The 288,358-nt window shown below is 44.1% G+C and overlaps 1 protein-coding gene and 1 long non-coding RNA gene across 3 annotated transcripts; both read right to left on the reverse strand.

Moving 5' to 3' along the window:
• Positions 1-14,272: 14,272 nt before the first annotated feature.
• On the reverse strand, positions 14,273-239,900 carry Rnf150 (ring finger protein 150). Of its 2 annotated transcripts, none has more exons than XM_042277476.2 (7): positions 238,737-239,900; positions 106,380-106,504; positions 90,362-90,433; positions 87,771-87,853; positions 70,377-70,473; positions 64,471-64,681; positions 14,273-21,803 (listed from the first exon to the last, which is right to left on the reverse strand). In XM_042277476.2, exons 1-7 carry the CDS (start codon positions 239,215-239,217, stop codon positions 21,685-21,687), a joined length of 1,188 nt encoding a protein of 395 aa, XP_042133410.1. In that variant the 5' UTR covers positions 239,218-239,900; the 3' UTR covers positions 14,273-21,684. The 2 variants fall into 2 exon arrangements, with proteins under 2 accessions (XP_042133410.1, XP_006995794.1); XM_006995732.4 differs by having other exon boundaries at positions 106,254-106,504; positions 238,737-239,899.
• On the reverse strand, positions 219,894-234,854 carry LOC143273285 (uncharacterized). Its single transcript, XR_013051224.1, has 2 exons — positions 228,173-234,854; positions 219,894-227,755 (listed from the first exon to the last, which is right to left on the reverse strand). It is a non-coding gene; the product is annotated as an uncharacterized LOC143273285 (long non-coding RNA).
• Positions 239,901-288,358: the final 48,458 nt, after the last annotated feature.

Consider the following 288,358-nt stretch of genomic DNA (forward strand, 5'->3'; position numbering starts at 1 on the left):
AACTAGAGTGGTAAACATGCAGTTGGTAATTTCTTCCCATGTCATTATTTCTGTGATTCTTTCAAGATGTATTTTAGCTCTATTTCTTCATAGAATTTTACAATTAAAATTATAAATATTCATTTATATATTTATATAAACACACATATATTTATACATACACACACACATACATACATATGTATATAAAATATCCAAATTGAAAACTGAGTTTGGCCTGAATGACTTGATTCAGTGGTGCAGAAAGAATCCTGGGCTCCTGTAGAAGAACAAACATCACAGACTCTATTCAGTCTAGCTGGAGATTCCCTTAGAAGAGGCTGAAGAGGCCGAAGCCTCTGCCTTCACTTTGGGGTGTGTGGGATGGGGTTTTGTTTTGGTAGTAGTAAAATCTGAAACCTGGGTTTGTAGACATGGCATAGAATGAATGAGTAATTCATAGGCATTTTCATTTCATCATTCTGTGTCCTTAAGATTCAGAATTCTTGCCTCAACATCAACTGCTTAAATAGCATCTAAACACTTAATTGTCGTTAACAGTCTGGGGAACTTAAATATTGCTTCAGAGGTAACTTATTTGTGTTTTCAAAATTTTATCACTATATATGAGCCTAAAATATATTGACTTGTTTTAAGATAGGGTTGCCCAGGTTATTCACAAATTCAAATCCTCTTGCCTCCTGAGTAGCTGGAATTACAGGTGTGTGTACCAGGCTAGACATAAAGATTTAGACAGGGGGAATCTCTGTGAGTTCAAGGCTAGTCCAGTCTATTTAGGCAGTTCCAGGCCACCTAGGGCTGCATAGTTCTAGAGTCTCAGATGGAGAAATTAGGCAGGCATTCTTTGGATATGCTGTTTTTGAGGCATTGTCCACGTCTCAATGTAGTTTAGTCATCATGGTGCCGTAAAACACGGCACTTAATTATAATTTATTATTATTATTATAAAAAAATTCAGAATTCTCCCTGTAACTTGGGGGGGGGGAGCAGTGGGTGTCAGAGGGAAGGGGTTAAACAGAACTAAGATTGACTTTTCAATAGCAGTGTAAAGTCATGAGGTACTTTTCCTTCCCCCCTTTCTTCCCTCCTTCCTTCCTCCATATGTAAAAACGTGTGCACCACAGAGAAGCCCGGAAACAGTAACGGCTGCAGGACACGGAGCTGCTTCTGCCACCTGGGTCTCCACATACTGCTTCTTAGAGACAAGGCCAACTTCACGTTTGGAACAAGAAATGTGCAATACTTTTGGGAGACTGGATTATAACAGGGAGAGCGAGGATGCTCTTAAACACTAGTGATACCCTGTCAGGAGGGCTTAGGAGTCCACCCAGAGACCCCCATTGACAACAGGCAGGTAAAGGAGAGCTTTCTGTAGTTGGTCTAAGTTGGTTCCGGTCCCAGTCCCAGCGGGGAGGCTGCTTTTATCAGCATCAGAAGAGGCTGAGCTGAGTCAGGACTTGCATTTCCCAGCCTGAATGAATCACAGTTAAGAGGTTTCCAGTTTTATCTTATCCAGCGTAAGGAAGGACCAATGTTCCCCTTAGCACACGTATCTTGGGATGCTTCTGATCATCTGTCTCAAAGATGGTAGGACTTTTAAAAAATTATATGTCCTCTTACTATTACTGTTTTCTATTGTGCATTTTTCTTAATGTGCAGCTAGCATTTAAATGGCTTTGCTTACCACTCCCCTCCCCCTGGTCTCACCGCTGCCCCCCAATGTCCCAGACAGCCCAGTACAATAGCGGATGGGCCTAGCTCTAACTCCCACCTAGGAGTTAGAGCTAGTGTAAGTGTGTTAATCTAACAGCAGTCTAAGTGTGTTAATGTAACAGCAGTGTAAGTGTGTTAATGTAACAGCAGTGTAAGTGTGTTAATGTAACAGCAGTCTAAGTGTGTTAATCTAACAGCAGTCTAAGTGTGTTTGGCATGCTGAATGCTGTTTAGTGCTGGGTTTAGTATGTGGAGTCCATCTGTTGTCAGAGCTGTGTCAGCAAAGTGTAAAGGAAGCATGTAAGAGCCACACAGTGTTCTCCTCCAAGGGAAAGCCTTAGTTTAGAGCTGCAGTCTAGAGGACACACAGACATTAACTAGAAGAAAGGGATCAGGAGAGGCCATTCAGACAGAGGAGAACCTGGCCGGACCAGGCAGGAGAGCTGTGCGTGTTAGAGTTGAAGAGGTTGAAGACAGTCAGCAGTTAGGATGCACGCAGAGAGTGAGGAGTGGGCACAAGGGGACGATGACAGACAGACGTGGCAGGGGCCAGATCTTTCCAGTCCTAAGAAACTAGTTACCGGTTCTGTTTGGAACTTGGACTCAATGGAAGTCAGAGATCACCATGCAATTTTTCTTGGATCAGTGTTCGTGTGTGTGTGTGTGTGTGTGTGTGTGCATGTGCGTGTGCGCGCGTGCGTGCGTGCGTGTGTGTGTGTGTGTGTGTGTGTGTGTGTGTGTGTGTGCATGTGTGTGTATGCCCAGGACGTTGCTGCTGCATTTAGATGCAGGGGTCAGACTTGAACTACTTTGTGAAGTGTGACGTGGAAAGACATTTGTGACTGATCAGCAAGTGCAGAGGTGGTTGTCTGGGGACAGACTTTCAACACTACTGTCGAGAAACAACACATCTGGCACAGGTGAAGCCATTGTTATTCTGTCCCTTTAATCTGGTTTTCATTTAGGGGTTTACAGTTTCAGCAATGCATAGGCCTAAGGACACCCACACGGGCTGTACAGTCAGCCCCACCCCCACCCCCGTAGGCGTCTGAACATGCGGGCTGCTGCTGCTTATCTTCCTTCCCATGCTATGCACACACTACTGGGGCAGCTTCTGGACAGGTATCCTTTGCCCTACAAACTCTGCAAAGTTGAATCCATGAACCAGTGCTCTCCAGTGACAGGCACTATTTCCATTTAGTGGTCACCAGAGCCCCCTGCTGGGAGAATCAGCTCAACGGACAGAGCACCAGCGGCAGGGGCAGGTGTGTGACAACCTGCTACTTTTGAAAAACTGACATAATTACAGAAGTTCAGCCTCTCACTTGGCGTGTTTCCCAATCATCTTACATTGAAGTCACATGAAAATTTAGTCTTAAAATTGGGGTTGGAGCAGTGGCTCGGTGGTTAGGAGCACTGGCTGCTCCTCCTTAGGAACTGGATTCAGTTCCTAGCACACTCATGCTCCCTAGGTACTGACACCCTCTTCTGATCTCAGGGGGCACCGGGCAGGCACCTTCTTCAAGACAGACATGCAGGCAAAACACTTAAGCCGTAATAAACTTTATCTTAAACAATTGGAATTGTTTAAGATCTTCAGGAAATACTTTGTGCCATCATCCTGCTTTAAGAACATCTGGACTTCTCAGGATACCGAGTCCCCCATTGTTTTGTGTTCCCTCATTTGTGGGAAAGAAACTTTACAATAGCACCAGAAACCAAATGCTGAGTTCTAGTAATTGAACAGGTATTTGATGAAGCATCTCCTTTAATAGAGGCACATTTAAAAGTAGTTATGGAGCTAACAAAAGACTATCAGTTCAGTATGGCGAATGCCTCCTTACCTAGTTTCCCCTTTGATGACGTCTGCTCTTTCCACTGTACGTTTGTCCCAACTAAGAAATGCATTCATCTGGTATGATTCCGTGGACAACTCTGGACTTTATTTTGGTTTATGTCTGAGCTTTCCCCTACTGTTCTTTATCCTATGACCTCAAGGAGGCTGATACTCTATACCTAATAGTCCTGTCTCTTGGCTTTCTCTGGTCTTTTGCCAATTTCTGTAACTTCATTATGATGATGGTGTTATCTGGCAGGGTTTAGGAGGACGTGGTCCCGCATTTTGTAGAATGTTCCTCAACGTGGATTCGTCTGATAGTTCCATCATGGTTCCACTGGGGTTATACTGTGGTTTTTGAAGAGGAAGCTCATAAAGGCTATCATGCCATCATTTTTAGTTATATTGTCTCAGGAAACCTGGATCAGCATGACATCACAGCTGTCAATTTTGGTTGCTTAGCTGGGCTGAGGAGGTGTCTGTTAGACATTCTACCATGGTTACTTTTTTCTTCTTTGTAGCAGGAATCTTAGAAGGTCTTATTAATAAAATCAAACCTGGAGCCGAGTATTGGGGTGAATGCTGGAAGATCAGAGAAGCAGAACAAGGCACAGCTACTTCACCTCGGCAGTTCCTCAGCTGATCCTGTTTCCTCAGACTGGAAGCCTCTGAATCTTCATCCAGAATGGATCTCAGTTGAACTACTGCTCAAAAGCCTAAAAGCTTAACTGACCCTAGTTCCTGGTCCTTACACCTTATATACCTTTCTGCTTTCTGCCATCACTTCCTGGGATTAAAGGCTCACTTCCTGGGATTAAAGGCGTGTGTCACCATGCCTGGCTGTTTTCAGTGTGGCTTTAAACTCACAGAGATCCAGATGGATCTCTGCCTCCCAAGTGATAGAATGAGTGCCACCATTTTCTGGCCTGTATATCTAGTGGCTGTTCTGTTCTCTGACCCCAGATAAGTTTATTAGGGTGTACAATATTTTGGGGAATACAATACCACCACACTTCTTCCTTTTTGTGCTAGTTTAAGGTTTTATTTTTATTTATGTGTGTCTGTGTGAGTGTGGTCAAGTATCTGCAGGTGCTTGCAGAGGTCAGAAGAGGGTGTTGGGTCCCCTGGAATTGGAGTTATAGACAGTTGTAAACTGCTAGACAGAGGTGCTGGATCTGGGTCCTCTGGAACAGCAGCTGGTGCACTTAATCTCTGAGCCACGCCTCCAGTCCCTTTCCATGTTAATTTAAATACCTCCTTCTTATTTTATGTGGACAAAAAGATATTTCTTACCATTCTTTTCAGAAGAGGGAAGACAAGAAATAGAATGAGTGTTGACAATCATTTCTTTTCATCGCTGGGGATGGAACCCAAGTGTGGTAGTTTGAATGTAATTGGCCCCCATAATCCCAAAGAGAGCAGCACTGTTAGGAGGTGTGGCCTTGCCGGAGGGAAGTGTGTCACTGTGGGGGCGGGCTTTGAGGTTTTCTATGCTCAGGATACCGCCCAGTGTGTCAGTCAACTTCCTGTTGCCTGCAAGATGTAGGACTCTCAGCTACTCCTCCAGTACTGTGTCTGCCTGCTTGCTGCCAGGTTTCCCACCATGATGACAGTGGACTGAACTTCTGGAACTGTAAGCAAGCCCCTTAATTAAATGTTTTCTGTATAAGAGTTGCCGTGGTCATGGTGTCTCTTCACAACAATAGAAACCTAACTAAGACACCAAGGCCTCATCCATACTTGGACTACACTCCCTTATCAGCCAAACCAAGAACCATTTTCAATAGCCTAAAACAGACATGCCAGAGTTGTGGAGCCCAGTTCAATGGACACATCTACAAGCAACTCCCACACCTGAGGTTCAGGGAACACTGTGGAAGAGGGGATGGAAACATTGCAAGAGCCAGAGGACCAGGGAGTTTTCCATGAGTTTGTGTCTCCTAGTCATGTCAGATGCTACACCCATAAAATGTCACTGACATGACTGACTGAATGTGAGCTGAACAAGGATAATAGACAAGCCACAGTGGATGGGAAAAAGACCACGAGGCCTCAACCCTTCAGAAGAACCACAGGCAATTAAGAAATCTTGAGACCTCAGTAACAGTCTTTCCCAGGGAAGAGCACACCTTCCCTAAAAATGTACACATGGGTAGCATTATAAAGACTAAGCAGGTTACATTTAGGCCTATATATGTATATGCATACACACATGTGCATGTGACAACAGATAATAAACAAACAAGGCTTTGAAAGAGAGCATGGAGGGGTGTGTATAATGGAGGGTTTAGAGGGAGGAAAGGGAAGGGGAAAATGATGTAATTATATTACAATCTCAAAAATAAAGGAGAAAAAAGCATAGACATGTGACCAGTTTGGCCCCTCCTGGCTACCAGAATTTGTAGGATGGGATTTTAAGAGGCATCTCCTCAAGAGCTTATGATACAGCCTGTGCAAAGCACTTGGCGCTCAGGATAGTCGGGCACTCCTAGTGTTAATATGACAGTACTAATCATGATCACCGTGCATTTATCTTGAGGCCCCTGTTGAGTTCAGTCTTCAAAGTCAATCGGGCAAGTCCTCAACTAGGAAGTCTTTTCACTACTGTCTTCTAGTTTGCTTTTCTATTGCTATGATAAAACACTGACCAGAAGCAACATGGGGAAGAAAGGGTTTATTTCATCTTACAGCTAATGGTTCATCATGAAGGGAGCCAAGGCAGGAACTCAACCAGGGCAGGAACCTGGAGGCAGGAACTAAAGCAGAGACTGTTGAGGGACACTACTTACAGGCTTGCTCTCCATGGCTTGCTCAGCCTGCTTTCTTATACAGCTGGGAACCATCTGCCCAGAGGTGGTGCTGCCTACAATGGGCTGGGACTTTCTATATCAGTTGTCAATCAAGAAAATGTCCCAATGACTTACTGGTGGGTTAGTCTTCAGAATAGACGCATTTTCTCAACTGAGCTCTCCTCTTTCCCAATGACCCTGGCATGTGTCAAGCTGACAACATACTAACAAGCACAAAATGCAACCTGGACTTGGTTTTGTGGAAACCATTGAGCCTCCTGGTTCTTGTAGTTATCAGCATAACATTTCATGAGACTCTTTCTACATCTTGAGATCTGTGTTTGAAGCAACAATGAGGCTTCAGTTGGAGTTGCCTGGGAGGAACAGATAGGTTCAGGTTATACAGGACTCTGCAAATAAAGTCTGAGTTAAGAATGCTTTCCTAACTAAAGCATTAAATAGCTTCCAAAGTCATAGACGCAAGAAGACCTTTGACAGATGAAATTCAGGTTCCTCTAAATCCATCATCCTAAAGTCAAAGCAACTCATGCTGTGGAATATTATTTTAAGATGTGTTACATTTATTTATGGTGTGGAAGATTTGTTGTGATGAGGCAAAGGTGTGTTGCATTCTTTTATGTTGCATTTGTTTAACTCTGTGAAGCTGTGTTACTTTTCCTGTCTAAAGCATCTGATTGGTCTAATAAAGAGCTGAATGGCCAATAGTGAGGCAGGAGAGAGAAACAGGCAGGGCTGGCAGCCAGAGAGAATAAATAGAAGAACATTAGAGGGATCAGAAGGAGAAGCAAGAGAGGTCAAAAAGTGAGAAAAGAAGGGGCCAGTCACCCAGCCACCCAGCCACCCAGCCAGCCATGGAGTAAGAGTGAAAGTAAGATTACACACATAAGAAAAGGAAAAAGCCCAGAGGTAGATGGGATGATTTAAGTTATGAAAAGCTTGCAAGAAACAAGCCGAGCTAAGTTTGGGCATTTATAATTAGGAATAAGCCTCCGTGTGTGATTTATTTTGGGAACTGTGTGGCGGGCCCCCCTAAAGAACAAAGAGTCAAAAGAGTTAAAAAAAAAAAAAAAAAACTCAACCAACTAAAGTGCTTTCTTAATTGGTGTCTTTGAAACTGAGCCCTGAAATAATGCTAAGGGCATCTGCCAGGCTGTAGGGCACCCTAGAAATCTAGAGGGCTCCTTAGAACACTTACATATCTCGTCCCCGGCATTTCCCACATTGCCCATCCTCTGCACTTTATTTCCAAGTCTATCTTGTCTCCTCTTGTATTTTGAGTCTTTAATTTTCTTTATTTTTGAGAAAAATCTTGCTATATATTCCAGGCCAGCCTCAAACTCATGATCATCCTGGCTTGGCCTCCAAAGTGCTGAGGTTACAGGCATGCCAGCTGTTTTGGAAGTTTTGATCACAGATTAGAGCCCTTGGAATCTGGCTTGCTAGAATTTCTTTGAGACCTGGGTTTAAAGTGTTGCTCCAGGGAGCAGCTGCCTTTGGTGTAACCATTTGCTGGGTGCACTATTGTTATTCGATGATCTTAGCTAAATGCAGCTCAGGTGTTCGGGGCATGAAGGTCACTGGGTACTGGAACATCACCCACAGGAAGCCTGATCCGCGGTGATGGCGACTCTGGATGGAGACAGCTGTGTTTCCCCTGCATTCTCCAGAGCCAAGGCCATCACTGGTGACCACTCCCAACTCTTCTGAGCACACTTCTTATTGGATCCCTTTGTGCCAGGGACTCTGATTCTGACCCTGCCACCTAAAGCAGTAACACCCATCCATCTTGTTTCAGCAAGTGCTTTGGGCAAAGAATGCTCTGGAAATGTTAACTGGTTCTTAAAAAGCAACAAAAACGAAAGTGAGTGAAGGGACCCATGCACGGCCAACGAGCCTGAGATGTTCTTTAAATTGTCTTTCCAGGGAAAAGCTGCTGGTTCACCTAGAGCAGGGTGCTGGTGCTGGGTCAGCACACACACACACACACACACACAGGGAAAAGCTTCTGGTTCACCTAGAGCAGGGTGCTGGTGCTGGGTCAGCACACACACACAGGGAAAAGCTTCTGGTTCACCTAGAGCAGGGTGCTGGTGCTGGGTCAGCACACACATGCAGGGAAAAGCTGCTGGTTCACCTAGAGCAGGGTGCTGGTGCTGGGTCAGCACACACACACAGGGAGAAGCTTCTGGTTCACCTAGAGCAGGGTGCTGGTGCTGGGGTCAGCACACACATGCAGGGAAAAGCTTCTGGTTCACCTAGAGCAGGGTGCTGGTGCTGGGTCAGCACACACACACAGGGAAAAGCTTCTGGTTCACCTAGAGCAGGGTGGTGGTGCTGGGTCAGCACACACACACACACACAGGGAAAAGCTTCTGGTTCACCTAGAGCAGGGTGCTGGTGTTGGGTCAGCACATACACACAGGGAAAAGCTTCTGGTTCACCTAGAGCAGGGTGCTGGTGCTGGGTCAGCACACACACACAGGGAAAAGCTTCTGGTTCACCTAGAGCAGGGTGCTGGTGTTGGGTCAGCGCACACACACACACACACACACACACACACACACACACACACACACACACACAGGGAAAAGCTGCTGGTTCACCTAGAGCAGGGTGCTGGTGCTGGGTCAGCACACACACACAGGGTGAGCTCACTTTGTGACCTTGTTCTCTCCGGGTAGTTCAGTACCTTTCCTGTCTCCCCATTTTGGGTGACAGGAATTTCTCTTTCTTCCTCACCAGCTCATGTATTCATCTTGGAGGGGGTTTAAATGTTCTGTTTGTTTTTTGGTGTGAGGGGAGTTTCTCTCAACATCTTTTCTGTGATTTATGAGCAGGAACTCTTCTCCTTGACTTCCTGTTGTACAAGCCTTGGAGTTATAGCAGGAACTTCTCGAGGAAGGGCAGCTGTGGTCTGTGAGATCATTTGGAAAGCCCAGTATAACAGCTACTGGTATTTTTCAGGGCTGAGTGTAGAAAGGAGTAACACACCTTGGCATCTCAAGGTCGTTCCCTAGTTTTCAGAGGTAAAACTACAGAGCATTCCTTAAGGACTCACCTTGTGGGCTGTGTGTGTGAGAGTATGTGTGTTTGTGTTTGTGTTTGTGTGTGTGTGTATGTGTATGTGCACATGTGTGTGTATATGTGTTTTTGTATGTGTGTATATGTATATGTTTGTGTGTGTGTGTGTGTGTGTGTGTGTGTGTCTCCCTGCTTACATAACGTAGCTATAACCATGCTGTTTCCTGTCTACACAGTAATCTTCCTATCGGTGTAACAAATGGCAACTTTGGTTTTCCATTTTCCTCCCTGAGCTTTCTGAGCTGAGGATGGGCCAGCCCATCTGTGGAAGTAACACAGCTCCCGCCCGCCAAAGACCATGGATGTGAGATCAAAAGTGTTAGCCTTGACTCTGCTCCTAGTAAGAGCACTTTTCTTTTTCCTTCTGCTCTGAACAAAGAGAAGACAAGAGAGAAAAGGTAGGAAGGAAATGGACCACCCCTTTCCCCTGTGTAAGAAAGCACGTGGATGAGTCCTGGTTCCCTCAGTCCTAGGCCCAGGTCTCCTCAGGCTTATGGGGAACAGTGCTGGCAGGAACAGCTACAGGCCCTGGCCAGTGAAGGCAGCTCCTCCTCAGGCTGGGTCTACTGTATTCTCAGTCTGTAACTCAGGTCCGCTCTCACTCTCATTTATAAGTGTGGATGCCTTTTCTAAGCTCTGATTTATGCTTTATTCTTAGAGATTTGAGACTCTTGGCCCCCACAAGATCTATAACATCAAGGACAGCTTTGTTGTGTATACAGCTTTCATAGCAACCAAATGTTGAGGCTGCCAACGAAGCTGGCTTCGGTTTCCCCCTTGATGGTTTAATAAATGGTGCCAGAGGACAAAGGTAGGAATGTTCCAGGAGGCAGAGTCGGGGATGGGTTGGGGTCAGGATTATGATCAGACCTTCTGGATGCTTCTGGAGAGAGAGAGGGTTGGGAAGGTCTTCCCCTGTGGAAGGCCCTGAGGACTGGAGGAGCTCAACTCCCGCCTCCGCCTCCCAGCATGCCAGCAGTTACGGGTTTCCACTCGCTGGAGGCCTGGCTGGCATCCTTCTGGTGCTCGGGTGCTGTGAAATCATGGGATGTAGTCATGGTGAGCAGAGGGCTCTCCAATATTTGGTAGCACCGTGGAAAGGCCCTTGTCTCTTGCTCCCCCACAAGTCAAGGATTATCATGGGTCTTGAGGGAGACTAACCAGCAGGTCCTCACAAGTAAAAGTTAGTAATGTCTGTTGTTGGATAACTGAGGACAAGGGGACTGGTGTTTGGAAATGAATCGTAAGAATGCAGCCCCTCAGTCACCCCAATTTCTCATCTGGAGCCTCCTAACGTGAGTGTCGATTACCACAGAGAAGGAGTTCGATTCTTCCTCCACCCTCTCCGCTCCTCTCCCCCTCCCGTCATTCCCTAATCTTCTTCCACACCTCGCAGGCCTCCCTTGTCTCCAGCCTCACCCCTACCCTAGTCCACCCTCTCTCCACTGCTGCCCCTCCCAGGCCTCTCCCTGCCACACCCTCCAGGTCCTGTCCCCTCCCCCCTCCTCCCTTCCAGCCCTCTCCTCTCTCACTCAGTCCTCTCTCCCACCACACCCCCGCCCTCTCTTCCACCTCATCCTACATGATCCTCCCTTCACTGTTTAATCCTCTTCTTGTATCACTGAAATAATGCCAAAAAATCAAAACAAAACAAAACAACCAGAACCAATGCTAATTTTACTTTCAAATAAATTGAGACTTAGAAACTAACTAAATTCATTTTTGTATCTTTTTCAGAATAAGAGTCACAGGGTACCACTGGCCTGGCTGGCTTTCATGAAGCTCCGGAAGCTTTTCTTTCTCCGGAGGATAAACGAGGTGGTGGGTGGGGGTGTCCCTTCAAACAGAAGCCACCAGTGGTGTTCCTAGGTGGGGCAGGGGCTCCACGCCCCACGTCCTCAGTGTTCTGTGTTTTCCCCAGGATGCACTCATTGCCTGTCCTGGTGATCATGCAAACTAAACACCCTTTGACCTCCCTGTTCAACCAGGAGCAGTGAACTAGATACTTGCTGTGCCCAAATGCAGTTCACAGTTGTGGGGGAACAGTTCACCATGGTGGGGAGGCATGGCCTTGCAGCTCACAGTTGGAGGGGACAGTTCACCATGGTGGGGAGGCATGCTAATGATTGATTGTAGCTCACAGTTGGAGGGGAATAGTTCACCATGGTGGGGAGGCATGGCCTTGTAGCTCACAGTTGGAGGGGACAGTTCACCATGGTGGGGAGGCATGGCCTTATAGCTCACAGTTGGAGGGGAATAGTTCACCATGGTGGGGAGGCATGGCCTTGTAGCTCACAGTTGGAGGGGAATAGTTCACCATGGTGGGGAGGCATGGCCTTGTAGCTCACAGTTGGAGGGGACAGTTCACCATGGTGGGGAGGCATGGCCTTGTAGCTCACAGTTGGAGGGGACAGTTCACCATGGTGGGGAGGCATGGCCTTGTAGCTCACAGTTGGAGGGGACAGTTCACCATGGTGGGGAGGCATGGCCATGGGAGCTGAGGTTGGGACTTCTCACATCTCCAGGCTTCAGCGTGTAGAGAGCAAGGAACGCTGGGTCTCAGCTTGCTTTCTTCTCTTTCCTTTTTCTGAGTCTGCGATCTCAGCCCATAGGGTGGTACCAGCCATGTGCAAGGTGACCCCAAATTCAGGTGGAACTTCCCTGGAAACAGACACGCTCGAAAGTGTGCCTTGTGAATGCTTTAGGTGTCTCCCAATGCAGTCAAGTTGACAACCCCAATTAACCATTCCAGGCAAGGCTCTGGGGAACACACAAGGCCCTTGTGGGATGGCTGCCTGGCAGGGATTTTCAGCTTGAATGCTGATGCTCTTATACAGGTGGTCATGTCCAGGGCAGGGCTGAAAAACAAACCCCTGTCACCATTCAGTATCAGGAAAATCGGACATACAAAGTTATGGTGTGGCTTTATGGCAGTCCTCAGCTAACATGGACTTGCTGATTCTGTATCTCCACCCCCCCACTGACCATGGAACTTTGTGCTGTGATTTGGAGCACACACCAGCATGTGCTCCCTAGGCAGTCCTGTCTGTTGGAAAGATGTGAAGCTGGAGTTGGGAGCCATGGTGCCTGGGTTCTGTGTAACAGCTTCATGCCTTTCTAGGCTAGAGGAATGGTTGATGGTAGGTGTCTGGAAGATAAAAATTGCATGATGGGAGCTTAAAGGTCAAGGTGCCTGCTAATATCATTATCATCCTAACAATCCTTTGGATTATCTACCTGCCTACAGCTTAGGTGTGGACCGTCACTGGGGACCTAAGCTGTAAAAATACTGTTCTGTCCATAAACACGAGCTCCGAGGGGCCACAGCCAAATGCTTGAGTTTTTGACAGTGTCATCTTTGGGGCCCACACCTCCTGGTGGGGAACTTGGGGAATCAGGCTGGCCTGTCCCTAAAAGGCAAGAGTTGGGGATCCTGGATGGGCAGGTCTGTACCACCTTGAGGCTCTGCTGACATCCTGCAGTGATTCAGTGATTCAGTGACTAGGGTGCCATTCACTTTCCTTGCCCTCCTGCCCCGGCTCCTCTACATTTCCTTTGCAGACCCTGAGCTAATCCCAAGGTTCTGCTGTTTGAAATCATTCAGGAACAGTGGACTGGGGAAAGGGTTCAGTCCTTAAAGCCATTGTCCTAACTACAAGGACCTGGATATCAGATTTCCCCGAAGAAGATGTTGAATGTGGTGACCATGCTGTAAACCTAGCCCTAGGGAGGTGGAGGCTGTTGGAGCCCTGGGGCTCACAGGCCAGCCAGCCTGGCCTGCTTGGCTGCTTCTGGGCCAGTGAGAAATCCTGTGTCAAAACCAAGGTGTATGGCATTGAAGAATAACACCTGTGGTTGACCTCTGGCCTATACACACACATACACACCACACCACCCCACCACACACACACACACACACACACACACACACACACACACACACACCCTGTATAAATGGATAATAAGCAGATGTAAATGATGTGGCTACCACAGACTATCTGGAAGACCCTCAAAGTGCAGCCATGATTCAAATGTATAAACCCATGGGGGATGGGAACGGAACTCTGGCTAGTGCCCAGCACCACCACAGCCCCTCCCCACAGCATCGCCGGGGAACTTGCCGGCTATTCTTACAAAATGCTAAAGCTTTTATTTATTTATTTATTTATTTATTTATTTATTTATTTATTTATTTATTTATGTATGTATGTATTTATTTATTTTTTGTTTTGTTTTTGAAAACAGGGTTTCTCTGTGTAACAGTCTGAGCTGTTCTGAAATTTGCTTTGTAGATCTCCCTGCCTCTACAGAGGTCTACCAGCCTCTGCCTCCTGAGTGCTGGGATTCAAGTTGTGTGCCACCACTGCCCGGCACATTAAAACTTTCAGTTGATTAATTTATCTTTTATTTAGTGTGTGTGTGTGTGTGTGTGTGTGTGTGTGTGTGTGTGTGTGTGCCATGCACGCGTGCCACAGTGTATTTGCAGGTGAGAGAAGAACTTTCAGAACTTGATCCCTCCCTTCTGTGACTTCTGCCTTCAGTTCGAACTGGGGTCATCAAGCTGGACAGCAAATGCCTTTCATCTCCAAGTCGTCCCACCAGCTTAGTGTCTTTAACCCTTTAACTGACTCACTTAGAGGTGGAGAGCTGTGAAGAGATCAGGTACTTGACATCTGACCTACCAGACAGAAATGAGTCAGTTGTTTCATATTTTGCTCTTTTGCCATAGTAATTAATGATTTAAGAGTAAATATTGATGTTTCGATAACCACAGGGCACCCTTGGGTGAGAGGTGATGGGGTTAGGGGACATGGATGGCACAACCACAGAATCTGTTTCCATTTTATTAAAAAAAAAAAACCCAAAACAACAAAACAAACAAAAATTCCCTGGAAGTCACAATCCTCGTGTTAAGTTCTTTATAGTTCATACATCTTTTGACCGTACATCAGAACACAGTTGCACTTATTTACATTATAGTCTTTAATGAAAATAGTTATGTCTGATCGAGTGTTTCCAACTGTCATCCTTAACATCTCATCACTAGTGAGGACCCGACGAGCCACAGATGCTCTCCCAGCTCACCGAGAAGACACCGAAGCAAACCGAATCTGCCTTTCCTAACAGAAGACCCAGTCCTCTAAAGCCAGGGGTGGTTTGGTTTTTCCTTTCTTCCAATTTCTTTTGTACTTAAAGAGATATAAAGTGCTTAAGAGAAGTAGGGTAGGTGTCCAGGGTGGGGAGGAAGGGACTGAACAGACCACAAACAGGAAAGAACACGCATGTAAATATGCAGGGGACTCTGCAGAGCACATGATATCTTCCCAGCATGGATGTAGACACACCACTGCCATATTTCAGCACATGAGAGTGAACCAAACTCCAAGTCCAAAATTCCCCATGGAAAACCACTCAGAGTTGGTTCTTGTAATTTGTGGGTCAGAGGGCGAAGAAGTTGAGGAAAAGCCCATCTCCTGTCCTCAGACTGAAATGAGGAGAAATGCTGGGAAGGGGTCATCCTACACTGGAGCCATGAACCTGCCAAAGTGACCTCGTGGGCAAGCTCAGTAAAATGCTGACCGTGGCACCATCCTTTACAACAGAAGCACATGGTTCATGTCATTAAATGGAAAGGAAAGGAAAGGAAATCAAAGCCACTGGATTTTCCCTTTGTCTGGGTATAGTGATGCTGGAGAAAGACTTATGATGTCATGCTTGATTATTTCAGACTTGCAAATCCATTCTTTGTAGATTTTTTTTTAAAGAAAATCACAAATAATGTGTTACACAGAGAGTTAAAAAAAAATGCGCCCTACCCCCTGCCCCTGCTTTTGAACTTGACAATTGCTGGTTATGGTCTGCAGGTTACAGAAGTGTGTGCCACATATGGTACCACAGACACTCAAGAGATTCTCCTGCAAATGAGAGAATTCTTCCTTCCATCTGATGAGAGTTTTAAAGAAGACCCTCACCCCTGGGAACGAATGGAATGTAACTTCACAATACAAAATTACTTCAAGTTTTCTAAGCATAATGGACATCCCACTATAAAAATAGCACCCCCTTCCCACCCTGTCCCACCTCCAGCTCTCTCCCAATTATAAAATGGTACAATCATTTCCTATTAGTAAGTTGAAAGCAGGAAGTAAATTGATTCTGTACACATACAAAACACTTGGGTATTTCACACCATTTACATTCATACGGAAGAAGTCCTTTTATTGACCTTCCTTTGAGATTTCACATGAGGAAGTGGAGCTAAGTCAAACAGACCTCTGCTGATAATTCTGCATACATCCTAGCCGGAAGCACCTTCCCAGACAGCAACAGAACACAGCAACGTTTTAAAGCGGGTCTGATGAGGTCTCCCACAGCTCTTTAGAGTTCATGATTTTCTCTCCTCATTTAATAAGTGTCAACCAATTTCTCCACTATTGAGGGAATGGTATGGATGAAAAGTAAGACACACTTTGAAATGGAAACCCATGGCAAATAAATTTGCTGAAATAATCTAGGTATTGTTCCAGCAGAGGGCGCTCTGCCCCTTACAATAACATCCTACAGCACTGACAAACCAACACAAGTTTAGAGTGCTAAGTCCATGCGCTGTCCTTCCGCTGTTCTTTTCCTACAGGTGACAATTTGGTATTTTCTTCAAAGAACAGGATACACTACAGTGCGCTAGCTTTTATACATGAAAATTCTTTGGCTATTTAAAATCTCCACATTCTCAAAGAAAACAAACAATAGTCTGAGTTCAATATAAGTGGTAGATTTGTCTGGAAGCTTTGGAGGGAAAAGAGGGTTAAACACTAGAGATCAAAGATGACATGTCACCAAGGCCACAGTTATCTACTTCAGAGTTGTGGATTTAGCAAGACCAAGCAGCAGCCCCCCCACCCCCCAAATCAAAGCCACCAAGGGTCCATCTTGACTTTTGTTTGTGAGAACATCTGGAGAAAATTCAGCTAGTTCATGGAAGAGCATGTGTCCATTGCGGGGGAGGTGTCAGTCTTTGGTTTATTTAGCACACATGGTCCTCACATCTTTCCTGTTTCCCCAAGGTCACCGCTGGCCTAAGGATGGCCACCCCACAGACTTTCTATCAGCAATGACTTTGAGTACCTCAGCTTTCTCTCCGTTCTCCGTAGATTTTCAGTCTGCCTGTGTTTAGAGCTCTTACAAGAAACACAATCTCACCTAATTATCCTCAACAAACACGTATCACACGGCCAGAGAACAAACAGCTGTGCAGTGAGTGTGGACATGAACAGTGCCACGGGGTTCGGGGGTCTGGCCACTGAGGTTCATGAAGAGCCACTTGATTATGAAGGGCATAAGACAGGGAGAGAGTGAGTGACAGAGAGGGCTCTTACAGGACAGGAACTGATGTGATCAAAGGGGGTGGTAATTAAAAATCCACATCCAGGATTTGCACTGGTTTCATTAGTTCTGGAACAGCACTGTGCCACCAAAAGGCTCACAGTGGGGCACAGTAGCTTTCTATCTACCGGACTTTAAACACTACTGTCCCACTGTAAAGGGCCTGGTGTTGGGAGCCAGGCAGAGAGAGAGCTACCTACGTATCAGTGAGAAACTAAGACTTACTTGCTTTCCAGGCTATTCCCATCTTCTTTGCAATTCAAGAGTGTTTTAACTCACGAATATTGAATTCTTAAACACCCATTCTCCCTGGGACCCACTGATAAGCTCTAAACCCAGGGGAGGGGCATTTTTCTAGAGACTTCCCACTTAGCCAGTCTTGCTTTGACTTGGGATCCCACCTCCTTGTTGCTGTCCTTTGGGTCACCTCCCCTGTGAAATGCAGCCATCAACCCTGCTCCTTCCCAGCAGGGACAGAGATGCTACTCAAGAAAGCAGGCAGCCCAACCTTTGACCTTTGGAGGAGTGGGATTTTGTTCCTCTTTGACAGTGTTAGTGGCTCACGATCATGTCCAGGAAGCAAGCCCTGAAGCTAGGCACTGAGCTTGGGCAGATGTCAGACGGAGGAGCCACAGAACCTGCTCCTGGGGCACACAGACTAGAAGGTTATAGTTTCTGGCCATGTAAGATAGCAGATCTCCACAGCATCCTGGAATTGTAGCCTCACCAGTATTTACTCAGGGGACTTCCAGCACCAAGCTGGGGGGTGGGGAGCAGCAGCAGGTGGGTGTTACTGGAGCATTCCTTGTAGGGAGAAAACGTGACAAAATAAAAACTAGAATAGGACGAAAAAAGAAATGAGGGGTAAGATAGGGAAAGTGTGTGTGCGCGCACGTGAGTGTGTGCGAGCGTGCGTGCATGTGTGTGTGCGCGTGCATGCACATGTGTATACAAGGAAACAGGCAATCAGAAACACAGGAAAATGAAGAAACCCAAGGCAGAGAAGTTAAGACTGCTACAGGATGTCATCTCAATGGCCTCAGTACTGCAGAAGGCTGGGCCTTCTCTTCATACGGGGCGTGACACTACTCCCTAAAATTTCTGTAAGTTTTTATTGGGTAATTTTCTTGTTCAGCCAAGGATATGCATTCAGTGGACAACTAAACACTATTAAATTCTTACACTCTGTAATTTATTTCACACCAACTAAACTTACAACAATGAATCTTAGGCAGACTGTCGTACTTTATGGTCCTGGAAGTGTGGTAGCCCCAGGGATGTCTGGACTGTAGCCGAAATGGTTACTGGGCACAACTGTTCTTAATAGGACCACATGACTATCGAAGACCCGTGAATACTCACAGATGAGAAAAATACTAAAGCAAAAATAACAACAACACAAAAACCTTTGGACAGAGACTCGTTTCCATGGCCAGGATGCTACATGCAGTGTTGAAGTAGCTGGGTGCCTCTGTTACATTTATCATCATACTTTCTCCATACTGCATCTGTCCCTGGGTTGTGTGACCAGAATTGACACTGAAGGCATGACCAAGTTCTAGGGGGTAGTCAGTGTTCAAATGCTGTATTTATGAGGCATTGGCTCCCAAGATTACTAACCACCTTGGAGAAAGCCATTCTGAAGGTGACTCTGAAGGGATTCAATCCTCTTTCCCTCCCATAGCCTAAGCATGATGGGTGATGCTGAACTGAAAGCTGCTGGCCATTCACTAAGCTGAAGGGTTACCAGCTTCCCAATCCCTTCTTGACAGGGCCACACGGTTGTATACATGGGGTCAGTCTACAGTTCCCTGTGCTTTTCCTCAGGCCTCTGACGTCTACTCTAGAACTGGGCAGCCACAAAGAGAAGAATTAGGGGTTGAGGTAAATTCTCTTTGGCTAAGTGTCACACGTGAGTCTCAAGGTTTGTCATAGAAGTGAGGGGTGTAATTTCATTTAAGCTCCAAATCGGCATGGTTGGTTGTCTTGTTGTTGTTGTTGTTGTTTTTTTAACAAACAACTTGTCAGAGAAGTAACAGTTGATGATAGTGGACATTAGTGCTTAGAAAGTTCAAGCAGGAAGTTAGTATAGGCTGTTTGAACCAATATTAATTATGAAACAAGTACACCCCAGGCCCTCTCTTTAGGTGGCTTGGGTGGAGTCTGGTTCTCTCCGTGAGAACTGAGGTAATCTTCTCCCTTTTCTTCTGTCCTTTTAAGGATTCTGGAGCATCTCTCAGGCTGTGTTTTCTAGCTGGTGGCTACTAGGCACATGTGGCTACTGAAAGCTAAGCTGTGGCTAGTGAAAATTGAGATGTGTTGTGTGTGTAAAAGACATAATGGACTTAGAAGCTACAATAAAAAAGAGAGGAAAATATTTCCTTAATACTTTCCATATCAATTGCATGTTAAAACAATAATATTTGGTTAAATAAGAATATTAATAAATTATTTTCACCTTTTTTTTTTGCTTCTTAAAATGTGGGTAATGGAAAATTTAAAAAAAGTGTCTGTGACTTGGGCTGTATTTCTGTTTGACAGAGTTGGTGCAGATACTTGCTACAGAAAACTGCATGCATGTAAATGCCTATTCAGTTTGCATTTCTGGGTTGTACAGCCATGTGTGGTTTATTGGGCCCCCACGTCAGAGTCTCTTATTGTGGAAGGGTATCAGGGAAGGCTATGGTAAAGAGAACAGACATTTGGACCCTTCATCATCCATTCAGGCTCTTATAGGATATCAGGTCAAGGGCTTGCTTATGTAAACGGCAATTTACCTGACCATTGGCCAGAAAACTCCCACCAAACACAGAAAATGCCCACCAACACTTTTTCTCCCTGGGCATGCAATATAATTTGTATGTCTTTTGCTGTCGAATTACCCTAATTTCATTAGACTTCATATCAAAATTTGCTATGTGACACAGTTGTTTTCACAAAAGATCCCACTGGAGAAGTGCAAATGAGTGATCCAAAAAAGAGCGAACTGTGAGAGTCACCTGCTAAATTCCTCATTGTACACATCCCAGTTCAGCATCTGCTAAATTCCTCATTGTACACATCCTGGTTCAGCATCTGCTAAATTCCTCATTGTACACATCCTGGTTCAGAGCTCTCCTACTTCCTCCCGATGGATCTTCTCAGCCTTTGGAGGCTGGAGTTAACTATGGGCCGTGCAGGACCTTGGACAGAAGAGGTTTTCCTGAAGGCTGTTTCCCTTTGCCTTGCTGTACGCATACACCATCAGATAGGACCTCACTAAAGGTAGCAAGAAAAAGAGCAGCCAGGAACTCTGCTGCTCTGGACTCAACATTCCAGTGGGCAGCAAGGATTCACAGCTCAGCCAAGCCCTGTTTGAAGGAGTATTAGTGTAATGAGGTGGAAAAGCCCGAATCAAACACATAAATACAGCTCAGTGGGAAGAGCTTGCTTTCCTGGTTAATCCCTGCTCTGTGTGACCTTGCCAACTGCTAGAGATGATGAGGAGATCCTCCTGGTCACCCTCTGCAGAGGGTGCATGGATCACAAAACTGTTCACATGAAAAACAGCACATTTTTTGTCATTATTTCAAACAAACAAACAAAGAATAAAATCATAAACTACTTTATAGTAAGGTGGATTTTGATAGTCATTGGTTATTTTTTGTTTGTTTGTTTCTCATAATCAGGAGAAACTCGATTTAGCAATTCCCCATGACGTGCTTTTTGGCTCAGACCTTATCAAATCATACCTCATCCTCCTCTTGGTAGCAAGATGCTCTTAGGAAGACCCAAGCTGCAAAGTGCTAAGGATTTATTTAGAGCTTTCCATGTAGGCTGGTGAGGATTAACAGAACAGAACCGGAAGTTAGTTTACACCTGGATGCCAGTGACCTAAAAAAGACGATTGTGTCTTCTCTATAGCCTGCACCCACAGAACTCACTTACAAAGGTGATAGACTGCTAAGGCCTTGGGGATAACCAGGGAGACAGCCATCTTCCTAGCCCTGGGAAGACAGGGTATCAGATTTTTAAACCGGGCTTATAGTTCCACACACTCTAAGCATTGGATTCATGCCCTGTGGGGAACTTCTGAGTTTTAGAGTAAGACCCTGCAGTCAGATGCACCACCCTCTTCCCTGAAAGCTCTTTCTGCCAAGGTGGCCCTGGACAGAGCACGGCAAGTGGAGGCCCTACATGATGTAGGTGAAAATAATGAGCAATGGACTCAGCAGATCCAGAACTTGCTGTCACTGTCTCTGGCAGCTGGGTTCGTCAAGACCCTCTTAGAGGAGGGAGTTAGACACTTGATAAATTCCAGCCTTCCACCATTTCAGGGTGCTGAGGCAATTCTCGAAGTCATACACACTTCATACTGAGAGCTCATGACTATAAATCTCAGAGATGTGGTACTAACTGATCATTGGAGCAGCAACCAGGACTTTTAAACAGACCTCTGTACAAGGGCCAGAGTGAATCAAAGGGAAACAAGGGGACAGATGTAAACTACACATCATCTTTAAAAAGAAATTGCCAGGGATTTAGACCATCTTCTCCAAACAAGAACAAGAAGATGGGAGAAGCTGAAAGAAGCCACACAGGTCTCCTTCCAGCCTGCGGCAGGACCTTCTGCTGCGTGTCTGCGCTGACACGGAGGAATCCAGCTTTCCGCTTCCACACCAAGGCCACAGATTGTTGCAGAGATGGGAACCCGCATCCTGATTCTGCAGACTTTGGATATTGCTTCCGTTACCACCCTTGAACAGAGTGCCCTGGGGTTGCCATGGCGAGCTGAAGGCTGTGTATCCAGTTCAAGTCTCGGAGCATGCTTCCTTCTTGTCCCCCTGGGTCCTGTGTTTCCTTTTCTCTGTTTCTACCATCTCAAGATTTCACCTCTTCGTAGTCTTGGTCAGTGGAAAGTTCTACATCAGACAGTCCCACTTCCAGTGCCATAATCAATGAGATGTCAGAGTCACTGCTCACTGCTGGCTCCTGGTCACCTGAGGGGACAAGGCAAAGCTTATGATCAACATCAAGCTAAATCTTTGGATGCTTCCTTTTCAGTGTGATCGCTCCTAGTATTGTTCCTTTTACTTAAAGATCAATTTTTACTCTTTTAAATTACATGTGTGATGTGGTGCCTATGGGCGCCAGGGGCATTCGATCCCCTGGAGTTATAAGAAGTTGTGAGCTGCCTGATGTAGACACTGGGAACGCATGTCCTTGGGAAGTCCAGTATGCATTTTAAAATACGGAGCCAGAATCTCTCTGTCCCATCCACTAGCATTTCTTTAAAAGCCGTGAGAAAGTCTTAGAAAAAAATCAGTTGTTCTGTAAAACTCTAATTCAAACCTCACCTCAAAATAAAGCCATAGACAAATTCTAAATGGGTCAGAAAGGTAAATGTAAGCTACTGCAGTAGGAAACTGATAGAGGCTGGCCATGGTGGTGTATGTCTGTAATCTCAGCACTGAGGAGGCAGAGGTGGAAAGAATGTGTGTTTAAAGCAAGACCGAGCTACTCAGTGAGACTCTGGCCTAAAAGAGGAAAACTAAACTAGCAGCAACCCAACATTCCTGTGATGCTAATATTGACTGCAGGCTCCACAGTATTTAGAATCACCTAGAAGACACACCTCTGATGCTAGTACTGATTGTAGGCTGGCCAGGATCTGGAATCACCTGGGAGACACACCTCTGTACATGTCCAGGATGAAGTTTTTGGATTTCCTTACAGTGGTAAGCAGACACATACTAAAAGTTGGTGGCAACCTTTCCATGGACTGGTGTAGCTAGAGTTTTCTTGCCTGGCCCACAGTCAGGACAAATCTCTCTCACGCACCAGTCCCACAGCCGCTCAGACCCATCCAAGTAAACACAGAGACTTATATTGCTTACAAACTGTATGGCCGTGGCAGGCTTCTTGCTAACTGTTCTTATATCTTAAATTAATCCATTTCCATAAATCTATATCTTGCCACGTGGCTTGTAGCTTACCAGCATCTTCACATGTGGCTTGTCCTGGCGGCGGCTGACAGTGACTCTGAATCAGCCTTCCACTTCCCAGAATTCTTCTCCTCCTTGTCCCGCCTATACTTCCTCCTGCCTGACTACTGGCCAATCAGTGTTTTATTTATTGACCAATCAGAGCAACACATTTGCCATGCAGACCATCCCACAGCAGACTGGGGTCCTGGACTGAATAAAAAGGAGAATGCTACCTGGGCACCAGCATCATCTCTTTCTGACTGAAGATTCAACGTGAGCAGGTGCCCCAAACTCTAGCATAACTTTCTTTCCAAGATGCCTGTGCCTCCAACTGTCGCCCAAACAACCCCTTCCTTCTCGGAGTTGGTTTTGTCAGATATTTGATCGCAGAAATGAGAAAATCACAAATTCAATACTCCTACAAAAACAGTAACAACAACACAGATAGGAGAAAATATGTTGTCTAAATTGTGATGATTAGTTTTAATTGTCTGCTTGGCACAATCTACAACCCTCTGGGGAGAGGATATTGGTGAGGGATTGTCTAGATCAGTGGTTCTCAACCTGTGTGTCATAATCCCATGTGGAGTTGAAGGACTACATATCAGATATTTACGTTATGATTCATAATAGCAAAATTACAGTTTCGAAGTGGTAATGAAATAATTTTATATCTTTGGGAGATTATCTTGATCACATTAATTGTCCATTAAGGTGGGAAGACTTGTCCACCATGGGTAGCACCATTCCCCAGCTGGAAATCCTGAATTGTGTAAGAGTGGGGAAAACGAACTGAGCACAGGAAATATTGTCTCTCTGCTCTTGACTGTGACATGACCAACTGCTCCAAGTTCCTGCCACCTCAGCTTCCCCACAATGACAGACTGTAACCCCCTCAATGACAGACTGTAACCCCCTCAATGACAGACTGTAACCCCCGCAATGACAGACTGTAACCCCAACAACGACAGACTGTAACCCCTGCAATGACAGACTGTAACCCCCGCAATGACAGACTGTAACCCCAACAATGATAGACTATAACCCCAACAATGATAGACTGTAACCCCCTCAATGATAGACTGTAACCCCTGCAATGATAGACTGTAACCCCAACAATGACAGACTATAACCCCTGCAATGACAGACTGTAACCCCCGCAATGATAGACTGTAACCCCCTCAATGACAGACTGTAACCCCAACAATGACAGACTATAACCCCCGCAATGATAGACTGTAACCCCCTCAATGACAGACTGTAACCCCTGCAATGATAGACTGTAACCCCCACAATGACAGACTGTAAACCCTGCAATGATAAACTGTAAGCACACCCCCCCCCCCCCCCGCAATGACAGACTGTACCCGGGACTCACAAGCTGAATTCCACATTTCCCCTGAGCTGCTTCTGTCAGTGTATTTTATCAAACACAGAAAAAGGGACAATGACAAGGTGTGTTTCTGAGTTGTAAAATGTGTATATCTCATATCTCTAAGAGGGCAAGAGAAACAATTGAGTAATTCATAGAGCTGAGCTTGAATTTTAGAAAATACTAGAGTAGGAATTAATGTTGAAGGCATGCATTAGAGGGAGAACATGAAACATCTCACAGAGTTATATTATTTGGTGTGTGCACACACAAGTACTGTGTGTATATATGTGGAGGCAACAGGTCAACATCAAGTTCCTTCCTCAGCTACTTTCTACCTTCTTTATTTGAGGCAGAGTCTCTGGAGCTTGTTGATTCTGCAAGAGCAGTTGGACAGCCGGCTTTAGGAGTCCTGCCTCTGCCCCTGCCCTCTGTACCTGTGTTGGGATTGTAAGAGCATCCCACGGCACGTGGCGTCTATGTGGGTGCCCTCCCCTCTCCACATCCATGTTGGGATTGTAAGTGCATCCCACTGGACATGGCTTCTATGTGGGTGCTGGGGATTGAACCCAGATTCCCATTCTTGCCAGCTCCTCAGTCTCAGGATTGTGTACGTAACCCAGCGAAAGCTTTTAATTCATTCAGAAAGATAATCCAGCAGAAACACAGGCACAGGAGAGTGTAACACAGCTGCCCAACGAGGAGAAGTCCAAACGAAGTGTTCGATTTGCCATGTAAGCGTCACTCTTAAACAAAGATAATGCTACAGTTAAGAGTATGTTGAGATGTTTTTGTTGAAGCATTGCAAACAGGAATGTAAAGTTTTCTCTTTAAACCAAGGCACAGTGTTTGTACATCTTCCATATGACACATTATGATAATCTAATACATGGACACAGTCTATAATAATCAAAGTAACAAATGTTCCCATGTCTTCCAACACGAATTCTTCTTATATCTGGAGATTTTTTATTTCCTTTCATTTTGTAATATATCACACATTGTTCTAACCAACAGTTACCCCAGTCTATTTTAAGAAATCCAGAACTAATTTCTCCACTGTGACTACGGAACCCTTATTAAAATTCTTTCCATTTGGCCTCGACTGCCCTTCCCAGCCTCCAGAGACCACTACTCCATCTCATTCTTCCATTAGAGTTGTAAAATCTTCACCTAATAATTTTATTTTCAGAATGCTCTAAGGAGCAATAATTAGAAGCACAAAAATATTCACTTAGGCATTGTATCAAAACTTGGCAAGTAACAAGGTCCAATAACAGAAACTATCTCAGAAACAATGTCACTCCTAATGGACACTGTTCTTATAAGCATCTAAGCAAAGTTTCCCAAGAGTTCATAGTTGCTTGAATAGACATTTAATGATATTTTTAGCTTAACAATGCACGGGTAAATGAAAACAGAAGTATTCAAGGCTGGTGTGAGAAAATGATTATCTGGAAATAAGGAACTTGTTAACGTGAGAAGGCATTCATGCTTTGGGGATGCTCTTTCTTTTTTCTTTTCTTTCCTTTTTTTGAGTGAGACCTTGTCTCACTCTGTAACCTAGACTGACCAAGCTTTAGGATTTTTATTGATTTTCCTTTTAAGATATAGGGCTTTTTTTTCTGGATCTATTTCCAAATAGTTGGGAATGAGTACACATCCCACATTCATTCAAGATGTATTGAGTCCCTACTATAAGCTGATAATGGTGTTAGCTGCTATTCATGGGAGAAGAAGACAACTCAGCTCTTCAAGGAGCTTACTGTCCAGCAGGCAGATGGACCAGTAGAATATTGGCTCTGGTGGAAGGTGGGTCAGGTGTGGTAGGAGCAGGGGAGGAGGTTATGTAACCACATGCTGGGCCAAAGAAGGTGTGTGCCATAGGTGTGATGTCAAAACTGAGTCCCAGGGGTGATCCTTACTTTAGTCAGATGAGTAAAATGGAATAATCTTGTAAGTAACAGTCACAATCTGCACAGATGGCCAGAAGTGATGGGAACTCTTGGGGAGGCAGACATCAGAAGGTATTTAATATGACTGGATTGCACAACCACTCTAGGGAGTAGGCTGGGGGAGCTCGAGATCTGCCCGAAGGCAGCCGTCATCCAGAAGGTCTTGTTCTCTCTATCCCCCTGCTGAAGAGCCATGCAATTAAAGACCAATGAAGATGCCTATGGGATAGAGACTGATGACGGCTGTAAGACCTTTGCTTTGGCTGTTGCTGATGTTATTTTCCATGCTGAGGACAGTTAAGGAAAATATGTGTGTTTAACAAAGAGTAGTGAATTTCTGAGACACTTTACTTTTACTTGAATTGATTCTCTGTGGATTTCACATCATGCATTCCGATCCTACTTATCTCCCCGTCCCCTCATATCTGCCCTCTGCCCTTGCAAACTTCCCCACCCAAACCAAATTTAAAAGAAGAAAGCCAAAATCAAACAAAAAAAAGAGACAAACCAAAACAAATAAAAAAAAAAAAAAAGAAGACGGCTAAAAATCTTGTTGTGGAATCTGTAGTGTGGCCCGTTGAGACACATGGCTCACCCTTTACTTTGCTTATCTTTCTTTTTTTAATTTTCTTTTTATTTATTCTTTGTGTCTTTCACATCATGTATCTTGATCCCATTCATTTCCTGTCCCTTCATATCCTCCCTCTGCCTTGCCACTTTCCTCCCAAAATAAAATAAAGCAAAAGAAAATATAATAAAATTTAAGAGAAAAAAAGAAAAACAAAGGAAAAATCTCGTCATGGAAGCTGTAGAATGACACAGTGATTCACACAGTAAACTCTTTTGTCCATGTATCTTCATGTGCAAGTGTTCATTGCAAAGAGCCATTGGCCTGGTTCGAGGCCTCTGGTTTCTGCTACACCACCAATAATGGGCTCTCCTTGGGGCTCCTCTTGGATATCCTATTGTCCTGTGTCATGGGGATCCTGCAGTTTTGGATCTGTAGGTTCCTCCCCTTCACAAACTCCCAAAGTCCATAGATTTGGTGGATGTTGGGGGAGCCAACTCATAGCCCTGGTTCTGGGCCTGGGTGGTAGCTGGGTTGGTCAGCTCGATGGCTTTCCCTCATGGTCATCACCGGATGAGCGCTCCAGCACTGCCTGGCTAGCTCACCCAGTGCAGGCTGCAGCGAGCAGCAGGGCTGGTTCTCCTGCTCTCTGCCCTCAGACCCGGGTCTGCCCCACTCACATCAGCAGGGCCAGCTCTACTGTTTTGCCCAGGCGAGGTATAGGGCCTTCTCTCATTTGCTGTAGGGGCATATGGGGGGGGGGCAGGGTCAACTCTCCTGCTCTCATGCCCTCAGGGCTGGCTCACTTGCATCCCCAACAACAGGGACCAGCTCTAGTATTCTGCCCAGGCAGGGTGCAGGGCCTGCTCTCCCGTGTGCTGCAGCTGGTGTAGGGAAGGGCAGGGTGGTGGTGGAGGTGGTGGAGGTGGTGGTGGTGGTGGAGGTGGTGATGGTGGTGGCGGTGGGAGTGGTAATGATGGTGGTGGTGGTGGTGGTGGGGATCTTTCCCTCACTCATGCATGGCAGATGGGGGGAGGGTTCTAAGACACGTTGAAAGAGACAAAGAGCAGTAACAGAGTTGTGCCATGAGGAATCAGCCTTAGAGAAATGGGCTGTTTCACATGGATCATCCCACTTGAAGATCGAGCTCTGACATGTCCCAGATCCATACATGCATGGAGCTCTCAGTGACAAAGAGTGGCTAGCTCACGACTCCGAAGGCATCTCTGGGAAATACAAATATTTAGTATTTGGAGATGGTGGCATTCACTGAATTCTTTACAAAACTATCCAGTCAACATGAAGCTGAAATTGGATATTTGCCTCATACTTCACAACAGACCACCTTGCCCGCTGGCCACCTACATAGATCATCCACACTTACTGCCTGTGTGTGAACTGCTCTTTCTGCTCTGCTCTGGAACCATGTGCCTTGCACCCCTGACTGGGGACTCATAGGTGCAAACGGGGATGCGCCTTCTTTCGGGGACTGCTTCCCTGTTTGTGAGCATGTTAGTGTGCTGTCCTGCAGGGTTAGCCCTTCACCTCTGCAGGCCACTTTATCTGAGAGCTTTTGTTCCTACGGTGGGGCAGGTCACAGCAGGCACAGACAGATGCGTGTTTGCTCTGCCTCAGATCTACCAGGTCGCTGAGCACTCGTCCCCTTTTCCACTGGCTCAGATTTTGTGACCGTCTTTTCTTTCCTTTGCCCTATGTGTATCAGATTCTGTATTTCCTTTAACAAGTCTCTGTTATGGTTTTAGGAGAGATTGGAAATAGCTTCATGTATTCAATGCATTCGTCTAACCCAGTGCTTTCCTTCAACTCCTCACAACGACAACGAGACGTAGACATTGAAAACTGCATTGATTAGCTGAGTGTGCTGGTACCAGACTGTCATCTCAGCAACTGAGAGGTAGAGGCGGGAGAACGAGGACTTCGAGGATATCATTGGCTGTACAGTGAGCTGGAGGCCAGCGTCGGTTATAAGAGAGCCTAGCTCAAAACTGTCTGTCTGTCTGTTCATGTATCTGTGAGAACTGGCACTCTGGCTCACTTTAGTCAATATTCTTGTCTAGCTACTGCCAATTACTTGTGCTACTTTGTGGAAGTCACCTTCATCCTCCAGGATTAATGTTTAATTGACCATTAAATGAGAATTTGGGCTGAAAATATAGAGTCCTTTCTATCTATTTTATACACACTGATGGCGATCTAACCTTGTACTTCATGCACAATGAATCACCAATGAGTAATTATTCAATAGAATTACTAGCGAGAAAGAAGCAAGTTTAAATGTTAAATATATATTCAACTTTTCTAACCACTTTTATTTTTTCTTAATCTAAAAGCCTTATTGCATACAAGCAATATGTGTGCGGGAATGGAGGAATCAGTTCTTAGAGGCACAGTGAAAGCTGAAGTCTTCTTGTTCTCAGAGATGAAACCAGAAGTGGACAGTGATGGTGTATGCTTCTCATCCCAAGACTTGGGAATCTGAGATCAGCCTGAGTGACTCTGTATCCAAAGCCACCCACACAGCAGCAACAAAAGAGGATTATAAAGGGAATTGTACCCCCTATCACCCTCTCTTCCTCCCTCCATTCCCCAAAGGCTCAGGTGTTACAGGCTTGATGCCTCAACTTGGCATTGCTGGAAGGTGGGGGGACTTTTGAGAGGAGGGTGAATGGGGGTTTTAGATCTAAAGGGGTGCACCCTTGAAGGGGATCTTTTTAGCTCTCTCTCTCTCTGCTTCCAGGCAGAAAAAAAAAATAAAAAAAAAAAATAAAATTTTATGCCAGGCGGTGGTGGCGTATGCCTTTAATTCCAGCACTCGGGAGGCAGAGGCAGGTGAATCTCTGTGAGTTCAAGGCCAGCCTGGGCTGCAGAGTGAGCTTCAGGATAGGCTCCAAAGCTACACAGAGAAACCTTGTCTCGAGAAAACAAAAAAACAAACAAAACAAAACAACAACAACAAAAAAACCAAAGAACAAAAAAAAATTATTTATTTCTGACAAGATTTTATTTAGCCTAGGCTGACTTCAACTCAGAATTCCCCTCCCAGGCCGCAGGGATTACAGGCAATGCACCACACTCAGGCTTTTTCTTCTTAATGGTGATCAAGTAATTTAGCTCATTGGCCAAGCTTTTTAACCCACAATTCCATGGCAAATCAACCAAATTGTCTACTATCATAGATCTATTTCATGATTTAGAAAAAGAGTCAACTCACTACAGTGCTACAGTCGGCGTTCACCACCCAGGGACAGAGCTCACCCACCCAGGGACAGAGCTCACCACCCAGGGACAGATCTCACCCACCAAGGGACAGAGCTTACCAACCCAGGGACAGAGCTCACCAACCCAGGGACAGAGCTCACCCACCAAGGGACAGAGCTCACCCACCAAGGGACAGAGCTTACCAAACCAGGGACAGAGCTCACTCACAGAGATCAGTTTGCTCACCCAGGGACAGGGCTCATCTACCCAGGGACAGAGTTTGTCCATCCACAGAGACAGCTTCTTATTTTACTCTGGTCCCTGCCGCCACCACCACCACCACCACCTCCACCACCTCCACCACCACCACCACCACCACAGACTTTATTTGAAACTCATAGGAATGTTTTCTGAATTAGAATGTGTGAATTAGATGTTTAAAAAAGCATGGAGGGTCACAGGGCTGCTGTAGTTAGAGGTTGCTAAATTCGTGGAAGTTAAGTGATGTCCTTAGAAACTCAAGGCAAAGGTGGCCACAGATCAATAAGAGATTTGTAGAAAGTGGTTGGTTCAGTTTTCATGTTGCAACATTGCACAATTTCACCATCAGTTTCTGCTATTTTTTTCTTTAAAAATGATCTGAAGAATTTAGAACTCATTCTTTAGTATTTCTTATGTTTTAAATTGAACCTAACAGAATTTTATCCTTTAATCCAGACAGAAGTTTTATACTGGGACCACAACACTGATGGGAGCTTCATCACTTGAGCGTTTTGAAGGTTCTCTTTGTTGGTACTAATAGAGGAGTAGACATAACTACCAATAACACAAACGTGCATTGACTTCGCCTCCTTCCTTGGCACCCCCCCCCTCAAAAAAAACTAATGTAAAAATAACAGCTTCGACTTAATACAAACCTCTGATGTATTGTTTTCATTTTAGAGATGAAAAATACTTTGCTTCCTCTTGGCATAGAATTATAATGGCCACACGATACACTTTCTTTTCACATTTTCTAAGGATATGGAGGGATTTTAAGCAAGGAGTGATATGATCTATTTAATATTTTAGAAGTTCACTTAAGCAAATGGCCGAAAGAATCTGGTTAGGAAAGTACTGCAGAAAAGCTGATGAATGTCAAGACTTTCATGCCCATGAGATGGAGGAAAGGGGAAAAACCAAAGAATGATTTGACAGGAAGGGTTAGCAGAGAAGAGATTGTCTGGACTGGGACAGCAAGAGAGCGGACAGTGGCCGGGTGGTGGTGGCGCACGCCTTTAATCCCAGCACTTGGGAGGCAGAGGCAGGTGGATCTCTGTGAGTTTGAGGCCAGCCTGGGCTACCAAGTGAGTTCCAGGAAAGGTGCAAAGCTACATAGAGAAACCCTGTCTCGAAAAACCGAGAGAGAGAGAGAGAGAGAGAGAGAGAGAGAGAGAGAGAGAGAGAGAGAGAGAGAGAGAGAGAGAGAGCAGACAGTGAAGAAGAAGAATCACACTTCTGGAGCACTTAAGGTAACATTTATTGAGTCAGAGAGCACAGATGGGAGGAAGATGAAGAGTTGAGCTTCGTATGCGCTGTGGGAGAGGTGTGTGGACCTTCGTGGGAGATGTATGGGGGCAGGCATATAACATGGGGTGGTTAACGGAAGTGATGCCTTGTATTAAGGCTGTGGCAACAAGTGAGATTGTCTAGAGGAGACTGTAGAGTGGGAAGATCTCCTGGGAGCCGTAAAATCTAGAGAAAGGATCACAAACCGATGTTCTTTGGGAAGTTTTCTTTGGATGTACAATGCTTCTAAAAATTGAGAAATAGTTAATGATATTTAAAAGTTAGGGTATTTTTTTTTTGTTGTTTTTTCAAGGCAGATTCTCACTATATAGCTCTGGCTGTCCTGGAACTACTGTCTACTGCCTGTAGACCAGGCTGGCCTTGAACTCACAGGGATCTGCCTGCCTCTGTCTCCTGAGTGCTGAGTTTAAAAGTGTGTGTCACCATGCCGGGCTGAAAGTTAGTGTAGTTTAAATAAAAATTTCTACCTGGTAACACGTGCCTACTCTTCTGGCAGAAATCATTGGTAAAGACTGAGCCTCTGCTGTCCCTTTAGACAATCTCACAGGCCTGGGTGGATACACTCACCGAACAGTCTCATTTCCTGGTCCTCATTACTTGCCCAGCTTGTGTCCATACCTGGCTTTGAAATCTCATATTTAGGGGAGGATACAACAGTCCAGAAGGCTAATTCCCCATGGCCTTCTAAAAGAGGGAGACTAGGGAGGTATTGTGAGTTCCTTTGCTCAGTTTACCTAAAATATGCTCCTTTGACCTTTCCCTGCCTTTCCAGGTGAGATTCATGTACATTGACATGAGGTCCTGCTGACTGGGTCATGGGGTAAACTTAATAGTGGACCATCAGCACTTCAACCTCCGCCTTGACTCTCTACTGCCATGTACAATAAATGTACTTGTAACAGATCCTTATGTTAGACCAGTGGCTCTCAACCTTCCAAATGCTGCGACCCTTTAATACAGTTCCTTATGTTGAGGTGACCCCCCCAACCATAAAATCATTTCGTTGCTGCTTCATAACTGTGATTTTGCTACTATATGAGTTGTGATGTAAATATCTGATATGTGACCCCCAAAGGGATGGCAACCCGCAGGTTCTGAACCGCTGGATTAGACAGAACAGAAAATGCCAATTTAAATGGAGTTTTGTGACCTATTGTGTTGATCCCTAACTATTGGCTTAGTAGATTTTCACATTTGATGCTGAGTACATCAGTAGCCTGTGGTCAACCAAGACGGTCTTAGTAGTGGGATTTATTAATTTTATACGGCCCTAGATGGTTAATATCTTTGGTTTATTCTTCTGCTTGATATAGAAAATGTCACCTAAAGAGTCAGGCTGACTTTTGCTGTGTGTTTGATGTAATTCTCTACTGACAGTAGCATGCTGATGGCCAAAGATCCTTCCACCCTGAAAATGGAAGGAAATTTGGAGATCCACCCCCCTCTCCCATCCATATTGGCAACAGGATTCTCCTTCCTAAATCTCACATTGAAAATTCAATGGCCTTTGAGATGATGTTGAGAGGTTGGGCCCTTGAGTTCATCAGGTCATGAGACTCTGTCCTTATGAAAGAATTAATACCATCATTGGGGAGGTGTGTTCTTGATAAAGGGGCTTGCTGGGCTCAGTCTTCTCTCTGTGCCTTAGACATGTTCATTGGCTACTTCACTACCAGGTTAACAGTAAGACTGCCCTCACCAGATGAACTAAGATAGTTGGACATATCTGATTTCTTTGTATCAGTTCCCTAACTCAGGGCCATTGATACATTTTAGTGTCCTATCACTTCCTCTAGTAATGGGAGGTACCTGGAAAATGCTTGTGGAGTTTAAATGGAAATTAAGTTGCTCTACAGCTTTTACAGTGCTTTATTATTAAAAATGCCAATCACAATATTAATGGTTCCTGAGAACTTACTACATGCCAGGAGCCACAATGAGTACTTTAAATAGATTCTACAATTTAGTACTCATAATTAACCTGTGATTGCTGTGGGATAATGCTCTTGTACACTGTAAAGATTTGTCACTCAAATTGGGTTAATAAAATGCTGATTGGCCAGTATCCAGGTAGGAAGTGTAGGCGGGGCAACCAAACTAAGAATGCTGGGAAGAGAAAGGGTGGAGTGAGGAGTCATCAACCAGATACATAGGAAACAAGATGAGAATGTAGCACTGAGAAAAGGTACCAAGCCATGTGGCTAAACATAAACAAGAATTATAGGTTAATTTAAGTGTAAGAGCTAGTTAGTAATAAGCCTGAGCTACTGGCTGAACATTTATAAATAATATTAAGCCTCTAAGTCAATTATTTGGCAAGTGGCTGCTGGGCATTTGGGAACAGGTAGGCAGGAGAGAAACTTCCATCCACGTATGACATAGAAGCATTACCTTTTTTGTTTTATTTTATTTTGTTAGGTGAGTTCTCACTATGTAGCCCTGGCTAGCCTGGAAATCCTAGAGAGCTACCTGTCTTTGTCTCCCAAGATCTGGAATAAAAGGTGTGCACCACCACTCCTGGTTACTTTTTTTGTTTTTGATGATAAAGCCAAATCTTGGTTAAAAATCTTCCATAATGCTTCAAATCAGAATTGATGCCCCGTTTTCTGTCTCCAGAGTCCATACACTTGAATATATTCTACACTGCGCTTAATCTGGGGGTTAGTGGGATTTCAGGGGGCCTGAGAATTAAAAATTAACCTCACACATTTGTGATTATATACATATAGGCATTTTTTTTCCTGTTGTCTTTCCCCAGATCCCTGAATAACACACAATCAAGAATCAGTCAAGTGAGACATTCTGCTTCCTTGGAGAACATAGAACTGCAAACTCTTGAGCAGCTGTCTTTGTTTTGTGAAGACTATTTATTTTTATTTTATGTGTACGCATGTGTGCTTGAGTGTATGTATGTACATTGTGTGTGTGCAGTGCCTATAGAGGCCAGGAGAGGGCACCAGTTTCCCCAAGAGCTGGAATTACAGGCTGTTGCGAGCTGATGTGGGTGTATTCCAGAACAGTAGTGGGCTCTGGTATTGCTGAGCCGTCTCTCCAGTCCCATGTTTTTAAATGCCCACTGTGGTTTACACCCCACTGGCTAAATCTACTGTTAACTTGACGTAAACATTTTCACAGGATCTCACCCTTTCCCCTAGTTAGCTGTTCCTCCACCAGTCATTCAGTGTCACAGCAGAAAACGGCCCTTCTTGGAGGACTGGTATTTACTCTGCTGCATGCCTTAGCAAAGCAGCATAGAGCAGTAGCAGGCTGCATTAAGCCACCCTCTGTTAGGAATTAACAAATACCGCCCTGGGATAAGTGTTCTGTTTTGAAAGAAAATAAGGCGGTGGTAACTGGAACCCCCAGATGTCCCGGCTCCCCAGCAGCTTGGTGCCCACATGCTGGGGGCTGTTCTGTATCACATTGTTTCCCCTCATGTATTTGAAAAATGAGGTTTCAGAGAATAAAGGAAATCTTGTGTCCACTGCTACTGATGCTTATCTCCTGGAAACCAGGACGTGTTTCCAATCAACCCTGTATTGTACAGGAGTACCACAGGCGGGGTGTTCCATCCGGGATAGCTGAATCATAATGTTGCGGTCCCTTCAGCCTCCCTCACAGTGAAGAGGCTCCTTCAGGCTGCAGCAGGCCCTGTATATTTCTTTTATAAACTCCTCCCTGCTGTGTGTATGTGTGTGTGTGTGTGTGTGTGTGTGTCTGTCTGTCTGTCTGTCTGTCTCTGATGTATGTTGGTATATGAGTGTCATCTTGCTTTTGGGCTGAAGTCAGGGGTTGACCTCAGGTGTCTTAAATCACTTTATCCACCCTGTTTTTGAGACGGGGCCTCTTTCAGGGAACCTGGAGATTGCTGTTTCCGCTGGCTGGCCAGGGAGCCTCTGGGACACCCCCCCCCCACCCCACCCCCCACCCCCCGTCTCTGACTTCCTAGTGCTGGTTACAGCCATGCACTATCACACCTGGCCTTTTACTGGGTGCTGGGGATCTGAACTCAGTTCCCATCAAGCCACATCTCCAGTCTTCTCTGCTGTAATCTTAGTTAGAGGGGAAGTTAATTAGACTTCACATAAGAGTGCCTTTTATAACAAAGTATGCTTTTGCGCCTGTTGGCTCAGGTTCCCTTTAAGGATTTTAGAGGTAACCTTTGTTTTGAGCATGACAGACCTTTGAGGTGTTTTCTCAGAGGCTATACCACAGTCTGACAAGCCACATCTAGTCTGCACTGGCTCCATCTTGTGCGTGAGGCACTGTGGGAAGTATGAATGTTTTAACTATCATCTTCACCCCGAAGGAGGTGTTGGATATCTCCACAAGTTAATCATGTTATGAATGAAGTTGACTTGTCCAAAGTCAGGCACTGTAGAAAGAGGTAGGGATGGGGCCTCAACCCCAGCCTGTGTTGTTGACGCCATTCCAAATGACAGAACTTGTTCTTCCAATAATGCTCAGCCAGCGCTGGGAACCACACATTCCAGGTTTACAATCAAAAATCACCCACTGGGCCAGTTGATTCTGAACTTTATTCAGATGTAACTGAAAATTGCACTTTCTGATTTCCCTTTGCAGGGTTCTAAGTGTGCACAAAATAAGCCCCAGTGAGGAAGACTTTCCTATGTATAGACAGGCAAGCTTAAAGCAGAGTTTGGGCTTGGGCTTCAGTGGTGAATTACACACACTGGAAGCTTGTATAACTTCTCTTGGCCGTGACCCCTTCCTCACTGCTTTTCATTCTCTGTGACACTTCAACCAGCAGGGGAAAGATTTTATCCAATTGCTTTGACTCTATTAATTTTTTTTGGCAACTCAATCATTGAGATTTACCATGTGACAGAAGGGGAGATTTAATTTTTAGTTTCCTAGGCTCTCATTAGACTGTCACAGGACCAGAGAGAAATCTAGTGAACGTTTATGCTGTCAGTGGCTACCGCACAATCTCCAGTCAGTTATTACCTGCTGAATGACAACGTAGGCATTAAATGCAAGACATTTGGTGGATGGAAGTTTCTCAAGATGTGATCGTGATTGAAATAAAAAAAGCATGAAAAGTTAAAACTGTCAGAGGGCCTAGACCCATGGGCAGAGTCATGTGGATTTATTTTGCAGCTATATAAAAATATCTCCCTATCCCATTTGTTCAGCCATTAATATACTTTATTGCTCACTCAACAGGCATTTATTGGATGTCACTGGGCACACAACACTGGAGGTGAATGCTGTGGAGGATATGAAGATGGCGACGCCTTTAAGTTAAATTTGATCCAGTAGAAGAGATGAGCATAGAACAAATGCTAAAGGACAGGTAGAGATATAATATCAGCAAAGCAATTGGTAGGGTAACATTTCACCTCCAGCTGGATAACCAAGAGGATTTGTGGAGCAGATTAGATGCAAACCAGAGGTGAGGATCTCAAAGGTGTTGGGAAGTGTGGGGACAAAGGAAAATGGCATTTCTTTCAGGGGAATCTGTCCCGTTCAAGGTCATCAAAGCAAGTTCTATAGGTGTTTTACACACTCTGTCTTCTTTTCTGTTTCACAGGGGTGTGAGGAGAGGCGTGTAGGGGTGTGGGGAGAAAAGTATAGGTAGGGGGGTATGAGCAGGTGAAGGTTGGGGAGGTGGGGTGTGGGGAGAGAGGTGTAGGGTGTGGAGAGAGAAGTTTATGTGGGGGTATGGGCAGGTGAAGGTCTGGGGAAGTGGGGGTGTGGGGGTGAGTGTGTGGGAAGGTGAGGGTGTGGGGAGATGGGGGTGTGGGGAGGTGGAGATGTGGGAAAGTGAGATGGGGGTGGGCTTAGAACATGGGAACTACATTTCCCTTTCAATCAGCTTTCTCTTAGCTGAGGGGATTGAAAGGCAGGAGGATAAGTAGGGCTGGTTCAGTCACTGTGACTCCAGGATCAGAGGCAGCAGGAAACCAGCTTCCTTTCTCCTGGGCAGCAGGGCTAGCGGCATCCCTGCAGGAGAAATAGCTCCAGCGCCAGTAAATAGTGAATTCATGCTGACCTCTGTGCCTCTTTCCTTCTCAATCTTCCAAAAATGTTTAATCATCATCATCATCATCATCATCATCATCATCATCATCATCATTTTGTCTTTTCCAACAGAGTTTATCTGTGTAGCCCTGGCCGTCCTGGAACTCGATCTATAGACCAGGCTGGCCTTGAACTCACAGAGATCTGTCTATCTCTGCCTCCCGAATGCTGGGATTTAAGGTATGTACCATCACTGTCCAGCTCTAATTATCATTAATAATAAAGTTAAAGGTTTAAGAGTGTATATACCATGTAATCAATTTTCCTTGAAGCACAGTTTGCCTCTGGTAATTTGAATGTATTTGAATTTAAAAAACACCCGTATGTGTATGATGAGTGCTTTGCGTGCAATAGACCATCAGAGGCCCGGGATTGGAGTGGCAGACAGTTGTGAGCCACCAGTGGGTGCTGTGATTCAAGCTCAGGTCCTCTGGAGGAGCAGCCAGTTGTCTTAACCACTGAGTATTCCATCCATCTCCAAGTTAGATCTGTTTAAGAGGATGATTAGCTGAGCTTTGATGGCTCTGACAGTGTATACACTGTGCATCCTCCATCCATGTCCAAATTCTTTAAAAAACAAAACACAAAAACCAACTGGTTTCTGTCTCTCCCACATTTTCTTACCCCACTTGTAGCCAGGCCTCCTGTTTCTCCTTGACCTCAGGTAATATCTGAGTTTGAAACAATATCAGGGTCTTTTAATAGTTATTGCTATTTGAGGCTAGACAGTTCTCCATGTGGGAGACACTGTGAACTGTGGAGTAGGTAGTTCTCTGTGGGGGACACTGTGAACTGTGGAGTAGGTAGTTCTCTGTGGGGGACACTGTGAACTGTGGAGTAGTTCTCTGTGGGGGACACTGTGAACTGTGGAGTAGGTAGTTCTCTGTGGGGGACACTGTGAACTGTGGAGTAGGTAGTTCTCTGTGGGGGACACTGTGAACTGTGGAGTAGGCAGTTCTCTGTGGGGGACAACTGTAGAGTGTTTTGAAGCATTATTGGTCTCTACCCACTGAATGTGATTAGTGCCAGCTGCGACAGTCAAAACTCTCTTCAGATATTGCCAAGTGTATTTTGGATGAAATATCCAGTGAAGAATTGTGACTATAGGTCAGCGTGTTTTCTAACTTCATGCTGTAGCACAAACAGCATTCCCTTCTTTTTTTTTTAAGGGCCAAGTAATATTTCACTGGATCCATAAACTACATTTTCTTACAGCCAGAGCTGTTACATAGAGAAATCCTGTCTCAAGTAAAACATAACAAACAAACAAATAAACAAAAAACCCCACTACATTTTCTTTGTTCATTCATTCAAAAAATGGATATGTACGTTACTTCTACATCTTAACTACTGTGAATAGTGTGATGAACGTAAGTGGTGCACATAGGATTTTCTTGAGTTCTATTTATGTGTTTGCATGTGTGGGCATACACAAATATGCAGATGTGTGTGTGTGTGTGTGTGTGTGTGTGTGTGTGTGTGTGTGTGTGTGTGTGTAGGTGGATGGAGTGTCTTCTGGGATAGATATATTGAGGTCGTGTTTCTCTCTTGAACTCAGTGCCCTGGTTTGGCTAGTCTAGGTAGCCAGCTTGCTCTGTATCCTTGTCCCTGCCTTTCAAGTGCTGGAGTACAGGTGGGTTGTCATGCTCACCTGCCATTCATGGGTTCTGGGGATGTAAACTCTGGTGTTGTAGAATATTATTTTAAGGTGTGTTACTTTTGTTTATGTTGCATTTGTTTAACTCTGTAAAGCTGTGTTACTGTGCCTGCCAAAAACAGCTGATGGGCTAATAAAGATCTGAACTGCCAATAGCGAGGCAGGAGAAAGGATAGGCAAGGATGGTAAGCAGAGAGAATACCTAGAAATCTGGAAGGAGAGAAGATCAAAGAAGTAGCCAGAGAAGGAGGAGGACTCCAGGGGCCAGCCACCAAGTTACACAGCTACACAGCAAGCCATGGAGTAAGAGATTTACAGAAGTAAGAGAATGGGAAAAGCCCAGAGGCAAAAGGTAGATGGGATAATTTATAAAGCTGGCTAATAACAAGCCAAGCTAAGGCCAGACATTTATAATTAAGAACAAGCCTCTGTGTGTGATTTATTTGGGAGTTGGGTGGCAGGGGCCCCCCAAAAGAGAAAAAACAACCAACAACACCCTGATCCTCCTGTTTGTGCTTAAGTGCTTTACCTCCATGCATTTCCCCATATTGTTGTGCCAATTTACATGTCAACCAACAGTGTACCTTAGCCAACAACAACAATTAACTTCGACAGTGACCATCTTAATAGGTTTAGGTGATTATGCTGTGGTGGTTTCATGTGCATTTTCCTGATAATGAATTAATGCTGAAGATCTTTATAATTGCATGGCTGGTTGCATATCTTCTCTGCTGAGCTATTGTGCTTGGGAATGGTGTATAATGTGTGTCCACATTGTGGGATTAGATATGATACTATTTTGAAGATTTTTGCATGAACAGACATGAAAGACACTGATATGTGGAATCCATTCCTTGCATTGTCTGTGACTTTGGCATCAGGGTAAGGATGTTTTACTGAGTTGGAGGTATGCTCTCCTCTCCAGTCTTTTGGAAAGAGTTTCAGAAGAAGTTCTATTAGCCTTCCCTATTTTGAAAAACCTGGAACCATGTCCTGTTTCCTTCTTTGTCTTAGTTAATGTGGGCAATGGGAAAAGAAAGGTAGGCTGAGCTCAGACTGGGGACGGATTTGAAAATGTTGGGCTGAATTGTTACAACTTCATTGAATTTATATGGATGATACATGTTGCTACTTTCAGAAGTACTTGCTGAGAATGAAGGTCGGTGGTAGAACATACGCTTAGTATGCATAAAGCCCTAGGCTTAATTCCCAGTGCTCGCACCCACACATGCACACATACAGATCTTATTGTTCTATTGTTGTAACGTATTTACTGAGAATCTGCTTTCATCCTTTCACATTACACCTCCTGGGCTCCTTCCTTGCTCAATAACACAGTGGAAGATGAGCGATGCCTTCCTTTCTCTAACCATTGTCCCATTGTTCCTGTAACGTTTTTCTTTAGTGTTGTTGGATGTAGGTCAGTGTACCCGCATTTCATAAGGAGATCTTTACTACATGACAGTCGCACCCCATTTCTTGCCATCCTCTTATATGACAGTGCAGCAAAGGAGCCAGAAGAAACTGGAGAACAGGGCTCTGTTGGAAGACAAGGTCTGGTTTAAGGGCCATTTCCAAAGGCAAAGTAGGGATCTTTTACTTTGCTCCAGGAAGGGTTGGAAACGGAGGGACAGAAGTAAGAATGTGCCCTCTTACACAGCATTTCCAAAGACAAGGAAGCGTTTAAACTGATCTGTGAAGTGCAGAGTCCTTACACGGTGTATAAACAAACAACAGGCTGCCCAGCTCAGTGCAAAACTGGAGACGCCACACTGACCTGAGGGTGTGGGTTCTGAGTGCAGGGATCATTTTACAGCCATCTGTTCAAACTGCCAAGGTCAGTTTAAGATTTGGGGTATCTTAAATTTCTGACTGTTCTGACCACCTGCTCCCCCCCATATAAAGGCATGGAGACAGCAGATCTTTTGTGCAGTAAAGCTTAATCCTATCACCCCTCTCATGCATACTCAGTCCACCTTTGGCTGGTTTGAACACAGCCCCCAAGCAGTTAATTAGAGGACGGTGGGAGACAAGGCCTCAAGAGTGTGGCTACAGAAAAGAGGCCTGATGTTTTGGGTTGGAGCACAGGTTAGTGTCCCAATCTGAAGTCAGTTTAGTTGGGTGTGTTTACATCCCTTCCTGGAGAACGTAGTACAGTAGGGCAGTGGTCAGTTATGAATGTCAGCAAACCATGACTTAGCCCGTGCTTTTGGCTCCCAAACATTTCCAGCTCTAAACTCTTCGTGTTTAGAACAACAACAATTTGAACGTGAACTCCACATTGCCCTGCAGAGGCAGTTCTCGGCCGTGGACTGGGGTTAGGAGTGAAGAGGCACACATGAGCTGAGGAGGAGGTCAGCATGGTTAGGACGTGAGAGTGGCAGCTTGACTCTGGGTCACGAGGCCTCCCTTCACGGCGACCTTGCAGATGCTGGCCGCTTCACCTTAAGTCTATTGTGTTTTCTGCTTTTTGGCTTTGTCCGGTTGGTAAAGCTGAGGGGTTTGAAATACCTGATGACTCACTCAGTCAGTCTCGTAGGATAACACAGAGAACACAGGCTAGCTTTAAGAAGGGCTTTGGTAAAATGGAGGCTAGAGTGGCAATGAGAGGTCTGAAGCTGTTCCTTATCTCGACAGTGTTTGGAACAGACAGGTTGCTCTCCTGATGTAGTGAAGTGTCCCAGGAGTCACACTCACACATGGGTCCAATGCTGGCCTTCTAACTCATCTAACAACTCGTTCTGTTTTTTACTTATGGAACACACAGAGTTTTGCACCACTTTGATTTTTTTTTTTTTTTTTTTTTTGAGACAGGGTTTCTCTGTGTAGCTTTGCGCCTTTCCTAGAACTCACTTTGTAGACTAGGCTGGCCTGGAACTCACAGAGATCCTCCTGGCTCTGCCTCCCGAGTGCTGGGATTAAAGGTGTGCACCACCACCGCTCAGCAGTTACAAACTTTTAAAGGCATAAAAGTCTTCTTCCTCTCCATGAAGGATTGGTACATGTGTTTGCACCTTTCTCCTCCTTAGGAATCACTACCGTCTTTCCTGAAGAAGTTTCCATTGGTCAAACTTTAGAGTTAGCATTTAACAACAGCAATTATTATTTTGTGATTTTCCATATAAAATGGAAGCCATTGCTTAATGAGATGTTTTCTTAGATATTTTCTCCCCCTTGAATCTCTGTAGGGAGAGATGGCTCAGCAGGTAAAGACTCTTTATACCAAGTCGGACCGTCTGAGCTCCATCCTTGAGATCTACATTATTCTCTGCCTCTACACATACCCTGTGTTTCTCTCTCTCCATAAATAAATGTAAAAGATTGTTGTATCTAAATGCTTCATCAGAATTTGATGCTTTTAAGGGTCTCCTGATAACCCAAAGCCAATTTTATCTAGGAGGGGTTTGGAGGCACTGAAACCTTCCCAAGAGCAGGAAGAGGCCTAGGGAGTGGAGCGTGTGTCTCCACCAGTAAGCCTGGACACTCACTGATACTCTCAGGTGAGTCCTTTGCAAGCACCTGAGTTAAAAGCTCTGGTCACTCTCCAGCCCCTTACAAGGCCTTCTTTTCACTAGTCCTGTCTTGACAAAAAGGTCTCCATTTCTGTCGTGTTCGGGAGGATGAAGTCCCCACTCACTCGGGGGCTCCCTTCGTCACCACAGTCCCCCCACAGAACAGCATGTCTTTCCTTAGGCTCTAAACACCGCTCATCAAATGATCCTGGTACACATGGAAGCCTGCCCTTTGAGCAAAGTGACCAGCCAGTGAACATCTCACAGCAGTTCTTGCACAACTTTGGCCTTTGTTGTATGCACTGCCCCAGCAAGCACTCAGGACTAAGACGTGACATACATTACAAACGTGTGCCTCTGTTTACTATTGATGCAAATAAACACACCAAGGAACAGTCACTGCTACGTGTATTATTTCTGAAAGGAAAGCATATTTTATTCTATTATGAAACACGCTTTTTCCTCTCAATCTGGCTTTATAAAATAAATCATGTAAGGTATTTAACCCTCAGGAACTGCTCGCAACCAACTTCTCCATCAAGCAATGTGTTTCTTTTGCTTCTCCGTTTGTGTTTTGATTGGGGCAGGATCTCACTCTACTCTGGGCCAGCCTGGGCTACTCAACTATGTAGCTCAGGCTGGCACCCAACACATAGACAGTTCTCCTGCCTCAGCCTCCCAAGTTCTGGCGTTACTGACAGGAGCCACCATGCCTGACTAACAAGCCACATTTTGTTGTTTCACCACAGACATCTGAGCTGTTTGTAATTTGCATTGCTGTAAGCCTTCTCCCTTGTCCATGCTCTGCACATGTTGAAACTGCATCCTCCTGTCATGTCCTGTGAGGTGAGGCCTTTAAGAAGTCATTAGGCTTTAATGCAGTTGGTGCCTTATAAAAAAAAACCTAACAGGTTTGCACACATGCTCTCTCTCAGTCATGTGAGGACACACCGAGAAGGCCAGCCAGCAATCTAAACACGCTGACACTGGGATCTTGGAGGCCCCGACGTCTGGAACTGTGAGACATCAACATTTGATGTTTAACCCACCCAGCCTGTGGTACTTGTTATAGTGACCTGAGCAGACACATTCGTGTTTTTTTTTTTCTTGCTGGGGTTTTAAATTCTCTATGATGCTAGCTTCCTCCTTCCCTTGCTTTAGTTCAGGAAAGGGCTTTGTGAGGAGCCTAGGAAGTAGCAGCCACAAGCTACTGTGTGTTTCATTTTCCAGAAAAATAAAAGTCAAATTAATAAAAGAAATGAAGGGGTGTAAAGTACCATCCTGCATCCTCAGTCCCATTGAGACTGATTATAATAACAGCTGCTCGTATGTCAGCATCTGTAGTTATAGCCTGTGCCGTAGCTGGGGGCAGGGAAGGCAGGAGGAACAGGCAGCGACAGCACCTGTATACAACAGTAGAGTTGGTGGTCAGTGAATGATCAAGTGTTCAATCTCATTAGCCACTGGAGAATGCAAATTATAAGTGATTTAAGATTTTATCTCTCGCCGGGCGGTGGTGGCGCACGTCTTTAATCCCAGCACTCGGGAGGCAGAGCCAGGTGGATCTCTGTGAGTTCGAGGCCAGCCTGGGCTACCAAGTGAGTTCCAGGAAAGGCGCAAAGCTACACAGAGAAACCCTGTCTCGAAAAACCAAAAAAAAAAAAAAAAAAAAAAAAAAAAAAAAAAAAAAAAAAAGATTTTATCTCTCCTCATTCCAAATGGCCACCATCAATAAAGCAAATGACAACTGCCAGTGAGGATCCCAGGAAAGAGGTGCCCTTCACAGCACTGGTAGGAATGCAAGTAAAGCGTGGCAGTCACTCAGGAAGTCAGTCTGAACTACCAGATGGTGCAGCTAAGCCGCTCCTGTGTGTACAGCCACATACCAGCAGGTGTGTTTGCACAAGTGTGTTCATTAATGCTCTATTCACAGCAGCTAAGAAATGGAACCAGCCCAGGCACCCACCAGCAGATGAGTGGACAGAGGTGTGATGTCCACAGCAGGGCTTCACACAATCAGAGAGAAAAGTGAAACTGGGCCATTTGCAGGAAAACTGTTGCAACTGGAAACTGTAATGCTAAATGAAAAGATTCAGACTCAACAAGACAAATGCTGAATCTTTCCTCTCACACACCGACTCTCGATTTAGATTTCTACATGTGTGGATGTATTGTGCCTTGTGTAAGTTTGGAAAGCAGAAAGTAGAGGGAAGGGGGCAGAGATTTTAAGGGAAGAAAGATGGAAGGAAGGAAAAAAAGAGAAAACAATGGAATACCCATGACATAAAAACAGAAGTAGGTGTTTTGGGGGGAGGTGTAGGGTCTAGCAAATATGGGTAGCAGGATGGGTGAGGTCAAGGAATGGGGGGGGGGGAGAGAAGAGCCAAGTAAAATGAAAAAGATGCAGGAAAAGGCCGTGATGAAACCTGTGACTTTCTGTTCTGTTCATTTTTTTATTAGCTAAAAAGGAAATAAACAAATAAAAACAAGTTTGGGTCAGAACTGTTAGACGCCACCCTCTCACGGCATCAACTGCTATCAGACCTCCATGCTCTCCTCTTGCCCCGCCCCCTCCTCCCTCTTCTCTCCTCCTTCCCCCCTCCCGGACTATTTTCCTCTCTCCCCTCTCCTCTTTATTTCCTTTTGATTTAACTTGCAATATTCTCTTCCATACTTGAGGCTGCTTGATAGCAGGCTGCCTGCCTCGGAAAGGCAAAGCCACCATCGCCAAGTCTCTGTAGGAACCACTCCACGAGGCAGAGCGAGGGTTCGAACCCAGCTCTCCTGTGCTGGTTTCAGGGCGGTCTATTAAGACCCAGGGGCCTTCAGGGTTGCTCTGAGGGTTGCTGTGGGGGTGTTAGGAGGCAAAGCATGGGCAGATGAAGATGATGATGATGATGAAGATGAGGAAGCAGCTGAGACCAATTTCTCGGAGCTGGCTCTTTGCAAACTCATTGGTTTCCACCCTGTGCCCCTTGGCATTTAGCATGGTAACATCCAGAGGCAGATAACTAATTAATACGGTGCTGAATCTTTGTTGAAACCATTTGTTAAAGCACTTCATTTCCTTTGCCAATCTGATCTCTATTTCCTGGAGAGCCAAAACAAAACAAAGCAAGCATCTGGGGCCTGGAATGAACTCCAAGAGCCTTTCCTAAGGAGGTGCAATAGGGAAGAGGAAGTCGGCAAGAGACGCTGGCCTGGCTGCTGCTCAGAGATGCATCAGCTTAAAAAACATATTTCTTTCCTACATTTCAACTAGGCACAGCGGGTTGGTTTTAGGACTCCCCAAGGACACTGACGTCCTTGAGTACTGTTGTATAAAACCATGTGGTACTTTATAAAGCATGTGCAAATCCTCTTGTGTAATTGAAATCATTTCTGGATTATAATATTACCTAATACAGTATAGATGATATGTAAAGAGTTATCCTGGATTAGGAAGGAATAGTGACAAGAGAAAATGTCTGTGTGTGTGGAGTACAGATAGACTTTTTTTCCTTAAATACTTTCCATTTATGTTTGGTTGAAGCCATGAATACAGAACATGTGGATACAGGAGCTGATTATACTGGCTTCAATTTTGCTGTACAAAACTCAAATGAGGAGCAGAGTGATGATTCAGTCGGTAAAACACTTGCCTTGCGAGCTCAAGGACTTGAGTTTCATCCTCAGAACAGACCTACAAATCCACATCTGGTGGTGTGTGCTCTAATCCAGTGCTGGGGAGTTAGAGACAGGCGGATGAGCTCTGTTACGTGGTATGCTCCAGGCCAGTGAAAGACTCTGTGTCAGACAAACAAGGTGGACAGTTCCTGAAGAACAATCCCTGAGGTTGTCTTCTGGTCTACACACACACACACACACACACACACACACACACACGCACACGCACACGCACACGCACACACGCGCGCGCACACACACACACACTCATGCACGTGTGTGCACACACATATACACACAGACACATGCACACACACCCGAGTGAACACACATGCACGCGCATGCACACACACACACACACACATGCACGCACACGCGTGCGTGCGCGCACACACACATACACACACATACTCATGCATGTGTGTGCACACACATACACACACAGACACGTGCACACCCCCCGAGTGAACACACATGCACACACACACACACACACACACACACACACACACACACACACACACACGAAGGAATGGTTATGGCTAATTCACGTCATACACTTTGTTGCAGTTCTCACTGTGCTAACTCTATGCTAACTCAGTCTCTATGGAATGGGTTAGGGACCCCTCAAGGCTTGGCCCCAGTTCCTTCCCACTGAAAAGGAGTGTTAGGAAATGGTGCCCTACAGTTCAAAATCAAGGTGGTTCTGCTCACCATGATTCCCTTCTCTGAAGAACCCTTCTAACCCCCAATATTCTACACTCCCGATTAACAGTACTGCTTCATTTAAATGTCCTAACCACTCAGCAGAAGCCTATTCTGCACAAACAGTCACAAGCCTCCATCCCTAATACTATACAAATAAGAGAAATGCAATAATTATTCCTTGAGTGATGGGATAACTGAGTAAGAATGTCTGGACCACTGATGTTGACTCATTAAAGAGAACACTGGAAGGGGACTTGGTCCTTGATTTCAGTTCTATTTGGTGCACACGACACAAGGCGTGACAGCTGTTCACAAGCGTAGGCCAGACAATGAGATCCAGACACGCAGGAAGCCTTGGAGGCTCAATGGTTTACGGGTTTACGGGGATAGGAAACTTCTCCCTGTTCTTCCCACCTCTGCAGGCTCCCTAGGTACTTTCCTGTTTCTTGAATGATGTCAGATGCCTTCCCAAGGCAGGACCACCTGCGTGGAATTCTGTCCTTGTCCCTGGCAGCAGTGGCTGTGAAATGGGCCAAGAGTGCTGCAGTGGGCTTAAGATGGGAGGGGACAAGGTGAGAACTGATGACAGGTCTCATTTACGGGTGGGCTGCCAGGAAGGGAAAACTACACACAGGATGTACAAATGAGCAGTTTCCCAATATCATGGACGGAAAACTCATGGCAAAGGCATTCTATCCTAATATATCTCAACATGTGTTCAAAAGGCCAACCCTCTGGACAGGCCCTCTGGGAGTCCCTAGAATTTAACACAAGAGTTATGGTTTTAGTATTTCCTCCAATAGCTAAAGAGCTATCATCCCTCTTTCTCCTTTTTAAACTAATGAGGGTTCCCCAACCCCTTGTGTGCACGGAGCCTGTAGCAGATCTGGAGAATGAGGTCAATTTTTAAGTAACAGTGCTTGGCAGGGTAACCTCTCCTCAGTACACATCTGGGTCACATCTTTTAGAATCTGAATTCCTTCACAAGGGTGCCGATCTCATCCCAGCTCACAATAGGTACTCATAAATATTAGACCAAACCACCCACTTCTGGGGTCAAACAGCTTTTACTAATTAACGGCACGCATTTCCACATTAACGTCCACGGAGGTGCCTTAGATATTTTAAGAGTGTCTCATAATTGCATCTTCCCTCCAGATTCTTGAGAAGCTTCATGACATTTCCACAACAGAAAGTTGTTTCAAAATGTGCATAGATTCTAAGTTTTAATTTTTTAGGGCATCATGCTGTTACTATTTGGTAGGATTACTGGTAGTAGAGTGTTCTTTTCTTTTTTTAACCTCAAAATATATAGAACAAAAAAATCTTAAATGTTTGTTTAGAAAAGAGTCCACCCCTATCCCTTGATGTTGCATGCTGTCTTTATCATTGTCCCAGTGTTTCCCGGTTGCATACAATCAATATACGATATGAACTTGTATTTTTGACAGCTCTTTGGACGTAAGCTTGCCCAACGTCACCAAGAGCAGATATTTTATTGTTAACTGATGTTAGCCTGAGGTCTTCAGGGTTTCCTTCTTTTTCTGCTGGCACCTAGTTTACTTTATTTTGTCACAAAAGAATGTCTGCCTGAGACTATTTCCAAAGTTTTTTCCAACGGAAGGATGCTTTGTCCGTGAGGTAAGTCCAGTGCAGAGTGACTGAAAACCCAGACTCACCCGGAGCTCATCAAACCTGGGAGACTGCTGCTCAGCTGCATGAGGCTCCGTGATAGCAAGGAACACAACCGGTGCTCAGCTTCCTGAGGCTCTGTGGTGCCAAGGGAGCATCTCCAATTTAGGAGATGCCTGTAGAGTGCATCCCTGTACCCTCAAGGAAGCTACTGAGCATGGGCCCTTGAGCATTTCAAGTGTGTAATAAAACTTTTCTAATCCAGTGAAAGGACCAGGCTACCTTTGGTTTTCATTCAGTGCCTCTAAGAGAAAATGTCTCAGCAGCAGGTCAGAGGGCATGGGCAGCACAGAGCTGATGGGACTCCTGCTCCTTTTGCCTCAACAATTTGACTGAGTCCAGCATCAGATGTAAGTGTGGTGTTTATTTCAAAGCCGTGGATTGAGAGATAGATAAGAGGTAACATTTCTCTAAGGGAAGGATGCATATTTTGATACTCACATTATTCTGGAACAAGAAAAGGATACCCTTTGCATGGATGTGTGTGTAATTACAGTAGATTCTAACCATAAGTGAATGGTTAAGTATGGCATACTCTAAGCATGGGTGTGTAAGCTCAGCAGATCCTAGAAATGGGTGTGTAAGCTCAGCAGATCCTAGACATGGTGTATAAGCTCAGCAGATCCTAGGCATGGGTGTGTGAGCTCAGCAGATCCTAGACATGGTGTATAAGCTCAGCAGATCCTAGGCATGGGTGTGAAAAGGGAAAGTCCCAGCCATGTACCTTAGATAAAGAAACTGCCTTTGACTTCAGAAGAGATTCACTGTATACACTATAAGAGCCATAGGCCATAGGCATGCATGTTATTAGCTGTATCTGTTCATCAAGATAGAAAGTTACAAAGAAATAGGTCCCACCTTATGATCCCTTCCTAAGTATCAAATTCCCAGACTATATATTTAGAGAGAAGCTGGATCTCTCTGTAGCCCAGGCTGGCCTAGAGCTCACTATGCAGACCAGGCTGGCCTCAGATTGGCTCCATCTTTCTGGCTCTACCTCCCAAGTGCTGGGATCCATCATGTATTTTCTCTCTTCTGCCTTTGGTGGACTTAGAAGACCATGGTGTCAGCAGTGAGCAACTAGGTTGATGGTTCTGATCTCGGCTGCACTGAGTCCAGAGAAACCAGAAAGTATAACCTGTTGCCTCTTTTTCTTTTAGTACTTAAATTTATGGCTCCAAGGGCTTATTTTCTTAGTAAAATGGTGAATCTTTTTTTTTTTTTTTTTTTTTTTTTTTTTTTTTTTTTTGGTTTTTCGAGACAGGGTTTCTCTGTGTAGCTTTGCGCCTTTCCTGGGACTCACTTGGTAGCCCAGGCTGGCCTCGAACTCACAGAGATCCGCCTGGCTCTGCCTCCCGAGTGCTGGGATTAAAGGCGTGCGCCACCACCGCCCGGTGTAAAATGGTGAATCTTAAAAAACAAATTAAAAAAAGATTTTTCAGGTTTATTTTATTTTTTCATGTGTATGGGTGTTTTGTCTGAATGTTATATATGTCTGTATACCACATGCATACCCGGTGCCTGAGGTCAGAAAAGGGCATCAGATGGTTGTGCCCGCCACGTGGGTGCTGGGAATCAAACCCCAGGCCTGGTGAAGAGCCACGCCTGCTGTTTACCGCTGAGCATCTCCCCAGCCCATTGGAAAGTCAGTCTCAACTCTCTTAGTTGTCTTTTGCTCTCTGGGTCCAACGGTTCATCTTGGTGTGTAAGGTGTTTAAGTATTCTCTCTATCCAAAGCACCATCTTTTTCTAGCATAATTCAGGACTTAACACTTAAGCTCGGAAAGCAAGTGGATGTAATCCCTGAGCTGCACGTCAGTCAGTTCCCGAGGGGCTATGACTATAACAGAGGAGTCGGTAGCTTCTGTTTCACACATCGAATTTGTCTGTCAAGATTAACCTCCATCAGCATCACAAGTGAGGCAGGCAGGATGGAAAGCTACATGTGTTTTCCAAAGGTACTCTCTGGGGATTTGGAGTTCTGTTTCAAGGATCCAACGGAAAGGTCCAGAAAACCAAATACACAAAACCACACTAAGGTGTTTATTTTGCATATTCTCAGAGTTGAATGGAGAGAAATGCAGCAGCTCAAAGACTGGAGACAGCTCTGTTCCAGTCCCACTGTGAGTTAGCGTCAGAGTAGATATGATGAAGGGCAGATTAGGAGAGATGGGGTAAGGCGTTGTCCTGGGTTCTTTGGCCAAGCATTCTGGGGTAAGTAGTATTTGGTTTCAACCTCTCATTTTAGAAAAAACATCACTTAGAAAGTGCAATGGTTTAGATGTTGTCCCCAGGGTAGTGATTTTGGGAGGAGGTTGGGAAACTTTTAAGATGTGGGTCCAGTAGGAGATCTTTGCGCCACTTAGAGCTGGGTTCTCAAGAGGGATTGTGAAGCCTCACTGTTTTCTGTGTGATAATGGGATCTCTCCCTTCACACAGGCTCCTACCATCCACCAGGAAGTGACCCTACTATTGTGTGGAGTGTTGTGGGGCCCCTTGTAAGATGTCAGCCAGCTGTTTGGACTCACAGCATTCCCAGCTGTGGGATAAATAAGTAATTTCTTTATCACGTTAGCCAGTCGCAGGTATTCCATTATAGAAGAAAAAACCGATGAACATGGGAGGCCTGATAAAAATGTCAATTCTCCATTTGCCCTTTGAGATCTGTGAAGCTCAAGAAACTCATTCCAGTTACTGCCTGGGTGGGTGTATGGACTGTGCTGGAGGAACTCCGAGGTACCAGAATGAACCTGGGTTTGTAGATGGCGACAAAAACATGCATATCCCAGCCCCACAGGTATCCTACATTTTATCTTGCTTGTTTGGAGACAGGGTCAAGTTCACGGTCCTCCTGTCTCTCCTGAGGGCTGATCTCACCCCATTTCCTGATGACTCATCAGATGAAGTTGTTCTGGTATGAGGCTTGGTTCATACCTAAAATGAGGAACCACTTTGGCTGTAAGGTAATATTTGTTTCTTGCAGATGTTAGAGAATCTCAAGGCCCGTGGAAGAAACAAGATGATATTCAAATTGGATCTCAGAGTTCTGTCTCTGATGAGCTACAATTTTATTTCCAGAAGTAATCATGAATCACAACTAGAAATTTCAATTATCCTTGCTAAGACATGTCTAACCACTGTGACACCAAGTTGAGGCCCTAGGTAACATGCATGCATATGTGTAGGTGTGCAGGTAGGTTATGTGTGTGTGTATATCTCTCTATCTAGGTTCATGTATTTTATATATAAGATCTATGTCTGTATAAGTACTGTTTTAGGTATATATGTCTACTGCATGATATGCATTTGTAAACATGTGCATATATAAATGTGTATATATCCATGCATGTTTTTGTGCACTGGTAGGTGTCCACATGCATTTCCACAAATGCATATGTATGGATATGTTCTGTGTATATATTCACTCTACTGTATAAAATAGAGCTGATACTTTCTTTAATGCATTGCTCTGCATTAAGTTTGATTTGTCAAATCCAAATTTCTAATTAGCTGCTTACTTAAAAAAAGCAATGGCTGTCTTATTATGGCATTTTTTCCCTAAAAAATCCATTCCACTGTTCTTGCTGCACAGCAGGCCCTCGAGAGCAGTCAAGGCTTTTGCACTGACAGTGTGGATTGAGGTATAAATCTTTATTTATAGAAATGAAGAATTTGTTTTATTAATATTTTTGATGGGACTTCAGCCTATGAATCTACCAATTGTTCCTCCCCGCTGTGAACATTAGTTACCAGGGGGGGTACGAGCCGCACGTGGGGCTGCCTCACAGGTGGGTGCACACGGTGGGTGAGGGGTATGAGCTGCATGTGCTACTGGCTCACAGGTGGGTGCACACGGTGGGTGGGGGGTACAAGCTGCACGTGCTCCTCGCTCACAGGTAGGTGCACACGCTGTCTCACTGCAGGATTCCACCCACTGTTTCTTTTAATGAGATATAGTAGGAAAATTCAAAACACTGACCTTCTGTGAGACATCAGCCACTGAGGGTGAAGGCAGTCCACTCTCTGCACTGTCCAAATCTGGGGTTGCAAGCCCACAGTCAACTGCAGAAGACTTGATTTGTCTCATGTGGGCTGCCGTGATTCTGGTGGAGTCAACCTTTGCCATGAAGGAAGAAGGTGTACTTCCCGTATCTCTAGGGTGGGACTGAGGTTTGTCTGCAAACCTGGCCACAGTTAAATGCTGGCTCCCAGATGTTCTGATGAACAAACCCAACTCATGTGCATAGTGTGGTGTCTGAGCTGCATGCTGAGCGGCAGCTAAGGCAGTTCTGCTGAGGACAACGCCTGGGAATTCCTGATGGCTCTGGATGATGAGTCAGCCAGGAGTGGTTATTGATACCTGCGTGCGTGCGTGCGTGCGTGTGTGCATGCGTGCGTGCGTGCGTGCGGTGTGTGCATACTTTGGTGTGTGTGCAGATTTGCACATGTGTTCATGAGTGTGTCATGAGTGTGTACAAGGGCGTGTGTAGACATAGGGAATTGGGCTTGACTCTCATTTTGGACCCTGGTGTACATGCTCAGGTGGGCTTTTGGAGTGAGAAGTCTGTCCTGTCTCCACTCAACCTAACATTTCCAGACATGTCTCAACCAGGGAGAGGGTGTCCCAACTGATAAAACCACATGTGGGCCTGCCATAGATATGGGGAGGAGAGAGGAGAGTTTGGTTAAATCACTACAGCGTGGTATATTTTCTTATTTCCAGAAGTTGTCTTTGTCACTTTCCCATCCCAGCGGGAGGCAGGAATTGCAGTAAGGACCACCACAGAGGAATCCAGAGAGTTAGATATTTTTAGAAATTAAAAAAAAATGTGTATGGGTGTGTGTGTGGGGGTTGTCTGCTCTAAATTTGGAGATGTATATCAATGTAAATTCTTAACATTTCTGTTTGAGTTATCCTCTGAAATTCTGCTTATTATAGCAAAGAACGAGACCTGGCAGATCTGAACTGACTGCTAGTGAATCATAAAACGTCTGTCGGAGGTCAATGTGCTCAAAGAACTACTTGAGGCTATTGGTAGAGCGACTATCCGTTAAGTATGTTTTGACCTGATAGACTCAGTCCAGGCAGGTCCAGTCCCCTCCTCCCAGATTGAGCCAAGCGTCCCTGTATAAGTCCCAGGTTTTAAACAGCTATCTCAGTCCTTGGGGGTGGCCTTGATCTGGAGGTGGTGGGAATGGGGAGTGGGCTGGGGAGAAGGGGAGGGGGGCAGGAAGGGGGAGAACAAGGGAATCTGTGGCTGTTATGTAGAACTGAATAGTATTGTAAAATAAAATAAATAAAAGAAGAAAAATAAATAAATAAATTAAAAATTAAAAAAAATATATGTTTTGAACACATTAAGCCCCAGATAGGAAATGTGAGGTGATCCAGAGTCTGCAGTTTTCTGAGCACATGCATATTGCCATAGGTGGAGACTTCCACATTTGACAAGTCATATGCAGGTACACTGAAAACATTGTACTAGGCTGTGTGGGAATGGAATATATGAAAACATAAAGATATTTCATGGTTAGAAATGGGTCCTTTCTCACAATACCACTTTATGTATAGGCAAAGAGTCTTCCAAAATCTGAAAAAAAGAAATCTGAAATCCACAACACTTTTGGTCCCAAGCCTTTCATATCAGGGCTACTCAAGACATTTAACCAGTATAGAGCTCTGCATGGAGATGGCATTCCTTCTCACTCTCTGTGAACTGACTCTAATGGGTTGCTGATTGATTGGTGGGCCGAGCAATGGTAATACTGATGACCTGAGAGCTTTCATTGTAAGTGATGCTATGGGGAGGCAGTATTTTAAATGAGCTCATGCTCATCAGGACTGTAGTTAATATCTCGGTAGTTCTCCAGTGATCAATCAGGGAGAAGATAAATAACTACAAGCAAGTCTGCAGCTCTGGTTCCAGAGCTAATGGAATTCTGAGAAGAACAGGGTGACATCAGCTCCCAACCCCACAAGCGAACGATTTAGAATCCAGCTTACAGCTATTAGGCCTTGGGGATACATGAACAGTCTATCAAGAAATTTCAGGGCTGGGGAGATGGCTCAGTGAGTAAGAGTCCTTGCTATGCAATCATAAGGACCTGAGTTTGAATCCCCAATACCCATATAAAAAGCTGGGTGTGGCCCTGCATGTGCCTGTAACCCCCGTGCTGTGGGAGGCAGTGGCAGGGGGGTCACGAGGGCTCCCAGCCTAGCTCTAGGCTCAGTGACAGACCCTTTATCAAGGGAAGCAGTCAGGTCAGAGATTGATGGGATAGGACATCTGGTATCCTGTACACACACACACACACACACACACACACACACACACACACACACACACACACACACTGCCACCACCCCACCACTACCACCACCAACACAAGTCATAAAGTTATCAAAATGTCCAATTATCTCTTGGTGGGGTCATCTTCATTTATTCTGGATTAATATAAAGCATTAAGAGTCATGCTGACAATTCAAAACAAGACTAAAGAGCTTCATGAAGCTTACAGCGGCTTCTGAGCATTGGATTTCATGGCATTATTAGGGTTCCTGCAGACATGTCTCTGTGCCTGGGCCTTGGAGCCCGTCTCCAGGGCCGTTCCCACTGCTGCTGCCTCAGCTCCTCATCTCTCACTGTTGCTTTACTCCTGTTTCTGCTGGGCAGTAGGCACCACATCAATAACTATAAATAATAAATCACCGGTCCATTCCACAAGACACTAGTCACACTCCTGGCTTATGACTTGGGACTGGTTTATCTCTGTGTACCTGTGTCCCACGGGAGTAGAGCCACAGTGTTATTCCACAGGATTAGATGTAGTGCTATGTGCTGCAGCTTGAATGCCCTCAGGATATATATTTGATTTTTTCATTAGCAGGCAATATACAATGCATGTAACATAATATAATCTCCCTCACCTTCTGTCACTGCTGTTGATTACCTTAAATTCACCACACCTGGGTCCAGTGGTGGTGGTGGCAGCAGCGCACGCCTTTAATCCCAGTACTTGGGAGGCAGAGGCGGGTGGATCTCTGTGAGTTCGAGGCCAGCCTGGTCTACAGAGCGAGTTTCAGGACAGCCAAGGCTACACAGAGAAACTCCTCCATCTTGAAAAACCAAAACCAACAAACAAAAACAAAAAACCAAAAAGATACCCCAAACTCCCCAAAACAAAAATAAAACCAAACAAAAACAAAAACCCCAAACAAATCACTATATCCATCCATCCATTCATCTATTACCCACACATCATTCATCCATCAACCACCTATATTTATTTGCCTATCATCTATTCACCAATCCATTGATCATCTACCTACCACTCATTCACCCACCTACACATACACACATACATACATACATTTAATGTGTATTGAATATAAATGTATGACATAAGCTCTGCCGGTACATGGAACATGTAGCAAACTGCCCTGTGAGCAGAGGCTCCCAGAAAGAGCCCAGGCTGCACTTGTACCACGGGCAGAGGTGCTGCAGTTTCAGCTGCCTCTGCATGCAGTCTTTGCCGCCGGCGGCGGCGTTCACTTTACTTGACTGTTGCAGAGATCCTCTCTAGTCTTCAAAGTGTGGCCCCGAGAAAGCAGAGGGTGCAGGTCTTACTGGATTGCTTCAGAGGTGCCAGCGCAAGGTGACAAGGTGACAAGAAGGGCTTGGAGGTGAGGATGCAAGATCTTGAGATGTCCTAGTGAGACTCCACATCTTCCTGAGACAGGACACTGTCTACAGACAGTCAGAGGCCTGGACATGTTCTCAGGAATGGCCTGCTAGAGTAATTGTCCAGGAGAAAAGAGGACACTATGATTTGTCCAAGGTCATAGCAATAACCAGAGGCCAAACCAAGAATAAGGCTCAATTTCCTGCCTGGGGCTATAGCCTTCCCTTGGTATCTGTTAGTGTAAGTTCCTGGAACATAGTTATTGATTCACTTTCTCTCTGTAGTTCTGTGACTTCCCTAACTCCCAGTCTTTGATCTGTTAAGCCAGTCCTTACGTCATCCAAAAGGCATCCTCCACTGTCCTTGCTTTCTCAGTCTTTGAATAATGGAATTTTGGCATGATATGAGAGTTGAAACGCAAGCAGACACGCCATCTCGCTTATACCTGGCGCTGTTGGGGCACTCAGGAATCTCTGACCTGCCTGCATGTTTTCCAGCCAGTCAGTACCAGCGGGGCTGCTGACTTCCTGCTCAATGTGGCAGTTTTTGGGAAAGTGCCAGCTTGCTCTGGTTACAGCTGCTGAACCAGGACACATATCAAAAGTGAGACAGCATTGTGAGGAATTAATCAAATTAGAGATGGTGCTGTCCATGAGCAGATCAGAACATCCGAGACAAAAATCCCAGCAACATATGGGTTTAACCTGCTTGCGGAGTCTCCCCAGGGGGCAAGTTTCTTCTGGGTGGACAGTGTGTGTCAGATTTAGGCACAGTGCGTCAAGTGGCAATCTGCAGTAGAAACTGATTAATTTTCTCTTGGGTTGTTTGTGAATCTGCAGATTGTCAATTTTCCCTGTCAGAGGCACCAGACACACGAGACAGGAGGACCCTGGGAGTCTGGCTCCCAGTGGACATTTTGAGATTGGCAAGTGTTTTTAATTGAGGAGGAATGCTGTTATGGAAAGCCTGGTGGATGAGGATGGGACAGCCTCCATCTGGGCGCACTTGATGATGAAGGCGTGTGTTGGCTGCAAGACTCTCTGCTCCTGACCACAGCGGGGCCTCTGCTGGGGCTGCCACTGGGCTGAAGAGCCGTGGAACAATGAGGATGTTGCTCCAGGGACCTGACACAGGGAGAGACATGGAAACTTGTCTGGAGTGGCGTCTCCAGCTGCAGACACTTGGTTTTATAGAAAAGTAGTCTGCTGTGGCTTGCCAGTGTCGTGGAGAGGAGGTGCGGTGGGGTTTCTCTCTCTCTCTCTCTCTCTCTCTCTCTCTCTCTCTCTCTCTCTCTCTTTTGGTTTTTCGAGACAGGGTTTCTCTGTGTAGCTTTGTGCCTTTCCTGGAACTCGCTTTGTAGACCAGGCTGGCCTCGAACTCACAGAGATCTGCCTGCCTCTGCCTCCCAAGTACTGGGATTAAAGGTGTGAGCCACCACCGCCCGGCGGGGTTTCTCATCTGAGGTGAGCTGACTGATTCTTTTGTGTACCACAGCGGGAACATGCACCCAAATTAAAGTGTTCATCTTGCCAGGGAAAATGTGCATCTTATGGGCACTGAGGGAAATCATCTCATGACATATTAATCCAATCTCCAGGACAGCTACTCTGACACTTCTGGCTTTAATGTCTGGTAGAAAAGCAGATGTAGCTACTCACTCTGGCAGCTCCCTCATAGACGGTGGCATGCTTCATCTCAGGGTGTTTGCTTCTGAACACACCCACATATTTTAACTCACACAGAATTCTGAAAACGGCTACTTCACAAAAGCAGTGAGGTACACTTGTGTTCCTAAAATATGTTGTGATGTTCACACCAGCACTCTTTCCCCCTAAGGTGGTGATTCCCAGAGTTCAAGGTCAGGCTCCCTGGGAAAGTCTGTATGATACTTCGTTGTCTTGTGTTTATGTTGAGTTAAGGTCAGAGCAGGTCTTGGGGCATTTACAATGCTGATATTATGAGTAATTTATCAAGGGATCACTAAAAAAATCATGGGACTTCAAAAATGGAAGTCAATGTTGCTTCTGGCCTGGTTAGGGAAAAAACAAAACAAAACGCACATTTCAGCATGAAGAGTCCCCAGAGAGCTGTCTGTTGAGTTCCCTGAATCAGAGACAGGAATCATTCAGAGCTAAACACATAGCTCTGAATGAGCTCTTTGGAAGTTTTGTCCATAATTGGTTTGAAGCATGTGCCTCTGGAGGATGCAGGCTGGTCCCTGGGACAGCCACGGGAGCTGATATGTCAGAACCACTTTGAGTACTGCAATTTCTGTGTTCAGCAATGCTTTTCGTCGTGCGAGTGCATTTTGAAGAGTATGAGTGGCACACACGTGTGTGCATACAAATACACACTCATGGGGTAGGGCGTGTGCGTGTATCTATTCTCCATTAAAGGACTCATCTACCTCAAAGTTCTTTTAAGTGAGCGATTTCATAGTTGACAGCAGCTAAGTATGCGGTTTGAGATAGAGAGCATTAACACACCCAGACACTACCTCTTTTATGTTCTTCTGAGACTCTTCCTGCTTCATTCCCTTGCAGAGATGTAGGGAACAAAGAAGCAGAAGAGGCTGGGGAGATAGTTCGGTGGGTAAAGCATTTCCTGTGCACAGTGAGGACCTGAGTTTGAACTTATGGAAAAAGCTGGACATGGTTGCACACCTCATTAATCCTAACGGGCCTAGGGAAGGGTGGGAAGAGGAAACCTGGAATTCCTGAAGCTCACAGGCCAGCTAGCCTGCCATACACTGCAGCAACTAACAGAGGAACCCTGCCTCAAACAAGGTGGAAGAAGACAACAAACGCCGATGTCCTCCGCCTTCCACAAACACACTGTGGCTGTGTGCACCTGCATTTACACCGTCCTAAAGGTGCTCCTGGAAGGAGGAGAGGACCACAAGAAACAGTGGCTAACAACTGATTGCACTGTGCAGGATGCAGAGACCCTGGAGAGGAGTCGACACAGATCCTTCTCTTGTGAGGGAGAGAACTGGAACGGAAGGGCCCAGAAGAAAGCAAAGTTTTCTTTTTGATTTGAGTTTGAGATGTTTTGTTTGTTTGTTTTGTTTTGTCGAGACAGGGTTTGTCTGTATAGCCTTGACTATTCTGGGATTCACTCTGTAGACCGGACTGGTCTTGAACTCACAGAGATCCACCTGCTTCTGTCTCCTGAGTGCTGAGATTAGAGGTATGTACCCCCACCACCCCATAAATTTGAGACTCTTAATTGTCAGTTATCTAAGAGGAACTAGACAACCTTGGCGCTGCTGGAATATTCATCCCGGGGTAGGGGTGGAGTGGGATGGGCAGTACACTCATGCCCTGCATTTTATTCATCAGTAAAACAAAAATAAAAATGCAGCATGAAGATGTTACAGGCCATGTGCATTCAATAGATCAGATTTGCTGACAGGAAGTTAACAAAGGTCATTTCCAGAGGAAACCCAGTTCACTTTTTCCCTTAGTTTGGCCTCTGCACTTGTTCACAAGTCTTGGTTCCTTCTATGAAGCCTGAAAACCAGCACTCCTGGCCATGCCAAGCATTTCTCAGAATGTTCTGGGAGTCTGAGATTTTGAGATTCTACCCATCTCTCCCCTTCTCCACTTGGGCCGGCTGTGGCGAGGCATGGTAGGAGGGCAAAGGATCATGATCCTTCAGCAGCCTTTCTGAGGCAGATCTGTCTCACAGGCTTGGAGTGTTCCAACAGGCAAGAAGGAGGTAGATTGTGCAGTCAACAGCCCGCTTGAAAACTAGAAGGAAGGCTTCAGAATTTCCTGAGAAGATGCCAGCTGGAGCTTAGAGGTTTGGGGAGGTGCAGTAAGTCTTCTCCCCTCGCGTCATTCTTTAGCTCCCCTCTGGAGGCTCCAAAGGCTTGGGAACGATTGTTTAGCTGTGTTGTCTTTTGTTCCTAAGACACCTTTTCCCCCAGTGGAAGCAATCCCAACCATCTGCAGTCAGTTCTTGGGAGTCAGAGGCAAGAGTTTGGCATGGCCAGGCCTGTAGGTAGAGAGTGCTGAGGGGGTGTCTGAACACCGTCTGCAGGACTAGATGTTGAGGAGAAGGTGGACTGTTAGGTCAGGATGGCAGCAGAGAGATGGTCAGGAGCACTGAGTAGACAACGAAAGATCCTTTCTCCCGGGGCCAGAGCTGCAAGCCAGGCACTTTGTGACTTTGTAAATGATTGTCTTTTCTTTCTCTCCCTTTTCTGGGAGCTGAAGATGATCCCTTAATGCCAGATTTCCCCATCTTCAGTGGCAATCTACTTACACCTTCCTGCTACGGGTGCTGAGAGGATTGCCACCCACCGGACCCACCACAGCACACCAACTCTGTTTGCTCAGAAGATGGCAAGGGAGGTAGGAACAGCAGTGCCACTTGGAACTGAGCAGAGTTGGGAACTTTTGGGAGATTGGACATGTCAAGAAGTGACTAACTACACTGGATGGAAAGTGAGCGAGCCAGGATGCGTTCCCTGGGCCTCCCCTGTGCACCCTTGGCCCGTCAGCTTGGCTTGAGTTCTAGGAGCAGCTGTCACTAGTGTGTGGCCTCTGGTCAATGCCTTTCATCTCTCAGGGCCTCCGCATTCACATCAGTGAAAGGAGGATAAAAATAATATTTACCTCACAAGACTGTTGGGAGTGACTGTAGGGAACAGGCTTCAAAGGGGGCTGGTTGGTCTGTTGCTACGCATCTGTAAACTGCTACAAGCTCTTCATTTTCTGTATTCCCTGATTTGTGTAGATGTAAGGACAGAGGATAATTTATACCAAGGTCTCTGCTTGGCTGTTTGCTTGGGATTTATAGCACCATGTCCCGTCTACATTCTTGTTGTGCCAGGGACTGGACTTGGGGCCATCCCCATGCCCCCTGCACTGAACCCAACTGTCAGACAGCATCAGAGAGCTGCCGATGAAAATGACGTTGATGAGAATGGGAATCGTTGCACACTCAGCAGCAGATTCACGCTTGTTCACTAACTGATTTGTTTAAAGACGACGCTAGAAAATTTACAGAAAATTCTCTCCTTAAGGCTCCTATAGTCATTTTGTCTGTTCATTTCTGTTAAATCCAAATAAATGGAACAAATCAGAAGTAGATGGCCTAGGAAAAATATTTTGTTTGCAACATTCAGCTGCTCTGCTAAGAAAGGAATCTCTCCAAGCACATTCATGTTGCCTGCCGACCCTCTGAGCACAGGCATGCTCATTGACTTCACCTTCTCCTTCACCAAAGCTTGCTTCTGAAACACATGGCGTTTTTTCTCCCGTTGTGAACAGAGGGTCCCTGCTTCAAGCTTACACTGCACACGTTTGCCTCACGGCGTTCAACAGACATCTAACTTTGCCTAACAGTATGCCTTGGCCGGCATACTCCAATTCTATTTCACTTGGAGAGCTCAAGGTTTATGGATCGCATGGCTGCAGACTGTAATCTTCTGTTTTGTTGTGGATGAATTTTAGCTCACAGTGTATTTATATCTGTCTTGTTTTGGATGCTATTTAACACATCAAATGAAAACACATTTTTCGTTTGTCACCTGGGCTTCATTGGGGTCTGTGAGAAGCGTGCAACAGATTTCCAAATCAAGGAGTGCAGCAGGTGATGTGCTATCTTTGGTCAGTCGAATTCTATTGCAAGGAGAATGGCCCACTTAGAATTCTGTTCTTCTTACAGGAGCTTAGAAAATGCCCGTGGCTTGAATGTTTTCGGACTGGCAAGGTTCTCCCAGACCTTCAGTGCTCCTCAATGAGTCCACTAGGGCCCAGACATCCCAGGTGGCAGCAGATGTCAGTAATAGGAAAACGACAAAGCCTACTTCTCACTGTGAGAGAACTTCCTGAGGACCCAGGTCAGACATTCGCTCCTCTGGGCTGCAATTTTCTTATGGCACAAATTAGACGTTTATTCTGACTACAAACAAGGACAATACTAGGTGGTGGTGGCACACACCTTTAATCTCAGCACTTGAGAGGCAGTGGTAGGCAGATCTCTAAGTTCAAGGCCTGTGTGTAGCCTATAGTGTGAGTTCCAGGACAGCCAGGGCTACACAGAGAAACCCTGTCTCAAAAAACAAAACAAAACAGACAAACAAAACAGTAACTACCAATCTTCAAGGTTCTTTTACAGCACTGAGAGTTTCCATCTATGTGTTCCAAGGTGGTAAGCCACTTGTTACACAGGATACCAAGCCCTTCTCATGTGGCTAACTAGCCTAAATCCCTACACACAAGAAGTGTGGACTACATCCCACATTCTGAAGATCAACTATAGGAAAAAGAATATAAAATCTTTTGGGTATATTTGGTTAAATAAAGTATATTAATCAAGTGAGCATTACCCATTTACATTTGTGTGCTATGCTACTAGACAGTTCACACCACATCACAAGCACGGCCTCCATGACTTCAGTACCGTGAAAACAACAGGATCGAATCAGTCTTTAGGGAATCTCAAATATCTACGGCTCAATGTTTCAATTTGAGATCTTTGCACCATGAAAGCATGGTGCATGATGCTAAATTCCTCTCATGTTCGTCTATGGAAGTCCTGTGGGAGCACTGGAGTGCTCAGCAGCTCACATCTGCAGGAGCGTCTCCACTCTATCAGGAAGTAGAGCATGGTGGGCAGGTGAGATGGTTCACCTGGCAAAGGCTTGCCACCAAGCCTGACAAGCTGAGTTTGATCCCTGGAACCCACACAGTGAAAGGAAAGAACAACTCTGGTACATTCCCCTGTGACCTTCACATGAGCCCTGTGACACACGAGCACACTCCACCCCCAAATAATACATGTAAAAAAAGAAAAAGAAAAAGAAACTAGAGTATATTATTACAGGTGACTATTTCTGGATTGTGATACCCTGCCTAAGGTCTCTTTGAAAATTTTTTTTATCTTTCAATCTTCCAATAATTAAGATTATAGTTAATCAGAAAAATACCAGTCTTTACATCTTAGCCTTTTTTTTTATAGATTCTATAAAATCTATCACAAATATGTAAAAAAGAAGTTGACTTCAATGAAAATAACCCAGATGATTCAATTTGCCTTTATACTTTTCCATAGTGAATATATTGCTTCTACCAAGAGAAAGAAATACACTTTATTAAAAACTCCATTTTTCACCCACTCTTTTAACTTCAAACTTAACTCAGTTAATTTTTTGCTGATTTTCTTAGAATTCCCAAGGCTTTTATCTCCTACTATATTTGACTAACTAGTAGGTGCTTTAGATTTTAGCTTCAAGCTCAATGCTCATACAGACATTTAGATATTTTTATGACAATTACCAGCAAACAGCGCAGGACTTAGTGACTATCTATGTGGGACAGGCAGGAAACATCTCAAAATGCTCATCTAAAGGCATACCACAAACAACCGCACACACTCTAGTCCAAGCTTCTCTGGAGGTCGGTGTACCATTCCATCTCAGATACTGAAATTAGCTTAGGCAACATAAAAGGATTGTGTATTTTAATCAAATCAAATCAAATAACTGAAATAAAGATGTGCCGTGTACAACCGAGTGCCCCAGCAACGGGAAAGCTGCTGCTGCACACCGATTAGACCAACTTCTCCACACACCGGCAAACTCAAGGGGCGAGTGCCCCCCTGTATGTGCAGCACAGCAGATACAATGTAGGAAGCTGTGTCGACATTTGCTTCTCTTACCTGCCTTCTGATGTCAGAAGCCATCACAGCAGTAAGCAGAGATCCGTGAACGCTATTGTTCAGCTTTCTGCTTCCTTTTTATTCTGCTAAAATCCCAGCCCCTGGTGCAATGCCACCCATAGTTAAAGAGAGTCTTCCCACATCAAGGGACTTAATCTAGACAGTCTTTCACAGGTATGCCCAGACACTAACCTAATCTAGATATGCCTTCACAGGCTTGCCTGCGGGCTGTCTCCTAGGTAATTCTAAATTCTATCAAGTTGATAACATCAACCATCACACAGTGATGTGTGTTATTTGTTCTCCAATCCCCAGGAGGCAATAACCCTGTTGGTGATGGTCCTTTGAAAGACAGGCACTTACTGTTAGTTGTAAAGATGGCTTCTCCTTCCTGGGGTGCAGGGTCTGGGTCCTGGACCACCTGCAGGGCTCCCACTGTCCTCACAGCAGGGTCCAAAGTGACTGAGCTTTCGTTTACTGTGGTATCACTGGCGCCTGTGATCTGATTGGTTGGTGGGCCTCCTAGAGAGCCCTCAAAATCAATGGGCAAGTCATCCATGCAGTCGGCATTGGGCTGAGGAGAACAAGAAGGATCGTCTTAGAGCACGTTCTTGTTTTAGAGACACAATGTCTGCAGCCTAAATATTTTGTCTGAATGTAAAATTAAGCTCTTTGTTCTACTGTTTTGTTTTTAAGCTGCTTTATTTAAAAACGTTTCTCTGTAGGTTCATATATATGTAGTTTCATTGTTATGAAAACATCTTCCCCCATTTCCTTTCTAAAGGTTCCTTTTAGATATAAAAGTGTAAAGATTTAATTTCAAGTGTACCAAAATCTCTATATTTAGATAACTAGTTAAGAGGACTACATGATCTTTATTTATAATGATAAAACTAGGACTTCCTTTTATACAGTTTATTCCCCCACACAGGATGGAGCTAGCAGCCTGCTAATTATCATCAGTCTTCTGCATTGTTTACAAACATGATATGAAAGTGAGAGGGAGAAGATCTTACTCACTGGGAGGATACATACACACACACACACACACACACACACACACACACACACACACACACACACACACACGGTGAGGCTACTTTTAAAAAATATAAGCCAAAAATCAGCTGTAGAAAAATATTTCTACGCCCTTATCACGGGATTAGTCACGTGTTCGATAGGTCCTTTACTCCCTTCTCTCCCACGTGGGCCTCTGTCTCTGTTTTATTGAAGACTCCTGGAGTGGTCTCCAATGTGCAGTCTCGGCTGCCTGACTTGCTATGAGGTTTTCCCTGTCTGTCTGTCTGTCTGTCTGTCTGTCTGATTTGTATGTTGACTTCTCTGTCATGAAGGATGACAATTCCATGTTTTCTACTCCCAGAGTCTGCAAAGCATGACAGCCAAAGCCAAGGCAAGGAATTCCAGGTTTGCACTGAATGGGCACCACATTGGTACTCACTGTCCCTCTGCTTGGGATGACAGATGCCTTCTGCCCTCCTGTTCCCTTCTTAAGGTTTCAACCTGACCCCCGGGGATTGCTAATCTCTCTTTAATTCCCAACAATGTCACCATTTCTAAGGAGGGCTGTCTCCCAAGCAGTGGTCTCTGATCCTGTAGTGCCTCATGTGGCACTTGGGGTTGGTGGTCAATTGTCACTGTCTCGTTCTCTTGCCACTGGTCACAAGAGTCATAATGAGCAGCTGCATCTTGATTTCGATTCCCAGGCTTCCATGTCATGCCGCAATGATTAGATGCTCAGTAAATATTGATTTGAGTGTTTTATCTGAGTCTCAGATTTCTGCTCTCAAAACTTGGGCATATTAGAATCTTACCAAGATCAATGACAGGAGGGTTTTAGAAAATACTTTAAGAACTATAAAATTCTGTGCAGAACTGAGATACGCTTTGTATTTACTGAACAAAACACTTAAGGGCAGAGTGTCAAGTGGAAGAGGCTTCCAGAAGGACAGACAGCACTAATCGCTGGCACAAACAAACAGCCCAGTGCATGCATGTGCAACAGTGACTAGTTCAGTCTTTGAAAGTGTGACTCTGTTTGGTGGTTCTCGTTTTCCGTGCTCCGGCTTTGGTTCAGTACACTTTAACCAAGTTCTTATTTTGTGGGTCAGGAGAACCTTTGCTCTACTCTTCACAGAAGAGTGGGGGCAGAGATGGTGAGGTATCAATGGCTACAGGTGCAACAACTTTGGTTTGGATGTAACAGGTAATGGATCAACCTCCCAGAACCTCCCAATTTATAGTGAATATACATGGATAGTCAGAAATGTTTCTACCTCTTGAAAAAAGCCCAAATCTTACTGTTTTAAGACTATATCCAAGGCTGTTTGCTAACAAACTGTGTCTAGGTGCTGAAATTCGGGTAGTATGAGGAAAGCCACCAAATAAATCAATGGCGAAGAGTTAGAAGCTCATGGCTGCTCTAGCTACACAGGGTTTTCTGTTCAATGGTGATTGTCATCCTGTTCACATCTGGAGAACAATGATGGTGGAAGGTGTTTCCCAGCCTCACATCTGGGTCCTATGAGAGCTGGGAGGAGGATTCACGAAAACTTCTGTTCTGTAAGGGAGACCTGCCCCAGATGGGTAGGTGGGGCTGCAATGTAGGGCACAGATAGAAACTTCTGGAAATAACAAAGCCTTCCACTGTAGTTCACTTTATAACATATGAAGGTCTCAGAAATAAAGAAAAATAAAAAGGGGCCTTCCTTCTCCCTTTAAGATTTCTTTTGACAAAATGTTATGGAAAATTTGCATTGCTGTGAGGATTTCATCAATCATGACATGTGCTTTCACTCTAGCTCATTGTGGGCAGAATACAAAATACAAAATGTTGTCCCCAGCTCTTAGATTTTGACTCATGTTTACTTGTTGATTACCACAGATGGTACATATGCACTGAGCTAAAAATAACAAAAATACAAACAAACCCAGTGCAGCCAAACTGTCTGTGTTGAATAATCGAATCAGTCAAAAATCACACCGGAGTCATTCTCGAGCTGACGCCCTTGCAAGGAGACTTGGGTGTAATTCCTAAGTGTGATGTTGAGACTGAGAGCATTCGAGACTGAAGGGCTCCAGCTCTACAAGATCCCTCAGTGGAGTCGGGGATCTGGAGGTGAGGACCAGCCCATGTCAGTGTGCAGCAACGGCCTCTTCCCAATGGTCCTTAAATGACAGGTCCCTAGGCCAGTGTGGGGGTGCGCACCTGGAGTTCCAGAGATCCTTGGGAGCCTGAGGCGGAGGATCACGAGTTTGAGACTAGCCTGGGTTGCCTAGATAGAATATGTAGTAAAGTAAGCTAAATTAAACTAAACTTGAATTTAGAGTATAGGGAAAAATTAAGACCATTTCTTTAAACTGCCTCTGTGACGTGTCTGTATAAGAAATGTTTCCTAATTAACACAGCTGTGTGCTGATTCAATCATGCAAAGTTCAACAATAAAACAAATTATTGCACTGATGCATTTTAGGCATAGTGCTCCCTGATAACAACATGATGGGATGGAACTAAACCGCAAGTCCCTCCAAGACCCTGAATCTGTCTTCCCCAGGACAAAAGAGAGCCCTGGGAGGCAGAGGAGTGGCCATATGCCGTGATGCTTCCCAAGCAGCCACACAGTGCATGTGTCTTATTCTTCACGGGGATGTTCTGTTCTGCGGGGTGAGTGTGGATGTGTCATGCTCTTCAGCAGGCTCTTCAAAATCCTTGGCAGAGCCCAAAGACGCTACCGATGTTTATTTTTCTGGGAGCTGAGTGTGCTAAGTCAAGTCTCACACAGACTTGTCAGGCATTGGAGTTTTAGCCAGAGTGTCCAACTGCTAAAAGTTAAAATGTTATTTAGTTTGGGAGTACGCCAAAAGGCCACTCAGTATTTCTATTTTAGAAACAATTAACATCAATATTTGGAATTCAGTTATAAGTAGCTTCTGAAGAAATTATACTTCCATGGGAAGAAAATCTGGAACCAAATACTCAGCACAAAATTTAAGTCCAGAGCAAGGGTTTCTTTCTCGTCCCGACCAAAGGGAGAAGGGCTGACAGGAAGGCTGTGAAGCTATCTTGAGTCACAGGAAGTACGTGAAATGATGCACATGCGTAAATGCAAACACACAAATACACTTATGTGTGAACACATACATGCAAGCTCACAATGCACACATGAAAGAACATACATGCACACATGTCAGCACACACTTACACACATGCAAGCCCATTCATGCATGGACAAAATGATTCCTCTACACACACTCAAGTGAGCACATGTGTGCATTATACAAGTGAGAGACGAGGAGTTAGACAGATTCCCTTGTAGGTAGACCGACAGGGAGAAGGGCCACGGCTTGGTATTAAAGGGTGAATCTCCAAGATGGCAGCCTTTTCCTCCTACGTTTTCCTCCTGTCTCCCTGTGTACTTCTTGGATTTGGTGGCCTGGCGTGTTTGCTGTGCTCATGGCCCAGAAAGGGTGACACCCAGCAGATGGTGTCTCATCAGCTCCCACTTGATGCAGTCCGGGGAAAGCCTTTCCCCAGAGCATCTTCCTGACGGCACGTGTTTCCCACCGGCAGGCCCTGAGGATGGCAGACATTCTAACGCAGTAGTTGTGGGTCAATCAACCATCCTATCTGTCTTCAAACTGACCAACCCTAAAGTAGGGGAGTAAACTGGATTTTTGGTTTTCTGAGTCCCCGCTCTGCTGTGAAGAGGGTCTTTTTCTCTGTGTATCTGCTGTGTGCGTCTGTTTCTTCATCCCCAGTAAACGTCTTCCTCCAACAGCTGATTCTGTCTGCATAGCTTGAGATTTCTCTGCTGCTACCTGTTTTGCTTCAGATATTTCCTACTTTTTGGTCTTTTAATTGACAGAGAAAACGAACCTGATCAAGACCCACAAGGACACAGTGCACACATGCACAATGTACACATCCAGTTACACACACACATCCATGCATCCATGCAAGCACATACACTTGTGTGTGCAAACATGTACACATTTTTTCTTCTCCCTCAAAGTAATCAGTTACAGCCAGAGACGTGAAAGGCCGTCACCAGTCTCTGGTAGATATGGATTTTCTCTCATGTTCCACATCCACTGTGAATGGTTTAGCCTTGAAAGCACTGGGCATGCACAACTCTGGTCTGAAAACTTAGTACACTGTGTCTACAGTTCAGCTCAAAGCTCCAGTCTCTTGAGTGGATTTATGTTTGGTGGATCAGCCGCCCTTGAGGCAGCTGGCACAGGGCAGTCAAGCCAGCCAAAGCAGGTTCTTAGAACACTCCTGGGCACATTGTCCAATGAAGTCCTCAGATATTCCTAATAAGCTCTTTGGCATGCAAGAGCACTTTGATACATGATCTGGCCCTCATTCTTTAGTGACATTCTGGGACCATTAGCATTCCCTTTACTCTTTGTCATAGCAGGGGGGAGGGGCAATAGACAGGTGGCAGCAAGGAGCGGGTGGGTGGGCAGGGCTGAGCCGTTTCTGTGTTCGCTTTGGAGGCTCCTTTTAGACAGTGCCTGTCTTTTCCTCACATCTCCCCATGTATTTCCTGGATTTGTTGGTCTGGCTCCTTTCCTGTCCTCCTCGGCCCATAGAGGATGACACCCAGCAGCTGGTGTCTCATTAACTACCACTTGTGGTGTTCACTTGATACAATCCTGGGAAAGGCTTTCCCTGGAGTGTCAAGCCAGCTGGCAGGGGGCTGACCCTAGGGAGAGCACTAAATGTCAGAAAACACATGACTTTGAAGCAGCTTGATGGCAGCGTTGGATTTAAGTGGATCTGACTTCCTCTTTGCTCAAAGTCTCCAGAGATGTGAATTTAGCAGACACTTTGAGCTGCATTCTTGGTCCCCTCCTCCCATGGATGGGAGGGAATACTCCCCACTGAATGTCGGCAGATCAGGAAGCGGCAGGCACCCCAACTGTGGCATGTAGATCTCCTTGAGGACAAAGCAGTGCGGTAACCAGAGAGGTCATTCGTGCTCAACTGATAGATTGCACCTCCTCTGCATCTCACCTGCCCTTGAAGAGATGCCTGTGAGCTATGCAAGCAGCACCTTCCTTGACTCACAGACAAATGGTGGATGCTGTGGCCAGACACAGCGGAGGTGAAAGGAATATTTGAACACAGAGGTCATTGGGTGGTGCCAGCAAGGGGATGTGGACAACCCAGGGAAGATGCTTTCTTCCTGCTTTGGGGGCATGTGAAAAGACAGACAGGGCGAGGCTATAGGCTGAGCTGTGCTTACCGGGATCCCTAGGGCTTTAAGAATGTTCATCTTGCACATGGGACAGGTGCGATGGTCTAGAAGCCAGGGGTCAACACAGGACTTGTGGAAAAGATGCCTGGAATGAGAACCATACGTCTTAGAGCAGTGGTAACCAAGGCACTCCCTAGACTGTTACAGCCCACTGACCTGTCCAGGTTCCTCAGCTGACGAGGAGCAAACCTAGGACTTTTGGAGCAAAGCATATCTTTGTGCTAACTGAGCTCAAATCTGCCTGGACTGTAAATCCCATAAGGTTTGCAACCGACTCTTCCCAGGTTTTTAAAAAAGGTGGAGACTGGCCGGGCAGTGGTGGCGCACACCTTTAATCCCAGCACTCGGGAGGCAGAGCCAGGCAGATCTCTGTGAGTTCGAGGCCAGCCTGGGCTATCAAGTGAGTTCCAGGAAAGGCGCAAAGCTACACAGAGAAACCCTGTCTCGAAAAACTAAAAAAAAAAAAAAAAAAAGGTGGAGACTGTAGAAACAGAGATCTCCCCTCCCTTAGAGGGAGAAACTCTCCTGCAGGACGACTTGGTAAAGGTTTGTGTCCGCTTCTCCCCCGGCCTGAAAGTTTACTTGGCCACTATCAGAAGACAACTCCAAAGTAAAGATTTCCCTTTGTGTTTGGATGCTGACCACAGAGGCGCACAGCAGCTCCAGGAAACAGTACCACAAAGGACACATGAAGCTGTTCTGGTGGATAGTGGCTGTCAAGTCAAAAGATGGAGTGAAAGGGCCCGTGGTTTCACTGCGGGTGACATAACGGTCTGTACAGCGCTACATTCAACTGCATTGCCAGTCTCAATGCCAGCCGTTATAAGACCTGGTCAGCCTGGCAGGGGAAGGGCATATGAAGACAGTATCCTAGCTGAACTTCCAACATGGCTCACGAGCTGGCTCAGAAAGATTTCTCACTCAAAAGAACTCCCATGGGCAGAAGGTGTTAGGGCTTCCCACCTGGGTCAAGACGAGCCAGAACTTTCTGTTTTCAGTGGAAGGCTCATTTAGAACATTTCATTTCTGTCTGGATCTTTTCAGTTCTGTTAAAAAAAAGTGCTCTAGCTAACTAGAGAGGTTCAGGAAGCAACCAGTCTGTAAACTGTAAAGTGAAATGCAGATGAACTCAAATCCTGAGGATGACTAAGCGGTCTCTGGGATAGGACCAGGGCTGAGAGAGCTCAGTTGATGATGTTTTTGCTGTGCAAGCAATCCAAGGTTGATTCCCCCACCCCAACTCCCCAGTGTGTGTAAAAAGCCAGATGTGTTTGTCATCTGTACACACACTGGTGAGACAGAGGCAGCTGGATCCCCAGGGCTCACTGGCCAGCCAGCTTCGCCTAAAGAACGGCAAGCCCCAGGTCTCAGTGAGAAATCATGTCTCAAAAAAACAAACAAACAAACAAACAAAAACAAAACAAAACAACAACAACAAAAAAAAACAAGGCAGATAGCTCCTGAGGCACAACACTGGTGGTTGACCTTAGGCCTCCACAAGTACACACACACACACACACACACACACACACACACACACACACACACACACGAACATGCACACCTCCAAACCCGAAACCCTGGGAAGAGCAGACTGGGGCTGCAGGCTTCTGTTTCTAGCCTGCTGCTCTGGACCCCCTGCAGGCACATTGCTCGGGAGCTTGATAGCACACATTTGTTCTTTTAATGAGGATTTATGCCAACAATCGAGTTTATCACTTAGAACTAGTACTGAGAGTGTTGGTGACCAGTTCCTCTTCTAAGGCAGAGGCTGGTGAAATAAATACCTAAAATAAAGCCAAATGTGAGTAGATGCTTCTTGAAAATTACCTGATTTGTACACAGAGTTTGGGGTGGGGCTCCAACTAGAAGATTGATCAGAGTTTACGTGCACGGAAAAGGTCTCGCTGAGGAAATGGGAGGGCTGGGAGCTGAGTGGTGGTCACCCCACACATGAAGGGGAGAGAAGAAGAATGTTCTTGGCAGAATGAGGGGTCCAATCAAAATGGCTCCTGGAACACCCTGTGCTGGCAGCTGGCCAGACTCGCTGCAGCATGGTGAGGAGGCAGATGCCCACAGCTACCCCTGTCAGAAGAGGCATCTGATACCCAAGGTGTGTGAGGCTGCCCCTTGTCCCTCCGAGGCAGTGTTGATCTCCCCAAGTTCAGGATCCATACTGAGGGTTTAAGGTTCTTGTCTAAACCCGTTAACCCATCTGTGTCGCTCTGGGAGAAGCCAGCCATTTTGGGCCCTTGGACTACTCCTGGGTGACAGATCCGTCACTTTTTTTCCGTTACATATGTTTTCTGCACATATGTGGGAGACCCGATGGCAGCAGGACCAGCTGTCAGCTCCTCTTAACACTTAGACAAGTGCTTAACGTCCTCAGCCACCTGTGAAGTGGGGGTCTGTCTGCTCAAGCATGGCCGGCGGCAGCCAGTCTCCACCGGAGCCAGCAGTTCCCACACGCTGCTGCCATCCCGTGTGACTCCTCAGCAATGCTGTCCCGCCTGGTGGTTCAGTCAACACTGATCAAGGAGTTTCTGTGAAGATGTGGGTAGAGGCGCTTCTGGTCTAGGTGGAGCTCATCCAAGCACTTGAAGAGTCTCAGCAAAGCTGTTTTCCTGGAGAACTTATCCTGCCTTGGACCCTGAAGCATTAACTCCCGCCCCAAAGTGTGCAGCCCAGGGCCCACCTTGCAGACTACCCTCAGACCTGCTAGCTCTACCCTCACGCAATCCAGACCCCTGAAATCTCTCCTTCTATCTCTTCTCTCTATGCTTCCACCCAGTTCCTCTTCCTGCCTTTGACCTCTGTGTATCTCCCATGGGTCCCTTTTCTCTGCAGACCCTTCCCCAGCACATCTTTCAACGAGTGGACAAGTTCAATGACTGCAAAGCTCTCGCTTGCTTCATCACAGCACCCTGAGTATTTATAACAGTTTCTGGCAGAGCTGACGATCAGGAAACACTTGCTGTGTGGTGTGCATTTATTCATCAAAGGACCTGGTGCTCCTCTCCACCTGCACGTGACTGTCAGCTCCCACTCGCTCTTCTATTTGCTCCTTTTCTTTTCCTCTCTCTCTGTCTCTTTCTCTCTCTGTGTCCCTTTCTATCTCCTTCTCTCTGTCGGTGTCTGTGTCTGTCTTTTTCTCTCTCTCTGTCTCTCTGTCTCTGTGTCTGTCTCTGTCTCCATCTCTCTGTGTGTCTCTTTCTCTCTGTGTCTCTCTGTCTCTGTCTCTTTCTCTCTCTGTGTGTCTCAGTCTCTCTGTCTCTTTCTCTCTCTGTATGTCTGTCTCTCTGTCTCTCTCTGTGTCTCTGTCTCTCTCTGTGCCTCTGTGCCTCTTTCTCTCTGTGTCTCTGAGTCTCTCTGTCTCTGTCTCTCTCTTTCTCTCTGTCTCTCTCTGTGTGTGTCTCTGTGTCTCTGTATCTGTCTCTCTCTCCTGTGGCTCCCCATCGATCGTCTCGTGATTTTTGCTCATTACTGCATGACATCCACATGCTCTCCCTGCTGACAGGCCTTCCTCTTCTCTCCATCCTACTCACTGAGCCAGATTTATCTTCTGAAAATAGAGCGCTCGTGACGTCACTCCCTCCTTCCATTCTGTTCTGTGCTGGAACTGGCTACAAAGACGACTAAGACAAGGTCTCTCCCTTCATGGAAGCACCACACTTCCCTTGCAGTTCCGTCTTAGGCACAGAGGGAAACCATCGAACGGCCACACTCCTAGGCTGGAGCTTCTCTCTCTTTTCACTCTTAGGCAAGTTTTCCTAGCTCTCCAAGATAAAGTGTTATAATTGGTAACACTTTATCTTACGGGAATGGGGTTTGCAAGTGAGTAAATCTCCCTCTCTCAAGGTGGTGTGTGTGTGTGTGTGTGTGTGTGTGTGTATGAGAGAGAGAGAGAGAGAGAGAGAGAGAGAGAGAGAGAGAGAGAGAGAAAGAGAGAGAGAGAAAGAGAGAGAGAGAGAGAATGAGAGAGAAAGAATGCTTTATGTTGTTATAGCACACATCTGTAAGCTCAGTAATTAGGAAGCCAAGGCAGAAGAATCATGAGTTCAAAGCCAGCCTTGTGCTACATATAAAGATTTTAAGATAAAACCCCACAAAACTAAAAACTAACTCCAGCCAGCCAAGCACAACAAAACCTGAGTGCTAGCACTCCTTAAGTGTAAATTACCAATAATCTCATTAATCTCCGTTCTCTCTGCTCTGGGCGTGGCTGCAGCAGGCTAGTCTGCCTCCTGCTGCTGCAGCTTCCCCATCATTATGGATTACGTTATCCCAGGACTGTAAGCCAGGCGGTAATTTATCACAGCATCAGAAAAGGGACGAGGACAGTGAGGATGCAGAGCCACACAGTGCTCCTGAGATGTGAGCAGGTAAGTCCTCACCGTTCTTAGCAGTCCTGATAAACCACATCCCACTCATTCCCACACCCAGGGCTTCCTGTTGCACGCCACTCCCTGTGACTTCTGCCCAATTAGAAGACGTGTCTTCCTCCCCGGGAAGAGATGCCGCTCTCTTTTTCCTCCTCATGTGCTTTTACACACTCACTGACACCGTCGTCGTCACCCTGCAGTTAGGGTGGAGATTCTGTGGTTTGGGGGTCGGAGAGAGGGCTCTGCAGGTGAGAGCACAGGACCCACATTCTAGTCTCAGCACCCCCATGGTGACTCGCAACCTTCTGTACCTCCAGTTCTAGGGGATCCAGTGCCCTCTTCTGGCCTTTGTGGGCATTAGGTGCACACGTAGTGCACAGACATAGGTAGACAAAACACCCACGCACATAAAGTAAAATGAATTTTAAAAAGAAAGATCTGTGTGCTTTGGGCACCAGTGCAAGCCGCTCCACCCTCTTTAGTGACACACATAATAAAAACTATGAGTGCCTTAGAATCCCACTCTCTGGGGTGACATCAGCTCCTTTACAGTGATAGCCAGTGGTCTGCGGCTAGCCAAAATGTCTCTTTGGAGCATCTGGATGGCATTTCCAAAGTTGTCAATGAAGTGAGAATGAAGTTTAAGTGAATTTGTGCTGCCGACGATGCCTACCGCTTACTGTAGTCTAGGCACGCACACACCTAATCGATTCACTGCCATTCTGTGAGGTAAAAACTGTTGGTGATCTCTGGAGAAGGAAGCTGAGGCACACTGAAGTGGAGCCTCCAGTGAGCATCAGAACCACAGCAAACCCTGTGCTCAGACATGGCTCTCCACTGCTCTCATCACTGGTGACAGGGGGATGGAGGGCCACGTTTCTATCATTTCCTAGGATAGCTTTGTGCTCTCGATTCAAGTGCTTATTCTCTCTGAACCCCTGTAGAATAAGGATAACACCAAGAGTCTTGGCACCTTAACAATGTCCTTCTGGTGTGTCAAATGGCCTTCTTTAGTCACAGGGGAAAGTCATACGCTATCTTAATGCAGCTACAGGTACGTGACTGATACTGGCCAAATAACTATGGAGAGGAAAATGATAATAATCACATCATTACTTTATTATTGACCTGTCATTTGCAAACGTAGAGAGCGGGACTGTGCTGTGTTAGCAGAGCCCCTGGAAAACAGCGAAGTGTGAGTGAGAAATTGTGGCTGTAGTAAGCTATGGAGAGGAGACTTCTTTGTTAGTGAGGCAAAGCCCAGTCTATCCTATCTTGACTAGTAAAGTAGAAAAAGGAATGGTTGATTACATGCTTTTTTTTTTTTTACATGGCAAGTGTTCAGTGAGTAAGTGATATGAACTATTAAATCATGTGTGCGGTGTCATTACTAGGCATAGGTAAAATTGCCATGGAGCTCAGAGAGGGGGGCTGTTACATTGTGAGGAATTTATGAACTTATGAGGTATCATAGGGTCTCTTGTATAGCCTAAAGAGTAGGGGGACTTGAAGGGTAGAGACAGGAAGAAAGAATTCCAAGGAGAAGGAATTTGTTGGGGTCAGGGTAAAGAGGTGGTGTTAGATATGCATGGGAAATGTAGGTGCGTCGAACTGTAGAATATTTTGTACTCTAACATGGAAAGTACAGTTAGAAAAGACAGGCCGGGTCAGCATTGTGAGTAGGGTGAATGGGCTGAGCAGTAAGCCAGAGACTGTGAGGAGAAAACCACAGACTTGCACCATACGTCCCCTCCTTCCTCATGCTGAGCCGCTCACCATCACTGTCTCTTCCAGCCATTTGCTTCATCTTTCTAGGCTTCTACATGGGAGGAGGGGCGGACCTATTTACCGCTCAGATGCTTCTCATTGATCAAGCCAGGTAAATGTATTCCTGTCTCCTTCTACCAACAACTCCATCCCACTGGTCCAGAGCCTCACAGTGGTCAGAATCCGGCTATGAGAAATGGTGAGACCAAAGGAGAGTTACTCCACGTCACAGGTCACCTTAGTCAGCTTAGGTGAACAGAACAAATGCCACTGAAAGGAAACTAACAGGGAGAGAATAACTAGTGTCCAGAACGAGTGGTTACTATGTTTTGGAGGTTGTGAATGTGATTATTTTGTGTTACCAAGACAACTGGAGAGTGGTTTCCATTGATGGAGGAAGGGTGGATCAGGCATAGGAGAGGTGGAGAAAGGGGAGAGGAGGCATGAAGAGAGACGGAGGGGAGGAGGGAAGGTAGAGAGAGAAATGGGGGAGGAGGAAGGAGAGAGGGAGGAGAAGAAGTGAGTGAGGAAGAGAAAAAGGAAGAGAAGGATGGTGAGAAAGAGGAAGAAAGAGGAAGGAGGAAGAGAATGGAGAAAGGGATACATTAAGAGGAAGGAGGGAGAGAGAGCAAGATCCTGAAGCTGGGCAGGTTTCCTTTGGTTTCCGTGGGTCTTAGATGTGTGGCTTAGAGAGAGTTGGGTATCGGAGGCGGATATATTTTAGGCAGAGCAAAGGTGACTTTTCAGCACCCCTGCACAGAGCAGGACTGAATTAGGGGAAGCGTCATGCTCACAGCCAGGGGCGCAATGGAAGGAGCTCGGGCTTGGGACAGAAAACCCACCTAGGTTCTGGGTGATCACCCTCTGAGTTCGAGTTTTCTTTTAGTGGAACCAGAGGTCACCTTGGCACTTGCCCTGTGTGTGTCACAGACTCCCGTGTGACACGAATTAGACAATAATGCCCAAGTGACAGGTAAACTGCAGAACGCCTCTCAGAGTTAAACTCTTCTGAGAATCAGCTCTTTACTTCACCCAGCTCTCTCTCCCATGGGGTTTAGGTAGCACTGGAGAAAACCCAACAAAACTGAAAGCAAAGCAATGCTAGACTGGATCTCCTCAAGGCTAACTTTAAACTCCAGTGGAAGACACCGGTACTCTGAGAACGCCGGCTAGGACGGAAGTACACGGGCCCTCACTTTGAGCTAGAGGAAGGCTCTGTCCTTAGAGCTTGACCTGCTCTAATTACATTACTTGGCTGGAGCGGCTGGTTGGCACTCATCCTGTGTCTAGTTGATTCATGTGATGAGGGACCGGGACACTTGAATGCCACATTTAACGGGGTCACTACAGGGCAGGACCTCAGCCCTAAGTTAGCCTTTGGTCTGTTATCGATGGCCACGCAAACAAGCACACTGACGTCTCCCAGCCTGGCCACTTTTCTCCACGTTTCTTTCCTTTAACCCCTTCATTAAGTGGTATGTTGTCATTGGCTCCTACTGAGGCTGTGCACAGAAAATCTGAAGTGGTCAGAGAAAAATGGTTAAAAAACACCATCAGCAGACTTTCTACTTGAGTGTAATGCCATTTCAACCAGTGTGTCAAGTGCATGTGATAGCCATGGTATTGGTTCCTTTGCTTTAAGAAGTCACGGCTTTTACACACACATGATGGCCTTCAGGTGTGAGCCTGTTATGTATGTGACACCCCGATAAAGAGTCACATCACTCTGTCACTCCAGCAAGTCCCTTCCTGTTCACAGTCAGCACACAACCGCCATTCTGACCTCTGTCCCCAGGGGCCAGTTTTCCTTGTAATTAACTTCATGCATACAGACTTATAAAGTAGGTATTTTTCCTGAGATATCTTGTGCTCAAAATAATGTTTCTCCAATTTGTCTGTACCTCACTGAACATCAGCAGCTCCCGTTGATTGCTAAGTAGAGTCCCATTGAACAGATGTGCCCTGATTTGTTAGATGATTTTCCTAAAGTTAGAGGTACGGTTGTTTTCATATTTGACAGTATGAACAAGCATGGTCCAGTCATTCTTGTAAATTCTCCTTCTGAACACAGGCAGTCTTTGTCTTTGGGTACACATTTAAATATTTGTATTTGAGACATGGTTTCCCACTGAACCTGCCTGGACTGGATGAGCTCCTGGAATTCACTCTTGCCTCTGCCCTTCCCAGTGGGGATACACTACAATGTCTGGCTTTTTACTTATTTTGACATGGTTCTGGGGATCCTATCTTAGATTTTCATGAGACAAACGCTTTACCTGCTTAGCCATCTCTCCAACCATTAGAACACACAAATTTTATAAAGTAACTTTTAAAATCCCACTAATCAAAAAACACCATAAAAATAAAATGTATTCAGGTGAAAAAAAAAACATGATTTACCTCAAATAAAAAAATGTTAGAACTAGTTAGCGTGTTTATCAATTTTAGGTCACAGGTCCCTTTCTGGTCTAACATTTCAAGCTAGGAAACATGGTCCAACCACCATCAACTTATTTAAGTTATAAAATTGTATTAGTGAAGAGTAATATCACAGAGAAATAAAGCAAAGCAGGCATTAAAATTACCTTAATATTTGACTATCAGAGGAGAGAGATGCTTTATAAAGAGTGACTTCATGGGCCCAGCTGGCACTGACGAAAACACTCCCTCCCCCACGCTGCTAGTGAGTTGTCAATCATTACTATCTTCCAAGAAAGCAATTTGAGAAAACTTCTCAAGATACTTCAACATCACATTGGACCAGGCAGTCAACTTTGAAGAGTGTATCCTATGACTAAATTTAGGACCTCAAACACTGATTCCAGAATGATGAAGTGTTGGAAGCAAATTAGGTACTGAGCAATTGGACTTAAATTAATTCAAAGAGTGGACACTTACACTATCACCTAACTATTTTTAAGTAATTTCTAAAGTCACAAGGAAGGGCTTACCTTTTAATGGTAACTGAGAAATTAGAATTACAACTATATCAATTGTTGACTACATAGTATTTAAAATATGCACATAAGGTGCAATGAATTAATTACACCCAGTACTGTTAGTGCCAAGAGTGAGGTTATAGCCTTTGTTAGTTTTTAAATATTTTTCTCTATTTTCAACAATTTTCCAAGTGAGCCATGGAACCCTTGAAAGTTATTTTTTAAAAAACAAAACAAAACAAAAAACCAAAAACAAAGCAAGAACACATCTGGGCTGGTCAGATGGGAGAAAGAGAGGATGGGTTACCACAAGTTGTGTCCTCTGAGCTCCACATGAATGCCAGTGCACACACATGTGGTCCCCGCCCTAGCCACAACCAATAAATGAGTAAGTATAAACAATCCAGTATCTATAAATAAATAACCATAAACAGAATGTTGTACAATCTAATTTGTATAACAAGGGCATGATAGAATAAGTCAAATCTGATGGATTTGGCTTATAACCATCAATCTTTAAAGATTTGATTTTAATTATACGTATGCGTGTGTGTGTGTGTGTGTGTGTGTGTGTGTGTGTGTGTGTGTGTGTATGTATGTTGGGGGAGGGTGTGTGCACACGAGCACAGGTTTCCTTGGAAGCCAGATGCTATGGATACTCCTAGAGCTGGGGTTGCAGAAGGTTGTGAGCTGCCAAAAATGGGTGTCAGGAACTGATCTCGGGTCCTCTGCAGGAGCAGGATGCACTCTTAACCGCTGAGTCATTTCTACAGTCCTAGCCATGATATTTTCCCAAACAAAGCGACATAGAAAATATCTGTCCCCGACCAGGAATATGCATGAGGGAGGGAGGGAAGGAGGAAGGGAGGGAGAGGGAGGGGTAAACTCAGGTCAGGCTGTTTCTGCCCCGCTGGAAAATGCTCTTTTGTTTCCTACTTTATGAGTTACAGGCCTGTAACCAGAATCTCAGCTGCATCACAGCATTTTATAACATTCCTTTGCTTGAAAGGATTGGCTTTCCTGTCCTTATGGACTTTTGTTAGCATTGACTCATCTTACAGTAAGACTTGCCCATGGGTTTAAAATGTTAAGGGTAGATCTGTTTTGAATGCTCGAATCACTCTATTGTGATTCTTCCAATTTTCAAGATTAAAAGGATGTTCCTTTTTATATCACGCTATACATTTTCATGTTAGAGTATTTATTATGCTCCTGTTGTGCCTGCTAGGTAGCACAAATGACAGTCCCCTCCTGCCCTCAAAGAGGAGTCTATACATGAATGACAGCATCTAATTTGATTTTATCTTTTAGTGTCATTTGGGATTCATGGCATAAACAACAGCGTAAGAGTCTGGAGAGCACAGTGGGTGGGCTCTGTTCTGTGTTTATTTATTGTATGTAATGTGGTGTGCATGCGTGTAGACGTCTCTGTGTGTGGGCTCATGTGGGAGTGTGTGTTCATGGAGGCTGGAGTCTGACATTGGACGTCTTTCTCAATTGCTTTCTTATTCATTGAGGTGGGGTCTCTCACTCGAACTCAGAGCTTGCTGATCCTAGTGCATCTAGCCAGCTTACTCTAGGGATCCAGTCTCTGTCTTCCAAAGGCTGGGATCACAGGTAGGCCACTATTCCCATCTGGCTTTTATGTCAGTTTTGGGATCTGATTCTGATCCTGAGTGGGTGGGTTATAAAGCCCAGGAAAACTTGATTGGAAGCAGCCACTGAAAATACATAAACATTTGAGATACACTGGACAACCTTGTAGGAGGCTTGTCTGCCCCAAAGTTCAGGAGGACCTTTGGTGTAGGTACTATGTTTTCTCCCACAGGAGCTCAGTAAATCTTATTAATTCAATATTAAGGTATTTGGGCTATAGGCTCTGGAAGGTCAATCTTTGATTCACAGGACACCTGCTCATTCAATGGAAGCTTTACAGACAGACTTGTCTCCTCTTTCTCACATACTTTGTGCTCAATGTGTGTCCTGGAGCTCCTATCCTGTGAAGAGAAAATTGCTCTCTCCTTGGGGACAGGAGTTATTGGGATACTGAAATGGGAGGCAAGGCAGCAAACATTCCTATGTTAAAAATATGCATTAGTTACACCAACTGAGAAAGAAATGCTGGTGGTTGTCTGACTAGTTAGTGGACAGGGTAATTTATGAGCATCTTGTCCATTGCAGACCCATGGTATTTAAGCAAGAGAACACCAAAGATTCTGCTGAAACTGGACCATCAAATTTAGGTTTTGACTTTTCATGAACCCTCAAAAAATCCCCCATTTCATGTCTCCTGACCTATCCCCTACAGATTCTATCAAGCTTAGTATTAATCTTTTTGGAAAGTTAGGATATCGATCACCCCACTTATACATACAAACTTCCTTTGTTCCTTAACTACTATGCATTTCCTGAACCATTTATTGTGGTTTGGACCTTGAAACATATTTGAGATAGTGTCTTATGTATCCCCGGCCACCATCCAAGCTCACAGTGTGGTCTGATGGCCTTGATCCTCCTACATCTACTTGTGGAATGCTGAGATCACACATCTTGACTCTACATGTGGAATACCATTGTATTAAATCTCCATGTCATTTCATTGAACACTATTGCTGTTAGTCACATTCTAGTGTTTGTAAAAGTTTTAACTTACACATCAAATCTTAAATCACAAAAAAGGAAATGGTGTGATACACCCTATGTCAGACAACACCAAGAGACTCTTAAACTGATACAGAAAGCCAAGCCGAAGCACAGCCTCAGGATGGAGAGAAGAGGAACATGCAGAATCACTTATCTACCAAAAAGGGTCTTTGTCCACATGACCCAGGTGGGTGAGTGTTTCAGAGCTGAAAGAGTGAATAAAAGATTAAAAAGATAAACCAACTCTGGTCAAGTCCTTCCTCCCCAAAGAGAAACTCCACCCTTGAAAGCTGGTCCTTGGGGGACAATGATAGATGGATAGTGTGGAAAGTGCTTCAGTTTCATTTAAATTTGAGTGAAGAGGCACGACATGTTTGTTTTAAATGTAAAGAAATGCAGACATGGCCATCATTCAACACACTGGGAAGCTTTGGTAAATTGTTTGCAAACTATCGCTACAGAAAGTTATTTGGGGAAGAGGTGAAAATCGGAGAACACTTCCCAAAGATACCAACTTGAGTTTTAGAGGGTTTTACTTAGTAATCAGACGCTGATGATAAAAAGTCAGTGGGTCACATCGTCTCTATAGATGAGAACATCCATGTATGAGAAACTGCTTTTCGGCATCTTCTGTGGGGGTGGAAGATGATGTGACCATCTTCCCTAGTGAATTACTAAGATTAAGCTCAAGGAAAATGAGGTGCATTCATGGTTTACCTCAGTGGAAAATTCTGGCTGCGCCACGACAGACTTTTGAAGTGAAGTCTCTTTCTCCAGAGACCTTGGCACCTCAAGGATTTGGGGTGATTTATGTAAGCAAGAGCTTGATAACGTCTGGTTATTGCTTCAGAGTCCAAAGGAAGGTCAAAACAAGCCACAAATAACTTAGTGTTCTTTCTGGAAAATTCTTACAATGGTAAGGAAGAGCAGGATATGGAGTGATGTTGACAACAATACTTCAAACTTGCAAAAATGGAGGTAAGAGAGCAAAGGGAAGAAACAGGAAAACGACAGTGGTGGTTACCTGCTGAGGGGGATGGGCAGATCTTTAAATATTTCATCCTGAAAACACTTCTGTAACGAGAGTATATGAGATAAGTCAAACATGACTTAAAAGGATGAAGAGATATCGGGGCTGAAGAGAGGATTAGTGGAAGAGCACCGGCTGCTCTTGCAGAGGGCCCAGGTTTGGTTCCCAGCACCCACGTGGGGCTAACAACTGTCCATGACTCTGATTCCAGGGGATCTGTCTCCTCCTTCTGGCTTCAGTGGGCACTGCATGAATGTGGTATACAGACATACATGCAGGCAAAACACTCATACACATAAAATATAATAAAACAAATGTTTAAAAAGAAAAAATAAACCAAAGAGATGCTTCCTTCCTTTTTCTCCTCCTCCTGTTTATTTATTAATCTATTGATTGATTGCAAAGCCTTTCTCAATCATTGTGCCTGATATTAGCACCTTGTATTTGTAGATATTTGTCTTTATGGATACCCATATCATGCTGTGTCCTGATTACCCACTGAAATTTCTGTTTTCCATGAGGTCACACCACTTATCATCCCACGTGTGGTACTCCTACTGTCCCTACTATAAGATATTTGTTGTTCCAAAAGAGTTCCTCATGTACTACGAAGCTCATCACAGGGCCTGCTCATTACCAGGGTGCTCTTGAAGTTGTCCCAGCTGTGGAGGAGTCTGTCAGAATAAAGGAACAATATTCCCTTGATAAATTATAGATAGGAGAGAATTTTACAGGGACACAAGTAAGGAAAACATATTGTTTGCCTTTTACATATAGCAAATGTGGGCTTCTGACCTGCCTAAGGAGTCCACATTCTCCTTGAGACTGTGTCTTTGAACTTGATGTAGGCTGAAAGGAATAACCATTGAAAAACAAGTAGGGAAACTATAGGTTAAGAGGAGCGGAGAGCATTACCTGTTCTCTGGACAGGAGAAGACAGTAAAGATTAACATGATGTTTCAGGAAGATATGTTCTGTGGCTAGGAATCACCACAAGCTCTAGTCCAAGTCACAAGCCCACCCCCAAACACAACAACGTGCCTGTCTTGATATGTGCAAGACATAGCAAAATCCATGTTACCTGGAAAATACCTTAGTGGTAAAGTGTGATCAAATCCAAGTCACAAGAGTTAGAACATCCTGTCACCAACTGGCTGTGCATGCCACTTCGTGTCTTTCCCTCACACTGTGGCCCGGGTCCAGACTCACATCAATGAAGCCTTGTGTCCATGTGTTAGGGAAGGTTTGGATGAAGAAAGAGAGAGGAGACAGGAAGGGCTGGAGTGAATGAATATGACTTCACCTTAATAATTACCATGCTGACAGATGAGAAAGGAAGGCTTTGCTCATTTGATGTAATTTGTGTAGAGTTCGCAGAGTGAGGAAACAATAGAACAACTTTGAAATCATCATGGTGTCAGTGCATACGTGGGAGAGGCACCCAAACAGTGGAGATGTGTACAGTACTCAGGGATTATGAGGCCACAGAATATAAAATTAAAGAAGAGACATATTATTCACTGGGATAATTTTTGAAATAATGTTTACCTCAAGGAGATATCATCAATTCCAAGGATGAATCAGCCTGGACATACTAGGAAAGAAAGTCTATGATGCTCACAGGAGTGAAGATTTAATAACACCCCAGGGGGAGTGATTGAGCAGAGAAGCAAATGCTGCTGCATCTGTTTGGTCACACCTGTTAGTGCACACTGCCTGCATCTGTTTGATAACATCTGTTAGTGCACACTGCCTGCATCTGTTTGATAACATCTGTTAGTGCACACTGCCTGCATCTGTTTGATAACACCTGTTAGTGCACACTGCCTGCATCTGTTTGATAACACCTGTTAGTGCACACTGCCTGCATCTGTTTGATAACATCTGTTAGTGCACACTGCCTGCATCTGTTTGATAACATCTGTTAGTGCACACTGCCTGCATCTGTTTGATAACATCTGTTAGTGCACACTGCCTGCAAGAAGCCAGCAGCAGACATAAAAGTACCTTAATTTTGAGACCAGCATGGAAAAGACACATGGGATATTCAGAGAGTGCATATGTGTGATTAGTGTAAGATTGAACAGTAATTAACTATAACTCATGATGGGTAATGCTTGGTGTGTCCTGTCATATTGTAGATCCATCTGTAAAGCAGGACAAAAATAGCAATAGAGAGTAAAGAACCAGTGCGTGACCCCCCTCCTCCCAAGACTTGGGGTTCATCATGGGACAAGAGGGGAAAGACTGTAAGAGGCAGTGGTCAGAGAAGAAAGGACACAGGACCATTGAACTCATGAATCCCAGTAGCCATTGCCCATACAAGACAGCACAAGATCAAGCCAGTCACCATTCCACATGGATGGGAGGGGCTCAGGAGTGCCACCTCTAAATAAGGAGCTTTGGACAGCTGGCTTCTGGGGAAAGGAGAGTCAGTTTTCTTTAAAGATTTGGTCCTTAGTAGGTCAACTGTGGATAGTCCCACACTCACGAATATATGGACAGTGTAACTTGGACTTGGTGAGTTATGAAGAAAAAGGAAAAAGAAAAAGTACATGAAGTTGGATCCTGGAGGAGTTGGGGGAGGGGTGAGAGGTGCCTACGATCAAAGTAAGTTGTATGCATATATTAAACTGTCAGAGAATTAACACAAATATTATTATTGAAATGAGTGTGTGAGCTCGGAAACAAGCAATCATATAGAAAAGGAGGAACCTGGGACCAAACTGAGCAGCCCAGAGTGAGGTTAACATCAACAGAGTTAAGCTTCCAAAAGTTTTTTTGGTGATATGCAATAAAATACTAATTTTCTTGATTAATATTTACAAATAACCATGTTATAAAGAAGATCTGCATTACTAAGAAAAACTGAATATTGCTAAAGAAATGTAACTTGTCATTAGTAAACACTGAAGCAGGCTATGGGAAATCACACTGTGATTATGCAGTTTCAATTCTCCAGCAATTTCATGTAGATCCACAAAATTTAGTTATGATAAAGCTTTAGATGAGTAAATTACTTTATACAGTATGAGCCAAAGAGCTAACGAGATGGTACGTGTAATTTTTGAAAACAGATCTTGTTCATTACAGTGGAGTGTCAGAAGAAAGCAGATGTTTAATTGGCTGTGCATATCCATTAGTAGGAACCGTGAGGAGAGGAGAAAGAGAAACACCTGGGTGTTTCTAATGCTGAAGCTTTAAACCTTCAAGACAAGATGTGGCCAGAGGGATCCCTGTAGCCTGCACACTGCTGTTTCCAACAAGGCTTCTGGAAGTCACTGCATGCGCATTGTGTGATGTCTAGAAAGAGTGGAGTTACAGGTCAGTGGGACAGCTCCGAGGGTAAGGTGCTTGCCCCCCAGCCTGATGACCTGGATTCCATTCCCAGGACCCACATGAGAGAAGGAGAGAGCTGGCTCCCACAGACTACCCTCTCACTTCTACACTCATGCTCTGGCTTGTGTGCCTCCCCCAAATATGTAAATAAATGCATCAAAAAGGTACTCGGAGTGAGTGTGGTCATACACAGGAAACTGCTAAGTGTCTACGTGACCCCATCTGTGACTCCACTTTAGGGGCAGGTGGACATGTGTAAAGGTGAGACAATTGAATCACACTTGCTGGCTCTTTGGGTGGAGAGAATTCCTACTTCCAAATTCCTAATGGCCAATTGCTATGAGCATTTCAAGAAAGACCTCTTGAGAGATGCTGAGTTCTAGCTAGCATCTAGTCTTTTTATTTATTTTTTGATCACTTCTTCATCATCTTGAAATTATTAAACCAATTCCCCGAATGCTATTTTATTCCATTTCTATTTCTAACAAATAGTTTTAAAATTCGTATTGTTTGGGGGAAGTAACAGATCGTGGATGTCTTTGTGTTATACCCTTTCTGCTTAATATGCTTTTAAACTCAAGACCTTTTCAAGTCATCTTCTCTACATGAAGTACTTTTCATTGAGGCAATTATATTTTTATTTTTAGGACATTTGCATAGAGACAACTAAAAAGGGACTTCAATGAAGGCTACGGCTCTTACGCAACACTCACTTACTTGATTTAATCAGGATGTTCAAAGAAAATGTCAGACACGGTAACAGTGACTTGTACTTAGGGAGAAAAGTTAGTGATTGGAGCATCCTTTGGGGACATGGCCTCAAGTCTGCATGCTAGAATGTTCCTTGAGATCCTAGGATTATGTGGGAACTTGACCCACTCTCTTCCCATTGGTAACATGCAAGGGAAATGGAGCCTGCCCCTAGCTCCCTTCTTACTGCTGGCCATATTCAGATTGCTGAGTGTGCTCTGATCGTTCACAGCCCCTTTTTTAGAGTTGCTATTTTAGTTTAAAAAGCACTGGTAAAAGCCAGAAGTGATTCTGAGCATTACCGAGCTATCCAAGGTGCTGCCTCTCTCACATACAGCATGCATTCATTCTGTCTTTTCAGGTCTGCCTTTCATGCAATGGGGTGGGGGTGGGTGGTAAAAAAGACTTCTACTTTGGTGCGGCTGCATGTTTTCCAGGACCAAAGTTACAAAAGTCGGAGCGTTTGCTTGTTTGCGATGCCTGCACAAGGACTCTGGCCCTCTGTGCAGGAGCAGGCAGCCCCTCCACTCACCGGCAGGGCAGGATCCTCACCACATCATTGGGCTTGTACCCTTCGATGCAGACAGCACAGTTATCAAAATCAGACTCTGTTTCCTGCAACAGAAGAACCAGAAGAGCCGACTTCAGGATCTGTCCTGAGCAAACACTGTCATCAACCAAAGGCGAGCTTGCCCGGAGCCAGCCTCTCAGCAGAGTTACCGATTTCTTAATCAATAATCCACCAACTGGCTTAGCTCCCACCCTCCCGAACTTCACCTGCTGTTTCCAGGCAGAGGGCTTTTGTGAGGGAAACTCCATTCCCATGTGGCATTCCTAAAGTGTTGTAAATGACAATTAAAGGTGACACAAAGTCCCAAGAGTGAGGAATGATGTTCATATGAAAGATTTATAATATACTCAGTCCTCTGGAATCTAAAGTGTGTATTAAGAGTAAATACAAATGGAGTTTCGATTTTTTCTGTATGCAAACCTAAAAGAGGCCCCTCATGGTTTCCTTATGCTATCATGCTGGCACTTATTACTCTCTAGTTGAGAGGGAAAGATACTGATGAAAATAAATGCCACTTCTAAATCTAGTTTTTGTGTGTGTTCATGTGAGGGCACCTGTGTGTGCGTCAGAGCTGTTCTCACCACATCCACCACCACCTCCACCACCACCACCACCACCACCACCACCACCACCACCACCACCACCACCACCACCACCACCACCACCACCACCACCTCCACCACCTCCACCACCACCTCCACCACCACCTCCACCACCACCACCACCACCACCACCACCACCACCACCACCACCACCACCTCCACCACCTCCACCACCACCTCCACCACCTCCACCACCACCTCCACCACCACCTCCACCACCACCTCCACCACCACCACCACCACCACCACCACCACCACCACCACCACCACCACCACCACCACCACCACCACCTCCACTACCTCCACCACCTCCACCACCTCCACCACCATTCTTACTATTATTGTTATTGAGATGGTGCCTCTCACTGCACCCCAGGAATCCTCCAGTGTCTGTCTCCACAAGCAAGCGTCACCACATTTGCCTTTTCTGTGAGTGTTGGGGCTCAAACTCAGTTAGGGCAAGCATTTTACCTAATGAGCTGTCTTCCCACACTCCTGGCTATCATTTTAAATCAATGTTCTCTTGTTAATCTCAAAAGCATTTTCATATCACTTAAAGTACTAGCAAATAACTTGTGAGAAAAATCAATTGTTCAGACAGCGACAACACCTGACGTGCATGCGAAGGTCAATTCAGTACCAAGTCTCCAGGGGACGCTAAGCCCATATGCTGTACTGTAGCCCACTGTTCTAAAAGACTGGGCATTGGGGCAACTTTAGAGCCTGTAGGCTTGGGCTGTACTCCTTTTTGTCCTTCCTGGAGGTGGCTCATGGCCTTTGGCTTCTTGTCACCCTTCTATAGTGAGGGAGGAGGCTGGTGAAATGACTTTAGTGTTCTAAGCCCTAGAGTTCAGAAGAGCTAAATATCATTTACACATTTATATCTAAACTTCTGCGGAGAGCACAACTCAGGGTATAAACCCACCTTCTTTCCAAGGACTTTTGGAAAAACTTCCACGGGGTCATACTAAGAGTAACTATTACGCTTTTGTTTTTCTGAATCACTTGGAGTAAGGTAAGCAAATACTGATTGAAATATTGAACTTTAGTTTCCTGTTTTTCTTTTTGTATTGATGGTCAGACAGTTTCAACCTAAATTTAAGACCAGTTCTGTCACATGTTTCACGTAACACCTTTGTGTTCTCATCTTACCCAGACTTGGAATGTTTTCTTGTAGTTTGTACTTTTCTGAGACAGGGTCTATGTAGTCCTGGCTAATCAGAAACTCACTGTGTATACCGGGCTGGATTGGAACCCCCAGAAATCCACCTGTCTCTGCTTCTTGAGGGCTGGGATTAAAGGTGTGGGGTACCACACCTGGCTTCTTGCACACCTTTTAAAGCCCTTCTTTATTGTACACAATGCTGGTTTCACTAGGACATTTCCATGCATGCGTATCACACTCTTCCACTTCCCACTAATGTCTCCTATCCCCCACCCTTTCCACGGCTCTTCTCATATTTCTTGAGTAGGAACCCTTCTACTTATAAGTGCTTTTGTAAATTCTAGATTCTGCATATGAGAGAGTGTGTGGTATATCATCTTTCTACACCTAACTTAATTTTCTTAACATGGTGGTATCTTGCTCCATTTATTATCTTTCAGATGATGTAATTTCATTCTTATCAATGTCTCAATAATTCTCCACTGTGTATACACTTCACATTTCCTTTATTCACTCATTTGTTGATGGGTACTCATGCTGGCTGTTCAACTTGGTTATTGTTGCACGCTTGACTTAAAAATTTCCCATGTTTGGTTGCCAGCAAACTGCATGAATTTTATAAACACTTGATGTCTTTAATAAAAACATTCTAAGCACCAGATACGCATAGACAGGACAGGTTCACATCTGTCTTCCCTTCCCTTCTCTCTCTTCTCCTTCGGCTGTCAGAAAAGACAAGAGTTTCCTTGACTAGGTCCTCATCCAAAAGGAAAAGGGCTTCTCACCTTGTCGCCCTTCCTGATGGTCCTGACCTGGAGCTTGCTGATGGCTTTCTTTGCTGCATCTCCCAGACGGCGCTGAAAAATAGAAAGCTGCTCGTTAACAACAAAGATGTGTGATTTCTCTCTTACATTCTTACAGCATTTCATAAGCCAGGGCAGCTCTCTCTGAAATCGTACACATGTCATGAATGTTAAGGACACTGGGTGGAGGACACAGGGCCTGGGCATTTGCAGAGAGTGGTTCTAGGAATCAGGGTCATGAAAACACTCTGTTGGAGAGAGGCCCTTGTTCCTAGTGTTAGGTTCACATGACAGAGTTAACGTATGCAATAGAAACTTCCTAGCTTCAGTGTATCTGTACAGACTGGCAACTAGCAAAAATAAAGTGTTTCCTAACTTGTTGAGGTAGCTGGCTAGTGTGTGACTTGAGTGAACAGCCCCTCTTTCTCATATCAAGAACTTGTTTTGCTTGTGTCTCTCACTTTGCTCATATAGACCAACTGATGTAGCCTGCAGTATACGCTCAATCACCTTCTTCCTGTGTGTGCATCTGAGTGCACTGTACATAGAGGGAGGAGATGGCTCAGTAGGTAAAGGTTTTCCCATGGAAGCATGAGGATCTGAGCTCAGAGTCCCAGGACCCCAGGAAGAACAGCTGTGGCGCCTCAAGTGTGTAACCCCAGAGATAGTGGATAGTGGAGACAGGTTGATCCCTGGAGCACTCTGACCAATCTAGCCAATCAGTAAGCGCCAGGTTCAGTGAAGAGCCTTTGTCTCAAAAAATAAAGATAAGATCGACAGAGAAAAGCCCATTTGCCTCTGGCTTCCACATGCATTTGAGTTATGTGAGTGTTCACATACACACATAAATGTGCACATACCCACATGAACACATTTAACACACACCCACACCCACACCCATAGATTTTAGCATTTAGGTTAGTAAATAATTGCAAACCACATACTTGGAGAATCGTTATTATGCATGTTAAGGAAGAATACATCGTGCCCCAATTTTGCGTAGGGAAAACTGCTGTCCTAATGAGTCTTCAATGGCAAGGCAATGAGGAGAGGGTGTGGGAGTCAAATTTTAATCTGTTGAGGGAAAACGGGATTTCTGTGTGTGCTTGCAAGCATTTCCTGCATGGTTTGCCTTACTCTCTTAGCATGTGTGCATCTGGCCTACAGTAGACACATCTGCAGCAGTGAAATGTAGTTGAAGGATTCAAATTAGTAGGGAATTGGTTTTGTTCAGATCTTGATGATAATAATAATAATGTGCAGTTTTCTTTTATGAGTTATGATTTTTTAAAATTTAAATTGCCTTTATTTTCCTTGTGCTGGGGATTGAATCTAGGCTCTCATGCTTGCTAAGCAAGCACTGTACGGCTACACCCCATACTTTTCTCCTAAGAATACTGAACATGCCAGCTGTCTTAGTTACTTCCCTATGGCTGTGAGGAAACACTGTGACCAAGGCAACTATGGAAGGAAGTGTTTATTTGGGCTAATGGTTCCAGAGGGGTAAGAGTCCATCACCATCACGGAGGAGATGCCTGGCAGGTGGCAAGCAGGGTGGCTGAACAGGAAGCAGAGATCACACAAAGAATAGTGCCAGGCTTTCACCTTCCAGAGCTTACCTCCGTTGACATAGTTCTCCCAACAAGGCCACATCCCCTAAGCCTCTCCTAACAGCACCACCAACTGGGGGCCAGTAATCCAAATGCTGGAGAATAAGGACACATCGAATTCAAACCACCGTAGCAGTGAAGCCTACAATGTCCGCGGCACCGCTGAAGTGTTATACTTCCTTACCCTTCCTATAGCCCCACAAGAAAGGTAGATTCTTCAGAAAGCACTACAGTTTACAGAGCTTGGGAAACTCTACCACAACACAACTGGACAGCAGTCCAACCCTGCAGCCAGGCATCCGGCCACTAGCCAATCAACCTGCTGACCAACCAATCAAAACCTCTCAAGTCCTTATAAATCATTTTTCTTTTATTTAAAAAAGCAAGTAGAAAGTGAGTTTTTCTCTGTGTTATTTCATTTTCCTTATTGATATTTTGTCTAGCCCTCCAGCCATTAATTGGCAACACACACACACACACACACACACACACACACACACACACACACACACACACATTTTTGTTTTGTCCTTTGTTTTTCCGCAACAAGGTCTTACTACATAGCCTGGGTTGGTATTGAACTCAAAATCCACTCAGTTTCCTGAGTGTTAGGAATCATGTACTACCATGCCTAGCACATATCTTTAATTGTATTTTCTGTCAAATGCCGATCTGGGTTTTAGAAAAAATGTCTCTGAACTATAATCTTCCAAACTCCTGCCCTCTGTAGCTCATCACCCAGAAGAATTTCCATAAAAGATGAGTAAATAAAACACTCAAACAGTAGATTTTTTAAAGCATGGGAGAACTTTAGCTAGGAAAGGGGAATTACAAAGGAACTAAGAGCAGTGGATCTCAGCCTTCCTGAGGCCATGATCCTTTAACTCAGTTCCTCACCTTGTGCTGACCTCCAACCATACAATTATTGTCACTGATGCTTCATACTGTAATTTTGCTACTGTTATGAATCGTAATGTAAATATCTCACGTGACCCCTGTGGTAAGGTCTGGGGGTCACGACCCACAGGTTGAGAACTGCTGAAGAGCAGTGATCTATGCTGTAAGGTGGTAAAGTTGAGTAACCAGCCCGGTGAAGCCTCCAGTCTTGACCAGTAGCTACCACGGGCTGGAAAAAAGGGAAAGACTGATGTCATTTTGTTCTCAGAAGCAAATGTCACAGGTCTGCAGGTCATTACATTTAAAATAAGATACCTGAACCCCAGATAAAGAGACGTTGGACATCTTTCCTTTATTTTTATTTTTAAAAACTACTTAAATTCTTTTATACATATGAGCCCTTTGCCTATAAACATGCCTGTATGTCCCTGGTGCTCATAGAGGCCAGAAAGAGGACATCACATCCCCTGGAACTAAAGTTATAAATGATTGTGAGCTGCCATGTGTGTGCTGGAAATTTACCTCTGGTTCCCTGGAAGAGCAGCCAGTACTCTTAACTATTGAACCATCTCTTCAGTACCACGAAATGTTAGTTATCTTCCTTTTTTAAAGTTCAGAAAAAGTTGCAATTATGTTTAGTTGGTATTTTAGAATATTGTGTTCAATTTAATCACTTAAATTTTTGTTTGCTTTTTTGTTTTTTTTTTGAGACAGTTTCTCTGTGTAGCTTTGGAGCCTGTCCTGAAACTTACTCTGTAGACCAGGTTGTCTTCGAACTCACAGAGATTCTGCCTCTGCTTCCCGAGTGCTGGGATTAAAGTTGTGCGCCACCACCACCTAGCTTCAATTTTTTATTCCCAGTGAGTGAGAGTTTAAATTGAGTAGACAGTGGTATTTTCAAATAATTGCTGCAGCTTATACTACAATGCAGCACACCAGAAGTAATCTACCTTCCTCCTCCCTCCTCCCCTCTCATCTTGTTTCCTGTGTTAGGGTCTTCCTAGAGAACCCAGGTTGGTCAAGTATTTCCCATCACCCTGTATCAGCCTCCTGAATGCTGAGATTGGAGAATGTGCCCATGTACCACCACATCCGGCTAAAAATCATGCTTTCAAAATTATATTTTACTTAAGTCAATATTTTAGCAAATGACATATGCCCTTAAACATGAACTTGTAAGATAAGTTAGGAAAAAATGCTTTTAAATTTTGGTTGTGTATTTATCTTTACTTTTCTCTACATCTACATCGAAATTGGATAGGTTTTTTTTTGTTTGTTTGTTTTTTTGAGACAGGGTTTCTCTGTGTAGCTTTGCGCCTTTCCTGGTACTCACTTGGTAGCCCAGGCTGGCCTCGAACTCACAGAGATCCGCCTGGCTCTGCCTCCCTAGTGCTGGGATTAAAGGCGTGCACCACCACTGCCCGGCCAACCCAGGGTCTTATACATATTATGCACACAGTTAAGGAGCTATACTGTGACCCATGTTTGAAGACATTCATTCCTGTTCTCTCTTCCTAAGAGAAAAGGCTCTTCCTATGCCCTATAAAAGGCATTGCAAGCTGCCTTTCTTAAAAAGATAGTGAAGTCCAATCAGCAAGCTGATGTTGAGGTACCCGGCATCATGACTAACAAGACAGCCCGTGGTTAGGGAATTAGAAAGATAGGCTCCAAGCCTAGCGTTTGTATGACCTCAGTCCAGAGGGGACAGTGATTTCCTGAAGGGTCCAGTCACTTAGAAGGCGGGTTTCTTAAGTTCCCAGCACTAACAGCCCAGGAGACAGTGAACTAGAACACAGAGAAGTCATAGACATGAGGACTTCTAGGCCTCCCCTCCCGGAAGTTACCAGAAATCAAATGGTTCTCAAAGCTGTGGCAGGAACTGAGCGGCTGTTTTGACAGACACTTAGGGGTTAACTGAAAGTGAGGTAAAGCAAGGCATGTCTGCCTTCATTTTATTTCTGGCACCATTAGGATCTTAAACTTTTGGGCCACTTCCTGATCGGTCTGCACATAGGTACGTTAATTATTTAAGAGGTGCTCGTCTGAAGCTGGTAGCCCTTTCCCTTTAAGAAAAAGACGCCGAGGTAAGAGCCACTAGGATTTGGAGCTGGAAGGATGGCTTGTGATTGCAGTGCTTGCTGAGCAAGCCTGAAGACCTAAGTCTGGATCCTCAGCAGTCAGGGAAAAAGCTGGGTGTGGTGAGCTCATCTCTAATGGGAGTGGAGTGGGGTGGGGGATGGGGAGATCTAGGCAGGGATCCCTGGCCAGGCAGCCTGATTGAAATTCAAAATTCAGGCTCAGTGGTAAACTGTGCCTCAGAAATTAAGGTAGAGAGAAACAGAGATGGAAATGCCAACATTAGTCCCTGGCTTCTGTATGTGTTCTTACAGGCAAATGCCAACGAATACTACATACAGTACCCTGTTCCTCCGTGAACCACTGAGATTTGCAGAGACATCACACATAATAGCTGGTGAGTCTTTCCAACTTCCTGTTCTGGGCTCTGGGATTGGAGCCTGCCTGTCTCTAGTCATTTCCCTAAAGTGGCTAAGAACTATAAGCCTTGGACAAAACACTTGCTGCTGAAAACAAAGAACTCATCTCCAAATGGGAACTGAAGTGCCCCTGGAGTGATGAGGACCTCACCTTCCCCAGAGAAACAGTGCTGAGATCATGATCAACCAAACCCCATTTAACTAAGATGGTGTAACACCTATGCTTCTTGTCCCTGCCGCCAGAATCCTGGAGTGTGTGGGTCAACACCCTTGAAGCCAGGACAAGGAAGTCGGACTGCTGCTCTCTGGCTTGTTTTGTTTTGTTTTTTCTTTCCTTTTTTATTTTATTTTATAATTAAATTTAATTTTACATATCAGCCATGGATTCCCGTGATCTGCCCCCCCCCCCCCGCCCTCCCCCCATCCCACCCCCCATCCCCATCTCCTGCAGGGCAAAGATTCCCCTGAGGATTGAGTTCAACCTGGTAGAATCAGTCCAGGCAGGTCCAGTCCCCTCCCCCCAGACTGAGCCAAGTGTCCCTGTATAAGCCCCAGGTTCCAAACAGCCAGCTCATGCACTGAGGACAGGTCCCAGTCCCACTGCCTGGATGCCTCCCAAACAGATCAAGCTAATCAACTATCTCACTTATCCAGAGGGCCTGATCCAGTTGGGGGCTCCTCAGCTATTGGTTCATAGTTTATGTGTTTCCATTTGTTTGGCTATTTGTCCCTGTGCTTTTTCCAATCTTGGTCTCAACAATTCTCGCTCATACAAACCCTCCTCTTTCTCGCCAATTGGACTCCCGGAGCTCCACCTAGGGCCTGGCCGTGGATCTCTGCATCTGGTTCCCTCAGTCATTGGATGGGGTTTCTAGCTCGACAATTAGGGTGTTTGGCCATCCTATCACCAGAGTAGGTCAGTTTGGGCTGTCTCTCGACCATTGCCAGTAGTCTATTGTGTGGGTATCTTTGTGGATTTCTGTGGACCTCTCTAGCACTTCGCTTCTTCCTATTCTCATGTGGTCTTCATTTGTCATGGTCTTTTATTCCTTGTTTTCCCTCTCTGTTCTTGATCCAGCTGGGATCTCCCGCTCCCCTAAGCTCTCTTTCCCTCGACCCTTGCCCTTCATTACCCCCGCTCACGTCCAGGTTGTTCATGTAGATCTCATCCATTTCTCTGTCATTGGGTGATCCCTGTGTCTTTCTTGGGGTCCTGTTTTCTATGTAGCCTCCCTGGAGTTGTGAATAGCAGTCTAGTCATCTTTGTTTTACATCTAGTATCCTCCTATAAGTGAGTACATACCATGTTTGTCTTTCTGAGTCTGGGTTACCTCACTTAGAATAATTTTTTCTAGATCCATCCATTTGCCTGCAAACCTCATGATGTCATTGTTTTTCTCTGCTGAGTAGTATTCCATTGTGTATATGTACCACATTTTATTTATCCATTCTTCAGTTGAAGGGCATCTAGGTTGTTTCCAGGTTCTGGCTATTACAAACAATGCTTCTATGAACATAGCTGAGCATGTGCCCTTGTGGTATGATTGAGCATTCCTTGGGTATATGCCCAGGAGTGGTATAGCTGGATCTTGGGGGAGATTGATTCCCAATTTTCTAAGAAAGTGCCATATTGATTTCCAAAGTGGTTGTACAAGCTTGCATTCCAACCAGCAGTGGAGGAGAGTTCCCCTGGCTCCACATCCTCTCCAGCATAAGCTGTCTTCAGCTAATGATCTTAGCCATTCTGACAGACTGAGTGGCTGGATCTGATATGTCGAATCTACCCAAAGTCAGGTTCCCTATGGCCTTGGACTCTGGTAGCAAAGGTAGGAAGAACATATTTCATCCAACCATTCTGAAAAATATTCTATCATAGATTCGTTACTCTCTTTGCAGCCTCATTCTTTGCATTATGAAAGATAATACCTCCTTTGAAGAGGAAAAGAACACCATTTTCGTTTCAGGAAAGATATAACAGCCCAACCTGGCAGGGCCAGGACAGACGGCCCAGACTCCAGGGCACAGGAAACTTAACTTCTGAGACATATATCATACATGATATGGTGATTATGGAGCCAGGTAGTGTGAGTTTTTTGTTGTTGTTCTAGAGTGATAAAATAAGAGAAAAAAAGCACCATAAAAATGTTTAAACTGCAGTGGTGGTGCACGCCTTTAATCCCAGCACTTGGGAGGCAGAGGCAGGCGGATCTCCGTGAGTTCGAGGCCAGCCTGGGCTACCAAGTGAGTTCCAGGAAAGGCGCAAAGCTACACAAGAGAAACCCTGTCTCGAAAAACCAAAAAAAAAAAAAATGTTTAAACTGCTCTATCATTTGCCTATGTATATACGTATGTACGTATGCCAATATTCCTTTTGTGTGTGGGCTCTCTTTGTTCTACTGCCTGCCAACTAGACTAGACAGACCGGCCAATGAGCCCCAGGGAGCCACCTACCCCATATTGGGTCTGTACTCATGTACATGCTTTTCAAGAGACATGGAAAATCACCCAGAGAGAAAAACAGCCCTGCTTTCAGTATTTACAAAGTGTGCACTTTTCAGCTAGTATTTGGGATTTCCAAAATGCAAATTAAGGAGCTGATAAATAAAACCGGGGCTTCTTCAATGTTATTCATACTCTGCCTTGGAGCCACCCTCAGGCCCCAAAGCATAAGCTTCTTTTGTTTGTCTGAGACAGCAGCTCACTATAAAGCCCTGGCTGGCCTAGAACTCATACGTGAGTGCTGGGATTAAAGGCAGGTGCCAGCATGACCAGCTTGTACATAGACACATGAGCCTTTTAGCTCACCTGTTAAAGGCTTGTTCCTCAGGTGTTGAAACTATTGGGAGGTGATTAGATCCACAAGGATGCTGACTTCATCAGTGCATCCATTGATGAGTTCCTAGCTCAAGGATCTAGGAACACTCCCTGCCCCTAATATTTAGAGAATATTTTATTGTAGTCTATAGTCAAACCTATGAAGGTGATACATATTTAATATGGTGTGTTATATGGAAATGTAAAAAAAAATAACTTCAGTGTTTCTGGTCCAATATGGCTGTTAATTTCAATGCAATAGACTGGAAACAGGGCATGTCTTGTCTGCTCTCTCATGTCCCCTCCGCTAGCTCCCTAGCTCTCTCTCTCTCTCACTCTTTCTTATTCTCTTGCTGCTTCATGTTTGCCAAGAGCTCAGCAGCCTCCTCACAGTGTTCTGACTTGTGACAGGTCCATATCGATGGAGCAAGCCCACTGAGGATTGAAACCCGTGAGACTCGGAGGGAGAATAGCTTCCCTACATCGACAGCATCCTCTTACGAACTCTGTCAGAGCAAGAGAGAGACGCAGGGTGACGGAAAGAAGCCCCCATAAAGCCGTTGTATGATCTCTCTTGCTTCGGGCTGCTTGTTTCTTTGGCTTTTCTTCTTGGTGTTCTTGAAGACTGGGTTCAAGACATAACACATGCTGTGTGGGTTCTCCATTGCCTAGCTACAAGCTTAGCTTAGAGTTTTCAACTGTACCAAGCATAAAAGGGAAGGAGGCAAGTGTTGGGACCTGTCGTCTATCAAGACACAGAATTCTTCTTTTGTGAGTCTCAGTTAGAGCGATGGTGAGGGAAGACTTAGAGATCACTTCAGGTAGAAGGAGGAGCCATGGCACTGTGTACCATCCTTCTGGTCCAGGGGCATCCCCCACAGTGTCTGGTTAATATGCTTATGGAATTCTAACACAAGTAATTCCAAATTCTGCTTTTTAGTAAAGATTGTCAAGAGTAGGTCATGCTGGTAATTAGATTTATCCATCAATTTGTTCTGAACAAGTGAAAAAAACATTTATCAAGGTTATTGGAATTTTTTTTGACAGTAGTGAAGATCAATTGCTTTACAGAAAATAAGGAAAGAACTATATATTAAGAGAAAAAAGGCCCTGTAAATATCCACGAGATGTTAAGTGATGACATACCTCATCAAATTCAAGGTACTAAATTGGCGATTTTCTAAATATTTAGGAAACTGGGGGAAAATAAGACATTTTCCTTTTCATTTCCTGAGTATTAGGAATGCAGAGAGGGGAGAACAATCACATGAAGCAAAACCGTGGGACCTCGGATGGAGGACGCAGTGCTGGTCTCAGAAAATCATACCCATAAGTGTGCCATTTTGACACGCTGAGTTCTGAGAGCTGAGGGACACCCGAGGGTCTCAGGAGCAGCCTCAGAAACCAGGTTTCACATGGAACTGTTCCTGCTGCCCCAAAATAAGTCATGGAAGTCATAGTTCCTCTTCTCTAAGATGAGTCATAGGAGCTAGAGTTCCTCCTCCCACAAAAACTCAAACAAACTCGAAACCCATAAAGGTCATGTTTGCACCTCTTCCTTGAAAGCCTTCATTTCTGAGAAGCCTGCCTTTACTCAGGACAGGGAAGTGCAGCATAGAAAAATCCTGGAAGAATCTTAGCGGGCTGGCATTGCTACCCACACCCAGTCTGTCACCAGGAGGTTGTACTCTTTGCCCAATCACACTTCTATGTAGCTCTCCATTCTCCATGACCCTAAGGATGATAGATACTTCCTCCTGGGTTCTTTGGTTTTCTTTTTTGAAGAAGACCAAATATAAACTGATGAGTTCTAATTGCCATGTTGATCTCTTTTTGACTTTTCTTGTTAGTGGTGTGCTAGCTATGACCCTTATGATGAACAAGGAAAGAGATTACTCTCCATAACTGCAACAACATCAAAAATGGATAGACTAAGGAAGACACTCAGTCATATTTGCATATCCCAAGTCTTCTCCAGAGTACCCACTTTTCAGGTAAGCCTGCCGATTCTGATGATTAAGTGGTACTATATACCACTTATGGAAGCTGATGTTTCCATATCCCTTTCTCCATCTCTGACTTCTCTTCTGAGCTGCAGCCTCTTAGTGAAAAACCTCCCAGGCATTTCTGCTCCAGTATCTCATAAGCTTCTAAATTTAATGTTGCCAAATGCAATGTTAAAACCAACACCACTGGACCTCTTCCGCTTTCCCCACTTGTAGTAGATGTTTGAAATTGAGCTAATTACACCCTTAATTCTTTGCTTCTCTCAAACATATTGTAACTGTATGATTTCTCAGCCGAAGTGGAATGCTCTTGAGAGCAAACGGAAGAGTTAATAATTAGACCGTGTGATATTGTTGCACTTCATACAAAACACACGTTTTGTTCTTTATCTTAGTTTCTGGTGAGAGCTCCCCAAATCCCTGCAGTTATGTGATGGGAGCAGCACATGTGAACCAATCTTGTTATTCAAAACAAGCACTTTCAGTCACCCCTGGCTTTGTATTAATAAGGTGGCTTTTGGAAAGTCCCTAAGGATGGGGCTGCTTGCCTCAGAACTTTGTGATTAGAGGTGTGGGATTTTCAGACCTACCACCACGTGTGCCCTGAGTGCAGTACTACCTGCTTATGCTATTACAACAGAAGCCTCTCCGTGAGGGAACAGGTCGTGACTGTATAATAAATGTCGAAAATAAACTCGTTCTCTCTCTGCCTGGGAAAGAGAGACTGGCTGTTTAATTGATCACCAGTGAACAATGATGATTTAATCCCTCCTGCATGGGTAATGAAGCCTCCACATATCCCCAAACAGGGTTCAGAGAACTCCCAGGCTGCTGAGCATGTGGAAGTTATCCCTCTCAGACAGGATATAGAAGTTCGATACCCTGCCTTCCATACTGAACTTTCTGTCCCTTTTAACCTGGCTGTCCCCGAGCTGTAACATTTTTGAATGAACAGGAAAACACTAAGTCAAGAGCTTGCCTGTGTACAGTCTGTCTTCCAGATGCACAGGTGTGTGACCTGGACTTGATCCACATCTAGAGTGCACAGTCATGTGGGACAGAGCCCTTTCTTCACCTTGGGGTTTGACATGTGTCAAAATCAAGTTAGAGCATTGGCAAAGGCACAGGAGACGCCGTCCCACCGTCCAGGGAGCAGCATGTAATGGCACACAGGTAAAGCCCCGGAACACATGGTGACATATAGATCAATAGAAATGGGCTGAGTTTAGTTATAAGAACTAGTCAGCAAGAAGTCTGCTATGGGCCAGTTTGTAAATAACATAAGCCTCTGTGTGTTTACTTGGGTCCAATTGGCTGTGAGGGCTAGGTGGGACTGGATGGGACCGGAGAAACCTTCCAACTACATTGTTGGGGAATCAGTTAACGTGAGAGAAAACCCCATAGTTGAGGCAGAAGTGTGCATGTTCTCATTTGAGTGAAAGCATAGGAGGAAAAACAGGGTCTCTTACCCCTTCTATATTGGCTGGCACAAGAGGTGTAAACTAAGACATATTTCTGTGTTCTATATTGGGTCCACAAGAACTTGAAAAAGCTCCGTAATTTGACACTTTAGCCTTTTGATGAGACTGTAGTCCAAACCCACCACTGTCCATGGTAATTATGGTCCTCATGTGGTGTCTGCTGTCTATTTTAACGTGTGTTCCTGTTGCTGTTGCTGTGACACAGCTGTAAGGGCAGAGCCCTTGTCTAGGTGACAAATGTGAAAATAACCTTAAAAAAATTCATACACACACCAGCATTGCCGGACGCACACAGAGGATATGGTCAGAGTTTTTCCCTCCGGGAAGACTGGAGGATAATTGCTGGGGGAATTTGGTGTGGGCAGGATCTTTACTCTGAAATGCATAACTTTTGTTTCATGGTTACTATATTTTTACTCTGCCTATGCACTATTGTTTAAATTTTTAAAGTGTTTCACGGCATAGGAGTCTCCACAAAAACTAGATTTTTTTTTCATCTACAGTGAAATTTTTAAGAATTTATTTTTGTTTTGAGACAGGGTCTAGGTGTGTGTTTTGTTTTGAGGCTATGACGTACATTCCTGTGGCTAGCTGGGTATTATATTTATAAACCACCTTTTCCTGTAGTTCTAGAAGAAAGTTGGAAAAATGATTCTATTCTGTTTCCAATTGTAACAACCTCATGTATAGACTTCTATATACAAGAAGCGAGCTATTAACATTTAAATACTGATTTCTAAGAAGTCTTCTCTTTGCTATCACATATGATTTTATTGACACCCTTCTGATAATGCCACACGTTTCTTGTTTGACCCTCACAGCATGACTCCAGGGCTGGCATGCTGTCACACTGACCTTATATTTGAGTCAACTGGGGCCTAGGCAGGGGAAACAGCTCCTACAAGTGTTGCCTCTAGGTCTCACCAAATGTTTGGCCCACACTGACCCTGATTCCCAAGCTGGTGCCTTTAATCACCACCCTGTTTTAGGAAGCACGAAATAGTAGCCAAGTTCTTATCCACTTTCAGCTGCAGCCCTTTTTCTCGGGGACTCCATGTAGAAGACCGCTGTGACTACCCAGTGAATCTCACTCCAGGGGCTACTGCACCGACTTGACCTTCTCCATGTACAGAACAGCACGAAAAGCCTCATTATCATGTAAGATGCTGGGGAAGGTTTTTAAATCATGAACCACATGAAGCCAGGTGGCTATCTACAACAGACTAATTCAAGCTCAATCCTTCTTCAGATACCTGCCAGCAGAACACATTCTGATGTGAGGTGAAGTCCTTTCCTGTTTCATCTCAGGCCGTGGGCCTAGAAAGACATGGAGGCTCACTCTTTCTGAAGGTCAATGATACCGTAATAAAAATAAATGATTTAAGTCAACCTGCTGCTTATTATAGATATGGCTTGCACAGCTGTAATGTTCTGTTGAACAGAGTGGAACACTGTCTATCAAAAGATATTTTTTCCTAATCTCTTATTCCATTCTTTAAAAGGGGCTAAAAATGTAGTTAGTGTTCACATTGATCAGGAAATAGGGCTAGCTTTTAACATGGTCCCATCACTGAGTGACCTTGGTGATAACACATTGTAATTCAAGGAAAGTTAATAAATGTCTCACTGAGCACACACGTGCCTAAATGGACATACAAGCTCTATCTACGTGCAGACAGTAGAGTGATCAAAAGGATTACACAGTGAACTCAAGGTCTAACTGGTTCACAGCTTCAAATTTCGTTCTTGCCTTAAGTGCAGGTAGCTGCTTAGATTCCCCATGGGTATAAAAACACATATTTTTTATTTATGACTGTCTAATTAGCTGATAACTATCTTTTTAATAATCAATGTACAAATACATCCTTTGTACAGAACCCTATAGGAGCCAGCTGGACATATTCCGCGTCCATCACCTTGAGTCTAACTGGTATTATATGCACTTCTGCAGCAGAACATTTAGTGAGGACAGAGAGTTGGACTCAGGTGTGGTCATTCAGCAACCAACATGACTGTAATAATGGATGCCATTCACTGGAAACTACTATCAAAATGTCACCTTTGAAAAATTAAACATCCATTCTTGATTTAAAAAAACCAGTAATATTGACATTTACAAAATTACATAATTTGTAACAAGAGAAAATATCTCAACCTATAAAACTGAATGGAAAATAATATGATGGAAATTTATTTCAAAAATCTCATTAAATTGAGAGTATTCCCTTAAATACCATAGGTTGAGAGATTAGCTTTCCATGTTATTAGACATGCCAGTGAAGTGAAATAGAATGTTTAAAATTAGAAAGAACTAAACCAACACAAAATGATTCAGTACCTGGGAACAAGCATAAGAAGACTACGTCACATTGACAGGAATAATTTAATAGTGCTACCAGAGACTAAAGAGCCAAGAACAAGCAAAACCAAACTGTCCTGAGGAGATTCAACACCACAGTTCTAAACTTGCTGTGAGTTATCCTACAGCTCTGAAAGCTGCCGTGACACTTCCAGACTCACAGACACAAATGCACTGAAGACAGTGCCACAGAGTGGACAGACAGGGACAGATTCGCGGCGGCGTAGAATTCCGTCCTTCCTGAGAGAATACGGCACTGGAGCAGGAGCCCCGGAGTGAGTGGAACAGTTCCGAGAGCGTGGACACAGGATGAGTTTCTCTCACAGGGGAGCTTCCTATCGTTAAAGGAGGCTAATGCACACAAGGGGAAAGGTAATTATTCAAAAGTGCCAGTCATAAAAATGGCAGGTCACCATAAAAAAAAAAGTACCTCTGCTTCTTTCTTTATAAAGAAAAGTTCCGTAAGATTTAATTATAAAAGAAATAAAAAACGAGGTAGAGGAAAGCAGAGGGGATGTTTTTCCAAAGGTTTGGCCCGGAGAAGATCTAGTTACATGAGCTCTATGGGTTATTCAAAACTGGATAGATTCAGCCTCTCACAACAGCAACAATCTTCACGCTTCAGGGAACCACAGATAAAGGTAAAGATAACGAGAAGCTGCGAAATGTAATCCCATATCATAAAAAAAATTGGCTAATTTCCTCAACTGATAAGCACCTGATACACACTAATAAGAAAGTATCCAACAACTCAGCTGAAAACCATGAGATCGCAGAAGCAGGTCCGGGACAGAGACGCCCTGTTTCATACTGAACTTGAGAACACATATAGCATTACTTATAATTTAAAAAGTGTGATGCCATGGCTGGGAAGGTAAGCATGGTGGTGGGCTGTGGCTTAGCATGCGCAAGGCCAGCGGTCAATGCTCAGTGCCACAGGAACAAAACAAGACATGATTCATTGAGTCAATAAAAAGCTGCAACATTCCTTTGGTAAGGGTACGGAAAGCTGATTTTCTTGTGTGTGTGTGTGTGTGTGTGTGTGTGTGTGTGTGTGTGTCTGTCCGTCTGTAAATACATGTGTGCACATATGCATGTGCTTGTCCTGAGCGGTGCATGGGGAGGTCCTACTTTGTGGGAGTCAGTTCTCTCCTTCTAGTCTGTGGATTCTGGGGTTTAAACTCAGGTTACCAGGCTTGGAGTCAAGCACCTTTGCCCCCAGAGCCAAATTGCTGTCCCCAACAAACTGCTTTTTAAATATTGTTGGTTGAAGTATAAATTGGTTCAAAAATATTATTTTTGAAGACAACATTGCAGTCATCATATTTTAAATACATATATTATTGTCTTGGCAATTACACATTCAGAATTTACCTTAGAAATACACTAAAAAAATATGCTAAGTATCACATACATATGTCTTGTTTGAAAGAGAAAACATGTCCATTAATGGGAACTGGATAAATGACTATGACATATGAAGGTTGTGCAATGCTAGGCACTCATGAGAAGTGAGAAGGCTTTTGGTTTTGTGTTGGGATGAATTAATCTCTATGATAATTAGTCTCCAGGATGAAGATAGAGAAAGGTGCAGAGTGAATGATGCTCTCATGCTGTTTTAAAGAGTGTGTTTATATATACAAGCATATGCATCTAGGCATGTGTAAAATATCCCTGGAAGATACTCTATGGAGTAGAAGTAGGCAGCTAGAACTCACATGGAAGGTGATTGTTTTCTCTGCATCCTGCTGTACAACAGTCACATTTTATACAATGTATATATGTCAAAAATGTGCTGTTTTAAAAAACAGTTTTATGTTAAAAACAAAAATCTCATCTGCCCCGTACATTCCAAGGAGGAGATTCTGGTAATTTTCAAGTCATGTGGTCTTGAATCTAGGCTCCTGTCCCTCTCTGCTTCTCCCTTCATTCTGTGTCTGTTTAATAATGTTAATAAACATCTGTTTAACGATGAGCACTGGGACAGCGTACGGGATAAATCATCATCTTAGATGACAATATCAGTAAAACATCAGAATACAAACGTGGGAAATTTTTGAAAAACTGCACTGACATTAACAGTGTTTGTTGGGTGGAGTCAGCGGACATTTTCGATCTCATCCTGTTATTTGTGAGTTACACAATTTATACCATAATATGTGTTGTTTGCATTAAGTTTACAGAGTGATGCTTGTCTTAATGAGCTACTCACCTGGTTCCTGTCCCTGGCATTTGCATATCGAAACCTCTGGATATAATAAAAGACCAGCCATGCGAGGGAAATGATCATCAGGACAATGAAGGAGATGGAGACAAACACAACCGATGTGCGGCTCACATATTTTTGCAAGTTCCGGGTTCCGATGGTGATGTACATGGTCACGGTGATATTCCTTTCCAGCAGGCTTACTATCTCCTTCCCTTTGGGCTCAGGAATCATTATAGCCACGATGTCTTCCACACCTGTGGCGAGAGGGGCGAGGAAGCGGCAGTGAGGGCTGGGCAAGGGGACGCAACCAGGGCGAAGTGTCTGGGAGGGCAGTGTCCGCCTGACGGCCCTACTTCCTGTTACAAAGTAGCGCGCCATTTTGTAAAGCGCCATCATTTTCATTGGCAGTTCCCCAAACTATAGTGATCTGGTCTCCAGAATTAAAGGTAACTTGTGTTTCTAGATTTGTGCCCTCCCCCGATCACCACTAACTCAGAATGTGTTAAGGGCCGCCAGCAAACACGCGATGTAGACTCTCCCCCTTCCTCTGAACCTCTAAGAAGGGGCCCCAAATACCTCTTAACCCCCTGCCATGAGGCTGTCTGTTTGTTCATGTTGACACCTCTTCTAATAAAGTTCTTTTACTTCAAAGCCCAATCGAACTCATTGTTCCCCTGGAACCTCAAATCCAAAACCTTTCACTTCCAGAATCTTATTCAAAGCTGAGGTCCCTAACAGCTAGACTCTGAGTCTCATCTTGTCTTCCTTCAGCTCCCCAGAGATGCTGCAGTTACACACACGCACACACACACACACACACACACACACACACACACACACACACACACCACAAAGTTGAAATCATGATTCAGACACCAGCAAGGTCATGTCCAGGCTACTTTCCCACTCTCTAAGGTGCTGCCCCTGAATTTGGTCGAAGTGAACCCTTCCATAGATTCCCCCCGAAAAGAACAGAAGGAGTTTCCACTCCACAGAAAGAAGTCAAATGCACCCCTTCCTGCCACCCCTTCCCGGCACCAACCTCAGCGCTCTCTCCCTTCCCCTCGCGCACTCTGTAGACAATCGCAGATCTCAGTACCATTTTTAAAGCAGTTTTCTCCAACACAGAGCACCCAAACAACCAAAGCCAGGGCTTCTTCAAGAGCGCCGATAGGATTGGCTAACTGATGCAGCGGTCTCAGAGCTATTTTCTGCATATTCTATCCAACTCAATGGAAGCAGTTATGTGTCCTCGCATCAAGCGAAGGGCCGATGAAGACACACAGTCCCGGGACAGTGTGGCCTTCTCTGTATTTCCACCACAGAGCCCTTGTGTTCCCACCGCCGCCGGAAGGAAGAGGCTCTTTTCTTGGACCTCAGCCCTATGGGTCCTATTCCCTATGTCATGATACTGTGTGAGGGGCTCAGTGAGGACTAGGAACTGATGCACAGGGTTTCTTCTTAAGCATAGGACACCAAATTCAGAGGCGCCAACCCAACCTGTCACTGGGGCTGACACATGGAACAGAATTCCACAGTTCATGTTGCATTACAATCTACAAACCGAGTGATACACACAGTCCCACTTCCAGGTGGAAATATTCTGTTCCCCCGAGGTGATTAAACAAAATGGAACCCGCTTACTATTTAGGGAGTTGTAGATTCAGGGGAAAAATGAAAGCCTGCTGCAGATGCTCACAGACTGTGGTCCTGCAGCCAGCGGTATAGGATGGCTCAGCTAGGTTGAACCAGATTATAGGTGTGTGTGTGTGTGTGTGTGTGTGTGTGTGTGTGTGTGTGTGTTGGTGGTGGTGGTATTGCAAGCCTCTGACTTTACTCTCTATCCAGGGCTTCAGTCCCATCCACATCCTTGACAGTGTTTCATTCAGGCTGATTAAATACATTCAAAGTCAACTGCCTTAGGGTCATTTATTTGTTACTATAACATATTTTTACATCATTAAAAAACAATCCAGGTGCACACAAAGCAGACTAGCCATGGGTTATATACTTTCAACATCCCCACAACCGTTGCATTGATGTTGTCAGACCATCAAGCCATTCGCTGGGCATTCACACTTCCTTGTTGTCTTTAAGAATCACCGAAGCTGAGGGTTGAATGCACCCAACACCCTGTATCCCTTCTCTTCTCCTGCTGTGTGTATTCTGGCTAAAGGCGTCCTGTGGGCCAGGGTTTTGTGAGGGATTAAGGCCACTCCCAGGTTTTGACTCTACGGAAATACGATCTGCTTTGTACTCTGGAGTAATCTGGCCTGGGGGGTGGGGTTCATCCCAGAGCTGCAGTTATTTTAGAGATATATGAGTCCTTGAGAGAGGGTCATGATTTTCTGTTTATTTCCTTGTTTATATTCTCTGGGCTTATTGAAAGCTCTAGATTAGGTTTTTGTAAGGACAGGATGTGAGGGTAAGTTAAGAGGCTTTCTATGCTCAGACAGGCACAAATTTATATTTTAATAGCCAAATGAAGATATTTCTTAATTGCTTCCAGTTTTGATACTCTGTTTAAAAGGTTTCCTCTCGAGACCATAGAAATACTCATTTAAAAACAGCTTTCCTAAACCATATAGTTTTACCTTCCATATTTAAATCTCTAGCAACCAAATACGTGTTGCTGACAGAAGAGTGGTTACCGAGTTCTCTTCGTGGGTGAGCAGAAAGGACGGAGACCAGAGTGTGATTTAGTTTCCCCCTAAATCCTCGGCTTTGTTTTGTACCTTGTGTTTTCTGTGAGGTTGACCTACTTTTTTTCTGAATCTGCCCCAGGCTTTTAGTCTTAAAGCCTTTAACATGTTTCCTACCCAGTGGTGGCTTGAATGCCGCGCCCCCCCACCCCCCACCCCCAGCCTTCAGTTTTCCTATTGGGAATTCACCCTTGAGAGGCCATGCAGTACAATCATTAAGAGTTGCTCTCTGGAACCAGACAGCATGTTTTAATCCAGAGCAGCACTTTAAAAATAGGCACCGAAAGTTTTGGATCACCGCTACGCTCTAAATTATTCATTATCTGCTCTCAGGGATCTGAGAAAACATTTTCTCTTTCTGCAGGGTAAGGTATAATTAACTATTTTAAACTGTTTGTTTTAAACACAAGTGCCTGGTGACTGCCTGTTGTCTCCACCACTGTGGGGACTTCAGGACACACGACATGCTCTGGGAAGGAGAAAACATGCAGGGCAATGGGGGGCAGGTCTGTTGGTCTGGAGACACATCTCACTCCTGCTTCTCTTTGGACTTCAGCTGCGTACAGCAAATTGCGCTGGGGACATGGATGTGTCACAGTGGGGACAGTCCTAAAACTGGGTGCCTAGGAGGTGGAGAGACGGCTCAGTGGTTAAGAGCATTTGCTGCTTCCTCAGAGGACCTGGGTTCAATTCTCAGCACCCACGTAAGGACCTTACAATTGCTTGTAACTCCAGTTCTAAGGGATCTGATGTGTTTTTTGGCCTTGGTGGGCTCCTGAATGCACATAAACTCACGCAAGCATACACGCATGCACGCACGCACGCAGGCACATTAAATTAAATTGGGTATTGGTGTAAAGTTAACTGCACTGGATGAATTATTCTGATCAGTGAACAAAATCAAGGCCAAGAGGCTGTTCCAGGACCTAATTTGTTTGAAGGGGACATGCGCATTTATGTGAATAGTCACACTCTTCCCTGACCTTTCATCCCAGATGTACACCTGCACAGAAGTGTAACTGTGGGTGTGCAAGAGACAGGTCAGGGGAGAAACAGGAGCTGGTGGGGTGTGTCAGGGCTTGCTGAGAGACCACAGGAACAGCTCAGGGTTCAATGCTGCTCGATTGGTGCACTCTTTATGACACACTAGGAACTCCTAGGCTTATGGAAGTGGCATGCACAGATAGCTTAGTTGGTGTAGGTAAAACCCACATAGACCAAGCTATTTGGGTAATTTCGGGTTTATCGTGACATGAAGGCACTTTCCTGCCAAATGCCTACTTTGGTAAAATGGCCCCAGTCCACCATCTATTTTCCTCCCAAACGCACTTCATGCTGTGGAGTGGTGAGGGACTGCTGTTGTGTACTCACTGTGCATTTGGAAAACCTCTTCAGTTACAGACAATACTGTATGACCAGCACAGACACCCTCAAGGCCAGAAGCAGAAGCACCTTGTATTATAACGCTTTCTCTATCCATGACAGCACTCAGCAGCCATTCTCTTATTTGATAAGTGTGTGTACATTAGGAATCCAAAGCTTACAAAGCCCAAGGATGTTTAATGACGAGAAAGCCTCTACTTGCACACTCAAGCCAGGCTGCTTGATCATTGTGTTAGTGAAATCTCTAGAATACCAGCAGAGTGTAAAGCACTGTATGGAGCCTGTTACCTATTCCTCCCTACACACCTTGAGTGTGTGAACATCTCTGCACCCTCCTTGCTCCCCTAATCTGTGCTTTAGTCTGTCTTATTGTTAACTCTCTAGGACTTAGGAAATTGTAAGAAAAATATTCACTATTCATTTGAAATATTTTCTACTTATACATTTAAAATAGTTCATAAAAACGTAGTCAGTTTCTGATTACTGTTAATTCTCAAGCAGGATTTGTACGGAATGATTTTAAAACAGTAAAGTACCATGCAAATCGAAAGTTATTACTATTTTCTGTACCAACAAACATTTGCAATATACACAGATGCAAAACTTCTAAATCAAGCTCTCCCAAATAGAAGACAGCAGTACATTAAGGCAATTTCCGTGCCCAAGTGGAATTTATTCAGAATATGAGAATGATCTAATGTCAGAAAATACTGTGGTGATTTTAGGACATTAACAAGTATAAGGAATAAAGCATATGACTATCTTGTAGAACTTGTTATATGCCTGTATTTGGTCTGCTTTTCTTTACGGTATTCCTAATTTAGCCAGGCACAGGCTGGCAGTAAAAAAAGTTAATCCCCAGACTCTCTTGCAGCTAGGTGTTGCCACATGCTCACTATTTTGAGATGTGTGTGGAAATGATGCTTTCCACTGCAGAGTCTTACTCTGCTGTGGAAAAGAATAATGCCAGTTGTGACCATGTATACAGAAGTCAACATAGTTCTACAATTAAAATTAGAAGACTAATTAGTAAAACACAAGACTCAAGTCAACATGCAAAATGAAGAGTCTCCCACCTACCTCAATCTATGAGAAACTAAGGGGAAAATGGTACATGTGTTGCATGGTGGACAACATGAAACTATTTAGAATAAACTTCATAAACATTGGAGCTAGATAAAGAGAACCAGGCAAAGACATAAAAAATTCCAAAGGAACAGATATCATTTTAAACCCAAGGGTTGCTAAATTGTATGTAGTTTGTATCAAGCACATGGTGATTTTTAGTTAGCTATTGGTAGTTATGACTTTGTTGCTTTCATAGTATGGCCAAGGGGCAGAGTCTCTTGAAATTGATCATCCTTTTAGGGGAGAAGGTTCTATTTGTATTTAAAAAATCACTACCTATTCCTTGATGGTTACAAAGACCTCAGTGATTAAACTAAGTAATTGCAGTCAAATCTATATCTTTCTTTAATTTTCTCTAATCAGTTTCATGACATAGTATGATAATAATCAATAGTCTAATAAAACTACTGATCATAGGCTGGGATATCCCTTAGTAGTTAAAGGGCTTGCCACTCAAACAGCAAGCTGAAGGACCATAGTTTGGAGCTCCAGAATCCAGTAAGAGCTGGTGGGCATAGTGGCCACCATTAAGGACTTCCAGAGTCTAGAAGATAGATACCAGATCTCTGGAGCAGACTGGCAGCCTAGACTAGTTGCTATCTGGGGACATCTGAGCTTGATTGAGAGACCCTGCTTCAAGATATAATGTGGAGATGATCAAGGAAGACTTTTGATGTCCTTCTGGAGTCTCCACATGGAAGTACATGTAAGTGTGCATGCACAGATGCACACACACACACAAAAATGAACAAGCAAAACCCCCAAACCCAAACTAAACTGCTGTTTGGTTTGTTTTTTCAGCCCTTCCGGTTGCCCTTCGGTGTATGGGTCCCCATGGTTTACCTGTTCCCAGCATTGCTGAAGCTGAGCACTCTCATGGCACAGTCTGCCGGCCCTTTCTACCCCGAAGCCGCTTGCTGCATGCCTTTGTAATTTCACCATGTCTGCCTCCGAGCCCTCGTCCAGTACTCTGGTGTAACATGAATATATTCAGTCTGAGGCCTTCCATGTTTCCCTTTAATTCTTGAATGTTTGACTTCATGTTTTCTTCAAATATATCTTTCACTGTGTTTTCCTCTTCTGTAATTTCTATTATCCTGTTGGTGGATCTTACTCTCCCTTTCTACATGTGTCTTATTCTTTCTTATTGCTCACTGGTGTTGTTTTACATATTTATATTGCATTATGAAGACAGGGAACTGAATGGCATAATTAACTCAAATACAGAAATTACTTGGACACCACAAGATTTTACATGTACAGATTTTAAAAAATATGTCCACAATTATATGACAGTTATCACATGCATAGGGTGATAAAACCATGACACAATAAAGACACTGAAATATTCAATCACCATCAAGAATTCCCTTCCCTAAGTCCTAAGAAACACACACACACACACACACACACACACACACATACACACACACACATATAATAACTTTATAATTTCAGCATTTCTGGAATATCATGTAGATGGAACCACACATAAGTAAACCCTTTCAGAATAGTTTTTTTTCACTTAGCACAATGTCTTTACTATTCACTCAAACATCCATCACTAATTTATGCCCTTTCATTCTTGAGTAGAATTTCAGAGCATGAACTGTGATACGCCACAGCTCATTCAACCATTGCCAATTGATAGACATGTGTTTGCTGTCAGTTTGGGGCTCTTGTGAGTAAAGCTGTTATCAACAGTCATGTAGATGTTTTATGGGAACGTAAATTTTCATTTCTCCTGGGGTACATGGAGGCTGAGTGCTCACGCTTTTATACAATTGTTTTGCGGATTTATTTACAAAATAAAATTTTGCGGATTGGCGCTCACACTTTGCATCCCAACAGCAGCATCTTAATTTTCTGCTTTGTCATCAAGCTGCCTTGACTACAATACTGTCGGGAAAAACCCACTTAAGGAGAAATGGTTTGCTCAGGACCACAGCATTGGAGTTTCAATCCATGGTCTCCCGGCTCCTGTTGCTTTTGTGCCTGTCATATATGTCATTCCTGACAGAAGCATGTGACAGAGGACAGCCACTTAAAAGAGACCAAGAAGCAAAGCGAGATCAGGGGTTAGTGTCCCAGTTCCCCTCAAAAGATTGTCTCTGGTGAGCAAAGCTTTCTCCATGAGTTCTCAGCTCAAAAGTTCTCACCACTTCCCCAATACTGCCACATGTGGGGGACCAAGCCTTGGGGGACACTTGGGACCCAAACCATAATTGTTTCTAAAGCTGAGATTTCAGCTCACCAATTTGTCTTCAACTGTATCCATTTCACATTTTAGCGTATTTATTGTGTTTTTCTTTAAATTATTGTCTTTTTCATACTAAATATTTCTCACTAGTTCCACTCCACAGCTTCTGGCTCTTTCTGTGCAGCACTGGCCACCACTTGCTGCTTGTGGCCCCTTTTTGAAACCGTTCCTCCTCAAGTGGTAAAACCACAGCCTGTCCTGTCATTAATACGCTAGCAGCTGTCTCCTGAACTGGCCTCTGAGTTCATGCTGACCCATCTACTGTGTCTGGGGAAAATCCCAGTCAGAAGCCTTGGCTTAGTGGTCGCAAGAGATTAAGATGAGAGAAAGATTTGGCTGGCTCCATCCGTGCGCAATGGACAGCCAATGCCTCTTCCTTCACTTGGCTCTGTGAATGCTGGTGGTTGTGTTCTGTCATATGGCCCTTGTTAGCTTTACCTGAAATATTGCTGGAGCCCAGGCTTCCCACACCCTGGCCACATTTTTTTTTTTTTTTTTTTTTTTTTTTGGTTTTTCGAGACAGGGTTTCTCTGTATAGCTTTGCGCCTTTCCTGGAACTCACTTGGTAGCCCAGGCTGGCCTTGAACTCACAGAGATCCGCCTGCCTCTGCCTCCCGAGTGCTGGGATTAAAGGCGTGCGCCACCACCGCCCGGCACAGCCTGGCCACATTTTTAATGGCAGACCATATAACTATAAATGGTTATAATGCCTGATACCATCCAAGCCGGCCCGATTTTACACGCTTGTTCCTGATTCTTCCTCTGTCTCTTGGAAAGTCTGGCCAGCAATGCCCCAGCCTCTTCCTGGAAAGGTCCCTTCACCTCTTTCCTGAAGCCTCTTCCTGGAACGGTCCCAATTCCTGTTTACTCCTCCCATCACCCCTCCGACTCTCAGTCTAACCATCACCCCTCGGACCAGAACTCCAGTATGAACTGAGTTACCTATTTCCCATCAGCCTCTGCATGGCTGCTCTCCTTGCCCAGACTCTGTCACCTGTCACACGTAGAAACCCTTTGCAAAGCACTCTTCCCTCCTTCGCTCTTCAGTTTATCCACAGAACTCCCCCACCAATTCTACCTTTTCTAGGCCTCCATGTCACCACGTGAAGGAAGCAGAGAGAAAGGCCTCAGAAGTCATCTGCTTCCATTGAAATGCACGATCGCCATGCTCAAGTGAGCTCTGTGTATTGTTCTGTTCTACTGGACATTTTGCCCTTCTTCCAAATGATGACCTCATATCATATGTCTCCCTGACAACCCCCCACACCCCTTCCCACCCGCATTCTCAATTACTGACCTTAACCACAAGAGTTCTTGAAGAACAGTACCTAGCTGCAGGAAATGCTCTGTCCCATTACGAAATGAGGTAATTCATGGAGAACCACCTGGCACAGGGCCCGCCATAGGAAAACCACTAAGTACATGCTACTTTCATTGATCGCATTATCATGACCTTGCCAGTGCCAAACACACCAATCAGCCGCCTTCCACCGCTCTCCCCTTGTCGCAACACAATAAACGTTCCTCGTGCTAAGGCGGCCAAACCCTACCAGTGTGATGAACCCCACCTGTCACCCACCTACCCAACGTACAGAGTGTGCACACAGGACGCTTGAGCTGTGGAGAAAGTGTAACTTTATTCTTGCAGCTCACTTGCTCAAGTACCCCAGTGGTCTTAAATAAGGACTCCTGTGGGGCTAAGCTGGGGGACACATTAGCACTGCAAGGGACAAAAGATACAAAACGTCCTTAAAGAAGAGCCGGAAGTGAGGCGAGAAACAGCTGACACCAAGACTGAGTCACGGGCGAGCCGAATCTGAGTCAGCCTAGTCTGGGCTTTTCCTCTATTGCTCCCATTTACCATGACACCTCAGTGACAAATGCGGAACCGTGCAGCTCTTGGCATGCCACACTGTTGTTGGCACTGAAGCTTGGGGTATTTTCAGGCCAATTCCACCTGTTGTCTAACTTAGTTTACTTCAATCAATTTATGCAGAATTCACAATAGAACTCACCTCTAGTGTCTTCATATATTTGGAAAAGAAAGTGTACATCCAGTTACGTTGTGAACACCTGTCTGGTCCATACACTCAAAGCCACCCTAAACTGGAAGAGTGACCATTCCACACAGCTCCCGTGTACTAGTAGACTTCCTACCTCAGCGAGATTATTTCTGCAATACAGAACCAGATGCTTCACATGCAATCCATGTATTTTCACACATTTGGGGGATAGAATTGTTGGGAACATAATCTTAATTTTGACAGTAAATATACTTTATGGTATGAATAGTTAAATTCAAAGTAGGAGTAATTGAGGATCAAAGGATTATTTAGGAGCCCAACTGGTTAATTTTTAATGCAAACCAGCTGATAGGATTTCTCCAGAAGATATTTAGGTTCAAAACAGGAATGTTTTGGGGTTGCTAGATAAACACCAGGCAATTTGGGTCACCCCAATTCTCTGTCATAAACTTGAAACAATCAAATGTGGCAAGTCATTGAAGTTCATTTTAATCCTCACAGTGGTATTTATCATCACAGCCAATAACAATCAGCTTTCATGAGGTCAAACAACCTGTAAGGGGCATGCTCTCCTTGGAACAGCTGTCGTAACTTAACTAGTGAACCATACGACATTTTTCAAAACATTCATGTATGTTCCTATTGTCAAGTCTGTAGAAATTTCTGTGAAATACAAGGGAAAGTGTTAAGTACAAAACGAAGCATTACTAGCTCCATCTGGAGCATCTTTCTTGGGACATGATCAGTAAACCAAACTCACAAATAACTTATTTCTAGTTTTTGTAATGATTATGATACATAGGGTTGAGGTTGAAATGAAATAAATTATGGAGTACTAATTGGTTTTATAATGATGGAGTTTCAATTAGAGTCATTTTTACTACAGAAAATAAGTCTAAGAACCTTCTTCTCATCTGTAAAACATTTTACATTTGAATTTTGGTTTGGACAAAGCTCAATATCTGTAGTATCACTTAGCATCAGATTAACGAAGTCATAAGACAGGAGATGATGGTGAACTAAAACTCTCCAGCACATTTTTCAATTTCTAAAAATCTTAAATAAAATAAAATAGAACCATTTGCTATAACATCTAGCTGAGTGACTCTGCAAGATTTATTAAACCTTCAGTAACCTTAAAGCTAACAGTTCATGGTAGCTCATGACAGTCAAAGCACTCAGTCCAGAATGTTGACTGGAGATAAAGTGGACAAATCCAGATAGCAAAACTTAAGTCTATATGCTCAATAGATAAGAACTATTATTACATCATTTGCATTATTTATAAAATAAATGTTTAAGACATTACAGGTAGTGTAAACCTTGCATTTAGATCTAGAGACAGGGAAAGAAGTGTGTTATATATATTAACTGTCACCAGTGTATAAAAAGCATGGTTTATCGACAACTTGGAACTCCTGACTCCTGTAAGGACTCTCCACTAGGCAAGTCACTCTGTGGAAAGAATTTCCTAAAAGTTCCTGTGTTGATGCCTGTTCTATGGTCTATGATGTTATCAGCGAATGGCAGCATCTTTAAGAGATGGAGTGTAGTTGGAGGACTTCTATCCCACCAGGACACACCCATAGGGGTGGTATTGGACTCCAGGCCTTCTTCTTTCTCTGTTCCCTCTCTGCCATGAGGTTGGCAGCTCCCCAACAATGTATTCCCAGCATGTTATGTTGCCCTAATATAAACCCCAAAGCAATGAGTCTATCTGGCTATGGGCAGACACCTCCAAAACTGTGAGCCAGGAAAACTGTGTTTGTATAAGCTGATCATCTCAAATATTATATTGTAGTCATGAAAAGCGAACACAAGCCATTTCTGGAACATCAGAGGGTTGGCCTGGCTGATGAAAGGATGTTCTAAGGCAGATAAATGGAAAATTCATCTTCAAGGTCAAAGATGAACATGACAGGGCTAGTAATTCACAGCCAAGTTCATGTTATTCTCTTGAGGTAGTGAAAAAGAAGCATACATACATTTAGTCAGACTCAGTTACATGATCGAAGAACACATGGACTTACATGCTGCATTATTTATAAGTACTAGAAAAAAAATCATCTCCTCCCCCTTTAACTAATTAGACTGCCGTTAACAAATAGGAACCTTAGAACTGCAACCAACCTAAGGCACTCAGCATCCTGACTCCAACGAGGCTCTGGATGGGACCTATTGTAACTACAGGGCTGCATAAGCCAGGAAAGTGAACGAACGGCCCCCTACACCATTTGTCTATTTGTCAGCGGTCTGGAAATCCCCATTTACTCTCATTATAAAATGTCTCACTACCTGATTCATCTGTTTCCTTTTAGTGTTTAATAAGTTGCCCTTGAGACAAAGAAATGAGAATTCCCTTATTCAAAATCCACGTTGGGAAAAGTTCTTCTTCAAAAGTCAACTTCATTACTTTGATTTCCAGAAGGTGGGAATCCCCAGTGTTCCCTGTGGTAAGATGACATGCCTCTGAGCTCAGCAATGTTAAGGTCAGATGAAAGATAGCTATTGGAATAAGGAGGCACAGTGAAGCCTTGGTGGACAGAGGACAAGTTTCCCTAGTCCCAAAGCGTCACAAGCTTCGACCTGATGGGTAAATAGTGCAGACTGGGTGTGGCGAACCTTGCTAGGCAAAGGTTTTCTGATGTACACGATTGGTTCCCACCTCTCCTTGGTCTTTAGTCTCTCCAAAAGTAGTTCTCAGGGAAGAGGGAACCAATGAATTCTCTCAGGTCCTCAGGTCTAACATGGGAGACAGTTGGCCAACAAGCCTGTATTGAGAAGCAGATCTAGAATTGGAGACATACCTGCTTTCCATGTTCATAAGTCAAAGTATCTAGCAGATCTGGTCCATTACCCTACTATAAACCCATGCATGCTTTTCAGTACATACTGTTCTGATTTTCAACTGCCTTTGCCTGGATTTTATTGACCAAATAGCTTTTCTTGACGATTAAGGGTTGGGCACTGAATTATTGCCACCTGGGTGTAGCCCCAGTGACTGAGGAAATTATGTACAAATACCACAGCCTCCCTCCCAGGGCTGGAACAGCTCTGTACACATTTTCTACACCATTTTGTCAACTTTCCAAGTGGCATTTAGCCTCATTTCTCATAGGAGCCTGCTGGATAACATGCCGTTTATGGGCACCCTTCTCTCCATGGCACAGGTTTCCATACCCAAACAGGAGTTTCCTGGAACTACCTTTCAAACAAACACTTGGGATCTGAATCCTCATTTTGTTCTGTTTCTGGGCAGCTGAGACTTGAAGCTCCTGACTAGATGTTCTAGTGGGCACACTGCAGTGGTTGTCTCTAGCTACCTGCTGCTGGCATCCGCAACGCAGCCATGAGGCCAGGGAATGGATCTTTCCATCTTAGGCTCCACTAATTTGATCTTCATTTAAAGCCATTACGATTACGAGGCTCAGCTATCAGAAAACTTTTAAAGTATGTTTGAAACAACTGGAGTATTTGAAATCACTTCTCATTTGCCCTGATTTTCATGAAATCTAAATACAAATCAAGTGTTTCTGGAGAAAGGTAGCAGCCAAGCCTCAGTGTAATGTGCTAAAATGTGAAATACAAATGAAATTTGAAGACCAAGTATTTGAAAAACTCCAATGATATTTAGATATTTGAAAGAGTTTTTTTCTGAGTAGATATTAAAATGACCTCCAGATATTGTAGACTGCATAAACCATGTTCAATTCAGTGTTTCCCATTCCCCCATTCTTCTATGACAAAACCAGTCATAGAAGTCTAATACGAACATGCAGCTTGTATCATATTGCCTTTGGAAAGCATTGATCAGTCATACACTAAAGGAAGTGTATTTGCTAGCCCAGCGGGGACAGTCACTGCTGTGTAAAAGGGTCATGACAAGAAAATACCCTCATCTCCCCGTCTTCTTAAGGGGTTGGCATTTTGAAGTGACTGCCACAGGCTTGGCAGCAATATTGGAGCCCAGTGAAAGGCAAAGGCTATATCATCTTCTCAGGCACGCGGCTACACCCTTGTATGGGTAAATTACTGATATTCGTGTAAGTTACAGAAAGTGATTGAAGAAACAATGTCACCCTATAAAAAGCAAAGCCTACGAGCTTGCTTCTGTCTGAAAGTGGGGGGAACACTCTGCCCCTGACAGCTTTTTGGAGTGAGAATGGATGACAGAATTGGGAATTAGGTGCTGGTAGTAGGTTTCATTGTCTATGATATCAACTATTTATTTGTTGTACAGAGGAAGAAAACAGGGCCACTAGCCCGGTGGCCGGCTCACGGTGTAGGATGGCTTTGCTCTCTCTCAACAAAAGAGGAGAAGAAATGACAGTTCTGGGCGACTTTTTATGCTGCTATCGGCAAAGTCCCCAGCTTTCTGTAGACTCGAAGCTCATGTTTTTACACTCACCACCCAGGCACCCACCACCAATTCTCCTCCATACTTCCTACATATTTGCTTCCACATTTCTGGATAATTTAACTAGCATTTCTTGATTTATAAATTTTTATTTTAAACTTTATTATTAAAAACTATTGCAAGTAAAAAAAAAAACACAGATGGAAATTAATCAGATGCAAAGACTACACAATTCCACGAAATCCTACGCAGTTGGAGCAGCCATTGGAAAGGAAGCTGTGGATCTTCACATTGAATTTTATACTTCACTTTATACTTTATACCTTATGCTGACATATTGCTACCATGAATAAAGTCTTAATGGTACTCATCTCTGCCATCCTCAACTCCTTTCTCATACCTCACTCGATGAATCAGCATTAATTCATGCAAATAGTGTTCATCATGGCATCAGGTGATAGACGACATATGGCTACCCGTTCTTTGTTTTTCCTGGAGTTGATAACTGCATCAGTTTTTCACTTGCCTGGCATTCAATATTTCCATTGTTTCTCCCCCCAAAAATGCTATTGTATTTCAGTCATATGTTCATCAATACTTTTTCTACTTTCTTCAAACACACTGGTTGCACTTTTAGACTTTTTCTTTTCTTTTCTTTCTTTCTTTCTTTCTTTTTTTTTTCTGGGAGAAGTTCTCTCTGAATCTCACTGTCATTTAGCTCTCTCATTGATTTACTTCCTCCCAGCTCAGGGCGTAGCTATCATTTAAGGGCTTTTCCTACTAAGAGAGGAGATTTCACTTCCCCAAATCAACTTTAAACTATGTTTTATTAATATCTCACAGGCATGTATTAAATGCCAGCATAATAGTAATAATGATATCACAAATATCCAAATATTCCAGATATTTATGTGTGAATTGGTTCTTCTATTAGTCACCTTTCTGTTGCTGTGATAAAATGCCACGGCCAAAAGCAACTTAAGGAAGAATTTATTTTGGTTTATAGTTTTGAAGGGTTTATTTATTTTGGTTTATGGTTTTGATAGCCACACTGGTAGGCAAGATATAACAGCAGGAACAGGAAGCTGGGAGATCACATTTGGACCATACACAGGAAGCAGAGAACACAGCAGAAAGCTGGGTGAGGCTCTGAACTCTCAAAGACAGCTCCCAGGGACATCCTTCCTCCACCAAGGCTCTACCTCCTAAAAGCCCCATAGCCTCCTCAAACAGTGCCACAACCCGGGAACGAGTGTTCAAATGCATGGGCCTATGGGGGACATTTCTCATTCAAACCAAAACAGTAGTTTTTCTAAGCATTTGAAATAGACAAAAAGTGTCCTTACTTGAAACATTTTGGAACATTTGGGATGCCTGTCCAGCAAATGCTACCACATGTTGTAGTGGTTTACACTTACGGGAAACCAAACCTGATTCTTCCAAGGTGGGATAGGAACCGACACACTTTTTAGTGTCCAAGACATTTACCCGGGAATTCTGTTGTTAATTAAAAAGTAGCTCAACATTGTGGGAAAATTTGGGTTGTGAGATCTTTACAGTGTAAGTTGAATTGGAATTTGAAGTCAGGACTACATTATTGTTGTCATGGTGATTTCTTTTTGGCTTATGCTCAGCCAAACAAAATCCCAATGCTAAGGGGACCTCAGAAGAGGTTTCAGATGTGAGTAGGGATAAGAAGCACTGTTGTGGATGAGAGGGTAGTATTTCTCGTAGAGCCAACCAGGGAATGGCTGCTGAGTCCACCTTCCACAGTCTGTGTAGAGAGGAGGCTGAGGCCTGGGAAACGGTCCAAGACGAAGGGAAGGTGGGCTGCAGCCTGCAAGGAGCTTACAAACCTTCAGAGTGACAGAAGCCATGGATTCCCAACAGAAATGATCACATTAGGGATGGATGCTATCATTTGTACAAACTACACTTCCTGGAGGGGATGGAAATAATTTACACAGTCACATCAATAATTCTAACTCTTGGATATGTATATTTGTAAGATTATAACAACTGAACATGTAAGTGGAAGCACTGACTCACAGTCCTGTTGTCTTAAACACATGAAATGCAACTTTTAACGATCTGTTAACTATTTATAGTCTGACAGTACCTTATGTGAGCTAAGGGTACATGCAATTACGCTGGCCCTAAGAAGCCCCAACCAGGCACAGGGCATTGCAGAGGGAATGAAGAACATTTTGGTTTGTCCAGTCGTTTAGAGATTTGTTCATCTGAAGTCCCTCACTGACTGTCTGTATGGAGACTGAGGACGGCAGTAACCAGAGGGAGGGGGTTCCTTCCTCCTTCCTCCAGGCCTTTTTTGGCAACTATCTGAATGTTCTAGATTAGAGACAGATTTCCATGCGACTCCGGTTCTTTTCCGTTCTCTCTGGTGCTGGGGACCAAACTCACGGGCTCAGGCTCTACCTCTGAGTGACAACCCCAGCCTCAGAAAACCCTCCTGTGCATCCTTGTCTTAGAACTTGCAATCCATTTGCTCCCACATCTTCCCTGGACAGACCTGGGAGCTAAAGCCTTTCTCATGTCAACTGAAGGCTTTCTGCGAGCCGGCCTCCTGGGCAAGGCAGCATATTTATTGTCTGGTACTATTTCCATTTGCTGGTTCTTGTAACCACCACTGCCTTCTCTTTTGTGAGTAGCCACGAAAACAACAAAACAATTGCTTTCTTAACTCACTGACTTTCACTTGAATATTTCCCAAATAATAATTTCCAAAAGCTCAGAACAAGGCTAACAAATTAAAACCATAAAAATCCATTTCCTTGCTAGAAACAGGCAGTGTGGAGTGTCAGAACTTCAGCCTTTAACACGATTCTGATTAAGGCAACAGACAGTTCCCTATGCGGGTTGTTGAATAACAGGTAAAGTTTCTTTCCAAATCTGAACAAATATATGCTGACTGAAATTGGAGAAGAAGACTAACTTATGTAGAAATAATTCTAACTATAAATACAGAGAACAGGAAAAACATGTTTGATCTCTTTCCCGGTATAATTACAGAATAATTATTCAAAATTCAGAAAGACTAGAATCAAGTTAATAATCTGATCTTTAGTTCAAATTCCAGTTCAGTCATTCAAGAACTGAAATTCTTAAAATAATACAAATTCCTTGGGAAAATCCACAGTTGCATGACCCCTGCTCCTCCAGGGAGGAAGACGTGCCATCAATACTGTCTGGGAAGCTCTTTAAGTACTCCATTCTCTCTCGCTGAAGGATGTGGACTTATGGTCCCCCTTGCATTTCCTCACTGAATCCTCCAGGAGGGTTGGCATGTTTTCCTGTACCTGCCCCTCAGCTCAGTATCTCTGTCAGAGAATACAGATGCCCATTGCAAGCTGGGCTGATGATATGAAGAGATCCCAAGGTCCTGAGGATTACTTAGGGATGGTGCTCAGGAGCCATAGGAAGTGTTGGGGTTTTGTTTGCTTGTTTGATGAGTCAAGGTCTCCCTATGTAGTCTGGTTGTCCTGGCACTCACTATGTAGACTATGCTGGGCTTGAACTCATTATACAGACTAGGTTGGACTTGAACTCACTATGTATACTAGACTTGGCTTGAACTCACAAACATCTACACATCTCCACCTCCCAAGTGCTAGTATTAAAGGTATATGCCACCATGCGGGGCTGCAGTGTGGTTTTAAAAAAATGACTAAATTTATTGCTTACTATGTGTGCACCCAGTGCAAGAGGGATCCCTCGGGGACCATGAGAAGGTGTCAGGTAGGAGGACCTGGCTGTTGTGAACCAACTGTGTGGCTGCTGAGATCTGAACAGATCCTCAGTCAGAACAGCAAGTGCTCCTAACTACTGAACTGTATCTCCAGTCCCCAAAGGGTGGTCTTACTGGGCCTTATTGCTCTTGCTCCTGTGAGAAGAAGAGGCCCACAGACTGGAAGACATGGCCAAGGGGTGCCATAGAAGACTGTATCAAGCAAACCCATGGCACTAATTTATTATCTTACTGTATTATGGGCCCAGGCTATGAAACAAGTGTTACTAATCAAGGAGCAGGCAGGGCAGTGCTTCTCTGTGAAGTTCTGAAGGACATTGTTCTCCGGCTTTTCCAGCTCCCAGATACGAGCTACATGCCTTGGCTTGGAGCTACATCACTGTGACCTCCTCTCTCGGACACAACCCCCTTTATATGAATTCTTACAATTACAAGGTCATCTCAAGATTCTAACTCCATCATATTTATGAGATACCCTTTACCATGAAAGGGGCCGTCTACAAGCATTACTGTTCTAGCCACAGTCAAGGAGGGTCATAGTGGGGTGTATTACCAGGAAAAAAATCTCACAGGAGTGGGCACAGCCTTCTGGGTCCTCCTCAACTACGATGAAGTCCTCTCATTTTCCCAGCTTTTTATATCATCTGTTTATATGGATGGAAAAATAGGATTTCCCTAAGGTCTACTTGGATTGCCATAGAACTGATTTCAGCAGCCACCCAAACTGAACTCCTCAGTGCTGAGGGGAGTTCCTTCCTTGACTCTCCCACCTCAAAAGGAGAAAATTCCAGTGCGCCAGCAGCACTGAGCTCCTGGGCAGAGACTTCTAAGAAAGGCAGGGACACACGTTGTAAACCCTGCCCAGGAGGGACCACAGGCCTGGCCTACTTTGGCACAAACCAAGGTTGCGTGTGTGGCTACTGCTGGCGTTAACAGTTAGGAGTTGCCTTGGTAGACCTAAGAATAGCTGCTACCAGCATCTGATGGAACATGAGCTTTTCAAATAATTACCCACTCCATCTCAGCTCCCCCAAGGCCTTCATAACCACAGAAAGGCACACACACATGCTTCCTACCCCTCTAGAAGAAAGCCTGAAAAGGCCAAAGCCAAGAGGAAATTCACGTTCTTTCCTGCTCTGAAAGAATCATCTTCTACAAACACACTGGGAACAGCATGGCAACTTCCATCAGGTGCAGGTGCACATAACTCTACCCAGCACTCCACTCCTAGCACTGATGACCACAGAGGCGCGTGCAGGCATGTGTGCGAGGTAAGATTTACGCAGGCCCTTGCTCTATCCCAGTTCATGCTTTTGACAGGAATACAATCTAAACTCCAGAATTGCAGTCTAGAGACTCACAATGGCAGATTGTTTAGAAAATCATAGCATATCCACAGGGCAGGATTTCACAAACTTTGCAAAACATGCAAAAACACCAGCTCCATGTGGATGGGTATTTGATAATTGCCCCTATTTAATGTCGAATGAAACCAACAAAGACTATGTATAAAACTGCCTCCAATGTGCAGGCATTCACTGTAAGAGGAAAGAAGTCATCCTCAGGACGGCCCATGGATGTAGTCTGCTAGCATGAAAATCAAGTTGAAACAGACAGGGATGAAGGAACTGGAGGAAAGCACAGCTTTCACCATATGCCCCTTTGAATGCCACATCACACTTGCATATCACTCATTTAAAAATCACCTTAAGAGGCCAGAGAGACGGCTCCGCAGTTCAGAGCTCATACTGATCTTATAGAGGAAGGGGTTTGAGTCCCAGTCCCCACACCTAGGGACTCACACCTGCCTGTAACTCCAGGCCCGGCACTTTTCCGGCCTCGTTGGCCACAGACGCTCCTGTGCATCCCCTCCCCACCCCACATAATTAAAAAAGACTTTAAATGTGCTTTCTGCAGACTGCGTGGCTTCAGGGACTCCAGAAAAATTAAAGCCTCTCACTTCTAGTCGGAAGCACCCCACGCAAAGTTCTCGGTGTAGCCTCCGGTTGAGGCTGAGTCAGGAAGTTATCAATGCAAAACAAAACAGACCAATGCAGGCTCCTATTCAGGTCCCTAGGAGCTTTACTGGGTTGTCAGGCCCTGTCACAGAAAACAAGCCACCCGGCTCTGGTTTTGTGTCACGCAGCCTGAGCAGACACGACTGTGGAGGAGGGCTGTCCTCTAGCCAGGGCTCAGCTGACCACCCGGCCTGCACGGGGACACTCTGCTATGGGGAGGCCAGGGTCCTACTTGCTGATGTGACAGCTCTCATATGTGACGCTCTGCTATCAGCCTCATTTGATAGGATTTGTCTCAGGAATATCTCTTTGCTTCTTCCAGCTCACAGGATCCAGAATCCAGAGCACAGAGAGCGTGCACTGCCAAGTCAGCTTCCAAAAATAGTGCGGCTTCACACTGGTGAGGGATAAACAGCAACCTGTGACTGGAGTGCCCACTCCATGAGAGGGCTGCTTCAGCTTGTAAACCAGCGGCTACCGCTCCCACAACATCCACTTACCGTTCTCGAGGTAGGCAGGGCAGAGTGTCGTCCTTGGCAGTGTTCAGAAACCCAGGTCCTCCAAGAAAGAGCCGTGAGAACATATTCTGTCTCACTAACAGACAAGGGCATCGCAGTCCCTGCAGCTTGTCCAGGGAGCGAGGTATGTGGCTGTTCTAATGAGCAGATCCAAGACTCCAGAAGGCACAGACCCACCTAGACCTGCTCTCCAGCACTAAACGCTGTCATAATGAAGCTGTAGGGCATGGTGGCAAAAAGCCAGTCTAAATAAAAAGCCTTGCCCATGTTCGATCCCATTCTGGTTCTGTTACCATGTACCTTCACGAATCTTGCCTTAGGATCTTTTATTTCTATCATTTCATATTTGTGCAAAATACACAATCTATGAGAACCATTAAGGGAATGGACAAATGTGAACACAATCCCATTCACTAATGAGAAAGATCATCATTTTACAGCCTCTTCACCCTCATTAGCCTGCAGAGGTAGCTACTGTGGATCTGGTTTGCATTTGCCTGTCTTCTAAACAGAGGAGTTGGGATGAAAAGTGCATCCCTGGGTCTAGACAGCCGTGCTTGGGTCTTATTCCTCTCGTTTAAGACCCCTTTGTTTTCTGCTGGCTTAATCATCTGCGTCCTTTCTCTCCTTTTTTCTCTGGATTTCTCTCCTACTTTGCTGAGCATGATGGCCTTATTCCGAGGCCTTCTCTTGTGAAACCTGTTCTCTCCTGTACACTTTCAACCATGACTATCTTTATCTTATGAGTGTAGGATTCTTTCTCTGGTTACAGTGTTTTTAAAATTACTTTTATTCATTTGTGTGTATGTGTGTGCACATGTGTGCTTGTGTGCATGCCATGGCAAGTGTGTGGAGCTCAGAGAACAACTTGTGCAAGTCAGCTCTCCATGTCTACCATGTGGGTCCCAGGTATTGAACCCAGGTTGTTAGGTTTAGTTGCTGTAAATGTCTTTACCTCCTGAGCCATGCCGGTAGCCTCAGTTATAATCTTGACAAATTTTTAGAACTCTGAATGGAAGTGTTGTTTTTTCCCATGGGATCATTATTGTATTCTCAAAGAACAAAAAGACATTGGTTTACCAATAAAATGTATTATGATTGAAATATACCAAGTTACCATGCTTGCAACGGACTAAGTACCCCCTGAGAATATGAAAGAAAATGAAACGAAGTTTTCCTATGTACGTCAAAGGATAATGGGAAGACACCAATGTCTAGATGTGTGCAGTGCTTCTTTTGATTCCAAAACTGACTTGGTTCTCGGCTAACTCTAACTGCAAGACAAAGGAAATAGCAGTTTTTAACTGCTTCTTTATGAGTCAAATGTGTATTTACCAAAAGTCTTTTTTAAATTTTTTATTAATTAAATTTTTTCATTTTACTTTACATTCCAACCAGTTTCCCTTCCCTCCTCTCCTCCCATTCCCCTTCCCACCTCCCTCCAGCTCCCCCCACATCCACTCCTCCTTCATCCTGAAAGAGGCAGGCCTCCATGGGCGTCAACAAAGAGAGGCATGTCAACTTGAGGCAGGACCAGGCTTCTCCCTCTGCATCAAGGTTAGGCGAGGCAACTAAGCATGGGGAATAGGTTCCTAAAAACCAGCTCAAGCACCAGGGACAGATCCTGATCCCACTGCTAGGAGCCACACAAACAGACCAAGCTACACAACTGTCACACACGTGCAGAGGGCCTAGGTCAGTCCCATGCAGGATCCCTAGCTGTCAGTCCAGGGTCTGTGAGCTCCCAGGAGCTCAGATCAGCTGTCTCTGTGGGTTTCCTCATCATGATCTTGACCCCTCTGGCTCGTACAACCCTTCCTCCCTCTCTTCAATTAGACTGGCAGAGCTCAGTCCTGTGCTTGGCTGTGGATCTCTGCATCTGCTTCCATTTTAATGTAGGTTTTGTTTGGAATGGTCAAAACAATTTAGTTTGGGTAAATGTTAACCCCTTGAGATAAACACGCTCATTTGAAAGTTTTTCTTTTCCTCTTTTTTTTTTTTTTCAAATTTGTTAGGGCCACAAATAGCATCAAATGTAAATAATATAGGACATATTTAGAATGACAGTATAGAATCACTTGGTTGAGTGTTTCAGGATGCATAGTGTGATAAATACTAAAGGAATGACTCATATGGTGGTAATTTGTCTGTAGCCTTTAATATTGCTACCCAGGCAAAGAATTAAACAGATCATCCCAACTTCATTTATTCCTCAGTAATGATGCTAAATAACTGTGTGAGGTACAGACTGAGCCCATTAAGGCGCAAACCACATACTTCCCATATCTGTGTCAATGAAATTCATGCTGTGTAAACCCCTCAAAACTGTCTGTCCTGCTTATGCCAATGCATGTACAAAGCCAGCCATCTTTGGGAGTCTATTTGGGAAAGGTCTCAGAATGAACTGAACTCTGTATTCCCATTAAAGCTGACTCTCCACGTACCTGTCCCATCTAGGCTGACTCTCCAAGCACCTGTCCTTGACTTTCCCTTGTGTGTTGGTTAATTTAGACGCCCCTTTGGGGCCATTTCAAACTTCTCATTTTGCCAATTCTGACTCATGATTTCTATACGCTCTCCTCGGTTCTCCTAATTCCTATACCTCCTGTCCAGTCATTCATAGGGATTTGTATTTCCCACTTTTTAGTTGTAAAGAAGATCAAGATGAACCTAATTTAAGATAGGCTTGTTTGTTCCTTGGCTTGCTTTTTATAATTTTCCGTTGTTTTCTGCCTTTCACGGAACAGACTTCCTACCTGGTCTTATAACGAGAGCCGAATGTGCAGAATCGGTGTGTGTTGGGAATCAGCACAGAAGTTAGTGCATTTGGTGGAGGACGGAAACAGAGAAGGGATGGAAGAGATGATGTGCCCCAGCCTGCTGTGTTCAAAAGTCAGGAGGGTTTTCTTTCGTTGTCCCCCCCAGACAGATTTTTCTGTGCAACAGCCCTGACTGTCCTGCAACTCACTCTGTAGACCAGGCTGGCCCCAAACTCACAGAGATCCACCTGCCTCTGCCTTTCCAGTGCTGGGATTAAAGGCATGTGACATTATGCCTGGCTAAACCAGGAGTTTTTAAAGGCATAGAATCACAGTCAAAGAATGATGTTAATAATTTAAATCTGTCCTGATTTTATAAAATAATGCTAATGCATGCTATTGCCAAAGGAGTTTTAATCAGTGTATGATGCAGCCTTATGTACTTTTTTGTCGTTAAATTTACTTATTTCACACTAACATGTTTTTCTTTGTGTTTCTATATGTCTTAGATTTATAACAATGAGCAGCAAGCATATCAACTAAAACTTGTTCATGGCTAGAGTTCCCATTTTAGGTAGTAGAAATACAGTATCGTGGTCCTGATTCATTTTTATTACAGATAATTAGGCAACCAAAGCAGAATTATTTGAGGAGATAGAATTTTGAGCCTTAGAAATGTTTTTTTTTGACTGGAGTTTTGCTTTCATTTCCTTCCCTCCTTCCCTCTCCTCCCTCCTTCCTCCCTCCCTCCTCCCTCCCTCCCTTCTCCCCTCCCTCCCCCTTCCATTCCTTCCTTTGACAGTGTGTGCACAGCTTGCTCACGATGAGGTGCTTACCAGATCATGTTATCTGACTCCCATCGTAGCTCTGAGCCTAAGAACAGATCTATGATGTCAACGCCTATCCATCTGCCTCCCTTACCCCTTCCCTTTCTCAGTCTCAAGCTGTGCCACACTAAACCACTAAGAGCTTGGGTCAAAACCATGTGGTTATATAAACACTCGCTATTTCCGTCTCATGAAAACACACCCCCCATGAGTTACTCAATATATTCCTCGCATCAAAGGATGTATCTCCTTCCTGGGATTGCACAAAAATGGTCCTATTTAGTCTAAAGCTCCTGACAAATTGTTAAACTTTTCATGCTGGGCTGCTGCAAGCCGCAGGAAATAGGACTGCAATTTTAACAGGGTGTGCAACTATTAAGCAAAACAAAGGCAGTTGGACTGTGGTGGGGATAAACTGAGGCAAAGGCTAAGAGGAGGCTGTGCTCCTGTTTCAGCCCTGTTGCTCTGCCCTCACTGAGCCAACATTTTTTCAATAGCAAAGTCAGCTTTAGTGATCTCAAAGATGTTCTTGGGTGTTATGAGACCGCTATGCTCGGTAGGAGAGCTTCCACACCAAGAGGAAAATCACCCGCAGTAGTTATTCTATACTTGGTGCCCCGCAGCACTGACTAGCCTGACCTACACAGCACTGACTAGCCTGACCCTGTCCCCGAAATGTAAGGGCTGGGACACAGCTCAGTGGCAGAGCACTTGCTTAGCATGTACTCAGCTCTGGCTTCGATCCCTACCACTGTCCTCCTCACCCCCCCAAAAAAAATTAGAAGGATGAATTATGTCCATCACCACACTAAAGCAACTGTAATTGTGGAGATTGCAGAACCTTTTTATCCCTTGAGGTGCCAAAGCTAAGAATGGTTAAGGGCTGAATTTTGAGAAAGAAGGCAAGAACAGGCTATGGGAATATTGACAAGAGGGAAGCTCACAGTAAATGATCCTCCTACATGGTGCCACTCTTGAGGAAAGCATGGGTCCATGTGCCAGTCTCATAGGAGACGTGAAAGAGGGGAGAGCAGAGCCCTCCCATGGCCATGTTTAATTATGTACTGTCAGGCCCAACCACCCGATGAAGTCCCAGGATGGATGAGGGACAGAGAATGAGAAGGTGGGAGAAGAGGGGAACAGCTCTACTTTCGTGCGTCTCACTTTTCCCTTTCGACTTTGGTAACCTTCCCCACACTCTACTCCCTCACGTTCACACCCCACTCCATCAATTCTGAAACCCCTGGGCAGGAGAGGAAGGCCATAGAGATGTCTGTTAATCAAGAGGAACTCGGGGCTGCATTGTCTCCTCTACCAAAGAGAGAGGGTCCGAAGAGGAGCTGGGTGACAGAGGATGAGGACTGACTTCGACTCCTCCAGCACTCCACTTCCGCGCTGCTGTCCTTCTCAGTCCTTCCTTCCTTCCTTCCTTCCGTCTTGGTTTGAGAAGGCCTTGAGTTGGGCATTAGAATCCTGCTGACAGCTTAGATTTCAGAACAACCTGTGGGCACCACCCAGGGAGAAAGGCAGAAGAAGGGGCGGGTCAAGGAGTTTGGGACCGGAAGAGAGTTTGGATTCTGAGTTCAGTTTCCCAGAGAAACACCCCCATGAAAGGCAGTGGTTCTGTGCGCTCTGCAGGTGTCTACTGAGCTTTTACAATGTGATTGGCTGTGCTCTGGGGGTCAACAGTGAACGAAATTGTGTGTGGTCTCAATTTCCGTGGGGCTTAAGGTTTAATGGGAGTGACAGATACTAACTTCAAAAAATCTGGACTAGCAAATATATAATTGAAAACTGTGGCAATTAATAGTAAGAAAAAATAAGATTCTCCAAGAATGTTCTAGAAAAAAAAAGCCTTCCTTGGGGCTGGAAATCAGGAAAGGCTTTCTAGAAGGTTCCTAAACTGCTCTGAGACCAAGTAGGAAGTGTCTCAGCAGAGGAGGGGTGGGAGGCAGTGGGAGAATAAAGAAGCAGACAGTTTTAACACCTTGAACTTTAAAGTCAAGTCTATAATTTTCTACTTTCTCTTATTCAAATGTCACTAATAGAATTATGTCTGAAAATGTTCTAAAAATACAGTTGTTGGTGAGAACATTCTGGTAAGGTCAGAGCCTGCAGATCCAGGTGAGTATGGAGAGAGAATTCTTCTTTCTTTTCTTTCCCCTTTTCTCTTTGAGATTGGTTCTCCTGGGGCAGCCCAGGCTAACCTCATATTGATGATTCCCCTTCAGCCCCCTGAGCACTGGGGTTAAAGGTGGCCACCACCAGATCCTGTTACAGAAACAGAATTCTGATTAGTGACCCTTGGGTCACAAATGCGGTATCTTGTCACACCTCTTTTTGTGTTTTGTATCTACAAAATTGTTTCTGCTGGAATATGTTTCTAAAAAGCTGTTTTGAGACATGTGGGCTTCAAGAGTTACGGCATTTGTAATGTGAGCATTTTCCCTGCTGGTTGTAAAGAAAAAAATGTTTTCAACGTGGTTGTTACCAGAAGAATCTCAGATCCCTACATTCTGCTCACCTTTCTTCCAGGTCTAATTACTAATAGATCGATGATTACAGCAGATTATTACCTTAAAAAAGAAATATCAAAGAAAAGATGTGAGGTGTGTATGTGTCCACATGTGTGCATGTGTGTGTGGAGGCCAGAGACCAACCTCAGCTGTTGTCCCTTAGGAACACCTACCTGTGTCTTTTAAACAGGGTGTCTCACTCGGGAATTGTCAACTGGGCTAGGCTGGCTGGTCAGGGAGTCCCAGGGACCTTCCCTTTTCTGCCTCCCTGGTGCTGGGCTGACAAACACATGCCACCTGGCTGGATTTTCATGTGGGGGGTGGAGGTCAAACTCAGGTCACCATGCTCACAGGGCAAACATTTTCCTGACTCAGCAATTTCCTCAACCTGCTTAAGTGAGGGACTTTTGTTTCAACAGACAGCATTATCAAAGGCTCCTTGGTTAAAAACAAACTAACCAACAAGAACATGGTACATTTGGTGACTGTTGGATGGAAGTAGGTACGATCAAGACGTAAGAAATCAACAGACAATGCACGGCATATGACGGATGAGGGAGGAACAGCTAGGTAGTAGCTAGAACAGGGTGACTCCTGATCGAGCCACTCTCTGAGTTGGAGAACATGAGAGAAATCTAAATTTTAGAAAGACAGTATAATTTTGGACGTGCTGAATCTTTCCTGACATGGAGAATCCAAGTGGAGAAGATGGGTCTGTGGAGACGTTCCTAAGGTGAACTCGGAGCTGCCTGAATAAAGACGGCCTTTGGAGGATCGCTGTGGACAGGACTGAACAGACTGGAGGTGGACAAGAATTAAGTGGGAATCCCATCCCTAGTGCTGAACACTTGGGAAGAGCTGGGATCCCAAGTCAGAAAACATGTCCCCTAGAGACAGGAGGACAAGCAGACGGAGCCTGTGCTGAAATGAGGCTGTTGAGAGAGGAAAGAGCTCTTCAGATATAACAAACTGAGTGGGCCCCAGAAGGTGAGGTTGGCGCCTAACTACCGTGCAAATATTTGGAATGTGTTTTCAGGATGGTAGAAATCCTCTGAGAAGTGTGATTATCCCATGAGGCTGCAACCAACCTTCTTTTCCTTTTGCTTCAGTGAGACCTTAAATGTCTTAGTAGCCAGCATTTTCTCCTTTTGCATGCTTGTGAAGTATGCGTGTGTGTGTGTGTGTGTGCGTGTGTGTGTGTGTGTGTGTGTGTGTGTGTGTGTGTGTGTGTGTGTACAGATGTTGTGAGCTTATGAGGTGCAGATGTACATGCAGGTGTTCATGCACAATTGTGTGTGGAGGCCATATGATGTTTTCTTTAATTGCTTTCCACTTATTTTTTTCTGACAGATAGGATCTCTCCTGGAACTCACTCTGTAGACCAGGCTGGCCTCAAATTCACAGAGATCCTCCTGCTCCGGAGTGCCGAGATGAAAGGTATGCTCCACCATGCCTAGCCCACATTACGTTTTAAGACAGAGTCTCTCACTGAACACAGAGCTCACTGAAGTGGCTGCTGTGGCTGGGCAGCAAGCTCCAGGAATGTGCCTAAACTCCCTTGAGCTGTGGCTGCAGACTTATGCTGTCACACCCCGCTTTTCGGAGGGTTCTGGGGATCTGAACTCAGGTCCTCATGCTTGCACGGGGATCAATTTACGAACTGAGCCATTCCCTCAGCCCCAGGGTTTTTCTTGGATTTTGATATAAATTTAATTTGTATTTTTCACAACTAGAATAGAGATAAAAAAGTGAACAAAATGACACACATATTCATGTGTATGTGTGTGTGTGTGTGTGTGTGTGTGTGTGTGTGTGTGTGTGTGTGTGTGTGTCTTTCATCTCTCACTGACCAATCTGGCTGTCAGCTCTGTAGTCTCCCATAAACTAACCAAAACCTCACTTCAGAGTGACAGCAATAAGAATTGACCAACAGGATCCCCGAGGAAGTGACATCTGGCAAGAAGAAGCAGGGGAAGGAACCACAGCTAAAGCCTCTGACCAGTGTCCAGGGCCATTAAATTAACCCTCTTGTCGACATGTGATTAGATGGGGCATGACTGATTAAACAGGGCAATGACTTTATTCTGAATTGAGAGAAAGAAGATGGATGTCATCGTCATTTCCTGGTTAGGCAACGGTCACACCTTTAGTAGAACCAAGTCTCCCAGCTCTGTGTCTAAGGCTTCTCCCTTTCCCATGAGCGTTTGCACAGACTGCTCACAGAGGACGCTCCTAGCAGCAGAAGCACCAAGAACCAGATATCCATTCAAGACTTCTGTCACTAAGGTCACGGCCTTGGGTTGTGTGATTTGTATACTTGCATACTAGATCAGTGGCAACTCTGTCTGTATAAGGCTTTACATGTATGCACAACGTAATCCATCCTCTTCTTGATGTGTAGGATAACTCATGTTCTGGTCCTTAGTGCTGCAGCAGCTGAGAGTCCAGGGCAGCTGGGCAAGGACAACCCTGAACACCTCACAAACCTTCCTAATGCGGAAATAAAGGTAAGACCAGGCTGCTCTGGGGCTCTCTGTGTTTCCAGTGTGTGGCTGTGAATTACTGGAGCTAGACTATAAAAAGAAGAAATGAAAATTTATTACTGTTTTAATTCCTTTATAACCTTAGGAACTCAGTGTGCTACACTGAAAACCAAAAAGTCATAAAATGCAAAGTGAGCCAAGACTGGGAACGTTGTGGTGCCTTGAGGAGCTAGGATTGGTTTCCCTCATCAGGGATTAACTTTCTGAGACATCTGTGGGCTGTTTTTTAATGTCTCTATTTTAGATCAACACTGCTATTAATACAGCATAAATTCAAGTATATACATATTTCTTTGAAGAGAGAAATATCTAAGATCTGATTTTTCCCACCATGTGTTATAATCTCAAGTGCAATTGAGAAACAAATATAGGATTTTAGGAGAACTGTGGTTTAAAAATAATATTTATTAATGTCACAACTACTTCATAATATTTAGAAAAGGCAGTCACTCTTGACAATTGATTCCAGATCTAGAATAATAGTGTCTCATTTGTCAGATGACTCTTGGCAATTTCAGCAATCCTAATAATGTTGGGCATTTGCAAGGCAGTGAGATCCACTCTTCATAACTTTAGCCTTTCTTATTTTAAAAACAAATTTAGATATTAAAGCCAAACTTCTCAACTATTTTACTAAAATAACATCCTAAAAGCTTCATTTGGTCAAAGGCAGATCCAAAAGGCAGTTGGGACCTGCTCCTTGGTGTAGCAGGGATAACAGAAATAAATGGTTGCTAGCAGCAACCTGCCTGCCTCACACCCCCCTGCCTGCCTCACACCCCCCTGCCTGCCTCATACCCCCCTGCCTGCCTCACACTCCCACCTTCCCATGGGTGAATACACGTGTTCTGTGTGCACTTCAAAGCTAACTTTGTTCGTATGTACCTCCTTCCTTCTAGGGTTGAGAAACTGTAATTCAAGCGAAGACTCAGCTGGGAACGTGAGAATAGCTTTTCCACTAAGTTGTCCGAAGGCTGACAGTGTAGATTTGAGGAGAGTCACTGCTCAGTGTGAGCCTGGCTGACTGGAGATGCTGTCCTCTTTCCCCGGTACTAGTCTGCCTCCAGGAGATCACGTTACAAAGCTAGGAATTTCTTGAATTATTGAACATAAATTCTTATGTAAGGAGTTTGAGAAGCTCCTTGAATTTCAGAAGATAGGCTGGTAAAAAGATTTCCATCGCTAATGACATAGGCTTAGACCACAGAATTGGTATACGTGTATACTGGGTGAACAACAGCTCTTATCTCTTAAAGGTCTTTGTGTATGTGGACTAACACATCTTCCTCTTGGTATCTGATGTTTTGGTTCCTAGTGCTTGAGAGCTGAGTATGCAGGGTGCGTGTGCGTGTGCGTGTGCGTGTGTGTGTGTGTGCGCCACTCATGTTAAATAGGATTAAGGGAAGTATGTGGCTGCTCATTGTAACCTGCTGATTTGCTGCTTTCACACATTTCTGTGGGTGTCTGTGTCACTTGTGTCTTGTGGCTCCTTGACTTAATCTTTCATTGAGAGATCAAGAATCACCACCTCTCTTCTTATCTCTAAGCAGTAGGTCCCCTGCGTGAAGGGCTCTTTACATTTTTGTGAGCCTGAATGTATTTCCATTTGATAAAATGAAGCCACTGAAGGGTCTGGGTGAAGACCCTGAGTGATGCAAATTGTGACCATGAATCATGAAATGCACCCAGTTCAAGCCATACGAACTGCCCTGGTGCTTAGCCATCATAGCCGAATCCCAGACATAAGGAACCAAACTCCTTTATCCCCAGGCAGTCACCCTGTCACGAGCTGAACAAAGTCTGGAGCTGCATGCTCTGGAGTCTCAGGCTGTGGATTACTATATAAGAAGCACATTTCAACGGCTCAATCATTTCAAAATTGCCGTTTTCACATGTCTTGTCCACAGTGTCCAGGCCAGTTGGTAACTGTATACTGGCCGTCTTTTCCTTATTATTTGTAGTTCTTTATAACACACATGTTTTATTGGCTGTATACAGTGAGTATATCTTGTCACGGGTGGCTCTTTTCACTCTCAATAGTCTCAAAGTCCACACACACTCAGATCAATGCTAGATGATCACACTTTTCACTGATGACACTGTCTACCTCCTACTCAGTAAATCTTTATCCAAGGTCCCAAAGGTATTCTTCTAGGCTCTTGTTTCCTGAAAAATTTACTTGTTTAGTTTTTATTTCTAGAGTTGTCATCTCTTTACTGGGCACAAGTCAAGGTTCAGGGTCCTTTCTTTATATGGATATCTCGTGTCCCTCCCTCCCTGTTACTGCGGTGGGGACAGTTCAGAGTGACCCTACAGATTTTGGCCTGATTTTGGACTTACTCTGCACCAACACTGCTTTAGCCCATGACTTCATTTGATTTTTATATGCTGCAACACCGTGGAAAGCCATATGATGAGGTCCTACAAAGCTAAGCTCAACTCATCAGTGACTTCACACTAATAGTCCACCATGTGACTCCCAGGATGTTCTCTTCCTCTTGAGTATGCAGGACCTTTTCCTCCACAGTGCTGTGATTTCAATCATAAACCCAAGAGTTGCATTGCCTGAATTCATGCTCTAGAGCCGACTTCGGCTCTAGAGACTCTGAGCAATCCACTCAAGCCTACTGTGACTCATGTGGACAAAATCTTTAGCAGGCCTCCTCAATATGTGTCAATTTCATCTGCAAACTGGGAATAAGGAGTAGATGACACTCATCTGAAAGGATGATAAGTTTCAAACACCAATGAGATGGACCAATTAAGAAAAATCTTTGGAAATGCAGGAAGAATTTCAGAAATAATTATTACTATTTTTCTATCTTTAAAAGAAAGCCTTCCCAGTTTACACTGCACTGCCTTCATGGAATTTTATGCAGGAGAAGAGGAAGAAAATACTGAACATTCTTCCTTCTGTCTTGACTTCTCACTTATCTCTTATTGTACTGTGCTGGTATGCTTTTGTGGGGTGTGCTGTAGGTGTTTTCAGGCTGCTCGAGCTGTAGACATCTGTATAGAAATCTCTTCTTGCTGCTTGTCCCTCTGGATCTCTGAATAGTGCTCTGCTCTCACACGTTCAATAATATTGGTTCCTTATGTCACAGCAAATCGCCGCGGAAACTTTGAGGTGCACCCGGATAATAATACTGCTTGATCAGCGTGCTTTCTAAGAAACATGCTGTCAGAATTGATCCCAAATGCTGGCTATCAAAAGAGGGGTCCTCTCTTCCCCAGAGTTTTATTTTCTGGGGTTTCAGTTACCCACAGCCAATTGCAGTCCCCAGAAATATGAAATGGAAAATTTTAGAAAGAAACAGTTCATAGGTTTGAAATATTAATACATTCTGTTCCAGTTTATTACTGTAATTACCCTGATTTAGTATTATTATTTATCTCTTAATGTACCTAATTTAGAAATTAAACTTAATCAAATAGATTTCTATGTAGAGGCAAAAACAAGCCATACACGGAATTCAGTACTAGCTACCATTCCAGGCATCCACTCTGATTCTTGGAACTAACCATAGATAAGGGGGACTACTGTAGATTTTCTAGTAAGTCAGAAGCCAGGCAACCAACACTGAGCTAAATTCAGGAATGTGGCTCAAATGCTGGCATGAAAATTCAGGGCCAGACTGGATCAACTAATTGGGGAGAAATATGCCCTTTTAATGAATACTTGAGATTCTCAGTGATTTTCCAAATGCTGTTCTAAAAGCAGTAAGTGCCTCGGGCTGCTAAGACATCTAAATGTTTAACAGGAGACATGGAGTTTTACATGTTTGGCTCAGTTTCCAGTTTGTGGCTAGAACGTCTGGGGCTTCAATGTCAGACGAAAACCAACTTCTGCCTGGTCTTTTTATTTATTGGGTCTTACATCCTTCAGGCCACACATTTCATGTTCCCAGGAAAGAGTACAGGTGTGATACACAGGAAAGGCTATATATGGAACATGGAGGTGACATTAAAGTGGACGTGGTCTGTCTCCTGCCCTCAAGAAGGAAACAGTAGGAGAGACAGGCTTGAATTTAGGATTCTTAGCCTCTTTGTGTTCAAGACTACTTTCTGGTGGCTTAAGCCTTCTCTTTTTTTCCCCCAACCCAGACCTTCCAGACCCCTCATGAGCATGTGTGGACAGACCAGACATCTGCCACCAAAACAGTCTTTGGGACCTGTGGGAGTCACAGAGACAGGATAGCTCACGCTCTAGATGATGACCACAGCCAAGAGGGGCTGCCTGCCGTGGGCCTGGAACTGAGAGTCCCAGGGTCCTGGGCGTGTTAGCTTTGGACTAAAGGGAGAGATGCTGTAGCCTCTGTGCAGACTCCCACCTTGCTTGGCTTTGAGTGACTGGGGTCACGAAAAGATTCTTTTGTATAACCAATGGGGCAATTTTATTTTAGGGCATTTAAAAATCCGTATTCGTATGCAGCATCATTTGTATTCCTAATCATCCATTTTGCAGTATTAAAGTCTAAAGTCACTCCCTTTCCCCCAAATGGGAACCTACTTTAGAGACTTCTCTAGAGGAAATGGACTAGTTCCAGACAGCACACACTTGCTTGTTTGTCTGTTTTTTTTTTCCTGTTGTAATTCTGAAAGCTGAGGGCTTAGAGTCACTCCTCTGTGGTCCTCTTTCAAATGCAAAGGAGACAAGTGTAGACTTCATAAACAACCAAGCCAAATGTCCCATGGTGACACTGCCATCTATGAAGATTCCAGAAGGTCCCTCTCCTGGCTGCTGAGCTCCAAGGCTGGCCTCACTTCAGAACTTTGTCACCTCAGAAACATGGATGCTAGAACTTATTTCAAGGAAAAGAAAAGTCCAAGAGACAGAAGCATAGTGTCTTGGAAAGGAAACTGCTGTGTGTCTAAACATGAAACACTGAACTCAAGTAGGCGTGAGTCACATTCTAGCTGAACCAGGCTATCACCGAGTGACTTGGATGCGGGTCATACCTCGAAGTCTTAAGGGTGCAAGGCTTAAACAGAATCAGTTATTTAGGTAAAGGTCCTGGTGCAGTGCCAGTATACATGTTCAACAAGCACCTGTTAACTTTCCCTCTGGGTCTGTCCGCCACATTTACCTCAGCTTTTTAAAGCACCACATAGATGGAAGACTCACAAGAAGACTGTAAGAGTCTTTCTTTCATTCAGTGATTGTACAAGTCCGTCAGGACAGAGAGCGCCAAGCTGCAGATCCACGTGCACAAACATCTCCTTAGAGTGAACGGAATTTTGGAGGCTTATCACGGTATGTACTGAGTGGTTCTGAAGAACAGAGAGCCCTTTTCACATGAAATTGAGCTTTGAGACGTATTCTTAGGCTTTAGCTGATTTTTTTTTTGGTTACCCCGTTCTTGACAGGACAGCTACTCTTTAGAAATCATTTCCCTCACTAATCACTTCCAAACATATTGAAGTTATTGTGAAATAAAGAATTTTTTCATTTAGCAAGCCACAATTCAAATCCCAACACTGGCTGGCCAAAAGCTTCCAACAGCTCCCGGGAAGGTGCTCGCGTTCAGACCTGCTGCAGCGCCTCAGGCCAGGCCCAGCCCTGATCCCCGAGGTCTTGGGCAGGTGGCTGCAGGCTGCTGATGGACTGAGCTACTGTCTCAAGCTGCTTGCTTGTGTTGCTGCAGGAGGCCAGTTCCTCAAGTCTAACTTCTGGTTAAGAAAGAAACACAAATAGTCCCTTACACTTTGTACTAGTGCAGCATTCTGGGTGTCTGTCTGTCTCTCTTTTTCTCCATATCTATCTTTCTCCCTCCACCCCATGTGTGTGTCTGTGTGTCTTGTGTCTGTGTGTAAATGCGTGCTAAAACAATATAAGGGGAAGGTGAGGGCTGGAGGGATGGCCCAGCCGCTGACTGTTCTGTCTTCAAGAATGATAAGCTGAGCTCAATTTTCAGAACCCATTTGTGTTTTCTACTTTTTAAAGCTAAGTACTGTGGCACACTTGTAATCCCAGTGCTTGGGAGATGGAGGCAAATGAACCCCTTGGATTCACTGACAAATCTAGGTTAGCCTACTGGATGAGTCCTAGGCCAGTAAGAGACCCTGTCTCAAAAAAACAAATCTAGGTGGGAGCCAGCAAGAAGGCTTAGAGGGCCCTTGTCCGCAACCTTGATGACCTGAGTGATCCCCAGAACCAACATGATGGAAGGAGAGAACAGGCACCCATGAGCTGTTCTCTGAACTCCATGTGGATATGAACATGGCTGCGCACAGGTGCATGTATGCATGTACATGCAGACACACACACACACACACACACACACACACACACACACACACACACACACAATTAACTGACAATGTGAAAAAGCATAAGAAAATTGTTTGGTGGCGTCCATGGAATGACGCCTGAAGTTGACCTCTGGTCTGCACACAAAACTGTACACGCACCTACCCCCGTAAATTATCAACACTATTGTAATGATGCATGTCAAATCAGAGCTGACACACACACATGTGCAAAACACTCCAACAGTTTTTCTATATCTGAGATGATATTATTCTTGACTAAAGGAGGGAAATCCACTCAGGGCTGCTCACTGCAGACGCGCCAGTGTCCATTGCAAGGAGGCTGTGCTGGGCCGTGTGTTTGCAGTAACCCGTGAGCCTCTGATGGAGGAACACTGCTTCTGAGCCTATATCAGGACCTCTGAGGAGAAAGTAAAGGAAGACTTGAGCACACGGAGGTCACATTTACATACAAAGGTTCTACAGCCATGGGAAGTGCAAGAGTGTAAAGAGAGTGTCTGGATTCTTCTTCTTCTTCTTCTTCTTCTTCTTCTTCTTCTTCTTCTTCTTCTTCTTCTTCTTCTTCTTCTTCTTCTTTTTTGAGACAGGGTTTCTCTGTGTAGCTTTGCGCCTTTCCTGGAACTCACTTGGTAACCCAGGCTAGCCTCAAACTCACAGAGATCTGCCTGGCTCTGTCTCCTGAGTGCTGGGAGTTTCTGGATTCTTAACTCATGGTGAGTCCAACCGAGGGTGCTGACTGCTAGGTCAGGGCAGGGCTGGGATAACTCTTAGGAACTCAGGGCTTCCAGGCAAACTCTCTCCTACTGAGCTACATCCTCAGCTCTGTTCTGTTGATGCTGGAAACAGGAGACATTAACCTACGTTATTCTTTTTTGTCTGAATAGAAACAAACAAAAACCGTAAGAAGCTGTCGAAAGGTTTCTTCCCACTCACCAGCAAAGGACCCGAGAGTCCTGTGTGGTGTGATTTGTCCCAGCTCACAGAGGTGCTGAAAACTGGCCTGTGGGCCTGACTCTCTCCTCTGCCAGTGTCCTCTTCTCTTCCTGTGACTATTTCTTTATCTCTTTCAACACTCGCTCTTCCTCTACTCCGGTCTCCGAGGAAGTGTCCTGCCTGCCAGTTCAGTCCCCTACTCTCCAGTGCAAGAAACACCCGGATGGATCTCAACTCCACCTCCCTTGCCTCCAACACTGTTCATGTGACCTCTCCACCGACTCCCGCCTCTCTGTCCAGTGTCTGCCCTTTGCTGGTGACTGTTGTGTCCCTGCGGGCCACCGTCTGCTTCTGTGGTTACAGGTCAACAACAGCTGTGGACTCAGCTCCCATCCTGGCACTCACTACTCAGTGTTCCTCTCCAGGGTGGAATGCAACCCAACTTCTGAATCTCTGGCACATTTCTTAGCTTTCATCCTGCTCACCAGCTCTGCAGTTGGCAGACTTTGGCTGGAACTTTCCTCGCCATCACTGGTCCTGTCCCCGGGATTTCTTGGTTCTCCTCCCAAGCTCTGTTTCCTCTCTAAATCGCCTTCTTCACTCACTTGTTCGCTGTGGGGCCTTTCTTCTCCTCCCTTGAGAATTTGCTCCACCAGCACCTCAGCGGCCCCAGAGGTGAACAGCAAGTCTCCACATCCCACAGCCAGCGTCTCCCTGGAGGGCAGAGCCTCTCACTGACCAGAGAAACAGCAGAAACCATTTAGATCATCCCTCTGCCAGGTGTGTGTGTGTGTGTGTGTGTGTGTGTGTGTGTGTGTGTGTGTGTGTGTGTGTGAATCCTGTCTGTGAAATCAATATTATCAGATACCAACTTGCTTGACAAGGGACCATAGCACTAGTAAGACCCAGTGTGCTCTCTAATCTCTTGCTGGACATCTGCATGTGTTGAAACTCTCAAATGGAACCTACCCTCTGTCTCTGAAGACAGCTTCTGTCCTCCCACTCCTGTTTCTGTGAGGCCATCAATCACTGTCACTTTATACACAGGCTTAAGATCTTAGCGTTATCACATACCTATATATTCTTAATTATCAGAATATAATTTTAGGGCAGCTTTATTTCACATCTAAACTGAGTGGGAAATACAGACTGTCCTCCCATGCTCTCCCACTCAACAAACTCTTCTAGAGTTCCTTCCCCGCTGTTTTCCCATTGATAGGAAACACCAGTGAGGGTGCTTGCTAGTTGGTAAACCTGTCTCTGCAAGCCTGCACCAGCCAAAGTCCATCATTTCCTTCAGCATCCGCCATGGGTCCTGTGCATCCTAAGCTTCCTGACGCATGGCAGATGACACGTGTCTGTCACTGTGGTATCAGACACTGTGCTTTCAAGTCCCTAAAACCCTTGTGTCTCTGCCCCTTCTGTCTGTTCTTCTACTCAGCCCTCTGCATTTTTACCCATCCATAGTTTATTCCCCAGAATGGTCAGACACCTGGAATCATGAGACTTTATACTCATCAAGAAAATAATTTCAGCCGTTTGTGGCTGACACCTTTCTGTCCTATGGAGTCGACTTTAAACTATTTGATCTTGGTAGGTAAAAAACATTTCTTTTGAAAATGTTGATGGCCCTGTGGTTATAAATGGTAGACACTCATTTTGTTGAAGACTTATCACTTTGAATCCAAAGTGCATTTGCTTGCCTTCTTTCCAAGTCTCTCTTCCCTGACTCCTTGTACCAAGCCACCCTAGACTAAAGACATTGACTTAGTTACTTCTTCAGTTTATTTTGGTTGATTTATTATGTACATACATTACTTTTATTTAATTAAATGTAATTACACTATTTCTCCTCCCTCAGGTATCAATTAAGAGTCTTGGATCCAAAGACTGGATTTAGTAGAATACCAAGAATCAGATCTTTGCCGGGCGGTGGTGGCGCACGCCTTTAGTCCCAGCACTCAGGAGGCAGAGCCAGGTGGATCTCTGTGAGTTCGAGGCCAGCCTGGTCTACCAAGTGAGTTCCAGAAAAAGGCGCAAAGCTACACAGAGAAACCCTGTCTTGAAAAACCAAAAAAAAAAAAAAAAAAAAAAAGAATCAGATCTTTATTTTAAGAGAAAATTTTTGTGAGAAAATTCCAAAACAAAATATAGTGTTTAAAATTATTTTCCCCCAGATACTTTATTTTTAATGACTGAAATGATAAACATCCACAACTGAACTTTTCTCTGAACTCAATCTTGGCCTTGTGGTTAAGAATGGAGTGTGTGGAGACACGCTTGTTGTAGACACTTTGTTAAGATGTGGACTTGAGGTGACCATAGTCACATGCTCTCCATCACTGACCTCTTGGTGAGTTTCTCATCCTTGTGGCAGCTGGTGCTGTGCTGGGAAAGCCACAAATGCAGTCACGTCAGGTCAACTGTGGGCTCTGATTTCAGCGGCATGAGCTCCATCTTCAAGATGACTGCTTCTCAGGGGGAGCTACTTCCAGCCAGGACCAGCAGCACTCTACTGGATTTCATGAACTTGTCACTTTAAAAATATTTTTTCCTTGAAACTGAGTCTTGTGTAGCCCAGGCTAGCCTTGAATGTTCTATGTAGCCAAGGATGGCCCTAAACTTCTGAGTGTTGGGATTACAGGTGTGCATTGCCATGCCAAGTTTATACAGTGTTAGAATCAAAGCCCGGCCTTGGTAACAACTGAGATATTATAGAACACATCTTAGTTCTGATTGATGGTTTCCCTGTCATGACAGCTAGGCTGAGCTGTTTAAAGGATTAGAAATGTGTGCCAAACTTTCATTATCATTCCATAGCGTCCCCTGCCCTCCACTGCCAGCCTGCAGCATATGCTCAAGGACTAAACTGAGATTTAAATATCTACAGTCTGGAAGTACTTAGGGAAACCTCCCCACATTTTCAAATCTGCTTCGAGCAAACGACTTTTATGCATCTTCAATGCCAAGCACTTCAAGAGGATTTCTGAACAACAACTGTTTGAGTTATTGATGGTTCCAGAAGTTGGGTTGCTTCTCTGAAAGAATCTACCAAGCTTACAGTGAAGGCCTCTTTAAAATATGAGGACAATCGTCAGGATTTTATGGTTCATTTCTAACTTTGGCCTCTTAAACTTCTTGAGTCACTCACAAGTTCAACATAAAAGTTTGGCGTGTCCACATCGTACCACCTTCTCGGCAAATATCACTCTCCTTAACTTCTCTTCTCCTTTCTATTTGTATGTGTGCACATACATGTGTGGAGGTGGAGGTACACATGTGTACATATGGAAGCCAGAGGTCCATGTTAAGTGCCTACCTCAATCACACTTCACCGTATGTTTTGACAAAAGTTTTCTCATTAAACCTGGAGCTCACAGGTTTTTAAACACCGGGAGTTCTCCACCTTCACAGGGTCAGAAGCTTTTGACGTGGGTGCCAGATGTCCAGAATTCTAGTCCTTACTTGATCATATGTCCCAGTCCATTTCTTTCATAGTCAGTATTTGCCCAGAGTCTCTATTATTTAGCTTATTAATCCACAAAGAACTCTTTTATCATTTCTGGTCACTGGAGTTTTTTTTTTAATGGTTTTATTTCCAACACCCAAAAATTCTTCATGTATAAATTCTATAATTTTTAAAAATTGTGTTAGGCTTTTCTTGCTCTGTAATCTGTAGCACACTTGCATGGATATTTGGTCTCTGGGACTATTTAAAGATGTTTTCTCTCTCCCCTCCCCGGAGGGTGTGGCCTCATTTGGATGATTTGCAGGCAGATGGGATGCAACTCCACATTCTGAGGTGAAGCGCAGCTACTGTTACCTGAACAGGGCACCAGCTTGAGAGCAGAGCAGATGGCAGAGCCCAGCCTACCCTCTGCCAGCAAGACTAGGACCCAGGAGGCCCAGTCATCAGATTCTCCCGGCCGCACCTGCCAGAGAACATGCATGACTTCGCAAACACTGTTCCCATGTGTGACCTCTCTGCAGTGTCTCTTCCTAGTGCCCAGTAATACCCCAGTGTGGTGGACATTCTTTCTCCCAGTTCTCCTAAGCAGGAACATAGGCCAAAGGTAAGCCAGTCTTCTAGGCCCTACGGATGCCTCATCGTCCTTCTTCCTCAGCTCATCCCGGGACAGGCAGGCTAAGGCCAAAGCACGTGTTCTTTCACGATTCGTTTCTTTCTGAAGGTCTTCATGATGGAGCTTCTCCCATTCGGTTACACTCTTGAGTGGGATCCGTGGGCAGTCAGGAGTCAGAGCTGGGTTGGACTAGGCTTATTCCACTGAAGGAGAAGCTAGACACTGACTCAGCATGTCAGTGACCCAAAGATTGCTAGTCTCTAAAGTGCCAGGAGCATGTTTTCCTCAGGGCTGTCACAGTCGAGGAAGAGAAGCCTCAGCCTAGAACACAGCCTAATGTAAAAAACAAAAACCGTAAACTGTGGGGATTTATAGTCAAGAAACAGGCAGGGTCAGTGGATGGGAGATTGCTCAGGTAAAATATCAAGAGAAAGGTGGGTTCCAGCTGAACTGTTAGCAGCTTCTTTGCAAACACTGACAATAGAGACAAGGAAAAAGATACCCAACTGGAATACGGAAATCTCCACCCAGTTGATGGAGAGCTCCGGGGAGCCTGCGGAGCGTTTGGTCACAGAAAGACTCCCTGTCAGGGCACCAAGCAGTAAAAGCCGTTCCCGGCCCTCTCCAGCGTGGCTGCACCCTCCAACCAGGGAGCATGTCTGCGGACACATACCGCCGAGCGGCATCAGACGCCAGAGGTCAGAGGTCACAGTGGAAAAGAGGCCCAGTCATTAAATCTGCACAGGGCTGTTGGGACTTTTGTTCCTGTGACGCACACAGTGGGGGATGGAGAATCCTTGCCTGCACACTGGAACTGAACATAAGGAGTGAAGAAGAACATCTGATAAACGTTACAGACAAGTGCACTTCAGAGGCGAACTTCCTTCCACATGCTTCAGCTATTGGGCCCACATGCTTGTCTCCTCATCACAGGCCCTGGGGTACAGACGTGTCCCTTTGCTCCAGGGAGACGCCAACTCAAGGAAATCAAGTTGTCCACAGTGCCCAAGGCCAAAGCCCCTTGGGGCCGCTCTGTTCCTGGTATTCGGTCCCTGTCCCTCGCGTCTCTCTGTTCCAGAACACGGGAGGAGAATGTATGATACAAATGATTTCGTGGCAGTGTGCAAGCCTCAAAGGGGAAGCTAGAAGTCCTGAGGCCAAAGCTGAGCCCTGCAGCTCACTCACTGACTGCTCACTGCAACCAGTTAACAGGAGACTCCGAACTGCGACTCCTGTTCCGTTCCGAGCTGAGAGGAACACTGTGCCAACACCATCCACAGTGACAGTCACAATGACAACGGCTAAGATTCAGAAAGTACGTGAAGAAGACATTGGTTACAGCTTTCAGGAGTAAAGGGTAATGGGAAAGAATCTCTTTACACAAGAAAAAAATGGCGTGGAGACAGGGTGTCAGCGGGCAGGCGCAGGGTTTCCACCGAGGCAAGCAACTCTTTGCAGGTTTGCTCCGCAGGAGGTCAGTTACCAGTTCTTAGGAGGCTCCAGATCTTGGAGCTTGTGTTTCCTTTCTCTTGGTTTTCTCTCCCTCCCCCGACATCCCTCTTGGAGAAAGAACATATGTGCTTCGTTAGCAGGCTGCTGGGGAACGTAGTGAATGACAAGGGAAAACGGGGTTCCTTAGAAATGTCACATAGCGAGCTTCCTGGCCACAAAGAGCTGGGAGCAAACGGCATCTGTGGCTGGCTTTCCCAGCTGTAGCTCATTCCTCAACCCAAGAGCAAACACACCATTCAGTGACCAGGCACGTTTGAAAGGCCTGCGAATAAGCAAGCACTCTGAGCAAGCGCGAGGCGTCTTCCTCCCCCTGGCACTCTCGCTGTGACTACCCACATGGTGAAGGAGCGCAAGGCGACTTGGAGAAGCAGATCCCGAGGACAAGCGTGCCACCCTTGAAACGTTCCTACACCATGCACAAAGGTGACAATTTCCTAAAGAGTATGCCTGGAGAAGCCTGTGTTACCCTCCTAGAGCGACTGTTGAATGTGTTCGGCTAAATGCCTTTCCCTCAGCTGCTTTTCATCTGCATTTGTTGCAATGCAGGGAATAAGTTCTATTCTCTCACCTCACCTTCTCACAGATGTGAGATTATCAAAAGGAAGTCCTCTCAGAGACTGTAGAACTCTCATCATGGACTGTTTTAGAATAATGTTAATGAGACCTTACCACCTGGCTTTACTTATTCATTCAACCAGCATTTATTATGCACTTACTGTGAACAATAATGCTGGCCAATAGAGATAGAGGAGGCACAGACAGAATTTAAAAATTTCTATTGGACACATAAAAAAGAATTTGGTGAAATTAACTTCCATCTATTTTACTTGACTAGCATACACAAAATCACATATTGGTGTATCGTTAACTGTAAATATTACTAAGATACTTTATGGCATCTTAAATGTCCAGTCTGTATTCTGTAGCTTCAGGGTGACTCAGTTCGTGTTCTGCACTTCAAGCCCTCAACCTCCTCAGAGAGCTAGGGGGTCCTGGGACAGAGAGCGTGTCTCTATACACATAGAACAGTAAAAAACAAAAACCCCCATGCTTTCCGGCTTTTCTGACCTGTTTAGTTTGCCTCCTTCCAGAATGTTCAGATGATTTCTCTGTATGTTCGGCCACTCATCTAACAGGCACTGGAACTGTGGCAGAATACTCAGGAAATGGTCCTCTCAAGAAATGCCCCCTAAACCATGGTAGTTATTTCTTGTGATGAGCAGCTTCAATCACAGAAACTTAAGGAAAATTCTGGAGGCAAAGCTAAAGAAAAACTAAAACCCAGACCAGGGATGAAAGTGGTCCTGCCTGAGATGCCAGCGGCCTGATCCTGCCAGCTGTGGAGCCTGAGATGCCAGCGGCCTGATCCTGCCAGCTGTGGAGCCTGGCTTGTTAGGGCTCAGGACGGGAGCTGGAGTTGGGATGTGCATCAGCACTGGGGCAGCAGGACGCCATTCCCACTGCACACCAGCAAATCTGGACAATGGCCTGTGCCTCTAGAGTCAAAGGAAGGGACCGAGCATGGCAGCTTGGCCTCTGAGAAGGGAAAAAAGCTCAAGATTCAAATATACGGTCTCTCCTCATTTATGCCTGGGGGTCAAACTTAAGAAAATGCACTGGAAATTTAAGTAAATATTCTTAAATTTGTACCTGTCTCCAGAACCCTCAGAAAGCAGGACCAGGTATAAAACATGGGGGCACATGGGAGCTTCACTGGTTACAAGTCACCAAACATAAACTCATGGTCCTTAATTACAAAGCAAACGAGAAACCTGCATATTGTGTTGGAATTAGCTGACAGACCCCGTAACAAAGACAGACTGCCTCAAGAAACTCTGATAAGAGAGAGAGAGAGAGAGAGAGCCTATAAAATCCATGGCCCTGAAACAATGTCACTAAAAGAGTTGGAAAAACTCTTGTCAAGAACAAAGACTATAAAGGAGAAAACAGAACAAAATAGCAGCCAGGAGCCAAAAAGCCAGGGAGCAAATGGCCCTTGAGATGTTGAACACAGACGTTCATCTAGGCGAGGAAGCGGCCCAAATCTAACCACCACCTCAAGTGGTGACGTGGATCCAAATTTGAAAGAAGATTCACGAACTGGGAGAGAATGGCCTGCAGTTCTGCCACTAGATAAACCATCATTTAGAGATGTGTAAAGCATTTTCTGTCAAAGATTTTCAGTAAAAGACACCTTGCTAATTTGAAAAAAATAAGCATCAATCATTTAAAATAAGCAGAGCTGGGCTGGTGGTATAGCTTGGCCAAATGAACAGGCTAAAACTCAGTATGAACTAAACAACTGAAATACTTTTTGAATTTTTAAAACTCAGAGAAAAGGGACAAAAGGAGCTATGACTGAATGAGTCCTTCCACAGTCCACACAACCGTCTCCACTGTACCGAGGGCCAGGTCCTGGGTCGGGCTTTGGGTTAGGAAGTTTCAATCATCCCTATTGGAAGTCCACCAGCTCTGGGAAATAAAGTCATTAGATAGCAAGGAGAAAATGAATCCCATGACTACAGTCATGGACAAGCTCCTTTTGACTCTGGAGTGATTGGTTCCAAAGACATGGGGTTACCTTCTCAACTTCAGGCCCAGAGGATCCGGCACCCTCTTCTAGCTTCCACAGGAACACACAAGGTGCACATCCAATAGAAGAAAAACACTCACACACATAAAATAAAATAACTAAGAAAACCAACAAGGTGGGTACCTCCCGAGGAAGGATATATGAGGTGACCTTCAGTCGCCACACACACATACAAATGCACATCTGCAAACATATGCCTACACACGTTCACATGCATGTGCACATACATGATTCTGAACCAACTTTGCTCCATTACGATGCACATTTAATGCAGAGTAAGTCTGACAGGAAGTCAAAGTTAAACTATGATAGATGACATGTTTCAGAGCTGAGCTGTCCTGCCACTGATGGAGTCATTATGGAAATCTCACTTTGCATGTTGCATATTTGGTACTGGGACAAGCTGGAACCCACAACTCCCTGTGTAGAATCAATCACATTACTGTGTAGAATACTAGACAACAGACCCATTCAGATGTCCTAACGTCAGGAGGGACAAAGCCTGGTGGGCTCACATTTGACATTCATTAAGACGCAGTGGCTGGAATTAGTTAGGATCCCTGATGATTAATCCCTGTTATGTGTGACCACAAGAGATGCCCAGTCACTTAGCTGGCTCTTCCCTAGGCTCTTGCTGACGGATGGGGCTCATTTCCAAAACCAGTGGTTTAGTCTTAGTCATTTAATGGGGGGCTGCCTTTTGCCAATAGCTTGAGAGTTTAAAAGAGAAAAAGTCTGTTCCCTGCTGGAAAATTCTGGAAGCTCGCCACAACTATTACAGACAGCGCCCCTAGGAAACTCCAGCTTTGTGGTTCATTAGGCAAACAGAGTATGAATTTTACTGTCGGTAGGGAACGTTGGAGAAAAAAGAAAAATGGAGTAGGAGAAGGCTCATCGGAGCCGTTCTGTGACGTCAGCTTCTCTGATTCCATGCAAATTGTCAGGTTTCAACTTATTTCTAGGTACCAACTGTTGCTTGTTTGAGACTCTAAATACGGGTCTCTGTTTGAGGAATACAGTGGAAATGAAGTGTTTCTTAACTTTAATGCACTGTACAACCCTCAAGTGTACTTTTCATATTTCGTTTATTTCATGCTTTCCAGTAATAAAAGAAAACAATATCACTTCTGATAAAACCCGAACCTGTCAGCAAAATCCATGTTCTAAAAGGCAATTGACCATTTAGGGAGCTGTTCTTGATCCAGTGATGTCAATTCCAGAAAGATCTGGAAATGAGCAACCACAAAGATCAAGAAGATCCCCCAAGACCAGCCTCATTTGTCAGAATGTACCATGTCAGGGTTGGGAGAGGACTCAATAAACTGCTTGCTGCCCAAGCGCGATGATCTGAGCTTCATCACAGCGTCTGTGGGAAGAGCTGAATGTGGCCACCTGTAATCACACTGCTGGTGAGGCAGAGCCAGGAGGTACTCTGGGGCTGGCCGCTCAGCTAGTCTTGCCCATCAGAGTTCCAGAGTCAATGAGAGATTCTGTCTCAGAAAATAAGGTAGACTGTTATAAAGGAAGACACGTGATGTCAACCTTTAGTCTCTACTGCATGTGCATACACATGTACACTCATGTGAACATGTACACACGCATACCCATCCACCCACAAATATGCACCTTGCATTAATGATTATTTCTTTTCTTAGGGCTCAGAAAGCAGGTGATTCTAAGAATGGATGGCCTAAATATTTTTCACAGCTATTCTTGCAAGGACCTAACTGTGTTTTAATGGAGGAGCTGGCTATATATAATGTGTGAACACACTGATATTCTCTGGGATGAAAAATTATGTAGAAACCACAGAAAGCACATATCTCTTTGAAAAAAGCAAATCCTTCCCCTGGACTGTACACTAGTCACTGAATACGCCATTCCTTGATTTTTTTCACTTTGGTAGAATAGGCTCTGTCACATGTCATTCCATGCAATTTCCAGCCCCTCTCTGCTGGGTTGGTTGATAGCTTGTTATGCACCATGGTGGGAGCGGGGCCGAGGCGGGGGGGGGGGGGGAGCGCTACACAGTGTAAAGCAGACATTCTCTGTAACACTCCAGTCCATGCCTGCCAGGTCCTCTTTGCACAGTACCTCCAACCCCGGCTCAACTTCTGGGATAATTAAAACAGAGTGCCTGTGAGCACTTAGTGTGTGGGGATGGGAAGCCATAAGGATTAGGCTGCTTCTTACTGAAGCGTTAGGCAATGACTCTTTACTATTATCATTATTGATTTAAGGGTAGTTGAATAACTTTATGAGACAATTGACCCTGACATTACTTCCCTGGGCAGAAGGAATCATTGTTGTGCCAAGCAAACACAGTTTCCTTACAAACGATGACATCAAATGTCCTGAAGTGAAGAAAGTTCTCGAAGAGATATCCACAGAGGCAGGGGTTCCCTGTACCATTGTCCACAGCATCCAAGATGTACAAACAATGGAAATATTCATCTACGAGTGACAGGTAACCAAACACATCACACACATAGGAAGGAACGTTATATAAAATATGATTCAGCCTTACAAAGGAAGGAAGTACTGTCACATCATTGCAAAGTGGATGAGACTTGACATTATACTGCATGAAATCGTCTGGTCACAACGAGAATAGCACAGTAAAAACAGTTATTAAAGAAACAAAAAGTAGAGTGGTAGATTGGGGGCTGGGGTAGAGGAGGGATGGGGCGCTGTTTAGCCAGGACAGGGTTCCAGTTTTGGAAAGCGAAGGATGAAAGCTCAGGTGGAGATGGCTCTGCCTCCGAGGAGTGGAGGGACACCGTTCAGGAGGTCCCAGGTCCTCTCGTGGGAGCCAGCACGTGACAGGCTCCGGGTCAGAGCTCCTTTCTGTGCTAACCCGTTCACCTTCACAACTTCAATGTCACGAGCAGAGGAATCCTTGTACAGCCTGAGAAAAAAAGCTATGAATGCTTAGTGGAGACACAGGACAGGGAGGCAAGTGAGCAATGCTCTTAGGAGCAGTGGAGAAGACGTATGTGCTCCTAAACGCTGAAGTGGTAAATTAGTATTATTATAGAGTAACAGTAATAATATTAATCAATGATTACTAATGTTTCCGGAGACATATCAGCTATAAGAACACAGCACCTTGAGGGAGGCGGAGACCCTCACTGGTCTACAGTGATACCTTTGCACATTCAGCTCCACAGGAGCCTGGGAGTCTCCGTCCACGTGACACTCATGATGAAGCACAGGTGACATTTGGTGGCGTGCACGCAAGCACTGGAGCCAGGAAAGTGAGACAGCAAGCATTAAGATTAAACTGATGTATTTGGTTTAAACAGGAGAACAATTGTTCAAGATGTTTTCACGGTGCCATTTTCAATTTAATGAATGTCCTTTAGCTTTTGCTAGAATGCAAGACATTCTGTCAATCACTGGGGCGAGCACCACTGGCAGTCCAAAGGGGGAGCTGTAGTTCAGAAGCCGTGTTTGAATAACACCCAGAATGACTAAGGGGCATTTGGTGGTTCTGGAAGGAATGAGGAACCGAGAGGCAGAATGACAGGCAGTACGGGCATTTGGGGTCGAGAGAGTCATAAATTATACAAGTACATATAGGAAGTACATGTGAAGGTTTCTAACACTATCCATGGCACAGGAGTGGGGAGTGAGAAAAAAATACAGCGACGCTTTCCACCCTAGGGAGACGTTTTAAAGTTTGCACGCAGGGCTGTGCCTGGTCTATGCCATTGTGGCACTCTGTCTCTGGCACACAGCAAGCACTTGTAAAATTGATCAACTATGCAGGAGAGGAGGGGACCATGACAGTTAAGGGCCAGATCACAGCTGCCTGAAAACACCAGACTTACAATTCAAATTTTATCTTCCTTATGGTAAAAACAAAACAAAACAAAACAAACAAAACAAAACAAAACAACACCAACATGTAGCGCCCTGGCACATTTTTGTAGTGGTGTTAGCTGTTATGTGCATTGTTCAGTGGATCTCTAAAGCTTTGGAAAGTGCGGCCCTGACTTAGAATAATGGGCTATATGAAGGATGTTGGTTAGTGAATCCCTATGGGAATGGTCACAGCATTGCATTCCTTTCTTGACAAGGGAAGTCTTAATTGCTACATTCTGTGGGTGCTGCTAGCTTATAAATTTATCTGAGAAACGTTGATACCACTGGTTAGACAACATTCCGTGAGAAGAAAGAAATTACTCACGATAGTACCCATGACCAAACAGCACAGCCAAAGCAAACGAACCCCTAATTGTAATAAACTTCTCTTACCCAAAGGAATCCTTAGTTCAAAATTACTGCAACTCATAGAATGCTGGTTTGAGTTTTTCCTACAAAAAACATTTTATTCTTTTTCTGACTTCTAGGTTCTTTAGCTTCCTTTGACTTGGTGCTTACTAAAGACTAATCATTATTTTTCATTATTTTCGTCACATTATTCTTTGTCTGACATAAGAAGTGATGTTTATAATGTCTGATTACATGAGGGGTAGTAGGCTGGCTGCTGTCCTTATTATACTGGAATGAACATGGGGTTTGGGTTCTCTTTTTTAAAAATACCTTTAATTTTTTCCCCATGCGCAAGCCTGTGTGTGTGTGTGTGTGTGTGTGTGTGTGTGTGTGTGTGTGTGTGTGTGAGAGAGAGAGAGAGAGAGAGAGAGAGAGAGAGAGAGAGAGAGAGAGAGAGAGAGAGAGAGAGCGAGAGCACAGTGCACTGCCAGGAGAGATTGCCTTAGTCATGGGGTTACAGGTGATTTTCAGCTGCCCAGTATAAGTGCTGGGAGCCGAACACGTGTCTGTAAGAGCAGCAAGTGCCCTTACCTGCTGAGACAGCCCTCGTCCCTTCTAGTTTGTTTTAAAATGTGACATTCCAGTTAAGTGTCACCTCTTTTCCTTCTTTTTATGTAAGGTCACGTCTCAGCACCCCTGTCCCCCTAGCCTTCCCCAAAGCATGGAATCTAGCGCCTACAGACTCACTGTGTGCCCACTCCAAAGGCCACTGGGAAAGAATCTCCCTTTACAGCTGATGCATTATTGTACTGTCATAAAGGCACTGCCTGGCACTTGCTGGGAAAACCTTATTTCACTGTGCAGATAAGGCAGCCACAAGAAGAGGAATCCATTTCACAGAAGGGGCCAAGAAAAGCAGAGCTGGGTAAGGACTTTAGAAACCTTACTTTCTCCTAAAGGAAACAAAACAGCTCAAACAGATTTGGAATTTTCAAATTGCTTTGAAGGAACTAGTCCCAGTTGCCCAATAAAATAATACGATTTATTTTTTTCAACATGTAAACAGAAGCCTGAATCATTTTTGCAATAAACTGTTGGACCAAAAAAGAATTTTTCCCAAGATAGAAATCCGAGACACTGTATGCCAAGGACTGAATTATTCCCAGCTGCGAAAGTAGATTTCATCTTTCCTGGGAAAGCTGGGAGAAGCCGATTTGTCACTGGTATAATATTAAGAAAAGACAGCGGGTAATTAGCAATACAAGTTAGTTAATAACAGTTATGTGCATGCAGAGACTTCAACATGGTCAGGAAAGTATTTAAATTTTCATATAGTGTACCTATTTTACAAGAAATAAGATTTAAAAGTGAACAGATAATCATATATATATATACCATCATATGAAGACAGTGTTCATTCATGAAGTTGAAGTACTTATAGTTTGTAGAAAGAGCTGAGAGTTCTCTGATACGGCAACATTATGAAGAAGCATCTTTGCATCCTGATTTTTCCCTCAGTGGCTCCTAACCACAGCAGCATCTGTCTGGTTGAGGTTTTTAAATTTTAAGGTTATTTGTTGGCATTGTTATCCAAAACACTTGCCATCTTAACCTGTTTGGTAAATGTTGCCTAATATTACAAACAGTCATTTATTTAGAAAAGTTCATTGAGCACCTACTATGCTGTGTAAAGCCGACCTTGAAAAATGTGAATACAGTCGTTTGTGGGTCAAGATAGAAGCTTAGTTAGGGAGACTGTCAAACCAATGATTAACTTACAGTGTTGGGTGTTGTAAGAACACATCCCAGGAATATTTTCTTTAGATAATGTAGCAGGGCAAAGATGGAAATGGAATATAAAGTGAGAACTCTGAGGTCAGCCACAGTGGATGATGAGTCCAGGAGCAGCAATGAAGGCCAGGAGATGGGAGGGAGGAGACTGAGACCACAAAGGGAAGAGGGAGGTATGCAAGGGTGTCTAAATCATGAAGCCCTATCCAAGTAGATAAAGCAGTGCGCTCACAGAGCTAGTACATCCTATGCTAGAAAAACAGATACTTTCCTAGACGAAATTTTAGTAATTTGAAACTGTGGAGTCATCAGTCAAAATTAAAAACATATTTTCCAATAAATAAGTGGGCATAATTCCAGTGAGACTGAAGGCAGGGATGTAAGCCTTCTTCAACACTTGGCGGCCAATCAAATCCATCCATCAGCAGCAACCAAGCACAAGAGAAGTTACAGCATATATCTAATACATATGTATGACATGCAATAAAACTAATGGACCAGATGACAGCTATGAGTGAGAAAACATGTTAAACTCAATTCACTAAAGAATCTAAGATGTTTACACTGGAAATATTTCAGAGATTCGTAGATGATTCAGTTGCATGGAGACATAGACCATGCTCATGTTTGCATAATGGAGTATTGTCAAGACACCTTGATTGGACATTTTCTGGACATTGTCACTAACACTTCATCTGTTACTGTGACAGTAACAGCTACTGATACCACTGTGAGGAGTGTACTGAACAAAATGGTCCATCTGGAGAGGGAAGTCTTGCATAAAACGTGAGATGTGTTTACTTAAAGAATGAAATTGCTTCAGACAAATAGAACTCCCTTCAACACACTTAATTAAGACAAATCAATATCTTCATGCCTCTGTGTGAGTGTGTGTGAGTGAGAGAGTATGTGTGTGTATGCGTGTGCATGTGCAGGTGTGGAACCTGAATACCAACATCTGCTGTCTTTATTACTTTCCGCCCTGTCTTTGAGACAGTCTCTGGACATGAAACTCAGGTTTCGCCCAGTCCTACCGAGGCTGGGGGATTAACCTGTGTCAGCTTCCTCAGGACTGGGATTATAGGCACGTCCAGCTGAGTTCTGCTTCCTCCAAGGGTCCTGGGACCTGAACTTGGGTCCTTATGCTTGTGTGGCAGGCCACTTCCCCAGTCTCCAGGCCTCCTAGTTTGCCACCTACTTCTCCTAACCTAGTCACAGAGAACACCCAATGTTCTTCAAAAACTGGCTCTGTTCTAAAAGCTCAACCACTCAAGTGGCTTTTTCTTTCTGGGGTTTGTTGTCTGTAAACTGAGATCAGTCTGAAACAATGCAATGTGATCCTTTCACTGTAACCGCCAGTTTCCACTACACTCTAAACCTATGGTTCCCAACCTGTGGGTGGCAACTCTTTTGGGGTTGAACGACCCTTTCACAGGGGTCACCTAAGACCATTGGAAAACACAGGTATTTACATTATGATTCATAACAGTAGCAATATTACAGTTATGAAGTAGCAACTAAAATAATTTTATGGTTGGGCATCATCACAGCATGACGAACTGTATTAAAGGGTCTCAGTGTTAGGAAGGTTGAGAACCACTGATCTAAAGAAATCAAGCCCTAAAAGCATCTGGAAAGCAAAAGTTACTGGTGGGTGCCAATCATACCAAATGGAAAATCAACAGCAGATCAAATAAACGGCAAAGTGAAAACACAGTTTCTATTGGACACAGTCTATGTGTCTCCCAGATTTCCATCCATGGTGTCGAGAGGTGGGGCGGATCTCTCTGCCGTCACAGGGTGCTTTATCATATTATCAGGGGAGAAGGCTCCTTGTAGCGGGTCAGCACCCTGTCCTTTCTCATGCACACGCTCTGTTGCTTTCCCACCTTCTACCCTGAGTGGACACAGCAAGGAGACCCTTACCTTATTAGGACCCTTGCTTGGCTTTGGATTTCCCTGTCTCCACCTTTTTTCTTTATCCCTTATCCAGTCTCAGGCATTGTGTTATAGCAGCATAAAGCCAGACTGAGGAAGACTTTGTAAATATTAAGTGAGACACAATATACAAAGAACTAAAGTACTTAGCAAATGTTAGCTGTGTTGAGCCTTTCTGTTCCTGGCAGATACCCATAACCCTATCAACGTGCACCGTGGAGACAGATGATTTATTTAGGGATCTGAAATGAGAGTTTCAGCCCGTGAATCTCCAATATTATTTTTACTTTTGCATCTACATTCACCTGTAAGATCACCTTTTTTGATCCATTTCTTCCATAATACAAGAGATAATGAGTATCAACCAAACCACTGTATTTTTTTAATTAAAAATTTTGGTCATTGACCCAGTCAGCTATTAGTCAATCTGTGAAACTGGTTTCCTTTTATTGGTACTGTAAAACCTCTAAAATACAATGACCAATCTGGCAAGATATTTCCAGTGGCACATTGGTGCCACCTTTGCTTGGGGGTAACCAACAGCTGTCTGGTTGGAGTTAAGGCCAGCTCAGGAGGAGGGCATTAGTGCCCAGCACTAGGACCCTAATCAACGACTCCTGGCTGGAGAGGCATAGACTCTGTTTTCTTTGATCAGTATAATTTCTAACTTCATCCTAAATACTTTTACCTTATACCCACAGAGAATTGTAGCTCTCACCCCTCATCAAAGAAGCTTCTTTTTGCAACAGATGGAGACTCTCACAGAGATCCACAACTTGTCAACATGCAAAGAACAAATGAGCCTGAGATCCCGCTTCAACTGATACATCTACAGTGTAACGCCTACACCTAAGGATCAGGGCAAACCACAGACATGGGGTAGAAGGACAGAGAGCCTGAGGACCTCTCCTGCTGGGAGACAGTGGTCTCTGGACACGGTAGGGAAGCTGCATCCATGAAATCTTAGCAATATAGTTGCTCCCCACAAAAAAAACCTTGCATAATGAGAGCACCAGCTGACATGCCAACACAGATGAGAGAAATCTCACAGAGCTCCGCCCCCAGACGGAGAGCTACGGCAATCAGTGGGTGTGGAATGAGGGTGAATCAATCTTCTGCAGGGATGACGAGCTCCCTAATAGGTTATCCAATCCCAAGTGGTCAGCCATAAATGCACATACGTACTAGCAACACTAAATGGAATCAGCAGAAGTGTGTGTGTGTGTGTGTGTGTGTGTGTGTGTGTGTGTGTGTGAGTGTGCGTGCACGCAAGTGTGTATTTAAAGAAGAGACTGAATTTGAGAGGGAATGAGAGGATATGGGAGAATTTGAAAGGGGAGAGAGGTGTGGGAATGATGTATATACACTGTGCATGTATGAAATCCTCTAAGAAAGAACAAAAATAACAAAATATTATAAAAAGTTTCTGTGTAAACTCAAGATGAAATAAAGGATAAATTAAAGAAAAAAAATTGACTCCGCAAGAGAGCCACAGAGAAGGGTTTACTTACAAAAGGTAAACTGCAGGAGGTGGATAGAAATTGCAATGTTTTAAAATTATAGAAATGTTGAGATTATGATGTAAAGATGTGATGAGTGTAAGAGGCAAAAAGTTATGAAATATAGTGTCTGTCCCTCTGATATCCTGGGACAGGGCCTGGGACAACTGCATTTGTATAAAATGTTTGTGTTTCTGTCTCCTACCTAAACAGATGTGAAAGCTCCTCTTTAAAGAGAACATGTTCTTTTCTATTCCTAGCACCTGCGACTGGACCACAGTCCACTCTGCAGTTGCCGAAGCTTGTGGCCCTTATGTAAACTCGTTATTGGAGCATTCTAGGAAACACACAACCACAGTCTGGGAGGGAGCTTCAGAGCAGACTGTGCTTTCCCACAACTGTTATTTACTGACGCCCACCAGGGCCAAAACTGAAGTTCAGGCTCATGAGTCACTGACTCCGTGTCTCTGAAGCCCAGTGTGTGAGGGATTCCCAAACAGCTGATGGCTTCCCTGACTTCCGAACATCTGTGCTGCTCGGATCCCAGGACCATTATTTCTTTCATTTTACCTTTGCCAGCTGAAGGATGAATCAGATCAAATTGCAGTCCAATGTGCTCTGTTCCCACTCCCTGTATTCCACAGGTTGCACAGTTACTGCTAGATAGCAACTCCCGTGGCTTCCTGCATACTGGGCCTTGGAGGGGGAGGGATGGCCATCACTCACCAGGGATTGGTGAGAGGATCTGAAGATGAACTTTGCAGGGTCACTGTGTCTGAATTACATTTTGAAACACCTACCCCAGACACCAATAAAGACAAAACTCCCTGCTGTCCAAAGAAATGAAAAAAATAAGCACAGAAACTTGTTTAAAAGATCAGTGTAGACCTCCTGGGGCTTATATGAAGGTACACACACTCTCTGTCTGCCTCTCTGTGTGTGCACATGTATGTGCATATATGTTCTCCCAAGATTTAATACTCTGCAGCTTGCATATGTCTAAAAAAGCCAGTCTTTTCCATACATTAAATGCCAGCTTTTCAATATATCAAATGCCAGCTTTTCTGTGTATTAAAGTGTTGTGACAGTATTCTGAATGACGAGTCAAAATGCCTCCCACGTTTCCCAGCACAGGCATTCTGGCTCTGTCTTGCACCCTCGCTTGCACCAGCCCTTCATCAACAGGTTTCATATGTAGCACGGAAAGCCAGAGGCTGGTCCAGATGAAAAATCTGGTCTTCTATAACTGCCCGCTCCTGGAACTGATCAAAGACTGATGTGCAAACACATGGTGGGTCACAGGATAAACTTTCATCAAACATAAATAAATTCAAGTACGACCCCAGAAGATATTTATTATAAATCATTTACCTCGAGGAACAGAAACTAAGGTATACACAAATATTTTATATATCTACCCTCAAGCATTCACACAAAAATCCAATTAACACAGGGTAAAATACTAGCAACTTCATGTGTTTGCGTGTGTGTATGCACATGTATGTGCTTGTGTATAGGTGTGAGTGCATGTGCATGTAGAGGCCAGAAGTTCACACCAAGTGTTTTTCTCACTTGTTCTCCACTTTATGTTTTAAGGCAGGATCTCTCACTGAACCTACAGCTCACTTATTCAGCTAGACTGGCTAGCCAGCTAGTTCCAAGAATCCTCCAGTCTCTGCTTCTTCATCACTGTGATCACACGCAGGCCCTGCAGGGTCTGTCTTTTTCACGTGGGTGCTGGGGATTCAAACCCAGGTCCTCATGTTTGTATAGCAAGCATTTTACTAACCCAGCTACAATCCAGACACATAGTAAATTCCTTCTATAATTAACTCAGTTCCAGAAACACACACACATGCACATTCACACACACACTGACACACACACACTTTTCTGAGCATTACAGGCAGGAAAGTACTGATACTGTGTGCTGAGCAGCCCTGAAGAGATAAATGCTAGTTTGATGAAAACTCCGTTGACTCTCTATACATCCTTCCTTTAAGAATTATACTTTATTTTACAGCAATGAATTTAATGTACATACATTGCTAGACAATATAATCTTTTCTCTTGCCGTCAAGGATATTCAAAATTGTCAGCTGCAGTGACGTTTCCCCAGCATTGGATGATAAGGCAATTAACCAGAAGAAAAGTGAATAGAAAAGTAAGAGCATGCCATTGGAGAAATGCATCTGTGAACATGCTACTGCACTGTCTTGGAGAGGATAGGAACAGATTGCAGTGTGCAAATCAAGGTGAACCCTACCTCTATCAGATCCTTAAAGACAAGGACTACCTCCACTTGTGTGGGAAGCTTCACTCATGCCGGGTAGCTGCCTTTTAAATTTTATTGAAAATGGAGTCTTGAAAGGAAACAGTAAAACAGTGTTTGCTAAAACACGACAGTTGCTGACTGAGAATGTGTGGGGAAGAAGGGCCAGGGTGATTCACCGCAACAGTGACCTGGGAAGCTGCGAGAAGCTGCTGCAGGATGGAGACTTGCGAGGCCTCTGTATGGCTACCCTGGAAGAATGTGTGAACGCAATGCTGTAAAGCACTGGACCCTGGGAGTGAAGCCTGCAGGAAAGCTCTGGGTATTGGGGAGATGGCTCAAAAGTTAACGTTCTTGCTGGACCCTCAGGAGGACCAGGGTTCCGATGCTGCTGCACTAGGAAGATGAGGTATAGTGATGAGCTTGAGCTCTGAGCTTGATCATGAGACATGCTGGGAAGAATGAGGAATGCTGGACCAGGACTCCTAATATTAACCTAGGGCCTATGCATATACCCGCACACATACATGCATGTACAGCTGTGCACTCATGTGAGCTAGCACACACACACACACACACACACACACACACACACACACACACACACACAACGAGAGACAGAGAGAAACGTGAGAGGAATGGGAGTAACAGAGAAGGGCCTTCTTGGCATGCCCCCCTCAAAATGGATGAGCTTGTGTGTGAGTGAGGAAGCACTGGCTCTTGTACTGCTATGGAGGGAACCCTCCTGCTCTCCTAGTGGGTTTCCTTGGCTGTTTTAAGTGAACCTAAACTTTCTCTTTGCGTAGTTACTTCAGTTTGCATTTATCTGTGACCCACAACCCTCATTTGAGTATATATGTTCAACAAATCTTTCTCAGGGGAACTAATTAAAGACAAATTCTCAAGCCAGTTGGGAATTACAAGCTAACTTTTCCCTGTAATGCTTAATATTGTAAATTACATTTCAATAGTTTAAAAAACTGATGCAAAATTTTATATTAGAAGAAAAACCTTTGACTAAATAGTACAAAAATTCGTATGAGTGGCAAAAGCCAACCCTGACAAGCCAGACAGGAATCATTCCCCTCTGAAGGAATGGATTCTATTCAGCTCTGAGGCATTATGGTTCAACTGTTTTATATTTTAAGAAAAGTCCTAATTCACATGCTTATGTGAGCTATCCAGTCATAAAACACTGAAATTACCCTGGATCTTTCCGCCATCGCATCCCCTCTAGCTGTGGCATTTCTAGCATCTAGCATCTCATCTTCCATCCTGGGATACTATCTCAAACATTTCTTTACACAGCTTCTCTCATCGTTGGCCTCTTCATTGAAAAAAAAATTACCAAGCACCACAGCTATCCAACAAGGTTGCGGTTAGGAAATGAGGAACCTGTGAGGCTGGGGAGATGGCTCGGTCCATACCATGGCTGCTGGGCAGCATGAGGACCTGGGTTCAGATCCTCAGCACCCACACAAAAGCGAGACTTTGTGGTGTGCACCTGCAATCCCAGTGCTGAGGGTGAGGCAGAGATGTGGGTACCTGGAGGTCTCTGTCAGCCAGTCAGCTGAGTCAGTGAGTGTCACACAAGAGGGACACACAAACAAACACACGGGGATGTATACCACAGCATACACACTTATAAATGAATAAATGAAAAATGTTTTACTTGTTATTTATCAAACATAGAAAGTGCTCAAAAACCGTACGATGTCCATAAAATATAAGTACTTGTCACCTGCCCACCTAAAGCTACTGAAGCATCTGAGCTGCTTAGCAAGCTCTCTTTCTTGATGCACAGTGGCTGCTGCTGAGTCTCCGAAGGCTGTGCAGATTGACAAGGGATGAGTACAAGGGACCTGACTCTGTGTGTATGTGTGTGTGTGTGTGTGAGTCAGCTTTACATGTCTCTAACAAAATGCTGAGACACTAAAGTTACAAAAGGATCATTTTCTTTAGCTCACAGTTTGGGGGGTTCTAGTCCAAGACAGGATGGATCCACTGCTTTGGGACGGAATGCTTCTCTTTGAACTGGTTGCCCTGGGATCTCGGTAGGGTTGCAGGATGGCAGCAGTGAGCAGCATGTGGCAGAGTAAAGCACTCAGCATAGCACTAGGAAGAAAGAGAAGAAATGGCCTGGCACCCATTATCCCCTTGGACAGGATGCTGTCGCTTGTCTTAGTATCTCCCCTAAGTGCCCACCTCCTAAGTGTCCAACAGCGTTCAATGTCACCATTTCAAGAAACACTCTTTGAAAAGCTGTCCCCCTGCAGGGGAAAGCTGACACCATCTATAGCACTGAGGAATCGACTCAGTGTACACAGCGAAATTCCACGTGCAAAGTACAACACAGCCGCCCTGCCGATAGACGGTGGCCCTGGGGAATCAGCACAAGTATGTGCGCAAAATCCAAACAAGTCTGAATAAACAGGAGCAAAATTATAAACAAACCCAGGATCCTTCTAACAAGGGAATGGTGTGACACGGTGGATTACTAGACAAGGCACGTGAGGCCACGCAGAGTAGCTTCCCCAGAGGACCACAAAAAGCATGTAGAGATCGGTGAGGACAATAGAAAAGAATTCTTTAGTGAGTCAAGAGAGTGACACGTGTGTGTCACCTTCCCTGGCTGAGGCAGAGAGGGCTCAAAGACAGAGAAATTGGCCCCAGGTCTCGATGATGAACGGAGATGGAGCCTGTGAACAGTACGGAAAAAGAAAAGCAGAGAACGATCTCATCCCGCGTTCTCTGCTAGAGCTCTCCCTTTCCAATACTCTGTTTCCCTCTCCGAGGGACATGCTGAAACCTTTCACATCACACCGGAAACTCTCTCACCAGGGAGGGAGAAAGCCTGCCCCGTGAGGTAACTGATATGGCCTGTATTTATCCTCACCTTTCTTTCTGCGCGTTTTAAAAACACGCGCATTTGCTGTGAAAACCACAAAGCGGCATCAAAGGGAAATATTTCACATGAATAAAACTACCTTGAATTCCCATGGCCAACACAATCCCTTTGCTTTCTATGATTTTCTGTCATATCTGTGTCCACCCATCCCCAGGTCTGTCACATTGAGAAGACTGCGTACACTCGGGTCTGTTATCTATTTTCTTTGCTTTAGTGTGGATCAGAATTTCCCCTGGGTTCCTATCACCATTAACAGTTTGTCAAGTTGCTGCCTCTCTGTTTACTGACACATCAGTCATTTCTGTAGTGTCCATGTTTTTTCCATTACAGAAAGTGCCTCCATGGGGATTGTTTTGCTCAAGACTTTGAATGTGCAAGCACAGACACTTTTCCTGGAGGGTGATTTATATTAAATCACACTTTAGTTCTAAAAATGATCCATGACTTCAGGAGGTTTTAAGTACACCAGAAACTGCTTTAGCAGAATGTCATCTTTTCCTCCTAATTCTGTTTATAAAGCTAATGTGTTGATGTGGAGACATGAGCAGTAACCTTGCTCTGTGGATAAATGGCCCAGGAGTGAGGTGGTGGTGGATCTACAGGCCTGTAATCTAATAAGCAAGAATTATCCAGTACTGAGAAATGTGAGCAAGGCGTAGCCCTGAGCCATAGTAGGCACTAACATAATGAAAGGCTGAGGTGAGTGCACACATCAAATTAAAGCCATACATCATCTACTCACCGAGAAACTGCTAAAGTAAAGGTGCTAATGAAGAACAAGTCTGGGTTAAAACCCTGCAGTGGGCTGTAAAATGCCATTACTCAACACACACAGAGCTGTCTAGATGGCTGGGCGGGCAAAGGCGTTATCACCAAGTCTTGTTGCCGGATTGTAATGGCTTCTTCGGGGGCGGGGTGGTGAGAAGGCACAGTGTCAATGTCACGGACACTGGGAGTCAGTTGAGGGCAAACAGCAAACTTCTTTATTCAATAACGGGGAAGGTCTTATATACCTTCCTCCCAGCATGCAAGCTGTGTCCCAATCTGCGGGAAGGCGTTATACACCTTCCTCCCAGCACCCAGGCTATGTCCCAATCTGGGGGAAGGCCTTATATACTACCTTCCTCCCAGCATCCAAGTTAGGTCCCAATCTCGTGGTATTGCATGGTCATCCCTCATTGGCTGGGCATGCTCAGGAACTCTGACAGTGACCAGGAACTCTAACAGAGCCTGTTGCTAGGCCCTCAGGCAGACTCCAGGTTGGTTTATAAGGAAGTGTACTATGTGCATGCCTTGGCAACTGGTTTGAGCCAATTTCCTCAGCCTTATGGGCCTGTCATACCACAAAGCCTGATGTCCTGAGTTTGTTTCCCAAAACTCACATGGTAGAAGGAGGAAACCAACTCCTAGAAGTTCTTGTCTGACTTCCATACATACTGTGATGTGCCACCTCCCCCAATATATAAACACATACTGTAATATGCCATCTTCCCCAATACATAAAAAATAAAAAAATTAGAATACACATAAAAAAGAACTAACACTGTTATTGTTACTAAAGGGCACTATTGAGGAGCAGAGGGCAAATACGGGGAGATGTGCTCAGCACATGGTATAGGCTTGTGTGAAACTTAAAATTAAAATTTACAGGGAGAGCCTGCCCTCTCCCCATCAAAGAGCTGACTCTGTCCCTCCAAGGCCCTGGGATAATGGACCCTGATGACCCTGCAGGGGAGATCTGACCAACTCAGTTACTGCCCAGGCACACATCCGGGACTTTGAGTTGGCACTCCCCAACATCCATCCCATCTATGACCTGCTGGAGTGCATGACAGTCCTGGGGAACCATAGCCACAGGATCTGAGAGGAGTTTAGATGAGGGTCCAGTACCGATGGTGTACCAGAAGCCAGAGGTCTTGAACCTGAACAACAACACACTACACAATGAACATTTGCAAGGAACTCTGTGTGGACAAAAGGGTCTGCTGCATGACACACAGCAGCTCCCAGCGCCACCAAGACAGATGAAGAGGGATGGAGAGGCAGGAAAGATGGAGGAGTGAAGCAGATTTATTTGTTTGTTTTTAAGCAATATTATTATTTGTATTTTTTATTTCTGTTATTTATTTTCAACTTTTCCAGGGAGGGTGCTACAAGGATGAAGGTGAATATGAGGACTGGGAAATGAGTGCGGTTGGGGTACATGATGTGAAATTACCAAAGAATCAATACAAAAAAAAATATGTTTTTTTTTAAATCAACAATTCAGCAAATAAATAAATAAAAATAAAATTTATATAGAAACAGCTTTGATTACAGTTTTTAATTCAGAAACTGGTAGTAAAAAGGGCATTGGAAGAAGTATTGGTGTGTTTGATCAAGAGAAAAACTCTCAGGAATCGTTACAAAGTTTAACCTCATACCAGCAATGTAAAATAAAGAATGGCTAGTTTCTTTTAGTTCAGGTTCCCACACGCCCTGGTACAGCATTCTGAGATGCCTCTAGAATGGAAAAGAGCACACACAGAGTAAAGGCAAGATGCCCTCTGCCCTTGGCCATCCACTCCATGACCTGGACAATGGGCAGCTTCCTTGGACACATGGCAGTCTCTGTGGGTGCCCTTGGACACATAACATGTCTGTGGATGCCCTTGGACACAGGGCAGTCTCCGTGGATGCCCTTGGACACACAGCAGTCTCCATGGGTGCCCGTGGACACCACGGCAGTCCCTGTGGATGCCCTTGAACACACGGCAGTCCCTGTGGATGCCCTTGGACACACGGCAGTCCCTGTGGGTGCCCTTGGACACACGGCAGTCCCTGTGGGTGCCCTTGGACACACAGCAGTCCCTGTGGGTGCCCTTGGACACAGGGCAGTCTCCGTGGATGCCCTTGGACACACGGCAGTCTCTGTGGGTGCTCTTGGACACACAGCAGTCTCTGTGGATGCCCTTGGACACACGGCAGTCTCTGTGGACGCTCTGAGCAACCACAGCCTGCACCTGGCTTCTCAACAACCCAACGGCCACAGCTCAGGACACTGGTTTCTTAAGATTTTAGGCTGAACCAGTCTCAGGGAGATTGTACTACAAAAGTTCCGTAACACCATACAGATCTAATTCTTGTGGGTGCTGATTTATGCTGTGAAGGGTCTTCTGAAGCAGGAATCGTCAGGAATTTAAAAGTTAAACTGCTTTACTGAACTTACAGGACGTGAAGGTTTTCAGATCCACAAGCTTGAAAAGAGACATTTACCTGGGAGATAGAGGCAGGGGCAGAATCAAAATGGCAGGGTCCAGCCTCAAGGGTCAAGCTGGGCAGCAAATGGACTGAATGCACCTAATCAGCAAATCCCACTAGCAAGCACAGAGTATCTTCAACAGAAACCGGGCAAGGCGGCTCAGTGTGTAAGTGCACTTACAGCCAAACCTGATGATTTGAGTTCAATCCTTGGGACCCACAGAGAGAACTAAGTCCTGCACGTTGTCCTCTGAACACCATGCAAATGATAAGTAAGCAAGTAAATAAATACAATTGTTCAAACATCAAGGAAAGGATCCTTTGCTTAGCCCTTCCATTTTCCCACACCTGCATGTGTATGTATATAGGATGTGTATGCCATGTCTGTGCACATATGTGAGTGCATGCATATGGAGGTCACAGGTTGGCCTCCAGTATGTTCCCCAGTCACTTTTCCTTTCATTTATCGAGGCGGGTTCTCTTTGAATTTGGAGTTCAGCAGACTCTGCTGGTCTCGATAGCCACTGTACCCGAGGACACCCTGTCTCTGCCTCCTGACTACTGGATCACAGGTAGACCACCAAGTCCCTGCCAGCTTCTGGGGGGCCTAGGGATCTGAACTGTGGTCCTCACATTTATGTGGCAATCACTTAGGCCACCTCCCCAGTCCTTCTTTCAATTTGATGCCAGCTGTATCTGAAATCCATTAAGAGTGAGAGTGGAAACAACAGAAACAGTTTTGGACAAGAAGGGCTTCATATGAGCAATAGAGATATCTATGGGACGCTTAAGAATAAAGAAACATGAAAATAAGGAAGCAGCGGGAGACAATGGAAGAGGAGAGTGGAAAAGGAGATCTTTAGAAAAAACATGACTACTGAGATAAAAACACTCGATAATTTAATTCAGAGAGTACCAGGAAACACACACAGCCTACCATCTGGGTCTGCCACATACTTTCATCACTTACATTTGAAAGTCATTTTCTAAATGATCTGCAGAAAAATATGGGGTATAAGGATTCAATGTTATCATGAAAGTTTTAAGAGAAAATAGATTTTGTTTTATTAAAAATCGGCAAATCTTTTCTCAAGCTTTTAGGTGATTCCTACAGAACATTAAAGGCCAGAAAATGTCCATTCTTAAAAGTAGTTAGAACTGAACATAAAACTGAGTACAACGAACCCACATGCTTATGCAGAATTAGTGAAGAGAATGACGGACCAGAAGAAACGACCCAGAATGTAGCACAGTTTGGGAGACAGAAAAGGTAAAACAGTTTTATCTCAGTTTGGCTTTTCTTTAGTGAGTCTATTTCTGCTTTCATGTCTTGAACTGTTTTTTATCATTTATTGCACTCTTTGTGTTTTCCTAGATTTCATTAAGGGATATATATCTATCTTCTTAAGGTCCTTGACCATATCCATAAGTGCTGTTTTGATGTCCTTGTTTGGCGTTTCATGCAGCTATGCTGAATTTCTCAGGGCTGATGATGTATAGTAGGGTCCTGGGTTCTGGTGGGGACATATTGTCTTGGCTGTCATTGATTGAGGTGTTGTGCTGGTGTCTGGGCATCTGGACCTGGGATGGCTGTGATTCTAGGTGTTGACATCTGGCCTTGTCCTGTTGGGTGGATGTTCTGTGCCTTGACTTCTGTTGCCCTCTTTGGATCTTAGGGAAGTGAGGTGATTGTAAGTTTCCATGGTAGGGAGTGCTTCTGTGGGCTGCCATATACCCACAGCATAGATGTGCATTTTGAAAAGACTCTCGTTCCATCTTATGCCAATGATTTGTAAATGCCCCCATACCAGGACCTGGTTGACACCACCAGGCTGGAGCAGCCCATGAAGCAGGTACGGTACTCACACCAAGAGCTAACTCTTCATGAACTGGTTTTTAAGGCAAGTTTTTTTGTTTTTTAGTGTGTGTGTGTGTGTGTGTGTGTGTGTGTGTGTGTGTGTGTGTAGGAGGGTGTTGGATCCTGAGCACCTGCAGTTACAGGTAGTTGTGAACTAGGAACTAAACTTGGGTCCTCTGGAAGATCAGCAAGTGCTCATAACTGCTGGGCCATCTCTCTAGTCCTTGCATGAACTATCTTTATTGAATCACATTTTAAAGGCAGAGTAGTACATTTCTATTTTTAAATATTATATTAGATAGCCCTTGGTACATGTATATACTGAAAATGTGGGGTATTTTTCATGTGCTTCATTTTCTGAAGCAAGATATAAACATACACCTGTGAAAGAAGTTATTATCAACATAAATTTGAATATACTTAGCACCTGCCCCAGACCCTTAAAATAGGCTGCGTGTCAGGACAGGGCTACAGAGGACTGAGCCCGCAGCACTCAGGACAGGGCTACAGAGAACTGAGCATGCAGCACTCAGGACAGGGCTACAGAGGACTGAGCCTGCAGCACTCAGGACAGGGCTACAGAGGACTGAGCAGACAGCACTCAGGACAGGGCTACAGAGGACTGAGCCCGCAGCACTCAGGACAGGGCTACAGAGAACTGAGCATGCAGCACTCAGGACAGGGCTACAGAGGACTGAGCAGACAGCACTCAGGACAGGGCTACAGAGGACTGAGCAGGCAGCACTCAGGACAGGAGTACAGAGGACTGAGCCTGCAGCACTCAGGACAGGGCTACAGAGGACTGAGCCTGCAGCACTCAGGACAGGGCTACAGAGGACTGAGCAGACAGCACTCAGGACAGGGGTACAGAGGACTGAGCATGCAGCACTCAGGACAGGGCTACAGAGGACTGAGCCTGCAGCACTCAGGACAGGAGTACAGAGGACTGAGCAGGCAGCACTCAGGACAGGGCTACAGAGGACTGAGCAGGCAGCACTCTGGGTCCGGCTCGATCATCAAGGTCTTAGGGAGTCAGGTTGTCCTCCCCCGCTTCCTCCCCTCCTGGGATCTTCTAAGACATTTAAAGTGTGCAACAGAAGGAAGAAGATACACCCTCTGGACTCTTCTTCTCCTAGACAGAATCTTTCATTCTTTAAGGAAGAGAAAAACAAAGAAAGACACAGAGCCCCACCTTCTCCGCAGCTCCCTCCCTTCCCAGCACCATGGCCTCCTGGTGGTGTTGGCGACTCACTGCCATCAGGGTCTCCTAGCCTCACTTCTTCTCCTGGATCCTTTATTTTCGACAATTACAATAGATACAATGTAGGTTTTAAGGAAAGGAAATACAGCCATATAAATTGCATACTTAAAAGTATGCTTAAAATTTCGTAACTTAAAAATGTCTATGACTCATAATGTTGTAATTGCGTGAAAACGAAGACCTGAGCTACCAGAAGTCTGCTCTTACAAAGTTACTGACCGGTTTCATGTTTCTGCTCCCTCATCTAAGCAGTGGTGGAAGGTACGGCTCCCATCTACAGGGCTTCTGGGAGACGTGGACTGTGTCTCGTTGTATCAATTTTATCTGTGGAGATTCATTTTGGGATACCTGATACTTAGAACAATGGCAGACATTCCACAAACATTGACTCTTACTTTCAAAAAATACACTTTTTAAATTTAAAAACATATATAAAATATATTCACATAATTAAAACTATGTATAATTATGGGTGATATACTATTTCAAGCAATTTAGATAGGTAATCGGCTATGATTAAAAAGGTTCACTGTGGTTATTTCTGAATAATGAAGCTGAGACTTCTGAATACTGATATTTCTCCCTCACCTCAATATCAGTTGAGTCCATTTGATTGGTCTTCAGTTAGATATGTATTAGTAGTATACTTGCCCAAAGAAAATTTCACTAAAAACCACAGTAATTGCAATAACTATCATTTTAGTTTGGCTCCCACAAATAAGAAGATCTTGACAACTTGACAGCATGTTATGTCTCCTTATGTGACTAAGCTACCTAGCTATTGTAAACACGCTCAGCTGTCTGAAATGGTCTTTAAAACCTTACTGTTCAGAAAACATCACTCTTACAGGAAGATAACACCCTTTCCCAGGCCAATACATGTTTGCTCAGATCAATGCAATCTTTTTCTAAGTCCTTGCTGACTTTATCAACAATGTATACTGATGGTGTGGCTGCCAATTCTGCTCAGAACCTTACCAACAGTAAAAAAGTTCCCTTTGCCAGTGTGAAGTTTACAGCTCATTTTCTATGACAGTCCTGGGGATCAAATACAGGGCCTCTCACATGCTAGTCGGTGGTCTACCTCTGAGCCACATCCCTAGCCCTGGAATTTAGTTTTATACCTGGAAAGCCAATATATCATAACCCCCAATGTTGTTACCAAGAGTAAGGAGGCGAGAAGGGAGCATCTTGTCTAATAGGATGCTCTGATATTCAACAAGGTGATCTAATTGTTAAACAATACAGGACTGGCTGCACTGAGCCTGGGAATGATACAGGCCAGTGTCTCCAGCCCCTCGGACAGGACTAAGATGGAAAGAGAGAGTGGGACAGATAGTGAATAAAAAGTCATTGGCTGTACCTGCGTCATGGTCTGTTGGTGTCAGCCCAGGTCCCAGCACGGGGGCATCTACAAATCATTGGCATAACATGGAATGTGATTCTTTACAAAATGCATATCTATGCCTTGGGCATGTGGGTAAAAACAGTTTCTTCAGTGTAAATTCTCAAATTGTTTTTAATGCAAGTGTATTTTCTATGCATCTCGATGTTTTTGTCAAATGCTTTCAGATACGGCCTCTTTCCATTCTACCCTGTCTCTCTCTCTCTCTCTTTTTTTAAGATTTCCATTATACATTTATTGGACCTTCTCTTCCTCTCTCCTCTGTTTTATCCTTTTTTTTAAAACTTATTTTTGTATATACATGTTCATCTGGCTTTTGAACGCCACTGTGATCAATTTTTCAGATTTATTATCCAACTCAGGAAGGTAAATAGTCCAGGAGCATGTTAAGAAATCCAAAGACATTAGTCAGTAATCAATTTGTCTTTTGAAAATCCATAAAGCAAATAATTCTCCTAAAAGCAATTAAAAGCGTCAGGTTTCATTTGCATTCTATGATGAGTTGCAATATTAGAAAAGACTCTGGAGAAAGTCTACTTGGTGAACATGTCTCTGTTCCTTTAGGTGCACAGTGAATGCCTGCACACCCCAAGGGAGGTCACTGTTTATTGCCCAGCCCCTCACCCTCCCTTCTCACTCTCTCCTGTGGACCTGCTCTACCACGGCCTGAAGGACTTCCACTGTGTCCCTGTAACCCCTCATGTCTTTCCCTTCAACAGGCTGTCCCTCTGTTTGCTCCTGATTCTGGCTTCTGCTCTCCTGGGTTTCACACACAACAGTCCTGGGCAAGCGATCGACAGCCATTGACAACAGGCCTCGGTAACAGAATTCAGACCCCACATCAGGACACCACCCCAAAGTAGCCAGTGATGAGGGGAAAGACGAAGCTGTAAGAGCTTGTTGTTTCAAAGTAATTTCTCCTAATTAAATACAACACCTTTACACCTTAATAAAACTGAGATAACTAGTTTCTTAGCCAATCATAGCAAGCCAAGATGGCTAGAACGCTGTGAGCTACCTAAAAAGCAAATATATGCATAAAATAAAAAATGCGTATCACCAAAGAAATGAATATATACAATTTTTAAATCCTTTTCTCATCAAGTGTACTGAAAGCACGTTTTGGTAAGTCCATAATCTCTGATATCATGGCAGAGAGCTGCACAGCATTCTTTTTCATGTGTGACAACACGTGTGTGAAACCAGATGATAAACTCCGCTGTCCTTCCTCAGGAACATTGTTCACGTATATCTTTCAGGTAGAGTCATTCACTGGCCTAGAGCTCTCAGTGGAGGCTTGGCTGGCTGGTGTGAGCCTCAGGGACCCTGCTGTGTCCGCCTCCTCAGCACTGGGATCCTAAGAATCGCCACCCACGGAGCCCAGCTGTGAGTGTGGATACTGTAGTCCGCTGAGTAAGCCACCTCCTCTGCCCTGTGCTTGCTCTGTGTGGCTGGTACAATGAGATGAACGGTAGATGCTGTGGGATGATCCTCCCATAGCCAGGCAGGATGAAGTTAAGCAGAATAATCAAACTGAGGATTCAGATGAAGAAGGGTGGAGTTGGGGAGACGCCAGCGAGCCACCCAAGAAGCAGGATGCTAGAAGACTGGCAAAGCCATGAGCCATGTGGCAATATATAGATGAATAGAAATGGGTTAATTTAAATGTAAGAGCTAGTCAGTAATAAGCCTGAGCTACTGGCCGAGAATTTTGTAATTAATATAAGCTTTTGTGTGCTTATTTGGGACCGGGCATTTGGGGCAGAAAAACTCTGCCTCTGTTTACAGTACAAGTCTGAAGCCAGACTGTCACTGTCTCAATCTGACAATGATGACACTTTGGGGAGCAACTAAATTGTCCCATGTCCAGTGTCTCATGTCAGTTCCCTTGTCTTAAAGTAAAGAAACAGTGATGACCGCTTCCCAAGATGGTTATGAAGATGGGGAAGTTGCTCTCAGTGAAATCCTTAGCAGTGTCAACTATACAATACTCTTCTGAGTACATGTTGTCATCAGGCTTCCCATCTGCTGGAGGTTTCTGCCTCCCCACTGCTAGAGTGTGCCTTCAAAGCATCACGCTGTCTTCATGGGGTCTGAGTTTTTAGTGCCTGTCAGAGTCCACGTATGACAATGGAAAGAGTAGCTGGCCAGATGACTCTCTTAACCCCTTCCTGCCTGCCGGGGACCGGTAGTTTTAGCAAGCGGTTGTATTCAACATCTATCTGCAGAGGGCTGCAGGCTCACCTCAAGCTCTTTGCAGTGCTTGGAGAGCAGCAGGAAACGCCATGTCGCCTCCCCCTGTATCCTCCTGTTCTTTCCAGTGCTCAGTTTAAACCCATCTTTCTCCGAAGACTTGTCTCTAAGCAGATTCGGTAGGGCCCAGTACGGCTTGGTTGGTCACTGACAAGTACACACGTCGGTAAGTCACTCATTCCTTAATCAGCTTCCTCTAAGTCCATCATCCTCTCATCTATTTCAGACACACATTTCAGTGGTTTGGGCTTTGGCATCGTTTCCACAAAGTCTAAATATATTATGTCCAAAGAAACTGTTGACTGACTATACTGAGTCATCAAATCGGTTGTTTTCCTTGTGCTTTGTTTTTCTTTTCAACCATAAAGACACACACACACACACAAACACACACACACACACACACATGCACGCACGCACGCACGCACGCACGCACGCACGCACCACATACGTACTGTACATCCCATACACACCACACACACACACATGCACACCCCCATATCACACCCCACACCACACACATGTACACCATATATACACTCACCCCATACACCACACACACACACACACACACACACACACACACACACACACACACACACTTTCAGACATATACCCCCACACACTTCTTTTCTAACAGACTGTGCATTTTTATCAGAAGTTTGCTGTTTTACCCAAAGCCGATCCTCCCATATCTCTTTATAATTCTTCTTTTTTATAGCCATCTACCATTTTTGTAGTAACTTTAGAAAACTAACTTAAAAGTTCCTGTTTGAGGTGGCCAGAGAGATGGCTCAGTGGTTCAGAGAAACTGCTACCCTTGGAGAGGCCCTAGAGTTGCCTCCCAATGCCCATATTGGCAGCTCACGGCCACCTGTAGCTCCAGATCTAGGCGATGATGTTCCACAGTTAAAAATTAAAATAAATCTTTAAGAAAACTTCTATTTACTATCAACTGCTAATGAAGAATTCTGGTTAAAACGTGAGCTTTATCTGTAAAAATCGACAATGGAAGGAGCCTGTCTGTCAATCTCCTTACACAGTACCAGAAGAAATGATGGAAAGCATCCAGAGGTGATAGTGTCATTTAGTCCAATGAGACCCCAAATAAACAAGACGTACTGATCATGCAAAAGATAGGGAAAGTGGAGACAATACACAAAAGTGAAAAATTATAACAAATTCATAAGTAAAAGAAGAGAAAGAGGAAGAGAAGGAGGGAGAGGAGGGAGAAAAGAGGAGATGGGGAGGAGGAGGAGAAGGGGTCTGACTTGTGCTAGAGAAAATTAATTACAGCAAATGTTGATCTATCCTTAAATTAGTTCATAGGAAGCCTGGACAGTCTGGGCATATTGCATCTGGAGACCATGACAATTACTCATGAAAACATCTAAGAACTAATACACTTATGAAACCCAGTGTTTAAAATATCTCATCATACTTTAAGTAACAAATCAGAGAACATTCTACCTGCAGTCAAAAAGATCGGAATTGAGCAAGCTCTACCTCGGAGGGTACACATAAGCCAAATCCCAAAACTGAAGGAATTTATTCTGAAGCCCAGATGGACTTCAAAAATCTGTTGAAATAGTTAAAGGAATAGAATAAATCTGATGGGGTGTGAAAGGTAGTCCCCTCCCTGCCCCATCTGTAGCCCAGTGCATTTTTTATTTCTTAAAATTAAAGAGTTAGTAGGCTTACCTTTTAATAGAGCAGAAAACTAAGCCCTTGAAATTGCAAACAAGTTGCTGGAGAGGTAGCTCAGCATGTGAAGGGTTGCCATGGACATGTGAGGATCTGGATTTGGATACACACAACAGCATGTGTGTAATCTCTGTGCTCTTATGGTAAAATGGGAGGCAGATACAGGAGAATCCCTGAAGCTCACTGGCCAGCCAGCTTGGTGTATGCAATGGTGAACAATGAGAGTCCCTCTAAATCAAGGTGTAGGATAAAGACCAACACAAGGATGTCCTCTGACTTCCATGCATATTCTGTTGTAAGTGCTTGCCTACCGTTATGCACATTTACAAACACACACATGCACACACATAAAGAAAGCAAAAAAAATTCTATCTATTATGCTCAAGATAATAAGAGATATGAAAGTTAAAAAGCTGTATTTAAATCTATTTTTGGAATACGTGAAATGATGAGTTTTCAAGTCTGTATAAAATTGCTAAGTTCTGTTTTAGTTTGCTTTTCTGTTAATGTGTAAAGGGTTATTTCTGCCTATAGGTCGCAGTCTGTCCTCCAGAGAGGCCTGGGCAGGAGCTCCAGGCAGGAACATGGAGGCAGGAAACGAAGCAGAGACCACGGAGGAACCCAGGTTAGTGGCTTGCCTCCAATCTCAAGTTCAGCCACCTTCCTTATCTAGTCCAGAACTACCTGCCCAGAGGTGGCACTACCCACAGTGGGCAGGGCCCTCCTCCATCAATTAGCAATCAAGACAACACCCACTGGCCAATCTGATGGCAACAGTTCCTCAGCTGAGGTTCCCTCTTCCTGGGAGTCTCCAGTTTGTGTCTTGTTGACAAAACTAACACACTTTGCACTCTAAAAGATATGCATGTATACATATATTTGTGCATATATGTAGACACAAATATATACAGTATACATGCATCATAGTAAAATCTCAAGACATCCACAGGTACAAGATAGTTACATGGGAATATCACTCATACTTATTTAATCACAGAACCTTTGAACAACCCAATACCCATACAGCTAATCTTGTTCCTGTGGATTGTTTACATAGTATATGTCACACTTGACCTTCACCAGCAGAAGAGAAGTGATGGCTTTATATAGTAAAGATTCTAGTTTATCTCCAGTTTTTCAGATAATTTTCTAATTGTTGTTGAAAGTATGTTTTTTTAAATTAATGACTCAAATATTCACAAGCTTATACAAGTAAATATTATACTAAGTGAGTCATTAGGCAATTAATTTATTTATAGCATATTATAGCTACTTAAAAATAATCTGAATTAAACAGATGCTCTCTACATTCATTGGCATGAATAAATTAAATTTCAAAGTTGAGAATTCCTTTCAAGAGAATAAGTATTTCAAGTTTTACTGAGGCACCCACGTTTGAAGTCACTCATCTTCCTCTGTCCTCCTTATTCTACCTAGATTTGTGAAACTTTGACTTTTAATCAACTCAGCCATAAACATCTTTGTGCCAACGTTATTATGTTCTTATGTGAAACCCTTAAAAGGTTAATTTTGTAGCTAGGCAAGGTGGCGCACGCCTTTAATCCCAGCACTCTGGAGGCAAAGGCAGGGAGAGCTCTGCGAGTTCGAGGCCAGCCTGGGCTACAGAGTGAGTTCCAGGACAGCCAGGGCTACACACACACACAAAATCCCTGTCTGAAAAAAAGAAAAGGAAAAGAAAACACGAAACAACAACAACAAATTAAATGTGCAAGGAAATTGTATAAACCCTTCCTAAGAGTGTCTTCTTGGAGGGTTTGTTTTTTGTTTGTTTTTTTAAAGTCTTGAGGCAGGGGGTCTCACTAAGCACTCAGGTTGGCTGTATCTCACTCTAGCTCAGTCAAGTCTCAAACATGCTACCCTCCTGCCTCAGCCCCCCAAGCAGCTGGGTTACACTCCCATTCTGCTGGACTCAGTTTTTTTAAGGTTCTTGATAAAAATAAGCCAACTGCTCCTCTGAAGGCAGCACCACTTTGAAAACAGGACACTCTGTTGTAGAACAGATGCTATTTAATTTTAGTTCCTCAGGAAGGGGGAAAGGGGACTCCAGTTAATAAACCAACTGGGTTTTTAAAGTCCACTGTCTGTGAAGTGCTGGGCTTCACTCTGGGGTCACAAAGGCCTTTGCAGGTGTTAGCAGATGCTAGCTGTTTGTGTGTTTGCTTTGACCCCGTGTGTGCATGTGTGAGTGGAGGCTTTAACACCAGTTAAATGACCAATTGTCATGCCCTTCACCATGTCGACATTCTTGGCCCTCACCTTTCCTGATCATTGAGCCTGAAGAACCCCTTCACAATGACTTGGTGAGGAAAGGCATGAGAAATGGGGCTGCTGGCTCATAATCAGATTTAATCAAAGCTAATCCCAAACCTCTGATTAGATCAAAATGATTCAGCATTTCTTTTTATTCATCCCTATTTTTAAAGTTCTATTTAATAAATACATATCAAGCATTTGCTGTACATCACTCTTGGGTTTAAGAATTTAGCTCATCGGGAGGTGGTGGTGCACACCTTTAATCCCAGCACTTGGGAGGCAGAGCCAGGAGGATCTCTGTGAGTTCGAGGCCAGCCTGGTCTACAGAGTGAGTTCCAAGAAAGGCGCAAAGCTACTCAGAGAAACCCTGTCTTGAAAAAAAAAAAATAAGAATTTAGCTAATCATAACAAAGCCATTGTTATAACAGCTCTGTATGACTTTAATCATTGCCGTAACTAATTACCTAGTGTGAAGGAATGCAGGTGAGGATGATTTGAATTACAGAGGGAGGGGATCATCTCTTCATGCCAGGGAAGACAGTATAGCAAGTGGGAAGTTTGGCTGCAGGAGTGGGAGTCTAGCTAGTGACGTTGCATCCATAGTTGAGGGGAAGATGGTGAACAGGAAGTGAGACCAGACTATAAAACCACTCCCACATGATTCTAGTGAGGTTTTACCTCTTAAAGGTTCTACATGACTCACTTTCTCTAGTGAGGATCTACCTCTTGAATGTTCCACATGACTCACTTCCTCTAGTGAGGTTCTACTTCTTACAGGTTCTACATGACTCACTTCCTCTAGTGAGGGTCTACCCTTAAAGGTTCTACATGACTCACTTCCTCTAGTGAGGTTCTAGCTCTTAAAGGTTCCACATGACTTACTTCCTCTAGTGAGGTTCTACCTTGTAGTTGGAGAGTTTTCTCTCCGGGTCCTGCCAAGCCCCGGCAGTCCGACAGCCCACTTATAAAATAAACACACAGACACTCATATTATTTAAACTGTTTGGTTTAATGGCTCAGGCTTCTAGCTATCTAGTTCTTACATCTTAAATTAATCCATTTTTATAAATCTATACCTTGCCACGTGGTTCATGGCTTACCGGCATCTTCACATGCTGTTCGTCATGGTGGCGGCTGGCAGTGTCTGCCTCCGTCTTCCTGTTCTCTCAACCTTCCTCTCTGTTAGTCCCACCTATACTTCCTGCCTGGCCACTGGCCAATCTGTGTTTTATTTATTGACCAATCAGAGCAACACATTTGACATACAGACCAACCTACCCAAACAGCACCATCAGCTGGGAAAAAAGTGTACAAACAAGTGAAGCCTATGGGACACTTCCATTCAAAGTACCACAAGCTCTGTGAGTTAAGTACCATTAATCCTATCATTTTCAATCAACAGCCACATAGCCAGAAAGTGGCAGAGGTGAAACTTATGCCTCTGTAATTAAATTTAGAAAATGTATATTCTTCTACCTCCTATATGTGAAGGAGCAGTGAGTCTTAGCCATCATTGGCTGCTTATGTTTCTGTTTGGCCTGCTGCTGTGAGCGTTATGACATCAACTGCTATGGCTCAGAATGCTTTGCACGTGGCTTGGCTTTCCTTCATTGCAAAGGGTAACTAATAATAATTATATCAATGCATTAAAAACCTAGTAACAAAAATAAAAGACAAAACAAAACCAATAGCAGTAGTGATGGTAGGAAGTGGGAGGGTATAAACAAGGTGAGGAGTGGTGTCCTGCAAGCATTATTTGTTGAATTAAAAACAAGGAAGAAGGTTTGGCAACATGATATGGCTTTATAGGCTGTTAGTTCAGTAGCTTGAAAAGCCTTTTTTTTTTTTTTTTTTCAACTAAGGAGAAATATTTATTTTGGCTCACATTTTCATAATTTCCAACCCAGGGTTAGTAGGTTTCATTTCTGCATCACAAAGGAGTTGGGAGGGAACACAAAATGATAGAATCTAGCTGCTTGCCTCTAGAAACAAAAGTGACAAAAAGGAGGCTTAGGAACAAGGTCTGTTTGCAGGTTGTACACCCAATGACTGTTTTCTTTTATGTCAATAATGCCATAATACTTTGGATCCATCAAGAGGTTAATCCGTTGATTAAATCAGAGCCTGTGAGCTACAACCTCCTCCCGGAGTACATGTATCACTTTGGGACAATCTTTCAACACATGCGCTACTTGGATGGTACTTCATTTTCAGACAATGACAATGATACTCAACATCTCTGTTGTCTTATTTTCATTGATTTAAGACACCATGTCTCAAATGACAGTTTCTATGATACTTATGAATTTTTATCTTGTACAAAAATAGTTCATTTGATATTCATATAATTTACATTTTGATGCATAAACTAGAGATTTATATAAGTACAAAGCCAAGTCTTTACCCACAGATTCATTTTGCCTGTTTGGGGTTATCTGATGCTTTATCACCCTCATTCTCAATGCCAGCATCTGTTATCTTTGGTAGTTACACAGCTATGTAAGTGCGTCTTATTCATTTGCCTGAGAAAATAAAGAGGCCATAACCCTAAATTTGTTCTTTCCTTTTTCTTTGTACCATCAATCAAATATTAGTTCATGACTGTTAAATAAACATGCAAACATTTTAAAAAATTAAGTATCAAAATATCAACTTCTTGATAATTCATTTCATTTTAATAATATTTTCCTTATTCCTTACTGTTTAGTATTGAAATTTAAAGTCTGAGTTCTGAAGACTCTAATTGCACATATCAAGAAGTCCTTCTGGGTTGGAAGTCAAGTTCAATGTGCATCAGAAAGCTCAGTATCTTTGGCCTTCTTGCTTCTATGAAGCAGCAATGAGTGCTTACATTCTTGATTAGCTGTCAAAGGAGAAATCATGGGATCCTGTCAGTGTGTGAGGGCTGGAGGCAGGGAAGGGAAGAAAACACGGGAAGCATTTCCTGAGATTTCTAATCTGTGAGGGTTTTTTTTGGGGGGGGGAAGTATCTGAAACTGTTAGAAACAAAACAGTTTTCAGAATAAAATACAGGATGAAAAGCCCCCTTGCTTGTAATAGAGTTCAAGTTTTCTAAATGAAAAGTCAAAATTTAAAGGCAGTAAGATGGGCTGTGTATGAATGAGATAAGGAAATAATTACAGTTTACTCTTAGAAAATAAATACACTCTGGGATTTAACAGTGATAAGTATCTCTGTCCATACAGTTGAGTATTACATAAATTGACCAGATGTCCTTGAGACCCCTGGACTGATATACTGACATTTGACCTCATATGGTCTATGAAGCTCCTTGAACTAGAATGATCTCCCTCTAATCACACAAAGCCACATAGCCTGGATATCATCCCCAAATACAGACGATGCTCAGTTATCAAACAAGCCTCTATTATGATGCTGAAATGGACGGGATGGGATCTTAGATCTCTATCCAGGAACCCCCCAAGAGGTTCCTTGCTGGGTCTGTTTACATGGAGGTAATAGGCTGCTGGCTTTCCCCTGCACAGGAGTTTCATCTCCTTGGCCCTTTCATTCTGAATGTCTTCTAACCCTTCTCTCTCAGGGTGAGGCCATTCATGTGGTCCATGGGTCCCCAGTATGAAGAGAGATGAATCAACACAAACCTCTTTCCATTGAGAAGTTCCTTCTGCTAATTGTTTACCTCTAGATGCAGGAACATCACCAGTGATTGCTTAAAACTCTCATTTGTCTAGTTTATATATAAAAAAATATGTAACCCATTCCTCAGTAAGGTTTCTCCAGTTTTTGAGAGGTTTCATGTAGCGTAGGCTGGTCTTGAAGTCACTGTCATCTGAGGATGTCCTTACACTTCCAACGCCCCTGCCTCCACTTCCAAGCTTGAGATTATGGGTATGTGCCATTGCTATGGCTGCCTTGGGAATTTTAACTCTTCAGCGATGCCACAAGCTGCAGAAGTGTACGTCACCACCACTTGTAAGATCAGCTGACTTGTTGAGGTGGTAGTGTGCTTCCTTTCTTTAAAAAAGTGGTAAGAAAAGAGATCAATGGACTGAGCCCAAATGAACAAACTGGGATTCAGACACAAAACATTCATCTCAGAAAATGACACCAGTGCTACATCATGGAACTTTCCAGCTAGTCTACACCCCTTCAAGCTTTCTATACAAATTGGAATGTCTTCCTACTAAGTGAGCTACCTACATCAGAACTTCTCAAATGGTTTAGAGCCTCATATGAGGCTGCATAACTAAACATGGAGATCATGAGCAATTTAGTAAGAGTGAAAGGTTCCTGAACTCACAGTGACCAAAAATTAATTCAAAACCAAATATGTAATGAAGCCAAGGTGTTCCAAGTAGTACCTGCCTGTATTACATCACATGACTCCATGACAGCCTTGGTTCTGAACACATGTGCACACTTTACACTGTGAGGGCCATCAAGCCACAGGATGCCGCGGAATGATGCCTGATTCACCGTAGCTCTGACGTGAGACACTGTATGTTGTAAATTGCACTTTTCCACCGTGCATTCGGAGTGTTCTGCCCTCATAGATGTGTAATGGTTTAGATGCAGAAATCAAAGACAATATTTTCCTACCCTCATTCCTCATCTGTATCAACTTTGTGTATTTAGAATATACTAAGCGCGTTATTATATGACAGCTTATTTTCTTTTTTAACAAATAGTTAAATTGTATGCATACCAAACAGCTATTCTAAAATAATTTTAAGATTTATTATCAGAAAAGATTTGATTTGCCAGGCGTTGGTGGCGCACGCCTTTAATCCCAGCACTCGGGAGGCAGAGGCAGGCGGATCTCTGTGAGTTCGAGGCCAGCCTGGGCTACCAAGTGAGCTCTAGGAAAGGCGCAAAGCTACACAGAGAAACCCTGTCTTGAAAAACCAAAAAAAAAAAAAAAAAAAAAAGAAAAGATTTGATTTTTATTCCTATCTTTATAATAATATACTCAAGCTGTATAAAATTTCTTGCATCTGAGTTGAAAAAGTATAATAGTTTAAATGAAATATATATGTATTAATCTTGTTTCTGTTTTGGTGTGCATTGCATATTTGTGTGCAGTATGGGCACATGCATGTGTGAGCATGTAGAGGACTGAGGCTAACATCAGGTGCCTTCAGCTCTCACTGTTTACCTTAGCTTATGAGCCAGGATCGCTGGTTAAACCCAGAGCTCACCAGATGACCAGACTGACTGGCCAGTGAGCCTGTCTGCTCCTTAGTGCCAGCTTACACACCTGTTCGGCCACGCCTGATTTTACATGGGTGCTGGCATCTGAATCACATCCTTACATGACAGGCACTTTAATGATGGAGCAATCTCCTGAGTTCCCTGCAGAAAAGGTTCTGAGCAAAAGTTATACCATTCTGGTAAGCAAGCTACATTAAAAGATCTTTGTAACACCAATTCTGTTCAACATATATTATTTCTATTCAGTAGTAATTTTACAAAATTTTCAATGAATATTTGCCCTCCCTCCCAGACCAAAGTGAAATAATGAAAACCACAAAAGATAACAATGCAGAACATTTGGCTAACTATGAATATGAGATAGTATAAAGTCTGAATTACTAATTATATTCACCTGCAATCTACCATTTATGTTTTCAAATAACTTTGGATTGATTACTTGCAAATATACCAAGGCTTAGACAATTCACTATTGTGTGGAATTGCCTTAGTAATAGGCAACACAGTCTACTTTTAGAGTATCAATTTCATTTTCTATATAAAGTAATATACCTAAGTAATTAAAATTGTCTAAAATTTTCCTTTGCATACCACATGTATTTTTATTGTGGCCAGGGTAGGATTAAGAAATCCTCACACAATTTCAAGCAATTCAAACCAGTATACACATGAATTACCTAGGTAGTTTATTAGAAAGCAGATTTTTGATTTTGTAATTTTAAGACTTGGGAATCTGCTTCTTGTCAAGTTCCCGGTGATGCGGATGTTGTTGCTGTCAGGAACACCTGTGGCAGCTAGGCTCCACAGCTCAGCCACTGGGAGCTTGTCCACCTACCACTGTCCAAGATTGCCACAGGAGCAGGGCAGCAGCTTGTTCTCTCTTATGAAGGGGACAGTAACTTCTTTTTAATGGTAGAAAGCTGAATGTTTCTGTTAGACACCGACTTTCTGAAAATGATGTTATCCTGAACCTCTGACCTCTACTGAGTTACTGAGGACGGTGTATGGTAAGAGACCGGCTAGTTTGAATGTCATTGTCCCCCCTAAGCTCACAGGAATGGCACTATCAGGAGGCGTGGCTTTGTTGAACTAGATATGTCCTTGTTGGAGGAAGTGTGTAACTGTGAGGGCGGGCTTTGAGGTCTCCTATGCTCAGGATACTGCCCAGTGTCTCAGTCCATTTCCTGTTGCCTGCAAGATGTAGGACTCTCGGCTAATTCTCCAGTACCATGCCTACCTACATGCTGCCATGTCCTTCCATGATGATAATGGACTGAACCTCTGCAACTATAAGCAAACCACCCCAATTAAATGTTTTCTTTATAAGAATTGCCATGGTCATGGTGTCTCTTCACAGTAATAGAAATCTAACTAAGACACTGACTGAGCAAAGCATGATGGAGGTTCTAATTTCTACTTCCATAGTGTTTTGTGGTTTGGACATGCATGTTTTTGTTGTGGAATATTATTTTAACTATGTAAAGATGTGGTATATTTGCTTATGCTGCAGAATATTACTTTAACGGTGTAAAGGTGTGTTACATTTGTTTATGCTGCATTTGTTTAATGATGTAAAGATGTGTTGGATTTGTTTCACCTTGCCTGCCTAAGGCACCTGATTGGTCTAATAAAAAGCTGAATGGCCAATAGCTAGCAGGAGAGGGATAGATGGGTTTGGTGGGCAGAAAGAATAAATAAGTAGGAGAAGGAGTAGAGAGAAGAAGAAAGAGAACAAGGGAGAGAGAGAGGGACACACCCAGGGCCTGAAACCAGGCCGCCACCAGCCAGCCAGACACAAGAAGCGTGAAAATAACTAAGACACACAGAAAGAAAGAAATGTAAAAAGTCCCAAGACAAAACATAGATGAAGAGAAACAGATAATCTAAGTTCTAAGAGCTAGCAAGAAATAAGAGCTAAGAGAAGATCATGTATTCATGACTAATAGGAAGTCTCTATGTCTTGGTGTTCATTTGGGAGCTGGTTGGTGGCTCAAAAGAAAAGGCCTGATGTAGTTTTTAGAGTGACAAAAGAGCCAGGAAGAGGGCTTGCATGGTGAAGGTGCTTGCTGCCGAGCCTGATGACCTGAGTTGGAATTCTGGGACCCATGTGATGGAAAGAGCTAACTGACCATGTGGTGGTTTGAATAAGAATGGTACCCACAGGCTCATATGTTTGAATTCTTAGTCACCAGGGCGTGGAGCTGTTTGAAAGGATTAGAAGGATTTGGAGATGTGGCCTTGTTGGAAAAGGTCTGTCATTGGGATGTGCTTCGAGGTTTTAAAACCTCATGCCAGGCCCATGTTCTTTCTCTCTCTCTGCCTATGGATCAGGATGTAGCTCTCAGCTACTGTTCCAGAGCCTGAATGCATGCTGCTGTGCTCCCTGCTATAAAGATAATGGACTCACCCTCTGAAACTGTAAGCAAGTCCCCAATTAAATGCTTTCTTTTATATGAGTTGCTTTGGTCATAGTATCCTTCACAGCAATAGAGCAATGATTAAGACAGACTCCAAGGGCTGTCCTCTTGACTTATCCACATGCTCAGTAACTGTGTGTACCCCTCCCCCGACATACACTCATTCACAAAAAACAAAATTAGTGAAGGAAGTGAAGGTCGGCATACTTAAAGCTTATCTTGTTCTTACTAACTTGCCTTTATGGGCTGTTCTAACAGCCTAACACCAGGTGTTATGATGCTATTGAGTCAGAAGAACTCTAACAGCATCAAGTAGTATATAAAAAGGCAATCAACATATAGGTCCATTTAACATAGTTTCACTTTAAATATTTTAAAGTTGTGAATTATAACATTTAATAGATGTGAAAAGAATGCATTTGACTTTCCACTTCTGTTTAAAGTCACTTCAGTGTCTTTCTCATTTTCACTTGGTACACAGAATCTATAATATGACAGCTCCGTGCTCAGCTTGCTTCTTCGTGGCATTAGCAGAATCACATTCAAGAATCAAAGACCCAAAGCAAAGAGCTGCACGCAGTACTGAAGGATGGTTTTATGTCCTTCAGAACTCTACAACTTCTACTTTGGAAGTCTCTCTCCTGTGTGTTTTATTTGTCAATTGTGGTTTGTCACTATCATCTGCCTGGCTTGCTCTGGGTGATGGTTAGTACTGCCAACTGGACAGGAACTAGAAGCACCTAGAAGACCAGCCTCTAAACATGCCTGGGAGGGATTACATGGATTAAGTTGATTGAGACTTTGAGTCACTGCAGGCCCACAGTGATGGACCTATCCATTGTGATGCTCTGACTCACCACAGGCCTGCAGCAATGGACCTATCCACTGTGATGCTCTGACTCACTGCAGGCCCACAGCAGTGGACCTATCTGCTGTGGGATGTCTTTCTGTATGCCGTGAATATGTGTTGCTCTGATTGGTTGATAAATAAAGCTGCATTGGCCTATGGCAAGACAGGATGGAGCCAGGTGGGAAAAACCAAGAGAGATAGTGGGGGGAGAAAGGAGAGGAAGGAGATGCCGTGAGCTGCCGGCAGGAGAAACAAGATGTGAAAATACTGGTAAGCCACGGCCATGTGGCAACTTATAGATTAATAGAAATGGGTTACTTTAGGATATAAGAGCTAGCTAGCAAGAAGCTTGAGCCATAGGCCATCCAATTCATAACTGATGTAAACCTCTGTGTGTTTTCTTGGGTCTGAGGGGCTGCAGAACTGGGCACAACACAGGAAAACTTCCAGCTACACCTGTCCACCATGATGCTCTGACTCACCACAGGCCCACAGAGATGGCTGGAAACTTCTGAAAACATGAGCCCACATGAGTCTTTTCTCTCTGCTGTTGCTTTTCTTAGGTATTTGTAATGGTCATGAAAACTAGCACTTAGGGCTTGCAGTTGGTTCTAGAAGTGCTGCTTGCCCAACCCATTGCAAACTCCAGCTGCAGGAGAACAGGGGACGTGATACCCTAGTAGAAGACAAAAGAAGGAATAGCAGCTGATGAGAGTGGAACTAGGCTTAGCTAGAGGGACAAGATCCCTTCATGGCCACAGCATCCTCCTCAGCTTCCCCAGGCTAGCCGTGGAAATCAGCATTGGTTGCCCCAGAGTCAAGACCCTAGGGGGACAAGCTGAAGACCTGGCAGGCAGCTCAGCTCCTGTAGTCTTCCTAAGTGTCTACAGCCCCATTCTTGGGGCAAAATGTCAGAAAATCAACTGTGACCCGTCAACTTTGGCCCCCACACATCTGTTCCTTATTCTTTATAACAGTGAGAACCCCCCAAATGCAAGAAGGATTGAAACTGAATGTCATACTACATGTGGGAAGACTCTGGAATGAGATTAGTCATAACACTCCTTATTGCTTTTCCAAATGCATCAGCCAAAAGGTCAACTAAATTCTTGTGCTCAGTGAAAAATTTAGCTATGAAACCGTAGGAGACTGTAGTCCCCAGACAGGAACACCATGTAATTCTTATTTTTGCAACTGACTAGTCAGGCTTGGTGGCCACCTCTATAATCATATACTTATGGTTATAGAAGAGTGGAGATGATAGAAACCAAAGTCTTAGCCAAGACAGGAAGGATGAGCAGTGTTATTTTGGCTAAGGGAGAGTAGAAAGGCATTCTGGCCAAGGGACTGCTGAGGTTGGGCCTGATACAGCATTCATCTCTGGAGGCTGAAGTACCAGGTAAGGAAGCCAATCAAGGAGATGATTTCTAAAGCAGAGGATTCTTCCTGAGATACTGCTCTTTCTAGACTTCTGGGGCAAACAGAAGACTCTGGTAGTTTTCAGTCAATGCAGGAAGGAACATCTAAATATGTGGAGCATGGTGTAGTTTAAGGCAATGACTAATCTTGGATGTTAAAAAAAAAACTCTTCCAAAAGTAACATGTACTGAATGAAATATGTGAACCACAGAGGTGGATGACATTGAGGGCCAGCCTATGAATAGAGAATTGAGTTTGCACACCACCAGACTCACAGTCCCAATGGCTTCCATCCAAGCATGTCTTGCTAGTGTGCACCATTACTTCAGACTGTTACGTAAGGACAGATGGGCCCAGGAACGAGACAGGGAGAATTCGGACAATGGGAAGGTGAAAGAGTGACCCTGGGTTGTTCTCGCCAGCATAAAGCTTGAATCAGCATGGCTCGTGTCTGAAAATAAAAAGGGGTCTTACTTACCGTGTTAAACAAAGGGAATGGGTTCACAAGGGAAAGCTGAAGGTTCACAGAGGCTGACGGCATGCCCCGCCCCCCGAAAGTTCTTCTTCCTCCCAGAAGGGTTGGGAAGCCCAGAGATTGGTGGGTGGGGTCTGCATCAAAATGGAAATGTATGCCACTCAGAAATACTGCCCAGAGCATAAGAAAAACAGCCCACTCAGTTCTTTCCCAGGGTTGCACCACTGCCCTAGCCACCGGCGGGCAAAGGGACCCTAATACCTTCTGCGACACAGGTAAGGAAGGGCACATCTGCAAGTGACCTGGCCAATGGTGGTGATCGAGACTGGCTGGCACTGCCACAAACCTGTCCTTCACTATTGGTCTCATGCACAACAAACAACTGCTTGGCCACCATTTGCTTGGTGAGTGGGAACCACGGGTCCGTGTGCTGTGTCCTGTTTCTCCTGGCTGCTAAATTTCTGACTATAAAATGGCAAAGTGCAACTCCTTTGTTTTAAATATAGCACCCTCTGTGTTTTGTTAGGGTGATCCCATCTTATAGTCATGATCGTGGCTGAGGAATCTAGGTCAGGATCTCCCAGGGAAGGGAGGCACAAGCTTTATCTGTTGTTTCTGCATAGAATGAAAAACTCACTGTCCACAAAATACAAATATCCACACACAAAAATTATGTAGTGAGTGTGAAAGTACATATCAGTTAAAATGTGTTTACCTTTAAATATTTAATCCATGTACGTGATAGTGGGTAGCAGTGGTCAAGACAGTACTAGCGTGCAAGAAGCTATGATTCTATCACATTCCAGGTACCTGATGCTATCACAATTGCTATGTTGCCTCCCCATCCCCCAAATGGAGGTCTAAGGAGGTTAGCCAGAGAAGCCACAGGTTATGAAAATGTTGCCTGGCCTGGAGCTGGGGCAATCTGATGTATTCAGTAAGCTTCCTTCTGTTTATATGGAAGAGAAAAAGCAAATCCCAGGGATGCATTTCAAGGAATGACATCCATTTAAATTGAGAGGACATCCAAAGAAATGAAACTACAGAGTTACTGGGAGCCCCTTGATGCAATGATTACAGCAGCTTTACAATCCAGATGTCTTTGGGAACGAATGCACACACAGACTGTGGAACATGGGAGAATGCTGTCCAGAAGTGAGCTATCGACACACCTACACTTCACCCAACCTCAGATGCTGAAGCCAAAGAGAAGTCAAATGCAAAAAGCAATTGTATGAGCTCATCTCTGTGATGTCCCCTAGGAAGCCACATGACAAGGATAGGAAGCAAGTTCACGGTGCAGTTAAGTCAGGAGGATGTGGCTAGAAAGAGCTTGCACAAGAACATCTGGGGTTGACGGATCCATTCTGCAACTTCCTGGTGGTCATGGTCCATGACTTGTCAAATCTCATAGGCCCACAGGAAAGAATGCAGTGAGCGAGACTCGGTGGGAATTTAAAAAGTTAAGGTTGAACAATTCTTTGTGCAAATTTTAAAGGAGTAGGGCATGTAGGGGAAGTTCTTGTGATGGTATAAAGAAGAACAGGGCTCAAGAAAACAGAGTCCACTGTCAGCCTTCAACTTGAGGACGACTTTGGTTCCCTCACATCAATTCCTGGTTAAATGGCCGGCCACAGTGTTCTTACTGCATGCCACGATTTGACTTTGGTCACCCAAACTTATACCATGCTGCAAGTGATTAGCACTCCAACTCTGAGGCCATGGGAACCTAGACAAGGGATGGCCTTGCTTGTAGCCTTGCCCTGTATCTCTCCATTGCTCAGGGCTTTGTTCTATTCCTCTGGCCTCCAAGGTTAAGCTGTTTTTTGAAATTATGAAGTCTTAATTTTTCTTGCAACAGCTTTGAAACTGAAACAAAACCCAATCAATTGTTGCCTGTATCAATCTCAGATTTTATTGAGGAATAGAATTGTGTTTTTACTGAAATTTGAGTTCCAAGAGATACATGACTCAGTGCTTTATAAAATTTCATCATGGTGGAAAGTGGGAAGGCTGTATAAAAAGTTGAGTTGATTCGATTGGAATTTATCCTTGTCCAAAGTGAGAAGGTGTGCAACCACTAAATGTGTGTACATGACTATCCCTGGGTCTGTGTGACAAACTAGAAAATATCACAGGAATTTGCTCTTAGCCAGTAAAGGGTGTCAACAAATTAAAGCAACTCGAGTCTTTTCTCCTACCTCCTTCCTGTTAAAATCTCAGAAGACTTCATCGGATCTTGAGAAGGTATGTGTTGGAGCTAGGGGCTGGCAGGTGATCCTCTGAAGGAGATTTTCCTGAATTCTATGTTAATTTACTATCAAGCTTATTTTCAGAATCAGAGGAGACACAATTTCAAAAGAGTACTAAGATTAAAGACACGTTCATCAAAGGACTTTTTCCATTTCAATCACAAGACAGCTGAGCCAAACTCCAAAGATGGCATGGCTGAAAGAGTGCTTCACAGAAAAGCTCTGTGTCTCCCTGTGTTATCGGCCATTGGCTTCAAATGCAGGCAGTTGGTTAACAGATGTGTGTGACTTTCTGTGAAAAGTGATAAGGACCATTTGGCTACTGTTTGGCATTCTTGGTGTGATGAGTGCTTGTAGAGGCAACTTTTGGGCTGTGCACGTCGGCTTTCCACTTTGTCCAGCTCAGTGAATGAATCAGGACTGTTGTAGTTCAATATTAACCAATAAAAACTCTAAAGAAAGTGCTAGGCACTTTTGATTTTAATTCTTGCCTTCTAGTTTTCACGTGTGTCCTTTGAAAAAAATCTAGAATGATGCTATGGCAGATTAAGACTCTTTAGGCCCAGATTCTAGGTCTATCACCTGTGACCTTTGACCAGGCACTTGAAGATCTTGTCTTCAAGCTTTTCATTTAGGAAACTAGCAGGAGTGACAGGCAGTCACCCTCGAGGTTCCTCAGTCAGGACTCTTCGGGGAATTTCCTTTAGAAGCCCTAGGTCAGCTACATTATGATAATCTATTCTATAAGATACGTTATTATCGGCACTAACCCTTTTAAATAGCATCTATATACTCTAAATCATCTCTAATTACAGTACTCAATGTGATGTGAACTGTATTGTGTAGAGAATAATGACCAAAATATATGTGTGCTTTCAATACAAATGTTTCCACTTTCAAATAGTTTGCACTTGTGTTTGGTTGAATACATAAATCTCATCCGTATGATTTACCCTACAAAATCCTCATGAAAGAGGAAAAATGCACATCATTCCCATGCAATGCTCAACATGGTAGCTTGCTCTTAGTGAGTGAAAGGAAATCCAGCTATTGCTATGCTGACTGTGATCAGCTCCATCCGCGGTGCATGGAGAGAAGAATGAGATGCGTAGTCACATGGCCCTGGCTTTAGTTCCATCACTGATGGACTGCAGAGCCTTTTCTCAGAGCTTCAGCTTCCTCAGCTATAAACCAGGTCCAACACTACCTCAGGATGCGACTGGTAAATTCAGGCTTGTGGCCTGGCTCTTAGCTGGTGTCCTGCCACTTTACAGGTGTGGTCAGAACTCTAGGCCCTGGAGCTGGAACACTCTGACCTGCTAGCTAAACTCCCAGCCTCCCAAGCCCTCCACCCTCTTGGAAGTATCTGACAATAACTGTGGCACGACCAGCAGCATTGCCACAGGACTGCACATGTGCATAAGGCACAGAGAGACCTGAAGGACCCCAGGAAGGCTGCTTACATTGGAAGACAGTAAAAAGCCCTGAAAGAATTTATATCATGCTGGAAACTGGGGAAACAACTTATTTAAAAAAAAAAAAAAAAGACAGACTCGGTATTTTAAACAAAAAATGTGAAAGGTGTTTTTTCCATCCAAAAACAAAGACAGAAACAAACCATCTCAACAAAAGGCTCTTCCCAGGAGGCCAGAGCAGTCACCTGTGACACCAAGTCCCCCTCAGACTGGGAGCTGACCCTCCTCTAATCTGCTCTTAACCACCCACGTCTGCAATCTCTGAAGTCTGTCTTTATCATTCCCTAGCCCACTTGCCTCTCAGTTAATTGATTGCTGTTTTGTTTGTTTCTGCTAGGAAAGGAAAATACAAAACAAGGCCATTATCAAATTGAAGTTGCCTGTCTGCAATGTACTACCATGCGTTTAAATTCTCTCTCTCTCTCTCTCTCTTTTAATTGCTAAAATGCGAGGCTGTCTGTGGACGGCATGTCTTCTGATTTCTTAATTGCTTCATTTTGTCTTCCTTAATCATCTCAAATGTGTCCACTTTCAAGGATGATTCTTAGGGAAGGGCTGCCCGTGACAGACCGACTGCTTTTCTGAACTGCATCTGTCTCTTTCTTATTTTCTGCCTCTAAATGAGCCTCTGAGGATACTAATGAGACCTGTGTGAGAAAGAAGAAACTGTGTCACGTCGGCAGTTACAGTCAGAACTCTGCTCAGGGGAGGGCTTCAGACTCAGTGCTCAAGCCAGACTGACAGTCTTTGGAGATACTGCGGTACTGTTGTTGCACGCATCCTCTAGGGAAAGCTACGCTGAAGGTCAAGGGCCAGAGAGGGTTGGGGAATCAGCAGCCCCCATTCCCCCACCCCTTTGGGGAAGGCACTCAGTGACCTGCAAAAGAGTCTTTGGGCCCCAGGTGTGAAGTCTGATTGCCCAAGCAGGTTTACAGGTCAGGCTCTTGAAGGGGGTCAACTGATTGAGGAACAGCGGGTGACTCCAAGCGTCATCCTTAGATAAGTGGCTGTCACTGAAACACTGCTTTACATATGGGCCCACGCTCATGTCCCACGCTATGACAAAACACCAGAGGAAAGTGACTCGAAGAAAGATTGATTTCGGCTCATGCTTTCCGAGGTCTCAGCTCACAGTTGGCTCCACCTCACCTATGGTGGGTGAGGCAGAGCATCACGGAGGATAGGTCCATCACTGTGAGTCTGTGGTGAGGCAGAGAATCATGTCATGTGATGGAGGAGAGAGAGAGGAGGGAGAGGAGAGAGTTAAGAGGGGGAAGGGGGAGGAAAGTAAGGGGGACGAGACAAAGAGAAAGGGGAGGGAAAGCAAGAGAGGCAGAGATGGAGACATAAGAGTCCCCCGTGAGCTACTTCTCTAGCCAACCCCTAATACATCGTTCACGATACTTAGCCTTGGATTAACCCATCCATGCAGCCAGTATTCTTACAATCCGTTCATCTCTCAGGAATACCACCAATCGGGGACCAAAACCCCAACGTGAGCGCCCTTCTGACGGACACCTCACTGTAATCACCACAGGGTCTGTGTGCAGCTCTCTCAGGCATCTGCACAGTCAGCCCCGAGAGCTTACACCAGGCAAGGGGGGATGCATGCAGCCCTTGAGCTCTACGGTCCGTTCCCACATTCTAGAAAAGGCCAGGCTAACTAAGGACATGTCAACACTGGGGAATTATATTCTGTACACAGCCTTTCAGTCACTACAGCGAGTGACCTTTAGATGTTACTTGAGCTGTTATTTTGATCGAAACACGGTTCCACCTTTCTCTCAGGTTTTCTCAGTACTCCTTCTTAACTTTATTCCTAAACAACTCACTCTGAGCCATAAGGGTTTGGGGCCAGAGAGAAGGCGGGGCTGGAGGAAGCCTACTTTGCCCACAGTGGAAACACTTGTAGACTTCTGCTTGGACTGGACAGACGTGAGAAAACTGTACTGCCCAGACAATCTTAATAAGGGACAGATTTGTGTTGGAAACTTGAGATCCTTACATTTAAATACTAAAAGTGTTACTGTTTTATCTTCTAAAGTCTACTGAACAACAACAAAGCCCCTGACTTTAAAGCAAGTAAATTTATAAGCAATAAAAAAATAGAGGTAACAAGATGTTTAATTTTTATTTTATTTAGTTATTTTTAGCTCCTAAGGTTGAACACTCTACCACTGAGTTATAGCCCTAGCATAAGATCTTTTAGAAGATAATAATTAAACAATTGCTTAATGTGTGGATCTACCTATACTTAGAAAAGTGCTGTGGGATGTTCTGTATGGCAAATGTGTTGCTCTGATTGGTCAATAAATAAAACAATGATTGGCCAGTGGCCAGGCAGGAAGTATAGGCAGGACTAACAGAGAGGAGAATTGAGAGAACAGGAAAGCAGGGGGAGACACTGCCAGCCACCGCCAGGACAAGCAGCATGTGAAGATGCTGGTAAGTCACGAGCCACGTGGCAAGGTATAGATTTATGGAAATGGATTAATTTAAGTTATAAGAACAGTTAGTAAGAAGCCTGCCACGGCCATATGGTTTGTAAGCAATATAAGTCTCTGTGTTTACTTGGTTGGGTCTGAGCGGCTGTGGGACTGGCGGGAGACAAAGATTTGTCCTGACTGTGGGCAAGGCAGGAAAACTCTAGCTACAAAAAAAATATTCCTTTAGGGGCTGAAGAGATGGCTCAGTGGTTAAGAGCATTTCCTGCCCTTCCATAAGTTCTGGGTTCAATTCCCAGAAGCCACCTGGTGGCCCACAACCACCTGTAGCTACTGTTTCAGGAGATCTGATGCTTTTTCTGACCTTCAGGGGGTTCCTGCACATATGTAGTTTACATACATACATTCAAGAATACACATAGACACATACACATAAAATAACAAAATTAAACATTTAAAAATCCCTTTAAAGGAACAAAAATTTTGTGTGTGTTCAAAGAACTATTTAAACCAATAGCATCGATATTTGCATATACCACCATTCACTTTTGTGTTTTGGGACAAGGTCTCACATATTCCAAGCTGGCCAAAAACTCTCTGTGTAGGCATGGATGACCTTGAATGCCTCCTGACTTTACCTCCTGAGTACTGGGGTTACAGGTGTGTACATGATGATGTCTGGTTTGTGCAGTGCTGGGGAATCAAACCCAGGGCTTCGTGCATGTTAAGCAAGCACTCTTCCAACTGAGCCACATCCCAGTACCATTCACCGTTAATGGAATAGAAAAGCTTTTAGTTTTAGTCCATATTGCTACTCCCTGTGGAGAGTTCTGTTTAATTTCACAGCTGTAAGCTGTTCCATTTGCCCCCTGCGGTTCTCCGAACTTTATGGTCACTCTGCATTCAATACCATTTCACTTTCGAGCTATAATTATGTGTTTGTACCAGAGAAAGCAAGTGCCGTTGCTTCCTGAAGGCGGCTTCAGCTCTGCCATCTGGGTTAACTCCCAGTCACAACACTCAGGGGAGAGCTGTCACTGAGATGGGATCATTTGAGCCCAGAGTTCTTCCACTGTTTTGAACTCTTCAGAGAAAAGGGACCAAAACAATACAATACAAATTATTCATCAAATTCCCTGACAGTTTAAAAACCAAGCCCCAAGACAACGCAGAGGAGGGCTGGGGAAGTAGGCAGTGATTCACAAAGCATGGCGTACATGTCGTGAGCCACGACCGAATCCTGGGAACACAAGGGTAACTCAGGTGTTTGTCTCAGTTCCTGACCAATAACCATGCATGCCATGTGGGCTTCTCCTAGTGTTTCTAGATTGTTATACATTTCCTGAGATCAGGAATTCCGGGACGCCTCAGTGTGTTCTGGATCCTGACTTTCTACCTCATTCTCCTGACTCAGCAGGAAGGAAAACAGAAGCATAGATGTTGGGGAAGAGTACATATCCTCCGTGTCAGGAAGCAGGATGTGTTTATCCTTACGCTACCTTATTTACAGACATCATGCAAGAATGTCTTTCTTTAACCATCAAGCAAAGGGCCTACATACTTCAAGCCCTTTGGGTGCAGTATACATATGGTAACCTGTCACGTTCTGTGTTTCCCAACCTTCTGAACCTCTGTAGACACTCTGTTGTCTACTGGTAGGCTTACACTATGGCTTCTGGCTTTTTAGATGCCTGCAACAAATGCCATACTCTGAACAAGCTGTCCAAATGGCTCCTAAAAGATGTTGAATCAAATAATAATAGAACACAATTTGCTCCCAAACCATACACTGACATCTCAAATCTTAAGAGCACCTGCAGTTGGCTAATTGAATCTGATTTTGTGTAAGTAGAAACTGGAATAACGTCCTTTGAAAATGATATTTTCCCACTTGCAAGAAAAAACCATCATACATATATACAAAACAGTCAAATGACTCAGGCTGGAAATACCTGCGCCCAGCACTACAATTTTGATCTGAAATTGACCTTCCCCTCCTTGCTCTCTTCTTCCCTTTATCCCATAGCTCTGAGATATGAACCAGGTTCACTGGCTCCTTGGTGTGTTGGTTTTAAAGAGAAAACCTGCCTTTGTCTTGTCTGGAGCTAACCACTGAGCCACAGGAGTAAAACCAAACCAGGAGGTAGAGTCATCAAAAGACATTCGGGATGTGGAGGAGCAGCCTTGTCAGTGGGAAACCGTTGTGACAAGGGGACAGTTGGGTCATGTGTCTCAGTTTGTCTCTTCCTTTTGCTCAAAGACACGAGACCCGAGAAAGGACACATGGCTGATTGTGTCTTTTCTGCCAGTGTGGTGAATGTGTGCATACCTCCCACATACATGCTCAAAGCTCTCTAGTTTAAGTCTCTTACATCACATTAAGCTCCAGTGACAACTGAATAAGACATCACCAAAATATGCATTAATGAATACTGAGTGTGGTGGTTAATGCTGTGAACCTGATAGGGTCTCAAATCACTTAGGGTGTGGGCCTGCCTGTGAGGGATTATCTAGATTAGGTTAACCGAGGTAGGAAGACCCACTCTAAACATGAGAGGTCCTATTTTACGGCCTAGGGTCCTGGACCGGATATAAAGGAGACAGGTGACTGAGCAGCAGCATCCATCTCTTGACTTTTTGACTGTAGATACAACACCAAGAGCCAGCTTCAGGCTGTCCTCCTGCCTCCCCTGCCGCGATGCGCTGGCTGGACCTTGGGACCTTGAGCCAAACCAACCCTCCCTTCCTTAACTTCAAGTATTCTGTCACAGGGAATGTGGGGAAACAGTCCAAAACGGAGTCCTGGGATTTCTGAGTGCTTCTGAGAAAACCCCAAGAAAATAAGATGAGTGTTTTGTGACCGAGTTTCTTCAAAACACGGAATTGTTCTTTGGAGTGTGCTTTCATGCCCCTCCCAGGTGCAGCAGACAGGAGTGAGTTCACTTCGGATTATTTATTTTCACTAGCTATTTATTTGTTCATACTCCTCTATGGAGAAACATGTTTTTGCCACATGTGGTTTGTCCACCATGTGAGGCTTGTCCTTGTGACTGTGTGCTTTACTAATGTGATTCTTCTTAACCCTCACTGTATAAATTGTCTGATGCTCTGAATAAAGTTGGCTATTGTGTGAGACTTTAGTCTGCCTCATTTTTGGGTTTCGTTCTCCCAGGTCCCACTGCCAACAAAAACAATAAAGAGAGATGGTTACTAGTAACTAATACACCTAGTAAAGATTAAAATCATGCATGTGGAAAACAAGAAAAAAATCTAATTAATTGATTTTATGAAATCCTTTCCATTTCTACCTCTTCATATACATCCCTAATCTCTATTTCTTAATAAATTTACTAGTGTAGTGTTGGCAAGACTACCTCTTATTTAAATCATTATATTGAAACTCAAGTGGACTGTATATCCAAAGGTTACTTTCATTCTCTAGGCATTAATGACAAATAAAATGTCACATGACAGATATTTGCTTCCAAGGGCTCACCATTTTAATGACTATTTCAGCTTAGCAACAGCTGGTTCTGTGACCTAATGTACTATCACTTTCTCCTCAACAATGGGGAAAAAATTAGTGCTCTTCTGGAGTTTGAAACAGTATCATAAATTCTGAGATATCTGCTCAACTAGCTCTTCTTAAAGACAAAGAACATCCAGAGTGTAACTATTTTCCAGGCAGGAAAAGAGAATGAGAGTTTTGTCTTTTATAGGAGGAGGTTTTTGCAGAACGAATAAATTAATAGATTAATTTCCCACAAAGTTGAAGATTGGAGTCATGGCATTTTGAAAACCATGTCAGTGGAGATTATCACTCCAATTATTGCTTAAACTAGCCCAATCTTGGTACCAAAGAAGACATCTGAATCAACAAGAAGACATTTCCTCTCTTCCTACCTAGGGTACTTTTGGCAGTCTGTGGGATAAATTGAATCTGAAGCAAGACTGGGCTGATCAGCAGAGATAGGACTCACAGATAATTCTAGAGTAAGGCCAGCATGGATCTGAGTGTAGACTCAGGAGAGCTGAGAGTAGAAACAAATGCTGTCAGAAAAGAGCATGGATTGGACAGCATGGGAGAGCACATGTAAGCCCTGCCATAGCTCCCACCTCATTGGTTCTTCCTGCAAGTCCTTCTCCTTGACTGGCTGGGCCAACTTTATGACTGCCTTTGTCAAAAGAGTATGGAAGAAGAGATGCTCTATATCAATGGTTCTCAGCCTTCCTAATGCTGGGACCCTTTAATATGGTTCCTTATGTTATCCTAAGCCCAGCCATAAAATTACTTTGTTGCTGCTTCATAGCTGTAATTTTGCTGCTGTTATGAATCATAATATAAATATCTGATATGTGACCCACAGGGGTCAAGACCTACAGGTTGAGAAGCACTGCCCTAGATGCCATGTCACACAGAATCAGTATCTGCCATGTCATATAATTTATCAGAATAGACAAAAAAGAAAAGTAATACAAGAAAGATTACTAAGGCTTCTTTGAGAACCAACTCTAGAGACACCCAAATGGTACAAATAACTAACGCTATGTCTCCGTCTGCTCACTGATGGTAGTAGCACAGGAGTAGTGTCACTTAGGATAATTTGAGCTTCTGTAACAGTGAACCATGCCCATGTTAGGATGGCATTTCTTTGCTACCTGTGAAAGGGACTTAAAATTTGAGCATAGCGTTCATACACCATCCACATTGTTAAGTTACCAGTCAGTAAATAAATACAAAAAGAAATATGGCTGTTAAGGACACTTTAACATCTTTTGCCATGCTTTATGACTTTCTAAAAAATGGTATTTAACTTTATTGGGATCAAATAATCCCTCATCTCTTCATTCTAGATAACACAACAGTAATTTATAAGACAGCATATTTCATTATGCACATATGAGCCCTGTAAGTCCTCATGAGCTCAGTGAAGGAAGTCCTCAGAATACTTGGCTGAAATCCCAAGAAACTACAAGAATCATGGTCATCATATTTCTTCTGTCCCTAAATGACTTCAAAATTTCTCTGTTTGGTAGCAATGGATGCTGACAAGTGTGAGTTCTTCTGGTATCTAATGTTCTCTGATGCTCCCTGTGGGTCTAAAAATCTTCTGAGCTTCCTCTAAACACAGCCATGTCTTCAGCAACTGGAAATTGATGAAGCAGTTACGCTCTCCATGCCTACCAGAGACAGTAGCGGAAGGAATCAACCACTGATTACCAAAACAGACTAGAATCTGGAGAACTGTGTAGTTTGAGGCTCTGACTTCTCCCTGGTTGGAGTCTGAGAACAAAGGACCATCTTGCATCTATTTTGGCATTGCCAAGTCCTGCCTCAGTGCCAGGAGCCCCAATGACAGATACCTTGCCATTGAGTGTGTTTGCTTGCTTTGAAACTCAGAAAATTAATTAATGGCCATCCATGCATCTTGAAAATTTATTTATGCCACTACTGAGCCAATTTGGGACAAACATCAAGATTACAGACATGATTAAGATACGATTATGCCCTTGAGGAGGCTAAGTCTGTATTAGAGGGTGATTTGGAACTGCATAGTTCAAATTAGAACACAGGAGTACTAAGTAAAATACGTCAAACACGAGAGTTTATTACATGATGCTGTTTACATAAGGTTCAAGAGCAGGCAAGTCTTATCTATGGAATGTGAAGTAGAGATTGTGGTAACCCCCGAGATGTTAGTGACTGGAGGGGAGCAGGAAGGGGACCAATGATATTAGTGTTCTATTTCTTAATCTGGGTGGTCTCCCAACTTTGAAAATACAGCCAACAGTGCCTTTATGATTTGTGCACTTTCATACACGTGCATGGTAGACTTCATAAAATGTTCAACTCAGAATATTTTGAGAGCATACAGTTCACATATGCGGCTATTTCTTATTATTCCTGTAGGCAAACAGTGTTCTTAGCATTTTCCTGGAAAATATCTGCAGAGCCCCAAAGTTGAGTGAAAATTCCCCCCTCAGAACTCCAAGCATTTTGTTAGGCATCTCCCTTTCTTTAAGCCTACTGAATAGTCTCACCACCTATTAGTGTTCCTGTTACACAGAGCACTCAGACACCGTTGAACAACACTTAACATTCTCCCCCTTGAACTCTGCTCCACATGGCCTCTTCCTGGGCTACCCAGGGCTCTTCAATGCACCTTTATATTCAGCATAACATACCACGCATGACCCATGGGTGTCTACTCTCAGTGTAAAAGCAATACATCCTTTCTTCTGCTGCCTTGGGTACAATAAAAAGATAACTGGATTAGTCCTTTGTCTATACCACTAAGGAAATACTAAATTGCCCACACCTGAAGAAAAAAGTATTTATGATGACAGTACATTCTGCTTTGTGGCTCATCCCTTACTCTTCAGCACCATAGCCTGATTCTTATTCAAGTTGACTGCTGTGTTCTGGAAAAGAGGTGGATGACCATATTTGGTACGACGGCTACACGCTAAAAGAACACTTAACCAACTTTCCATCTATGGGCATCTCTTGGTTATTCTTAAGTCTTTACTTTTTAAAAAGTAACACATCCCTTTATAACATTCTCATTTACAGTAACCATGCCTTGCTGAGTTCCCAGAGGTTTATTTCTGTGTCAAAACTGTCCATGTGACTGAGAAATTTTTAGAATACCCATTGTCAAATGTGAAGAAGACTTCAATGATGTGTTTCTATGGTAGCAAATCCCACAAGCCACTGATACGTTGCTTTTTGTGTGTTAGTGCCTCTGAATCACGAATGCCTAATGCTCTATTGCACCCTCCAATCACTGCCAGCTAGGTGACAGCTGTAATGTGGTTGTCACTTCCTGTACCACCTGGCAACACTCAATCAGAAATGTCACCTAATAACTCTCATAGGCTGCAAGAATATATCAGAGATTCAGCTGTGTATTAAAGCTGCACTTTGACCGGCCAAGGGTCTGTCAAAAGGCAAAGCCATTTATTATGAATATTTGGTGTTACCCAGCCTTTAATATTCCAGCTATCTTCTGCTACAAAATCCTTGTGTGCCCAGACCAATTGGTAAACAGTTCAGCTCTCCAGACCTGCTGAACCTACTAAGTTACCTTCTGCCCTGATGAGCTTAGGAGACAAGCTGGCAGGAGACACAGCTTTGTTTCCTGTGCTAATGAAGCTCAGACCATTCCCTCGCCTTGAGGAGGCCTAGTGGTTCTCCAGAGCACTTTGACTGAAAACAAAAGAGGTTTTACATATCAAGGTGAGAGGCAGAATAACATTCCTGAGGAGGCAGAGAACTGCAAGCCCAGAGGGGGCAAAAGCAGGCATTTTTCTGTAGACAGGGACAGAATAGCATGGGGAGAGAGAAGAGAGGATGACAGAGGTTCCATAGAGAGTAAGCAGATTTTCTGAATACCAAGAGTAGAGAGTAGCAGAGAAGGAGAAAGAGGATACAGAGGATGAAGATGAGGCTGGAAACATAGGAGTTTAGTCCTTAGCAGGACTATGAGCTAGGGAGCTGGATGGAACTGTAGTTATGGAAACAGGATTTCATCCCAGAGAAATAAAGTAGATGGATATGGAGCTTGGTATTCTAGAGTTGTTGCTGCCTTGAATGCCTGGTGGAGCACAGCTGAATTGATAGAATTTTGTCTTAGAGGAATAAAGTTAACAGACATAAGAACATAGTGTACGTAGATTTTTCCCCCTCAGATATCCCATGTGGTCATAGCTAGGCCCCTGGACCTATGGTTGTACCCTGTGCAGACATCTTGATGTCTTCAAGATCAAGAGAGTATCACCCCTGAGTCTTACTGGATGGGTACCACTGGGGTCTTTGCTTATATTTTCTTCCTATCTATATTTGTGAGCTATCAATAAAGTCTACAAGTAATATATAAAGAGTAGCTTAGATAAATTTAATTAGCAAGATACTATTGTTCATCTTATTTTACCTTTTAAGGCTCGACATATTTTATTATGAACCTACCAGTTTTTGTTTTCAGGCAGAGAAGATAAGAAGCAAACCAGATACTCAATTTAAACATGACCAAATCTTCAGAGGTTAAAAATGTTCAGCTCTCTTTGGTAGGACTGATAAATGACCACAATTCAGCAAACACTGTCAATCATGCCATCGTGTGAGAATTCATACAAACCCAGTTTCCTTTTCCTCCAGTGTTTTCTCCTGGAGTTGTACCTAATTTTGATACCAGGGCTCATTAAAGCCCATCATGGAACAGGATAACTTTGCTTTGTTTCTTGGCCAGGAATCACTCGATTCTGAAAGTCTTGTGAGAAGACATGGCGAGAAGCTATGTCAAGTGTGCTATGCATGGTGGTGGAGGGGAGCCATTGATCATTTTAATTAGTGGCATTTTTGTTTTTAGATGTGTGTGTGTGTGTGTGTGTGTGTGTGTGTGTGTGTGTGTGTGTGTGTGCGCAACATGTGTGTGGGTACTTGCAGGGGCAAGAGTGGGAAATGGAGTTGCAAGGTGGTTGTGAGTTATTATACCTAAGTATTGAGAACTGGATTAAGCAGCAAGCATTCTTAATAGCTGAGCCATCTCTCCAGCCCTAATTTTTCTAAAATAATTTTTTAAATTTAGGATCATTTGTAGCTCTTTTTGTGAACTGCCTGTTTTTTATATATTTGGGTCTTTTTATATTGAGGCACTTATCATTTCTTGTTAATGGTTGTAGTACATTTTACAAGTTAAAGGAATAACAAGTATGCATACAAACACTTTTTTCCTCATTTTTATTCATTGTTTATTAATGGTAGGATTGCACTTTAGAGCCAAATTCAACTAATAAGGGTTTTCAGCCAATTTCAAACTTGATAACTTTGCCAATTGCTTTCATGTGGCTCCCAGCATCATAAGAACTCCTTATGGCGTGTGTGTGTGTGTGTGTGTGTGTGTGTGTGTGTGTGTGTGTGTGTACAGTGGAATGGACGACATATCTACATATGTAAATCCAGCTGCCATTGCATATATCCCAGAACACTGCAGCCTGTTTCTCAGCTTTGATCACATTTTCCCCTGAAAAGTTGATTCTCTAGTTGCTCCAGACCAGCACTCGACATCTTGAGAGGCTCTACAGAAGTAGTCTTGGAATTGCCAGAAGCAGCACAAAGCTGATCTAATGAGAAACAGCCCCTTCCAGTGATTCCTCCATACCCAGATCCCCAGCTTTTGGCCTCTACCCAGGCCAGAGTTGGGTCTCCAAGTGTTCCACTGGGCCAGCCAGACATCACTGGGATGGGCCAGTACACAGTGCAGCCACACTCGATGATGCCAAAGGTGAAGTGTAACCACTGGTGTAGTGGGCACAGCTGCATTTCAGGGGTTAACCACAGCCCTGCCACAAAACAGACAGAAGGTCTTGGGGACAAACGTGCTTTACGTTTCTGAGTTTCCTTTCCAGTCTTCTCTCTCTGGTGGGGGCAGTGGTGTCACTGGAATTTCTGCCAACGCTGCTGCCTCTGGTCTGCACTTCATGCTCGTCTCAACTCTCCTGTCCTGTTGGCCAGTCCTAGAAACGGTGTCAGGCTGGAGAGAGTGCTCGCTGTGCGAGCATGAGCACCGGAGTTCCATCCCCAGGACCCAGGTATCGTAAAAACCCAGGCCATGGGAGCTCGTGCGTGTGGTGACAGCACAGAGGCTGGTGACGTGAGATCCCTGAGGCTCACTGGCCAGTCAGCTTGCCTACGTTACCTGCACCAGGCCAGTGGGAAATCCTGTCTCAAAAGATGAGAAGTCAGGCACTGTAGGCCCTCTATCCAAGGTGGACATTTGGCCTCCACATGCACACTCTCACAGCCTCACATATACAAATGTATACATACATTTGTATGCACACTCTCACAGCCTCACATATACAAATGTATACATACATTTGTATGCACATTCTCACAGCCTCACATATACAAATGTATACATACATTTGCATGCACACTCTCACAGCCTCACATATACAAATGTATACATACATTTGTATGCTCTTGTAGAGGACCAGAATTTGGTTCCCTGAATCCACATGAAGATCCATTGCCCTCTTCTGAACTCTGTGGGCACCTGCACTCCATAGAGCCCACACCTTTACACACACCCCCAAACTCCCACCCCCACACACTCCCACCCCCACCACTTTACCTAAAAAGTAAATAAATTTTAAAATAAAATCAGCAGCAGAGTCAGTCAGGTGTGTCTTTCTCCACAGACGCCATCCCTAACCTTTGTGACAGCCCCTCCTGGATTAGCAGAAGCAGTTTGATTTGTGTTTTTCTTTCTCAGTGCACAAGGAGCTGCATTGACTTAAAAGTCAAGGTTAGAAGCTCTATTGGACTTCTGATGTACTCACCTTAGCCAGGACCACGTGGTCCTAGAAGCAAGTCTAAGGATTTTTCCAGTTGGTTTTAACAATCACAAGCTTGGAGTTCCTCCCATTCCCTTCAAGGATCTACTCTATGATTATCTAAGTCTAATGGGATTTTTCCCTGAAATGTGTCTGTTTAGGGTTTCTTCCCCATGTTTTAAGCTGTTACTATTTTTGCTTAAGGTCAAGTTAATCTTAAGATTTATTATAGCTTTAACATGGTTTGTGTGCTTTTCACATTTCCTACTATTGCTTGTATAAAATGATGGGAAAACACGACTTTTGAAAGGGTTTACCCTGGGAAGCAGGAAATGCCTGTTAGTAGGGCAGGAGAGAGAACGCACAGCAGAGCACGGACTGCCTCCCCACTTCAGGGAGGGCATGAAACCTCTGCAAAAAGCCGGAGAGGAAAGTCTGACTGCAAAGAAAAAAATGGGAGGAGATAAAGCCAGGGGAAGTAGGACCGGATTCGACATGAGACGAAGAAAAAAACAACTTCTGGTGACCAGCGGTCGAAGTCATGCTCAGCCACCATGGAAAATTCAGTCCAAATACGCGTCTTCTGCCCAGGAAGAAGGAGGTGGGACTCCCAAGAAGTGCCTAAGAGGCCTCGTGAGGAAGCTGAAGGGCTGGTCAAGGTGAAGATGTTTAACTTCGGACACAGTGTCTACTTCGCTGGTCTCGCAGAGGTGAGATCAGAGACCAGAAGTTCCACTCTGAATGCAAGGTTCACACTGAGAAGTTTGTGACAAAAGCCAGAAGGTACCACCCATATTAGCAAAGGTTAGAACACCTTTGGGAACAGTGCTCCGTCATGTAAAATCAAGCCACATGAGATGTGATGGGTTCCTTCAGTTTTCAGTAATACTCTGTAGACTGAAACAAAGCTATTTGTAGAGATGGCACAGCGGTAAAGTGAGGATGATCACAAAGATCAGAGTTCAAATCCTCAGAACCGATTTAAAGCCGGGTGCATGCGAAGATGAAATCCAATTCAGTTTCATCATAAAGACTCAAGTCAGCATGATGGAGACTTCAGGGGAGTAGGAATACCCAACGGATAACTGGATTTTATTCCTTTGTCTAAACCTTGTTTTCATAACTCTGAAGTGTACCAGTTACATTTCAGTCTTGTCTTGAAATACTCTCAGCATCTTCAAGGTTTTGTTTTCAAAACAGTACTTTCCAGAAAGAATCAGACAAATTATTCTTTTATGGAAGAATGAGGTGAGAAATTTTTTAAATTTTCTTTTTTTTTATTTATTCTTTGTGTCTTTCACATCAGGTATCCCTATCCCACACATCACCTGTCCCCTCGGATTCACCCTCTGCCCCTGCAACCTCACTCCCCCGCAAATATAACAAAATAAATTTTTTTTTAAAAAGGAAGCAAGGGGAAATGTCGTCATGGAAGCTGCAGTGTGACACAGTGAGTCATGCAGTACACCCTTTATCCACACATCTTTACCTATAGGGGTTCGTCACAAAGAATCATTGGTTGGGTTCGAGGCCCCAGGCCTCTGCTGTGCTACTGATACTTGGCCCTCCACTAGGACTCTTACTGGACATCCCGTTCCTTCCCTGGGTCATGCATATCCTGTAGCCCTAGGCCCACAGGACTCCTGCGCCCCCCCACACCTGTGCTCCAACCCATCACAGATGGAGTGGATGTCGGTAGGCCAACACCCAGCCTTGGCTCTGGACCTGGGCTGCTGCGAGGCCAGTCAGCCCCCCAGCTCTTTCCCTTCTCCAAAACCAGCCTGAGCTCTCCAGCATTGCCCTGGTGAGTTCACCCCTTGCACCTATGAGCAAAGGGGTGGGGTCAGTTCTCCTGCTTTCTGGTCCTCAGAGGCGGTTCTCCCACACCTACCCCTTAGGGTCAGCTCTGCTGTGTTGCTCAGGAGAGGTGTTCCGGCCATTCTCCTGAGTGCTGCAGCTGATGAGGCACAGGGACAGCTCTCCCACTCTTAGAACCTCAAGGCCAGCTCAAAATAATTGTTTTGTTTTGGTTTGGTTTTTGAGACAGGGTTTCTCTGTGTAGCCCTGGCTGTCTTGGAACTCACTATATTGACCAGGCTGGTCTTTAACTCAGAGATCTAACTGCCTCTGCCTCCCAAGTGCTGGGATTAAAGGCATGTGCCAACACTACCACCCAAGGTGAGAGATTTTTTCTCTGTATTTGAAAATGTAATTTTGGTTTGTGTCCTGGAAACTTGCCTAATGGTCTAATGGAATACAGCAATATTCTTTCTTTTGCCACATCAAAAGTGACAATAAAACCACAAATCTGATCACAAACATTGTACAGTTACTATTAAATAAAGAACTGTGCCAGGGACGTTCTGACCTCCATTTTGTAGACTGATCCACTCTGATGCAGAGTCAACAGAGGAGCAGAATTTTATTGCACCCTTTCCTGTTTTGACATTTACTCAGCTCAGCCACATCTGACTTGGGACTCCTCTTCTGAGCTTACTGTGCAAAGATGCATGCTTGGGAAGTAGGCAGATTCACGCTCAGCTTTCCAGTTGTCCACAGTGGGGAAGAAACAAAACCACACTCCAGGCTGCACACTCCAGGCTGCACACTCCAGGCTGCCTTTCAAATCCTTTCTCCACCACTCTCACCAGCACTACTAGCAAGAAGGAAATATTGATTAGGATGTCTCTGTAGAGTTCCCTGTCCTAGGATTCTAGAATGACCTACAGACATGGAATGTGAGAAACCAGGGGAAAACGAAATGACCTACATTGAATATTTGCCTCTCCTAATGACGGCTAATAGGTCAGCCTTCTAATACAATCCTCAACCAGTTAGCCATCTTCCAGACGCAGACTTGCTGTTCTCACACTGAAGAAGAAGTAGATATCATCACCTTCTCCTTGTTGTGAACTTCCTACCTAGGTGGGAGCATTCAGACAACAGCCCTGTCCGGAGGCCCCTCCTGCTTTTCTGGTACACCCGGGCATTAGTATGGCGATTTCAATGAGAGGCCAACTTGACCCAGCTCAGAGGCCTGCAGAGAACTCACAGGGAAGGGTCTCTGAACATCCATGGACACAGTGATAGACAGGGTTTGAGTTCACACTCTGGAATGAGCTGCACACAGTTTATCAAAAGATTGTCTCACGCAGTATAAATAACTAACTAATAAAAGTAAAAAGAAAGGATCTCAGGACCCTTGAAGTTTGTTCTCATTGTTACGTCTGAGGCTCACTATGTCTTACAGAATCGGTGCTGGAAACTGCCGGGCAGCCATGTTTTACCCCTGCATCCAGCTGCTTGCTCTGCTTTGTCCTCACTATTTCCAGGTCTCAGGTGCTCAGAAGTGAAGGCGGTGATTACAGTGTCTTCACATGACCATCCACAGTGGGTTAGATCTGAGCATTGCCCAGCTCCTGCTCTGTGCTGTCTCCACCAGTTCCACTCACATGACTTGTGACTCTGTTGAGTCATATGGATATAAGGATTGCTGGAGACCCTTTTCTCAAGTAAACCCACAGCTCTCTGCCTCTGATAAAAATGTATACAGACCCTCTTTATGTAAAACTGAAGGAAAGTGTTGGAGGTCCTCCAGGCTTTAAGTTGGTAAAGAGTGTCTCCCAACTTACAATGACCCTCATCTCAATAAGTATCAACTGTAGGCTAAAATAAAAATAATAAAGTTTTAAAAGGTAGTGAATAAAAATAAAAGCTACAAGTAGCTGCCATTTGCTAACATTTGGATGACAGCAGGGAACAGATGGCTACCTACCTTCTGGGTGACAGGAGAGAGGACATGTGAGTCCTGGGGGTACTTTTACAACCCAGAGGAACCAACATCCTCATCACCAGAGTCTACTCACTTTCCATGTTTGAACCTGAAATGTCCCCCACGAGCTCATGCATTCAATGCTTCTGCCCCAGCTGGTGGCACTATCTGGGGACATTATGCAAGTTTAGGAGATGAGACCTAGGTCACCAGAGATGGGCGGGGGGGGGGGGGGGGGGGGGGGGGGGGGGGGGGGAGTGGCTAGATGGCGCTAGCTGGGTCCAAGGCTCCAAACCTGCCTTCTCTGCTCCCTGTCTGCTGTGAAGCCTCCACCAGAGACTCACATCACCACTGCACCATGATGGCTTTCCCTGACACGGTGAACTGTGGGTTTAGAAACCATGAGTCAAATAGACCTTTCTGCCCTTACATTGTTTCGGTGTGATTTTGTGGCATCATGCTGCAAAGCTAACCAACACTGACACTTAAGCTCACAGCTTTTAAATTCATGGTGACATCATACACACCCATTGTGCGTATGTAATGAAACAACAGGTCTCACAAAGCAATAACTACCAGTCTTATGTGTGATGAATTGAAATATTTTCTGCAGTCCATTTTGAAAGTATTATGCAAGCTTCCTCAACATGCAGTTTCTGGACTCCAGTTAGAAAAGAGGCACTAGGTGGAATGCAATTGAATGGGTCATTTGCAAGTAATCTCAGACACATTAGCATGCAAGCTTGAGAGGCAATGGTCTGTTCCTTGGGTCTGAGAATTCTTCCATTATACACAATTCTAAACACACAGGACTGGAAACACTATTTAATTTTTTATTAAAGGGAAAGGCAGTAAAGCTGCAGGGGGGGAGCAGTTTGACTTCAGTTCAGAGTCAAACCACACTCATTTAACAAGGTCACACTTCAGCAGGGAAACACTTAATGGTAATGGGTGTTTTCATCAGTGACTGTAAAGGAAAGCAAAAGATGAGGAGGCTTGACTGCCCCGAGGGAGGGGTAAAGGTTGTGTTCTCTTGGTGTGTGCATGCCAACCTAGTTGGCTCACTCCCAGTCCCAGTGAGGACATTGGGCAAAGGCTGCTGGGAGCACAGACGGAGTGGGTAACGCTTGCAATGTATGCAGGAGGTCCACAGCATCTCCAGGAAGGCCACTTAAGACACGGGCCCCAGGCATAACACAATGGCTTACGTTTTCCCAGCTGCTGACAACAGCACCCTCCTCAGCAGTCTAAGAATCCTTTGTATTTGTTGCTTCTGAATGCTGACCAATGGCACTAGTGGGATTCAGAGCAGCGCAGGCCAGCATCAGAAAGGCCAAGGCGGGCATGGGTTCTGTGAGAAAGACAGGAAGGAGTGCAGAGCCTGCAAGGATTCCAGTGACAAGGTGTCCCATTCAGACAGCTTCGTGTGTTGAGAATGCTACACTTGAGGCTGTGCAAAGGCTTTTTGCTCCGCTCTGGAAACCTCAGCACCTCAAATACTAACTGCAGAAACTGAGGATTCCACCTAAGGTTCCAGATGTACACTAGTTGCAGTCTTAAGAAAAGCCAGAATCCTCAACTTTCCTTTGCTAAAAAGTTACTGTTAAAGTTACTGTTTTAAAAAGGGCACTGTTATTTAAAAAAAAATACTGTTAACCCCAGATACACAAAGGCTTAAACAACCATGACCTTTCAAAATCTGAATATTCTAGAGTGCCAGTAAACAACTTGCAAGTTTGGAAAGAACGTCTCTCTTGAGCTCATCCTAGTAAGGTGTACATAGGAATTTAGACACTTCTAATCTAATGCCTTTACTGTGTAGCCCAAGTTGTGCTTCAACTCACTAGGTAGCCCAGGTTAGCCTACAGCTAGCAACAATGCTGTCTTGGGGTAGTGGAGACATTCTTGCACTACCACACCCAGCTGATGACTGTGCTCTGTCCTCATTCTTATATCTCAACCCTGCATGCTGGTGTTTAAGGTAAGGAAGTTCAGTTCATACAGTTCTAAATCCTTCATATTCCATGTAGTCAAATATTCTGAAAATTCTTCTTAAAGAGTTAGATGCCAGAAATAGCAATGATTGCACCAGCCTCCTGCCTTTATGCAAGAAGAAATAAGCCTCTGGGGATAGTGAATACGGGTTCTCAGGCAGTCCTATCCACTCATATTGTTTTCCCTTAGAGGAAGCTACAAAAACTTATGAATTAAGGGCCAGCATGATGATGGGCAGCATGTCTGTGATAACTTGTCTGATGGAGTCATGCACAGAATAGCAGCGTTTTCGTTGACAACAGGTTGCACATACAACAGGAGTCCCATAAGATTATGATGAAGCTAAAAATATTCTTATTGCCTAGTGACACTGTAGCTTCCAAAACACAACACACTCATCTCGTGTTAGAAGGAGCCTGGTGTAGACAAACATACTGCACAATTATGCAAACTAATGTGCTGTGAATGGGCACATGTCTGGCCATACAGAAGTATGGTAGATACGGTATATAAAGTATAATATCAGATGATGAAAATGACTGTTACGCTTTATATTCTTATAAACTTAGTTATTTTATTGTTTTTATTTTTATTTTGTGTGTCTGGATGTTTTGCCTCCATACATGTCTGTGCATTCTGTGCATGCCTGGTGCCTACAGAGGCCAGAAGAGGGCATTGGATCTCCTGGAACTACAATTAGAGATGGTAGTAGTTAGTCCCCATGTAAGTGCTGGGAATTAAACCCAGGTCCTCTGGAAGAGCAGTCATCTCTTAACTGCTGAGCCATCTCTCCAGTCCCTTTTATTATTATTTTAGAGTGTACTCCTTAAACACATACATTTAAAAATATGTATGTTTAAATATATATATAGGAATGTGTGTATATGTACACACACACACACACACACACACACACACACACACACACACACACGGTTAACTGTAAAGCAGCCTTAGGAAGTGTTCTAGAATAGGGCAATATCATCACAGGTGGTTACAACTCCATGCCTGTCATTGCCCTAAAGACCTTCTATGACCTTCCAGTGGGACACAATGTGGAGGTGGGAGATAGGAGTGTTGATCATCCTGCCTTTGTGTAGATCTCACCTAACTTGTACATTTGTCTGTTTTTAGAAAAAAAAGTTTATTGATTTAAAATAATTAAAAGACAAAGCTTATGAAATGAGAATATAAAGGAAGAAAATTTTCTTAGCTCTAGAGCATATTTAAGTTTTAAGTTATATTTATCATAAAAGCACCAAAGGGTTTATAAACCTTAAGACTTACCAACTAGAAAAGGTACAGTATGCCAAGATTAATTTGTCTTAGAGGAAAAGCAAATTAGTATGAATGTAGTATTGTCCAAGTGCAGGAGAGTCATAAGGCTGCAGGAGGCAGGGTATGTCCTAGGCCTTCTGCTTCAACTCACTCAGTGACTCACAGGAACAGCTTCCAGTTGTGAGGTGGTGCTTTCAGATGTATCATGTTTCACCTCTCAGCTCGTGTCTTTGTGGTGCCTTTCCTTTATTCAGGTATATTAGATGTCCAAATACACACTATTGTGCTACAAAGTGCCTGTGGTACAGTAATATGCTGGAGAATTGCCTGTACCGCAAGCCTCGGTGTGGAGTAGACTCTACCATCCATGGACCTAAAACCATTCTACAGTGTTTTCAGTGATGAAATCTCCCGGTGATCTATTTCTCAAACCTATCCTCACAATTGGCACATATCAAACCTGACAGGCTCAGCCTCTTGAACTCTCAGTAGTACCAGACGCTGTAACACACCACTTTCTAGAAATCCTCTCTTTGCTTGGTTTCCACAATTTTGGCTTTCCTCTGATTAAACATTTCCTTTACCAGTTTCTAATTGGCATTTCCTCCTCTGGGTCTCTTTCTTCAGCTTGCGTAGCCTCCCGTGTTGAAGAACCCACTGTAACTGTTTCCACCACCCAGGATCGAACAACAACGCCCACACGCGTGTGCATGCCCTCATCTCACACTCGGCAGGCCCAGCACAGGACCCACACTCACTTGCAATCCACTCCTCTCCCTTGCACTGCCTTTTGCAACGGTGCACCGCCCACCTCCACCCAGTTATTCGTCACGCCACTCTAACGTTCCAATGCAGATCTGCAGTCAGTATTTCTGGTATCTTGACACTTGCCGTCAGCCTCTTACCAGGCATACCCACAAGCCCAGTGTCGTCCAGGCACAGGCTTCAACTCACCTTGCTCAGCGGTTTTCTGAAACAGCTAGAATTCTGACAGCGCTGTCTGAAAAGTCCCTTGCTTTCCCTTCACCTGGAGGAAAGAGTTCACCGTCCTCAGCACCTTCTCCATTCGACCTGCTTTGCAGTCTCTCCTCACCACCGGGGTCACAGTCACGGTCCCCCGGCTTGTCACCCTGATCCACTCATTTTGCTACGCTTCCCGACTGCTGCCTTTGCCCAAAGTGCTTCCATATCCCCCCTCCACCCTGCTTTGTTTGACAATAAGAGCCTCACAAATATGAGGCCTCCCTCAGAGCTCTGGTCGATTTCCTCATCTCTGGGGGTTCAAACTCTGCTTTCTTCACACTAATAACGTCACACAAGATCCATCGCACCTTGTCAATGACGGCTCTCTTCCCTCTAAGTTGACGTCATCCTTTAGGAAGATGGCGTCTTGCCCTCTTCATATAGCTAGGATTTCACACCCTCTGCTCTGAAGGGTTCACAACACGCCCCCACGGTCGGGCGTGTTTGCATACGCCCAGCGGACACTTCCGCCTAGCCAGTTCCAGGTCAGGATAGCCATTTCTGGGTCAAGGCGTCTTGCGTGACCAGGATCCGTGACGTTGCATAGCTATGTAGGCATGCAACGTGGCCATGTGATCTACGCACATGCGTGGAGTAGTGACGTGACCTGGGCATGCCCAGCCTTTAAAATCCTTCGCCATGTTCCCGGTTCCTTCTCCACACACGTGTCTCTCCTACAGGCCTGTGCACTCTCTGTCCCTTTATCTTTAATAAAACTCTTATTAGCGGATCCTGTCATGTTTCATGAAATTTTCTTGCAGGGTAAGAGCACAACGCGGCCAATTAACTAACATGCTCACAGTAGGCGCTTACTCAGCAGTTACTCAAAAATACACACTCGGTGACTAACTGAATTGAGAGTGGGGATAGCCGAGTGCTCCCCAATTGACAAAGTCAGGACTCACACTCTGTGAGTGTCTGTCTGTAAGAAAAACTCATTTTCTTTTCTATGTGTGAAATATGGTGAGACTCCAATGAGATTAGGTATGTGAAAGCACTGTGCCAAATATAAACTCCCAGAGCAGAGTCTTTCCATGTCTATTCATTTACCTGAAATCTGTTGAAGATAGGAGATTATAAAGGCAATGTCCAAACTGAAGAGACATACAAACACCACTGAAACACAGATATGACCTCTACACATGCACCTCAAGAGTGGCATGGATTTAGTGTGATGTGCACGACATCATGGTATTACATGTTAGCTAACAGGCAGAAGTCTAATACAGAGAAAGAGTTGCATTGCAAGAAGTATGAACCTTAGCACCATGGATTCCTGTCCTTCACTCTCAAGTGGTTTTACAGCACACAGTTACAAAGATGAAAGATCTATGTAATACTGCGAGAAACCAGAGTATACACTTACTGCTCATCATATACATGCACACACATTTCAAATGTTCACAGTCCGTACATCGGAAGGTTTGAGTGTGCAACTCATGCACTTGAACACTTGGCCGGCCCCCAGTTTGTGGCACTTGTGGGGGATTGTGGAATCTATAAGACATGAGTTTAGGAGTAGGCCTGCCTTTGACCTCTGTACCCATCTCTCTTAGTCTGGCTCTCCATCTCCCGGTCAGTGGCACCTGATAAAACTCACTGTGCAGTCCCTGGAACCACCTTGCTTTCCTTCCAGGATTAATTGAAATCCCCCGGAATTCTGAGCCAAAATCAACCCTTCTTCTCTTACATTATTTCTGACAATTATATATTGTCCTGGCAATGAGAAACATAATGTAAAGATTAATTACACCTATTTACATTCAGAAGAACCCAGGAAACTCTTTCTTTGCCTTTGATAAACAAGGAAACTGAGGCAGGTAGCAACTCATCGTGAAACAGCTGAGATTCATGACTCTGTCAGACTCTAACCACTCAATCCTGCAGCCTGTCTAAACGACATGGCCCACTCTATAGTCTTGACAAACGATAGTTTCTTTTGCTTTCAGAGAAAATGGTTCTTGGTTGATGGTTATGAGGTCTGCTAGTCCTTTGCTGATAGAACCCACATGCCAATTGGATGCTGTGAAAAGGGTATTTTATCTATAAAGTGTATTGCCTCTTTTACATAAGAATACCTTCCAGAAAGCAGGAAAAGATCAAACCGTTTTACAAGCTAAAATGCAGCTGTTCAAATGGGATCACTACTTAACTCTTTTGTTTGTTAGCTCATTAGAATTCCATCACACTGTCCTGAGGCAAAGGCAGAGGATTTGCCAATCTTCTCTAATAGATTTTCTGGGTGTCTTCTGAAAAATCCCAGCACATCAATTACATTTCTATTACAATCTGCAGGGCTCCTGTTGGGTTAACCTGGCCCAGTTCCCCTTCCCTGCTGCTGATCTCACAGTGAGTTGCTGTGCTTTACTGTGTAGTATAGCATTCAGGAAGGGATGGTGAGAAGGCCTTGCCTCCAAACACCCCCACCTCTGCTGTGCCCCCCACTTCTGACCTGAACACCAGGACTCGCAGCTTGAGGGGGACGCTGGTCTCCACAGCTCTTCCAATCAAAAGAGCTAATTTTCACCCAACCCACTTGGTTCTAGCATGCTCTTAGCTGCTTTCTCAAAATGTATTCCAGAACTTGGCATTCCATTTAAATAAATTGCTTGTATTCCCAGTCTCAGTGACCTAGGGTTTCTTAGATTATCTACTGGTGCATTATTACTAGTCTATATTTTTATATTTAAGAATCATTTATTCAGTACTTCCCATGTGCCAGGTTCTACACTGAATGAGCACATTCGCCATTTCATAACGTTTCCCCCACTAAGCCTCTGACATATTTCCTCAATTCTAAGGAGATTAGAAAAACATTTTCATGTCTCTGAAATAATGATATATTATACAACGAAGACCAGCAGTATCAAAATTGTGAGAGCGATTTTTTTCTAAATACACACAACATGGTGAGTTCTTTAAATTGGTGACATTTTAGATTCGGTGACATTTTAAGTACCGTATTTCTTGCCAGTTGAAAGTTACACAAATAAAGCCTCTGTATATTGAGAGATTTGCTTGAGTTAGTGAATTTGCAGGAGGTAATAAGCAGTTACATATGCCATTGAAGGGAATTCATTGACTTGTTTCTTTGAGTACAGCACAAAGACAAGGATTCATCCCAATGCCCGACCTTCACCACTATTGCTCAGTCTTTGGAAGCCACTGGGTCTCGAGTCCCAGTTCTGTTAGTACATTAGTGAGTGATTTGTGGTGTGTTGCTTAAATACATCAACCTCATCCATAAATCCTGGGAAATAACTCTCATCCCAGATTCTTGAGACAGTCAGTGAGATTATCTGCTTAAAAACTCCCAGCACCATGAACAAGGCACGGTAGTGAACGATGGTGATGGCGATGGTTCACAGCTTACACCCTAAGGAGAAACCTGTAGCTGGCTAAGTTTGTGGAGCCCTCACCAACTTTGTTCCGGAGAAGACATTGTCATTCTTGTCACCTCTGTCTTTCTCGTGTTTCATTGCACCAGCCTTTTGTGTGGTAGAAATTACAACTCTAACCTTGGTAAGAAGTCTGTCACATACACCAGCTAGAATTCCATGATCACCTCAGTTCTATAAAACGTGTTCTGAGAATCAGCAGCTCTGTTCTTCATGCGACTTGGTAGAAAGGGATCAAGGTAAGTCAGAAATTATTCTCCCTTGAGTCCTTTGAAATGGGATGAGTAAAGATAAGCATACTCAGTCAGATTCATGTACAATGACACAAGTGCTTTAAAATAAATGCAAACTAAGCGTAACAGAGAAGGTTAAAAACATCCATATCTAGCCGGGCGTGGTGGCGCACGCCTTTAATCCCAGCACTCGGGAGGCAGAGCCAGGCGGATCTTTGTGAGTTCGAGGCCAGCCTGGGCTACCAAGTGAGCTCCAGGAAAGGCGCAAAGCTGCACAGAGAAACCCTGTCTCGAAAAAACCAAAAAAAAAAAAAAAAAAAAAAAAAAAAAAAAAAAAAAAAAAAACATCCATATCTAGAAAGGGTCACATGGAAAATCTTTAAACTGGAGATAGTACTTTAGATGCCTCTTGAATGCAAGATCATGTCAGATCGTAAGAACACAGGGGCTCTAGAACAGAGAACGGCATAAGCAGAAGTCCGTAGATCGATGTCTTCTCCCACTTACGTTCCAACAGCTTATGTCAAGATAAACTCTCCAACAATGACTGTAACCAGGCTGGAGAGACTGCTCAATGGTTAAGGACATTTGCTGTTCTTGCAGAGTCTCCAGATTTGGTCCCCACACCTATGTCAGGGACCTCACACTACCTGTAACTCCAATTCCAGGGGGATCCAACACCCTCTCCTGGCTTTGGTGGGCACCTACATGCGCATGGTGCACATACACTCACTCAGGCACAGTCACGCACACACAGTGTTAGGAAAAACTTGAAGATACAAAAGAGATAAAACAGACAGCTGTTTAAATTGACACCCACGCTGAAGATAAGGACACGAGAAGCCAAGGTCCTAGAAAGAACTAGACACACTAGGCTGTATTTTTAGCTCTACATTTGCTGCTGTTTTCTATCTTATGGACTTTGCTAATTTGGGTCTCCAAACACAGGAACCAAACACTAGCAGCCTGGGGTGCAGTCTCATTGGGACAGACAGGGAGAAAAATGGAGTACAGGGGCTTCCAATGTTACAAGAACATGAGAGACGACGGATTTCTGCAAAAGAGAGCCATAAGGTGGTAAGAATGCTCTTCCTGTGGTTTCCACATGGCATCCGGGGACTTCTTGACTTGTTCGTTATCAGGTAAGGTGCCATGAATCCAGCAAAGAAGCCAGCTGTTGAGGTGAAAAGCTGGCTGGCGATTCCAGTGAGCTGAGAAGACTAGAGAACAGACATTGCTGCTTGGGATCCGCCAAGGAGAAGTGTGCCTGGTAATCCCTGGAGAGCTGTGCTCCAAGACTCAGAGCAACCCTCACCAACCTTCATTGCAGGGCCACAGATCACTAGGCTAAAACTGCTAGTTGCATTGGGGCTGAGGGACAGAGGTCTGAGGAAAAGTTCTTTAAACTTTCCGGGGGTAACACTGGAGAAAGCCTTCCTCACAGCCATGCAAATCTCCTATCACGTGGTCTTGAGGAAGGCAATAAAACTTGGTCACTTGATGTATCTCATTGGCAAAATAATATTAGGAATTCACACCTCTTAATCAACTAAATAATGAGCTGTATTTGATGAGCACTAAAATCTCTTCCATCAATTAAAAATCTAAATTTGTTTTGTGATCACTCTAAAAGTAACATGGTAATGTATGAGCAATTTTGATGCTATAGACAGAAAACTAATATAGACCAATATACCTTCATACAGAATATAAGTTTGCACAATTAGACCTTTCTTGGCCTATCACAGCAGAGCTCTGCACATGAGGCAATGTCACATACATATACTCAGAGGGAAAGATGAAGAATCATTAATGTTTTCTGTAAGACTTTCATGATACAATACAAAGATTGATGTTAAAATAAGCAACAAAAGGGATACTAAAAATAGACTAGTGAGTTATTGAGCCCAAAGAACCACAAATGCAATTAAAGAAGATCTTATTTAAAGTCAAGATGGCAGCAATTTAATGAGCAAGTGAAAGTGTCCTGGGATCACATCGATCAGGCATTAGCCGATCCCAATCACAACCTAGGCTGCTGTGTACCTTATATGTGCACATTTCCAATGCACATGATGCAAGTCCTGCCACTCATCTGGACTTTGAGATACATTTTCAAATAAGTGGACGATATAGGTTTCCACATGTGAATACTAATGTATGCATGTTTGAAAATCACAGTAAGAGAATAAAAATAGAATTTTTCTATAAAAATAAAATTGGCACTTAGAACCTTGAATTTGCATAGGTCTCTTTTATAGTAATAGCATTATGGGTAGGAGTGGAACTCATTTCTTCAAGAATTCCATTACTTTTGACTAGCAAGAGTAAATCATTCTCTGAAAACTGTAACTATTCGTTCAGCCAAAATATACAGACAAGGAGTATAATCTATCAAAGGCATTACTATACACCCTGCAGGGAAAGCATGATTTGTGTAATAATTAAATCTACAATAAGAAGTGCATCTTATTCATCAAAAAGTTTTGCAATCCTGCAAACATACCATAAATAGAATGCCAATGGAAAAACTGTTAAATTACCTATTTTTTGTGGAAACAATATTTCCAGACAGCTTATTAGCTTTAAGAAAAACGGTGCTTATAAAATAATGTAAACATAAAATCTGTGGTGAGTTAAGAACCTTATACACTTCATGATGAATTTGAATTGCACAAAGCTCTGGATTAAGATCGCAGCTTGACTTTCTGCAGGTAAACCTGTAACTTTGGGCAGGTTTTCCTGTGACATGAGGGAGGCAGTTTAGATGCTTAAACCGTGGGTCATGGCCTCACATGTGGCTTCACAACTAAAAGTTAGGGGTCCCACAAAAACAGCAATGCCAAAAATTATGAATCAATAATAACCACAAATCAGCTACAAATGAAACACGTAATGAATCCAGAGTGTGTTTGGCAGCACTCACCTGTGCTGCATCTGGAGACTTCACTGCAGCCCTGGTTCTGAACACACAACTTTGCACTTTGCACAGCGTGCACTGCCCAGATTACACTGCCTGAAACACATCAGTCTAAGTCTCCTGCATGCTGAGAACTGCAGTGCTTTTACTGCACATTCGGAGTTTTTGGCTCTTACAGAAGCATGATGGTCCAATTATGGAAACAAAGACTTCTGATGTTTTTCTATTATTATTCTTCAATCAGGTTATCTTATCTTTGTATTGTACTGGATTAGAATTTTTAGTTTTAAAAAATGCTCTTTTGTAGGGCTGGGGAGGTGGCTCAGTATGTAAAGTGCTTGCCCCACAAGCATGATGAACCAAGTGTGGATCCTTAGCACCAGGTGAAAGGCAGATATGACACTATATTTCATATATGTAATTCCCATGCTGGGAGGAGAAGGTGGATCTCTGTATCCCATTGGCCAACCAGCCTCGCCAAACTGGTAAGCTGAGAGACCAAACTGCTGAGTTTTAAGTGAGAAACCTTATCTCAAAAAATAAGGTACAATATGATTGAGGAAGACATTCAGTGTTGACTTCTGGGCTCCATACTTACGTAGATATATGTACACACCCTTAAATGAATACATGTTCACATCCACAGGAAATGTACATACAGCACACACACACACACACACACACACACACACACACACACTATTATTTGTGTTGCTGACTTGCATTTCATTAAAATATATTAAGTGAATTTTGGCTTAGGATCAGGACAATTTCTGAAATGACTTTATACATACTTTTGCCATTTCGTACTATGTGTTAATGGGAAGGTGAATTATCAGCACTGGATTATACAATCCAAGAATTGATCAGCTCCAAAAGTTTTCAATGATGTTTATATTCTATATCCCATGATATTAATGATGCAAACAAGATCAGAGATAAATATAAATAAGCATGTGCATGTACATGAGCATTTTGTCCTTAATAAATGGTAAATTATATGTATACCAAAGAATTGGTTGAAATAAATGTTTTATGATTATCAATAAATATTTGATTTGAATATCTCTTATATGCCTGGGATTGCACATAAGTTTCTTGGGTTGAAAGGGGTTGTGAGTGGAAATAATATGAGTAATCTTGAGGTATAGAACACACTCCCTGGTACCCATTTTCTCAGAATAAACAGTGACTTCTCTTCTTTCCAATAAGTATTTAATCCAACAAAGGTTTTCTGAGTTTCTCTAATAAGTAAGGTGTTAATTAAATATATAAGCCTGGAACTGAAAAGACATTTTTGTAGAAAGGATGCCTTGGCTCATTTTTCCTCCACAGTGTGGTTTCCTGAATGAAGGGAGGACAGAGATGTCAGAGGCAGAGCTCTGGAGCTATTAGGATAGCTGGCCTGTCCCTCAGAGGTGGCTACTGACAGGTGCTCCCCTCTTCGTCCCACTTTAAAACCTTCCTGAGGGGTACACAGACTCCAGTCCCCGGGGGGCTCATGTCAGGACTGCTCTAAGTCTGAGCTCATGAATACTGCGGCAAGGTCTGAATTTGAGTTTCAGGGGAGCTGATTGAGGACAATCACTGGGAGGTCTCAAGGACTATATCATGCTCATTTGTGTTTGAACCCTGCTCCCAGTGACCCTGACAAGTGGGGATGACCTGAGGTTCCTTGTATATATGCTTTTCCCTGAGCCTGAAGCACTTTAAAAAACTAGACTTCCACACTTACAAATGACATGGTAGGTGTCCCGACAGCATCTTATTCAACATACCCTCCCCCCATCTCTAGAAGGGTGACATGTTTGCTTCATGAAAAATTCTTCAAAAGAGATGGATAGACTTTGAGACAGAGACTCATCCAAATGATAGCTCTTTGGACAGACTGCATCCTTAGTTTTCCTGCATGATAACACAACCTTTTGTTGTTGTTATTTAATTGTTTTAGCAATATGGCAAACATCAGATAAATTAATCAAAAGATGAAATTTGAGCTTTGTGTGTGTGTGTGTGTGTGTGTGTGTGTGTGTGTGTGTGTGTGTTTATATTTTCTTATTTAAATTGGTCTAGTGTTAAATGTGATGAATAGCTAATAGGAGACAACAGAAGATACTTTTACAAATCAGTGAGATGTAACTGTTTCAACATAACCATTACAGTATCTTCTAATATCTTAACCTGCTCAGAAATTTCATTTTAACACCAAATTTCCACTCATTCTCAAATTAGTCAAATCCACTGTAGCAATTATGTACCACCTTTTCAAAGAGTAAGTTTAAAAATGCTGAGCAGGTTCAGGCTTATACTATGGTTTCAAAATGAATTCTAATTGGCATCACTAAGGAAAATGGCCTTTCTTCATCTTGCCCATATTACATTTTTCACACTATGACTAATTTAGCAAACTTAAACTCAAAAGCCTTTTGTAAATAATAAGTTACTACTTAATATGGTATCTCAGTTCAAGGAAGTTATCAGGTACAGGAAGCCAAATTACAGGAATCATTTAATTATTTAATGAATGAGACTTTCTAATTTGAATGAATTGAGTTGTAATTGAGTGGAGAGGATGTCAAGATAGTCAGAAGTTCAAGAGGCTGAAAAAAGAGTAATGACTTCTCAATCTGTAAAATACAGGTTAGGATCAAACATCCCTTCACACTTCACAGGGCAGAGCCCCCAGGCTGGGTAGGAGCTGTGTTGCAAGGTGAGTCGAGCCGCTTTTTATTCCTTCCTTTAAATACTTGCTCTAATAGCCAGGTGCCTCCTACCAGGTAAAAACCGTCAAGAGGGCTTAGCGTTAATCAGGACAATTGGTTGATATTCTCAAAGACTGGGACCCATCACTGAAATCTATGCTAGTCACCGGTGCACGCGGGCTGGGTACACAGAACTCCTCACAGGAAACTAAATCACATGCTCGTGGGAGAGATGGTAGGAGATTTAAACTTGATAAAATGGGATCAGTTTGACATTATAAATGGATCTGTGAAAGGATAAAAAGCCACTAAAGTAAAGATACCGAGTATGATATTATATATAGAAATGAAATGTTAAAATAACTCAGGAGTTACCTCATTACTTTAAACTATCTATGCATATAGTTCTTCTGAGCTAAAATGTAGACACTCAGATGCATAGATTAAATTCACTCCCCAGCAAACTGCAGTTAACGCATCAAAACTCCACTTTCACAGATATTACTTTTCTTATTCTGATTAGGAATAAAACATGAAACTTTTCCCCATCTCTCTCCCATAGCCCTAAGGGTCACAACCTGACATATCTCATCACCCATTCGTCGTTTACTATTGTCTTCATTTGGAAGAACCCTGACATTCTTCTTCATGCACCAAGGACTTTAAATTATTTTGGAATAAAGCAGTGTTTACATGGAGCAACAGATTCATACATAGATCTCTATCAGCCCACAAAAGCACTTATAGTAACACTCAGGATTCCTGGAGGTCCCAGGTTGACCAGATGTCCACATCCTAGGAAGCTCATTCAGGCAACACTATACTCAGGTAGTTTGACAATAGCTGGTTCCAAAGACCAGTTATCTGCTCCTATCTAAAAACTGTCCCCTTGCAGAGCCCCCCAGCAGAGCCCCATAAAACAGAGAAGCATTCTGAACAGGTGGTGACTGCTCAGGGATTACATTCAGCTCAGAAGATACAGTTCTCTGGGCACAGTCCAGGTGAGAACAGCTTAACTACTGACAGGTCATGGAATAGTTAATCACTCCAATTTAATATTACCTTTCATATGAGCCAAATAAAGTATATGTAATGTAACTTCATTATCCTATCTGTTACATTAGCAGTGCACCTGAGAATAATCAGTAGTATATATTCTCTGGCTCACTCCTATTTTCAATAACAACCTACTACATACCATTTCTTTCCAGGGCCTATGAGTGTGTATGTACACACACACACACACACACACACACACACACATATCCCCAGACAGTTTTCCCCTGTGGAATGTGTTTCCATGGGAGAGAGAAAGTGAGGAATAGAATAAATGATCAATGAAGTAATGATTCCAGAAGATGGTAAGAAAAATGCAAGAGAAAGAGGGACACATGCACTTTCTTCATAGTGTCCAGACAGCCTCCTCAGCGAGGGAGACACCTCAGCAAAGTCAGGAATATGAAGGGTTGGTTCATGGACACATATGAAGGGAGTCTGCAGAAAATGAGGGTGGCAACAAGGCACAATTCCTGTTCACCTGCGTAATGATTCACGTGAGTCCATAAAGTCATCTGTTGAAGAGTTTTCCTGCCTGGCCCACTGTCAGGACAAATCTCTGTCACCCGCCAGTCCCACAGCCGCTCAGACCCAACCAAGTAAACACAGAGACTTATATTGTTTAAACTATTTGGCCGTGGCAGGCTTCTTGCTAACTGTTCTTATATCTTAAATTAATCCATTTCTATAAATCTACACCTTGCCACATGGCTCGTGGCTTACCAGCATCTTCACATGCTGTTTGCCATGGTGGCTGCTGTCAGTGTCTCTCTGACTCAGCCTTCCACTTCCCAGAAATCTCCTCTCTCTTTGTCCCGCCTATACTTCCTGCCTGGCCACTGGCCAATCAGTGTTATTTATACAGAACGATATCCCAGACGGCATTTTTCTCTTAGTGTGAGCAAATTATAAATTCAGTTTACAAATAGTAATTAAGTCTGGCGAAACAGGTAAATGAATACATATATTTCTTGTTTTGGTATCATTCTCAAATATTTCAGATGCTTGAAGAATTGTTTAAATAATTCTACTTTAAAATTTTTTGGGGGAAGAGGTTTCCAAAGACCCTAGGTTTAGAACAAGCCTGGACCATATAAGGCAAGAAACAAAGAACAGCTATAATGAAAAGGGATTCATGGCAGGAGGCTGGCCTGGGTGGAGTATTGGGAGGCAGTGGGGGCCAGGTGAGGTCTCTGACTTGGTTCCTGGCCTAATGGGAAGTCCTTTTGAGCTCTGACTGGCTTAGGTGTGTATTTTTAAAAGTGTGTCATGTGCTGGCTGGGAGTAGACCAGAATAGGAGCTGGCCACTGTGAGGAAGAAATGACAGACATGAAGAATAGGAGCTGGCCACTGTGGGGAGGGACAACAGGCATCCAGGCATATGTGACCATTTGGTAAGAACACTGATGATCAGGTGAAGTTGTATTCGGAATACGTTTCTTTTGATCATCATCACATTTCACATCTACTCAGTACTCAGAGCTGATCCTTTACTACATTGCATGCTGTAAGAGATGAGAGCTCTTGATGGAGGACATACTACATTTATTCTGCAAACATGGACTCCTGACAAGCATTTGGTCCAGCAAGACTTGCAGTTCCTAGTAAGTCATTTCCTTTGCCTTTCCCCTCCTAGAAAGATGGCGCGCACGTTCACCAGCTGGCTGACTCCAGCCTTCTGTCTTCAGTCCCCTGTGGCTTTGGTGTCTAGGCATGGGACCAGGCCAGCGGCACCAGAGCCATCTCCACCACCTTCATCTGTTCTGCAAACCAGCCTACGTCCTGACATTGTGTGAGAGAAATGGGATCCGTCCTACTTTCTTGGTAAAAGCAATGTGGGGTTTCACCCTCTTCAGACAAGAAAAATAACGAATACTCAGCATCCAGATGAAATCCTACTTGATTTACGTCAAACGCCATTTCACTTTATCATTTTGTCACAACCATTTGTGACTCACTGTTGTTTCAAACTCACTGTGTGCTTTCTAGTAGTCACTGTGCACACCCTCTTGATCCTATTAAATCCAATAGTATTTATTGAACATGTGCCCTTATCATCTTATTGCTACAGTTCTTGAGAAATTAATACACTAAAGCTACTACATTTTTTCAAGTGGGATTTTGATGCACTCAAAACAATCGCATGATTTCTTTACATCATGAATAAAGAACCTCATGATAGAACTTAGGGAGAGCAGAGGGCAGGATGGGTATAGAGATGTTACCATTGGGCAGAAGTAAGAAGCTTGGTTGGTGCATACAGTAGGAAGATGACAATAAATAGCAATAATTTATTGTATATCTTAAAAGCCAGGAGAAAGGATTTTGGATGTTTACTCTGTAAAGAAATGATAACTGTTTGAAGACGCACTTACCCTAGTTCAAACAACACGTGGTACACATACAGTGAGACACCACATGGTACCACCTTCATATGCACAGACTTTATGTATCAGCTAGAAAATATAAAACTGGTTAACACACCCATGTTATATAAATGAGACAAAAATAAATATGAAACAGGGACCCTGTGGGGTAGGGAGAGGCTGGGCTGGAAGTGTGTCCTGTGTGCCTTACAGCACTCGGAAGAGGGGACTTGAGCTGCATGACTTGATTCCTTGTGATGTTTTTGCATCAATTAAAAGAGCAACACTGAGTGATAGCAGCAACAACAACACAAACTTGAGGGGACTTTGATCCGGTGTTGTGGCTGCCAATCCTGGCTATCAGTCAGCACCATCCCAGCACCCACTTCAGCACCATCCCAGCACCCACTTCATGCCAGACCGATCAGATCAGGCTTTCTGTAGACAACCAGGGGAAGGAAACTGATGGAAACCAAGATCCTATTCAGGAGGATCCAATGATAGAAAATGAGAGCCAGAGGAGGGAGGGAGTTGCCAAGGGTACGGCCAATTTGAGGTAGAACCGCAATGAAATTGGAGTTTCCTGAGCGCTGGTGCTATTTCGCATTTAATATCTCCCAGACACAGAGCTGTGTAGTGAGGCCGGTGGGAACAGCACCAGTCATAAGCCGGATGGTTCCATCGCTTGCTGCTTCTTTCTCCACCTCCTGCAACTTGTACTGGCTGCCAAACTAGTCCAGCTTGCAGCCACGTGAGGCGGATAAGCTGGGAGGAGGCTGCTCAGCATCAGCACCAGTGACCAACACATGGTTTTGTTCTTCTAATCAGGAATCATACACAAAGGAGCTCCCAAAGAGTTCACTAACAGGCCATAAAATGAAGCAAACATCCACAGAGACCTGCTCTGCAGCTGAACTTGGAAAGCTTTTGACTAATCGAACAGTCTAGAACTTGAGCTAAGAGGGTAATCAGGGCTTGTACCCATGCTTAGCTACCTCAGGAGGTTTACAGCAGTAACATTCATGTCAGAAGAAGGCAAAACAACACAGAAAAATATGGGAGTATCTAGGAAATTTCAAAACATACCTATGGTGATATTTTATTTGTACTGAAATGTAATTTTAATTTTATGTTAATAAATAAAGTTGCCCTGGGGTCAGAGCTATTAGAGCCATAGCAAGAGCGTGGTGGTTAGAAGAGCTAGGTAGATTTCTGTGTGTTCAGGGATACAGCCAGTATTGGAGACATATGCCTTTAAGACCTGGAGGGCGGTACTTACAGGCCGTGATGAGGCAGTCATGTGGTTGGGTTTAGAACCAATGAGAAGGCAGAACAGAAAGACTATTTAAACACAGACAAACAGGAAGTAGCTCTCTCTCAGGGAAGCTAGGAGCACTGCAGGAGGTAAGATTTTATCTCTGAGCTCTGACCTCTCGGCTTTCTCTTTTACATTGGCTCTGTGTTTCTTATTTTAATAAGACGATTGGTTACATCAACACATACCAATAAAAATTTTAAATCCTATATATATAAATATATGTATAATACATCTCAATTTGGTAAAAGTCAATATAATTAAGTGAGTAAATAAATAGAGTAGGAGCTGGAGAGATGATTCAGGCATCATGAGCACTTGTTGCTCTTACAGAGGACCTGAATGAAGTCCCCAGCACCCACACGGTGGCTCACAAACATCCATAACTCTAGTTCCAGGGGATCCACTGCCTTCTTCTGCCCCAGCAGGTACCAGGCACACATATAAGTGCAAAACCACTTATACACACAAAATAGATCAGTAAGTCAGTCGGTAGAGCAGGTGAATAGTTGGGTTATGGACCATTTTATGATCTTCCTCTGCCTTTTGTAATAGTCAATATTTTCAAATTTGTCTATTTCATATTGGCACCATATTGAAGACAAGATTTACACTGATTTTGATCTGAAGCATAGAAAACAACTGATGTGTTTGCTGAATGCATTAAGTATGTATGTCTAGGTTTTCTTCCTTAACCCCAGACAGCAAATATACATGTACATGTTTATATGTACATACTACATTTGTATACATGTATGTCTATATATATGTATCACTTCCTTTTGTATTGTTGTGACTAAACACCATGACCAAGGCAACTTATAGAAGGAAGTGTTTATTTGGGGCTTGTCATTCCAGGGGGATGAGTCAACCCCCATGGTGGAATGCAATGAAGCAAGCCCCAGGCAGGGCAGCAGGAACCGCTGGCCACAGCATCTCTGACCAGAAACAGTACACTAGGAGGCTTGAGAAGCCTCAAGACGCACTCCCAGTGACACACTTCCTCTAGCAAGGTGACACAACGGATATCCATTATCCAGATGCCCGAGAATATAAGAGAGATCTCTTTCAAACCACCACAATGTATAAATAAGTCATTTTACTTTTCACTTGTAAACATTTTTCTTTTTAGATTTGTGAGGCAGGATTTCTCAGTGTAGCTCTGGCTGTCCTGGAACTCACTCTGTAGACCAGGCTGGCTTCAAACTCACAGAGCTCCACCTGCTTCTGTCTCCTGAGTGCTGGGATACTTTTATTAACTGAGTATGGTGTTCTGTCTGTGTGTATGTATGTATACCACATGCGGTGCCATGGAGGCCAAAAGAGGGCACTGGATCCCTGAGGACTGGAGTACAGACAGGTGCAAGTCACCATGTGGAAATCAAACCTGGGTCCTTTAGAAGAGCAACTGTTCCTGACCACTGAGCTGTCTCTCCAGTCCTCAACTTTTTTTCCCTTTTTAAAAAAATTTTCAGTGTTGCAGAAAAAGCCATGGAAATTTCAAGTCTTCACATGGAAACTTCTCCTAGTTGGTGGTTCTAACAAACAGTAATATGAAAATCTGCTTCCTTGAAAAAAAAATTGTCTATTTGGCATATGTATTTCATTTAAAATAAGACCTTAAACACTAGTATGTGTGTGTGTATGTGTGTGTTTACCCATAATGCTGACTGATAATAAACATTGCACATGTCTAAACGCAGACACTTGTGATGTCTTATGTCCTTCAGTCGGCTGCCTCTTTTTCCTCTTAGTTGAAGACAGATCCAAATACCTGTTTTCCTTCACATTTTACAAAACAGATACACACTTTTGTGGTAGGACTCTACCCGACTACATGTGCATCAGCCAAAGGGTAAGAAAATGGGAGCCTACTGTCAGAATTACACTTTCCTGTGAAATTAAAATGACCATAGAATGTAGTTCACCTTTCTGGTTTCTAGGCTACTAAGCAATATTGCGAGCACTGTCCATGTGTCGAGGGCTCTTCAAGCCTTGGGGAACTTAACCACAAACAAAGAAATGTCTAGAAACCTTGCTTCCACAGAGCTCGGGCTCTGTCAGGTGACAGCGAACAGGTCAAGAGCGGCACAGTAATAAGAACAGAAGCTCCAGAGTCCCGAGGGTGAGAAGCAGTGGCTGCTGCTGCTCTCCATCCAGGGTGCCTTTGCATTGAGGCCAGTTAGGGAAGAGAGCTAAAGAAGCAGCCAGCTTTGAAAACATCAGGAAAGGAAGAATATTCTAGAAACTTCCCCGATAAATGAAGGACAAAACCTCTTTTTCTGTCCCCTTGCTGGTGAGGTCATTTGGAATCACGCCTCTGATGTAGGTTTAGGTAGTATGCAGTGGTATGTTAGACAGATGAACACTTCTATAGAAAGTGGGGACCAGAAGAAAGAAAGTGGGGAGAAAAGTGGCATTTGTGTGTGGGTGGGTGGGGTGTGTGTGTGCATGCACGTATGTGCACACTGACAATAAACCTGAAAACATTTTTTGCCTTGTCCACAGTGTTAAAAAGGATGGTGCAGGTAATGTAATGGCTAGGTATAACTGAGAAACACCAAGATGAACTGGTTAAGAAATAGGGGATTTCCTGGGGGCCTCCTTCCTAATGTGGGTACCCATTGCCCTACCCTAACATAGACACTTCATACGTTGCCCTAGAAGTCACACATTTAGTACAAAATCGTTTTTAATTTTAAAAATCCCCATTATTATTAACTGTATGTTCAGACTTCGTATATGAAAGTGCCAAACAATGCAGGAGACAAGCTCAACTTTCTCACTAGGTTTTCTGCACAGCTCTGTGTATCATAGAACAGGCCAAACAAAGAAGCCAAGGGCAAACATTTGATATAGAGAAATTAATTAATGATTTGAAACAATGAGAACAATTAATATTCTTTTATTGCAGGAAAACTACAATTAGAATCAGAGCTGAGGAGAAGGCTCAACGGTAAAAGTGTCTGCTGCCAAGACCTGAGTTCAATTCCTACACCCACATGGGCACACAGAACCAACACACAGAAAGTTGACCTTGGACCTCCACGCACATGGTGTGCGATGCACACTCCCACACATTCATACATACCTACACACATAAAAGAAAAAAAGAAAGGCAGGAAGGAAGAAGTAAGATTTAGGTCTAACCACAATGGTTAATATTTTGGTTGCACTATAGGAAGCACATTTATCCATCCACAAATTAAACCACCGAATGATTAATCCATCTGAGCTTAAAATAAGAGCCCACAGAATGCTGTACCTGTAAAAAGGCCTTCACTTACTACAACGGTCATAACTGGGCCTCAGCACAATCCTGCCTGGAGAGCGGCCTTGTTCTTGGAGTTTTACGTTACAGTAAACCCTCAAGGCTTGAGATAATCTGAAGAAGATTTGAACTTCATCCTAACTCAAATTTAGCAGTTCTGCACTTACACTAGGAAAGACACAGGCCCCAGTGTCTTTTAGTCATTTGGCGATGCTAAGATCCTCTTTAGAGTATGGGAAAATGAAGTATCTCTTCTGGGAATAAACAGAAGACTTTTAGGTGTTGTTCAAACACCCGGTTCTTTGCATGTCACGGTTCCCACCACAACGGTGACTAACATGGACGAGCTCCTTCATTTTAAATGAGGAAACCGGTTTCTAAGCCATTAACTCCACATCCGAGGTGTAACTACCCCTTTTTGAAAGCTACAAGAATGAGATCCACAGAAAAAAACTCCAAGCTCTTTCTGGATCTTTCTAGATTTCACAGCCAATAAAACAACTTCCTTTTCTTGAGAATCCAGAGGGATTTTAAGAAGAAAAAAACCAGGAATGATGATCAAATTCTAACCAAAGATTAGGAAGAGGAGGGCAGGATCTCTTCCAAACCCCGAGACATGTATTTCTATGACCAAAAATGTGTAAGCTACTCATTCAGTTTCTGGAAATGCCCTGGCCATATTAACTTACACTGCCAAGAATGTTATTTAACATTGATGATGAATTATGGCTTTTAATAACAGAGGCTGCAATTCCTGACTATTGGGTTGCTGTCTGCCAGGAAAGTTGGGGGAGAGTTATGGTTTAGTGTAAAATAAACAAAGGCACACAAGCCAGCCGGGAGGGTGATCGGGTGTGCGAGCTTCAGGCCAAACATAAAGGACAGAGTTTATATATGAATCTTTGCAGAAAAGTGAAGTGAAGGCAGATAGCTAAACAACAGATGGTGTGACCTCAGGCCTGGGAAAGCCCTCCAGAAGTCCCTCCTGGAACTCAGGGACTCATGGTTCCAAAGCATCCAGTATCCCAATCAGGAACAATCCAGTGCCAGAGAAAGCTTACCATCTCAAAGAAATCCCTTCCGTTTCTAAACACCTTTACAACACAAATGCTTTGCCCTTTCTGAACCAAATTAAATTTAAATTCTGTTTTCTGCAACTTCCTCTCACCACCCAGTGGGACCTACAAAGCTGAGGTAAACACTCTCAACCTGTGTCAAGGCGGTGACCACAGTGAATGGAGCCATAAAAGGTGTTGGGGACTTGGGCCATGCTATAACCAGCCTACAGGCAGGAAGACAGACCCGTGAAAGACTTTTCTAGTTAACTAAAGTAAAAAACTTGAATTTTAGTAGATGTATCCTGAATTTTTTGATGCATAAAGAATAAATTTCTAATAGTTCTTAGAGATCAGTTAATCCAAACTTTACACTCCATAAAGAAGAAAACTGACCTAGGCCCTCTGCATGTGTGTGACAGTTGTGTAGCTTGATCTGTTTGTAAGGCTTCTAGCAGTGAGATCAGGACCTGTCCCTGGTGCTTAGCTGGCTTTTGGGAACCTGTTCCTCATGCTGGATTACCTCACCCAGCCTTGATATAGGGGGAGGAGCCCTTTCTGAATGGAGAGAGTAGAGGAGTGGATCGGGAGGGGGGTAGATGGGAGTTGTGGGGGGAAGGAATGGGAGGAGAAGAGGAGGGGTAACTGTGGTTGGTGTGTAAAATAAACGAAAAATGTTAATAAAATAAAATTTAAAAAAGAAAGAAAAGAAAAGAAAACTGAAACCAAGAACAGTAAGTGACTGAGTGAGACCAAAAGATGAGCTGAAGCTGGATGTGGAGGAGAGCCTAAATGTAAGGCCTTGTCTCTCTACTGCAGACATGCTGTTCTCCAGTTGGTGGTACATTTACCTACGGACGCGTTCACATGTTCTGAAACAAGAATGGACCCTGCAGCATTGCCCTGTGCTCAGCGTTAAGTGACCACTGTCCTCAGCCAGTTTTTGCAGTAGCTTTTGGCCTGACAAGGAGCATGAAGGAACCGCTATCAGCAGAGACCCCAAGGGCAGGCCACCAGCATCTGTGGCTTAGCTCTAAATTGTACTGCCTTGTTACCTGGTCACCTAGAGTTTCTCACGTAGAAACTGGGATAATTAGGGGAGCTGTTTCCGCACTGTAAGAACTAAGTTAAACACAAAAGTTCTTAGGGTTTCCATGCCAGAGAGTAAGCAATGTATGGTCCACATTACCAATACCCAAGGGAAGAGCTATGATATAGAAAGAGAGATGACTATGGCACTTAAATAGGAAACATAAAATAAAACTGCATGGTAGGCATTCTAGAAACAGAAGAGTCCTAAAATTGATTTAATCAAAGCAGCTAGCTCCTATACAGACGGAGGTCAAGGCAGATGGAGACTAGCCAGTTGAGCGAGGGCCAACAGGGTAGCATGAAGCCATGCAGTAAAGGATCAGAACACACCATCTACACAGGCAGAACTTCCATCATCTCCATGCTCCCTCCCACCTCGGAGAAGTCAAGAATGTGTGGGTTCCTCTGTCTGCCTCCTTTCCAAGTCCTGAAGATGATGGGTAGCTTCTGCAGTCTCCCTTCCCTTCCCCCCTCTCTCAGGGGCCATCAAAATCCTTCCTAGACAACTAGAGATTTATCTACCTCTTAACTATGTACTAGTGATTGATAAACAGAAAGCTAACAAGTCCATCCTTTGAAACTGGGGGGGAAATATCACTTCTCCATAAGGTAACTCAGATACAGACAGCTGCTCACATGGGGATTCATCACAGGTAGCACGCTTGTCCTCGCTGTGATGACAATGACCTTTCAGCCTAGAGAAGGTATCTGTGTAATCAGAGCCGGATCAAGCTCCCTGACGATCAGAGTGGCAGAGCACCCTCTTTCAAACAAGTGGGGTGGTCAGTGGAAATGGACTGGCTGCTCTGCCACTAAAGCATGGAAGAAGGAATGAAGAGTTCTTTCTTAAGGTTGCTCGAGGCTTGGTGAGCCAGGGGATATGGTGGTCTATAATATAGTTTCTGATTGTTGCTGTGTGTCACTGAGTTATAAGAGTTGACACTGGGTCTGGGGAGCCGACCCAGTGAATCAAGGTTCTTCACAGGCATGAAGACCTGAGTTCAGATCCCCAGCAACCACATACCAAAGCCAACCCAAGAGGGTGGTGATGGGTGAATCCTGGGGTCTGGTAACCAGCTATCCTATGCAAAATGGTGGGTCCCAGGTTCAATGACAGACCACTGCCGAGCGCCAGCTCAGATGTAGGGAAGATGCAGATACCTGTGTACTAACCCATGGAAGTCACGGAACCATCAGTTCAGGAAGAACTTCTGTCACAAAGGAGGACACTGAAGTCCTGGGAGGTTGAATAAGTTGCTCAAACTCACACAGCATGAGAACCGAAGAACCAAGAGGTCTCTTCTAGAGCTGTGCTCTAGTTAACCTGCTCTATAGAGGACAGGCAAATTCAACTGTACCTGTCCTCACTGAGACATATTAATTCTTTCCCTCCCCGGCTCCCTCTCTCTCTTCCGCGCCCCTCCCCCCTTTCTTCTTTCCCACCCTCCTGGACAAAAGCTACATGAATTGAAAGTCTAAGAAAGACTGGGTACTGGCTGTCCTAAGAGTGGAGGAGGACAAAGTGAAGGGGAAAAGTTTACTTGGGAACATGTTTTGAGAAGGAACTGGTAAGCTGGGCACAGTGGCCCAGTTACAAGTGCAGGACTCTGCAGCTGATGCTAGCGGATTGTGAGTTTTGCAGCCAGCCTGGGCTATCTAGCAAGACCATGCCTAAAAGACAAAGCAGCTGCCATCAAAATGGGACCATAATGAAGACACCACCTCATACTGACCTTGGTTAAAAGGTAGTTAACAAATGCCAAGGAGGGGGTTCGGGGACTGGAACCTCACTGGTGGCAGGGATAGGAAATGACTAGGAACTTCAGGGATGGCCTTGTCTGCTTTTTGGTGCTGTGATAAAGACCATGGTTGAAAGCAACCCAGGGAAGACAGCAATTACTTCATCTTATAACTCTCAGGTCACAACGCATCACTGAGGGAAGTCAAAACAGGAATTCAAGACATGGAGGAGGAAGCCATAGAGGAACACTGCTTACTGGCTTGCTTGCTGGGGTCATGCTCAGCTTGATTTATTATACCTCCCAGGACCATCTGCCCTGGCATGGCACTACCCACCCTGGGCTGGGCCATTACACATCAATCATTAATCAAGAACATACCCCACAGATTTGCCTACAGGCCAATCTTATTGGGAATTCTCTCAACTGAGGCTCCCTCTTCCCTGATGACCTTAGCCTGTGCCACGTGGACAAAAAAACTAACCAGCATAAGGAAGGGATGTGGCAGTTCAGTTCCTCAAAAGTTAAAGAGTGGCCATGTAAGCCTCCTCAAAATAAACCTAAGAGAAATACACACAAGTTCACACACATACATGTACAGGAGTGCACGTATGTGCACGAGCACACACAAGCAAACAGTTCAAGAATTTATGTAACAGCATCATTCATAAAAACCCCAAAGTAGAAATGACCAAATGTCCATCAGATGACAATAAATAAAATGTGAAATGCTATTTGGCAGTAGAAATAAACGAAATAGTGACACTTATGACAACCCTGGTGAACACAGGGAAGATCGACCAACTCCACATACTGGAGAATTATTTCACCCACACTCCGTGAACAAGAGACGAAGACACAGACATGGAAAGGAAGGATGCGGGCCAACACTTAACTGGGCCTGCTTGTACGCATTCAGAGGAACAGCTCCAAACAGGTAGACATGTCCTTGGGGGTAGACAGTATGGTGGTCACCTAGCTTGGTCAATATGTGAAGCAACATGGCACTGTCTAAATAATGAATTTGATAGTGTGAAAACCATATATCAATGAAGCCTAGTAATTCCCTACTAAATAAACTGCCATGTGCATCAGGAACGGCCACGTCTTTGTGCCTGAGAAGCAACAGCTGCAGAAGTAGCAGAAACTCAAAACCATGGGTTCAGAAAAAGAAAATATCTGAAAGAAAGAACATAGAAGGAAAGAGAGAGAAGAAAATAATCTCTACTTAATTGAATTTGTATTTGTTAGGTATGTTAAGGGTCTATCATATCAGAAGCATGGACATTGTAGGTGGTCTCCAGAATTCCAAATCCAAGCCTTCTTTCCCCAAAGCTATCAGCTCTAGAAATCAGGGAGGGCATCGGTGGAAAGGTTAGACAATACTGGCTTTTAATTTTCCTCTATACTTCTCGGGGACTAGATTAAAAAGGCCACAACCGTGTCCCCTGGTGTCCTGTGTTCCAAACTCATAAAATATGAATATTTCTTTGACGTCTAACCTGGACATGGTTTTCCGTGTGAGTTCCCAAGTCTGACTCACGTGTAATGAGGAGAAACCCAGCCTTAAGGTTCCAGAACCAAGTGTAAGGCATCGATCGGCAGGCTCATGTGCTCATCCTGAGCATCACACTGTCCTGCAGAAAACTCCTGCTCTCACTAATGCAGGAACTCGTCCAAGAGAAAACAGGGAGTCCAAGGCTAACGGCAGATACAACTTTAACAGTTATTGTTTTTTTTCTGAGATGGAGAAATATGACATTCTCGAGGCTTTTAACTTTTAGACTATCACCAAACTTCTTCCTCTCAGTGTGCCTTAAACATCTTTTGTGTAAAAAATCAAATTATAGCTTTCTTCAAGAACGGGTGAGCCATTAATTGCTCCAATGTGTCTGCGGTTCTGGAAACAGTTTCTTAGACAGGAACAAATGATAGCTATTATGTTGTGCACAGAGAAACTCAGTTTCAGATCCCATGTGACACGGAGAAGCATTTAAGGAATCCTGTAAATTCAACTAACAACCCTAGTGTTTACAGAACCCAGGGTAACTCCTGCATGCCCTGCTTCCCACTCCTGAATCTATATTTTCCGTATTAAATGTTAATTGAGAGATACCTTACATGACTCCGAGCATTCTTCCATAGTGCAAACATCCTTGGAGATCAAGTTTAGCAGTGGTCCTCTGACTCAAGGTCAGAGTACAGGCCTCTCCCTGGGAGAATGGTTGAGCTCAAGGAAACAGCAAATACCTCTGACATGCAGGGTGGGGACTTTTCTAAGAAGGTAATGGCCTCCCTTCATGAAAACACTGCTATTTTCTGGCCTGTTTTTCATAAGCCTCTGGCATTTCCCCTCCCAACCTGTTTGCCTGGAGGTTGACAAATGTCCTTGTCTGTAACAGCTGGTGTTGATTACAGGGGGCAAATTAATTGTATATTTCACCAATAGGTGATATGACAGGAAAGCCTGTCTCTAAAGAAAACAGGACTGCACAGCCAAGCAGGGGATTCCATCTCAGTTGTCTGCTCATTGAAAAAAAAATCTGTCCTTCAGTTGCAATAATAGTTTGGATTGGGCTAGTCCACTCAGAGCAAGCGCCTGTCATTTCTCTCACTTCCTGCCACCTCCTTCCGCCCCCCACTGCCTCCAGGAGCCCCATCTCAGGAAACCTGTGAGGAAAAAGGACCCACCTCTCAGGCACCTCTGTAGAAGCCTGCACTCAAGGAGGGTAGTTTTCTAAACCAGTGGCTTGTGCTAGCAATTATGAGTAATACAGCTTGTAGCCTCTGGTAACTCCTCTCGCCAAAACATTGCTTATCGACTGTGCTGAATTGGGGTAATAGTGTTTATTTCTAGTCCTGGCCCCGGTGATCGCCAGCAAAGCCCCTTTTTGCAGTGCCGTCCTCAGCACACCGAGCAAAGGCCAACACAAGAGTGGAAAGTAATTCTAACTTTATGGCTCTTCTTGGCTTCCTGGGCATCGCTGCTATTCACCACGGCGACCACCAGTCAGTTTCTCTCTAGATGACAGCCCCGTCAGAGCCAGTATATTGAATACTATTTATGGTCTGTGTAAACTCACCAAGGGGAAGGGGCTCCCCAGAAGGGCTGAACCCCGACTTTGTGCGAGCCGTTCGCAAAGGGTCAAGTGCAGGCGGGTAACTTGACCTGACTCTTGATACACAAACACTCGCGCCAGGTATGTATACCTGATGCTCACAGAGAAGCGCAGAGCTGAGTTATCAGATCTTCCGGTTCCAGACAGGTGCCAGGGCGGGTCACTGACAAGAATGTACCAGCTCTGCCCTCCAAACCTCACTTCCCAAATTCTCCTGGGAGAAGTCTGTCAGCTCACCACTGTGAACCCTCTCCAGAACCAGACTCTTTGATATTCCCCAACACACTGAAACCTCTCCTGCTTGTAACCTCCTTCCCTGTCCCCAAGCGACGGAAAACAAAACTTAGTAGGTCCCTGTATAAGAGGTGCTGCACGGACTTTCCAAGCAGAGGTGCCCCGGAGGCAGCGCTGGGTCTCCCATACGCCTCTCGGGCTCCCCTCCCCCACGTCCGCCAGGGACCCCCGGGGTCGCTCACCTGCGTGGGGCATGGTGATGGTCTCGTTGGTGTTGGAGCCCACGTTGAAGATGACCACGGCCGAGGCGTTCTGCAGGAACGCGTTCCGGATCTTATCCCTGTAGGTGCAGTTGCCCTTGGGGATGAGGGCTATCCAGTGCTTGCCGTGGGCCGGCGAGGCGAACTTGGTGTTGGGGTCGCAAGCCAGGCGGTCGTGGGCCGAGCTGGCCATGACCACCTCGCCGCGCGCGTCCTGCTTGGGCGAGTGCTCACCGTACCGTCCGCACTCGGTCTTCTCCGTGTGCAGCTCGGCGCCGCCGCCGCCGCCCGCCACCGCGGCCCCGGGCTCGGGCTCCGCATAGGTGATGTTCACGAAGGCGGTGTACCATTCCTCCTTCTCCGCCACGGTGAAGTCCAGGCAGAGCAGATGCACGAAACAAAAGGAAAGCAGCCATGTTGAGAGAGCCAGACTGCGGCACGCTTGGATGAGAGACATTGCCATCTCTCTCCTCCGGGGTCCCCTCCCCGCCCCCTGTGCCCTCCTCCCGCTCCGTCCCTCCTTCCCCAGCCCGGGCCAACCCCGGGTCGGCCGCTTGGGTCCTCCTGTCGCTGCGGCTCACTCCCGGGCCGGCGGGGCCCCAGCTGGGACACGCAGCCGCTGCGGAGACCGGATTCCGGGCGAGCGGGCAAAGCCGGCCCTGTCCCCTCTCAGCCGACGCGCGGCGCTGGCATCCGGCTTCCCGGGTGGTGATCGCGGCCCCGACACCGAGCGGACGCTGCAAGCTTGCAGGGGAATCTGGCTGCCGGGCGTCCTGCTCCTCTCTGCCCTGCGTCGCCTTCTCTCATAGGGGTGGCGGGGGTCCTGGAGTTTGGAGAGGTTGGCGGCTCTGCTCGTCGCGGCCGGGCGGGGCGGGGTCAGGTTGCTCGAGGTCCCTGGGGCTGGGACTGTCTGTCCAGCTGCAGTCGCGGCGGTCGCTCCGGCTGCGCGTGGGTTCCCCAGGGTAGTGGGCGCTGCGCTCCTGGCCTGACTAGGTGGCTACGCCCGGGACGCTCACTTGTCGAGGGAGGGGACGGTCCCCGGTGGATGGGATGGGGGGTGGGGAGCGTGCGGACAGGGGTACAGCGATTTGTGCGTGTCTGTGTATGTTGTGTGTGTGTGTGTGTGTGTGTGTGTGTAATGAGTGCGTGCAAGGAGGAGCTTAGTGTGATGTCAAAGCTCCTGGGCTCCCCTTGCCACGCTCACTCTGTCTCTCTTCCTGGGCGTCAGCGACCTCTGCCGGCCCTCAAATTCAGTCTCATCTTGCCGCTTAGATCAGTTGGGGCGAAAGGCCAGAGCCTTAAATAAAGAAAAGTGTTTGTACCTCTCTCGAACAATCTTTCCATTTGCTGGAAGATGTGCAGAGGGTCCCAGGGCTGGTTGGTCACGAGGCCCTTGCCTCCCAATCCTGAATTGCCTCCTAGGACAATGGCTGTTAGAATCCCATTTTAAAAGCAGGACTGATTCGCTCTAGTGCAGGAGAGTTTCAACTATATTGGGTCGGGATGGGGTCCCTGGTGATGAGCGCTTGCTGGTCTAGGAACCAGTCTGTGGTGTAGATAGAGACTTCTCTCCTCTCCTCTGGAAGCCAATATGTGGCGTTTGTTTTCGTAGAAAATGCATCTTTTCTCAGACCTTAAGACTCCGAATGGGACGTTTTGCCGCTGTGTTTTCTCTAGGAGCCATGAGCTGTCATAGAGGGCTCCCAGCATCAGCAAGCAAGGGAGGCCTTGTTTGGTTACGGTTTGAAGTGTGTTCTCCAGCTGTGCACGGAGATGAAAACAAGCCAGCGGAGAAGAGTTTCCCCTGAGTAGTGTTCTAACAGAAGAGTTCTTTACCAATTAGATGTCTGGGTGGTTGGTACACCCCCTCACCAATGATTTCCATAGCTTCAGACACCAGTAATATAAAGTGCTTGTTTGTTTGTTTGTTTGTTTATTTATTTACATGGTGGTTCTCAATCATCCACATTATCCTTCCCACAAGGTGCTCTTTCAGAGAAACGATGCCCAATTCGTTAAAAGAAAAAAAGAATCCCCTTTTCCCCAGGACCTTAACATGTCTAAGCTTTCCTGTCTACTTACCATCATAGCTTCTCTTACTTTGGGCAGCCATACAGGCAGCTGGTGGCTGCTGGGGGAGCAGAGAGAACCCCAGCTGTATCCAAATTAGAAGCAGGCACAAGAGCGACTTAGAAGACTCCGTCTCCATGGTACTTGGTGTGCTGGATTTGTATGTGCTTCTAGCTTATGCATTCTTTTTTTTTTTTTTTTTTTAAGGCTTTTAGGTAATTAGAGCAGTGCTTTTTATGTAGCGCCCAATGCTGAGGAGGTGGAGGTGGCTGCTGGCTCCCAAGCACCCCTGGATCTGGGGGAAGAGCCTATTAGCTACAGGTCCCCAGGCAGACTCTTCACTGGAATGAAGATAGTAATTGACTAAAACCTAATGAATAAGAAGTTAACTTATGCTAATATAAATAAATGATGATATGCTGATATAAATAAACGATGAAGCAAACAACATATGGAGAAGAAACTGCACTTCTGAATGGTGGGAATGCCTGCTCATGGGAGTAATGGTGATAGGAAGGCTCCATCTGACAGAGTGTTGGTAGCTTCAGGTGGAGTGATGGGTGGATAACAAAGCTGTGGGGGTAGGTATTCCATGCAAAACAGGGTGTTGGCCAAGTATCTTCTGAAAAATACTATTTTACAAGGAGTAGCTACTATTTACTGAAGAGAATTTTGGAAGACTCAAAGCAGATGGAGGGATCGTGATACAGATCACGAGCCATAGAAGGAATCACAGTGTGTGCCCCCTAGTGAGATGCACAGAGAAGTCACAGCAGCATTTTGTCACCATACACACACCCCGGGTCTGTCTGCACACCGGGAAACACAAACAGGCTCTGGATCTGTCCTACGAAGTGAAAGGCTAAGCGAACACTCTTAAACTAACGGGAGACAGAACTAGCAGGTCCCACTTGAGGAGAATCGGTTGTCAGGGCTAAATCCAGCAAAGGATTCTGAATAGGATCCTGGAGTTGGTGGGAAAATAAATAATTGGGATATTCAAATGAGGTCTGTAGACTGCACAGTATGTTTATGAGGTGATTTCCTGATTTGGACGTTTACATCACAGTTTTATGGAAGAACATTCTCAGGAGGGGCCACTGTGTGTCCAAGGTATTGAATACTGATGAGACAGTCTGTCTGCAATCTGCTTTTGTATGGCTCTGAGAAAAGAATTAACTAGAAAATCTTGGTTTCCACTAGGCAGGCTTTCAGGGAAGCTGGAATTCAGTTCGAACATACTAACAAGCTTCCAGCCTTGTACTGACCATGGTTTCCTCCCAGCTCAACTCCTCACAACTCCAGTGCGATGACTTGGACCACTGAGCTGGTGGCTCCTTGAAAGAGAAAAAAACCTTGCTGTCTCCTCTCAACACACAACATCCTGATAAAGGAGGCACACAGCAGTCTTTCGTTCAGTGATAACACTGATTATGTTTATCTATTATTGCGCAGCTCTCCAGGGTTGGAGTAGACAACGGGGAGCTGGCAAGACTCTTGCATGCATGGTGGAATGGGAGAAAACAGAATTCTAAAGTTGTATGTAGATTGTGCCACGTTAACGACATGTTACAATGGGGGAAAGGGCGGTAGATTGGGGGGAGTGGTTTATTTTACACAGGTGCTATTTTATGTCAGAGTCAACTGCGCCGACAAGATGATGTCTAAATATAGTCTCCAAAGAGTGAAGGATGTCAATGATAATTTGGGACCAGTTGTCGGTAACAGGAAGAAGGAGACAGACAGGATGGTGCTTGATGCTCCAGAATGAAAGTGAGCTCTTGGAGGGTGGAGAGGAGTGGGAGAAGTGGACCGTGAAAGAATGGGATCAAGGCGACGGGAGGGAGAGTGTTTGTAGCCTTGCAGTTGAGTTTGGGTGAGGGGAGAAATTTGGGAGATTTTTAGAATGAAAAGTGGGGCATTATATGAGAACATCAAAGATTCATTCCGACAGCACTAGAGGAAGTGTAGAAGCAAGGGGAGCAATTAAGGAGCTACAAAAATAATTTGGGAAATCTCGAAGAGTGGCTTGTCCTGGGCAAGTGGCAGGACACACTGAGGAGTGAATGGCTCCGTGGAGTGTTCTAGAGGAGGATCAAGCACTGTGTGCTGATGCATTCTATGCGAGTAGGAAAGACAGACAGAAGTGAGGAAGCAATTGGAGTTGTCATTTTCTAAGATGAGCAAGATTGTAAGAAGAGCTTTGGGGTTAAGAACTTAAGGTTTAGATATATTCAGTTTAACATGCCCAGAGGTATCAAGGCGACAATTTGATGTAATTTACCACAGTATTAGGTCTCAGAAGAGAGAAAGTTAGGTCAGAGTGTATGAAGAATTTTCATTATGGTCACACTAATAAGATGGCCAAATAGTGTTTTTAAAGGTTGGCCTTACCAAGAACCAAAGTAAAGCAGACTCCTTGAGGCAGTTCCTAAAATAGGACTCTTCAGGAGCCACAGCACCAGCCGGCCGGGTGGAAATGAAAGGTCACTATAGGGCTTCTTGGTGCAGGGAGCTGATTTGATCTTAAAACTTGCAGGGGGTTGGATCTGAGTCAGAAGCAAAGAGCAGCTGTAGCAAGGGAAGCAAGGGTAGCCAGGGTAGCAAGGGACGGCAGTGCCTCAACCCTCTGAGCTCCAGCCAATGGCTTCCGACAGACTCTCTCCACCTGACATCCCTTTTACGACTCCATCAATGTGCCCAACCTAATCAAAGAGACTCCAACCTTAGACATTCTACAAAGTGCATTGGTGAAATTATTAAGGCCACTCCACGTAGTTAGAAGGGAGATATATTTAATGGCGTAACTTACAAATGAAGGGATAGGTAGGCTTCGGGTTCTGTGGAAGACGCAGTGCAGTCCGGTTGTGTTTTCTGGAGAACTCTCCTCAGTCTACCTCTAGTGTCCAGGGTCCAAGAAGCAAGAGAGCACAGTGCATCCCGATCTCGGGTCTTCAGGGCCCTCCCTTCTCCCCGCCTTGTAGCCTCAGTGGGGGTTGAAACTTCCAGACCAAAGCTGGAATGGCTACCCACTACAAAAGTGAGCTATATAATTTAGAAATACAGTGTCCTATACCTTTACATATATACCTTAGCAGTTTAATAGAAATTTTATGTGTAGAAGTGTCAATATATGGATTTGTTTTATCTTACTTTTTTTATTTCATGTTGCTTGGTCAGTCCCACTTAACAAAACTGATGATCATTTATTAGCATGTATCTTTTCATTGTAATAAACTCTTAGATAACTAGATCCATGCCTGAAAGTGAAAGAAATCTTTCAAAATGTGTTCAACAAGACTTTGAAGTGGGGAAAAATCCACAGAATACCACAGAGCATTGTTGGAATACCTTAAGCATTAAAGCTGCCATAACTATTTTTAAAACCAGCTTTCCTATGAATGAATGCACTATGCTGCTTAGATTTGTCATGTCCTGCCCTAGAGACAGTCCCCTTTGCTCAGTCTTCCACGTTTACACGAAGGGGCAATTCAGTGCTGCAGGGGGACAGTTGGAATTTTGGCATTGAACAAATCATGATTAGAATCTCAGTAGTCATGCAGGCAGTTTTAATTGTGCTGAACCACACATTTCCTGTTAAAACTGGAGAGATTACATTTTCTACTAAGACTTGAAAAATTCTAAAAGACAATGTGTGTTGGACACATGGAAGCATATGGGAGATATTAAGAAGGGGTCATGGGGGTTGGGGATTTAGCTCAGTGGTAGAGCGCTTGCCTAGCAAGCTCAAGACCCTGGGTTCGGTCCTCAGCTCCAGAAAAAAAAAAAAAAGAAAAAAGAAGGGGTCAGGGAAAGAAGTGTGTGTGGTGGTGGTAGGTATCTAAAAAACAATGAACATCTAAAAACTAAAGTATGTCAACTTATTCATTTATGTGTCCAGGTGACCTACTTATAATGGGGTTGTTACCCTATGAACTTACCATAAAGGAAAAATACTAAGATGGAAAGCCATTTGATAAACCTAACCTGATTGAATGCCACAGTTTAATATCACAGTACACTACAGAACGTGGGTACTTCACCCCTGTGACTTCATGGCTGACCCTAAGCTGCAGCTCACTGTGATCTCCCTTCAGGAGCTCATACCATGCACTCCTAGCTGGGGAAATATCGGGATTCAAAACACCAAGTACAAAAATGATACAATACCTTTCATAATCATAAAAGGAAAAACTTGGAAAATCAGACCCCCATAAGTTGGACTCTCTGGGCATGGTCACCCAGTCTCTGTTAGGTGCTGTGCTCTTCTGGATGTTTAGAGGAATTTGATGTGATCATGCCCATCCAGGACTTACCTTCAGATATAATAATCCAAATCAATGGTGAATGTCAGTTTGTCGGATTTAAAAACATATGTTTCAGAATAACACTGTGACAGTAATAATTCTATACATAGATAGAAAAAAACTAGGAGAGTTCAAACCAGATTGTTTCTATTTCACACAGTTAGTGAAGATAATCTCGCAGAGGAACTGGCTCATAGTACTCAGCAATGCTGGGTTTCTTACTGGAGCTTAGGGTCTAAGCAACTGCCACAGTGTCTGGCCTGCAGCAGGCATCGTAAGTGTTCGATGGCACACAGGAAGCAGGAGCTGAGGTTCTGAGGATGGACAGTAGGCAGGTGCCATTGTTCTCAGCAGGTACATAGACTGCGGTGCTAAGGAAGCTTTCGTGAGGAAGGCTTAATCACTTGCATCACCCACAGAGGTCACATGAAGTGAGCAGGTGCCCTGAGGTCATACAGCTGGTGTGTCCTGCAGTGGTGTTTTCCCTCCAGAACTCTGGCTCCGGGCTATGGTTTTAAAGACTGCAATTTGCCTGATAGGCTCTTTGATGTCTCTTTCCCACCTTAGTTCTTAATTTGACTCTGATTTGTAACCTCACTTACGTTGCCGCTGGCTAATTCTATGTCCCTGCTCCCAGGCTGTCACTTGTACCTCATTTTCCCTTTTCTGGACCTGGTTTCTTGCCACTGAGGGTGGCCTGCGTCGCTGCTCTGAGATCATGTATTCTGCAAACAAGAGTGGGAGAATGTTCCTAGTCCAGCAGCTCCTTTGACTTCTGATGTAAGCACACTGTACACAAATGGAGGCTCTGGAAAAGTTCTGGAGCCCGAGACTGATGCTATGTACGTCTCCCTCCTTCTTTCTTTTATTAACCTCTCACATTTCAGAACAGAAGACCAACCTGCTAAAGCAGCTATTTTTAGTTTTCACTGCTTTGACTATCAAATGACCTCTTTGTTACAGGCCTTGACAGACTGTTGACATTTCATTTGGGTTTCTTTGCTCTTATCATTAACCAGAAACTTTCCAAATGACTTCATGTCACAGACATGTTTTGAGAGGCAAGGTATAGAGGTAACAGGACAATTCATTTGGGACTTGAGCCAAAACCAACAAAAATGTCTTTACTACAATGCATCCTTTTCCTTTTGCTTTAAAAAATGTTCACGTGGTTTTGCTTTTATCATTATTTTTCATGTTTTAAGGCCCTGTTTTTCCTTGTGTAAGTTTAAAAACTGGGTGTTTCTTCAGTGTCCTTCTTAGGGTCAGCTTGTCCTCATACAATAGTAAGCTGGGATGGGGGAGGGCATGTCTCCAAGTCCTGACACTCAAGAGTTTGACACACTGACCACCAAGCATGACAGCTGTTAGAACAGCTGTTGAAATGTCTTCAAACTCTTTGTCAGAATTACCAGAGGAGAAAGAATCCAGGCCCTCTCCCTACCCTTTCTATCTAGCTGTTTACAAAGATGTTTCTTAGACTAATTTTCCATTTACAGTGAATTCTCACCACACAGGGCTGATAAAGAGGCATGAAGTACAATGTAGAGGGACACCCTTCCACTGCAAACCTGGGTGTCAGAGTTTTAATCCCAGCGCTATGCCTGATTTGCTATTTAGGTCAAGACTGCAGCTAGACTAATCAGTCCTTTTGGCACACTTTGCCATCGGTACTAATTCCTAAACATCTACTGAGCTGTAATCACCCTCAGTTGGTCTCATGTCAACAGCCTTAATATTTTGCCAGCACCTGATTTGATGACGGCATGATAAGGCCACTGGTGGAAAGAAAATAACATTTGTTTATTATGTCCCAGAAGCTTTTACAAGCTTTCATGGAGCAACCTCGACACTACCATGCACAACCCCTGCCAAGTACAGCCTCTTCTTTGTTCTGTTTGTTCTGTCCGTGTCTGCCTGTGATCTTAGGAATTGAACCCAGGGCCTCATACATGAGGTGCAAGTCCCCCACACACCTCCAGTGTAGGATCAGTCTCCTTGAAGCATAGAGCAGTTGCAATCTTAGGAATTGATGGAGCTCCTAACTCTTTCCAGTGCCAATTTGTGGTGGGGGAAACCATCCATTCAGCTCATTAATATAAGAGCGGATCTTTCCTCTTTGACTGGATGTGCAAGGACTGAAAGAAACTATGAGAATGAGGGCTCCAGCAAGGCTGGAAGGCCATCTACTCAGCTCCGTTAGGGAGAGCATTGGGTAGTAAAAGAGATGGACAGTTTCCCCCATCAGTTACTATTATTATTATTTGTATTATCAAAGATAGCACTGATAAGTTTTGAATCCCCAGTTGCTGGGTTCCTCTGCCGCCAATGTAATAAGTCAATCAAGCCAAATTAATAAATTCAGGTTTAATGAACAGAGCAAAGCAATCCTGGGTGACCCTTGGAAAGGTAGGGAAAGAGTCACATGGCAAATATGGCTAAAAGGCCTTAATCTGGAGGTGTGGTCTTGAGCAGCCCCAGGGAGAGGCTGGCTTTTGGTGGGCTTCCTCGGGGCTGGGGGCTGGAACAGGAGGGCAGCTCTAGGGGAGGGGCTGATGTTTGGCGGCCTTTGAGGAGGCAGGTTTGAGGGGGCAGGGTCTGGGAAGAGAGAGAGGTGGGGCTTCCACCTAATCATCCCAGACTCTGGATGTACGAGATGGATGTCAGGGGAACAAGCTAAGCACATCAACTTTACTTTAGACTTCCAGGGTAGACTTCATGTTGGCATCTTCAGGAAGTCCTACCTTGTTTCTCTAGTAGGTACAGCTTCCCATTACATACCGCAGGTCGCATCTTCACTCTAAAGAATATGTAAATCATCCTCACACTAGTCTTCATCATGCAGTAAGTGACACCATTGCTGTTGATGTTCTCAAGCTTGGGCTCCTTTTGTTTTCTTCTTTTATCCTCAGGGGCTCTGCCCCACTTCCAAATAGCTAATCAAGCAATTGGTTATTCCCAGGAGTGTTTTCAGGGGTCTTCTGAATGGACTATGGGCTTTTCCTTTCATGAGTATTCACACAGCAAATGAAATAAAATTCTTAAAATCTAAGTTCCTAACCACATTTAATGAGTCCATATATGACTTACTTCTGCTCCCTGAGAGTGTGTGTCCCCTAAAGGCATTAATGTATATCAATAACAAACCAAGCTGACCAGTCACAAAGTCTAATTTCCAGGTCTAGCCTGAAATACAACTTTGGTCATTTAAGACAGTGACTTCATATTGTGTTCTGACCTATACCCCAAACACAATTGGTATGGGCATCCAAAAGGGAAACAGTGCTGTGGAGTATTCACCAGAGACAACTGCTTGGACATAAGCTTAAGCCAATAGAAAGTCTTTATTAGCTGACTGGTGAACACACTGGGTGTTCAGGATCCAGTGTAGCCCCGAGCCTTTCTCAGGCTGAGCTTTTAAGCACAAAACCACGTCCTGGGTTGACACACTTCAGTTAACAAGAACAGTTAGCAGAAGCAGAACTACAGAAGCCAAAAAGCAAGGTTAGTCCATTTAGAGACATTTCCAGAACTATGGATTTGATGGATTAGGTCTTTGTTTTAGTTTGGCAGGTGGTGCAGTCTACATGCTGAGTTTTACAGTCTGAACGGTACTTCCATCATGGAGTCAGTTGTGCTTAGGCCTGGGGGCCTGCTAAGGTATGGGGCCCTGTTACAGTAGAAGGTAGATCAATGAAAACTAGAAAGAGGAAATGAAATCAGTTATAAGGAATAGAAAGAAAATGTGGCCATCACATTTATTTATTTACCATTTATTTTTCTTGAGGGCTGATTTTGTTCAGAATTTCCTAAATTGAGCTTAAAGTGACATACAATGGATTAAACAGGTGTTTCGTTTGTTTGTTTCATGAAAAATGGAAATAATTTGCCTTTTTGCTATATATCTGTTCTTTCTTATAATGGATTGGAATATAATGGAGTAGAAAAGTTTCTTATAATGGATTAAAATACAAAGTTATAAACATCTTTACATTATTCATTGACTGTTACTTTAAAATAATAATCAATTTCTCTAACTATGCTTTTACAAAAAACACAATCACATGTGCATGGATATTTTGACACAAGCTAGAGTCATCTGTGAAGAGAGACCTCAGTTGAGAAAATTTCTCTATCAGATTGTCCTATAAGCAAGCCTATGCGGCATTTTCATGATTGATGATTGATGTGGGAGGGTCCAGCTTACTCTGGGTGATGCTACCAATGGGCAGGTGATGTGGGCTGCATAAGGAAGCAGACTGGGCAAGGCAATGGGGGTATAAGTTAGTAAGATCCCTGGCCTCTGCTTCATGTCCTGGTTCCTAGTTCCTGCCTTGAGTTGGTGTACTGCCTTTCCATCATGATGGGTTGTAAACTGTAAGATGAAATGAACCCTTTCTTCCTTGAGTTTCCTTTGATTACGGTGTTTGCCACAGAACCAGAAAGAAAACTAGTAACTTTTTATAAAGTTTTAGGGAGAATATTTAAAAATAATTCCACAGAAACTAGTCTGACGGCCCAGGCCAGTAATCCCAGTTGCTCTGGAGTCTGATTCAGCTCAAGGATGCCTGGACTGCACAGAGAGTTAAAACTCTACCTGGGCAACAGTGAGACCCTGTCTCAAGACAATAAACAAATAAATATGTATTGAATAAATAAGTACTTATCTATGGATTTCTCAACGATAAAGCGCTTGCTTAGCATGCATGAGGCCTTAGATTCAATCTCTAGTCTTGCAAAAACAGTAAAAGAAAAAGCAATCAAGGCATTTCTGTGAAGCACCTAATGTAGAGATAAAAGACCCACAAAGTAGGCTAAAACTCGCTTGTCTAAAGTGCAGAGAACAGTGGCCTCTCGATAAACAGCTGTTACAGCTACAGCTTCATGCCACGCCCACCGTCAGAATCACATCTGCTTCTCACCATTAAATGAAGACGGTAAAGGGTGAAGTGATGTAAGATGGGAGCTATACCTGTGCTGTCAAAGCAACAGTTGACAAGGACCCACACTAAAGGGTTTTGTAGTAAGGTAGTAAGAGCATGTGGTTAAGTGTATATATGCACGTGTACAAATTTTCTCTTTTCCTGACTATAGAAGTGATTGTGAGACATTTTAAAAATATAAAACCAAATACAGGTATGTGACTGATTTAGAGTGTGTAGCTGGGTGGATTGTGGGTTTCTTTTCATTTCTCCTTCTTAGTCACTTCTAACCTTTGCCTCAGATTTACTGGGTTGTAGGAAGTTGAGGTACTACTTAAGCCTTAGTTTAGAAAAACATTCCCTACCCTAGCTATTTGTTAGAATCCTCTGGGAGGGCTTGTTTTCTTGTATAATACCTGCAGAGCCTTAGGTTCAGCTGGCTTGGGGGCCTGAGGTGATAGATAGAAAGGTCTCACTATGTAGCCTTGGCTGGCCTGGAACTCTCTATATAAGACTAGGCTGGCCTTGATCTCACAGAGACCTACCTGCCTCTGCTTCCCAAGTGCTGGGATTAAATGAGTGTGCTACTATGCCCCAAAGTGACAATTCTAAAAACAACTCATGACTTATAATATATCGTCAGGATTATTGTTTCTTGTATGTACATGTCTTTATGGCTAACCACGTGGTTTTGTGTTGGATAACCTATCAAATTTTCATCCTTGTAGAAAACTGATTCTTCCTTTCTCCGCAGCCACTGACTGCCTATAGCTCTCATAAAGTTTCCTACATATATGTTGGTATATCAACTGGGCTGTCTTTGTGAAGGTGTTGTTTAGGCAACCAAACTTATTGAGACCTTATGGGTGAGGCATTCCCCCATATCTAAAAGGCACTATCTCATAGCAAGTGTCCTGGTCCTCTGGTCTTACATTCATTCTGTCTCATCTGCAATGTTCCTTGAGTCTTTGATGTAGGAGTGGGTTATGGCTGTACCAACAGAGGCTGGACACCTATGATCACTTATTCTCTGCATTTTGATGAGCTGTATGCCTCCATAATAGCCACCTCTGTTGCAAAAAGAAGCTCCATTGATTAGGAGTGAGAGCCACACTTAGCTCTTGGTGTAAGGGTAAGTGTTTAGGATATAAACAGAAGCTATATTGATTAAGAAAAATGGCATTGGTAGGTTCTCTTCCAAGTTCTATGACTTCTTCAGGCACAGGCTAGGTTCGTAGTTCCATGCATGAATGCCTTCCTATTGAATGGGCCTTAAGTCCAATTAGGCAGTTTTTGCTTATCCCCAGGATGTAAGTGCCGCTATTGTACTGTTGGTGCAGTATGGTCATTGGTGCCGGATGATCATTGTTATGTTTTGTAGGCTTTAGAGCTACTCAGGGCTGTTGATTGCTTTTCTCCTTTGGCAGCTTATATAGCACCTTAGGATACTATGAGGGTTAATTCTCAAGGAGGCTTCCGGGTCAGTTCCAGATTGATTCCTCCAACCGCATTGTCTGAAGTGAGTAGTGTCTTCAGTAATAGGGTCCTATTTTAATGGAAAGTGCTTGGAAGATGGACAGTAGTTACAGGACTTGCCCTGCAAATATGTGGACCAGAGTTTGGATGCCCAAAATCCATATAGATGCTTAGTGGATATGGTAGGCCACCTTTAATTCAAGCCTCAGAAGGTCGAAACAGGATCCCTAGATCAAGCTGGCTAAGAAAAACCATATCTGCAAATTCTAAGTTTGATTGAAAGACCCTTCTCTAGTGAATAAAATGGAAGAAGGACCTAGAATGATTCACAACATTAACCTTGGGCATCCATAGTGTGTGAGCACACACCTTCCCCCATACCCACACACATATGAACATACACACATACATGCACATGAGAACAGAAAAAGAAAAACAATGGATAGTGATTGAAACACCTAAAGTAACCAGTTATCATAATTGGCTAAATAACTTCCTAACTTCCCTAAACCCAGATGTTATATGAGTTTTGTTGGAAAGTGAAAGTGTAGATACTTGGTTGTAAAATATCATTAATGTGAGAAAAAAAAAAGTACCTACTGGTCTGTAGCTAGAGTTTTCCTGCCTGGCCCACAGTCAGGACAAATCTCTCTCACCCGCCAGTCCCACAGCCGCTCAGACCCAACCAAGTAAACACAGAGACTTATATTGCTTACAAATTGTATGGCCGTGGCAGGCTTCTTGCTAACCGTTCTTATATCTTAAATTAATCCATTTCCACAAATCTATACCTTGCCACGTGGCTCGTGGCTTACTGGCATCTTCACATTCTGCTTGTCCTGGTGGTGGCTGGCAGTGACTCCTTCTGCCTTCCTGTTTTTTCTTTTCTCCTCTCTGTTAGTCCTGCCTATACTTCCTGCCTAGCCACTGGCCAATCAGTACTTTATTTATTGACCAATCAGAGCAACACATTTGCCATACAGAACATCCCACAGCACTGGTCTATGAAAATGAGTTAGAAATAGTTTCAATTAAGTTTAATATGATTAAAACTAAACATAAGCAAACTGCAAAATTTCCCTAGACAGGAAGCACAGAATAGGAAAACATAAAGCTATTACCAAAATGACCTTTTGAAAATAAGAAACTCAGCAAGCTTTGTGGCTAAAATAAATCGTATACAATTGGCAGAAAATGAGAGAAGAGGAAGAGAGAGACAGAGAGGGAAGTGGGATCCACAGGACTAGTGTGTTTGACCATTTATAATAGAACAACTTTGTGGTCTAGATAATGATTTCTTTACTTGGACCAATTACACTCAAGTGAGTAACTAAGATTCAGTTATTACAAAAGTGTTTCTTTTCTTTTAAACTGCTGTCTTGGCTGTATAGACAGAAACTCCAGGGCAGACATGCTATCAATTGCATAGTTCATCTCTTCACCTAAGAGGCTGGAAGTCTCTTGTAAGTCAGGCCAGCTCAGATGGCTATCTTATGGAACACCCAGTGCTCACATTCTACTGGGGTTCAGGTTCCCAAGTTTTGTATCTTGGGGGAGATTTCCAGGAGTCAAATTACATCTCAGAGTATCCATATGTCAGGGAGATATAGTCTCAAAGGCAATTGCCTCTGTTTGTACCTGGGGTTCCTATGTATTCAGTGACTGCCCACTTCCACCTGCTCCTCTCCAAGACACTGCTGGCTTCCCATGGCCACTTTTACCATTTATCACAAGGGACATGTGATGGTTTGAATGAAAATGTCCCCAATAGACTAATAAAGAATGGCACATTTGAAAGGATTAGGAGGTGTGGCCTTGTTGGAGGATGTATATCACTGGGGAATGGGTTTTGAGTTTTCAAAAGTCCAAGCCAGGCCCAATGGCTCTCTCTTCCTGCTGCCTGTGGATCCAGATGTAGAACTCTTGGCTGCCTGCTTGCTACCATATTCCCCTCCCCATGAGGACAATGGACTAAAGCTCTGAACTGTAAGCCTGCCCCAATCAAATGCTTCCTTTATAAGAATTGCCATGGTCATGGCATCTTTTCATAGCAACAGAACACTAAGATAGGACTGAACTGCACTAATAAAATCTTTAAAGGACTCACCAATAGGTGTGATCTACTTTGTGTGAATGAATGACATGTACATGTTTATGGAATTAGACAAAAGGTTGATCTTGATTGAACTGTTAAAACAACCCTTATTCCATTGTAAATACAAGCAAGAGAGTATTTGGTTCTGTGTTGCTGTGGGATGTTCTGTATGTCCTGTGGGAGCCCTTCTTGGGTTCTTTGTGGTGTTACCCAGCAGGTCCGCATAGAGGATGATTAGGACCATGGGCCTGAGTGCAGGTGTCTGAGATGGTCTGCACTTGGCTGTGCTGGGGGATGGTCTGTATGTCAAGTTGCTCTGATTGGTCAATAAATAAAACCTGATCGGCTGTGGCTAGGCAGGAAGGATAGGCGGGACTAACAGAGAGGAGAAATAAAAGGACAGGAAGGCAGAAGGACTGACTGCTAGATGCCGCCATGACCAGCAGCATGTGAAGATGCCGGTGGGCCACCAGCCATGTGGCAAGGTATAGATTTATGGAAATGGACTAATTTAAGCTATAAGCACAGTTAGCAAGAAGCCTGCCACGGCCATACAGTTTATAAGTGATATAAGCGTCTGAGTGATTATTTTATAAGTGGATTGTGGGACTGCGGGTGACAAAGATTTGTCCTGACTGTGGGCAAGGCAGGAAAACTCTAGCGACACTGTGTTCTGAGGGAGAAGAAGCACGTCTGTAGAAGAGTTCCTTACATAGATTGAAATCCATATTTTGTCCTACCTCTCACTAGGAATAGTTACACAGAAATTATGAAATGCCTAACACTGGCAAGCATTCCCTATATTGTGCAAAGGACTTCAATTGCATTCTTTTAGAGAGAGGGTCAGCATATGAGCATGACACAACCACTGAACTATTCTCAAAGTCCAGGCCAGGCCATCTTTTATATATGACACCAGCTTACCCTCTAGGAATATTTAAGAACATACCATCTTCCACAGTTAGAAATATGGCTCACATAAAAACTTATGGAGCATATAATTTAGTAGAAGTCAGTTTTGCTAAGGTAACCATATGGTATTTCTATGTGTGTATGTGTGAATGCACACATACAAATAATTGTGTATGTATGTGCAGGTGTATGTGTATACACATGCATGTGGAAGTGAGAGGTCAAGCTTGAGTGTCATTTCTCAGAAGGCTCCTCCTTGCTTTGTGAGATAGGGGCTCTCACTGAGACTGAAGGAGGCTCACAAAGTAAGCTAGTCCTAAGGATCCGCCTGTCTCTGCTTCTCCAGTACTAAGATTACAAGAATGCACTAACACACACACACACACACACACACACACACACACACACACACACACGCACACATGCACTCATGCACGCACGCACGCGCACGCACACACAGGCACACACACATACAAATGCAGGTGTCCTTGGAGGCCAGATGCACTGGAAGCCAGAGTTGAAGTTATAGGAGGTTGGACACGAGTGCTAAGGACTGAGCTCAGGTCCTTTGCATGAATAGCACATGCTCCTAACCGTGAGCAGGTGACAGTGCATTTCTTAAACAATGTTTACATTAAACATTAGGCCAGCTTTAGATCACTCTGGTTTATGAAGCTTACCGAAGCTCACCAGTAGCATAGCTCATCTGATAGAACCTAAATCCCACCCAAGGCACCTATGTTATACCTAAATACCAAATAACCACACTGTTGGCTGTGGCCTTAAGGATTCAGTCAGCACCACCTTCTTTCCACTTCCACCATTAGAGGAAACTGAGAACTAGCCAGCATTCAGAGAGTGTCGGTATCTTACATGTCTCAATCTCTGTGGGGAATGTGACTTTATTTGTTGTAATATTTGTGTTGTACTAAATACAGTTTCAACAACATTGCCATATATAGTTACATATGTGTGATATATTTACATATATATGATATATTTGCATATTGTGATAGTCACATATACTATGTTTGCATATGTATTATATAGGCATACATAATTTTGAAATTATTTGAGCAATAAGACGAGATAAAGAACGAATTTCCTTACAGACTATGAATGAGCGATGTTACTTGAGGGCCTAGGATATGAGTGCTTTCCTGGTGTAAGCAGTTTGTGAGATGTTCTGGACACATTGGGGAGACTTCAGAATGTGCTTTGATTTTTCTCAGTAACTGCTCCTGGACAAATAGTTTCAGCTCACAGATGGCAGCACATTCCATGTCTCTTTTCTAGGGAAATAGAAGTGTTTTCAATTTTTTTGTCTTTATTCTTATTCCATCTAAATTTTCAGAGACTTAACAAAAGCTTATTTCGCGTTGTTTTTGATAGTTTTTTTGAAATTTAAATGTAATTACACCATTTCTCTTCTTCCCTCTCCATCCTCCAATCCCTCTTATGCCCCACATTGCTCTTAAATTCATGGCCTCTTTAATTGTTCACACACACACACACACACACACACACACACACACACACACACACATTTTTAGTAGATATTTTAAAAAGTGTTGTTCCAGTTTAGCTGATAACCTTTGAACAAGTCATTCAATGAATCTTTCCCAAAGTGACTCTCTCAACCTCTAGGGCTTCAGAATCTGCTGCTAAAAACTGGTGAAGGCACAGGTTGGAATGTGAAAGTGGGGATTTTTTTTTTTTTCTTAGAGGTCATATGCATAAATGTAACTACACGCTTTGGCCTAAAGCTCAGACACATGACCCAACCTAATGGAAGGTAAGCTGAGAAATTTTGTCTATTTTCATGTACACGGGGCAAGGAAAATAGATTTTGGTGGAAAAACAGCCATTTTGACTAAAGTAACTTAGATGGTAGAGATGTGAATTTGCTATGATTTAGCCTAACCTCTGAATAACAGCAAGTGGGTATTTCAAGGGTAGACTTGGCCTCACTGAGCACAGAGCATGGCCAAAGGAGATGCCCCCAGTGCGTAGCAAGGCAGAGTCCGGAGAGGAGAAGAAAGGGCTGGTTTGACATGATGAATTTTTTATCCAGTGTCATTTTTTAGAGGAAGGAAGAAAAGGGACTCTACAGGTGCTGTTCCAGGAATATTGTCTACTTAGAAATGCGAGGAGCACAAAGCAAGTGCCTCATCCATGGGCCAGTAACTAAGCAATTGCCTTGTACAACAGTGTATCATCTTTTGATAAATTCTTTCCTTCAAAACCATCTCATGCCTACCCCTACTTTTGGAGTACATTGCAATTAAACATTGTGTATAGACAGTCTATTTAAATTACTAATAAAATTGTCCTTAATATGTCTTTGAGATTTGTTTTTGAGGCAGAATCTTACTATGCGGCCCTGGCTAGCCTGGAACTTGTGATATAGATGAGGCTGCCCTCTAATTCACAGAGATCCACCTTCCTCTGCCTCCCAAGTGCTGGGATTAAAGACGTGCACCTCCATGTCTAGCACTGTTGACATTTACAAATGGTTTATGCATTTTTACTTCATGTGCATGAGTGTTTGCCTTCATGTGTGTATGCTCACCACGGTACCGGAGGAGGCCAGAAGATGGTGCTATATCTTCTAGACCTGGAGTAACATGATTGTGAGCTGCCAAGTGGGTGCTAAGAACCGAACGCATCTTCTCCACAAGAGCAGCAAGTGCTCTTCACCCCTAAGCCATGTCTCCAGCCCCCCTCTTTGACATTTTAAATGGAGTTTTAAGAATACTATTCCTTTCCGAGTTTGTATTTTTTGTTTGTTTATGAGACAGGGTTTCATTTAGCACAAAATAGCCCTGACATTCTGATTCCCCTATTATCTTCTAAGTGCTGAATTACAGGGATACACCCACGTCCAACTTCAAGTTCCATTTCAGCAACTTTGCAGTATATTTACATACATATATATGTGTATATGAACACACATATACACACTTCTATTAAAAAGTTGAGCCCACTAGGACCAGGCAAGTGGAGATGGACACACATATGCCCACCCAGGCCCTTTGCGGCTTCTTGGGTGGGAAGAAGAAGCCGCATGCATCTTTATGGTAAGCAAATATATGGTGATATATGGTGGGGTGTGGGAGAGAGAGAGAGAAGCAGAATAGGTCCTGTCCTGTGGAGAAAAGCAGGTCTGAAGAGTCGAAGGCAGTGAGGAACGGGCTGATGTGGGGGGCTTGTCACCCTGAGCCATGGTGACGTCTGGTCCTGGGCTGCTGCCAAGGATCATGTCTGGGTTGATGTCCATGGCTCCTGTCACCACTGAAGTCTGTGAGGATGCTGGGCTCTGGGCCTCTACCTGGGGCCATGTTGGTGTCCAAGGGTCACCTTACAGCCCCAGTGGTGTCCATTTGAGTGGCCTGTGGTGACATCCAGGCCCATGATGCTGCCCAGGACCATGTCTGGGTCCATGTTCCTGCCATAGCCAGGATCTGCGTTAATGTCCATGGCCCATGTTGCCCCCAAAGGCCACACTGATGCCAGGGTTCTGGGATGTCACCCATAGCCATGTTGGGGACCTGAGCCATGCTAATCTGAGTGGCCTGCACTGTCACCCATGGCTATGGTGTTGACCAGGCCCAAGCTGCTGCTAAGGGCCATGTCTGGGCCCTTGGCCCTACTAAAGTCAGGGTCTGCATCGAAGTCCTTGGCTCCAGTGACCACCAAAGGCAATGCAAATTCCCAGGGTCTGGGCTGCCACCTGAAGACATGTTGGTGTCTGAGGATCAGGCTGCCACCAGGGCCATGCAGATTGGGGTGGCCTGCACTGCCTCCCAGGGATGTGTTGATGTCTGGGCCTGAGCTGTGGCCAGGGGCCATGTGTGGGTCCATGGACATCTGGGCCCAAGCTGCTGCTGCTGGCCGTGTCTAGATCCATGGTCCTGCTGCAGCTGGGGCCTGTGTTGATGTCGCTTGGCCCTGCTGCCACAGGGGCCCATGAGAACCTTGTGTTGAACGTGTATTGAAGTACAAGGGCGGGCCTGAGCCAGTCTCTCCTCTCACTGACCTAGGGAGAGCTGGCTTCGCCCGTCATAGGAAAACTCGCCCCTCTAGCCCTCCCCACACACTTGGGAAAACTGGCCCCACCTCTAAGTATGGGTGTGAGAGAGTTGGTTCCACCCCTTACCCGAGGGGTGTGGTCCCAGTGGTTAATCAGACCAATTCAGCTGCCACCCATGTACATATCTAGGGCTTTGAGTTGGCACTCCCCAACATCTACCCTATCTGGGACCTGCTGGAGCTCAGAAAGGGACTGGTCTCGTGGAACCGTAGCCACAGGATCTCTATGAATCTGGGCAACAGCAGGATAGCCAAGAGGAGTTTTGGTGAAGGTCCAACATTGATGGTGTACCAGAAGCCAGAGGCCTTGAAACGGACCAACAACACACTACACAATGAACATTTGCAAGGAAAGCTGCATGGACAAAAGGGTGTGCTGCATGACACACAGCAGCTCCCAGTGCCACCAAGACAAATGAAGAGGGGATGGAGAGGCGGGAAAGATGGAGGAGTGAAGCGGTTTTCTGTTTGCTTTTTTTTGTTGTTGTTGTCCTTTGTTTTATGTTTGTTAATTGTTTTATCTGTATGTTTTATTTTATTTTTATCTTATTTTCATTATTGCTTTTTTAGTTTTTCTTTGTGGGGCCAGGGGAAAACTACAAGGGTGAAGGCAGATATGGAAGAACTGGGAAATGAGAGGGATTGGATACAGGATGTGAAACTCCCAAAGAATCAATTTTAAAAGACCTCAACATAAATCCAGTTACTCTGAACCTGATAGAAGAGAAAATAGGAAGTAGTCTTGAATGCATTGGCACTGGAGATCACTTCCTAAGTATAACACCAGTAGCACAGACACTGAGAGAAACAATCAATCAATGGGACCTCTTGAAACTGAGAAGCTTTTGTAGAGCAAAGGATACGGTCAACAAGACAAAACGACAGCCTACAGAATGGGAAAAGATCTTCACCAATCCCACATCTGACAGAGGGCTAATATCCAGAACTATGAGGAACTCAAGAAATTAGACATCAAAATGCCCAACAGTCCAATTAAGAAATGGGCTATAGAACTAAACAGAGAATTCTCAACAGAGGAAGCTCAAATGGCTGAAAGATACTTAAAGAATTGCTCAACATGCCTAATCATCAGGGAAATGCAAATCAAAACGACTCTGAGATACCACCTTACACCTGTCAGAATGGCTAAGATCAAAAACACTGAAGACAGTCAATGTTGGAGAGGATGCGGAGCAAAGGGAAACACTCTACACTGTTGGTGGGAATGCAAACTTGTACAGTCACTTTGGAAATCAATATGGTGCTTTCTTAGAAAATTGGGAATCAATCTCCCCCAAGACCCAGCTATACCACTCTTGGGCATATGCCCAAGGAATGCTTAATCATACCACAAGGGCACATGCTCAGCTATGTTCATAGAAGCATTGTTTGTAATAGCCAGAACCTGGAAACAACCTAGATGCCCTTCAACTGTAGAATGGATAAATAAAATGTGGTACATATACACAATGGAATACTACCCAGCAGAGAAAAACAATGACATCATGAGGTTTTCAGGCAAATGGATGGATCTAGAAAAAATCATCCTGAGTGAGGTAACCCAGACTCAGAAAGACAAACACGGTATGTACTCACTCATAGGAGGATACTAGATGTAAAACAAAGATGACTAGACTGCTACTCACAACTTCAGGGAGGTTACCTAGTAAAGAGGACCCTAAGAAAGACCCAGGGATCGCCCAATGACAGACAAATGGATGAGATCTACATGAGCAAATTGGACATGGTGGAGGGGTAATAGAGAGCAAGGATCAGGGGAAAGAGAGTTTAGGGGAGCGGGAGATCCCAGCTGGATCAAGAACAGAGAGGCAGAACAAGGAAAGAAATACCATGATAAATGAAGACCCCATCGCAATAGGAATAAGCAGAGTGCTAGAGAGGTCCCCAGAAATCCACAAAGATACCTCCAATATAGACTACTGGCAATGGTTGAGAGAAAGCCCAAACTGACCTACTCTGACTATTGGATGGCCGAACACCCTAACTGTCGTGATAGAACTCTCATCCAGTGACCAATGGAAGCAGATGCAGAGATCCACGGCCAAGCCCCAGGTGGAGCTCCAGAAGTCCAATCATCGAGAGAGAGGAGGGATTATATGAGCAAGAGCTATTGAGACCATGAGTGGAAAAAGCACCGGGACGAATAGCCAAACTAATGGAAACACATGAACTATGAACCAATAGCTGAGGAACCCCCATGGAACTGGACCAGGCCCTCTGGATAAGTGAGATAGTTGATGAGCTTGAGCTATTTGGGAGGCCCCCAGGCAGTAGGACCGGGACCTGTCCTTAGTGCATGAGTTGGGTTTTTGGAACCTAGGGCCTATGCAGGGAGGACTTTGCTCAGCCTAGGTGAAGGGAGGAGGGGACTGGACCTGCCTCAACTGAATCTACAAGGCTGAGCTGAATCCCCAGGGGATTCCTTGCTTTGGAGGAGGTGGGAATGGGGGGTGGGTAGGTTGGGGGGAGGGCGGGGAATAGGTGGGAGGAGGGAGCACAGGGGAATCTGTGGCTGATATTTAAATTAAAATAATTAAAAAAGTTATGTTTAAATAAATAAATAAATTTGAAAAATATAGATTAAAACAAAACCAAAAAAGGTTGAAAAATCTTCAAGAAACAAAATGAGATAAGGAATGGACAGGTCTCTGGTAGACTGAGGATGAGCGAAGTCAGTTTCAGGCAATGGACGTCTATCATCAGGACCTAGGACATGACATGCTTTCCTGATGTAAGCATTTTATGGGATGTGCTGGACATGTCAGGGAGACTCTGTTTTCTTCTTCCTAGGAGTTGCTCCTGGACAAACAGTTTTATCTCGCAGATGGCAGCACATTCCCAGGTCCCTTCTCCAGGGAATTAAGATGTCTAGCCCCAGTCTTCTCTTCTTCCACGGTAGTCACACAAGTTTAGGCTGAAGTGTCAGAAGATGAGGAAGGGATGGCGGCATCGGTCACCCCTCCCCCGGCCCACTCTCCCTCTTCTTGTTTGTTCCCTGGGGATGAAAGGAACATGGCTGTATTCTGATGTGGCCACCGAGGACAGAACCTGCTGGGGCTCCATCCGTGTGTCCGATGCTGCAGCTCGCCAGGTGTCCACTCCTGGGGGAGCTTTCCCGGGTTTCTGATGACCCTCGCTGAGGAGTCTTTTTCTGAGTTGTCCTCTTGCAGAGAAGCAGGTGTCTTAAAACCTTGGTCTGTATAATTATCAAGGTTATTCCTTGAAATATACCATTTTAGATGTTATTAGTAATCTGTAGAAATAAGATCACTGTAATAATATTAAAATTAAAAGTAAAATTTGGGTGTGGTGGTGGTGTACACCTTTAAAGTCAGCATTTAGGAGGCAGAGGCAGGCAGATCTCCATAGTTTGGGGTCTACCTGCTCTACATAGTGGGTTCTAGTTTAACACTACCTTGGAGTCTAGAGTGGTTTCTGACATCATGGAAATTATTATTTTTATTCAGTGGCTCCTCATTGAGTAGGCATTTTTTTTTTTTGCTATTTGATTTCATGAGCAAGGAAACAATACTAATATTTTCTTTATTTTATTTTATAATTTAATTTAATTTTACATATCAGCCGTGGATTCCCTTGTTCTCCCCCCTCCCGCCCCTCCTCCCCACCTTCCCCCCAGCTCACCCCCCCATTCCCATCTCCTCCATGGCAAAGACTCCCCTGAGGATTGAGTTCAGCCTGGTAGATTCAGTCCAGGCTGAGCTGAGTGTTTCCGTAGTGTAGTGGTTATCACATTCGCCTAACAATACCAATATTTTTAACATTTGTTATTTACAAAAACTTGAAGTTCTCCAAAGAACACATGTGTCATCATAATAAAAATAAAATTTCAGAGAGAAAATGTCTTTATAATGTCAGCTCCAAATTTCATTCTAATTGATAAGCTGGTGTTTTGGGATAACTTCAGGAGGACATGGGTCTACTCTCCTCCTCTGTCGTCCTCATCTCACGGTTGTCTTATGACGATAGGAAAACTGGGGACTTTCACAACCATGGTGAACATTGGCATCTGTTCAGTTTATCCAGTTTTAACAGTGGCCTTCTTGAGGTCTGCTAGCCCTTTTCTAGTGATGGGGTAAGTCCACTGTGAACCACTAGAGCTCCATGCAAGTGTGGGCTTGTTAATGTGATTGTAGATTGTAGAATTATGCTACAGTTCAGGGATCTTCAGGGGCGGGACTCTGCCCAGTGACGCTCACTTAAAGACTCACATTTACTGCTGTGGGGTGGATTTAATAGCCACAGGGTGGAGAACATTGTCCAGTTATATGCAAAAAAGAAACAGGAACCTTGTTTTTCAAAAGTATTCATTTTTAGTTGAACCTAGTTACATATGTTGAGAGAAAAGACTCCACTCTCTTGAGAAAGCAAGCATGGAATACTGGGTTATTTTGACACACAGGAGTCAATAAAACACCACTCACTTTGTTACATGTTTTCTTGTTTAATTTTATTAATTTGCATGAAAACAGGTGAAACGTACTACAGGATCCCTGTCCTCACTCTCACCGCAGTAGATAATAGACACACTGTGGATGACATAATGAGACCTTCCCCAGACATACACTGATTTTTCTCACCGTTTTTAGGACTTATTCTTGCCCTGTTCCTGAGGCTATCTGACACATTCCTACTACTTCTAGGTGGTGTACGTGTGGGGGAAGTCCATCCTAATTTTTGGTACATAAATTTCCCTTTATGGTTCAAATCTATGTAACATGTTTAATGAGACCAATATTAAACTAGTGTAGGGAAAAGGTGCTGGCTAGAGAAACCCACCCTGACCCTGGAGCCCAGAATTAGGGAAGGATGGCTCAGATAAAGCCAATGAGAGAAACACAGTTTAGCTCAGATCAGAGCCATCTCTGCCCCTGTCCAACTGACTTGTGAAATCAACCAATCACAGAGCAGGACAGCAGAATCCTGGCCCTAGGGCCCAGGACCAGGGAAAGAAACACAGCCTGTGTTTGGGACCTGGGTCAGAGAAATGAACCAAGGAAGCATGCCCTGACTCTGAAACCAGTACCAAAGAAACACTCTTGGCCCCTAGAATCAGAGTCAGTGAAAGAAATGTGCCCTGGCCTTAGGGGTAGTGTCAAAAAGCCAAGAAAGGCCAGTGAAAGAAATGCAGTTTGGCCCTGAAATCAGGGCTATCAATGCCCCTTGCTCACAAAACTGGCCAATCCTTGGGCAGAAAATAAACTAACCAATCACAGTTGACTCAGCCCCCTAGACATCCTAAAACTGCCCTGCCCAGTCAGTTGTGAGCTGTTCTCTCCACCCTGGAAGAGGCAGCTACTCTCCTGGACTCCTCCTTCCCAAATAAACCTCTTTCTCAAAAGAGCATTGGGTGAAGACATTCATTGACAGCTGAACAGAAGAACCTTGCTGGGACGTCCCATAGTGGACTGAGCAAGAAAGAGCTGGTAACACTGAGCCAGAGATTGTGGCTCTCCAGGAGAGGAGCAGGATTGCTGTGTCCTGCGGGGAGACCATCCCCCATCACACCAGGTATACCTTGACTTTCCCGAAGAGTCAGGATACCCTTCCTTGCTGAAGCAGTTCCAGGCCTGACTCTCCAGAGAAGTCAGAAAACCTTCCTTTCCAAGGTTGGGCTGTTTCTTTACAGTCTCAGCCATCAGAGCTGTGCTAAACAGCTCCAGGTGTCCGGGACACCTTCAGGACAGAGCTCTTGTCCTAAGCAGCTCTGAGGTGTCCGGGATACCTCGCCATCTAGGGCTGAACTGTCTCCTCGCAGGCAGTTTCAGCCATCAATTTACTTACATTTGGTGCTGAAACCCAGGACTCCAAACCCAGAGCTTTTGCAGTTTACTAACAACTAGCCTATGCAAACAGTTATCAACCGTGATTCTGGTTAGCTGAAAGGCTGTCTATCCCCAGGGAACATCTACAGCATCTCAGTTGTGTGCTTTGGTTACAATGTACATAACTATGTTCTTTCCCTGTCTCAGGCTGGGAAAGGTTTTTAAGTCTTCCCAGTGTGTCTGTGTGTTGGGGGTGGGGCATGTAGACATTACAGAAGTCTAAGCATTTCATGGAGATGTTGTCAGGGTAGGTATTGACACAATATCATGGACAGAGTTGTAATCCCTCCACACACCAACTTCAGTGTGACTATATTTGGAGAAAGCATCACTAAAGAGGTAATTTAAATTAAAATGAGGTCATCAGGGAGGGTCTTAAGAATGACCACTATCTTCATAAAAAAGGAAACTAGGACGACACTGTCATGTGAAGACTCTCAGAGGCTTCGGTCCATGAGCTCAGAGAAGAGGCCTCAAAAGAAGTGAACCCGGCTGACATCCTGATTGTGACTTGTAGGAAGGTAAAGTCCTGTTGTTTAAAGTGGACTAGCCTGTTGTACTTGACATAACCCTTGTGGGCTAAAAGCAGAGCAATAATAAAGACCTTAACATAGACGCTCAGCTGTCTCACCTGGAAGAGGACAGTAAGGGGGCAGATGACTTTAGCATGGTCCAGAGGAACACAGGCTCTTCACCATCCCTTTCTCATTTGTGAGATGGCATAGAGAAAATGTGTAATTTGCCTTTTATCACCCAGTTTGCGTGTGGTAGATGATCATGTGTGGCTAATTAACACAGTGGTAATTATTAGGGAAGGCGTGCCCCAGGGTCACAGTCTGCACAAAGTGTAAGGAGTAGACGGTTGTCAGGTGGCCCGTGTCAAACCTCAGACCTGTGCTCAGCCAATTTCTTTTGGCCTCTCTGTGCCCTGCTGTCTCCTGTGTGGCAGGTCGTCGTTGTACCCGCCGCGTTGTGTGCCGTGAGTGTGAAATGAGTCCACACATGTAACAGCACGTAGAAGGGCTCGAGCCCTCTCCCCTACCCCGTGAGTCCGTGCTGCTAAATGAGTCACTGAACCACGTGGAAGGAGCATGCGGCAGCGACAGCTCCGCTTAATGGCTGACATAAAGCAGAGAGACACTGTGTCCAGCTGATAGTGCAATGGCTTCTTTGGTCAAATTCCAATTTACATTATTTCCACGTAAGTGGCTGACTACTCTTGGCCTGGGCAGAGAAGCTGGAGAGGAACTCCCAAGGCCTCTGCCATAAAAAGAGAGGCCGTTCTGTTCTGTGCTTTGCCGGTGTAGCATCACACTGTGTGTTAATGCAGATGTTAGGATGGGCAATTCTCATTGTTCACTGGCCAGTGATCGAGTTCAGGCTAACGGTGCTGAGAAGAGCCACAGGACCTGGTAGTACAAAGACATGGAGGACCAAAACCTCAGCTCTCCAGGTACATATTTAGAGACAGAACAGGCCCCCATATTCCATGACTGAAAAATTAAGAAGCTCTGCTTAAAATTCAGGCCACAGACTTGAGCACAAAGGGGACATAAATCAGCAGCTGGATTGAACGTGGAGAAAGTGTGTCATGACGAAGTGAGTTTTCAGTGAGGTATAAAGGGTGGCAGTGTGGATGGCAGCGTGGACAGCAGCGGAGATGACAAAAAGTGGGTAACCAGTGTTCATCAGTAGCTTGGGCTCCCAGTGCAGCATCTCATTTAAGTCAGCCAGTAAGCCTCAGGGCAGGTGGAGTAGCCTAACCAGCTTCGTGCCTGGCTGATAGTGTGGACCTGTCACTAAAATCAGTGTCATATCAGCCTTCACCAGACTCAGACATTTAACCACAGACTTCCCTTTTATAAAGATTTATCTATTATCTAAGCTCTTGCTATTCTAGTATAGTGTGCATTACATTTAATTTTCTCTATAGACAATTAAAAGACAGACGAGGACCAAAAGCCCAGGCATCCCCGAGCATGGGGGCCTCAGACAGTGGTGACACCTTGTATTGAAGAAATGGCAACAAGTGCCAGGATTCTGGGTGAGGCTAGATTCAGAAGCAATGGATGTAACTTCTCAGACAGCGGGAAGTTCAGAGATGAACAGTCCTAGGGTTGGCTGAGTCCATAGCACAATGCTACTGCCAAGAATTTGGTGTTTGGGTGCAAAATTTCCATGCCTGCTCAGCTCCTGGTGTTGAGAGACCCGGGCTTCTCTCAGCCTTGGTCTGAGAAACCAAATCAACAGAGAGATGTGTAACTGAGAACTAAAGGCTGAATGCTCAGCTCCAGAGGGGACATCTGCATCACTTGCCCCCACCACACACACCGCCACAAGGCCCAGGGAACACTGCAGAAGAGGCGGAGAAAAGAGCTTGAGCCAGAGGACTGGAGGGATGCTGTGAAGTGCCTCTGGACAGGATGTGACTGTCACAGCCACAAGCCCCTAGCTGCAGTGGTTACCAGTAAAGACTGACAGGTCACGCCAGCTGGAGTCATGGCATAGATGGGCAGAGCTTTCTAGCCCATCCCACCTCTTACTGAGGAACTGTGACAGTGGATACTTGCTGAGGTTGGAGGATGTGGCCCCTGGCATGATTCCTATTCTCCAATAGGGGGCCCCACCCACATGCGCATTTGGGCAGCACTAACTGAACTTACTGGCTAGAAACAAACCAAGAAGACGTGAAGTTGGGAGCAGGTATGTTGGGGGTTATGGGAGTAATGGGGATAGATATATTAGTTCATTGTTTTTATGTATGAAATTTTCAAAAATAAAGAAAAAATAATTCACGTGCTATTTTTCTCTCTACATCTCCTTCAGCATGTCAGTGCGTCCTCTTGTGGTTATAGACAATACTGAGGCTTTGCTGAACACAAAGGCGGCAACACATTGAAAAAGAGAATGCATTGCCACCATAAGGAATCCTGAGAGCAGGATTCGTCTTCCCAGGGAAGAGCCCCAAACTGGTTTTCCAGTACAAAGTGGTCAGCCCTGAAATCATATACATACAAGTAACATTATGTGGACCAAGCAAAATGTATTTATGCATTTAGGAATACATGTATGCATTTAGTGTGTGTGTGTGTGTGTGTGTGTGTGTGTGTGTGTGTGTGTGTACAATTAAATAGAAACCATGAATTTGAGAGAGAGCAAGAAGGGTCATAGGGAGGGTTGGAGGGAAGAAAGGGAAGATGGAAATGATCTTATTATACTTTAACTTCAAAATAAATGAATAAATGGTTAGAAACCTTTTAGGTAGCAATAAAAATAATTCCCAAAATGGGCATTTAAACTGTTGCTCTCACAAGAAGTTCAGATCCCAGCAGCCTGGGTTTGATTTTCAGATTCCAGCCAAATTCAGCTGCTGAGAAAGGAGAATTGTGGGTGACTTGGTGACTGGTGAGCCACAGTAATGGGGAACCGAGAGGTAGTGGTAGCCCACAATGTTTACCTTGGTGACTTCACCAGAATTGGGACATGTTTTTGCTTCCCTGTGCTCTTGGGCTTAACTTAATGTTTTAGGTTTCAGAAAGTACCACTTTCCTCCCAGTCGTGTGGCCAGCTGTGTTTTTTTTTTTTTCCCCATTCCTATATAGATTCCATAAGCCCTAACTGAGGAGCAGGGCATGATTTACAGTAAAGAGGAAAGAAGCTATATATAATAACACCACATTAGCACCTCCTGTTTGCAAATGTACACTCCTGCATGGAGTGCATCTTCATAAGCTGCACTATGAGACACCCAGGGCTCAGGTCAATGAGAAAGTACCTGGTGCAGGGTTCTCATTCCTGATGTCACAGTATGCTCCTTCCAAAACCTGCCTGTGCACAGAACTGTACCAAGAGCATAATGTCACTCTGTACATACTTGTTAAATAAGTAGAAATAGCATTTGAAATTTAGAAAAGGCATCAGTCTTTTACCCTCCTCAGCCACTGGAGGTCACTGTTTGTTCACAATAGGAGAATGTGCTGGTCAGCAAGCCACGCCTGACCAGCTTTAAAATTCTAAGTAAAATGATGTCAACAGTTGTCGTGTTGTGATTATTGATTCTCCAAGGTTTTAGGAATTATAGATTTACACTGCTTATCCTTAATGTATGTAACATTAACACAAAAATTCTTAACTGACTATCTTTTATGTGACATTTTGCTTATTTATATCATACCCCGCATCCCCGCAAAACAGCGTAGAAATTTTGGTGAGTCATTTGGTAATGGGTAGGGTTCTTTTCTCAGACTTGTCTGTCCCATCGTTCTTTTTCTCAGAAAGGAACTATGGAGGATGTTTAGAACTTGTCCCTCTTTTTCCCTGGACTGTCACACACAGGCAAACTGAAATAAATCTCTCTATTAGCCCTTTCTTCCTTTCTATTAACATTCCTGCCTTCAGGTCGAGAATAAAATCACCAATTTCATATTCCTAAAAACAGATGTATCAAAAGATATACCACAAATAAGAAATTTCTTAGCAAAGTCAGTTCAGAGCATTCTGTAAACTGCAGCAAGAGACCCTTTGTGAGTCCTTTGGCCAGGGGTCAGCAGTCACAGTAGGGGCCAGATAAGGAGATATTTTAAGATGTTAGGGCCATCAGGGGGATCTCTGTCAGAACTATTCAGATCTCCTGTCGAGTCTCCAGAGTAGCTTTGGGCCTTTCAGCTGTGAAGGTACAATCCAATATACTTTTGTGTATAGACACCAAAATGAGAATTTCAGATAACCACTATATGTGAATGAATACTCCACACTTGATATTACTCATAATAATTAAAAAAATCTAGAAGTTAGTCACCTTATGAAGTCTATGTATCTCTCATACTTGCCACTGAATGATCAGAACAGGCTGTAACTGCCAACCTCTTGGCATGACATCATCGCCCACTCTGGTTTTTCATGTAGTTTCTGTTGTGTTAGTGGAATCTAAGGATGCAATGTGGGAAACAGTGAGCAAACAGAGTTTTCAAACTGGGCTTCAACCTAACAGCCTTCTTGTTGACTTCAGAAATTCATGGAGAGAAAAAGAAACATGGGTGATCAAGGTCTCCTTGGATGTGGAGTCCAAAGGATACAGACTCCAGACAGTGCCTCTTTGGAACTGTATAACCCTGCCTGCTGATTGATTCCATGCCAATTCTGATGCAACAGTACAAAGGGAAAGTTATTTAAGTCTTTATTTAAAATGTTTTGACATATTGCTCTTCCAACTGTCTTTCTTTATAGACTACAACCTACCCATGTGGCATTTGTGGGCAGGTCAGCCTCCAGCCTCTGCATCTGCCATTGCCTTATGTGGGGGCGATTTCTAATGTGACTAAAAGTGCATCCTCTATGTGACGTGTCTTTTTCAACTATGTGACTCTGGGATTCTGCATGATCTCATCATGGTACCTCATTAATGCGCCTCAGTTTTTACATCTATATGACAAGCCTGCCTAAGAGGATGGCTGTGGAAAATAAGAGTACATACATATAATGAATGTAGACCCTGGTACATGACACCATTTTCATAAAAAAAAAAAATAGCTCATCCTTTCTTTAAACACAACCATGAGCTACTTTATATAAAATTATTCTTGACTTGTCATGTACCAAACTACACACACACACACACACACACGCACACAATGGGATATTGAGACAAAATAAAATAAGTTGAAAAGCACAAATTATTTGGCCATGAGTTTCTGTTATATTTTTCTTCTTTCATCTATATTTTGATGTTTGAAGAGAAGTTAATTACAAACTAAAGGGTTTTATTTGTTAAGTCAAATTGTCTATAAATATAGGTACCATTCATGTATATTCTACTTAGCTTAACTGTCAGCTTGACACACCCTAGAACCATCTGATGAAAAGCCTCAGTTGAGGAATTGTCCATAGGGGGATTTTTTGACTGTTAATTGAAGTGGGAAGGCCCAACCATCGTGGGCAGTACCTTTCCATAGGCAAGTGGTTCTGAACTATATAAGAAAGTTAGATGAGCATTGTCCTGGGCATGCTCCAAGGTCACTGCTAAGCTTCTTTGGCTGTGTGTGAGTTCCTTGGTCAGAGGTAATGCTCCGCAGACTAGCAAGCAGACCTGCCTTGAGGGCCTACCTCGACTTTTCTCAGTGATGGACTGTGATCTGGAATTGTGAAATGAAACAAACCATTTATCCCTTACTTTGCTTTGGTTCAGGGTATTTGTCACAGTAGCAGACATGAAATGAGAACAGTGCATAAATGCTGTGTGTGCATGTGCGTGCCTGGGGTCCTGTTTTATTAATTTTACTATGGTCTTGTCTTTTCTTCCTCAAGTGTAGCAAATACCAATTCTTCAGAAATTTGTTTTTGCATGAGACATAGTTACTTGCTGTCTCTATCCTCTGCCTCAGTTTCTACCCTTTTCTAGTTTAGCTGAATCACGTGACAACTACTGCTGGTTGGACTTGGTGTGGTGTGTGCAGCTTCTGGGCCAAAGCAGGTAAAAGCTGGTGTTTTCGTTGTCTTCCTTTTCCCTTTCAGGCCTGACTATGGACCCCACTCAGCCAGACAGTGGTATCTTTACGTGGAAGCCACAGACCGGTATTTTACTTGCTTTCAATTTTGATGTTGCAAACCATGCTGCAAGCCGTCAAGTATATCCCTTCAAGTGAAATTATGGTGTGGTCTCTGTTTCTGGAGGAATAACATTCTCTCTGTTTGCTAAGACAGTAATTAATAGTGTTTTTGGGTGCTGGTACTGAAAGAGCAAAAAGACAAAATCGCTTACACTTTACCCTGATATTTCAAAAAATCCATTTCAGGGTCTTCGAGCAGGGAAAAGGGCTTCGTGTGAGTGCGGAATGACTCAGAAGGTTTTGATCACACATCATCCTGGCAAGGCTTCACTCCACAGGGAAAACAACATCCAAATAACAGAAGGTTTTGTTTGTTTGGTTTTGAAGAGCCATTGGGAATGAAAAGAAAAACAAACAAGCCAACTAAAAGGATGTGACATTCTAGAATGACACTAGAAATGTCAGGTCAGCACAATCAAAATAGCCTTGGAAAGTGAAGGAAAGAATGGAGAAGCTATCTGCAGGCGTGGAAGCTTGGCGCGCAGTGGGAGGTGGGGCGGCTTGAGTGTGGCTGAGTCTTCAGATTTCGATCTTCAACATAGCTTTCTTTTGCTCACTTGACTTTTCAGTCACAGCCAAACAGCCATTGTGGCGTTTTGTGTGTGCGTGTGCGTGTGCGTGTGCGTGCGTGCGTGCGTGTGTGTGTGTGTGTGTGTGTGTGTGTGTGTAGACCTGCATGAGGCATGTTTGCAAGTACACGCGCAGGTATGTATGCATACATGTGGAGGTCACAGGTCACTCGGCATTAGGCATCTACTGTCATCGCTCCCCGTTTTACTTACTGAGGCAAAAATCTCTCACTGGTTCAGCTAGTCCCACTCGTCTCCTTGCTCCAAGGATCTCCCGTCCCTGCCTCCCAAGTACTACGATTACAGGCGGGCAGCCATGCTCTTTCAGCATTCATCTGGGTGCTGGATATCGGAACTCCTGGTCCTCAAGCTTGCATGGCACGTGCCTTGACCGTCTCCACAACCTTGTGTTCTATTTTTTTTTCCAGCCCCACAAGTGGTTTACGCGTCTGTCACAATCTGCAACTGCTGAGAGGCTATGAGAGCTTTGTAACACTCCTCCACAGTACAGCATCCCTGTTCACAAATGTCCTGTGCTGTGATTGAGGTTGCTGTCTAAGAGCGCCAGCATCAGTGACTCGGCACCTTTTCGTCGTGTGTGTTCCCGTGTCTCACCCCAGCACTGGGCTGGCTCTGTAGTCTGTTTTCACAAGGTCTGCCTTGTGTTCTGATGTATGCTGAAATTTGAAAACTTTTGCTCTTTGACATTGGTTATGAGTTGGACGCGCCGTAGGCCGAGACAAGGAACGGCAGAGCATGCATGCTGTCATGGAGATAACTGCAGGAGTGCAGAGGAGGAGCTCCTTTGGGCGGAAGGGAAATGAGGGGAATTAGAGCCCCCACAGGAAAGGAGGAAAACCAGCTGGTGTGGCCATGAACAACCCCAAGTGTTAGCAGTCCTCTAGTTGTGTGCATCCAAAGGAGTGTGCGTGTGCAGTAGATGTCTTCACAAAGAACAGCAGTCATGTTTTACAAGTGATGCAAAGTGGCCCATTCATGGAAAAATGTACAATGAGAATTAATGGATTTATTACTAAATAGCTTTTATCTGAGATATTATTTAACAGTTACAATTGGTAAAGAATCAGAGTACTTCATCTAGGAAGAAGTAAATATTTTTATGTTTAGTAAAGACAAAGCCTCAGGACTCACACACAAAGATTGATGGGATGGGATCCAGTTTCCTAGGGGGCATCTATTCAGGTCTGAGTCTTAGATATTAACTTCAACTGTAATTTTTCTTCTACTCACTTTTGCTTTTCAGGTCTGCCTTTGTTTTTTGGAGTGTTTGGCCCTTTTTTGACATTTACAAAGGTAATTAAAGTTCTGACACCTTAAAAATTATTCAGCTTATGACAGCCATAAGTCACTTAAGACATTTTTCTGTGACTTTGAAGGTCTTTGCCTCCTTGATAACACTGCTCTACAATTCTAACTTGTACTATAATGCTAAGAAGAAAAGTAGAGGAAGTAGGTGAATTTGTTCAGAAAAGCATTTCAGAAGCAAAAATCACAGCTCTGACATTTGTCTTGCACAGTGCTGATGTACGTTTAGACTTAGAGATGGTTCATTGCTCCTGTAATAAGGCAGATGTCCCAGAGCTGTGGAACCATGAGTCTACAAATGAAAAGAAATAGAAAGACCAAACCAAATTTAGAGGCAATGAGCCTTTTCAGACTTCATTGTGTTAAACAATATATTCCATTATTATAAATAATTGTTACAGTTATGTCGCATGAGACACAACATACTGGTAAGTATTCTTTGGAGCTAGTCATCTGTAATTTCTCAATTATTTAGAGGAATGTCACATGACATTGGCTTCATCCCTTGGACTCCTATATATGATGTTTTTTCTTGAGACATGAGATCTAAGGAAATGGCTTAGATGCTTTGAGCTGTATTTCATGAGCTAAAGCAAGTCACAAGTTGACTATAAATTTTCAAAAATGTCAAAATCCATTATAAAGAGAGCAAGGAGGGGTATGTGGGAGGGTTTGGAGGAAGGACAGGGAAGGGAGAAATGATGTCGTTATACTCTCAAAAATAAAAATTATACATTCCTTTAAAAAGATGTATTTACTTTTATTTATGCATGTGCGCGCGTGTGTGTGTGTGTGTGTGTGTGTGTGTGTGTGTTCCTGCATGCGTTTACACACACCATATGCATGCAGGATCCTGTGGAAGCCAGAAGAGGGCACTGGGTTTTCCCCTAGCTGTAGTTATAAGCAGTTGTGAGCTGCCATGTTGATACTGGGAACCAAGCCCAGGTCCTCTGCAAGAACAGTAAGAGTCTTTTACTGCTGAACCATCTCTCAAGCCCTTCAAAATGCATCTTCACAGAGCTGACTGAATAAAAGATAAGATACTCCCCTTTAATTTACACACAGCTGACTGAACAGACAATGGAATGCACTCCTTTAATTTATGCCTGTCATTTCTCCTATTGTGAGATATCTCCTCTCTGCTTAGGGAAGTGAAATTAGAATTTTTCCTGACTTCACAGAGAAAAGCCTATTGTCAAAATTGTCAAAATGACTGTGGTAATTTTTTATACAAAGGGCCATAGCCTTCATATTGATTTACAGAATTGTACATTCATTAGAGTGGAAATATCCAGTAGACTTCTATTCACTGATATTAAAACTGTTGGCAAACAAGTTCATATTTGAAATGACCTCAGGAAGCAAATATTTGTGTGTCACTTGGTATCACAGTGTTCTACGAATGAGTCAAACCTTCAATCTTCAATGGACTTGGAAGTTACAAGCAGGCTTTCCACAGGACAGCAGCATCTTCATGTTGACCAGCTCCACTTGGTTGGATATGTTCCTATTTGAGACACGGAGCATAGGGCCATAGTCTGTAGTACTTATTCATATGTAAGACACAGCAAGCGTTGTGCCCCAACCCTTCAGAGAAGCCACAGCCTTCCGTAGGAGACAAAATGTGAAAGGATAATTTCAATAGTCACGTGGTTCTTGTGTTGAGTGCAGACACAACATCTTTAGGAAAAGGTAAGAAACAATTTCCATTAGAAAGCTGTGTGCATTGGCTTGTGAGAAGGTGGCTTGGGAAGGTGATGCCTCCTCTCCTTTGGTGCTTCTGTACTTTCTAGAGCTCTTTCTACTTTCCCATGATGCACTTGGGAGAGATTATCCTTCCTCACAGTGACTCACATGTGGTTTGAAACTTAGAGTGGACTCTCTTTACTTATGAATTCAATAAAGCAGAGAGAGAGAGAGAGAGAGAGAGAGAGAGAGAGAGAGAGAGAAGAAGAAGAAGGAGGAGGAGGAGGAGGAGGAGGAGGAGGAAGAGGAGAGAGACAGAGAGAGAGCAAGAGCGAGAGAGAGCAAGAGAGGGAGAGAGAGAGAGAGAGAGAGAGAGAGAGAGAGAGAGAGAGAGAGAGAGAGAGAGAGGTTAAAAGTGACCGCAGTCGTCACTTGTTGATGAGAGATACGAAGCAGAGGACTTGGGTCTGCTTTCTCAATTAGTCTTGGTTTTTCCTTCAGGCATGCTTTAGAAGCTCTTAATTCAAGGATGGATGCTGGCTTGCGTCTCCACCATACATTCAGTTGGATGTACTACAGTACACCCACAGGCCGCATCAAAGGCAATGGACTCCTTGGCATAAAGTTTCATAGCTATTTAATTCAGTTGTGCTCAGTTACTACACTGCTTATTTTGGAACCAAGAAATTTCTGCAAGTATTAGACGTATTTCAGTGAATCCTGGGAAGCTCATCACCAGAGGGTATTGTGACATCATACCCCAGTGCCTCTTTTCATGTGAATATCCAGCCCTGCTAAGAATAAGGTAAAAATACATTACTTTTGTTATATGTTTTTTAATACATACAATAGAATGTGTTTCCACCGTACGTTAATACCTATATGCATGATTAATGCTTTAATTAGTTATTGTTGCAATAATACTCTCTAGAAAGAACCATAGACTCTTAGTGGTACACAGCAGAAATTTATTATATCCTCATGTGTTTGCTGGTCAGCAAATACATTTTGGCTTCAGAGTCTGGTCAGCAGAGTGGCTTTACTCAGTGTGTTTCTTGGCTTTCTCTTGGGACAACAAATGAGCTGGGTCATATGCTTTTTGTAGTGATGGTAGAGTTGGAAGAGTCAAATGGAGACTCATGGGATCTGAGGAAATGGCTTAGATGCTTTGAGTTGTATTTCATGAGCTAAAGCAAGTCACACAATCAAACTCTGTGCCAAGAAGCAGAAAAGCGAGCTCTCCTCAACTCACCTCTGATAACAGTGTGGATGTGAAGAGAGAGAAAATGGACCCAATATCTGCTAAATCTTCTTCCTCATGCATTCACACACACTAGCTGTTTCTGTTATTTAGGTGATTAAAAGGATTTTTAAGATACTGCATCTACCAGTTGACATTAACCATTGTAGGAGATATGCTCAACTATACCTAAGCCAGCTGGAGAGCATGTGCCCATAATGTCCAGGTGAGCCTCCAAGATTGGAGCTGCCTTCCTTTAGACTTAAGATGATAATATTCATTTGAGTTTTAATTTTAATGAGTTGCATGAGAATAAACAATCAGATGTATGAAAATCAAAAGATCTGTCTTGGTTTGCAATAAAGGGATATTAGGAACGTGATCTGTAAGTGCGGGGGAGGAGGGGAAAGAAGGAAGAGGAGGAAGAGGTGGAGGACATTGCTTCCAGCTCATCACCTTGGGATATTCCTGAGGCTATGATGTGAATTAGACTTTTTGCTACCCTAACCATACCCAGGATGCATAACATAAGAGAAGGATTTGTTTTGCTCATGGAATTGGCCCTTGACCTCGTTGCTCTGTTGCATGGGGACTAAAATAAGAGAGAATATTCTGGCAGAGGAAACACATGAGTAAGGAGGCTGTTCACCTCATGGCATTCCGTAATCGAAAGAAAGGAATGAAGAAGACTGGACAGTCTGACTTGGGGTTCTATTGCTGTGAAGAGACACTATGACCACAGCAGCTCTTATCAAGAAAAACATTTATTTGGGTGGCTTACAGTTTCAGAGGTTCAGTCCATTATCATCATGGTGGGACACAGTGGCATGGAGGCAGGCATGGTGCTGGAGTGGTAGCTGAGAGGTATATATTTTGCACAGGCAACAGGAAGTGAACTGAGACACTGGGCATGGCTTGAGCATGTATGGGACCTTAAAGCCCACCCCCACAGTGACACACTTCTTCCAACAGGGCCATACCTACTCTAACAAAACTGTACCTCCTAATAGTGCCATTCCTCATGAGGTTATGGGTACCAATTACATTCGAACTACCATATGGGTCAAAAGTGATTAAGTTAAAAATCTTCATGTTCCAATCACTTCCTAAGAGCTCTACAGGTTGGCAATTATGCTTTCATCATATGAACCTCTTAAAGGGTTCTTCCTGTTTGATGATGGGAGTGTGTAATAAGCCACCCCTTACAAAGCTTTTGCTTATCATCACTGGTGTCTGTGATGGTTAGTTGTAATCTTCATCTTAACAGAATCTAGAATCATCTGGGAAAAGAATCTCAAAGGATTGTCTAGATTAGGTTGGCCTGTGGCCATGTCTTTATATTCATTGAGATGGGAAGACCCACCTACTGTGGGTGGCACCATCCCCTTGGCAGAGGCTCATCAATTATATATGAATGAAGACTATTGAGCTGGCAAGACGACTCAGCAGGTAAATACACTTGCTATCAATCTTGATCATCTGAGTTCAATCCACAGGACCCTCATGGTAGAAAGAAAGAAACAATTCCCTCAAGTTTCCCTTTGGCCTCCACATAATGCTAGGCATATACATGTACACCAGCACATAACACACACACACACACACACACACACACACACACACACACACACACTAAAATGAATCTTTTTTGTAGAGAAAGTAGGCTGGACATTAGAAAGCACACAGTAATTCATTGCTGTTGATGGTAGATGTAATGTGACCAGGCGATTGAATTCCCTGCTGCCCTGATGTCCTTGCAGTGATAGACAGTATCCTGGACCTGTGAGCCAATTAGGCCCTTTCTCCCCAAGTTGCTTTTGCCAGGGTTTTTTCATAACAACAGGAAAAGCAGTTGAGAGTGTCTTTATCAGTTTATCACCTGATACCTTCACAATGATGGCTTATGTGGTTACCGTGGAGTGCATGTCTTTTGGATATTACAGGCTGTGAGTTTTTTTTAATAATTGCAAGTATATGTTTTAATCCTCTTTTCTATATAATCCACAAAATAGACAAAAAGGTCAATAAATAATTAAAGCATAGCAACAACTGTTCTACAGTCAGCAATACTGTTTTGTAATAACCTAATTTTTGACCTATGCATTTGTTATGGGCATGGCATTATTATTGATAGTATCAATCTTTTTTCTTTTGCCCTTTCTTTTGAATTAGCACACACACAGCACACATAGTTTCCTTAGGGCATTTTTATTCACTGTTTCTTTTGGTTGGTCCTCTTCCTCTGTTCCAGCCCCCTGTACCCACCCACTCCCTTCTGCTCTCACTCACTCCCTCTGCTCCCATCCACTTCCCCCTGCTCCCACCCACTTCCCCCTGCTCCCACCCACTCCCCCTGCTCCCACCCACTTCCCCCTGCTCCCACCCACTTCCCCCTGCTCCCACCCACTTCCCCCCTGATCCCACCCACTCCCTCTGCTCCCACCCACTCCCTCTGCTCCCACCCACTTCCCTCTGCTCTCACCCACTCCCCCTGCTCCCACCCACTTCCCTCTGCTCCCACCCACTTCCCCCTGCTCCCACCCACTTCCCCCTGCTCCCACCCACTTCCCCCTGCTCCCACCCACTTCCCCCTGCTCCCACCCACTCCCTCTGCTCCCACCCACTCCCTCTGCTCCCACCCACTCCCTCTGCTCCCACCCTCTTCCCTCTGCTCTCACCCACTTCCCCCTGCTCCCACCCACTTACCCCTGCTCTTCCTCTTCCTCTGTTCCAGCCCCTGCTCTCATCCACTTCCCTCCGCTCTCAGCCACTTTAACATCACCTGTGTTCTATTATTCACCCTCCTCTCCTTCCTTAGAACCTCTTGTCCTTGGTATATTTACTATAAAAACAATTGTGAAGGAATAGATAAATCAACAAAGAATGGACACTGAATGCATTACAATCACGATTTCCAGTCTTCCCTATAGCCATCCTATAGATAACATAGATCCTGTGGGTGGAAGAGGAAGCTGAGGGGCCTGGATCCAGGACTTCCCTAAGCTGACCAGGTGGAAAATGGCTAGCAGGATCTTCTGGCTTCACAAGCCTGCCCCCTCCCTGTAGTCTTTCTCTTCCTCTCTCCATTTTCTTCACCCTTCCTCTCCAGTCTAGAAGTTACATTAATATCAGGGCAGAAAGCACAGTCCAGGGCACTTTATTATTCTGCAATGTCAAACTCTCCTAGGAAGACAATTTTTCTATGGAGAGTTTCCACAGCCCTGGTACATGCAGTGGCATTCTCTTTCCTGGCTATGTTATTTTTCATACTCAATTTTTGTTTTCTTCTATAGAAGAATATTAATGGAACTGAATAAATTAAGAGCCCTGGTGCTTCATCATCCTAACAATTCAGCTCATTAAATGGATACCTTGGAGAGTTCAGGAGGTGCTTGCTGATAACTCCTTAAGCACAAAACACTTTTTGTATATTGTTTTTGTTTATTTTCATGCCCTATTGACCATAAAGAATCTCATACTTTTATGGCTCCAAATAAATAATAAATACAATAACAAATATGGTAATTAAAGTTTGAAGGAGGACGTGGTAGCTTTATGTTTTTCAAATTAAAATGGCAATAGTTTGTCCTCAAACATCAAATCAACTGAAGAATTTGATCAATTTCACTAGTGGGAAACAAATTAGATAAGTCTGTAAGTTGCATTAAATTTCAGTACTATGTGTATTGTAGAAAATGTGCAACACTGAAAAGAAAAAATTGAGAAAGGTGGTAAAATAATCTTTTTTTTTAAGTGGTGTCTCAAACAGGATTTTTAATGATTGGAGCCAAATTTCAAATACTTTCTCAATGGGTGCTGTTACTTTCTTGTGTGTGTGTCTGAATGTGCCTGTTTTTGTGTGTGCACATACTCACATATGCATGCCTGCACACACCATCTTCTCTAAGCACAAATGGAGACTTTCCATCCAATTCAAAGTGGCACTAAGGTTAAAAGTGGCCTGTAGCTAGAGTTTTTCTGGTCCTGCCTGGCCCATGGTCAGGACAAATCTCTCTCACCTGCCAGTCCCGCAGCCGCTCAGACCCAACCAACTAAACACACAGAGACTTACGTTGCTTACAAACTGTATGGCCATGGCAGGCTTCTTGTTATCTTGTTCCTCTATCTTAAATTAACCCATTTCTGTTAGTCTATAAGTTGCCACGTGGTTCGTGCCTTACCGGTACCTTACATCTCGCTTGTCATGGCAGCAGCTGGCAGTGTCTCTCTGCCTCAGCCTTCCACCTCCCAGAATTCTTCTCCTCCTTGTCCCACCTACCCTATCCTTCCTGCCTGACTACTGGCCAATCAGAGTTTTATTTATTCACAACATACAGGACATCCCACAGCAGTGGCCATTTTGTAGATAAGTGGTATGAGAGTAATCTTTATGCTTCAGATCCACAGAAGTCAGATTTCTCTTACGTTTTCTTTCTTTTTCTTTGTGCGAGATTCAGGACAACTTCTGAAGAGGTTTTAGGGACAAAGCATGAGTATCGCTTCTCAGGCTTCTCCCTACTAAACTGCTGTGGGATGTCTTTCTGTAGGCTGTGAATATGTGTTGTTCTCATTGGTTAATAAATAAAGCTGTTTGGCCAATGACAAGGCAAAACAAGGTTAGGCATTACATTCAAACTGAAGACAGAGATGAAGAAAGGTGGAGTCAGGGCAGATGCTGCAAGCTGCCCAAGAAGCAAGATGTGAAAGAACTGGTAAGCCATGGGCCATGTGGCAATACACAGATTAATAGAAATGAGTTAATTTAAATGAAAGAGCTAGTTGGTAATAAGCCTGAGCCATCAGCCGCAGGGTGGGGCAGGACAGAGAAAAGTCTCTGGTTACATTAAACATGAACTGGGAGCCCATTGGCTGTTTACACACTGTTCTTAGATCAATGAAGACCCACTCTTGGGAGTTGGTAGGGGTGGGACAAGGGTGTACAGGAGTTAGAGGAACTGACAGGGGTGTGGTCAGTACTGGTTCATGTGGATGCTGGGTTATGTTTCCAACTTGCTAAGTTTGTGTTGAAAGCTAATGTTTCCCAGGCTGGGATGCCATTGGGTGGTGGAGCTTATAGCAGGTACAGTCTAGTTGATGGAAGTTCTGTCAACAAAAGGGTGCCTTTGAAGGGGATTTTGGAGCACCACTCCTGCTTACTCTGTCTGTCTGTCTGTCTGTCTGTCTGTCTGTCTGCTGCATGACTGCCACGAGATGAGTAGCTTTCTTTTCTCTCTCTCTCTCTCTCTCTCTCTCTCTCTCTCTCTCTCTCTCTCTCTCTCTCTCTCTTTTGAGACAGGGTTTCTCTGTGTAGTTTTTTGTTTGTTTGTTTGTTTGTTTGTTTTGTTTTGTTTTGTTTTTTCAAGACAGGGTTTCTCTGTGCAGCTTTGCGCTTTTCCTGGAACTCACTTGGTAGCCCAGGCTGGCCTCGAACTCACAGAGATCCGCCTGGCTCTGCCTCCCAAGTGCTGGGATTAAAGGCATGCGCCACCACTGCCCGGCTTGAGCAGCTTTCTTTTACCATGCTTTTACACCATGCTGTAATGTACTGCCGCGTCCCTGGAAACATGAGCTGGAATCAAGCTCTCTTCCTTGTAAATTCACTTATTCCAAGTGTATTGCGCCACAGCGATGGAAAGCCGAGTAGTGTGTCCTGCTATCTGCTGTTAAGTTTAATGTTTTTAATGTGCAATTATGTGCTTTTACACCAGGAGAAATATTCTTGCCATGTTGAATGTGAGTGGATTCTATGATCTTTGTGCCGGAACTGCTTGCTTGTTAGTTGATCAATGCCTAATCATTCACCACGTCCAAGTTCACTGTCACTTCCTCCAGGAAAGTTTACCTGACCCTTTATTCTAAATTAGGACCCTTTAAGTTTTTCTCTGTCCTTTTCCTTCGCAGAGTTCTCTCTATTAAGCATGTTAATATACAATAGCGCTGATACACACACACACACACACACACACACACACACACACACACACACACACAGACATATGACTATAATAGCACCAGTGTATTTTAAGATTGCTTACTAGCTTTTCCTGACATTCAGCCATGCCTGTCAGGACAAATACTCTATCAGGATGGTGTAGCACTTGGTCCATTGATCGGTAGACAGCAGATCGATATATCCCGAGTGAACACATCTAAATATTTCCTCGCTTCTTCCTATTGGAATTTATGAGGTTGTCCTAATATTTTATAGCCAACCATCTACTAGCCCCATTTTTTACCACTGCAAGTGTTTTGTGGTTCCCTTTCATTGCCAATGGGATTTAACATTTAAAAGGACTCAATAGTGATTTGTTTTGTAAAGAAGAGAGTCATTCAATTGCATAAATATTCAACATTATTTAAAGCTAAATGTACTGATCATAAATATTCCCTTTGCCCAGGGTTCCCTCACAATTGCTTAAATACCTTTCAACTCCAGCAAAGGGAACTTTCAGCTTCCATAATCTCCATCACACTCTTTCATGGGACCTGGGGAAATTTGTTTTCTTTTTGCTTCTGGATGGCTTCAGGCAGTAATTCTGTCCCTTAACCTCTAGATGCACAACAGCCCTCAGCCCCCGAGCTGCTGCACAATCTTTATTTAAAACAAAGCTCCAGGGGAAAGAGAGGCAGCTTAATTAGTGCTAATTATCCTTGATCAGGAGGTGTCCTCTTAGTATGGCAAGATACAGCCAAATTCCTTACACGGTCTGCTCAACTAGTTAGAAAGACAGGGTCCCACCGTCCAGACCCACACTTGCTGACATTTTCTTTCCTGGGAAACAAAACAAATCAGAGTCTACCCTGGTTCTGCTGCTACCTCTGGTTACCATCCAATTAGTCCTTTGTCCTTCGATGCCACGCATCTCAGATAATTGGATATCCAGTTAGAAGATACTCTGCCCCAGATGCCTGGCTGACTATTGCTTAAAAAGTAAGCATAAGATAGACAGCAGGAAGTCAACATCTCACCAGGTCAGGTATATGTCTGTGATGGCCGTCCGTGTTCCTTCCCAGCAGTCTCTGCTCACACACCATGTTCAAGGGCAGGGCACAGGGAAGCAAACAGCAGCTTCTCCTTTACTTTCTTGTCTCTCAGCCAGAAATCAGAAAGCTCCCCATAAGATTCTAGCTTCTGTTAATGCTTCTTATATTTCATCAGCCAGAAGTGGGTTCCATGGCTACGCCTTCTGAAGAAAAGACGATCTTCCCTTCCTCTGTAGGTGACAAAGAGGGACACAGCTTTGCAGGAATTTGACTGCTCTTCTCAGTGCTTGGCAATCTCTCTATCACATGAGCTGATTTCTTGGTGACAGCTTTCTCATCGTTAAGTGCTCCATCTTCTCTGGTGCCGTACTAGCCCATCCGAATTTTTCCAGGAAAAAGCAGAATGTCTGTTTTTGTCCTAATATTAATAATACTTTTCAAATGCTTCTTTCTCCAACCCCAAAGCATGGCGTTGTTTTCCTTGGTATGTGCAGCTTCCCCATGCCAAAGCAGTACTCTCTGTTGTTTTGAGTCAGAGTCTCTTTATGTAGCCCAGGCTGGACTTCAACTTTCGGACCTGTGATCCTCCTGCCTCATCTCCTGAGTTTGAGGCCTATAAGTCTGTACAACCACACCTGGCTACAAGTGTTGCTTCTATAAATGAACTCAGATTCAGTAATTTTATAGTTTGTGAACTCAGGAAGAGAATGGTCACGGTGGATTTTTTTGTGGTACCAAGTACCACATTTAGGATACTGTGCATGTGAGGCAAGCGCTGTACTACTGAGCGGTTGCCTCAGCTCTCTGTCTGCTGTTCACCTTGAGGTAGCATCCTGCTAAATTGCCCAGGCTGGCTTTGAAATCATTCTGTATGATGACCTTGAAGTTGCAGTTTTCTTCTTTTTGTTTTGTTTATTTTGTTTGTTTGTTTTTACATCCTAACCAAAGTTTCCCCTTCCTCCCCTCTTCCCAGTTCCTCCCACTGCCCCATCCACTCCTCCTGCCCTGTTTCTCTTCAGATTCACGCAGGCCTCCAATGGTTACCAGCCAGCCATGGCATAACATGTTGCAATGAGACCACAGCACCTCCTCTTCTGTTAGGCTGAAGGAGGCAATCCATCTGGTAGGAGGAATGTGTTCTAAAAACAAGCAACAGAGTCAGAGACAGCTTCTTCTCTCACTGCTAGGAGTCTCAAAGGAAGAACAAGTTACACAATGGTAACAAAAATGCAGATAGCTTTGGATGGCCCCATGCAGGCTCCCTGGTTGTCAGTTCAGTCTCTGTGAGCCCCTATGAGCCCAGGCTGATTCTGCAGATTTTCTTGTGGTGCCTTTGACACCACTTCTCCTCTTCTTCCTCAGGATTCCCTGAAATCTGCCTAGTGTTTGGTTGTGGGTCTCTACATCTGTTTCCATCAGTTGCTAGGTGAAGCCTTTCTGATGACAGCTGAGCTAGGCATCGATCTATGAGTATAGCAGAGTCTTAATAAGAATCATTTCACTGACTTTTTCCTCATTCATGTTTGGTTCTATCTAGGGTATCCTGCTTCTGGGTCCTGGCCCTCAGAGATGAGCCCCCCCCTCAGAATATGGGTCTGCAGCTGGGCCAGTCATCAGCTGGTCACTCCATAATTTCTCCACCACCTTTACCCCAGCACGTCCTGTAGGCAGGAGACATTGTAGGTCAAAGGGTTTGTGGCTGGGCTGGTGTCCCAGTCCCTCCCCTGGAAGTTTTGCCTGGTCATGGGAGATGGCTGGTTTGGGCTCTATGTCTCCTGTTGTTAGGAGTCTTAGCTGGGCTCACCCTTCTAGATTCCTGGGAGTTTCCATTGCTCTAGGTTTCTAGCTCATCCCAGGGATGCCGCTGATTCCAATTATCTTTCCCAGTACTCTCTCCTTCCATCCTTCTCCCACCTGATCCTTCCTGTTCCCATTCCCATTCCTTCTTCTAGGCCCCTCCACCATCCACTGGCAATATACATTCTATTTCGTCTTCACAATGAGATTCATACATCTCCCCTTGAGCCCTCCTTGTTACTTAATTTCTCTGGGATTGTGAGTTGTAGCATGGTTATCCTTTATGTTATGGCTAATATTCACTTATGAGTTATTACATACCATGTTTGTCATTGTGGATCTGGGTTCCCCCACTCAGAATGATCTTTGCTAGTTCCATCCATTTGCCAACAAATTTCCTGATGTCATTGTTTTTAACAGCTGAGTAATAGTACATTGTGTAAATGTACCATGTTTTTTTTATCCATTCTTCAGTTGAGGGACATCTAGGTTGGTTCCAATTTCTGGCTATTATGAATAAAGCTGCTATAAACATAGTTGTGCAAGTGTCCTTGTGATATTTTGGGGCATTCTTTGAGTATATGCCCAGGAGTGGTATAGCTGGGCTTGAGATAGATTGATTCTCAATTTTCTGAGAAACTGCCATGTTGATTTTCAAAGTGATTGTACAAGTTTGCACTCCCACCAGGAGTGGAGGAGTGTTCCTCTTCCATAAAATCAAGTGTCCATATGTGTTTGGATTTACTTCTGGGTCTTTGATTTGATTCCATTGATCAACCTGTCTGTTTTCATGCCAAAACCATGTGGTTTTAGTACTGTTGCTATGTAATACAACTTGAAATCAGGGATGGTGATACCCACCCCCCCAGAAGTTCTTTTGTTGTACAGGATTGTTTTAGCTATCCTAGGTTTTTATTTTGCTGTACAAAGTTGAATATTGTTCTTTCAAGGTCAGTAAAGAATTGTGATGGAATTTTGATAGGGACTGTATTAAGTTGGTAAGATGGACATTTTTACTATGCTAATCCTGCTGATTCATGAGCATGGGAGATCTCTTCATATTCTGATATCTTCTCCAGTTTCTTCCTTAAAAGACTTAAAGTTCTTATACTGTCTTTCATTTATTTGGTTAGAGTTACGCCAAGATATTTGATATTATTTGTGGCTATCATAAAGGGTGATGTGCCCCTGATTTCTATTTCAGCCCATTTAGCATTTGTATACAGGAGGCTATTGATTTTTTTAGATCATTTTGTATCCAGCCACTTTATTGAAGGTGTTTATCAGCTGTAGGAGTTCCCTGGTAGAATTTTGGGGGTTGCTTATGTAGTCTATCATCTGCAATTAGTGAAAGTTTGACTTCTTCCTTTACAGTTTGTATCCATGTAGTTTCCTTTCATTGTCTTACTGCTCTAGCTAGAACTTAAAGTACTATATTGAATAGATATGGAGAAAAAAGACAGTCTTGTCTTGTTCCTGATGTTAGTTGAATTGCTTTGAGTTTCTCTCCATTTAATTTGATGTTGGCTATTGGCTTGCTATATATTGCCTTTATTGTGTTTAGATGTGTTCCTTGTATTCCTGATCTAAGAATTTTATCATGAAGGGGTTTTGGATTTTGTCAAAGGCTTTTCAGTATCAAATGAGATGATCATGTAGGTTTTCTTCCAGTTTGTTATACAGTTGATTACATTGTCAGATTTTTGTATGCTGGGCCATCCCTGCATCACTGGTATAAAGTCTATTTGATCATTGTGGATGATCTTTTTGATGTGTTCATGGATTTGTTTTTTGAGTACTTTATTAAGTATTTTTGCATCTGTGTTCATGAGGGAAATTGGTCTGTAATTCTCTTTCTTTGTTGAATCTTTGTATGGTTTGGGTATCACCCTGACTGTGGCCTCATAAAATGAATTTGGCAATGTTCCTTCTATTTTTGTTTTGTGGAATAATTTGAGGAGTATTGGTATTAGCTCTTCTTTGAAGGTCTGGTAGAATTCTGAACTCTTTCTACCTCACCTTGCTCAGTAGCTGGGATTACAAGCATATGGGTACCAGGATCAGATTTTCTTTTCTATTTCTGGAAAAAAAAGAAGAAATATAGAAACCACTCAACATGTTTTCATTAAAATCTGTGTATTCTAGGAAATGGTATCATATGTTGGGGCCCACAGTCCACCCAGAGACATTACCTTGTGTCAGGGGACCTGTAGTCCATCTAGACACATTATCCAGTATTAGGAACTCACCATTCTATCCAGACATCAACCTACATTAGGGAAGTGCCACTTCACCACAGCTTTTCAGTCCCATTCACCAATTCTTCATGTAAAACCTGTCATTGACTTCCTCCCTGTAGTATTGGAAGTCGCCAAGTGCCCCTGAAGAGTGACAAGATTCACATTTCATATCACCAATGAAGAGAAAATAAGTAGACAAATGTCCTTACTAACTGTTCATAATTCATTATGTAATGCTTCAAAGTTACTCAGTACATTAACCTTTCATATGAAAGAAAGAAAATAGACTATGTATAATCCTCCTATAATTGTGATTAGGTGAAAAAAATTGATTGACCTGAACAATTTCAAGATTTTTCATCAGTACATAATTAATAATAAATGCATTCTGCAATTGGAACATTTTTTGAAATGCATTTATTTGATAGTCTCAATTTGACCTCTGTGAAAACACCCTGCAGCTCTGGTTTTTATTTTGCTTCTTTGATTGGGCTTGGGCAATCACTCATGCATAGAAACTCTTACTAACTCACCCAATGACACTCTCCCTTTTGCATACAAATGCTCTCTCTAACTTATTTTTTGGCTGCTATCAAATGTCCCTGCTTTGTGATCTATAAATATGAAGACGAGCATTCAAAGTTCAGTGTTTAACTAAAATATATAACAAAGTTAATGTGACACATACTTAATGATGTGCATAATTGTTATTGGGCTGCATGGTAATTGAGAATAAATGGTAAGCTATTCATGTCACAGTGGTGGGAGATATATTGGTAGAGCTGGAACCAGGATGGTTCTGTCAGCAGCAGGATGATGGAGGAAGTGGAGGGGTTGAGAACCAGGATGAACTGTCAAGCCTTTTCCTTATCAAAAGCAGGTCTGATGCTTGCTTAGTTCTCTCTTTCTCTCTCAGTATCCAGTAGCTCAGCATCCTTCATAAGCTCATATTAGACAAACTGCCGTGCCCATAGGAAATGGAGATCCCAGACGTTAAGACAAGGCTTCCTATCTTTGACATACTGGAAAAGAAAAGAAACTCATCTCACAGCTAGCATGGCAGAGAGCTGCTAATAGAATATGTAGAAAAGGAAACTTTTACTCATATGACTATCTGGTCGCAAGTCCACAGGATGCAGTGTCCTTTTGCAGTCACTTGTGGATAGAGATGTCTGAAGATTTGTACCCTCATCTTTGAGGGGCTATGCATTGGCAACTGGGGGCATAGAACAGGTCAGAGGGCTGGGTGGTCACTGTCCTGGGTCTGCTGTTTCTTTTTTAGGTGGTAAAGCAGGCAGAATTCAAGACTGATTCCACATTTCCTATTCCTGTCTCCCACAGAGATGCTTTTTGAAATCCCCTCTATCCAAGTGAGGAAAGAATTTGAAATATGTTGAGATATCACTCCTTTGGTTTGAT

Source organism: Peromyscus maniculatus, chromosome 5 (genome assembly GCF_049852395.1).
Source record: "Peromyscus maniculatus bairdii isolate BWxNUB_F1_BW_parent chromosome 5, HU_Pman_BW_mat_3.1, whole genome shotgun sequence".
Classification (NCBI taxonomy): domain Eukaryota; kingdom Metazoa; phylum Chordata; class Mammalia; order Rodentia; family Cricetidae; genus Peromyscus; species Peromyscus maniculatus.

Bases quoted from the DNA above. Each gene is read 5' to 3' on its own strand.
- Rnf150 (XM_006995732.4), bottom strand. From the start codon at position 239,217: ATGGCAATGTCTCTCATCCAAGCGTGCCGCAGTCTGGCTCTCTCAACA. The intron at 70,474-87,770 runs GTGAGTGGAGGG...TTCTCATTCCAG, and splicing joins GTGAGGATCCTGCCCTGCCG to GCATCTTTTCCACAAGTCCT. The intron at 21,804-64,470 runs GTAAGTGCCTGT...TTGTCCCCTCAG, and splicing joins AGCCATCTTTACAACTAACA to GTGACCAGGAGCCAGCAGTG.